The sequence below is a fragment of the Schistocerca piceifrons genome, chromosome X, assembly GCF_021461385.2.
Source record: "Schistocerca piceifrons isolate TAMUIC-IGC-003096 chromosome X, iqSchPice1.1, whole genome shotgun sequence".
In the NCBI taxonomy this organism is placed as follows: domain Eukaryota; kingdom Metazoa; phylum Arthropoda; class Insecta; order Orthoptera; family Acrididae; genus Schistocerca; species Schistocerca piceifrons.
The window spans coordinates 240,712,615-241,000,972 of NC_060149.1; the positions used below are offsets into that span (position 1 = coordinate 240,712,615).

The 288,358-nt window shown below is 41.4% G+C and overlaps 1 protein-coding gene across 1 annotated transcript; it reads left to right on the forward strand.

Annotated features, from left to right (window-relative positions):
- Window positions 1-46,510: 46,510 nt before the first annotated feature.
- Window positions 46,511-203,211, forward strand: LOC124721672 (homeobox protein engrailed-1-B-like). Its single transcript, XM_047246745.1, has 2 exons — window positions 46,511-47,590; window positions 201,434-203,211. The coding sequence occupies exons 1-2, from the start codon at window positions 47,125-47,127 to the stop codon at window positions 201,835-201,837; spliced, it is 870 nt and encodes a 289-aa protein (XP_047102701.1). The 5' UTR covers window positions 46,511-47,124; the 3' UTR covers window positions 201,838-203,211.
- The last annotated feature ends 85,147 nt before the right edge of the window (window positions 203,212-288,358 follow it).

Here is a 288,358-nt window from a genome sequence, read left to right on the forward strand (position 1 = left end):
GAGCACAACTTGGTTTCCACACAAGATACACAGTTCATACCAATAACGGTTGCGCTGTGCTGATATTTTCAGCGCATTACGGATATGAAAATAAATTAGCAGCCGCGCGGGATTAGCCGAGCGGTCTGAGGCGCTGCAGCCATGGGCTGTGCGGCTGGTCCCGGCGGAGGTTCGAGTCCTCCCTCGGGCATGGATGTGTGTGTGCTTGTCCTTAGGATAATTTAGGTTAAGTAGTGTGTAAGCTTAGGGACTGACAACCTTAGCAGTTAAGTCTCCTAAGATTTCACACACATTTGAACAATAAATTAGCATAGGAAATTAAACGAAATACAATTGCGAACTAATGGAGGCGACGAGTTCCTCATAATAACGGGCTCAGAAAATATCCCCTAACGACCTCCGAAATTTTGTCGTTGGAGTTCGGTTTCACACCGTTTATTGTTATGGCTCTGAGCACTATGGGACTTAACATCTGAGGTCACCAGTCCCCTAGAACTTAGAACAACTTAAACCTAACTAACCTAAGGACATCACACATACCCATGCCTGAGGCAGGATTAGAACCTGCAACCGTAGCTGTTGCGCGGTTGCCGGCCGCGGTGGTCTCGCGGCTCTAGGCGCTCAGTCCGGAACCGCGTGACTGCTACGGTCGCAGGTTCGAATCCTGCCTCGGGCATGGCTGTGTGTGATGTCCTTAGGTTAGTTAGGTTTAAGTAGTTCTACGTTCTAGGGGACTGATGATGATGACCACAGATGTTAAGTCCCATAGCGCTCAGAGCCATTTGAACCATTTTGTTGCGCGATTCCGGACTGAAGCGCCTAGAACCGCTCGGGCACATCGGCCGGCTATTGTTATGAAAGAGCGTAAAAGATATTGTACTCCAATGTAACGATATGTAACTCATACGCTGTTTCATTAATTCATATCTGTTTGTTAAGGAGAAGAGAGGCGACTGGTAAGTATACGTATTGAGTTTCACACAAGGATTAATTATCTGAGTGCAGGTCGCCATACACGATGAAGAAAAAGAACCGCTAAGTCGAGCTGGGGTGCACTGACATTGTGAGTGACGTCAAGAACATTCGTCGAAAAATGACAGATGGCACTCTAAAATACTAGACTACCCGAATATAAAAATTAACTGGTATTATGACACTTACCTAATGGGTACTTCTCCTGAGTGTACGTGGGCGATATGAGTATACGAAAGGCCGGCCGTTGTGGCCGAGCGGTTCTAGGCGCTCCAGTCTGGTACGCGCGACCGCTACGGTCGCAGGTTCGAATCCTGCCTCGGGCATGGGTGTGTGTGATGTCCTTAGGTTAGTTAGGTTTAAGTAGCTCTAAGTTCTAGGGGACTGATGACCTCAGATGTTAAGTCCCATAGTGCTCAGAGCCATTTGAACCATTTGAGTATATGAAAAATATAGACTCTGGAACGTTGCATTGACAGCAATTGCATCTATCTCACCAGAGGTGACTTTCCACTGTAGGGCTACAGAGGACTCCTCGTGTGGCCTCTTTGAGCTAAACCAATAGCTGTAGACTCTTGGCCATCCACCGCGAGTGTGAGGGCTTTAAGGTGTGTCACAGGGCTTGCGCTGCTGGATCACAAGTAGGGTTCCTCCGCAGGCCTCGTACATTTGTGTGCAAAATTAAAGCAACAAACCGCTATTTCCCCGTCCTGTGTCTAATTCACGATATAATCATACAAACTGTCAACAGATGTCCGTTCGATCGTGTTCTGCACGGAAGATAGCATTTCGGTCAACGGACAACCACGCCAGCGATGACGTCAGGGCACCCACCAAACGGTGTAGTATTTGTCTGGTAGTCCCACATCCACAATCGCCGTGTACGCAGTCACAGACGGTGCACTGTGCGCTGTGGCACAGAGAAGCCTGACTATCTGCAGTGGAGAGTCGTAGGAGAAACGGATTCAAGGTAGTCGTAAACTAATGTGACCCAATGACTTAAAGTAGGTCGTTCTGTTATTTCTCTGATGTAGCGACAGTTTATAGAGAGCGAAACTGTATCTCAAACAGAAGGAAAGGGCCGACCATGTGTGACATTAGAAAGAGAAGACCGTAATTTGGCTGTAAGGGTACAACGGTACCGCTTTAGTACTGCAAGGTAACTGGCACCTGACCTCGCAGCATCCACAGGACATGTTGTATCGAGGCAAACGGCATACAGAAGCCTTCGGCAGAGTGGCCGTTATTGTCGGAGACTTGCTGTATGCTTACCTCTGACACGTTTTCACGGAAGGGATCGTCAAGAATGGAGTCGTCAACATGCCACTTGCGCAGTCGAACAATGGGTCAACGTTCTTCTCGCAGATGAGTTTCGATTTGGTCTGGAGAGCGATTCTCGACGGACTCGCCTCTGGAGGGAACGTGGCGGAACACGATTTCGGGACCCAGACATCGTGGAAAGAGACCGATATCGAGGAGGATCACTAATGATGTGGGCAGGGGTTATGCTGACCACTCGAACCGCTCTTCATGAAATTGTACGGGTGAATCGACAAGGTTTGACTGCTGTCAAGTATCGTGACGAGATCTTGGGATCTCATGTGCGGTCGTTGCGAGATGTTGAGAGCCCAGACTTCGCATTGATGCACAATAATGCTCGACCTCATAGAGCACGGGTGGTTGATGTTTTCTTGGAAACGAAAGGTATTGCACGCATGCCGTGGCCTGCTCGCTATTCCGATATGAATCCCATAGATTATGTCTGGGATGCACTAAGGAGACGGGTTGCACCACTTCAGCATCCAACAACCATTCCCCAAGACTTGCGAGCAGCTCCGCAGGAAGAATGGGCCTTATTGCCTCAACATGAGATTGATGACATCATTCGCTTCATGTCCCATTGTTGCCAGGCCTGTGTTGCTGCCACCCCGTATGGAGCACATTAATCAGTTGCTGGACTGTGTGTGCAAATGTGTAAAGTTGGAAAAAACGAAGAGCACATTTTTGTCTACCGTTATGCACGTTGCAGTTATTTAGATTCTGTATTCTTTATATTGTTTCTGCTTTACTATCACATGTTTATACTGTTTTGTGGCAAAATAAACGCAGCTTTGCAAAATTTCCGTTTGTTGCTTTAATTCTGGATACCAGTGTAGGTCCAACACTTCAGAGCTCAGCAGCTGAAGAAGAGATCCTTCGCATCTATAACAGAATGAAAGGAGACTTCTTCTTTCAGGTTGGAGTGAGGCATTGACTTCAGCTTGGTAACAATAAAGCACAAGACTTTTCCCAGTCGCTTGTATAAGAGCTGCGCAAGACACGTTGGACATGTAAAAGCAGTAAGATCGCAAAATACGTTGCTCTGCAGAACATAAGGATGAGATAGCTAATGTTATATAATATACGAGGCTAATCCCAAAAGTAAGGTCTTCCTATTTTTTATAAGTACATAGACCTGTTTATTTCTACAATGGTTTACATTAGTTTACAGCTTGAACATTTAGCTATTTTTCAACATAATCACCATTTCTGTCGATGCATCTTCTTTGTAGACGCTGTGGCAGTTTTTGTATGCCCATGTCATACCAACTCGCCGCCATGCTGTTCAGAAAGTTATGAACCTTTTCTTTCACCTCGTCGTTGGAGCTGAATCGCTTTCCGGCCAAATGTTCTTTTAACCTGGGGAACAGGTGATAGTCACTGGGCGCCAAGTCAGGACTATAGGGTGGGTGGGTGATTATGTTCCACTGTAACTGTTGCAGGAGAGCAACGGTTTGCTGAGCGATGTGTGGGCGAGCGTTGTCGTGGAGAATGTGTACGCTCTTGCTCAACATTCCTGTTCTCCGGTTCTGAATTGCCCGTTTGAGTTTTTTCACAGTCTCTCAGTACCTGTCAGCGTTAATTGTGGTCCCAGTGGGCATAAAGTTGACCAACAATACCCCTTTCCGATCCCAAAAGACAGAGTTCATGACTTTACCGGCAGACTGTTTGTTTGAATTTCCGCGGCTTTGGCGAAGGAGGATGCCGCCATTGGCGTGATTGTTGCTTGGTCTCAGGTGTGAAGTGGTATGCCCAGGTTTCGTCACCGGTGACAGTTGAGTACAGTAAGTTGTCCTGTTCGGCTGCAAGGCGGTGAAGAAATGCGCGGGAATCATCAACTCGTTGCCACATGTGGTCCTAAGTCAGCTCGGCGCGCTCATGTTTACACACAGCGCGTGAAGCACTCTTCATAACAGTGTGACCAACTACCACACAAACAGAGTTCTGTACTTGTAAAAAAATAGGAGACCTTACTTTTGGGATTACCCTCGTATTAACTGCTCAGTGTAAATGATTGAAAGTGCGGGAGCATGTTTCCAGAGTTCTCCCAGTCTTGCACAGAAGGTTGGACGGCACATGGCATGCGGTCAGCGCCAAATAGGGCAAGCACCGGAACACGAGGCAGTTGAAGGAACGTCGTGTGTGTGTGTGTGTGTGTGTGTGTGTGTGTCAAGCAGCTATCCACTACGATGCACTGTGGTCGTGATCTTCATTACAACAGTGTCCAGAGACATCCTGACGAGTGAAAGAACGACAAAATGTGACGGCTGTAGCCTATGAGTTTGGTATTGCTCGGAGCATTGTTCCAAGTGTACACAGAGAGTTCCGAACCACAAGCAATGCTACCCGAAGAGCTCCTGCACCTGCACTGTTCGATGCGGTCACGCATTGTCATCCATAAAAATGAAGTCAGAGGCGAATGCACCCATGCAAAGACGAACATGGGGAAGGATACACAGTCACAGTAAGTTCTTGGAACTCGAGATATTCCACGAAACGACTGGCCTGTCAATTCCCCCGACTTAAATCCCATCGACTACGTGTGGGACGCATTGTGGAGACTTATTGCAGCTCGCCCACATGCACCAGCGACTATCCAGCAGTTGACAACCACGCTGGTGGAGGATTGGAACGCCCCACCACAAGAACTTCTTACCATCCTTGTGGTCCGTGGTGGAGCACGTTGCAGGGAGCATGCATTGCTATCCATGACGACCACACACTCTATTAAGAACCATATCCCTCCGTGTGGAATGTCAACGAGACCATCATAAATCGTGGAAATTTCCACGTAATTATTGTATTTAAGTAACAGTGTCATTACTGTTCGTCTCATTGCGTATTTCTTTCAGTTATCATCTCTACTATACTTGAGGAGTTTTTTATGTATGTTACTCGACACTGACACATAATGCAAAAGGTACTTTCGACTTTAAATTTTGCACACCAGCGTATGGACAAGTGCTTATAATACTTCAATTTCCATCCTGCCAAGTCTTATCTGGGGAATCGAATCATCGTTTCAGCAAGATTCGAAGGAGGTGATCGATTTCCCTACTAATTGTGGCTTCTGTCACCTAGTCATTACGTCTTGTTATTTTGCATTTTGTTCATCTTCCTTTGCATGTGTTGACAGAATCTACTGAGGCAACTGTAAAATCTTTTAGCTGTATTTGTGATTGATGTTACCTATCCATGCACAATTCAGGTCATAATAGTCTCCCCACAGTCTCCTAGGTAACTGAATGCAGGTTTGTGTCCATGTACTGCAAGTCTCCCAAGTGTCTTAGATGCTGATGACTTAAACCTGTGATCCTTCTCTTTGAAGATCACAGGTCTATTGATGTATCGTGAAGCAAATACATAATCCGAATGCTGTGGGAGTGGAGCTCTGCTAACAGATTTCTGCAGAATTTACTGTCACACGCAGATACTCCCCCAGTCATGAAAATTTCTGGCACACGATACGGATGGCTATGTCCAGTGTGATTGTGATTAGGTGATGAATCTCGTAGCATTGATGGGGGAATGGTGGGAATCTGTTTCGTTAGTCAATGAACGCAATATTAAAGTAACTGTTGCTAGCTGCAATTTGCATGAAAATGCTGTGAGACGATGGGCCGATCTGTACAAAATTTTAGTAGCTTTACTTACGTTTTTACCACAGTTTTATTTTTCATCAATCTTACGCCTTTCGACTTTCCGTCATTTCCGAAGGCTGTGTTATGTCAGTCATATAAAAATATTAGATAAATTGTATCACGTCAACATTCTCGAGAACGAGACAAGTGCAAACTAACTGTTGTTATGTGGAATAATTTGTACTGCTGCAGTCACTTTTTACTAATATTTTATTAGCACAATGCATTTCGGCAGCATACTGACATCATCAGGTGCATTATACAGTTACTTATACATCAGCTGATAGGATAGGTACATTAGCTCTGTGTGCCAGTGGGGTTAAGAATCGAAAAATAAAGATGTGTGGAAGGGTAATTTACAGTGTGTATGCTATGTGAATAGCATGATTAGGTAATATATTAATACGTTTACTCACATTTCTGTTGGCGATTTCATTTTCTGGCACACAGAGCACAGTAACAGGTAAATCACAACTCAGCATTTTCACAGAAATCTGTTTACATCTTTCCAAAGAGTTTTAAGATCTAAGATAAACTACTTACAATTTCAAAGACTGTTAACATCTTTCCAGAAAGTTATAAAATCTAAGCTAAACTACTTACAGTTTCAAGCACAGTAATATATATCTGTAGTGAAGATGAGGACTTTTATCTAGATGTATTGGCAATATGGAGAATGTTACATGGATACTTAATGAAAACTATTCTGTCAATGGAATAAACATTCAATGCTGGAGAAGTTTTTGAAGAAGTTAACATTATTACTTTCAAGCTTATCATTTAATAATACATCTCCATTTGCTGTGCCACGAATGACCTCAAACAACAGCCATATAACATGGAAAAATTTAAGTTTAACTGTTATTAGTTGCCCCGCAAACAATACTATTCATAATCATGAAACAGGAGCCGGACAAAGTGCAAGTATATCAATAAATAAAAAACAGAAATGTTCGCAAAGTATATTCTGTAAGATTAAAATTAACACTTCTAAACGATATTAGGGGTAAAACAGAAGTTCTGTTATAATGTGCTATCATGCAAGAGATAATAAATCATATCACGAAGTTCACAAAACTACCCACAAAACAAATTTCACTTTGGATTAAGAGTCTGTTCGACAGAGCAGCAGTAAACTCTGAAACTTGATGTAGGCATAATATAATAAAAGAGTATAGTCACAGTAATTTTTTCTTCTTTCAAAGTTAATAACATCGTCAAATTACGTATCATGCCAATTTTAGTTTGGTATAATTAAAGAGAGATTGTGTTCCTTATGGAAGCGCCTGGAAGATTCTGTTCGGATATTAATGTACAATGTAAATACGAAAATGCAACAGGAACAGGCCAAGATAAATCCAGTTGAAAAGGATAAATAAATAAATGTAAAATACAGCTACAGTGAAACACAGATATTCTGAAAAGATGTCGGTATGGATAGGTTACTTAAAAATTTAAGTAAGAGAGCAACTGGTATACCATCGGTATAAGGAGAAAGAGTACATCTTAACTTGGGCTTAATTCTTCTTCCTTACATTGAATCTTATATCAGTTACTTTTGGCTACGTTTAAAGGTTTATAATATAGTGTAAATTTCTAAACTTTAGCCATTGTTAATGACGTTTGAAAGTTGAGAGTTCCGTAAAACCTCATCGTAGGTTGGTCAATAAGTTGCACAGGTGACCTGTAGTTAAGTAACAAGAAAAAATTTATTAATTTAATAATTCATCACTGGTCAAGAACGTCATTTCCACAGTGAGAATACATCAGGTTTGAGATATTTCAGAATGTCTTCAGGAAGAAATGCGCTGTCCTCCCGAAGTCGATGAATTTGTTGGTTTGAAGCAAATTCTACAGCACTGTTGACGTGTAAAAATTTTAATTTGGAAAGTCTCCCGTCCTTTATTAGAGCAGAAAAATGCTCTGAAAAGCGCATACTCAAACGGAAACCTTAATTTATTTTCGGTGCATTTGTTTTTTGGAGACGAAGAATTACACTGGGAAAACGAGCCATGATGGAATATTTCCACACCTGGACCCGTTACTCTATTTTCCGCGAGGGCATGTAGTCACAGCCGGCCGTTGTGGCCGAGCGGTTCTAGGCGCTTCAGTCCGGAACCGAGTGCCTGCTACGGCCACAGGTCCGAATCCTGCCTCGGGAACGGATGTGTGTGATGTCCTTAGGTTAGTTAGGTTCACGTAGTTCTAAGTCTAGGGAACTGATGACCTCAGATGTTAAGTCCCACAGTGCTTAGAGCCATTTGAACCATGCAGTCACTAGCGAATGTTGTCCTCAGTTTTTAATACATGTTGATGAATTGTTTTACTTAAACTCAAAATAATGTACTTCTAGGTGAAAAACGAACATATAAGAGGCAGTCAGATTGAAACGGGGAAGATGGGGAAAAGTAAGTAAACTGTTTATAATTTCGAAAGTAATTGAAGTCATTTATCCCGCTGTAAGACACGACGGTCAGTGCTTCATGAAGAAACGTTTTCCGTTACCTAAGGAACTATGATCGTATCCAGGCGTGCACCTCGAACCAAACTGACGGCCACGATTGTCTTTCTTCAGCGCGGCAAACATGGAAATCGCATGGCGAGATATCGGGACTGCATGAAGAGTGTGTAAGGGTTTTCGGCCGAAACAGCAGGCTCACATGTTGTCCAGGTTGTTTCTCTGGGAATCCCCTGCACATCCTCCATACACACCCGATCTCTGCCCACGCGATTTCCATATTTTTGGAGCGCTGAAGAAAGATATACGTGGCCGTCGATTTGCTTCGGACGAATAGGTGTACGCCTGGGAACGTAGGCAGTCACGAACATCGTTCCACGAAGGCATTAACCATTTTGTCTCGTAGTGGGATAAATGTATTAATTACGTCTGCAAATTTAATCAGTTTACTTACTTTATTCCATCTGTCTCATTTTTATTTGTCTGTCCGTTATATTTCTTAAAGATGGAAAATATAATATCAACACGTAGACAAAAGACCTTTTCTACTTCATACAATCATATAATTTGCCTAACGCCAAACAATCATACGTAATAGGTATCTGTCACTACCCTGCTACGGAAACCGAACGATGTCACACAATCATAAATTCACTGGACTCACATTACGGAGAAGCGAGAAGTATCCTATTCGAGGGGTGTACATCGACTAAATCCTCTGGTACAGCGCTCCTCCTCCGCCGTATCTGCTATAATTCATTAGAGATACATTACGTCCTTCCACATAGTCACTTTATACTTCGCTCCTGAATCTCTTTCATAAAGGTCTTATCAGAGGTGCTCCAATTCAGTGATACGACCTTCGACAAACTTTTCCCAATTTGGATTCAATAACCAAAACTAACACTACACAACTAGTGAATACGCCGCTGTGAGCGAAAGGAAATGAACCAGGCGATCGGAGGGAAAGTATAAGCTCATATTGCATTAGTATTTTTCGTGAGAGGAATTAACGTCCTATCCACTACGAAATCCTTAAAGACGGAGCCGAGCCTCTGGTTGGGGAAGGAAAAGGAAAGGAAATCGAAAATGTCCTTTATGAAATCATACCGGTATTTGTCTTAGGTGACTCAAGGAAACCACAGAAAATGTGAAACTGAATGGCCGGAGGAGGATATTGTACTAAAAGTGGGGAAAACCTTAGATGGCTATGGATTTCTACGAAAGAGAGATTTCCTAATACCGCATTTGACTAGTGGAATCATCTATTACTACAGTCTGTGAAAGCAAAAAAAAAGAAACATATTTGTGTCAAACAGCAGTGAAAAACCATGAAAAATGCTCGAGTCAATTGTATACAGAGGAAACGGTCAGGTGGGACATGCAAAGGAATCATGGGCAAAGAGCTAAAGGAATTTACATGCCTTTGTCTTCTTCCCTCCCTTGTTATGGCATGTAGGCACGTAGGTTGCTGTTGTTATGAATATTTGTGAAACTCATGTGAAATTCATTGTTGTGTTTCTGTTGTTATGGACGAAATAACTGGAGAGAGTGAATCGCGACAGCAATACATGCCTTTTTTTTCTCTTGAAGACTGCCAAGAGATCCGCCAAATTTCACATCCCTTTCCGATCGAAGGCTCATCATTAACACTGTCACATGCCCTCAACCCACGAGACTGTGCAGATATGTGGAACTTAATCTAATACGCTAGTGCAAAGTCTGCTGATCAGGAACATTACACCACTACCTCTCCTCCTCTTTTCGATCAAGAACTTACGAAAACAATTCATTTGCCACTAGGATACAAACGACTACCTCCTAATCGATCGCAACTGTAGAAGCGAGCGTTAGCGACCTAGTTCGCGATGGCGGGCAGAAATTTATTAATGTAAACATAAGTTATTTAGAGAAGCTCTTTTTACCACACAGCAAACAGACGGCAGTTTTATATGTACGCGAAATACGCTACACTGTTTACACGTCTGCTGAGAGTTTGCCGAAGGTCTAGCGAAAATATGTTCGTCAGCACCGTAGTAATGCTTCTGTATGGTGTTCGCCTTACTTCATCAGAAGGGCTGCAGCTTTCCGTGACTTGGAAATGAAAAGAAGTCCAGGAATATTTAGGAATAAAATGTCATTAACAGCGTCATAAGCGACTGAAATAAGCAGCTGCCTTTTTCTTGGAGGGCCCGTATTTTCAAAATATTATGTAGTAGTCATCTGTGGGTGTAATATCCAAGCTGTAGCCGATGGTTCGTTACTAACCAGAGTTGTGCGGGAGGCATGTCTTCAGTTTACATACGGATATCTCTCCGAACTTTAGTTCGATAACAAAGTGTTTGACTCTAACCACTGAGTTCGAAACTAGATAGATGATGTACACATCTGAAACACACTTGTAAAAATCGACTGCATCCACCTGAAGATTAGGATGCAAAGTCTTGAAAGGTGTCTTAGATGTTAATAACAAATTTGGATATTAAAGACAACCTTTTTGTATCATAGTCATAACTTTCGAAACACGTAGTGCTTTGAGAAGGAACTATGACAACCACAAACAAACTTCATCGTGTATCGTGAAAATCTACTGGATAAAACATTTTCAATGTTCAGCCTGTGCCTTGCTGAGTTAAGACTCGAGATTTCAAAGATAATGAGCATCTTCTTTGACAGGGGACGACTGACAACTGATGCTGATGCGTGTTATCTCGTGTCATAGTCTCTGGCTTGCTAGAGTGACGTCACCTAAAGCGGCTACCGAAGCGGGGAGGGTTTGTCTTTGCAGAAACAAATTCGAAAAATGGACAGTGAAGACAGTTCAGTTCCACCTATCAACCCCTCTACCACGCCACCATCCTCCCCCCCCCCCCCCCCCACACACACACACAAACACGCACCTCCATTACCACCCCGGGACAAAATTACGTGATAGAAGAAGAACTGAGATCGCCCTCATTACTTTGAACACAGGTTTTTAATGGTGGTTATTTGTGAAAGGCGCATTTCAAGCAGCCAAAAGCTCGAATCGTAACTCAAACATGACACGGCTTAAGCAGCGAGAAAATTTTATTCGTAGATGACACATATAAAGTGTCCGGAGTCATAAAAGATCACTACTTCATTCTATATCAGACACAATACCACATATTCAGTGTGCTGATAGTGCATATGTCTCATCAATACAAGAAAAGGGAAAAGCAAGTCCCTACCCGGTTGACTGGCATGATCATCGAATCTGACTCGTCTCGCAACTTTTCTCAGCAGCTGAATCAAATAATTTATGTAAGTGAAAGTAAAGCTCCGTGTTCTGGCCCTAGACGGGCCGATCGGTCCAAACCGACCGTTGTGTCGTCATCTGCCAATGGCGTCATCGGATGCGGTATGGAGGGCATGTGGTCAGCACACCGCTCTCCCGGTTGCCGTCGGGTTTCTTGACCTTGGAACCGATGATAAACTCTCGAATAGCTCCTCGGTTGGCCTCACGAGGCAGAGTGTACCCCATACCAGTCCTCCCACCCAGGAAACCTCCCTGGCAGTACTGGGAATCGAACCACTCCGCATGGTAGTCAGCCACGCTAGAGTAATTTATATACGAAACTCCATTTGAAACCGTGAATCACTTGCTTGTTAAGGTAAATCTATTTACTAATGCTTAGAAACACGTGAGGTAGCACTTTTGATGATGAGACACTGATACTATACGAAATTTGATGGCTCAATGGTTCAAATGGCTCTAAGCACTATGGGACTTAACATCTGAGGTCATCAGTCCCCTAGACTTAGAACTACTTAAACCTACCTAACCTAAGGACATCACACACATCCATGCCCGAGGCAGGATGCGAACCTGCGACCGTAGCAGCAGCGCGGTTCCGGACTGGAGCACCTAGAACCGCTCGGTCACAGCGGCCGGCTAAATTTGATGGAATTTTATTCGTTATAATCTAGCAGTAGCTGGTCCAGTTACCCGGGAACACTAATATTTTCGTAAACAAAGAAAAATAAAGTAGAATTTTTCTGGATCGCTCCTCCCAACACCTGATATGCCACCGTCTGCCTTATTTTGACCGTACTAGCTGCACACGCCCTATGGAGGGTGTTCTAGGAGGAATGGTCAATATTCAGGGATATGACAGTAACGATTATTCGAGCAAGAGGAGTTTTTCATCTTCAACAATGTGAAACCAATCTCTTATACTGCAAGCTCTTTGCTTTCCATGTTTTAAGAGGTGGTTGTGTGGACCAAAACAAGAAAACAATGTCTAGTGAACAAGAGCTATGAACAGTCGTTCATCTTCGTTACTGTGAAACACATTTCTTCTACTGAACAAGTGCTCATAGCTCTTAAGGTTTGCATTGTAGAGCCCACGTTTACCACAAGATTCTTTCTTGTTTTGGTCCATACTGCCTCTTCTCAAAACATGGAAAGCAAATAGCTTGCAGTAGAAGAGGTTTGTTTCACAGTAACGAAGATGAAGAAGTGCTCATAGTTGTTTATGTATGCATTTAAGAGAACATATTTACTACTGTTTTTGCTTCGAATGATAGTTCCTGACATATCACTGAATATTGATCATTCCTCTTTGGGCACCCTATTTTGCGAGGAAAACGTAGAAACTAACTGCTTCTATTGAAAGAAACCTTCCTTTTCTTGTTTAAGTTAGTGTATCCCATGTTCGATAGCCATTGTCGCTTCATGGCGCCTTAGTTGAGTCCGATGCTTTATGTGTGGTAATATACGTAATTTTTATTTGTCATGTGTACCCATAGTAACGCTGCTAGTGGTGAAAGTTATTTTTAAAACTATGACCTTTACGTTCATATGTGCAATGGCTGTGAACACTCTTCAAACAGAACACGTGCAGCACACTAGTATAGCACGATGTGCTGTCGCTGAGTTTTGACAAATGTAGTGTCTACAAACGTCCAAATATCTGAAAATGAACTAAGGTCAAAACTGTACAATAATACAACAGATAAATTAAAAATGACAAATTTAAACAATTTGTCTTAGTTGTGGACTGCATTTCAATGACCATTATCAGTTCGTGATTTCTGTAAGTTGACTTTGAATTTTTTGAGAGGTTACGAGACATGTTCCATCTTTTCGATACGCAGGGCGCTTTGAGTAAATTATTTCGTGTCACATAAAATATTAATAACGCATGTATCTTCAGTACACTGTTTTTTGGACAAGGTTACGTCTGGTTTATTCGCGCCATCTGCTACACCACCGCTTGTGAGTTGCTCCGTGTCTAATGATGCAACGGAGAGAGATGTCTTTAAGCGTAGTGGTAACTACGCATTGAAAGAAGTAACAAACAGAGTACCCCTATTTATTTTTTTAAGAAAAGATGATACAATGTTGGGATCGTGGATGTAACCTGCGTTTGACACATTCATCCATTTCAATAAACGATTGTAAATTTGCTATTCATTCCATTCTCAGTTTTATTTTGTTTGAAGTTTTGTGTATACCCTCACTTGTTCCAGCTATATATCCACAGTTCTATAGGAAAAACATGTAAAATTTTATTTCAGCTGAGTTTCCACTGTCAGAATGGGTTCTGTACGAGTAAACGTCCAGAAGCTGAAGACCAATCGATACTACGAGTTTGTTTATATATGAAACGAGTAGTGGAGACACACAAGCGAAAGTGCGAAAATTACGATGGAGCTGCCACTATTGAAAGACGGACAATACAAGGTGCGCTGCAGGTTCAGTGCACTACGGGCTGATAGTTAGCGTCGTGCCGGGTAAAGGTCAGACAGTGCTGAGACGGAAACCCACGCAAAACCAAAATGAAAACTATCACAAGCGAATATAAACAACACGCAGGAAGAACAGAACCATTAAACGAAGACCAAACTGAAACAGAATAAAATGGTTCAAATGGCTCTGAGGTCATCAGTCCCCTAGAACTTAGAACTATTAAACCTAACTAACCTAAGGACATCACACACACCCATGCCCGAGGCAGGATTCGAACCTACGACCAAACAGAATACTGCAATAAGAAACACACCAAGCAAGGCAGCGACAAAAGGCAACACCAGCAGATAACGAGGAAAACGACAACGAGACGATGTCTGAAACAACAAGTACGCTGTCACAGGAAGAATCACAGATGAAGACAACAACAGCAGACCAACACCGAATAGAGGCAAATAAAACGTAGCCGTTAACTAATATCACACTCTCATTAACAACAAATAACTGCGAAAAGGATCGAAGAACAAATCGACAAAATACAGAATTATCCAGCTAGAAACTGAACTCACACAATAAACTGAAAGTGTTACCATCTACCAAGAGCTCACACTAGAAAATAAACAGAATAATCAACAGATAGGCCAATTACGATTAACAGTGTCACTAGTCACATCTCAGTACATAGCACAGCACATGAAGATGAACCAATAAGCACAAAGAAGTAATCAGAAGTCTACGAGAAACGATCACCAGAGTTGATTCAGTTAGATATCACTTTGAATCATACAAAAATCAAATAAACGAGTGTAATTATTTTGATCCAAGCAAAATTTCTTAATACCACGATCAATGACCACTGAGATACGTCACCACTGAAAGTGGCAATATAAGGACTTATCATTGAGATCACGTAGGAAGAACTATGCATAGTTTGACGTGCAAAAAAAGGTCCAAATTGTGCAGGTTTTTGTTTTCAAGAAACAAGATGAAACGTAAGACGTTACCAGTATAAGGTATGATACTTTAACCAAACCATGAGAAAGAACACATTCATCATCAGTCATGGATTAAATCTTAGAACTGTTTCGTCCAACGTAGTTTTGGTCTCCCCACTTTACGTTCACCTCAAGTATGTAGGTCGGATTTACATAGAGTACTCTACAATATTGGTCCCTTATTTAGCTTCTATTTGTTGTGAATCTCTCGCCCAGTATTGTGTCCCAAGTGACTGGAAAAAAGCGCAGATGACTCGTATATGTTAGAAGGGCAAAAGGACGGACCCGCAGAATCACAGACCAATGTCCTTAACATCGGTTTGCTGCAGAATTCTTCAACAACATGTATGAGTTTGATTATAATAAATTTCTTTGAGACCGTAAACCTTCTGTCCATGAATCAGCAACGTTTTGGAAAGGATCCCTCGTGCGAAACTCTGCTTGCCCTTTTCTCGTGCCATTACTGCGAACTATAGATGAAGGTCAACAGGCAGATTCCATATATTCACATTTACGAAAAGCATTTTACTCGATGCCCCACTGCAGTCTGTTAACGAAGGCATTTGGTACAGGTTCCCAGATATGTGAAAGGCTCGAAGAATTCTTAAGTAATAGAACCCAGTACGCTGTCCTCGACGGCGAGTGTTCATCAGAGATAAGGATATCGTCCGGAGTGCCCCAGGCAAGTGTGATAGGACCGCTATTATTTTCTATTTGCATAAAAGATATGGTGGACAGGGTTGGCAGGAATATGCCGTTGTTTGCTGATGATGCCGTGGTGTGCCCGAAGGTGTCGAAGTTGTGTGAGTGTAGGATGATACAAGATGACTTAGATAAAATTTCTAGTTATGTGATGAATGACAGCTAACTCTAAATGCAGAAAAATGTAAACTAATGTGGATGAGTAGGAAAAACAAATCCGAAATGTTCGGATATAGATAGCATTAGCAGTGTCCTGCTTATCACAGTTACGATTTTTAAATATCTGGGTTGACGTTGCGAACCAATATGGAATTTGACGAGCATGTGAGGACTGTGATAGAGAAGGTGATGATCAACTTAGATTTATTGGAAGAATTTTAGGCAAGCGTGGTTCGTTTGTAAAGGAGACCACATATAGGATGCTAGTGCGACATATTCTTGAGTACAGATCGTGTGTTTGGGGCCCGCACCAGGTCGGATTAAAGAAGGACATCAAATAAATTCAGAGGTGGTCTGCTATATTTGTTACCGATAGGCTCGAACAACACGCAAGTGCTAAGGAGGTGCTTCGCGCCGGCCGGAGTGGCCGAGCGGTTCTAGGCGCTACAGTCTGGAACCACGCGACCGCTACAGTCACAGGTTCGAATCCTGCCTCGGTCATGGATTTATGTGATGTACTTAGGTTAGTTAGGTTTAAGTAATTCTAAGTTCTAGGGGACTGATGACCTCAGAAGTTAAGCCCCATAGTGCCATTTTAGCCCTTTTTGTGCTTCGCGAACTCAAATTGAAATCCCAGTAGAGGAGGTCCTGTTCTTTTCGACGAATGCCACTGAGAAAATTTAGAGAACCGGCGTCTGAAACTGACTGCAGAATGATCTGCTAACATACCTGTCGCGTAAGGTAAGGACCACGAAGATAAGATACAAGAAAATAAGGTTCATACGTAGACATATAGAGAGTCGTTTTTTTCCTCGCTCTGTTTACTAGTGGAACGGTAAAGCTAATGACTATTGATGGTTTAGGGTATCCTCCGCCGTGCACCGTATGTTGGCCTTCGTGTATGTATGTAGAAGCAGATATGTGCTTGTAAATGCTGTTATGGAATTCTCTGCTGATATTGTTTTTCTGTCTGTCAGCTCTTGTTATACTTGTTCCCAGAAATCTTATTTCAGAAGTTCCTATACATTTGTTCTTCATTTTCGTGATTGACCTTCTCTCATTCACATATATCAATATCAGCAGAGCTGTTGTTATGTGGAACTCCTCAGGGCTTGCCCTATTTTTTTAAAAGTTATAGTAATAGTACAACATACTGCTAATATCCGCCGGCAGTTTTCTCTACGCATTTGCTTTCAAAATAGGAGATGTAACAACCGAAGTAGGTAAAATGGGAAATTTGTTCAAAATGGCTCTGAGCACTATGGGACTTAACATCTGAGGTCATCAGTCCCCTAGAACTTAGAACTACCTGAACCTAACTAACCTAAGGACATCACACACATCCATGCTAGAGGCAGGATTCGAACCTGCGGCAGTAGCGGTCGCTCGGTTCCAGACTGAAGCACCTAGAACCGCTCGGCCACTGCGGCCGGCGGGAGATTTGTACCAAGGATTAATTTTGTAGTGTGGCTTTTGACAGAACTGTCCCATTGCATGAAATATCACAATTTGCTTTTCTCAGTAGAATCATTGCAGTCATATTCATTTCTTATAACAATAACTGAAGCTCACGAACAGTATCATCTATCAGAGCAAAGTCGTCGGCAAATAGAAGTGATGTGAACCGCTATATTGAGTTTGATGAACCAGCACACATCACATCACCTTAATATCAACTACTAGACAGCTTGGACACAGTTATTCTCAAAACTCCGGAATCAGTCTTCACTCAATCAGGAAATACAATCTATACTCAGCCCATTTGCTGAGATGGGAAAAAATTACAAAAGAAGTTTACCTACCTCCCACACCAAAAAACGCAACAAGAAACTTTGACGCATTCACCTGATATTTACAGAGCAACAGTAATGCTACCTAATACATATCTGGTATGTAGAACAAACACTGCTTCCAGAAGCTTCAAACTGAGATGTGGCCAGCGAGAACATAACGAAAACAGCATATATCAACGACCAGATACCATGAAGATTTCTATAATTGAGGAACTTAAAACTCATTAAGCAGAATTAACAAAAGATAGACGTGTGTCAGAAACTTAGCAAACAGACGACACACTGCGATGAGTAATCATGAGATACAAAAAAGTGTAGCCAGTGGAAAACAAGAAGTATGGAACGACGCGCTTCAAACAACAAGCAAGCAGATACTTCATACGTACTACTGTAATCTCTAACTAGAAGACGAAAACTATTAGGACCAAATTATCTACTCTACAACGCATTATAAAAGACAGAAATCATCGGAGTGCAGAGTGAAAACTGAAACGTCTTAACTGATTTCTCAGCCAGCAACAACAATAGCACCACTTGTGAAGCACCACCAACAGCCGACAAATTTTGACACAAATTAGATCCCAGAAGGACGGACAACTACCAGATCTAACGATTCCAGCTGAAGTGAAGGAAACAATGTACAACTTACATAGCTACTCAGCGCCCGGTCCAGACCAAAATTCAACCACGACACTTTAAAATCTACCAATAAAAACTTGAGTGCAGTCACTGGAATTTTTGATAGTTGCCTCATAAACAACTGCCTCTCGCCATCTTGGAAAATCACAAGACAGAATCAGTAACTTAACATGAAAAGGCCCTCCTATCGTAGCTGTATAATTTGTCTGAATATTTCTTTGTATATTTGAAAGACTAATCCTCAGTAGAATAAAAGCAGAAGTAATAGTAATTCGATCTTAGGAATTTGCTTTTCAAACCAGACATTCATCGGAACTTCGTTTCAGAATAGCTGAGCAAATTATAATCAACACAAACCGAGGTAACGTCCTTCTTAGGTAAAGAAAAATCATGTGGTAGTGTCTGGATCAAAAATAAACAACGATTACCATTTACTCAGGAATTTCTTAAGATTCAGTATTATCTCCCATTACAGCTTGACATATATGTGAACGACATAACACTGAAACCACAAATACATTGGCAAAATTTGCCGGCAACGCAGCTTTATTGACAAATGGACGAATAACAGACACTATCTTAAACAGAATGGAACAACAGAGTAACGTTGCACAAGATTGTACAAGGAAGAATTTAAAAAAAATGAAATAACCGCAGACAAAAGAGTAGTAATGATACGCTTAAGTATAATAGATATAAGATATACATAAAAGAAAAGAGAGCCAAGATCCCGAATTCCTTATATAGGCTAATAATATGTTTCCTCAGTTACAAAACCTTAAACCAAGACATTAAGTGAAGAATTTATATATTGGTGATACCACCAGTTAATGAAATAGCACCTGTACTCACACACACACACACACACACACAGGAACAGAAGGGCTAACATAGTGTTAAATTAGGTATTAAATATCATAAAGGGAGAGCAAGAAGTTCCCGGTCAAAGATCATACGAACTCCTTTCCTACATGTCGGTGTTTATATACCTGGTCGGTGTCTCACTGTGTTGCATGTACGCTGCAGCAAAGCCCTCGAACGGAAATTTTTTGATCGCCCCTTATACACTCCTGGAAATTGAAATAAGAACACCGTGAATTCATTGTCCCAGGAAGGGGAAACTTTATTGACACATTCCTGGGGTCAGATACATCACATGATCACACTGACAGAACCACAGGCACATAGACAAAGGCAACAGAGCATGCACAATGTCGGCACTAGTACAGTGTATATCCACCTTTCGCAGCAATGCAGGCTGCTATTCTCCCATGGAGACGATCGTAGAGATGCTGGATGTAGTCCTGTGGAACGGCTTGCCATGCCATTTCCACCTGGCGCCTCAGTTGGACCAGCGTTCGTGCTGGACGTGCAGACCGCGTGAGACGACGCTTCATCCAGTCCCAAACATGCTCAATGGGGGACAGATCCGGAGATCTTGCTGGCCAGGGTAGTTGACTTACACCTTCTAGAGCACGTTGGGTGGCACGGGATACATGCGGACGTGCATTGTCCTGTTGGAACAGCAAGTTCCCTTGCCGGTCTAGGAATGGTAGAACGATGGGTTCGATGACGGTTTGGATGTACCGTGCACTATTCAGTGTCCCCTCGACGATCACCAGTGGTGTACGGCCAGTGTAGGAGATCGCTCCGCACACCATGATGCCGGGTGTTGGCCCTGTGTGCCTCGGTCGTATGCAGTCCTGATTGTGGCACTCACGTGCACGGCGCCAAACACGCATACGACCATCATTGGCACCAAGGCAGAAGCGACTCTCATCGCTGAAGACGACACGTCTCCATTCGTCCCTCCATTCACGCCTGTCGCGACACCACTGGAGGCGGGCTGCACGATGTTGGGGCGTGAGCGGAAGACGGCCTAACGGTGTGCGGGACCGCAGCCCAGCTTCATGGAGACGGTTGCGAATGGTCCTCGCCGATACCCCAGGAGCAACAGTGTCCCTAATTTGCTGGGAAGTGGCGGTGCGGTCCCCTACGGCACTGCGTAGGATCCTACGGTCTTGGCGTGCATCCGTGCGTCGCTGCGGTCCGGTCCCAGGTCGACGGGCACGTGCACCTTCCACCGACCACTGGCGACAACATCGATGTACTGTGGAGACCTCACGCCCCACGTGTTGAGCAATTCGGCGGTACGTCCACCCGGCTTCCCGCATGCCCACTATACGCCCTCGCTCAAAGTCCGTCAACTGCACATACGGTTCACGTCCACGCTGTCGCGGCATGCTACCAGTGTTAAAGACTGCGATGGAGCTCCGTATGCCACGACAAACTGGCTGACACTGCCGGCGGCGGTGCACAAATGCTGCGCAGCTAGCGCCATTCGACGGCCAACACCGCGGTTCCTGGTGTGTCCGCTGTGCCGTGCGTGTGATCATTGCTTGTACAGCCCTCTCGCAGTGTCCGGAGCAAGTATGGTGGGTCTGACACACCGGTGTCAATGTGTTCTTTTTTCCATTTCCAGGAGTGTATATAACCGGCCAAGTAAAAGATCATGGAAGAAAAGCAGTTCTGTACTGGATGACTTAAAATGGACTATAAGGCATACAGAGAAACTGATCACACACCTCGAAAAAAACATCGTCTGGCAAAAGTAACTAGAAACATAATAGCGGGACCACAATGGAAACCCAACTAAAAGGGTGGGTTGGAACACTTGTGCGGGGGGACATCTAGGGGCTTTTCGCAGGCAGTATACAGGCACACTAAGAATTTGTTTCTTTTCTAGCAGTGCTGCAGATACCTGTTACTACTAATTAGTTTTAACGTATGTTGAAAGATTGAAAAACTGCGACCAGTCAGTTTTTTCGATGATTTGTTTTCCTATTACCAACTTTAGGCTGGTTTGCCCACTTTCAGACAATGTGTAGGTCAGGCTGAAATGTGTCAGTTTGGTTGGGAGCTGGCGAAGCCAATGGGTGTAGAAGCAAACATCTAGCTGAAGTGTCTACATATTCCATCTCCGAACAGAACGTAGCTCCGACTTCTGTGAAAACAAAGCGTAACGTAGGCCTGCAAACCAAGCAACTAAACAATCAGGAAGAAAATTAGAAAGGACAATGATAAATCTTCTAGACCAAACCCATTAGTAAAATTATCAGATTAAAGATAAGTGAAAATGGGGAAATATCACCTTACGAATAATAACAACTTTCCCATAGTATAACGTACTATTTCCCCTGGTTTGTTGACATGTAATGTCACTGTGCCGTAGCTACTGTCACTGCACGAAGAACTTTCGTATTCCCGTCTTATATATCGTTTGTCAGAATATCTATGGGCCACTCTACGTTTTGTGTAAACATTTTAAATCAGGCAAAATTGCTTATTTTTTCTAGGAAATATTCAAGATGTGCTATTGTTTTACATTGTAGTACTCACATACGCGTAACACACTACCTACCCTGGCAAATTTCTATGTGTTTTCGATAGAAATACAGCTGGTCTCCAGAAACTAATTACAAATAACCTCTCAGAAAATGCCTTTTCATTACTTGAACATACAGGCAAGATAGACCGTCGGTAAAAGCGCTGAATAAACTCCGTAGGAAGGTAGGCTTACAACCGACATACTAATTTAATTATTATTAGTGCTGATTTTGTAATCATCTGTTATTTGTTTTTATTTCGGATATCTACTTTCGACAGTAAATAATGTTATAAACGCTTTTTTTAGTGAACCAAGTAACTTCCGACTTCTGGAATGCTAAAATTATATGTAGCCCTTGTGACGAGTGCAGTCTGCCTTGAAGCTGTCACCCAGAGCAACACCTTGTTTTAAGGACTGGCGCCGATGGCGATTTTCCTGTGTTACAAAATGCTGTTGGAGGTAGAAGTTAAGGTGGAAGCAGAGATAGCCTGCGATCGACTGTTCATTAGAGGTCCTCGTGTAATTAGAGTATATAAATTCCACTTTTATTTGTTGATTCCTCAAATTTGTGCATGAAGATGTTGATATAAGAAGCTGTTGTACAAAGAGCTAAAGACAGATATATGGTGGCATGGCAGACTGTTAGACAGTTATTACAATGTTTTGCTAAAATTTATAGATAGGCTGCAAATTTTAAAACGCAAAAGAACATTTTTAAAACCGCAAGATACCAAAAATTCGGAAAACCGATGAAGTACTGGAATACGTACATTCAAGATTGAGATGAACTGACTTGCAGTTTTCACCTCAGACACAAACACAGTAACATATCCTGCACTTTGTAGATGACGAACCACAAAAAGAAAAAAAAATCGCTATACCGAATGCAAAGAAGCTATCCAACCTTGCATCTAAGGTAATAAATCTCTAAGGAGTCAGACAGTTGCAAAGAACATGTGGAGAAGTCGATACTAAAATCCCAACAGGACTCCGAGGAATTAAAATTAAGATGGAAGAACGAGATCGTGTAGGGGTGTTAAAGTACTGCCGTATAGCTATTAATGACGAGAACATCTACCTTATTATAAAGGAAACGCTGCTAATACTTAGAAAATCAAGGTATTGTGTGTAGTACATTGCAAAAATTATTTTCCCAATGTGTCAGTATGTGGCTAACTAACAGAAAAGAAAGCTATTATTGCCCGAAATCTAGGGGAAACATCACAACTCCATTACAATAATTACTTCTGAAGTAAGTATTGATTGAATATGTCTGATTCTTAGAGCTATATCGGTTATATCTCTCTCATATTTCTCTGTTACTCCACTATTCTCCATTTCTACGGATCAAATGACGTTAGAATAACATAGGCTCACAATGAGGCTTTTAATAGAAGTAACGGATTTAGTTAAAGCGGGCCAAGACCCAAGACAGTCTGTTACTTTACACAGTGTATATAAACAAAGAAAATGTGGACCGATATTCATAACTGGTAGAATATATTTTTATCACCTAATTCTTTCCTGATAAACAGTTTCCAAGGGAAATCTCACAATGTATGTGCATTAATTTGTTACCTTGGGCCTACCCGACGACATGAAGTTGATCCTATGGCTCACGCCTACGCAAGCGACATTTAACTTACCACCTACTCACTTTTGAAGATAAGCAGTTAATGAAAATTATCAAAATTCCAGTACAATGATAAAAAAGACTTACACAATGTTGTGACTGTTGTTGTTGTTGTGGTCTTCAGTCCTGAGACTGGTTTGAAGCAGCTCTCCATGCTACTCTATCCTGTGCAAGCTTCTTCATCTCCCAGTACTTACTGCAACCTAAATCCTTCTGAATCTGCTTAGTGTATTCATCTCTTGGTCTCCCTCTACGATTTTTACCCTCCACGCTCCCCTCCAATGTTAAATTTGTGATCCCTTCATGCCTCAGAACATGACCTACCAACCGGTCCCTTCTTTTTGTCAAGTTGTGCCACAAACTCCTCTTCTCCCCAGTTCTATGCAATACCTCCTCATTAGTTATATGATCTACCCATCTAATCTTCAGCATTCTTCTGTAACACCACATATCGAAAGCTTCTATTCTCTTGTGACTATAATAGACAATTTATTGTCAAAGGCTTCAGATTTTTGCATGAAGTAATTACGATACCCGAAAAACTTTTTTCATTTATTTATTTATTTTTTGCTTACGTGATAGTGTAGGATAGTTATTCTGTCATCGAAATGTAGGTGTCATACAGTAATGAAGTCAGATCACAGTAGAACAAGTAAGCTCATACGGTGAATTCTGCTTTGCATACATAGAGTCACCTGCACGTTCAAGCTGTCGAACGTTTACAATCAAACTAACACTATTTTACTGTACGATCAATACACCAGTTTTCACACCTTTTATTGTGATATAGTGTAACATGAGCTTGTACTTCGGTTCAGAAGAGTGATTTTAGGTTGCGAAGTGAAATCGGATGGTGAAACTGGGGTCATAACCTTCAATCTTGCAGAACTTTTGCTAATTATTGACACGAATTATTTACAGAATACTGGAGAAACTGATAGAAGCTGACCTCACGGAAGTTCTCTTTGTGTTCGGGAGAAACGTAGGAACACAGGGTGGGAGAGGGGGGGGGGGGGGACAATAGTGACACTGTCCCTAAGTCTTATCTTAGAAGTTAGATTGCAGACATGCAAACCTATGTTTGTTGTAATTATAGATTTAGAGAAAGCTGGAGACAACCTTGTAGGTAGGGCAACTACAGCTATGAGTAATCATCTTGGGTATTAATAACGGCTTCAGCTGTATATAGTCCTTCATTATTGGATCACTACTGGTACCGAACGAGGTGGTGCAGTGGTTAGCACACTGTACTCGCATTCGGCAGGACGTCGGTTCAATCCCGTCTCCAGCCATCCTGATTTGGGTTTTCCGTGATTTCCCTAAATCGTTTCAGGCAAATGCCGGAATGGTTCCTTTGAAAGGGCACGGCCGATTTCCCTCCCAATCCTTCCCTAACCCGAGCTTGCGCTCCGTCTCTAATGACCTCGTTGTCGGCGGGACGTTAAACACGAACCACCACCACCACCACCACTACTGGTCACGTGGCACTAAAAGCTATATCTTCAGATGAAAAGATGCTGAGCTTTTCCGTTCTAATGTTTTAGTCATGTATTCACCTGAAAATGTGGCTTTTAGTGCCACGAAACCGGTAGTTATCGAATAACAAAGGACTAAATACATCTGGACCGGTTATTAATACTCAAGATGATTAGAGAAAGCTTTAGACAATTTTAACTGGACTACATTCTTTTAAATTTTGAAGGTATCAGGTACAAAATACAAGGAGTGAAAAGTTATTGGCGATTTGTACAGAAACTAGACTGCAGTTATAAGAGCCGAAAAAGTTTCAAGGGAAGCAGTAGTTGATAAGAGAGTGAGACAGAATTATATTCTATCCCACATGTTATTCAGACAGTACTCTGAGGAAGTAGTAAAGGGAAACAAGGATAAATTAGGAAATTAAAGTTGAGGGAGAAGAAATAAAACTATATGGTTTGCTAATGACATTGTAATTCTGTCAGAGGCGGCAAAAACTTGGAAATGCAGTTGGCAGGAATGCATATTGTCTTGAAAAGAGAGTATATGATGAACAACAACAATATTAAACAGGGTTTATGGAATGTAGCCAATTTAAATTAGGCGATGCTAAGCGCATTAGATTAGGATATGAGACACTGAAGATAGTAGATGAGTTGTTTAGTTGTTAAGGCAAAAAAATGGGGATGATGGCCGAAGAAGAGAGGATATAAAATGCTGACTGGCAACATCAAGAAACACATTTCTGAAAAAGAGAAATTTGCTCGCATTCAACATAAATTTTAAGTGTTACGAAGTTTTTTCTGAAGATATTTATCTGCAGTGTAGTCTTTTAAGGAAATAAAAAAGAAATGAAGTAAGATCTGAACGGCTCGTCGACATCGAGATTATTAGAGATGGAGCACAATCTCGGATTGAATCAAGGACGGGGAAGGAATTTGACCCCGCCCTTCGAAAGGAACCATCCCGTTAGTTGTCTGAAGCGATTTAGGGAAATCGCGGGAACCTAAATCTGGATGGCCGGATGCGGATATGAACCGTCGTCCTCCCAAATTCAAGTCCAGTGAGCTAACCACTGCGCCACCTCACTCTGTTTTTGGGGAATTGGAACGTGGAAAATAAGCGGTTCAGACAAAGGGAATAGTTGATTTTCAAATGTGGTGCTACAGAACAATGGGGAAGATTAGAAGCGTTGATTAGATAACTAATGACAAGATAGTAAATCGAAATGGGAAAGAAAGAACTTCATGGAAGAAGTTGACTAAAAAACAAGAATCGTTTGAGGGGAAAATCTTGAGGCAAGAAAAAGTAGTCAGTTTGGTAATGGAGCGAAGTGTTGCAGGTAAAAATTTTAGTGGGAGGCCTAAGCATGAATGCAGTTTAGTTGGTTCTAATGGAATTAGTTTGCAATAGTTATTCAGAGATGAAGAGGCTTGCACGGGATACATTAGCGTGGAGAACTGCATCAAACCACTCCTCGAACTGAAGACTACAACAGGAACAACAAACTTTATCTCTTTAAATAAATTTTTCATACGAAGCAACCGTTCTTTCTCATACAGAGGTTATGTTGTACTGGAAGAAGCATATTATTGAGCTTCTCCAGCAGGTACGCTCAACAAGCGTATTTGCTAGGTTCGGAAACAAATATTTCAGCATCTTAACGTATCTTGTATATTTACATTTATCAATGTCGTAAGAACATGGTGGGTAAAAATTGTAGAGGTAGTCCAAGGCTGGAATACATTAAGCAACTTCAAATTGATGTAGGTCGCAATAACTATGTTGGGGCGATCGACTTGAGGAGGATGGACGAGCGTGCGGAATTCGCTTCAACCAATCTTCGGACACAGGACCACAACAACACAATGTGTAGTGACATAATATTATTCCGTAGCTAATGGCCTGGAAAATAATTATTTCATTGTATAAAAACCGAACATTAGAATCATTTTTGTGTTTACTGATAGTATCCATAGTACGATTTATACTCTGTGATGTAATTTATCACAGATAATGCATTACTACTTGAAAACAGTAGTAATGTTACAGCTATAATGCCAGATAAAAGTACACTAACTTTCATTGAAGCTGTTAGTGACTCAGAAAGACGTTCCATAAACATCCACAAAAATTTTGATCTTTTAACCAATATCGTACTATGCCTGACAGCTGGCAAATCAAGTTTTAAATGACCGTTTCTTTTGGACAGTTCCTTCTATTCTGTTAATCATTTCTTAGTTAAGTGCAAGTATCATGTGTAATAAAACATGCAAAGATGTCTAGTTTTGCTGTCACAGTTAAGTAAGTTTCGTTAATAGCACAAGTAATGTTAAGACTAATATGTGCATATTTTTATTAGTACAAAAGCCATTGTACTATAAATGTCCAATATACAAACGTATATGACACTTTTTAACTCAATAATTTTACATCAGTGGGTTAGAAATTGTGCAGACGATCTATGAAGCATGGAATTAACGAACCAAACAACTTCCCCTCTCATGCACACTGGCCGCCGGTTATTCCCAGAGACAGAACCAACCCGATACTAAACTCTGTTTTCCGCGTTTCAGTATAACGTGCAAGTTTTATAATATTACGTCGATATTAATTTTGCTTGCTGCATTTGATGCCAAATTAACCGTTATTAGTTGGTGTCTTAAATTATGTGGTTATCTTATTTAGTGAGTGTGAAATTATCAATTACAAATTACAGATTTCACCGAAGGCATGTTTTAGTTTCGTTGCCGGACTCGGACATATCGAGATTGAAATGGACGTAACAGAGTTGGCCATCCAGAATTGTTTGCTTTTGCATCCGCAGCGTGTTCAGCGTAGTCTAGGATCAGTTACCAAGACCCTTTGGCAGCGTAAGTGAGGAGAAAATTTTGTACTCTCTCCTCGTTCGATTGACCGAGCGACGTGGCGCAGTGGTTAGCATACTGGACTCGCATTCGGGAGGACGACGGTTCAATCCAGTCTCCAGCCATCCTGATTTAGGTTTTCCGTGATTTCCCTAAATCGTTTCAGGAAAATGCCGGGATGGTTCCTTTGAAAGGGCACGGCCGATTTCCTTCCCAATCCTTCCCTAACCCGAGCTTGCGCTCCGTCTCTAATGACCTCGTTGTCGACGGGACGTTAAACACTAACCACCACCACCTCGTTCGGTTGTGTTAACGTTTCCAGACCTCTTTGAACACCGACGTTACTTTCGCACACATTCGCCCGCTTGATTTTGATTTTCTCTCTGTCTGATATGGCGGTTTTGTTTGCGAGCTGTTGACGACTCTTGGCTTTCAAGTTTTAGATTACTTTTGGTTTGTGCTTGAAGATTTATACACCGTTTCCACTGTCAACTACTCGTCCCTTACGACAACATGCCGTTCCTCAGGAACTGACTCGTGGCACTCCCACACGTGGGCAGTGCGTTACGAAACGTGTATATTTTTGCGCAAATAAAGCTACAGTAAAAATAATCATCCTTAGAAGTGTTGTACAGGGTCAACCGGAGCTCCAGCGTCAAGATTTTTCAGGGGTATTTCGTGAGTGTTTCTGTCCAAGGGAAACTTGGTCTTCGGCGGCTAGTTACAAAGTAATTGCATTTCTTTTGATTTCTTACCCACATTTACGTTTCTATCAATAATGTACTGAAAATATCAGCACAACTGCATGAGCCGTGTATCTTATTTGAAAATAAAATTGTTCCATTCACTGACGGTACTTGTTGCTGATAATGGCAGTGTCCACTTTACTCTCAGCCCTAAAGCTTGCATTTAGTTCTGCTAGTTCTGTCTTGGGTTTATTTTTCTGGTAGTGTTAGCTGTACGGTAACCGTGTTATTGTGAGGCCTCGGTTGAGATGTTTAGCATGCCCATAAGTTGCTAAACATCCGATTCCCAGTGACTTACAGTGCTTGGAAGATCCCCATAAAGCCATGCGACTAACTGGCTATAATAATTTGGTCCGCGAAACGAAATGACTAACCGTAAGCCGTGCGAGTGTCGAAGATGGCTGAGGTGGTGGGTGAAAGTTCTAAATTCAGCTCGCCCTCTGTACTATGTTGTAATTTTCTCTGCAGCACCCTGCAACGACCTGGAGCAAGTGTATTCCCGACAGTGGTCCTTAGCAAAGTGTGCTCTGACTTTACTCTGTGAATCTTAGCCGGTTCTGCCGGTGTCGGAGTCTCGCCGGCCAATTGCAGCAGATCTTACCGGCTCTGACCAATGGCAATTTTATAAACAAACTTAATAATTTATTGCTCTTCTGGATTTTGTCAAGGTTAACCCTTAACTCACGAGGTGTAGTCTCTCAGACTGCGCGAAAATTTTCGAACTCCCCTCCAAGGCCAGTTGTGGTAGAATGCTTCTATACTCCCCCTATCCTCCTTAAATTGCCAAGCCTATGATGTTTTATTGTCGGTTGCGTTATCGCCTTCTGAGCTTATTGTCGACACGTGTTACTGATGGGTGTTGGAATCTCCTAGACCCCGCCTCGTGAACCACGTACCTATTTTCTTCAGTACGATACCGCCTGGTTCAAAATGTGTTCGCATGAATATGACAGTTTTACTTTCCCGAGTTTGATGCAATTGTTAATCGGTCTAAGGAGGAAGGTGTCAGTCCTATAGTTCAAGAAATAAACGAAAAAGACGACCTTTTTGAGTTGGCCAATGATCACAGTTCTGCTACCGGACAAGTGCATCATTCAGAGGAAGAACTTCAGGAAACTTGTGATGGGGATCTGTCTGTTTCTCTAATGAAATACCTAAAGTGTCTGTTAAAATAGAATGTGTTCTGAGCAGTGATAAGAAAAATGTAGTTCCCAACAGTAAATGTCAATTTGACAGACTTTCATTTTGTACCTGTCAGGGGGAATTTTTATGTGCAAATTTAAACCCTGGAATTTAGTTTTATTTGGAAATTTATTTGCTACAGAGAGTGTATAATTTTTCAGAATGTAAAATTCAGAACTCTAACAGTCCATTTATGTGTACTATTTACAAGAACCACACAAAATTATGTGTTTTCTGTGATAAATAGTAAAATGCTGCAAGCTTTGTTTAGTGCAATAAAATAAACAAGAATCATTTAAACAACACTAAAATAATTTTAAAAATAAATGTTATATAGCATAAATTAAAAATTTCAAATGATTTTTGCCTTAAATCTCCGTTTGAACATAGGGGTCCTAGAGACCCCACCTCGTGGTCTACGATACAGAAAAGTCACCTCGAGGGTTAAGGGTTAACCAATACGGAATGACGCTGGGAAGAAGGCAGAATATCTCTTCCTTCTGCACGGTCCAGTTGCACGGACATGACAGAATGACATCCCCTGTTCTATACCTGCGGAAAGAACGGCTTTCAGCGTCAAACAGATTTAAGACCCGACTGCTAACTTCCCTTCTGCAAACCAGCTAAAAAGTCACTGAAGGCTGCCGAAATAACGACCCCCCCACCGTATCAACAGGAAAGAAGAAGTGGTAATAACTAGCAATGCATTCACTCGCATTAATGAATACTGCTAGCAGTTTTCATGCAGCGTAAATGATCTGAATTTAGCGATCATTTGGCACTGCATATTAAATTATAAAATAAGTTACGTGACAGTTTTGGTATAAGCTGCCACGTAATAGTATACAGAACTGTGGATAGTTTACTAATAAACGGTTGACAGATATGCACCTCGTGTATTGCTTCACTAAATGGATTTTGCCGCTGTGAGAGGGTAGTTGCATTACTCTGTTATTGCATTGGACGTGTTGGTGACTGCATATTACAGACTCTTTCAGCGTTGTGAAGCTATTTTCATAGAAATAAGGGTAATTGTGGTAATAAACCAAATAAATCATGACCACCATATTACTCTGTAACGAGAGACCTAAGACCATGGTTTCCTGATGCCAATGTATCCAAAAAATATCGACGAACAACCTCCAACCTCTTGTCGGCGGAGTTTGCTTCATCCTGTGCAGGGAAATGGACTGTTTTAGCACCATTTTCAATGTGACGTTCTTAATTTGAGTAGTAAATGTTGATTAATTTCTTCAGATCAAAATTTACTAATTCTAATTAACTACGAGTGCTTAATACAAGCAATAGGGCTGCATCAAGCGACGTTTCTTCTTAGCTTTTATCTTATGCTGCACTGATTACTGTTGTTATTAGTACTTAGCAACGTTAATTGATTCAGTAGTCAGTGGGCAATATTTTCAAGCCTTCATCTGAACTGACGAGTGATTTAATAAATTCTGAGTAGCTCATTCGATTGCGTCTTCAAGGATATACCTATAGTTCTCCGTCGTTGGAGGTCTGTAGTGTCGGGCATGATTGTTTATCATTACAGCACCACAATGGTCACAGACCATCTAACGGTTCAGAAGATTCTCAGATACTGTAATAATAACTTTGAACGAGAAACTCACTAATACCTTCCTTCGCTAAAACATATCATATCGTGTAGGGAAAGATTTATACAATGTCAGTAGCAAATCAGTCCGGATGAAATGGTGAGTTTTGGTGTGAGGTGGGACGGATGTACCTAGATGCCACTGACAGACACTACCGTATCGGAAATAATTCTCACGTGTCAGTAAGAGCTTAATAGAGTGCTAATCTGACCAGAGATTCAATAAAAGCAGCATAGAAGTGAAAGAGTTCCTTTTTGAGTTTGGCAATCACCAAAATAAAGTGAGAGCTTAATGTGTAAACCGGCCCCTCCCCTCCCACTCCCACTGAGAGCAGGGAGCGTTCGCAAGCCTTTTTCGGGTTTCCTCGGGGGCGGGGCGTGGGCGAAGGGGGATGTAGCAGATCACAAACCCGAATCCGTTACGCCAGGGCTAGTGTGTCGGCTTGCCTGGATGTGGTTTTTAGGCGGTTTCCCTCATCCGACTGGGTGAATAACTGGATGCTACACAAGTCCTGCCACTGTCAAGCCATTCGCAAACATTTAGGTTTGGGATTACATTGTACGCAGACAGTTGGGGTACACAAATTCCATCTCATGGGTTGTGGACGAGGGGCCAGGGGTGAGGGCACAGGAATAGCATCCGGCCACCCTCTACCACCAATATTGCCAAATCCAATAATTAACATGCCTACTCCATGCAGATAAGGGATAAAAGCCAGGAAAAAGAAGATAGTGAGACCTAGGTGTCCTGCCAAATTTGGAGTGACTTCTGGTTAAACAATAATAGTGGAATTAATCAGCCTTCCCCTTGTTCAGGGACTAAATGAACCATTCGCTCCATGGGATTCGGAGAAGTGACGGGTAACCTGAATCAGTACTGAAATAGAGGAACATGTGTTTTTTAAGCGCACAAGCCCACTGTCTCAACCTCTGCGCCACTTTTCTCCACTTTATTCAGGCCAAGAAAGGAAGATTACAGTTCAATGTCTCGTCGTTAACGAAATGTGGTGAAAATTAAGATAGGTTATGGTATATCATTTCGCAGCCTATATGGTATACTCAAACTGAAATTGGTCACATTTGGGGTGGGGTCTTGACTGGGGCTTAGCCTGACGACCCACCATCCTAGAATTCCCGCAACGCTTTATGGGGAAACCACGGAGACCAAAATCATGATTTGAGCTCGGCTCCTCCTGAAATCAAGTGCAGTGTTTTAACGTTTGCATCTCTTCTCGGTTCTTTGTTACAAAACACAAAATTCCCATGAAACCAGCACTAAAATAGTAGGATCTCGTAGGAAGTCTTGTGTGTCTCGATTTTAACAACGGTCTATGGTATTTTTGATTTTCATGAAATGCAGCCAGTACAGATATTATCTCCCAAACCCACCCCCCTCCGTATCGTGGTGGCTGCCTTATAGACGCAAGCCCACACCCGGCCTGCGCGTTTTTATAGCTTCATCGTTCCCCGAGCACCGGCTTCTGTCACTGGCAGCACAAAGGCGTTTAATGAAGCCCTGCCGAAATAAAAGGCCTCCTCACAATACACCGGCCACAAAGGGCATCGTTATGGCCGCAAATGTTTGCACGTAGCACGGGACGAGCAACAAGGCTGCGACAACAGCTTCCTTCCGACAACCCGTAAGTAATCACAAATCGCGTCTCTTCCGGCAGTGGAGCTGATTGGCAGTCATAGCATTAAGTAAACGAATTGACGTTCTCCCTAATACCCGTCGTGGAAGCTGGAGAGAATGTGGGCATCACATGGAAACTTTGTCGGCAAGTGCTAAGATTAAAACGAGGGAAACACAGAATCATACTATGCCACAGTCCGTCAAAGTTTAACTAGCACGCTCATCAGTTTTTATAACCAGGCAACAAGCCATATCCAGCTAAAAGCCTGTTATAAACGGTTCAAAATATCTTATGACGCACTGTGGATACATAGGCTAATGAAGGAGATCAAACTATCGTCCACCTGCCATAAATTACTCTTCAGTAATTCAAAGAAAGAAAGGGTACTCTTACGAAACAAGTAAGTCTAAATGAAAAGGAAGGAAAATCCCAACAAAAAATCACACTTGCTTCATAAATTCATCAGGGCTTTTTACAATTTTTAAAACTGAATGAGATTCTCAGTTATATGACAAAACTCTGGTTTTACGTATAAATTTATTCGTAGCGTGAAAAAATGGATCTATGCAATAAGGCTAACAGATTCCTAATCATAACTCGTAAAATCAACAAGGCTCTCTCTTACGTCTGACCAGGAACAACACATACAAAAAATATTACATGACAATCACAATAACAATAATTTGCATTATTCACAAAAATAATATTTGGGAATAATAATAATAATAGTACCGCTAATAATGATGATAAAACAGTGGAGCAAATAAGAACGACATGAATTAGTTATTATATAACAAACCCAAAAATTCAAATTTAAATTACTGATAAAAACTAATAATTTTCAATTATTACAGTAATTGTAACACTAGTAATAATACTAACGTAATGGAAGCTTTAAGAAAGATATTAATTAGTTTAGCAATTTTGAAGCCTTGTTTGATCGCAATGGCTGACAGGATAGAAGAGAATTTCAATAGATAACTCTGCAGACAAGGGGAGGGAGAAGTGTGTGTGTGTTTGGGGGGGGGGGGGGAGGAGAGGGGAGGTTGACGAGAGCGATCTACAAGAAGGAATAGCTATTTTGACAGAAGGTGGGACATTATCTATCTTTTGAAGTTTGAAAGAATTTTAATTTGTCTAATATTTTGTGGAAGATTATTCCAAAGTCATGTTCCTGATACAGAAAATGATTTAGAGAATATGACAGTGTTGTGTAGTGGTACAAAAAGGGTTTTACTTTGTTATATGGATAACGTTGTAAGTTAACCTACAAACATGCCGTACCACGACGTAATTGAATATGTTAAATAAACAACAGTACTCCCTGGAGACTTAAACAGCCCATTGGCAGTGAGATGATCGAAAAATAAAGCTTAAATCCTAAACTATGTCATCCGAAATCGCTTCTCCATTCTCCAAAGACGAACAGAAATCAGATCCTGCCATTGACCGTCGCATATATGAGCAAATTAAAGATACAGTAATAATTGGGTGCTGAAATGCAACTTTGCTTAAGTTGCTCGATAGAGGAAAGGCCACTGTACAAAAATGGTTCAAATGGCTCTGAGCACTATGGGACTTAACATCTGAGGTCATCAGTTCCCTAGAACTTAGAACTAATGAAACCTAACTAACCTAAGGACATCACACACACCCATGCCCGAGGCAGGATTCGAGCCTCCGACCGTAGCGGTCGCGCGGTTCCAGTCTGAAGCGCCTAGAACCGCTCGGCCACACTGGCCGGCGCCACTGTACATGACGAGATGTCCGTTAGAGTCTGTCTAGAAAACACCTAAGATCTAGCCTGAATTCTAGCAATGATTCATCGTAGATGGTTTGGACGACGAATATTGTTACGTGGCTTGAACATGCTGCTGGTCGTTACAAACCGTAAGACGGGAGGAAGGACAGATGCGCAGAGCCATACATCATTCTCAGGGATGTCAGAGTGTTACAGAATTATGTAGCATGGTTTGTGATAGACTATTATGCTTCTCGCGGGACTGAGCAAATTCTCTAGGTACCTCCAAGTCCCGACCGTGAAAAACTCAACGCGCTCTGTTCTTTGGTGATATCCATAAAGTAGCAGACAACAGAGCTCAGGTTGTTGGTATGTTTCTCGACTCCCAGAAATCCTTCGGTGCAGTTGAGTATACGGAATGTCCGAACGTATAGGCAACTGGACTGAAGAATTCCTAATGCACAAAACTCAGTACACCTTTCGTAATGGGGAAGAATTGTCAGAAGCAGAAGTAGAGCATAGCATACCCTAAGGTAGGGATGTGGCAGCTGCTATAAAATTGTACAGACTTCCACGGCCTCTTCTTGACTTCCTGCCTGTTCCTGTTTTCGCCACTCACGATATCTTTGATCTACACCAGTTTAGTTGCAGGCACGGCGCCAGGGAGCGGTTCTTGATCGCCTTTGCGGAAATAGAATTAGACGCCATCCTGACGTTTACCGTGCCACAAATACCTACGACGTTAATAATACTACTATTATCTTAAATAAAAATAAACTTCTAATATAACGCGTTTTTGAACCGAACTAGAAAGCATGAAATAATTTCTCCTAGGCCCATACAGATTCCCAATCCATTACAGATAGTCCTGAAAAGTTCTGACTGTGAATGTTTAATGGCTATGAAAATACTTGGAAGCCTTAAAACGAAAACCGTGAGGTGCATGCGGTACTTAATTGATGCATGTGCTCCATGTTTTTCGTTCTAAATCTTACAAGAATTTTATAGCTATAAAAATTCACACTCACAAATTTTCAGGACTATCTTTATGGCGTTAGCAATCTATGTGAGGGTAGGAGAAATTATTTTATACCTTTTAATCCGATTTAAAAAAGTGTTGTGTAAGAAATTTATTTTTATTTAAATGATTAATTTCTACTTTTCAGTTTTGTGTGTGTGAAATTCCTCAGCTGACTTTAAGTATTTTGATGAGATTATAAGAGACACATGGGTTAAATTCCAGATTTATGTCAGTGTCTTTCAACCTGATGAAATCCGAAATAGACTAGTTAGTGCTCTTCTTGCTGATAATAAGTCAATGTGTTTAATTTTTTTCCCTAAAAACTAAAGTAAAGAAGCAAGTTAAATTTAATTTATATGATTTTTATATCCATACTAGCCTTATACCAGTGGCATTCGCCCTTGTATACGTATGTCAAACATCTTACACACTTCAACTCCCTATGTCTGTCCATCTCCTCTTCCCCCTGTTTCTGCTCAGCCGTGCCCATCCGTACAATATCCCCTGAAACGCATTTCGATACTACCCATATAGCATTCCATGACCCAGGACAGCCTAGATTTCAAGCCTTACCGAAATTTTCACCCTCCACCCCAACCCTAACGAACAGCCGGAAAAGAGAGAGAGTTAATACTGCAATGTCATGGAGTTATGAGGTATGTTTATCAGTTCTAGTCTCGAGCTCCCTGGGAAGTTAGTTTTAAATCAATTGAAAAATTTGTACCGAACAGATAGAGAGACAAGGAAGTGACTTAATAAAACTGTATCAATAAAAATCATAAGTAAAACATTTTGGTATAATGACATTTACAGTCTGTTAAAATCCACGCTTAGCTCATCGCTTTAGCAAAGCTTCCAAGAATTTGTAATTCAGAGAAACACAGGATATGAAAACGATTCATCCAAAGATTTGGAAAGTACATGTGTCATGTAATTGGTACAAGAAGCTGAATAACAACAAACTGCCACACTTTTGAGTTTGTCCCAATTTACACAACGTAAATCGTAGTGCATCCCAGCATTACCAGTATTTCACTCACATAGCACTACAATTGCGAACATAGCTCTGCAGACCACCCATGCGCGAGCGTGTAAATGCTGTTTCTTTCAGTCCTCCACGCCTACATTCGAGAAATCTGTTCGTCTGTTACCTTTTCCTTAGTGAAAAATGCTTCCCCTTTCCTTCTTGACTTTTTCAGTTTCTTTGGGTTTGCCGGTCCTACCGGTGGACTCATTACATGAGTAGGATTTGTTGTTGAGCGTACGTATGGCCAGCCAGTGAATGTGTGCTTATTTCTGTCTGGAATATTCTCTGCAGCAGGTCGTGCTGCAAACCCATCCTCTTCGGCAGGTCCTCGAGGAAGCAAATGAAAATATCTTGTGCTAAACAGCTTGTAATTATAGAATTCCTTGGCATTTTAGAGATTCTTAGTTTATATTCTACTGTACTCTTCGCAAGTTTGGAAGTTTTGAAATTTGTAGATGTGCAAACACAAATACTTCTGCTGAAATGTGGTGGGGGTCAAATCCGCTATGAGATTCTGTTCGTGCTGGTAAGATGTTAGAAAAATCTCTAAACGACCGTCGGCCGGAGGTCTCCAAAGTAACGCCAAAACGCAGCTCGTTGCCGCAGCTACTCTTCACGATACAACACGTCAATTTAAGAAGTTGCGAAACTGAATTAATAAGAAATACGGAAAACTTAAGACTATTATGCTACAGGGGCTCTACACAGCCTCCCCCCACTTGTGTAATACGCACAGAACTTCTATATAACCATGTGAAACTGTGAGGAAAGTCCTTCGGAATGCCGGTCAACTCGCACGTCACATTGGCTCCAAACTTGGTTACGTGATCAAAGCTTTGGCCCTTAGTGTGACTTTTCGCATTATGCCGTTTTGTGGTAAGTTCGTATTGATAACTTCAAGTCTCTTAATTCATAATCTTTTCCAGAAAAGAATTGTACGCATTTTGCATTTGAATCAAGTTGCGGCAGGCGTCCACACCTGGCTGTTTTTGTTCGGAAGTCAAAGTGAGCAGGAAAAGCTCCGCACACACTATTCTCTTCTTCAAAACATTCTGAAGAATGTCTTAAATACTTGATTTAGAGAGGTTGCTCCATCGTGATTCGTGGCAGAACCACGTGACACACTACGGCCGCACGTCTGCTGCTTGACTCTGCCCGTTCACAACTGTCTGGTCGAATGCACATCTGTTGTTTGCGGTTGTTAGTCCAAGAGCCCACAGTAGTTACTGCGATAACGTCTCTTACGCTGTTAGGTGTGAAATCAGTCTGGGAACATTTTGGACACACGGTGTATATAAACTATTGTTTTCTGATCATGTAGTTGCTGAAGTAGCTAGGAAGTTATAACGAAATGCAGGGCAGTTGACTAGCCAGTCTGAATAAGTATAACGTAGTGCACGTACTTGTACGAAGAAATGCTATATTATTTGAGTACACGATTGGTAGTCCATCACTGGAAGTCGTCAAGTATACAAGAGTTTCTGTCTAGTACGAGTTAAAGTAGAACGATAAGATAAATCTAGCTGTGTGAAATGCAGACGGAAGATTTATAGGAAGTTGGTGAAGAAGAGTAACTCAGGAAAGGAAGTGGTTCTTTATATATTCCTCATTTGACCAATTCTTCAGTGTACTTTGTCGGTATGAAAACTTAAAAAGCTGGATTATTTGAACAGATACAGAAGATCCTTAAAATACCTGCACTCTTCGCTACGGGTACGTTTAGTCATGTGGGGGTGCCCAACAAACTGTGGCGGCACACGCTGAAAGAATATTGTGCGTCACATTGAGCGTAAGGCCCGTTCACACCCGCAACTAAAGTGACGCCACAGATCACGGCAGACTGCTGTGGCATATGTGCACACCCAGGTGCCAGCTTCCGCCATGTGAATAACAGCTGAAGGCTGGTTGTACTCTGTGAGCCAGCTGGAGTGACCGTGCGGTTCTAGGCGCTTCAGTCCGAAACCGCTCGAGTGATACGGTCCCAGGTTAGAATCCTGCCTAGGGCATGGGTATGTGTGATGTCCTTATGTTAGTTAGATTTAAGTAGTTCTAAGTTCTAGGGGAATGATGACCTCAGAAGTTAAGTCCCATAGTGCTCAGAGCCATTTTTTTTTTGTACTCAGTGACGCCACTAGCGTCACCCCACAACCGAAGAACACCATTTGATTAATCACTGGTGGCTTTGTTTCGAAAGACCAACAATTTGTCCCAGCTTTAGCTGAATAAATTTTACTAGCCCATGATCAGTTCGATTTCAGTGTGTTATAACCTATGGAACAAAAGGGGCGAGCCGTACCAAGATTGTGGTACGAGAGACCAAGGACTGCTGGAAATTATGAATTATAGTTGTGTAATAGTTCTCGAGTGTCATGTGACAATTGTGAAAACTAAAATCAGAAGTTTTCTAAACGTCCATAGTAACAAATACGATAAAATGCATCTCTCACATGTGTATTCCATTTCTGAAAGGCACTCGGTACACCACCAAGCACTCGTTAAATCATTTGGAAATGGTATGCTAATAAATTTTCACCTTCGAATGTTATTTATTTTGTAAATTTGATTATTCCTTTCCTTCTTCTTCTGCTCTTCTTCATGGGCTCAACATGTTAATGTTTTGCCGGCCGCTGTGACCGAGCGGTTCTAGGCGCTTCAGTCTGGAACCACGCGACCGCTACGGTCGCAGGTTCGAATCCTGCCTCGGGTATGGATGTGTGTGATGTCCTTAAGTTAGTTCGGTTTAAGTAGTTCTAAGTTCTAGGGGACTGATGAGCTCAGATGTTATGTCCCATAGTGCTCAAAGCCATTTGAACCATTTTTGTTAATTTTTTGATTTGGCGGTGTAAGTGGTAAAGGGTGATCGCGGGGCCTTCCTCTCAGCATCATTCTCCGCCTTTCTCCTCCTCTCCTCTCCACACTCCCCACGCTCCCGGGACGGAATTTGTGTATCCTAACTGTCTGCGTCTAATGTTAACCCACGTCAAAGTGTGCGAACGTTTTCTAAATGATTGCGAATCGCGTAAGTAGGGCGGGACGTGGGGACCAGACCGGTATTCACGAACTCGGATGTGGGAAACCGCCAAGAAACCCTATCGAGGCTAGCCTGCACATCGACTCTCGGCCCTCGGCCCTCGTCGTTAATCCGCCGGCACATTCGACGGTGCTGGCTCGCCTCCCCGGATCCCGTAACTGGCCTGCTAACGCGCGCGGCCATCCGAGCGAATAAGTGTATAAGTAACGACTGTTGCCATCATTTTATTCCATGCGTGAAATCCATTTTCGGATCTAACGTTTGGATTTTCTTTTCCTTTAGCTCTTGCCTCATCTCAAGCTGCACTATAACAGAAATTCCACCCGAATTATTTGACGCCATATTGAAAACCTAGCCACTACATCGACTTACTGGTGTCCTATGTGGACGGTATGTAACACACCGTGGCACTGCAGTATGCCTGCCACCAGCTGACTCGTCATTACAGTTACATGTATGGACACGGCTTTTCTCACAAAATACTGGGAACTCACATGACTAGACGGGTCAGCAAACAAATTACATTCCCCACCGTGCATCTCGAGCAAGGAACACGATTTGAAAATTAAAGAATTTCTGGCCTAAGTGCACGCAGTGTGCAAGTACACGCATGCAAGTACGTGTGCTAGTGCACATACAAAACATCCCTTTCTGTCCCTTCTTTTACTTTTTTAAGTATTGTAATGTTAACATAGACACATCTCACTTTTCTTTTCTCTTACATAACTAACATCATGCACTTTTTGAACCTCCGAATCTATTCATTCGGCGTGAAACGCTTTTCAAATGGTTCAGATGGCTCTGAGCACTGTGGGACTTGTATGATTATTCTTATATATTTCTATTTATTGATGAGGTAGATGATTGTTTTTCTAGTATAAATAGTATATTTGACTTCCAATCAGAAAGCTTGATATAAATCAAGAAAAACAATCTTATTCCTATCTGCTAGAGTTTTTATTAGCTTTATTATTCCAATAATTGTTATAATCCTTGCAACAACAGTATCAAAAAAATTAATCAATGACCGGGAAAAAAGATCACCATTCGAGTGTGAATTTGATCCTTAAAGATCAGCACGAATACCGTTCTCCCTTCGATTCTTCCTAATCGCAGTAATTTTTTAAATCTTTGATGTAGAAATTGCATTCATTCTACCAATTGTAATTATTTTCAAAACTTCAGTCATTATAATCTGAACAGTATCAACAACTTTTTTATTCTAGTCCCATTAGGCGGACTGTACCATGAATGAAATCAAGGAGCCTTAGAATGAGCAGAATAACATCTGAGGTCATCAGTCCCCTAGAACATAGAACTATTTAAACCTAACTAACCTAAGGACATCACAAACATCCATAACCAAGGCGGGATTCGAACCTGCGACCGTAGCGGTCGCTCGGTTCCAGACTGAAGCGCCTAGAACCGCTCGCCCACACTAGCCGGCGAAATGCTTCTCAGATATTCATACGAAAGCCGTGTATATACAGGGTAGATATAATTCAGAGGGCCCACATGAAAATCAAATGATCGTAGGACAATGGAACATTGTGGAAACGTTTGTGAGGTTATGCAGAGGAGAAATAATGAATAAACCACTGAAAGAAACGCATTTTATTTTCCAAATGAGATGGTAACATTTTTTAAACGCGCATTGTTTATGTTGGAGATTACAAACGTCTGCATCCGCGACAGCGTGGAGCCGCACTACAGATCCATTTCACAAATTTCTGCAGCACGTTTCGAACGATGGATCATCGAATGTGAAATAGCTAGTGCACTGCATGAAGATCGTACACTGCGTCCAACATTCTTAACCATTGTAGGGCAACAGTAATGTCTTCAATCATTTGTGACGCAATTGGCCGTCGCCCTCTCCCAGGAGTAATTCCCAAATCGCCAATTAATTCCAGCTTCCGAATCATGTTCTTGAACCGCGGTGCGGAAGGGAGACCTCTCCTAATTTATTTAATGCATCGATACTGGTGGAGAGCAGCAGCACTATTTCCGTCGTTTTTGTGAAACGGTTTTACGTGGAAAGCTCTGCTCACTTTGTCCACATGCATGTTGACTGTCCGCAACTGTAATGCACACTGATGCTTGTGTTTCAGCCCACCGTCGCCATACTGCCAAGTTAAGCATTTAGTACGCAACAGGACGTAACACTTAAATCCCTCAACAGCCAACCCTTACGGCAACCAATAGTAACTATCATAAATTTCGCATATTCCTTAAGGACAAGCCGGCCGCTGTGGCCGAGCGGTTCTAGGCGCTTCAGTCTGGAACCGTGCGACCGCTACTGCCGCAGGTTCGAATCCTGCCTCGAGCATGGATGTTTGTGAGGTCCTTAGGTTAGTTAGGTTTAAGTAGTTCTAAGTTCTAGGGGACTGATGACCTCAGATGTTAAGTCCCATAGTGCACAGAGCCATTTGAACCATTTTTTAAGGACAAGAGTAAAAGTTTGTAAGACTGCGAACGTCTTTACGTCTCCCATTAATAAGGCAATAATCAGGCTTCTTGGACTGCAGGTAAAACTCTCCCAACAAAGTGATAAAAAAATAATTAACTAAACATCTACACATGAACGAGATAATTGTTTACTTAAAAGTTTTTTATGTATCGTTTATATTTCTGTCACATTCGTACACTTTCTACAGTGTGACCGGTTTCGATCTCAGTGGATCATTTCCAGATTTATATAGTTCCGTCAACAAACTATCGTGTTTGTAGAGGAGCTACAATCGCGAAGACTAAGTTCTCCTGACCTGATTTTTCCTTCGAATAAAATGATCGATAGAATATACGAGTTTGTACAGTTTCTACTTGTCTTACAATGCGCTTTTTTAAAGCTGAATTTTGGTAAAAGGTACAGAGAATGGATGATGTTAAACTACCCCTAAAATGCTTTAGCAGAATTTTTAGTAGTCACTAAACAAATACAGATTACAAAAGCTGGTGTTAGAAATCGATTAAAACAAAAGGATTATTCACACTAGCTGGGATAAACATGGAATATTCTTTTAATTCTCTCTCCTGTTAACTATCGCTTGGGTTTTATTACAACTACTTCAACTATTATTTTGAGAATCATGACTCATCAGGAACGGATAGCTGATTTACAAAAATTGTGATTGCTCTCGCTCGGTTCGTTTCCTAATAATCGTTTATCTCGCCATTGCGGCGTGAACAACAAATTAGGAGGCACTCTTTCATTGTACTCTGTAGACATTGTGTGAGATTTGGTATGCAGATTCTTTACAAGGCCCATTATACTCGCTGTTATTAGTTCCACTATTGAAAATTTTACTAAAGAAATATTTGTGTGGGATATACTTTATACATGAGGTACTAGTCGTGTTTGGAAGAAATTGTGCACTCCATATACGAGTCACAGCAATATGCCGGAGCAACAATTACTGCGAAAATAAAAGAAGCCGGCCAGAGTGGCCGTGCGGTTCTAGGCGCTACAGTCTGGAGCCGAGCCACCGCCATGGTCGCAGGTTCGAATCCTGCCTCGGGCATGGATGTGTGTGATGTTCTTAGGTTAGTTAGGTTTAATTAGTTCTAAGTTCTAGGCGACTGATGACCTCAGAAGTTAAGTCGCATAGTGCTCAGAGCCATTTGAACCATTTTGAATAAAAGAAGTAATCCAGCTATTCCCGGTGACAATGACTATGAAACATGCCAACCAATATTGACTCAGATATGGGGAGATCTGTGGTACTTATAAGTGTACAAAAGGTTACGTATGAAAAAAATGCTGAAATAAATTCAGCTGTATTTTATGTGGGACAAGAGACGAGAGAAAACTGGAGGCGCCATTCCGTGAGACTTCATGCATCATCAACATTTTTTTCTAACTATACCTTCGCACACTTAATGAGAAACACTGACAGTTCTTTCTAGTGATTTACCCAGCAGAAGACAAGATAAAGCGTACTGTGTAGAAAGAATTAAATCTCATACCTATGAGCTTTGCTGTCATGCTTCTTGAAATCTGATAGCTTTTGGCCGACAATGGAACTCTCTCTTCACTCGAGTACATTCAACGCTGAACATAGAATACACAAGTTTAAATGTATTAAAAAAAATTTTGACCACTTTTGTTGGGAATTTTTCTTTGAATCTCATCCAGCAGCAACAAAAACAAAGAAGGGGCGATAAAAATAAAATTTTCTTGAAATATGACCAAATTTCGATGACAGACTTTTGGAAGTACTAGTGTAACAGGTATGGGAAGATAAAGTTGAGATACGTGACTAATCTCGAGGCAAAAATTGACGAGCAGTTAGAAGTGATAACGGTATGGAGCGTCTGAGATTAGCTAACCAGTTTCAAGTATCTCCAAAATTCTCTTTATATATTTCAGCTTTGACAGCAGTTAACTTAGTCGAAAATTTTGTCTGTGGTGTGTCACGAAAAGTAAATAAAGCTAAAATTAAATATGTTACTAAATATACTTAGTAAATTAATAGATACATAATAATCATAAAGTAATGAGGGACGCCAGAACCACTGAAGGGCTTCAGAGGGAGGGTTAAAATTATGTTAGAAGTTAACGAGTAGAATTATTTTTCTGAAACTTTCGCTGAATGTTCTTCTTCGCATTCTGGAGAACGACGGTTAAAATCCCCATTCCCCATTTGGGTTTTAAGTGATTTCCCTAAATCGTTTAGGGAAAATGCTGTGGTGGTTCCTTTGAGAAGACAAGGCTGATCTCCTTCTCATCTTACCCTAATCTGAGTCTGTGCTTCGTCTCCAAGGAGCTTCTCTTTGCAGAAACGATAAATCACTCAATGTCCTCATGGGCCTTGCGGAAACTTTAAGAAAATTTTCGGTGTACTCGGTTTATCAAACACAAATTTCCATCAAAATATTTATAAAGATTTATAAAATCTGAAGCTTATTATCCAAAATGACACTAAATCCTGCTTGGTAGCAAGTTCTCTTGAGCATTAGGTACACTTATCAAACACATTCTTAATTTTTATATAATTTGCTGCCGAAACACAGAATCTTCCATTGTTATTTATTTTTCTTAACTTTGTACATTGTGCCGTTCATCCAACTGTTCACCCACATTGTGCGTTATAATTTTGAAATATGTTAATCCAGAAGGAAGGATAGTGGAGGTAAGTTCATGGTTCAAAGGCTTATGAAGATGTGCTAATGCGAGCGAATATTACAAATTACGATGGATTTAGAGCAAAGGGCAAGTACCGTTTGAGTCTTTATTCATATTCGTTCATAAGTCGTGTAGAATTATAGGATATTTGAGCTTTCCTGAAGAATTCAGGATATTTGAGCTTGATCTGCGCAAGATTATCGCGCGATGTATTCGTGACGCGTGACACAGTGGAACATTGTTTTCACTCCTTCACTCCCCATTATTTGAAGTCTTGTCATCCGATCGTATTTTTGTATCTCCGTACTTGCCAACACTTTCACTCAAAATAAATAGAATTTATGACGCAGAGAACGAAGGAGTTCATACTACATGACGTCTCACCTAGAGTTATACAAAATGACGCCCGACTCTGCCGGAAAGCCTTATATGAAGCCCCCGCTGAATCCAAAATGTTGAGGTTTTAAGGATTAAATTGAAGTCGTCGAATTACGTGTGGACTAACGCAGTTACTGTACTAAAGTTACAAATCTACGATGTCTTCTCAGGAACGATCGTTAAAAAAAAAAAAAATTGAGGAGGAATATTATGTTTGAAAGCAGTAGTGGGTTCCATCGTGTCCACAGTCACAAGTAAGCATTTCGTTCCACGCCGGAGACTGCGATGCGCAGAATTGTTTTCTTTGAAGAAAGGAAGTGAAGCTACCTCTTAAAAAGGACTGCAGCCTCTCTCAGCCATATTAATCCGCTGCAACATGGTTTAGCAGCCTCGATCATTCGTCTTTCTTCGCTGTCTTCAGCCTGGGTTCGGGAGTGGCAGATATCTACAACTAAAGGAATATCTACAATCACCGCCTGGTCTACGTATCTGAGTATCGGCTGAAATATTTTTTTGTTATTTGAGCGTAATGAAAGAAAACCTAAGGGATGAGTACACCGCTTCCTAAGCCGCAATTGCACGCACGCACACACACACACACACACACACACACACACACACACACACACACACACGTGCGCACAAGTGCGTGCACCAACTATTTCGTTCTCGTGTAACTACACATTAAGGAGGTGAACTGCGTGCTCTCGGCTTCAGCCTGTATACTAATGCATTGCGGTTTAAACTATCATATCCCCCTTCCTTCTCGACGCCGTTCAACAGCTGTCTCGACAAAATAAATACCTTACTCTAAACCCCCTTATTATCTCCCATCATCCCACCAGTAATGAAAATCTCTGCGGTAACTGTTTCTCCCCTTCCTACGTCTCCCTACTTCGCAGATTTCAATTCCATTATCTCACACATTTCTTTTTTTCCGATATATAAAACAGCTCAATCCTGCCAAACCTCCAACCCAAAGTTAACTAATAGAAACGGTGACGCGACCAATGTGTGTCCGCGGAATATCGCCCCGCGGGGAGGGATGTGAGGCGTTCCGCGATTGGCCAGCCAGCTGGGCGGGGCGTCGCGGCGGACACCTGGCCTCGGGACCTCCCCACCCCTGGTGGGCGTGGCCAATCACGGCGCATCTCGGCGCGCGCATCCCCTCCTCCGGCAAGGCGACGCGGGCCGCGGTCCCGGCGGAGCCTCGTCTTTTTTTGCCTCGCCGGTACTGCGGCGTCGTCGGCTGCCCGGCCGGCGCCCGAGTTAGATTGAAACGTTGGCCCTAATGTGAGCAGTAGTGCGCGTGTGGAGGGGTGTCGCCGTCGCCGTCGCCGTCGCCGGGGGGGAGGAAAATTGGAGGGGCGGCGCGCATCTCGCGTCTGGCGCGTCGCACGTCAGCTGCCACTCAAGCGGACACACGCGCTCCGCCGAGCCGCCGGCTTACAAGTCATTTCCAGGCGCCGTCCTGCGTCGCGGCGCCTCCACTCGTCCCAGACTTCTTTACATTTCCCCGCACGAGGCAGTTTACTCCGGGTGCTCCTATGGTTTACGATGTTCAGTCGGTACTCGACCGGCTACTTGCACGCGCCTGACATTTTTTTTCGGAACAGAGAATAACTCGTTTAAGGGGAGGACGCTAGTGCGTGAGGGAGTAAAGAAGTGGAGGTCTCGGGCTGTCGGATGAGAATGCCACAAATTGTGCTCTCGCCCAGTTTTTCTGCAACCACTAGCTGAATAACTGCAAATTGACTGGGCTCAGCTGTGGTGGCAGACGGGTCGAGAAATAAAAGAGAAAACGATGGATCGAGTCTGGGCGCGGCTGTAGCGAGGGGCGGAAGTGCAGTGCTAGGACTGTCGTGATGGCACTGGACACGGAGGGCCGCGGCGAGGCGGCGGGGCTGCCCTTCTCGGTGGCCAACATCCTGCGGCCCGACTTCGGCCGGCGCTGCGTGCGCCTCTTCCGACCGCACGAGGCGCTGCCCCTCATTCCCAGCGTCGCCCCCGCCGCCCCCAAGAAGCCGGTGGCACAGCCGCCACCCCCGGTGCCGCCGCCCCCGGTGCCGCCTCCACCGACGCTGCCGACGCCTTCGTTGCCACTGCCCGTGCCGGTGCCGGTGCCGGTTCCAGTGCCGGTTCCAGTGCCGGTGCCGCCCCCGCAGCAGCAGCCGCCTCCGCAGCCTGCGCCGCCCCCGCCAGCCCCCGCACAGGCTCCGACGGCCACCGCCGCCACCACCGCCGCCGCCACCCCCGCCTCCCCCGCCGCAGCCCAGCAGCTGTGGCCGGCTTGGGTGTACTGCACCAGATACTCGGACAGACCCTCTTCAGGTAAATCCCATGGAAACTCCTCTTACTTTGACTTAAAATTGTTGCAACATGATAATAAGTAGAACATCATGAAGAGATTAACACCATCAATAAGTCGGGAAGTAAGGGACATATACAAAAATCGTTAGAAAACAAACACGATGGGTCTGTTCTAAAATCTACATTTTCAAAGCTAAGTGACCTGCTGTTATTTCCGGGTACGCGCGTAAAATCTTGACAGAGTAGGCAGACGCTTTGTGGCTCCGTTCCTACGCTGCCGGTTGTGTTTACTTCACTCCTACTGATATCCCAGTCCTGTAGTTAGGCAAAGCCCCTGTAGATAGCGCTCCGGTCGTTACACTGCCTGTTTAGACGTTAAGCCTGTTCACGCCTCACAGAGCCAGCAAGCCAGCTGTATCACGCACGATGCCAGTCTACCAAGATTTCGAAACTTCGCGCTGTTAATGAAACCTAGATTATCTCATAACATCTATGAAAAAAAAAAGTCATCGCATTCCTTGGAAGTAGCTTCGAGTATGCTCCCATTTTGTTTAATTCGAATATAACATGTACACGAGAGCACCAGCTAGGAAATCATGTGCGCTATTTCTGGTAGCACTTGGTTTCCGGTGACCCTGTATATGCCGAGCAGCTTTCCTAAGCATGAACTCCTCCTGGCTTAACTCATATATTTCTGTTGGCCTTCTAACTTATAATTTTTTTAAAATTCAGCCTCTTCATTAATTGGTGTTATCACTATATACCCATCACCTGGTACCTGAAACAGGCTGTGATAGAGCTATAGTTCTATAGTGTACCTTAAAAATGCGGTTGTCCATCAGTTGCATCACAGTGGCTTATCTTCCTATCGTACATCCGTTTATCTTCATCAACGTCCACTCTTCCGCAGCGCGCAGAGTTTCGTCCATACTATACAAACACTTACTGCTACTACATGTTACCTGTGTTTGTGTTATTTCACTCATGAAACCACCATCAAAGCATCTTCTACCGTAAAACTGTTGAGAACTTGTTATAAAATTTGTACTGTCGTAGCATGCTATATACACAGAATCAATTGTATTTGTCTTTACAAAAGAATATTTTCAATGAAATATAATTTTGTGTTATTCGTTGCTAAAGTTATTTTTATTGTGATTGGCTATTACATAGTCTGACTTAATCATACGCAGCTATGGTGTGTTGTGTTAAAAACTGTAAAAACAGAAAAGAAAGAAAGAAAATGGGTCTTGCGTTAAACAAAGTTAGAAAGTTTATTTTTATTTTTAATTTCCTTCAATTTACCATAATTGATTCATCTGTAAATATTTATTTATCTTGGGCTTCGTTGCATGTGAGGTCAGCTTTCATTGTTGTGCTCGTTCTTAGTCGATGTTCCACCAGTAACTCATTTTTACTCCCTCTATGGCACGCGTAATGCAGTGATTATGGCACTGTATTCTTCATTTCTTGAGGGTTTCCAATTTACAATATAATAATCAACGAGTTTACTAACTACCGTTTCTTATAAGTATCCTCAATTTTGTATTATTTGAAATAAAGTGGTTAAATATATTTCAAATCAGGCAGTCTTGTGTTTCTTACAGTTATACTGTATAATGATTAAGATATTCAGACGTATTGTTCACTAAACTGCTAGCAACACGTATTGGTCGTGGAATCTCACTTTCACGCTGCGGATGCTTCCATTTTACCACTTAACTTGTTATCATACTAAGGGGAAACGTTTTTGTTGGAAGTGTAAATTTTGGAAATTTGTGGTAAGTTCCTATGGGACCAAACTGCTAAGGTCATCGGTCCCTAGGCTTACATACTTCTTAATCTAACGTAAACTAAATTACAATAAGGACAACACACACACCCATGCCCGAGGGAGGACTCGAAACTCCGACGAGGGCAGCCTCGCGAACCGTGACAAGGCGCCTTGACCGCACGGCTACCCCGCGCGGCTGTTGGAAGTGGTTCTTAGTGAGTGCAAGGGGTTTTTCACAAGCAATTCTACAGTGCAAAGAGGAGTATGTTTTGTGCTGTCACAACGGTCATTGCATTCTAAGACGCAGGAACGGAATGGAGGCTCACTTATATATCTTTACCTAGCAACCGTACCGGTCACAATGATAAGCGAGTCAGGAATTTTAAACGTTGGAAATCTGCTCGAGAGGCTAGAAATAGGACTCCTTTGCGACGAAAATAGTCGTGTTTACGGTTTCAGAACTCCAATGTCACTCAAGAGTAGACGTGACAAAATTCCTGTAGGTGGGAAGTGAAAAACAGATAGCTACAATCACAGACTTTGAGATAGTAAACAGTAAGACACCCTGCACAATCAGTGCACATAGAGATGAAGGGGCCAAAGTCATAGTGGATTTCGATAGTTATATTTATTCAGGAATGCTGATGCTAGCTCTGCATCTATAGTTAAATTTTCAATTCATCATCCAATTATAAGGGCACTATCTTGTCATTTAAGTAATGAAATATGTTATACAACAACTGCAATGTTCTTTACTGGTACGTCAATAACATTTCAGTCTGTGAGAATATCACAATTGTGAGTTTTAGATTTGGGTGTCAAGCAATAGTGAAAGGCCTTTGCCTTGTGCCGTAGAGCTAACCCGCGAAAGACACAAATTTGTGTTCAGTTCCAGCCATCTAGTAGTATGTTTCCAACAAGAAACTGCTCTGTAGTAGCATCTCAGCCGGCAACATTAGACAGAGGGGAGCAGCTCAGCGGGCTCCGCTATACCACGATGGAATGGCGTCGTAGTCTCCATAACACAATCGGGCGGAGACGCGACATGGATTTATCACGAGATCAAGAGGTGTAAGCGACTAACGCAGCGCCGTCCCGCGGACAGCACTAGAGAAGCCACGAGTCTGCTGATTCCTTCCATCAGACGACTTGATTCGCTGCTTGTCATCGAATCGCGTCTACGTTCCCGCGCCAGACTGTACAGTTGACGATGTCAGGCAATACCATGATTCATGCACGGGGTGCAGGGGGAAGATTCCTTTCACACAATAATCTGCTTCTCCAGTTTGAAGCCCACAGCAACAGTACAGATAAATAAGATCTACGGAACAAAAATGTTAAAATATGTATGAAATCTTATGGGCCTTAACTGCTAAGGTCATCAGTCCCTAAGCTTACACACTACTTAACCTAAATTATCCTAAGGACAAACACACACACCCATGCCCGAGGGAGGACTCGAACCTCCGCCGGGATCACCCGCACAGGATCTACGGAACATTTTCATCATATTTAGCAGACTAGATATTTATCACAGTGGAGAGCAGACTTTCGTTGTATATGTAATGTGCTAGTTAGGTAAAATTGTGATTCTAGCTGCCAGGAGTCTGAGACAATAGCATGTAGAATGTTATGTCAGAAATTAAATGCAGTGAACTACATTTAGCAAGAACAGATATATGTGCAAACATCTTGATTCATGTCTCTAATAACCTCGACAAGCATTCACGCTAGACTCTACCTTTATCGCTCTGCATAATCCTTTATTTCCTTTTATATTCTTCTTTGCTGTTGCAATGTAATTACAATTTACTGTTGCTCGACTGATATTCTCATTTCTCGGTTTACAGTATATCTTTCCTAAAGACTTCACGAGAAAATTTAGAATATTTGTAGCAAGACACATAAATGGAGTTCAATAATGCAACATGGCATACGCCCAACCGTTACTCTCCTTCGGGTAACATACTCCTCTGCTTCAGTTAAAGAAATTTTTGTTTATAAAGCCTGATTTATGGTTGAGTTGTGTAAATAATGTTCTTTTCTCTGAGGTAATAATTTTAAATGATCGATGTAGTGCAGTTCTGGTAATACAACTGCTCTTGAGGGAAAGCATTATTGAATATTTCATCTAAAGTAATGCATTGTTCTAGATTTCAGTTCTTATCTTAGTTTTAGATCGACTAAGTTCGGAAAAAAAAAATTATAAGTGTATGGAAGTTTCTGCTACTCCCTCCTCCCCCTCCTCCACCTCACTACACTCACACATACATGCATACACAATGAAATACAATATTTTTGTATGAGAGCAAGTGTTTGGAAAATTCTCCATTTATTTTGTAACACTGAGATGTAACAGGCGAGATTCCCTTTCTACAACATTCAAAATCAGGACATTTGGTGAATGTGATTTGAGGGATTCCTTCCGAATGATTCAGAAAAGCCACCGACTATATCTGAGTCGGACCAATGGAACAGCGAGTACATTGCTGCTCTTACAGTCTCTCATTATGTCCAGCATGACGCAATGTGAGGCAGCAAAAGGAGAAAAAGCGAGCAGCTATAGTGATAGTTTTATTCAGTGATGCGTCTTTCCACCAGATGCAGGGAAACAGTTTCTGTTTTGTGGGTGACTGGTATCCAAAAGTTCACGAAGCTTATCGCTGCATATAACGGCTACAGTGTGTGGGTAGACTGAATGGTTACCTAGTTGAAGCTAGGCATCAGAAATATTACTTGATCAATTTCGTACAGCAAAATTTTTCATGTTGGTAATAACGACCAAATTCTGTAAAACGAAGATATAATTATTTTTACAACACCTAAGCTAGTGCCTTATAGAAAGAACTTCTAGCCGGCTAGAGTGGCCGAACGGTTCTAGGCGCTACAGTCTGGAACCGCGCGACCGCTACGTCGCAGGTTCGAATCCTGCCTCGAGCATGGATTTGTGTGATGTCCTTAGGTTGGTTAGGTTTAAGTAGTTCTAAGTTCTAGGGGACTGATGACCTCAGATGTTGATTCCCATAGTGCTCAGAGCCATTTGAACCAAAGAACTACTACCGTTGATCGTCTGATAGTCCGAAATTTGGTTTATACAGGTGATCAACACGAAAACTTCGGAACCCGCTATTACTAAAGATTTTTGGTAACTGTTGTAGAGTTCTGGAAAATACTGTTTCGAACTTCATCTAGAGCGAACTTTGTGAAATAAAAAGCCCTTGATACAAATATAGACAAAATTCTAACAATATGAAAACTATGTGAAAGGGTGAGAACATAGCTACAAAAATCAAGTATGGCTGATCGCAGTTGGATATCTCAGTTTTAAACACTTGGTTTCCGATTGGCTGTCCGAAAAAAGAATGGCGCTATAGGGCCCCAAGAATCTACCGAATGGTGGTTCAAATGGGACTTAACATCTGAGGTCATCAGTCCCCTAGAACTTAGAACTACTTAAACCTAAAGACATCACACACATCCATGCTCGAGGCAGGATTCGAACCAGCGACCATAGCGGTCTCGCGGTTCCAGACTGAAGCGCCTAGAACCGCTCGGTCACTCCGGCCGTCTACAGAATGATGGAAGAGGGAGGAGGAGATTAGTGTTTAACGTCTCGTCGACAACGAGGCCATTAAAGACGAAGCACAAGTTCGGATTAGAGAAGGATGGAGAAGGAAAGAGGCCGTGCCCTTTAACGATTTACGGAAGTCACGGAAAACCAAAATCAGGATCACTGGACGCCGGTTTGAACAGTCGTCCTCCCGAATGAGAGCCCAGTGTGCTAACCACTGCGCTACCCCGATCGCTTAATACTACGGAATGGTCGCTCATAGGAAGTGTACTGGGTGAAACTAATATTTGTGAAGAAATGGTGAGGCATCGTTACTTGTGACGAAAAAAACCAACTTTAGTCTTCCGTTTCTTATTATCAACTAATCGGAAGCATTTTTGTTGCAGTTTATTATATCTTTCGACCGAAAGCAGAAAATACAAAAATTTATAGAGAAAAACTTAATAAAATGATTGTATAATTACTTCTTGTTTCATTAATTTATTTTTATTTTAGTTCTTAAAACTGGTATATAATATCGTTGGTGAAAATTTAAAGCTGTTGATCGTATGATGGAGGTTATACTTTGCAGTGCCTATCGCACCCACGCTTGCATTCCAGCGTAATGAATCGATACGCCAAAGGGTGTCGAGGCTACGGCACACGAGATTTTGAAAAGAAACAGTAGTTAATACACAAGTTTATATCTCAGATAAAAAAATAGAAAAAACATATAGGCCTAGTTAGTCTATTGCAGCACACTTTCATTCATTTCTCAGTCAACGAACACCACCCACCTAAAGGACTTGACGTCCAGAATAATAATATTGTAATAACTATTTTCGCTGTACACTTTTAATCTGTTAAACAATTACACAAATCAGCTTTGCTTAATGAACGAAGTAAATTCAGTAACATAAAGGAGGCCGTAGGTTCCTTTCGTCAAAACACTCGGATTACATTTCAGAATAAACAGTCCTAGTTTGTCGATGATTATTCCTACTTCTTGTATTTGTCGATGCCAGTTCAGTGACTGGCTGGCATTGATTCCCCGAATGAGCAGAAAATATTTGATCTTGAAGTGGGCTTAAAAAAATTGTATGCAGCTGTCTCCAAATTTTTTCATGCATATCGTCAGAAGACTGGGCTGTAGAGGAGGTTTAAATTCCTCGCTGATGGCCCTTGCGTGATAGACTTTACTTCTGAGAGTACTAGAAAACTGTGGAGTAATTCACGCTTGCCACTGCTATGCCCGTTGTTGTTTGGAGACCGTCAGGCTTGATGAGCGTTAGCAGATCCGTCGTCGTGGACGAAATTTTATCTATTTATTCCTAAATTTAATTTATCAAGATCGAAGCCTTCAGATCGTAGCCTGTCTCACGTGTAGCCAGTCTACCTTCATAATATCCTATTTAGAGACTACACTGATTAAACAGAAGAACAGAAATACAAATAAAATTTTACAAATGACATAGAGAATGGCTCAGATATTCCGAATGAGTAGGCAGCCCGATGGTAACAGAAGAGCCTTAGCGTCATCTTGAATGCAGTGTACTATTGGATCAAACGCTAGTTACTGAGGATCTTTTTGCAGTGTGAAATGCCCACACAGTACGCTTTCACTCTCGCAATATCATATAAGATTTTTATTTATTTTTTTATTTTGCCGTCGCTAAATGATTCGTTCATCTAAATTGCTTGTATTTGGCTACATATATTATCATGTATTCAAATTCGAACACTCACAAAAACAGAAGAGCGATGATACCTCGATGTGTATCGATCTCCAAGGATCATTTTAACATATGTTACTATCAGCCAATGATCGATTCTATTTTCACTAAGCCTTAATTATTTCTATTTTCACTGTCATGATTCGGCTATACTAATCCATTATCAATGTGTCTGAGCTATAAGAATATGAGAAAAGGCACTACCCTCCAACAAAGGAGAACGATTAAATGTACAATCGGATACGAATATAAATTAACATATCAAATAAAGTAAAGGCGTACTGATGATAGCACGTAAAAACTGAAATATGTTCGGATAAATATACGAAAAGGTCATAAAAATGACACTTTTATGATCAATAGTTAGAATCTATAGTACTAAACGGCTAACCCGGGACAAGTTGTCGTTTGCAGGTCACCTACGGAAATGTTTCCAAGGATAACAAAAATTTAATTTTTAAAATTTCATATAGTTATTGACCAAACTAAAAGATTTTAAATGCAGTTATAATGTACTTAAATAGAGCTATAATCTTATGTTAAAGATCTAACACAATAAGTCAAGTTTTACACTTAGAAACGGTGTATACGTCTTCACGCAGCGTAACACAGGGCGCGCAAGCTACCCAGACTATACTCACCCAGTATTTGAGAACAAGAGCATTTAGCGACTTTCCCGGAACCGCGGGACTACTACGGTCGCAGGTTCGAATCCTGCCTCGGGCATGGATGTGTGTGCTGCCCTTAGGTTAGTTAGGTTTAAGTAGTTCTAAGTTCTAGGGGACTGATGACCACAGAAGTTAAGTCCCATACTGCTCAGAGCCATTTAGCGACTTTCGACAAGCTTTGTACGTAATTTAAAACCTCTGCGAAACTTGCAACCCCCACGAAATGATAGAACCAAAAATGTTTATCGCTACTATATATTCGCTGTTCAGTGGATTTGCAGCATCAGGCATGCATTTTAATTTGTTACCTTATTACTCTTACCTCTGTTCGCAATATATTTTGCAGACGGTATCTACAAAGACCACTGAATGTACCTGCAAGATCGTGTCATTGTATAATACATATTTCGGGAGATATGACGTTCTGTACGTGGGAGTTCGATTCTTCAAGGAATAGGAGGTGGGGATTTACTGGTATTTGACTATCGTTTGCGTATTATCGGCCCAGTCAAAGCATACAAACAGCCCTCTAAAAGATTCCTGCTCAAGCGCAGAGAATACTTCGCTTTCTGATGCACCGTAACAGTATACGGAAACATCCTCGACAAATTCGACATTCGTGGTGTTGTTGATTGCTCTCGGAGGAGGTAGCCATTAAGGCCGCAGTCGAAGATGGCACAGCGGCCGCCGTTATTAAATGCGGGAACACTAGAGGCTGCGCTGGATCCCCTCCACACACGGATGTTCGGCAAATCTGCAGCCATTCCGAGCCGCTGGCGCTGCCGTCCCCCAGGCGAGGCCTGCGAGGGATGCTGCCAGGGCGGAGGGGCTGCGACGCGACCACTCGCAGTAATAAGCTCTCCTGAGATTTGCGGTGGCCGCCCGCTGGCGCTGTCGTCCTCGCGTGTACAAAAACACCGACACATGCGCCGACCCGCGTCTACATTAATGGCACGGCACGCCATCGACGTGCATCGACCAGCTCTCTGTCACGAGAAGCACTGGAAATTTTCCTTGTCTCGATGCGCTCCACGCGAGCTGCACTTCCAATCAGCTTAAAATTCTGTTTCAGAAGGGAGACGTGAGGGGCTTCGAGCTACTGCTCAACGGACCCCAGCCGGCACGGGAAGCTGTGTTGGTGATCTGGCACGAAAAAATCATCTGCTCTCTCTTTTCTTCTGTTCTGCGTAACTTAAAAACATTTCTTCGGCTAAAAGTTAAAAAAGAGCACAGAAATTTAACCTCCCGTTGACTAGAAGGTGGTGGGCACACATCTGCGGGGAAAGTGGTTCTGGTGTCGTTGAAAGGTCCATCCTGGCGTCATCCCCATGTTATACGAGGAGTCCTGTGGAAATCCGAAAGCTGATTGATCACTCCTGCGTTTCAATCCAACACCATCCCCAACCATTGCGTTCTATTAAGACTTCATTAAATTGCTGAATACCAAGTCATGAGTTCGCTTTCTATAACAATTTAAGTGCGATTATAGAGAAGTAGCATTTTGATGACATGGTTTAAAAAAAAGAAAAAAAGAAATCTACTCACCGTCTATGCGACTGTCACCAACGTTTGTTAACAAGGTATGTGCTTTGAAACTGAATAGGTACTCAGAAAAATAGTTGACAGATTTAGGCCAGAGCCTCAAGAAGCAATTCCTGCAAAATAATCAGTAATGAGATGAAATACTTGAAATTAACTTCTCACAATACATAAATTATGAATAAATTTTCTTCCTAGGTGACTTTCGGCTCGATATTCAGTAAAATTTTCAGTCAGCTGGAAACGCTCCGAAACTTCATAATTGCTATAGAAAGTTTGATCAGCATGCATATCTTTGCCGGCCGCGGTGGCCGAGCGGTTCTAGGCGCTTCAGTCCGGAACCGCGCGACTGCTACGGTTGCAGGTTCGAATCCTGCCTCGGGGATGGGTGTGTGTGATGTCCTTAGGTTAGTTAGGTTTAAGTAGTTGTAAGTTCTAGGGGACTGATGACCTCAGATGTTAAGTCCCTTAGTGCTCAGAGCCATTTGAACCATTTTGTATATCTTTCGAAATAGCTTCTGCTCGGTGAGCGAATAATCTAGAAATTGAGTAGAAATTAATGAAGCTCTTCCTTTTGCATATTAACGTTAGGTCCATAAATCGGCAACGTTTTGCCAAATAGAGAGTGCGGAACCTGGAACTGTATGTTTGCTGTTAACAGTGAGGTGTGTGGAGGAGGTTCGTATTTGTAACAACGAGCAACTGAAATTACGTTGCTGCCATTTGCAGCCATTGTTCCCCTGTTGCTGCGGCAGTTACAATGATCATGTACATGAAATTAAATATTAACTATCCTTTCGAATGTTTTATCATTGTTTTTAACAGAACATGCTCTATTTAAGCACAGGTCAATTACGCATTATTAGTGGTCTTTATGCGTCCTATTTCTTGTGTCTGCAAAACTGTTATACATGGTGGTTACACATAAGCCACTGGGAACACAAAAAGAACAGGGGGCATAAAAACCAGTCATGATTGCTAATGTGATTAGATGAAGCATGTTTGGGTAAAAATAATAATAAACCTTCAGCTGCAAAGACGGATAATATTTATGTGCATCTAATGTTATTGTTGTTGTAATCTTCAGTACGAAAGTAAGTAAAACGATACATAATTTTAAAGATAACTGTTAAAAATGGAATATCAAAACAGAAAGTAATAGGCCCTTTGTATTCAGTAGTGAAAAGTAATAATTATAAATAATTTTAATAATAAACGCTGAAAATTAAAATTCGAATTAAAAAGTGCTATAGTACTCTGTCTGTCTTTGCTGATTAAGATGGCGGCAAAGAGCTTTCAATCAACTGTTAAGATACTCCCGGAAACCACACATACGTGAGGATATCTTCTGCAGACTTGTAAATACAACACTTTTACCTGACCAAGAGATTTGAGTACAGCTATTTAAATTAAAACTTACTGACGATCCCTTTCGTGCACTCCACGCACTTCGTTGTAAAAATGTCTTTTAGTCACCGATAAAAAATGTCTTTAGGTATCTTACAGTCGATAAAGAAAGAAAGTAAGTCACTTTATACTCACTAGAATATCAAACAGTTAAATATCTATAGTAACGAATTTAGGCTCTACGGGTTAATCAGGTGGTAAGAGGGGGAAAATGCTTTTCAGAGTGCTTGATTAATTTTCGCGTTTACTGTAAGTCTTATTAACTGCGGAGGAATGAACTATTAAATATTTAAATATACTGAAATTGCAAAACTTGTGTGCAGCCATGGAGTATTTCCTGTGTATGTGCAGAGAACGACAATAAAGGAAGCAATGAATCAGACGGATGTTTTCGTGTCTTTTGTAGGCGTCTCCTCTGGGAAGGTGGAATAAACTACGGACTGTACTTCTGGTCATCTGAAGTTTCGCGGGATCATGTCATGGGAATGGAGTTTCAAGGAGAGATTAAGAGCAAGTGCTAAACAGGAGGCGATAAATCTGTAAGACTGCTATCTAAAGATGACAGTCTCAGTTAACCAACAACTTTGGTGACATTGCCTGAAAATGGCTACTGAGTTTACGAGACATGACTTTAAAACTTTGTGTGAAGATACATTACTTCCGGTGGTTTACACACCACGTGTATGGGATACGGGCGCCGATAACGAAACGAGACTACAAAGACTTACAGCTATCGGTCTTTCAACAGAATTTATTTATAGTTAAACATATATTCTCGACAAAAATACTTCGAATTGCGTTTAGCAGATGCGACTTTCGTTCAACCAGAAGCATAATGACGTTGTCTTACTTCAAAAATACCTAATTTAATTCAGTTATTAAATATATTTCGTCGACTCCTGATGCCATATTTGTTCTTTAATATATAAGACATTTACCAGATTGGGAATGGTGCGTGGTATTAGTTACGTCTTATTTATTACTGTTTTACTTTTTTCCATTCACAAAAAAAAAAAAATCTTTGTAGTGCTCATGGCCAAGATAACAATTATAAACAACTGCAGTAGCTCAGAATGTTCACGAACGAAGGATAAGTCACCATAGGACTGAAGGACATACCACAAAGCGTTGTTAGGAATTCATGAAAAATGCGAATCAAAATCAAGCAACTGAGTATCTCATAAACCAGATCAGCGAAACGGAACAGGAAGGACCATGGTTCAGAGCAATACTACTTAAAGAAAATCACCACGTAATTTAATGTGAGTTTAATACGCTAAAATTATTTCAATAATAATTACCACGTATCAGTCTACTAAAACTGACGGTACAGGTAACGAAGCTGTGATAGCTGAGGTGTCAACAGACGAATTGAATGCTATACGGTTACATTTTATGACAAAGTTTTTTTTATTTTATTACAAAATAATTGTCAAAACCTGTAATAGAATGTAATTTGACTCCTCCTAACTTCAACCAACGCTTTGCTAGAGAAGTCATAATTAGGCGGAGAGTACTTTGATATGAATAGTCGAAAATGCTAAGAGGTCTAATGGGTGCTAATAGCTGTCTAAAACGTTGCAATGAGCAATGAAACTTTTTCTGAAAGGTAATATGTGAGGAAAGACAACCACAGAATGTTCCTAATCGGAATCTGGAAGTAGTTACGTTCTGTGGCTGAGTGCAGGGATAACAAGTGTAGCATCGCAGAATAATTCCACTTCTGAAAAAGACGTGCAAAACTTGTTATCACTACGTAGAAAAAAACAGTTACAACATAAACATAAATGCATGAGAACCTGTATAATGTTAAAGATACTGAATTTTTTTTCATTCTCTTTCACGTGCCAAAGAACCTTCAAAATGTAAAATATTTTGCTGTATATTCCGCGTGTTACATGATAAATTAATTTTAAAATGCAATTTAGCAATTATTTATGTGTTGAAAATTCTGATTTAATGTGCACTACAGCATTTCATGTATGAACTCAGATGCATTATTTTCACTTTTTCTGCCTGTCATGCTCCACGTAACGCTATCCGTTACACACGTCCAATTTTTAAATGCTAGTTGATAGCAATCACCATAGCGGAAACGGTAAAGTTAATCCAATGGAGAGTTATATAACAAGTACTGAACAACGTTCAGTACATAGAACGTTCCATTAAGAGTGTAACAATTACGTGTAACACACTTACTCCTTATCTGCGAAAAAAATTACTTTTCATCGTATTACAAATGAAAGGAACCTATAATCATGAACGCAGTCATCGCTCTTGTGACAGGCTACTGCACAAAGTGACGACAGAGAACTACATGGCCCATGCTAGAGATAAAAGTCTTACTTGTGCAGATGAACGATACAAGTGCGAGCAGGCACAGCGTTAGAGATGTTGTAATGTCATTACTCTGGACTCTAGCTATATTCACTTCAGTTTTTATCGATTCCTAATCAATCCAGTTGTCTATTGGAATGGGAAAAGCTCCAATAGATACTCTATAGTGAAATTAGTTATCTATCTCAAGTGCCATTCAAGCCAGGAAGAAATTAAGCCAAAAGGAAAAGAGGAGCCTACTACTGCGAGATGCGAGATAAAGGGCTCTCGAATGAGGCGAACGTAATGAACTGTAATTCTTGTCCATAGAACTGATGTAACAGTTAGTAATATTTTGGATAGGATTAAAGCAGCAACAGCTGCTTCCTTACTGAATTCGGCATGAAATAAAGGTACGTGGAATATAGATTGTTTCTTGTGACTGTAGTTATAGCGTGTCGTTCCTTTTGCCATGAAATTTAATATTCCATTTATTTGTTAAACTGATCTGATATAATATTCTTGACATGTTTCCTTCTGTTGTTCAGAGATGTTCATACTCCCAACTACCGTCCTTTTTCCAGAGAAATATGAAGTTTGAAAAGACGTACACCTAATGTTATACGTTCTAGTATCCAAATCACTTGACGCACGTAGAATTGCCACGCTGAAATGGAATGACGTGGGTCTGTGATTTACGAGTACAACAACGAAGGAAATAATATCAGTGTAGTTATTCAGTTTAAAAATGGCGCCATACATTAAGATCCGTGATCTCTTTTGTTATAAAAAACACCAGCTGGATCACAACTTTTTATCACCGACTACCGGTTTTAGTCTGTGCTGCAGATCAACTTCAGGTATCCTGGATGTAAATATTAGGAGAATAGAATTGATTCCAGTTATTTCCGTTCATATGTGCAGTACCAATCAATAGTGCACTTATGAACGAAAATAGCTGTGATAGCTTATCTCGTAGTATTTACATCCAGGAAACCTGAAGATGATCTGCAGTGCAGAGTGAAACCTGCAGTGGGTCACAAAATGTTGCGATACAGAAGGTGTTTGTTTATTTATTGTATTTCCGGTGTATTTGTAACAAAATAATCCCCGGAGGTTCTTCCGGTTGTTGGTTTCCAAAGAGCACAATATCTTGGTGATCGATCCTGTGGCCATCAAGTGCGCTGATGAACAGTTCATCAGGGCACTCGATGATGCTGAAAGTCTCTCTCTCTCTCTCTCCGAAATACTGAGCTTTTGGACACCAACTTACAGCAGTACACCCGTGAATTATTTCGTAATGTTAGTATACAGCGTGTCCCAAAGTAATGTCTGCTCTGAAACTTACTGGGAGATTAAAAATGTATCCAGACCGGGACCCGAACGGGGGACCTTTGCTTTTCGCAGACAACCGAATGAACTATTCAAGCATAATGGTGACCCACCCTCAAGGTTTTACATCTGCGAGTACCTCACCTCCTACCTTCTAAGCTTCACAGAATTTCACCTGCATATCTAGCACAAAGAACACCCCTGAAAAAAAGAAAGATATTGCGGAGTCATGGCTTAGCTATAGTGTAGGGTACTGATGTGAATAAAGCTGAAGGACTGTTCATAAGTCGTATATGGATAACTCTTGTCAGCAGATAACTTACCTGCGAAAGGCAAAGGTTCCACGCTAAAGTCCCGGTCTGGGACACAGTTTTAATTTGCTATGAAGTTTCAAATCCGCGAACACTCCGCTGCAGACTGATAATTCATTGTATAATGTATGAACTTCCTGAAACTAAATATCGCTTTATTTAAATCAGAGAGTAATTAACAGTTTTTGGGATCGTACACATAAAGGTGTAACTTAAGGAGGCATGTACTCAAAACAACCACCTACTGCCGCAATGCTGCGTCGCCAGCTGCTCAGAATAGAGCGATATACCAACTGGATTGTTTCTAATGGAATAGCATTACAGGCTCGCTCGGTTTGCTGTCTTAGATAATCCATTGCTTGTGGTATTGTGATGTATGCTGCGAGCTTGACACTACCCCAAATGTATAAGTCTAAAGAGGGCTAAATCCGGTATTCGCGATGGACACTTCATAACACTTCCTCTTCGCCCTGTCCATCTCCACGGGACTGCGCGACTGAGAAATTCCCTGACCATATTGAAGGTGGTGTGGCGCCCCACCCCATTGGAAGTGATAATCTTCATTGACAACATTGTCGTTAAGATTTGGAGTTACCATGTGCAACATTTCTAGGTAAGAGTCTCCTGTGACATTCTCTTCAAAGAAGTACGGCCTGATTAATCCTCTAGACGATAGACCACACCAGACTGGTACATCTGGCTGATTAGCATGAGTTTCTTCAGTTATGTATGGATTTTCGTTAGTCCAGTATACGCAGCTATGGAAGTTAATTGTTCCGTTGAATTTAAAGGTCGCTTAAGCAGGGAAAAGAATTAAATCTTGGAAACATTAATCTTCTTCATGCGTGTTGATGAACAACTCACAAAATTCGGTTCGTTTATCGGGAGCATTCTTGTTCAGAGCAAGTAGAAGTGTCGGACTGTAAAGCTTCCATCTACGAGTCCGCAAAATTCTGTGATCATTGATGTCTCTGGTCCCAGCCTTATGAAAGCATTCCCTCATAGACTCTTTCAGGGGTCGTGTGTACGCTTGGATTACTGCATCGACACATTCGCCGTTTACTGAAAGTCTCTTTCTTCCGCTACGTTCCTTCTTCACACCATGCATCGTTGCATCGACTTCAAATTTGTCTCAGGTTCTTTTATTTTTTACACGTAGAGGTGATGGTGTTCAGAATTCACCAATCCAATTTTCTCGAATGACGCTCACATTCTCTGTTTTCCAGTAACACTTTGTCACTCAATTCTGTCCTTCAAACGAAACAATTATGTTTATTTCCAATCTTGCAACAAATGGATGCGTTGTTAAGATTTTCGTTGTCTCCTGAACTATTACTCACAATTTATGTATCTCCTTTATTTATTTATTCGAATAATCATTTTGAAGGGTACGATAAATCAAATTTGACTTTGCTCCTTTGTGTTTAATTTGTCATCCTTCGAAGAGTGTCGATCATTTTTCTCCTGTGTCCACTTCCTTCCATTTGTAGATCCCTTTCTTCCTAAATTACTGCCTTTCATGTTGCTTGTCTAAAAGTATTCTGTTATCTATTATGTCCATTCTAATTCTAGTGTTTTTAATATCTTTGTCAATTTCAGCGAGATGCGTGAGTTTGGGTTTGTAGCTGTTTAGTTAATTGAAGATTTGCTTGGTTAGTCTAGTATTATTCATTCGGAATATGTGTCCTTAAAACTATAGTATTCTTTCCCTCATCAAGTCAGTTAGCTTTTCCATCTTCAATTAGAGCTCTATGTTTGATCTCAATTTTTATTCGGCATTACCATTAATGTTTGGTCGTAGTATTTCCTTAAAATTCTTCTTTCAAATTTTTCCAGTCTTTCAAGGTCCCAGCATCTTGTTGTTCTATGTGTTTTGTTGCATACAGTGTTTCAGGCATTACCATTGCTTGACAGTGTCTTAGTCTCGTGTATCAGTACAAGGACTTTATGTTTTTCGTTACGTGTAAAGCGGTTTCCATTTTATGTAGGACTCTGTTTCCTATTGCTAACTTTTCATTTGTATTGCTCGTTATCTTTCCTCAAAGATAGTTAAAACAGTTTATTTTAGATACTGATTTGTTATGAAATTTAAGATTTTGGAGGGCATCATTGATATTTGCCATGAACTTTTTCTTTTTTTTTTTCAAATAATACTTTTAGTGCTATTTTCTCCGCTTGTTACTGCAGTTCTGTGAATTAGCTGTGAATGCCATGACGGCAACAAACGCTGGACAATCTGTGGTTGTTTTGATTGGGTTTCTTCCTACTTGATTACTCTTAGTAGCTTGTTGATGAATTTCTTCCATTCTCTCACTACATTATCTAACGCGGTGTTGAAAAGTTGAGTTGACAAACCATCTCCTTGTCGTCTCCTGACTTTATTTCATAACGTTCAGAAGGTTAGGTGGTTGTGGGGATTGAAGCGACCAGACTACGAAGGCTATCGGTCCTTCAGACAGTTACCCCATAGACTTATCTGCATTAATTAAAGAGAGGTGCGTTTTCAAAGACTCTATGTAGTTATTTGCATGCCCTGTATTTTGCAAAACATAAAATCGTCTAAATAGCTTTGATTAACTGTTGATTATCAGAGGCTGCTAATAAGATAATTAATCATCACGTTAAAGGAAACCGACCGGTTTTTAATATTTCGGTATAGAGAGATTCTACTGAACAATTTAGCTTTAACAGAAGTTGCACTTCGAAAGGTCGCGCAGATGAGCGGAAAAGTACTTCGTCGCGTCGGAGGTGCAGCTGAATTCCGAGCTGATAATTGGGGCGGTGATGTATGCGCGGCTGCGGCTGCAGCCTGTGTGTCGCACGCCCTTTGTTTCGCAGTAATTGTCGGCTCGTTAGCGGCGGGGGCGGCCGCACTCGGCTCGCGTGCTGCTCCTGCTGCGTTGATTTATCGCGGCCACACCGAAACACTAGTTTCAGCACCAAACACTCATTACCGCAATTGTCTTAATAACACAACAGTTCGCGCGGCTTGCTGGCGGAGACGCTATAGTGCGTCCGCACCCGTCTTACAGCTCGTCGCTTCGTCTTCTGCGAAGAGACACTTCACTTTCGTTAACGCAGTTCAACACTCGAGGTCGCTCGTGATGGCAGTATCGTGGCTCAGTGATCCGTTACTGAAGTGTACGGTGAGCGAAAAAGGTGCTGTACGACCAAATGACGGCTGATAGGTTCTCCGTGACACAACCGGTTTGCGGCCAGTGTATCAGAAATGACGAGCTCGTATTTCAGCGCATAAACAGGGAATGGCGGCCATGTGATCGTATAAACGTAAAGCAAATACGCCTGCTTTATCTTCGTCTGTTTAGGTTCGGCGACAACGCAGCAAAGATAGCCAAGAACGGAAGCAGAAGAAATACACTTGACAGAAATCAAAAGAACCATATAGTAATTGCTTTTAATTTTCATTACAGGCAGGTAGATGCATGTCGAAATTGCAGCCAATTGTTCTGCCCTAACATCCAGACAATAAGTCGCGGGAATGCAACAGTTTCAGATTTCCATTCGGTTATCGGTTGCAAAAAGACAAATCCCAGGGGCTATCTTGTGTGTTACTCCATACGTAATTCATTGCTTAGTGTGGATATTTTCTGCTGCTATTTTAGCGGCGCTCTGCGAATATTTCACCATACCTTTCGGCTGTAATATTTGATTTTAAAGTTACTCAACGACATGATACTGTTTTTCACGCGGTTGTCCAGGCGACTATTGATATTATTGAAAGTCGAAAATCGGTTAAGCAAAAGAATAAATACCATATATCATCTGAAGTTTGTGTTTCTCATTTATTTTGTGAAATGTTCCTACCAAGAAGCGACAGGAGAATTCTTTAACATTGTGGGGGAAGCTGATAAGATAGTTTCTTATGCCGCAAGTGTGTATTGCACGAAACGTTTGTTCCGAGTCTTGGGGGCCATCAGCGGACGGGCAGGGAGGAGAACTCCACACCCTTATGCGGCACTTTTGCGTTCCATATAAGAAAAAAAAAAAAAGAACTGGCACTGCCACTGAATTACAAATTCTACCCACAAAACATAGAAATCTGCTATATTCAATTTAACGTATCTCATACTCTATGGATAAGGCTAGCAATAGAAACCATCAGCTCAAACAGGAGGTGCCGATTTTCTTTACAACAAATCTATTACAGTAGCCTCTAAACCTGCGTCAAAGACAACATGGATGAGCTGTGCGTGCCAGTTGGTCAAAAAGGACTATTTTGATTGTACTGAAACATTTAGTGACTGTGAAACCACTCGAACTACCTTCAAACACGTTAACGCCATGAAGAAGCTTCTGAAACTAAAAATTATCTGTATGGATAGAAGTACGATTTGACGTCGAGAAGATCCGCGTTTGCAGATGGTACTTACTTGCAGTGAAAAATGAATATTACTGTATATTACAACTGATAAAGTTCTACTCATGTACTTGACATAGACGAGAACAATAAATTTCTTCATCCCCAGCCTTCGTGTTGTATCTCGTTATAATATACAGTCTCCTATCCGAATGACTGCCGAAGATTGTTTTTAACCTAAAGCAGTTGTGCTGATCACTTTCAGGTGGTATTACTGTAGTTTTATCCTATTAATTGCGTACTGTTATTACACCTGAGAAAGACATGCTTGAACGCCTCTGTCTAACGTGGCTTTTATTTTAATGTCCTTTATCTTTATCGAGTGTACACACTGTGTCAATTTAATTCCCTACTTTATTACAATTTTGCATTTTAGACACTTGTGAAATGACTATTTCATTGGTAATCAACTTGGCCCGCTAACAGTAAGTGTTTTTGACTTTTTATTTGCCACTTATTGCCACGTAGTGGCGCAACTATCTTAGAATAAATATTTTTCGATTCAATTTATTTAATGTGTTTTAAAGGATATACAGGGTGTTTCAAAACTGACCGGTATATTTGAAACGGCAATAAAAACTAAACGAGCAGCGATAGAAATACACCGTTTGTTGCAATATGCTTGGGACAACAGTACATTTTCAGGCGGACAAACTTTCGAAATTACAGTAGTTACAATTTTCAACAACAGATGGCGCTGCAAGTGATGTGAAAGATATAGAAGACAACGCAGTCTATGGGTGCGCCATTCTGTACGTCGTCTTTCTGCTGTAAGCGTGTGCTGTTCACAACGTGCAAGTGTGCTGTAGACAACATGGTTTATTCCTTAGAACAGAGGATTTTTCTGGTGTTGGAATTCCACCGCCTAGAACACAGTGTTGTTGCAACAAGACGAAGTTTTCAACGGAGGTTTAATGTAACCAAAGGACCGAAAAGCGATACAATAAAGGATCTGTTTGAAAAATTTCAACGGACTGGGAACGTGACGGATGAACGTGCTGGAAAGGTAGGGCGACCGCGTACGGCAACCACAGAGGACAACGCGCAGCTAGTGCAGCAGGTGATCCAACAGCGGCCTCGGATTTCCGTTCGCCATGTTGCAGCTGCGGTCCAAATGACGCCAACGTCCACGTATCGTCTCATGCGCCAGAGTTTACACCTCTATCATACAAAATTCAAACGCGGCAATCCCTCAGCGCCGCTACCATTGCTGCACGAGAGACATTCGCTAACGATATAGTGCACAGGATTGATGACGGCGATATGCATGTGGGCAGCATTTGGTTTACTGACGAAGCTTATTTTTAACTGGACGGCTTCGTCAATAAACAGAACTGGCGAATATGGGGAACCGAAAAGCCCCATGTTGCAGTCCCATCGTCCCTGCATCCTCAAAAAGTACTGGTCTGGGCCGCCATTTCTTCCAAAGGAATCATTGGCCCATTTTTCAGATCCGAAACGATTACTGCATCACGCTATCTGGACATTCTTCGTGAATTTGTGGCGGTACAAACTGCCTTAGACGACACTGCGAACACCTCGTGGTTTATGCAAGATGGTGCCCGGCCACATCGCACGGCCGACGTCTTTAATTTCCTGAATGAATATTTCGATGATCGTGTGATTGCTTTGGGCTATCCGAAACATACAGGAGGCGGCGTGGATTGGCCTCCCTATTCGCCAGACATGAACCCCTGTGACTTCTTTCTGTGGGGACACTTGAAAGACCAGGTGTACCTCCAGAATCCAGAAACAATTGAACAGCTGAAGCTGTACATCTCATCTGCATGTGAAGCCATTCCGCCAGACACGTTGTCAAAGGTTTCGGGTAATTTCATTCAGAGACTACGCCATATTATTGCTACGCATGGTGGATATGTGGAAAATATCGTACTATAGAGTTTCCCAGACCGCAGCGCCATCTGTTGTTGAAAATTGTAACTACTGTAATTTCGAAAGTTTGTCTGCCTGAAAATGTACTGTTGTCCCAAGCATATTGCAACAAACGGTGTATTTCTATCGCTGCTCGTTTAGTTTTTATTGCCATTTCAAATATACCGGTCATTTTTGAAACACCCTGTACATTTTCCAGTGTGCCCGTTTAACATTTATTTATTATATTTTATGAAGTGTAACTATTCTTTGCGTCATATCAACATACCATTCCGCTAGTTCAACTTATTTCCAGGCGTATATATTTTTTAATCTCGTTGATGTTAGGTTAATCGTTTCCAGGAGACTGTTTCGTTTTTATTTCGCTACCTGTACTTACTCCCTGGCACTAAAATGTGTTACTGAGATCTTTTACAGTAGAGTTTTGGAACCAGGAAAGCAACAAATCTGTGCACCATCACAGCTAAAAAATCAAAACAAAATTTTGTTAACCTTGCTCTCTGAAATCCCATAGCGCTATCGTAAAGATGCCGAGTGCCTGCGAAATCTGCAATGCTGAAAAATTATGAGCAACGGTTCTATGCCTTTTCGTCCAATATTTTAGAGGCCTGATTGACGATTCTCCCAAATCTGAAACTTCATGCGCTTTACACTCTGCCACAAAAGTATATCGTAGCGATCGTAACCCGCAGAAGTGCTAATGCCCGACAAACAGAAGCACTGCAGCTTTCGTGATCAGTGGAAACATTTCTATTCCAGTATCATAGTGCGGAACAGGGAAGTTAGTAATGCAAGTGGTTGCCCAATATCCTTCGCAAAATTGCATCTCCTTAGTAAGAATATATGTGGATCGCCTAAAACTATCTGGTATTGCCCACTGCGGAACTCTTCCGTTTCACTAAAACTTCACCAAAACCTCTACCACACATACAGCATTGTCCAGTTAATGGCTTACCAACGATAGTTGACAATGACTCCAAGAATGTCATAGGATCCCTCGCATTCCCATACGACCTCTGTGCTGTTATTCAATAGTGAATCCAGCTTTTCTGTACTTATTTTACTCTTTATATACACTGCAGCCACATCGAATTCTCTTTTCGCAGTTTATCTTAAGAGTTTACACAGTAACACGATTGTTACATATAACACTTCTGTCGAAATATATGTTAATGGAGCTATTTATCCTTCACTACACTTATCTGTATGATGGGTATCTCAGCTGCGTTTAAAAAAATAAACGAAGGAAAGCTACAAATTGGAAATGGCATATAATGCTGATTCATTCGAGAAATTAGAGTTGAAACAACAATCGTTGTTCCCACGCGCTATTGCTGGTATCAGAAGTACCCTCTGCCGCACATCGTCAGGCGGGTTTCGGAGTAGTGATGTAAATTTAGACGTAAAGAACCGTACGGTCGGAAATTATGTTGATCTAGCTTCCAGTCGATATTTGTAAGAATTATGCATTAAGTATTATTTGGTAACAACAGTTTTCGACTCTTGCTGAAAGCTATTTTCAGTATTCCGTCTAAAACTTGGTTAAAACTTATTATAAGGCACATAGTGGGTTATTGAAAAGATGGAATGTGCTAATACTCAGCTGGAGCTTGTGTTATCAAACACTTTGTGTCCTTGGGCAAACTGAACATTTTCTGTATAATGCACGCTGATCATCATCACACATGGTCAGATTTCATCCCCAGCATGCATATTTCAGACCTTGTACTCTTTCCTTCTCCATCCCGAAATATTACAACAGTATGTTCTCTACCTGTTCTGACTGTAGAATAGAAGCATCTCCAAGGAAAGCAGACAGTCGCAAATTTGTGCCGCGCCTCTCACAATACGAAAACTTGACAGTAGCGAAAGCAACATATTTTACAGGATCGCCTTGGATCGACCAGAGCTCTAGTTTATAGAGTAACTTCTTAAAGTGGGAGCATTCGGACGTGATTTGTTTGAAGCGAGCTGCTTAACGGGCGCAGTAGCAGCTTATTATGCATTTATTAAAGCCACTGCTGGGATTACGGGCAATACGAGGGGCGGCGACCGCCTCCGGGCCGCTTTGATCGGGTTTCTATTATCCGCAGTTTCCAGAGTAATGAGATAATTCCGAGTCCGGCCGCGTCTCGTCGGAGTGTAATTCCTCGCCGGGAAATAAAACGAGAAGGACATCTCATTCGGCGCAGCCACAAAGCCGCCGGCCGGCTCGGCGCATTTCGCAGCTCCACGCGTGGCCGTCATTAACTACGGAGGTCGGCATCCTTAAGCAGCGACCGCGTGAGAAACTACTCCGTGTACCAACTGTGGGCACTGATAAGCCAACCGACCAGTTGCTACCGTGAAGGAGAAAGGCACTCTCCTACCACCAGAGAACGCCCGTGATGAAACGCTCCGGTCCTCTACCGTCTGACATTCGGTAGATATGCACGGAATGTCTGCCCGGTAGAGCCGCACCTGTACGGAAAGTACAGAATCGCGTCTTGTCCACTGGAGAGGATTTTCTGGCCCGTCGTCACGATTTAGAATCTCGCTCAAGCTGACCAATTAACAAATGAAGATTTGGGTAATTCACTGAAGATTAGCAAGAAACGGTAATTATTACTTCCTGTACTTCTTATCAGTACTGATGTAGCAACTGTCTCCTTGAAGTCTTACCCCATATCTCCACCTTTTGAGTTTCAGCAGTATTAATACTACCACTACTACTATTGCTGCTGCTAATAATAATAATAATAATTCGGAAAACTGCTGTAGCGACGTCTGGAACTTTCCGAGATGGGAAACGAATAACTAGTGCCAAACTGTCAGCTGAACGTCATGTTAGCCACAGTGCATCGACACAAAACTGTGAAAACTACCATACTCGTTATTATATTATCGTAGTCCTTAGATGTGGACTAACGAAATAAATAGGTATTAAAAATATAACTTACAATGACGGATTTACGGTACGTACACGCTGGTGAACTAAACTTCACAACGAAAGTAAGTTCCACGTGACGTGTCACCGACAAGCAACACAGATCCATGATTCTTGTTCCATACACAGAAACAACAGCTACACTATAGTACATAAGGTAATTGAAAGGAATACGGAATGAGACTAACAGAAAGGACGCTTTTATTCAAATACATTAATTAGACTAAAGTTTTTGCAATTCATCACGCTCCCTTGGACACCACAAAAGGGGCGACATCGTTCTCAACAGGATGTATGATCACCATGAACGGGAATGCATGCTCTACAAGTTGCTCCCATGTTGGCTACAAGATTCGTAACGATTGCTTGTGGTAGGGATTCCATTCTTCCACCAACGCGGTTGTCAATTACTCAATGGTCGTTGGCACATGTGAGCAAGCTGCAACGCATTCCACGCGGGTTCGATGGGATTTAAGTCGGGGGAGCGGGAAGATCAGTGCATTCGCCAAATATCCCCTCATTCCAAGTGCTCCTTTATCTGCGTCCTTCGATGTGGTCGCACATTGTCGCACATAAGAATTAAGCCTGGACCGATTGCACCCATAAAAGACGCACATGGTGAAGGAGTACAGTGTCACAATAACATTGATCGGTTAGTATACCATGTTCAAAGTTTTAGATGTCGGTACCCCATGCAACACCATGCTTCCCCACACCATAACACGTAGACCACTAAACATATCACGCCCCGAAACGTTCGAGGGTGCATTACATGTGGTAGTGCAGGTTTTATTTTGTGGGGAGGCATAACACTGTATGGGCGTATGACCTCCAAATCTTTAAATATGGCTGACCCAACGGTCAACGTTATTATGACACTGTACTCCTTCATCACGTGCGTCTATTGAGGGGTGAATTCATCCCAGACTTCATTTTTATCGACGACAATACGAGACCGCATTGAGCAGTGCAGGTTGAGGAGTTCCTGGAACGAGGGGATATTCGGCGACTGGACTGGCCTGCCCGTTCCTCCGAAATTTTGGGAATTTGTGGTAAGGACTATGGGACCAAACTGCTGAAGTCATCGGTCCCTAGGCGTACACACTACTTAATCTAACTTAAACTAACTTACGCTGAGGACAAGACACACACCCATACCCGAGGGAGGACTCGAATATCCGATGGGGACAGCCGCGTGAACCGTGACAAGGTGCCTCGGACCGCACGGCTACCCCGCGCGGCGTTCCCCCAGCTTAAACCCTATCAAGCACATGTGGAACGCATTGGGGAGACTTATTGCTGCACGTCCACATGCACCACTGACCATCCAGCAGTTGTAAACCACGCTGGTGGAGGAATGAAACACACTGTAAAAAGAACTCTTTTTTCAACCTTGTGGTCAGCACGGGAGCACTTGGTAGAACACGCATTGCCGTCCGTGGTGATCACATACCTTATTAAGAACAATGTCTCTCCGTATGTAACGTCCAGCGGCCATTGTGAATATCAACGACTTCAGTGTAGTTATTGTCTTTGAATAAAAGTGTCATTTCTGTTCGCCTCACTGCGCATTTCTTTCAGTTACCTTCTGTAGTATATGGTCCAAGTTCCAGCGCTCTATGACACATAATGCGAGAGTACTTTCGTCTTCAAGTTCTGCACACTAGTGCAACTTGTAACACGGCATAAACTTGACAGCGGGACCAACGATAAAGTCTCTTACGTAGAGTAACCGATGTTGTCACGTAGAATCCAGGATCAGACCCTAATCAGGAGCATAAAGTCATCAACAAGAAATAAAATTTCACACTATAAACAACTTTATTGAGTTCACACGAAAGTATAGACGGAGCTCAACAGCTTCATCGGTATAGTCTTCTCCTATTTATACCTTCTATAGTATACTGTATCAGTTATTTCTGTATATGGTCCAAGTTTCAGCGCTCTACGACACGTAATGCGAGAGTACTTTCGTCCTCAAGTTCTGCACACTAGTGCAACTTGTAACACGGCATAAACTTGACAGCGGAACCAGCGCGAAAGTCTCTTACGTAGAGTAGCTAATGTTGTCACGTAGAAGCCAGGATCAGGCCCTAATTAGGAGCATAAAGTCATCAACAAGAAATAAAATTTCACACTATAAACAATTTTATTGAGTTCACACGAAAGTATAGACGGAGCTGAACCGCATCATCATCATAGTTTTCTCATATTTATGCAAACACTGATTGTTCTACCAAATTACTGCATTGGATAAATACGTAAATCCCATAAATCAGATACGTTAAATCACATCTAACTTCTGGAGGTGGCAATAAAGCACGGGATTCTCCAGTCTCCTCTGCACCACAGCGTACGGTGCCCTCACAACATGTGGCAATGTATTTATCTTACACAGACTACTAATGTTTCGAAAAGCAGTTGCCAAGAAAATGATGTAACCTTTAAAATTTCGGAGTCACTTCAGTTTCAATAGGTAGTATCTTCGCAAACTAATATTTCTTGTTAGATCCCCATCGTTAGACTACTTACCCTGTTCCTTGTGCACTGTAGCCAAACTAGTCTCGTTGCAGACTTTATGCTACTGTCTCATTTTATCACAAACAAAATATTTGATACAACTTAAACACAGCTCTCCTCTGTCAGATTCCATAGCAAAAGTGCAAGGGAATTAATGTGGTGGCGGTAGCAATCTATCGTTATTGTGTAATTTGTCCTTCATCACTGCGACATCAGCGGCCCTAAAAAGGTTGATACGGATAGAGTTAGTTACAACGATTTCTTTGAATAATGTCAGACATATTCGAGGACAAGTCCTTCATAAAGGCCGCGAAGTTAACCAGGCCATAACGGAGATGTGCCATTCGGAACTGACGGTGTGATCTGGAAGTGCTGACGGCCATCACTCTTCAGACGATCCGGAAGTTTTGGTGGGTACGTCCCTGACCTTACACAAAATATGCATTACCTACTGATACTCCTCGTGAAATAATAATATTCATAATGTTTTAAAGATAGCAAAGCGTTGAAACTTCCAGCCCGTGCAAGCTGTAGTCTTAGGAAACGAAATTGTTTGACGAAGTTTTGAAGGAAGTTATCTGCAAGTATTGGAAGCGTTTGGAGATAAAGAAAAAATTAAAATTTATAGAAATGCGCAAAAAATTAATGTCTCAGTCTTGTAGCAAGTTTTATATATGCATTTCTTTTTGATCTTTTACAGCCAGTCACCCCTTACTTGTAAGGCCCGTCTCTCACCAGCATCCAACTTTTACATCCCAAACGGCGTCTTACAGGAAGACCATATTGAAAGCATCATTACGCGTAACAACAACTGCTGCAATTAAGTTATTTAAAGGGCTTCGGCGAAACAGCGACCGCGTAATCGTTGCGTGGACCGATGCAACCATGAAACAATAGCTGCGAAATTGACGCTTCAGCGCAGAATACCTCCTTGGGGGCTATCACATTTTCAACAGCCTGTGTCGACAGTTATTAGATCCTACTGATCTAAACATGCCAAAAAGGAAGAAACTTCTAGGAGAGTACTGTTACATTTGCGGAGGACTCTTATGCACGCCAGATACGCTGGTCTGCTGTGCCAGAGTAGCTGCAGAGCATGGTGCGAAAATTGAAGAGGGCGTGCTACGTAATTGCATGTAATTATGTTTACGCGCGGCCGGGCATGCACGCATGCGAGCGGAACAATGCGCTGGCTTGTCTACGCGCGCAAAGTTCCCATTTAATCCGCCTGTTTTCTCGGAGATCGCTGAAATTAAGTGTTTCGCGTTAACAGCTTCCAGCTCACCCGGTGCCACGAGAAGGAATTTGTTAGCAGGTGTCTGCTAGCAAACTTTTCATACGTCGTGCGAAGGTGTCGCTGATGCATGAAAGTGAACCGAGTATTTCAGTTAACAGGTTTGAACAGATTCAACTACTCAACGGTGTTAGAGGCATCACCACGAAATGCTGAGAGCCTGAGAAAAATCACACGGCACCGAACTGAAGATGGTTTTAAAAGATGTCTGAGTCCTCAGAACTAGATGGAAAGCTTTAAAACAAATTTAGTAAAGTGGTGTTGAAACAATGACATATCTCGAAGGTAAAATAAATTTCTAAGGTACGCAAGCGGTATTGTGCATGTCATGCATTTATCTATAGAAGAAATGTATATTTTAAATTGTATTTTCCCTTTTGTATGGGGAGGGGGCGGGGACAATGATCCATTACCAGATACCTCCACAATCTTCAGATGTTATGGTTGTAGCTGTCCTTTTTTCTTTTCTTTTTAAATGTTTTAAAAGCCCTGCACGAATTAACAATCGATACGTGGTTTTAGCAATTGAGCCGAATACCTCTTGGGACGAGTGACAAAAGTTTCATCTACATCATTACTGTGCAATTCACGCGAAACGAAATACTTTGGCATTTGAAGGGAAATGATGGTGTTTGACATTTCTTGAGAAGGTGTTGCCGCAACGTAAGATGCCTTTATTTTAATGATTGCCCCTCCAACTCGCGTGTGATATCCATGACACTAGCTTGCGCGCATGTTCTCTCTCTCTCTTTCTCTCTCTCTCTCTCTCTTTCTCTCTCTCTCTCTCTCCACCCTGTTTCGCGGCAGTACGAAACAAGCTGCCCTTCTTTGGACTTTTTCGCTATCCACCGTCAGTCCTATATGGTATGAATCCCATACAGCGCAGCAATACTCCAGAAGCGGATGGTCAAGCGTTGTGTAGGCAGTTTCATTAGCAGATCTCTTGCAACTTCTAAGTGTTCTGCAAATAAAACGCATTCTTTGTTTCGCCTTCCTCACAACATTATCTATGTGATATTTCCAGTTGAACGGATTAGTACTCATATGAACGACCCTAAAATGGGACTGGATATCAACCAGGTATCAACTAGAATAAAAATTCTTATTGTCTGTGTCCTTTTCTTCTTTTGATTTGAGACTGCTTCCGCAAAACTTACCTCTGATTATCTAAACGTTTTAATAAAATTTGGTGTAAGAGCCTTAGAAACAGCACTTTGTAACATCTTTGAAATAACTTTGACATCATGCATCACTACTGTCGAAATGAGAAGAATTTTTTCTGTTTAATATCGTGGAATGTTGGTTAATTCTCCGACATGCATGTGGATAATCAGCAGCAGCGTTTGAATTATGTTTTCAATGAGAAATGTTGATTTAAATAGATGATTTTGAATCCACTAAATTCGCATGTTTTAGACGTAAGGACATTGCTGCACAGTACAAAAAAGATGGAAGTATTCAGTTAAGTAAGCTTGTTGTTAGAGGAATGTGTGTGCGTCACTTCATTGTTGTAATACTTTGCGTTCATATTTCTACTCTTATCACAAACAAAGTCGTTATGATTTAAGTTAAAAATATGTTTTGTAAGATAATTCTACTCTCATCGACTAATAATACAAACAAAAAACCTCAAAATATTTTGTCGATAGAGCTAGATAAGTATCGTATAAAGGCAAGTTATACTGAAACAAATTTAAATTTTCTTTCGTCGGAAATAGTACTTTCTCAAGTCCTTTTCACTATTTTTTCTAAAAATACGGACATTATTCTCGCACTCTTAGGAATAAGTACGATGGAGGGTGAATAGCCAGTCATTTGTAATCGGTCCCATTAATCACTAGATTTATATCTATGGAACGTGTTTAATGCGCGTTGACGATGAATTTCTGAGTAGTTTCAAATACCTAAACCCAATTAGAATCCCCCTCGCTTAATTGTAGTACGGAAGTAAATTTATGTGGAGTTCAAGGACTCAGTACTATTTATTTAGTCTTCGTAAAACCTAATGGCACTATTCTTATCTTATGTTTGCATTATAGGATGTTGGAATGTTGTCTTAAACAATGATATGGGCCTCTAGCCAGCATGCGTAGCATGAGTTCCGCTGAATACCATCACAAGTGAGACCACTAAGCAGAAAAACGTTCATCAAACTTTCCTTTCAGATTCTCGTGCTTCAGCGCATAAGAATTTCAAGATTCCTTGAAGTCGCCAAAAGACGTTTTTATCTTACTAAATAGGAAACACTTCCAGATGTTCTGCAATATTATATCTATTTTGTTACAAATCGGCTTTTGGTTTCTAAGGGCATCTACGAAGTTTCAGAGGAAATAATAGACAGCAGATCACCTTTTCCCAGTGATGTGGCTTATGCCTGTAATTTAAGTATACTGGTTGCTCTCAGGGCTTAATTCATTAACTACGGAATTTTCCTGTATTTCTATGCTCCAAGAGGTAGAGCCTCAATGTGATCTTCTTTTTATGTAGCTGCTTAAGTGTAGGACAGATTCAATAGGAATGTAACTGCCCTGATTCATATTCGAAGTAGAACGTAGCGTAAACACCGCCTTTGAACGCAACCTTGGCTGTCCGCCTGTCTCTGGAGATCACCCACTGTAATTCCTAACCAGCATCCATTTTCATATACATGCAAGTTGCGGAATGGCAGTACTTTCTTTATCTCAGTCGGCAAACAGCTATACATTAGAGTACTGAATATGGCACATAGCAACAAATAGTCAGGTCGACTGACACGGTTTCGCTAAAAAGTATCTGTGCAATTCTCTCATTATACTGCTCAGAGACAGATTAACATTTAACGTTGCGGCGTTGGAACAGATATGTTAGAAATAGCTATACAGGAAACTACCGTTTACGTGATAACTAATTGGAGTAATGAAGGGAGTGGGTCGATTATCAGAAGGAATTAATGTGTCAAAGCACAGTTACCTATGTGCGTCAGCCAATGTTAACTGGTAGGACACATTCATATTATAGAGATTGTAAAGACAAATATTAAGTTTAAAGAGGCACTTTATTATTTTTATTATTATTATTATTAGTAGTAGTAGTAGTAGTAGTAGTAGTAGTACAAGTAGAATTACCTAATAAAATGTACGTATGTTGCTGTTGAAATGCTCATTGAATTCAAAATTGATAAACCAATAGTTTCTTTTCGACAAAGAAATGTCGAGGTTAGTGCTGTTCGCATCCTAGCGACTGTTATACATACTGAATAAAAGATATGTTTTCCTCATTAAATGAGCTCAAACACATGCGTGGATGAGTAGATAAAATGGGCTGTTTCTTGCACCTCATTGTTGCAATGTTTGTGGTTTAAATTTTAAAAGCGGCTGTTAATGGAATAATTTTCCAAGCAGTGTTGAATAGTTCAGCATTAACTCTATTATGTCCTAGCTAATACCGTTCTTCTGAAAGGAGTTTGGAATTGTGTTCAGTATTTGAAATTGTTTCTTTACTGATGTGACAAGCGTATATGAAATGAAGCTTATTCAGCGTTGAGAAGCTAACTGAAGAACTGACTGAGTGCTTATCGTCGAAGTGGTGTCATCGTGGAAGACATTTCGTTTATCAATCTGCCTGATTGCTGTTGTTCTTGTAAGTACGTAAATTTGTTCCCAACAGAAGTGCATAGATATTTGGTGAGATACTTCTGACAAGCAAATGCACATTTTTTTATTTATTTCATTTCGAGGAGCAGTGAAGAAAACAGGAGATGTGGTAATAGAAAAACTTGACAAGGAAATGTAGGTTGTATTTTCATTATATTCCACTTTTCCATGTTACTAGTTACAAGCTCAAACAATATTTTTAATGTTCTTGACTTATTAGGATTCCAGTTCCATTAGGGAACAAGGTGTACCGCATTTAACGCTGCGGTTATACGTGTTACCTACTTCGTCATGCTTTTAAACTATGTTATTTACTATTAACAACAATAAAATCGATTATGTGCATAAGCACTTCATGAATCGTGTATAAAAAGACAGGATGCACGAAACTGGATGCACAATCAAACGAAAGAAATTGACTAAACTAAAACACACATGTGAGCTAACATTTTGAAATTCCACTAGACGACGTCATGAAAGGTGTAAACATAAACTTACACCCGTTTTAAGTTCAGCAACATCTCGAGAACAGTAGGTCAGACATACTGTTCCATTATCTTCAAATCGTAAATAAAATTAGAGGAGCAGCTGCTGTTCCCAATGGTATGTTATGCAATGGAAATGTTGCATACGCCTTAAACCTCAATATCAAGTTCCTAAGAGCCTAACGTTAGGTGGTGTTGATGTAGCGAACGAACTTTTTAGTAATTAAACCACCTTTCATTTATGCGCCTGAAGAAACATACATTCAGCAAATATTTCCGTGCAAGAAGAGTGGCTTTCCGCTTGAATAAATTTGGTTCAGTGCACAATATTTTCAGGGAAAGTGTTGACTGCTGTAGAATATGCAAAGACAAGCACACTCTGAGCGGCAGTCTCTTCCTGTTTGGCTAAATCATCAAGCCAGACTAGTGTAGTGGTCATTGAATGATCTTCCGGATTCAGTGGGAGATGTTGTGACTATTACCACTTGCCAATAAAACGGTATTACCACATGAACGAGCGGTTTATGTCGTTTTATTTAACGAGCCAGGGAAGTATCGCACTTGCTCATTATGTTAGCTGTTTGCTGTAAATGTAATACACCATATAACACACCGAACACTTACACAAGCTGACGTTGTGAATTAATGCAAGATAACGGTGTCTCTAAAAAGAACTTCTCACGTTTGGATTATTTTTTTCTATCGAATAAATGACAACAAAGATAAATTAGATAGCTCAAAAGACATTCTGTCGATGAAACAGATGAGATATATGTGTTTCTGTAGCGTCAACAGATAATTATTTAAGTGCATACGAATGCGATCCCATTAACATAGCTACTGAAAGTGGTTGTTTATACGAGAATTACAGTGTAGCGTACTGTAGTCGAAAGCGGTAAAGTGACAAATGGGTAAGTTCCTTTGCTTTCCCTTGGAATTGGTACTTAAATTAGTTCCGTTATTAGAAAAATATTGTGACGGGTCACGCCTAATTAAAGACCATAAAGAAAAATAGATGAGTTAGACACCTGATTTGAAATGGTTCTAGTACGTAAACGGTACGATTCCGGACATGGCTCCTTATTCAAAGTACTATGTACTCACTCCCCTCTACAAGTCCTAGATGGTTGTAGCCGGAATTTCCATACACTCTGGATAAAAGAGCATTTAGATTTTATTTTCTGATAACCTCTTACGACACTGTTCTGTTAGGAGATATTCATCTTGTGTCACCCTGTACCAAAATCTGCGTATGAATGGCGTGATACTTAAATAATTGTTAGTAAAAGCAATAACACATAGTTTTGATAATCAGCGTAAAGTCCTTAGATCTTTTTTTACCAATTACGGAAGATTTCTGCAGAAAAAAATGAAAGTCGTTCAGTTGCAGGCCAAATCCCCTTCATTTCATACGTTATTCAGCACGTTCTAATTTCCACTTCTTCTCGGCGCAAATGCGAATAACTATTTCTGCTACGGCGTGCGCCAGTGTTTAGTGAAGAATTACGCCGGGAGAGAAAGTTGCTTCCTGTTTATAAACGGTGAATTTGTTTGCTAGGCGGGGCTCGGGGAGACGAGCAAAGTCGTTAGACAGACGATATTGACACAACCGGCCGTGGGAAAAGGACGCCGAGAGCTGCGTGTGCGCGGACTCATCGCGAGGGTCCATGTGGCTCATAAATTTGCAGCCACAGTAGCCAGGGTGTGCTCGGGGAGGGTGGCAGAGTGCTCGTTATCGCTTGCTTTCACCATCCCCACCACGCACGCCGCGGGTTTCCACGCGATAAAAGACGTCTCGCGTACCGCCGGCCCCGTGTTTAGCTAATACACGCCCTCACTGCGGCTTCCGTGCCCGGAACGGCGTGCCGCGCCGCCCTGGGAAATCAGCCGCCACTAAGCAAGGTCGGCAGCGACGATACTGCGTCGCTGAGATCCGGTTTAATTAAATTTTCATATCAGCAGTGTCGGTACTATCTTTGCTTGAATGTAGGTGCACGCGAACAGTTCTAAACGTGTGTGTGAGCTGGTCCTGAGAGCAATTTGCGCTTCAGACTCAGGGGAACGGGCGGAGGGCCTCTCGAAGTAACACCGATGCGATAACTGTACTGGTGTTCGGTGACTTTTAGATACAGAGACGAAACTGAAAGTATTTATGTCGTCGGCTTTTGTATCTAAGAATTACGAGAGGCGTTCAATAAGTAATACAACACACTTCTTTTCTCGGCCAATTTCGTTTGAAAAAATGCAGACTTTGTTGTGGAACATCGTGAAATATTCCTGCTTCAGCCTTTATCGTTTTATGAAGTTCCGATAGATGGCGGCGCTATACGTGGCCTTCAAAATGGCGTTTATAACAGAGATTCTTTCCAAGCACTGGTAGCTACTGAGTTTTCTTTGGCAAAAAACTAGAGCATCGCAGATATTCATAGGCGCTTGCAGATTGTATACGGAGACTTGACAGTGAACAAAAACACGATGAGTCGTTGGGCGAAGCGTCTGCCATCATCGCAACAAGGTCATGCAAACCTGTCTGCTCCTTCACGTGCCGCCAGGCCACATGCAGCTATGACTCCTGTAATGTTGGAACGTGTGGACACTCTCATTCGAGGTGATCGACGGATTACAGTCAAACACCTCGCTGCACAGCTGGACGTCTCCGTTGGTGGTGCTGACTCACTCGTCCACCAGCTGATGCAGGCCTACTCAAAGGTGTGAGCCAGTTGCGTTCCTCACCGCCTGACAGAAGACTATAAGGAGCAACGAAGGACCATCTGTGCGGAATTCCTTGGGCGTTATGACGATGATCTTGACCTTTTTGTCGAACATTGTCACATGCGATAAAACATGAGTTCATCATTTCGAACAGGAAACAAAACAGCAATCCTTGGAGTGGCGCCACACCACCACTCCTCCGAAGAAAAAGTTCAAAAATGTCCCATTAGCTGGTAAAGTCATAGTGATGGTCTTCTGGAACTCTGAAGGGATTATTCCGTTTGCTATCCGTCATGGTGCAGCGTTACGTCCACCTGTAAAGTGGTATAATGCGGACATGCAGGCCTTACTAATAAGGTGACGAAAGGCCGTCGCATTATCGGAGATTATATTAAAATATTTCGTAGCCAAAAAATGGGTATAATATGGTGTATTGAAACCCTGAATGAAACCAACCTGCTTCCAGAAAAAAAGGTCGCTACTACTTGTTGAACGCCTCTGGTACGTTAGCCACTGAAGTCACACGAAGTCCATTGTTGCTGGGTAATGCTAAAAATATTTCCAACCTAAAAAATTCTTCACTGAATGTTCATTCCATATCTCTAAAGCATATAATTCGTCTAATCACCACTACTCTTACAACTTTCTCGGTAGCACATAGGCGAAATCGATTTCGTCTTATAACAATACCACCACTTGCAAAGTAGGTTAGAAATCAGATTAATAATGTTGCTCACGTAGCATATGTTCGCTTCATCGGCCAACAACAAAGTTATTGACTGTGGATGGTATCGTCAGAATGGAAATAATAAAGTCACTGTAAAAAAGTCATTAATTTTGACACTTATCTTGAATGGATTCCCACGTAGATTTCGTCGAAGTTGTTATGACTAATCTTGTTGATTCTACGGTGATTCCACTTTGACTGCTAGAAGGTCCAGATCTGTATTTTAGCAACATTTGAAGACCTAACAAATGCGTTTTTCAGGAAATTCTTAATGATCAAACAATCCCAGATCAGTACAATGGTATAGTAGAAATAATTTTTGACTTGGTGTTCACGATCCACATTTTTATTAACCTTCTTGTGAATTCACATATACTTCTTCTTAATTGTCACATCATCAAGAAAACAGTTTTGTATCAATCTTCATATATTTAATTTCCACTTTAACCAAACGCAAGACTTGACCGTTCTTTTACAAAGAGAAATAACAACTTAACTTCTGCAAAGTGAAACAAAGACTGCACTGTGCGCATTCGTGCCAAAACGGTTACAACTAAGTCAAAGATTATGACAGTCTCACAGAAATGAATACACACAAGATCCATATCACTGTAATATATCGATACATCGGAGTACCTATACATTAATAAAACCAAATGTGAATACTGTCACAAAAAATATGTCTGTTACTTCACAGAAAAGTAGTACGATATTGCTGGTATCGAGAACTGTGGTTGGAGTGCCGTAATGGTCACGTAAATAATAAACCATTACAATGTGCCATAAAAGTTAAGGCCGATATTTCCTGAGATCTAAATAGGAATTTCTTACTGATTATTTTCGAAAGGGCAAACTTGTTATCACAGTACAAGGGTTGTGGACCAAATGCATAAAAAATGTGCATCAGCGCCAGGATATTAAGTGACACACATTGTACCAGCCCATAAAGATGCTTTGCCACTGGAAAGTCGGATTTGACATACCACTCTTGCGGGTCTATTGGTAGCAATCGACAGCCGTGTTATCTTCCGGCAATGGCGTTAATTCGTGCGATATGGAGGGGCGCAGTGTCAGCACACCGCTCTACCCATCGTTGTCAGTTTTCCTGACCTGGAGCTGTTACTGCTCGATCAAGTAGCTTCTCAGTTGGCACCACGAGTCTGACTGCGCCCCGTTTCAGTCCTCTGACCAAGGAAACATCCCTTGCAGTATCGACAATCGAACCCGGGTCCTTCGCTTGGCGGTCAGCCGTGCTAACAGCTCAGCTACTGAGGCGGACATTGTTGGAACATACATCTTGTTAGTTACGTATTGTAACCTCTGACTTTAACCTTTTGACAGAGTATAAAAATTTGTTGCATTGTTAAGATCTCCAGTTCAATTTTGACAGCTGTATTTGGACATGTTGTAGACCATCTAGACAATCGCAGTTCGAGGAAAAAGTTAGACGAAGTGTAATAACGTAAATGGCAAGGAGAGAGAAGTTTTAACAGCTCGTTGATGAAGAATTCTCTGTAGACAGAGTAAGTGCCTGAATTAGATAAACATGTGGAACGTAATAGGCACTTTCAAACGAAACGTCGGGATTTGCCCTAAATATGACTTGTTTAAGAAACCGAGGACAGTGTAAATCCATTTGGACGGATGACGATTAAAATTCTGTTCCTCACAAGTTCGATACTGTTACAAGGCCATTACGCTGAAAAAAAAAGTGAACTTATGACCTCAAAGGAAGTCCACTACTAGGTCGAGCTATTTCCACTTTGACCTCATAAAGTAACATGAACAGAGCCATTAAAGTTTAAATGGAAACGAACGCAAAAACGCTTCAACACGAACATCCATGAAGCTTTAAGAATCCATTCCCAGAAATCCATTTGTGAAACGACGATTTACGACTGCCAGAACGATTGTCATTAGGTTTTATCCACAAGAAATCGTTGAAAAGAAATGTGACAACAGGCACTTACACCACGGCCGGACAGAACAACATGATAAGGAATCATCTTTGAATTCTCACTACAAATAAGCGCTCGCAATTGCACATTTTATGCGAGAACTCAACTGATAATCGAAGAGTTCCGAGAAAATATGTAGAGGGATGGAAGGTTATGGAGAACAGTGCTTGTGTTTAGCAGTAAATCAAAATTAATAACCAATGATGCAGTACTGCGGCAATCGTAAGAAACAGATGAATGGGAGCAGATAAAATAAATAGCATAGGGTAGTTATCAGCGCTGATGGAAACCGATGCGGCTTAGGATTCCGACAGATGCGTTGCCATAGTAAAGTTACCATTAAAATGGTGGTAACACTTCTTTTTCGCCGGGATATTATCGCTGACTGACTCTAGAAAAGGTAATTATTCTCTTCCACTGATTTGGACTATAAAGCAATCTGGCGTCCACTGCCCGCAATGCTAAAGTATTTATACTTCGCCAACTTGTTTTTTCACCTTTAAGTCACACTTATGTTTCAAACATCTAACCATGAAGTTCTTGCTTCGGTCACCAGAGATTAAACGTCTTCACTATTGGAGCGCATGAACGACTGCTACCAAATCGCCTAGCTAATTGGCAGCAGCGAAAACTGGAGAATGCAGGTTTTCAATAACACTAATGCTGTTACCTTAGATCAAACGTGTGCATAATGGTAAATTAAAATTCTCTAAGTTTGTGGCTTTTCATGAGCAGTATTGCGATAAACTACTATGAAGGAATATCTTTTCTGTGACTGTTTATGGACAGAGATAATAAACTTTAAGAAATGACGATTATTCCTGTAGTATGTTTTCCCGTTGGATAATTTGTTTCTTCATTAGTCGGAATGTTTTCACTGTATATGAGGCTGTCCTCCTCTCTATGAAGGAGCCATAATAATAATTATTATTGCTTAAAATGGAGTGGACTGCTAAGCGATAGTGAAAGAAGCAAAAGATGAAATTAAATACAAAATGGGGAGATCATTTGTAAATAATTCCAAAAAAAGTTAACGATACGTGTACGTATCTTATATTTTATACGTGGACTCAGAAAAGAATATAGTTAAGCGCCCTGTAACACGTCATCTAATTTTCCAGGAACTTAAAAATGTAATAATGAGTTACGATTCGGAAACAGCATATAAATCCTAAGGGACAATTGAGAATAACAAGGGGCCATTGTCTTCACTGTCCCTAACAGGGTACATTACCATGAACAGTGGAGCATATTGTCTCTTGAAATATCTCGTTTCGCTTTGTTGCACCAATATGATTTGAATACAACGTCAGGTTACACGTTGTAGAGCAAATGAGATGTCTATCCCCGGTTACTGCACATCACACATAACAAACATAAACCTCTTCTGGGCGTACAGCCTTCGCTCAGGTGTAATCGCTTAACGCCAAAGTATTGGTGCTTGACTTCAACTGAACATAGATGTACTACGCATACACATGACCAGCGAAAAGCTTGAAGTATTACTGATTCTACGTGAACTATATATGTTATTGCGCTCTTCTCTACCCTTGTATTCAGATATAATGATTTCTTGGACAAGCAAGGACTATACGGAAAATAATGATGCATGTCTAATAAAAATGGAAGAAATGATGCTATTTCAGAGTGAGTGGCACTGCAGTTTTTCTTACTGTCTGCATGGCATGAAAAATGCCCAAACTGGAACTGCAGCATTGTTCCGGTAGAAGACGGAGTGGCTGATTCAGTTCCGAGGCCCACCAAGCGCAAAATTGGAGCTTCGAAGGGAAAAGTCTTAAAATGGAATACAACTTTAGTTCAAAATGGCTCTGAGCACTATGGGACTTAACATCTGTGGTCATCAGTCCCCTAGAACTTAGAACTACTTAAACCTAACTAACCTAAGGACATCACACACATCCATGCCCGAGGCAGGATTCGAACCTGCGACCGTAGCGGTCACGCGGTTCCAGACTGAAGCGCCTAGAACTGCACGGCCACACCGGCCGGCTACAACTTTAGTACCCATGGTGATACGCAGATATTAGTAGGAAACCTGAAATCTTACACTATTCGGAAAGTGTTGTTAATATTTTCTTCTTTTGTTGTACACGTAGAAAGCCACGTTCGTTTTTATGTTGTAGTATCCGAGACTACCTAAAATTAATAAAATGTTCTCCATGATAGACAGACAAGTAAAGTAAATCTATTAGTGTTAGTTACGCAATATAATGATAGCTAAAGACCTTTTTAATATTCAATTAGGCTGTCGGAACATGAGAGAAACTGGAGTTCAGGAACAACAGATTCAACCTTTGCGGGACATCTTTTAACATAGAAACATCTATAAGACGTATATTGTGATGTTTTATATAATATTAAGCAAATTAGGAAGACGACACTGTCGGAAATACTTGAAACCAATGAACGTGTGACACAGGCTACCAAGATAGCTTTAAATAATCGAACGCAATGTCCTTTTTCCATTCTGTTAAATTGAATTTCATTTACGCGAATCTCTGCGTAACGTAAAAAATAAAGCTTTCCTTCATAAACGCCTTATATCTCATCATTTTATGTATCATGTGTATTAGTCATATCTGTTTAAGTGGCACGTCATCATATCTGTGGATGTGACATTCAGTTTTCACCTGACTATGACCTAAGAAGGCAAAAGCCGGTTTGTGAACTAATAATAATTTGCAAAACATGAGGAAAGTGTTTCATTTTTAATATTATAATCAGTTTTCTCGGGCACAAGTGGAAAATTTAGTTAATATTAAAAAGTTTTTTGTATGAAGAATTATGCTTTGTGTGATAAGGAATGGTAGTGGTCACTGTAACGTTGATGTGCGGTATGGATTGTTTGTTACTTCTTTGATATTGTGTGGATAAATTAACTTCAGCCCTTCGTTCACTTAATTAACTGGTGAATATAAATTAGAAGTAAAGTTGACGAAGAGTTCAAAGTCCTGAAGAAAGAAGAATCTGCGTTATCGTTTGCCGCTTTCGACCCAGTAATGTGTAGTGAGCATGGGTGCATACTTTCGCATTTTTTTAACGATCTGACGCGATGAGACGTTTTTTAATGTCAGAAAATGACAGTTTATATTTTTGTCACTGAGTTTCTTATGATATTACGGCCATATCTTCTTTTCCTGATACAAATTGTGTATTAATGACTGTAATTAATTTTGCCTGTAATATATATTTCTGCCACAGAACGGAGCGTCACAGCGGTGTTCTACACGACATGATCAAAGAGTCTATACACCCTGCTAGACAGATACTGAAGTAGTCACTCATCTGCTGCGCTAACTATACAGACAGGGTTCGTAGTTGCAACAAGGCAGCATCTGGCACCGGAATAGACGATTCTATGGAGCTCGTCGAATCCCAGCGTGGTCCACAGACTGTGTGCTACCGGTATGGTGTCCTCCGTCTGCCTCGCCATTCTTAGATAAACTTACAAGCGTTGGAAAAAATACGAAGTCACCGCGAGAAATGCATACTTGAACATAATTGCAGATGCTAGTGAAGCCTGCAGGTTGTACTATTGTATTTGACCACGAAGTCTGCGAGTTTCAGTCGTGGTTAGAACCGTGTAATGTGTATTTGTGAGCTTATTATGTCAGAGATAAGTGACTGCGAACGTAGACAAATTGTTGGTGGTCTTATAGTGGTTGCTTTCGTAAGTAGATAGTGTCGGAAGTTCCATGAGGCTCTTCACGGATGATGCTGTAGTATACAGAGTAGTTGCAGCATTAGAAATTTGCAGAGAAATGAAGGAAGATCTGCAGCGGATAGGCACTTGGTGCAGGGAGTGGCAACTGACCCTTAACATAGACAAATGTAATGTATTGCGAATACATAGAAAGAAGGATCCTTTATTGCGTGATTATATGATAGTGGAACAAACACTGGTAGCAGTTACTTCTGTAAAATATCTGGGAGTATGCGTGCGGAACGATTTGAAGTGGAATGATCATATAAAATTAATTGTTGGTAAGGCGGGTACCAGGTTGAGATTCATTGGGAGAGTGCTTAGAAAATGTAGTCCATCAACAAAGGAGGTGGCTTACAAAACACTCGTTCGACCTATACTTGAGTATTGCTCATCAGTGTGGGATCCGTACCAGATAGGGTTGACGGAGGAGATAGAGAAGATCCAAAGAAGAGCGGCGCGTTTCGTCACAGGGTTATTTGGTAACCGTGATAGCGTTACGCAGATGTTTAACAAACTCAAGTGGCAGACTCTGCAAGAGAGGCGCTCTGCATCGCGGTGTAGCTTGCTGTCCAGGTTTCGAGAGGGTGCGTTGTGGATGACGTATCGAATATATTGCTTCTTCCTACATATACCTCCAGAGGAGACCACGAATGTAGAATTAGTGAGATTCGAGCGTGCACGGACGCTTTCCGGCAGTCGTTCTTCCGGCTAACCGTACGCGACTGGAACAGGAAAAGGAGGCAATGACAGTGGCACGTAAAGTGCCCTCTGCCACACACCGTTGGGTGGCTTGCGGAGTATAAATGTGATGTAGATGCAGATGAACTGTTTCGTGTTTCAAGAGGCAACTTATCGAAGATTTGTACCGGATACAGGGAAAGCGGAGAAAAATCATACGCCAAGTCACAACGCGGACGAAAATGTGGTGTTGAGTGATTGTGACAGACCATTATTGAGGAGTATTGTGTCAAAAAAAAAAAAAAAATAAGAAGACAACGGCTACAAAAGTCACTGCAGAACTGAATGATGCACTTTCGATCCCTGTCAGCATCATAACAACATGAAGGGCGTTGCAGAAGCGGGGAATCGTTGGGCGAGCTGGAATTATGAAACCACTCCTCAGAGATGACTATTTCCAATTTGTGGCCGAGTTTATGTCCCAAGAGTGAAACAGGGCTGGGGTTCGGTTACAATTTAGGCAGCCATATCGTCATGTTCCATGGGCCCTTTACTGCTAAGGACTATGTGGCCATTTTGGTTCACCGAGCGAGGTGGCGCAGTGGTTAGACACTGGACTCGCATTCGGGAGGACGACGCTTCAATCCCGCGTCCGGCCATCCTGAAATAGGTTTTCCGTGATTTCCCTAAATCGCTCCAGGCAAATGCCGGGATGGTTCCTTTGAAAGGGCACGGGCGACTTCCTTCCCCATCCTTCCCTAATCCGATGAGACCGATGACCTCGCTGTCTGGTCTCCTTCCCCAAACAACCCAACCCAACCATTTTGGTTGATCAGGTCCGTCTCAGGTTACAATGTTGTTCCCCAGTGGGGCTGCTGTGTTCCAAGACGACACAGCCCCTGTTCACATACCTCGTATCGTCGAGGGCTATTTTCACGAGCACAAGGATGAACTGTCGCATCTTCCCTGTGCATCACAGCCACCAGACCTGAATATTGTTGAGCTTTTGTGGTCTATTTTGGAGAGAAGAGTGCGTGATCGCTATCCACCGCCATCATCGTTACCTCAACTTGCGACTGTTTTGCAAGAGGAATAGTTTAAGATTCCCTTTAAAACAACACAAGACCTGCATTTATCCACCCCGAGGCTACTGGAAGCTGTTTTGAATGTCATCGGATTTTCTACATCGTATTAGGCATGGCAATTTGTTGTGCTTTTGGCATTTCCATATTTCGAATTTACAGTGGAATGAAAACATGAGTAGTCGTTCACAGCTCAGAAGTGACCAATCCGGTTAATATCTTTCGAAACTTCAAAACTTTTGAGCGTAGAAGAGTCTTTTTAAGAAATGAGCAACCTCCTATTAGCATATTCAACCAGAAGTGCACACTGCACCAACATCTGTGGCTTCTACCGCGAATGATTTTTGCGAAGCTCGTAAAATGTTTGAAAGAAACGATTTCGAGTGATGAATTCTAGAGTACCGTTTTGTGGTCATACGGAGGCGTGACAGGTTGAGAAAGGAATCTAGAACCCAGTGTAATGGACTTAGTCACACTTTGAGTTGAGGTAATGTGAATTGGTCCTGTCTCTAGTTGAGAGAGAGAGAGGGAGAGAGAGAGAGAGAGATAGAGGTTAGGAACACTGTTACTCTAAACATCATACGAGAGTGTTAAAAGGATGTTGTTTCCTTCCTGGTTGTTGTCATTCACTGGAAAACAATTTGCTATTCCATACAGCCCGTATCAACATGAAAGAGTATCCGTTCATACTCTAAAGTTATAAGTGACTGAGTTAACAGATTTAAAGTAAACTAAATAGTTAAAAATCAACCTGTTATTCAATGGATTTTCCATAATTTGTACTTATTGTGTACGTTTCTCCTGTTGGAAGGTGTGTTCTCAGAGCTTTAACAATAATTACTTCATAAACAATATGGCTCTTCTTTGAATTTCATGTTTCTTATCTGAATAATCACTACTCTTGTCGTCTCCATTTTTCAAGAAAACCTTTCTCAATTAAATAGATTAAATGGGGTTCTCGTCAGATTAAAGGGTACGAGTATGTAATGATAAGCTATTGTCCGTCCCCATGTTCGAAACAATTCCATGAGATGGACTCATTTTGAGCGTCCACTATTATTTTGAACTGGCACCCAGGTAACTTGGATTACATATTTTCTCTTTCATTATACCAGTGTGCCGTACCTACAAAATTTGAATCTACAAAGAACATCCCTGTATGAAACTCGGTGTTTAAAGTCGTCAACACGATATTTTCGCAACTCATTGTGCTACTCCCTTCTTACAGGGGCAAAAATTAAGCGCTTCTGTCACCGCACAAATTGCTCTCTAACCACAATATCCGGTTTATCCATTGCATTAAACTCTTCCGCCTTGTTAATGGACTCCTGAATATATGAACGACATCCTCTCAAAATTACCTCTGTAAAATGTCACAGGGAAGTCGTCAAACGCATTTCATTAATAAGAATGCTCTCTCTCTCTTCAGTTGGACAGAGAAAGATAACACGTAATTATGTGAAAAGCAAAGAAAATAACATAGAAACTCTCTTTCTACATAATAGATAAGATTCAGTTTCACACAACACAACTAAAAGATCCACAGTAACGTCTCGTAATATAACAGCAACCTCTCATTTCAAGGCACCTGGTGAAATTTAATTACTTAAAGAACAATCTGTTTCAAAAATATCGCTTTAGGGAAGGTGTGTTTGTGGCGGGAGGGGGAACGGAAGAAACTGCTCTTAACGAACTGCTTCATGGGGGTACCCACCTACTTAGATATAACGAATCATCTGATAACAGCGACAGCAGTCGATGAGATGCATAGCAACACTTCATTTATGATTAGGTTTCCATGATATTTTCTGGAGAGGGAAAACTCGAAAGTCTGCAGCAGTCCCAAATTATGCTTTCAAACTAAACTCGTAGTCTTCAGAAAAACCAACATTATTTTTTCATCAAACGCAGATTTTCCTTAAAAAGTAATATATTAAAGTACCACGTTTTAAAAGACGAAGTCTTGATGTTTCTCAATAGATGCAATACCACATTGTCCCTATGCATTTTCTAATTAACTTCATTGGACATCAGGTCTCTTCGAATGCTGTCGGCTCGTTTCCAATACTGAATCACTCTAAAGCAGAGGTACTGCCTAATGGAAGAACGGCACGAGAACTTACCTTGTCCATTAAATATTATTCCTGCTGCAGTATTAGTGTAGAAATACATAATATTTCTGCATATTTTCGTCGAAATTTTCATTGTGGGACAGTCTTGATCCATATTCCTATTATCGTATATGTAGTAGCTCTTTCCGCTTGACTTCAGTACTGTGAATATTGAGCTAAAGCGTTTTAAAGACTGTAGAATGTTCAGCAACTGGTATACAAGCATAGCCTTAACAATAAGAGATTCTTACGAGGACGTGCTGAAAAGTAATGTTTCCGAATTTTTTATGCGAAAACGCTTAATGATTTTCAATAATACAAACGTTATTAACATTATACGTCCTTATTATTCAAGTCTACATATTTATTTTCCGACGTAGTCACCCTGGCGACGAAGACATTTCTCGCAACGACAGACCAGTTTGTTGATACCGTCACTGTAGAAAGTCTCACGTTGTTGACGGAGCCACAACCTCACCTCTGATTGCAAGGCGTCGTCACTATCAAAGTGAAGTCTTGGAAGATGTTCCTTAAGTTTTGGAAACAGATGAAAGCCGGTTGAGGCCAAGTCGGGACTGTATGGAGGATGATGGTGACAGTGAACCCAAGGCGTCGGATTGTTGCAGATGTCGCAACGTTCATGAGTGGTCTGGCATTGTCATGCTGAAGGAAGGGGTACTTATTGTGTGGGCGAAGTCTTCGAATTCGAAGCTCTATTACAACAGGCTGTTCCTCAAGCACCCACTTAGTTACGTTACACAGCGCCATGTTACACGCTACAATTCGAAGATCTTCAGAGGCAGAGGTTCGCAGATATGTGGACTTGAAATATCGGGAGGTAGAATGTCAATAAGGTTTGTTTTATTTTAAAGGCCTTAAGAGTTTTCAGATAAGATATTCGGAGGAATTACTTTTCAGCACGTCTCATATTTTGCTCTATGCGCACTGATCAGCCAGAACATTACGACCACCTACCTAATTTACAGCCGGTATGTCCACCTCTGGCACGGATAATAGCAGCGACGCGTCGTGGATTGGAGCAATGAGGCCTTGGTAGGTCGCTGGAGGGAGTTGGCACCACATCTGCACATACAAGTCACCTAATTCCTGTAAATTCCTGGGAGGGTGGCGGTGAACTCTGAAGCCACGTTCAACCACCTCCCAGATGTGTTCGATCGGGTTCAGGTCTGGCGAGCTGGGGTCAAGCGCATCAATTGGAACTCGCCACTGTGTTCCTAGGATCACTCCATCACACTTCTGATCTTGTGATATGGCACATTATCTTGTTGAAGAATGCCACTGCCGTCGGGAAACATGATCGTCAGGAAGGGGTGTACTTGGTTTGCAAACAGTTACGATGGTCATTGGCCGTCATGGTGCCTTGTACGAACTCCACTTGAACCTCTGAATGCCCACGTGAATGTTCCCCAGAGCATAATTGAGCCGCCACCAGCTTATTTCCGTTCCACTGGCAGAACTCCACGTATTCGCTCGCTCCCACCGGCATCATAAAAAAGGTATTGGGATTATTCAGACCATTCAACGTTGTGCCACTACGCCAACGTCCAGTGCCGATGCTCACCTGCCTATTTCAGTCGTAGTTTCTGATGTCATGGTGTTAACGTGGGCATATTCATGGATCGTCGGCCGCGGAGGCCCATCGTTAGGAGTGTTCGGTGCACTGTGTATTCAGACTGTGTACTCTGCCCAGCATTAAAGTCTGATGTTAATTCCAACACAGTTCGCCACCTGTCCTGTTTTATCAGTCTGCCCAGCCTACGACGTCCGTCATCTCTGAAGAGGGTTGGCCGCCCAACCCCACGACGTCTGGACATGGTTTCACGTTGGTTTCGCCACGTGCTGAAGACACTCACCACAGCACTCCTCGAACACCCGACAGGTAGTGCAGTTTCCGAGATGCTCGGGCCGAGCCACTGGGCCATCACACTCTGCCCTCCGTCTAACTCAGATAGACCGCGCGCCTTCCCCATTCTACACACGGACAGCACGCTCACTGAGACCACATGCTCCGTTCGTGTGTATGGCTAGCAGCCATTCCCCTCCAGATGAAGCTCCTATCCCCTGGGCGGGCTTATATCGACAGTAGGTCGGTGGTCACAATGTTCTGGTTGATGTGTAAGTGGAATAAAATAGTTCACAAATACAATTTTTGCAGCGTTCAGCTGATAATTTGTTCATTATCGTAGCTGTTACTAATTATGAGTACAGTTTCCATGTTTGTAAACAAATATAAATGTAAGTTCAAGTCAGAAAGCAAGAGGGCAAGGCAGAGGAATATCAACCCCATTAATTGCCAGGGTTCATCTGGTCCGGATGAAGCACCCTGTGAGTGCTCCTACCTAGGGAACGGACGAAGAAATTGTCAGTGGTGTTTAGTAAGTCATCTGAGCAGCGGAAGAAACGGGAATAGGTGAAGATAGGCCTCCAGAGTCCAGAAAGACAGTCAATATTGGAGGAATCAAAATCACATGTTCCTCCAGATTAGGGTTGATGAGTCAGGCCGGTTCCCTGTTACTTTTAGAAGATTTACATTACCAAAAAGTCCATTATTTGCATCGACAGTACGGATGAATCACTTGGTAAATGAAATTGTCTACGGAAAAGTAGCATGAACGTTTGAATCTGGAATATACAAGGAATGAAGAAGAAGTTGTTAGAATTTAAATAACAATTAAACAGCCTAAAGACGGACATAGTTGTGCTGACGGAAACAAATAAAAAGAAAACAGGCTCAGAACTGTCGGACAATTAAGAACGTATTTTGTTGTGGGTCGGAAAAGACCGACGAGTACAAAGAGAGGTCTCTTTCGAGATCAATAATAAACATCAGCATAAAATAACAGACTTCGAAGCTGCAGAGGAAAGCATCTCACGACTTAATATTAATTTATATCAAACAACAACACCAATATTTAGTTTTCATGCAATTTTCGTTATCGACTTTCTACTAACAAAGATAAGTTATTTGGAAGGGTTACCGATGAAACCCCTAACATAGGGAAGACAAGAGAAATAATCATCCAAGGGAATTTAAACAGTAGAACGAACAGCAAAACAGTAGGACAATGGAGAAAAGCTAATAGAAATTTGTCAACGTCTTATACATGGATGAAACATGCAAGAAACCTGTAATCTTTCAATGACCATGGCATAGCAAAACAGATCAGTAGTACGCAGTTCAATGATGTTACAGCGTATAGAGATGTTGCTTGGGTTCAAATCAAATGCCTCTGAGCACTATGGGACTTAACTGCTGAGGTCATCAGTCCCCTAGAACTTAGAACTACTTAAACCTAACTAAACTAAGGACATCACACACATCCATGGCCGAGGCAGGATTCGAACCTGGGCCCGTAGCGGTCACGCGGTTCCAGACTGTAGCGCCTAGAACCGCACGGCCACTCCGGCCGGAGAAGAAATTACAAATAAGGGTTACAATATAGACAGTCTGTTACATGGCAGCGCACGTATACTCCGTAAACAGACTCAGTCAGAAGTCTGATGAAACAGCCAAATCCGCAGATGATAAATGACATGTATCAAACATGGTAAGTGGTGATCGAATAGCGGGAGAGGAATCTTTTGGCACAAAGAGTGGAAGTCAAAGTAAGAAACTGTGGTGAAATAATTAGAGACATTAGTAGGTCAAAAAACATATTTTATAAAAAAATGATTACCTAGTAAAAGCACATTACGCGGAATCTAAGAGAATGACGAGGCAAGCAATTTCAGCCACTAATAGACAAATGTGGGATAGAAAAAGCACTGAGATTTATACACATTTAAAAGGGGTAAGATGTTCAGAAGTATGAAAAATTATTGCGAGAGTTAAGTCAAACAAGAAGAATGTTACCAGTATAAAATTAATATCAACAAAACATTGGTTAGACCATTACGGGCAACTACTGACAGAAAATAGGGCTGAATAAGAAACTAATCCACAATCAGAAATATTAATCGAAAACAAAGACATAAACATTGTCGTTTCCACACTTGAAAGTTCAAATGGTTCAAATGGCTCTAAGCACTAAGGGACTTAACATCGGAGGTCATCAATCCCGTAGACTTAGAACTACTTAAACCTAACTAACCTAAAGACATCACACACATCCATGCCCGGGGCAGGATTCGAACCTGCGACCGGAGCAGCAGCGCGGTTCCGGACTGAAGCGCCTAGAAGCGCTCGGCCAGAGCGGCTGGCTACACTTGAAAGAGGTGTACATAAATTAAAAATGGCCGAGCTACTGGTCCAGAAGAAATACCAGCAGAATACATCAACTGTAGAACAAGGAAGTTATCTGAAGTCTTGATGCAGCCTATAAACAAGTTCTTAAACGGTGTTTCTGTAACTGGAAGGATGCCTGGATATTTTCTATTTGCAGAAAAGGAAATAAACTTGAAAGTGGAAATTATAGAGGAATTTCAATGGAAAGTACGATGAATCATTTGTGTAGAAGGATATTCAGAGATCTAGTGGAGTCAGAACACAAAGATCAAGAGGAAAAACAGAAGTCAGGATTCAGAGCTGGAAAGACTTGCACCGGTAATGTGTTTTGTCTGAAACAACTAATAGAAGAAAAATTAGACATCAAGCAAGAAACCGATATTATGTTTGTAGAACTTCATAAGCATATGATGTAAAGGCTCTGGGAAGTATTATAGCAGTCAAATGTAAATTACATTTTAATAACTGCTCTCCAAAATTTATATAATCCTTCAATGTCAAGGATAAAACTTTGATAATAGATTATTCGATGCTTTCCTGTCAATGAGGGAGTGCATTAAGGCTGTTGTGTATCACCTAACTTGTTTAAAATATATGTAACAAAAAATCTCTAACTCACTGAAAAACAAAATGAGCGGAACAGGGTTAGCTGTAGGTGATATCTGTTTATTTACGCTGTGGTTGCTAATGAAAAAGATGATCTAGAATATATGCCACAAAAACTACAGGAAGACTATAAACGACAGGCCTTAGAACTAAACACTCAGGGAAAAAAGTATCTTCCAGGAGGAGGAGAGTTACCCAACATCCAACTCGAAGCAGAGGAAATTGCAGCTTGCAGTAATTGCACATATCTGGGAGTACGAGAATTTAAATCAAAGGTAAAGATGATCAAGAAATTACAAAACGAATAATTCAGGCTAGAAGACTGCCCCCTGGTTGAAAGGGAATCCTTTGAAGAAGCGAAACAGGAAAGAAACGGAAATACATTACCTAAGAAACTCTGAATGCAGGTACCTTGTTGTATAGGGTAGGGACATGGAGAGTTGCAGACAAGAAAAAGAGGAAGTTGGAGGCTACCAAAATGGATGTGTTCAGACTGTCACTGGGAATATCCAGAAGAGAGAAACTATGTAACGAAGAGGTTCCAGTACGAATGGATATAGAACTATCATAACAACTGACATTCTATGGAAATAACTAAAATGGCACGGTCATGTTCAACTGATGGATGAATTCAGGTTACCTAAGGAGACTTTGCTACGGACACCACCAAAATGCAGAAAACACGTAAGACTGAGAAAAACCTGGAAAGAGGGAATTGTAAAAGCAATGAGATCGAGAGATTTAAGATAAAATCAATGGCAAGATAGAGAATCATGGAAACTCAACATCGGACAATGCCGGAAGATATTCTTAATACAATATAATAATAAATATACAGAAACATGGGTCTGCTAAACGTTATACGAGTATTACAAGTTTATTGTGTTTTCTAAAATATACAAAGGAGAGGAGAACGTTACTGTTATTTGCTTTCGTACTTGAGTAGTGAAGCACCGGACTTTCTGAATAATCCATCCTCAGGTATCAACATACTTGTACAGAAATAACACGTCCGTATACACGTCTGAATACAGGTTTACTTCTGTGGGGCTGACTGCGGGAAGAAGCTCGACAAGAGTGTTATTCGCACGGTAGGCGCCAATCCGCAGCCATACAACAGAATGCGCAGCGGGAAGATGGCGTCAACGATATGCAACCAGTTTGCTCACCCCAAGGCAGGTTTTTCATGGCTCCCAACTCGCTTCGTTACCATAATCCAGCGAGCTTCCGAGCCACTCCAATACGACCGGGTCTGTCGTATGGTGCTGGAGGTAATATTGGAGACAATGCTTAGCAATACGGAGACATGGTATGCCTTGCTTGTTACACAGATGACCAGTAGTCAAGTACCAGCTGTTGAACGTCTTATGATGATGCAGCCTAATAACAAGAACAGTGTTGCCAAAGTAATTTCCGCTCTCTTCACTATGAGAAGGAATCGGTCGGAAGAAAGCGATCACATATTTTGACTAGACTTTTTGTCTTTTGTTATATCTGTTTGCTTATAATTCGTCGGTGAAATACACAACCATTTCATACCTGCTTACTTGTGGTAGTTGTTAATGCCTCTTTATTGGTTTTACTTAAAAACTTAGGTTACGTTAGCGGAAAACATGGAACGATATATGAAGAAACAAAAGAGAGTCTTCATGACGTGAAAATGGAGTTTCCTGTTCGTTGTTGCTTCTATAATCCTGTATTTTTCTCTGGAATTTCGTAAGTGAATACAAGAACGCGTCTTACTTTCTGCTTCAAAGAGACGAAATATCAACAATATTAATGATAAAATACTTCCTCAAAATAATGAAATCTGATAACAATCCTATGAGGGTCGGAACTTGCAGCAAAGTAGATGATCAATAAAATTGAAATCCAAGGAAGGCAGATCAAGGTGTCGCAATGGTTGATTCAATGTATGTAGATAATCCTTATATTAAATCCTTGTTTTGAGATTAATGAAGACTGAGAATGTGTATGTTCAACTTTTATCCCCTATATAAAAGGGAATTGTTTGTATCGGTCAGTTGAACTGGTGTAAACAAGAGGTATTTAAAGACGAAGACACGAAACGAACAGTTGACATATATAAGGTATATAAGCCACACCATTAGGTGGGCTGGTAGAGTATGAGTGTAGATGCAGAACTGTCATCATATCTTTCTTCACAACCCGTATCATAATATGTACATTCATTTAAGCGAGAAACAGAGAATCAGAGCAAATTTACTTAGTAATATTTATCAAATGAACTGAAAATCAGTAAGACGTGAAAACGAAACAACGTAGAATGGTCTGAAACAGTGAGAGGGAAGAGCAGTTTAAGGATGAAAAGAGAGAGAAATATGCTTTCCGTAACACCGAATGGCAGTTAATAAGAGAGCATTTTGTTACGAATCATTATAACGGGTGAGAACGACGTGCACAGGAAATTCGTGATATAGCCTAATACTCGAGAAACTTTGCAAAAAGCAGTGTATAAACAAAATCATCGACCCGAGAAGAGAAGGAGAAGATACATCAACATCGTGAAATCGTTATTAAGATCTGTAGATAGAAGATCGGTGAGGCATGGAAACATTCTGACTACGAGGGAAAAATGGAAAACATCTGCGAGTCGGGCGCGCACGATAAATAATTCCCAGAGACCGTGACGCGAGAGCATAAGGAACGAGTGGATGGAGCGAGCAGTTGGTTTTGTGGACCATAACAGGCGTGAAGAGCGAGAGCTTGTTGACTGACTTCGCAAGATTCCAAGTGGATAGTGAAGACATTGAATGAAGCTCTGCAAAAAGAGTAAGAAATAGGATTTCACCACAACTGCAGAGCATAGCACTGTGTTTGGACACAGGATGTCAATGAAGAAGCGCTGAAACGTATCTGGGAGTAGCTTCTATCTTGGCATTCAGTTTCACGGGGATTTGTTAGACAGCTCCCCCGTACCACCGCATCACAGATAAAAGAAAGGTTTCGCCTGAAAAAGACAAGTAAAATAGGTTCCTAGCGGAAGCTAAGCGTCACAGTAATCAGTTCCTTAGAGCTCAACTTGAATGAGAACCGCAACACCGTCATGCACGCACACGGGAGTCTGCGAAATCTCGATTACGTACGAGTTTGGTAGTATATGCAAATTGTGTCCCGTAGAGGTATAATGTATATGAACATCTTTATGCGGTGTGCGTTCGTGTACTAGCGGGTGTGTGTGAGAGGGAGGGAGGGAGAAAGAGAGAGAGAGAGAGAGAGAGAGAGAGAGAAAGAGAGAGAGAAACTGTGTGTAAAAGAATGAGAGAGAGAGAGGAACTGTGTGTTATTTGTGTGTGGTTACTATATTAAGCGCATTTTGCCGAAGAACATTTAGCTGAACTCCGTAACAGGTGGATGATGGTTACTGTTTACCAAACACGCTAGTCTTTGCCAAGGACCGAGATCGGCCCATCTTCATGGATTGATGCGATTCATTCACGGGAATCCTCACTGAAGATGCAGAAATTGAGAAGTAAAATGCCGTACACTGAATGCGATATGCCACACTTCATTGATCTAGTAACACGTTTTAAGACGAGGGGAGACCCAAAGAGGATTATGCAATTTTTTGGTTTTTAGTGAGATACTGGCAGTCATTTCGCATGCTGGTAATGAAGAGCGAGTTAGTCAGATGGTAAAACGATCTAGACCACTGGTATTGGAGGGACTGCTTGTCTGTATTACTGAGACACCGGCAAGTCACATGTCTTCATCTCACACAAGTTGCCATAAGGCCAAAAAGAGTGGTTCTATGAATATGTGCAATATGACGCTACTATCGGCTATAAATCGTGAACATAAAGATAATTTTTGGTACTCAGTATAATGTTTCAAGGATATGCATTCACGAAGGCATCGTTTTGGAGAAGTTTTCAGAGGTTAAAGTGTATTCTCCATCGGCAGCTCAGTGCCAGAGAGACGAAATCGATACGACGTTTTAGACTTCCCGAGCTCAGTTCTGTCTGTTTCTTCTCAGATCATTGCTAATTTAGAAGTTTTCAAATACCTTTTACAAGTATCCTGAACATCTTGGAAGGGTCAGAAATTGCAAACATTGGAGGAAGTAGTATCGTCTTCTCCAGAGGTGTAACTAACAACGTTGTGTTGGACGTAATTAACCCTGTTAAGTAGGTTCACATAATCAGCGATATGATTCCGAATTCACCATTGACTTCAAGAAATAAGAACCCACTATTTCAAGCAGTTTAGCAAATTCCTGTCAATAAAAAATAAGATGATATACTGACGTATTGGTGTCACCGTTTTCTTCAAGATAATTAATCGGTTTTGATTTTCAGCTCTGAGTCTGAATTAAATGTTCCAGAAAAATTTGTTATGGGACTTAGCGATTTCGTTTCGTCAAAATATACAATTCCAAGAAACTAATGGTGGACAAGTACACAAAAGACATTAAGAACAATTAAGCTTCGTTAAAACACAACCAATGAACGTAATAAGTTTTCATAAAATTAATACAATCAGCGTTTACACGAGTTACTGTTCCGATTATAAATGGCAGTTTTAATCTCAGTACTGTACATTATCCAGCTTATCTAGAGATTTTTACCAGTTACTAGGCTTCACACGAACAAAAAAGCATGAAAAACTAGTCTATGAAGATAATGATTAATTACCTGTCATTGAATGGGTTTACTAATTTTGCTAAATATCGTGAATTTTTCGAATTTGCATCAATATTTATTTGCTGGCGTGTCACCCACGAGCATATTTTCAATCTTCCTGAATTCTCAATTGTAAGGTTACTTCAGTGCACTATACAGAATATCCGAACGAGACATGAAGAAGAAATAAGCCACAGGCATTTCGACAGGGCAGATTAGATTTACTGCCTTACCTACTGGGATCAGTTTGAAGAATGCTGAAACTTTAAATTAGAAGTACTTTCACCCCAGGTTTCAATCATAGTATCACGTATCCGTTCTCCTCTTATAAGTGAGTTTTGATTAAGGTCCGACAGGTCGTGAATGACATCTAACGATATAAGGTCGTGAGTAATAGCTACATTCATTTTCAGTTAAAGAGATGCGACATAAACGGTTAGGAGTTAAGTTTAAAGCCTCGCGATGAAACGCTCTCAGTATAGCTAGAAAGCCGGTAATTATTTCGGCTAAATGAGTGACCTTCTTAACGGTGAAGGTAATCTTTCGTATCAGGTTAATTTAAACTGAGCACGCGAGCCCCAGCAGTGGCGACGTCTAAATGATACAGCGTCCAAGTGCGAATTACTGGCGCACAATTCACCCATAACGACATCGCTTGCCGCGTTACACACTAACTACAATCATATCGCGCTTTGGCGAGCTTATCTATCACAGGTTTATAGCACAGCGCGTCACTCAAACCTGTTTATTAAATATCGCTGGGTGTAGTGCTGCACTTGGCTAAGAAAGATCGCTTCATTTGCAAAAACACTGACGCCACAACTGTTTTTACTTCCATAACATAATGGCTAATGACACCTGTACGCTTTCTGATCGTTCTATTGTGAAGCAAAATCAGTAGCGACAGTATAATTACTAGATTACCGTACAGATCAAGTATTTCAGCTTTGATCGATGGGTGACATTTTCACTAAATGACTATCGAAGTTAACAGGGAAACGCCAGAGATGTTTAGCATTAACACGCATCATTCCGGCACAGGAGCATCAGACTCAGCGATAGTCTGTTACTTCATAGGCTTATTACCATCCTTAATTTAGACTACTTTCTAGACACATAATGTTGAATGCTCTATTCGTCCGTTGCACTCATCCAGAAAAACATTACTATAAAGTCGTCTGTAGAAATCTTGGTAGTTCCAGAAACTTAGTAGATGTATTTCTTTAAGAGTATTAAGATGGACCTGGCACAGTGTCTGTAACCACTTACCTAGATTTGAATAACCTCTCTTAAGTGGTCAGAATGACAATTGACATAACAACTTTACCAAAATTAACTACCACATGTGAAAATTGTATTCAAGATGGATTCGCGTGAGATACATGGAGTTTATACTTCAAATTACGTACACGATGATACACAAATCACTGGAATCACAGACCTATATATGATGCCAGCTGTGAGAAATCTGAATGGTATGAAGCCATCGCATGTTGCAAACATAACATCCAAACGTCGTTGACTCATAGACGATCTGTTTATGCTCATATGAATTTTCCATCCACCCGCTTTTTATGAAAATCCGAAAAAGCTTCAGTGACGGTTGCTAGAGGATCATGTCGAATAATCGGAGTCAGAACCGCATGTTATATCCAGTTCAGTCCGAACAATTATAAACAGCGTGAGCATGGTATGCCACTCAGAGATGAAGGCGATAGCTTGCTGTCGACACGATATCATCTGAACGTCTGCGGCCATTAAAACAGGACAGGTTGAAGCGAGCCTCATCCGGAAATAGAACACCTGGCTACACAGGATTTCAGTGGGTGTGTTCACGTATCCACTGCGGCTTGAAACATTTATGGCTTATAATGGATGGTAGCTGCTGTAATGACACGTGTTTGTTTAGTCCGCGGCAGACGGTGTCGATCAACCGACACAGACAGACTGATACCCACTGTAGAGCTCCAACTTATATCAAATCCTGTGGATGAATCTGTACGGTCCGTTACAGCGATACGTTGGTACAAGTGGACTTTCTTTAAGAGAACAGTCTTTTCAGTGTGCGAGAAACACTGAAAAAGTATTTTGGTAGTTCCAGTTTATGAAGTATTGTACGGCGTGGGTGAGCCCGAAGGAGCTTGAGATGGCTGCGTGACAGTACTGGCAGAATTGAAGCTGTGAGGACGGGTCGTGACTCGTGCTAGGGTAGCACAGTTGGTAGAGTACTTGCCCACGAAAGGCAAAGGTCCCGAGTTCGAGTCTCGGTCCGGCACACAGTTTTAATCTGTCAGGAAGTTTCATATCAGCGCACACTCCGCTGCAGAGTGAACATCTCATTCTGGAAACATTCCCTATGCTGTGGCTAAGCCATGTCTCCGCAATATCCTTTCTTCCAGGAGTGCTAGTTCTGCAAGGTTCGCAGAACAGCTTCTGTGAAGTTTGGAAGGTAGGAGACGAGGTACTGGCAGAATTGAAGCTGTGAGGACGAGTCGTGAGTCGTGATAAGGTAGCTCAGTTGGTAGAGCACTTGCCCGCGAAAGGCAAAGGTCCCGAGTTCGACTCTCGGTCCGGCACACAGTTTTAATCTGTCAGGCAGTTTCATATCGGTGCACACTCCGCTGCAGACTGAAAATCTCATTCTGTCTCCATGTTTACTTCAATGCAGTTATTCTATTTATCCGAGTTCAAAGAACACTAAAACACAATATAATTTGAAATTACAGTACAGTGGTATATATAGAGAGTTTCACACTCTGTGAGTCAAATGTTCAGTAACCAGAAAGGCACGATCATTTGCTGCAAACAAGTCTTCCATGTCACAGGTTTCGCTCAGATTACTGCAAACCAATAAGTGTCCAGAGTCATCTCGTTGAGATCAGGTGTTCTACAGTTGATCCGCGTCTTCCCAATGCGATATTTCGAAGCCGCAGCTCGACGTCTTCATCAGCTGTTCCCTGGGAATGGTGTTCAGAGTCCTGATTTGCACAACATTCACAAGAATCATCATCAGTGATACCTGACATCTTCAAATTAATCTTGCACCGTATCACCCCCTGTTCTCAACCAGTTGAGGGTCTGCCACGTCCCGTATTGGAGACGACAGCCAGATAGTAACTTCTCTTTTGGTGTCCGTAATCCTCCGGAGGGCCGCGCGGGGTATCCGTACGGTCTTAGGAACCTTGCCACGGTTCGTGCGGCTCTCCCCGTCGGAGGTTCGAGTCCTCCCTGGGGCATGGGTGTGTGTGTTGTTGTTAGTGTAAGTTAGTTTAAGTTAGATTAAGTAGTGTGTAAGCCAGGGATCGATGGCCTTAACAGTCTGGTCCGATTGGAACTTAACACAACTTTACAACTTTTTTCCTCCGGAAGACTTTGTTCTCCACAGCTCAGTTCGGCGGGCTTCTGCGGAAGTTGTAATTGGTGATGTAGGAAACTTTTTCTGGATTTCAGTCATGACGTTCCGGTAACGGTTGCCTTGGATCTGTATCTTGCTTCTTCTTTTCATTCTCTGCTGCTTCTTGTCTTCTTACATCTGGAGGTGCTACTCCCATGGGTGAAAACATCTTATTGACTGGAATTGGTCTTAGGCACCAGATGACTACGCAGCCTGTCTCATCAATAGCCACATCAAGTTGGTTAGAATGTGCAGATTTCCTCCAGACTGGTGAGGCGTCTTCCACACTACAGAAACACAGAGCAAGTGGCGAGAACGCTAGGCTGCGCTCCCCAAGTGATGTCTGTCAGTTTGCGGATAAGATTGTTCCTGGTGCATACCCTCTGTCTGCTGTCTACGCAGTGTTGTTTGTACTCGTAGGTTAAGGCACCATCCATCTTTAACCACAGGTACTGGGTGTGGACAGAGTGATTTAGACTACGTCCTTTCCAAGTACGTTCAGGCTTCCTTACTGCGTAGATGAAAAGCACTTGAGTTTTATCCGAAGTGGGTTTCAAGTGTTTGCCGTCATAGCAGACAGCAAGTTCTTCGAGAGCAGATGTTAGCTTGGATTCTGCTTCACATTCGCTCTCTGAGCAGCGACAGAGCGACAGCTGTGTGATCTGCATAACTGACCGACTGGGTGCAGTACAGCGCAAACAAATAATTAAATATTTTACGCAGCCAAGATCAATGTGCCCCTAGACATCATGCCAGCACCACTCTATTAGTCACGTAACTGTGGCTGCTCCACATGAAATTAATGCCATTGTGATGGTATACCACTTATAATCATCCTGAATACCCCAATGATGTAATTTCCTAGAAAAGAAGGTCTTCTTATAAACTACTAAGTTAAATGATTCTCTGCAGACTTTTACCTACGTCAGGTTTAAGGAAACGGTGTACGAACGTTTCCCTTTATGTGACACATCCATATGTTTTTTTCCCATAAAATTTTCTACTGTGTATGTTAGAAAGCCAAATTAGTTTTAGTAGTTGAGAGAAAACATCCCAATTTTCTCCCGCGTCGTTTACTGGGTCTTGACCAAAGGCCAGGGAAATTTTTATTTGACACGAAGACGGTTTTGAACCAGCAGTGCTGTATCTATCTTTTTCTGATAGTGGAGGAAGATTACTGTTTTAGCGTCCCGTCGACGACGTGGTCATCATAGACCGAGCTTATGCTCAGATTGGTGAAAGATGCGGAAGGAAATCTCACTAATCCTTTTCAAAGGATCCAGAACAGCAGTCATCTTAATAAGATTAAAGAAACCACGAGAAATATAAATCCGAATGGGCTGACAGTGATTCCAACTCAGGTCCTCCAGATCGTGAGTGAAATGTGTTAAACATTGTGCGACCTTGCTCCAGAGTTTTGGTTATTGTCGGTTTATGCTTGTTAACGTTAAATGGTGACGTATATGTTCCACTTTGTTAAGGTAAGAACTGAAAAGGTTTTTTCAAGCCTACATAGTCTCTCTGCCTATATTTTTACGCTTGTATGAAACAGTTACGTGTTCAAAAAATGGTTCAAATGGCTCTGAGCACTATGGGACTAAACATCTGTGGTCATCAGTCTCCTAGAACTTAGAACTACTTCAACCTAACTAACCTAAGGACATCACACACATCCATGCCCGTGGCCGGATTCGAACCTGCGACCGTAGCGGTCACGCGGATCCAGACTGAAGCGCCTAGAACCGCACGGCCACACTGGCCGGCAGTTACGTGTAATTAGACAATAATTTCAATATTAATTATTCAAGGCCCTGAGCTACGGTTTTACGATAATTTTGCAATAATTCGGTTGCAGTGAATCAGAAAGACACAAAAAATAATCGCTGTAACTGACTCAGGAAAGGGGCTTAAATATTTGGACTTGCGGCTTAGAGAACTGGAGTACAGCGAGAAAAAGTAAATGTTGATGATCCTTTCTAACAGTTTTTTTTGTAAAACCCTTTTTCTATTCTCTGTTAGATTTGATGTGGGTCACGAACCATTCAGCTGTTAGTAATACCTCAACATCAGACAGAGGACTTCAACAATTCTGCACTGTAAGTTATTGAATGGCCAAAGTACATTGTTCCGAAGCGCTGAGGTGCAGAGGCTGCCAGTGTCGTGTCCTCCATCAATACCACGCGTTGTTCTTCATCACCATCGTGTAACTATAGCTCTAGTTGCTAGGAGCCTGCAACGAAGGATGTAGTTCGTTTTGAGTCTCTCGAAAGTTAAATCGTAACGAATTTTGATGCGAACTTTCACTCTAAGCAGTAAATTCCAACGCAATTTTGATACATGTGGCAACGGCCATGTCGCAGTGGATACACCGGTTCCAGTCAGGTCACTGAAGTTAAGCGGTGTCGTGCGTGGCCGGCACTTGGATGGGTAACCATTCTGGCCGCCCTGCGCTGTTGCTGTTTTTCGGGGTGTACTCAGCCTTGTGATGCCAATTGAGGAGCTATTGGACCGAATATATATATATCCGTATGAGTCTCTCTAATATGTGACATTAATAACACAATAGTTTAAACACGCCATGAATTAGTAGCTCGCGCGGTACATGATGCATTCTGAATAAATGTACGTGTGTGCCAAATCAAATCTTTCCCTAAAAATCTATAATTTTAACGCCTCAGTTTTGATTGGATACTGTTCATGAGTAGAACAACGTAACGGATGTTAAATAGCGCCTATAATAGGTAAGCGTAGCTTTAAGAGTGGATTAACTGCCTACATAAACAATCCTCCCTTCGACGATAATCTTCTGGGTTGGAAGATAAAGTTTGGTTGTCCATTGTTTCATGAGGAAGTGAAAATTTCTATTTGAAGAAAAGTGAGATAGAATACATAGTCCATGGCCAAAGCATCAACATAAAAGATATTTTCCCTCGGTAACAGGCTGACCATAAGTGTTTAGCCTACTGCATCTTAATAAAAGACAGTGCTGACCAGGAAATAGGGCAACCTCTTGCAAATTATGCGAGTGTCCTCGTTACAGAGGTTTACTTCCAATAAAAATTCGCATATCACAACATACTTCGTGTGACACATCCAAAGAAAAAGACGGAAAAAAGAAATACTCTGAGTTACAGACCTTAGAGCGAGCCCCAACCCTTTTCAAGGTGGCAATCTATGCAGTAAATGAACTATCAACACACCTTCACAGACTCCATGTTGCCTAGTTTCCAAACGGAATATTTTAACTGATTGAAGCTTCGCAACAGAGCAAACTCCTGTGCAGGGAAAAAAATTCAGTATGTAAATAAGCCCTGGGCTGCCACTAAGCCATTTCTCTGCAATACACTCTTATCCAGGAGTACCTGTCCAACAAAGGATGCAGGAAAGCACCAGTGAAGTCTGGCACCTAGACGAGAATTAATGGTGCAACTGATGCTTTCAGGGTCAATTGTGACTCGTGTATGTATAGCTCAGTCGGTAAAAGCATTAACCACGATTTATAAAGAGTCATACTAGAATGCCGGTCCTGCTCACAATTTTAATTTCTCAGGAAGTATGTATACCACTGCGCAGTACGTTGTAGAATAGAAGATTCATAAAGAAGATCTTCGTAATTACCTTTGATTTCTCAATAATATTTAGGAGTAGGAGGTATGTCAGTACGACATTTTATGCTATGAAGTATCCAACTCATCACTAGATATATGTGTTGTCAAATAGGATGGAGCACTGGTTAAAAGGTGAGACTCGTACTCGAAAGGAGCCATCTTGCTTTAAATCCAGTCTGAGCTAATGCTCTGGTCTTTCCTTCATTTTAAGTCGGCGTCTTGATGCTGCTTCCGCTTTGTGGAATCATTGCACACATACTTAACACGCTTAGCTGGTAAGTGGAATCTGAAGATGTCCAAGGCAAATACCATAATCGTGTTGTGCACGACGGGAGTTTTTGTCCTCTGCAACGCTACACACAAGGATAACACTTACAAAAGTTTCTTCATTTAATCGAGCCTAGTGCGCTTGAGGAGGTAACAGAGCATTAATACCACTTTCTAAAAATTTCGACGCTACTGGTAGCTCCAAAAAGGCGTATTTCTGTGATCATTCGTTGAGAAATCTTTCCCCCTTCAAAAAGTTGTCCAGTTTCTCTAAAACATGATAGCTGAACGTAAAAAAGTCGTACCATGTATATGAAAGTTTCATATGAGAAGGAATGTAGATATTTCTCTCTCTTTCTTGCTACATGGGAACATCTCGAAGCGAGGAAAAACATTATTTTTTACGTACTGTCCACATTGTTTGCCTATTATTTCACATTCTGACATATTGAAATCAGCAGACATTAGAAGGTTTTACCCAGCATCGGTTCCTTGTTTTCAAGAAACGATAACGATTTCTGTCAGCAGCTCGTCATCAGCATTTTCTTCCAATTAACGGAGAAATTGTCGTCTATTGACAGTCGTTTTGGTACGGCATCAATTGTTAGAAACAGTCCAGTATTTTCTTTAAAAAATATTTGCGTCATTTTGTTCTGGGAGGTCAGAAGTAAATTTCGAGGCTTATGTTGCCTGATCGGAACTTTTAAGTATAGCGGTGAGATCCGTTTATCCACAACTATTTGAAGTTCCTGGCTGCTCGTGCTCTGCAATTGTTAAGTTTAATCTCGCATCGAGGACCTACGAGTAGGCTACCTAGTACGTGTCCACCGTCAGTCAGTACGCAGGTGTCACTTTCCGATACATCTTCCTTGAGTCGACCAGAAGGCAGACATTTAATATGCAGAAAGCTAATTTTCGCAAGCAGAAACAATTTAATATTCATGTTCTCGAGACGTGTCCACAAACCTGAGCTTCTGGTTTATTTTGAGAGCGATGCAGACATGAGAGATACATGTGTCTGGTGTACTCCCGAATGGGTTACACGCACCTTCCACAGAAGCATCATAGCTGTCGGACGGCTGGAATAGCGACTTCAAGTGGCAGACTCGTGTCTTAATTACGGAGAAGTGACATGGATCGGCGTGTGCATACGCGGATTTCAGGCGTGTCGGGTCGGCCGCCTCGTTAGCCAAGCTTTGTTGCAGGTTGCAGGTGGCTGCCGTATACAAGATGAGCGCCCAGCCGATACCATCTAAATACTCGCCCCTGATGAATGGACGTGCTGCAAGCGCACCTGCGCACTATAAAGATGTCGATCCGTGTCATTCGTTGTCACACTTTATTGGCCATCCACAATGTCCTACAGTCCATTCTAACAATTAAGACAAAACAAAAAATTGTAAATTGCTCTGCAAATTATATATCAAAGTGTAAGTAAGCTGCAATTTTTCAGGAACCTCCTTAAACATGTCGTATAAACCGGTTTATGCTTCGGACTCGTTTGGTAATCTTAATTTCCAATAGTTTCCGTTTTCTTCAACTCACTGAAGGTCTAACTCATTTTACGAGTCAATGATCTAACGATGCCTCAAACGAAAGTGAGTCAAGCCTGATTCTTGTCAAAGTAATAGAATCACCTGAACCAACAAGACTAACTCAGCGTATGATAATCTTCAACCAGCTGTACAGATGGGCCTGCTGTATATTGTGGGATGGCTGCAAACAGCTTGAGGGTTTTCGTATTGTTGAAGAATTCGTACGATCCGGCAGACAGTGGAGTAATTAGTTTCCTCATTGAAGAACGTCAGTTGTCTGTTATAGAACTAATAAGTAAAGACGTTTGTAACCGTAATTCGCCCGTGGAGAGGACCAGCGAAATGCAAGGAAACTGATATTCATATGATCACAAAGTTCTAGGATCGAGGCAGTGCGTCACATGATATTTTTGGCTTTCCACTATACTACATCCAATCTGTTCTCCACGACATGTACATTGTGGTGATTACATGTTTTTAAAGACTTTCCGACAAACGTGTAAGTGCACATGTCAGCAGTCTGTAATGACGAAACATGATGCTCAAAATTTTGAATGCATGTATGTCAAAACACAGCGTGTGGTATATTAATTCTATGTTATGACGCGACACGAAATAATAGGCTTGGGAATGGAGAAGAATTTTAGTAGTCTTCCATCGGTAATGCAAGACTCGAGCAAAGCGGGTCAATAGACTACCGCCGGCTTGAATACCATCAAGGAAGGACTGGTGATGTTACATGCAATGTGGCCACAAGTAGGATGTAATTCTAGAGAATCCACAACACGTATAATGCTCTTGATTACCGATGGTAGGTTTACCTTTGCTACTACGCTTCGGTAACGCTGTATTGCCACTAATCGTGGTTATCTTGGACACCGCAGAGCAGAAATGCGTAACCAATCTATGACACAGCTGCACCAGAATACTTCTCCCCAACCGACTTCTCTATGTGGATATCAGAGGACTTCTATTTTGCCTCACTTATTTCACAAGTTTCTCGTATGGTTATGCTGCATCCGTTGTAATAAATAAGAGTAGTCTGAATTTCTGTCTATTTGTGTTTATTGGGTTTCCGCACTATTAAAATAATCTTTCTTTATTCGTGTCAGAATTACACTAAAATGAACACATATACAGTACATACAAAGAAAACTATGCAGTATTCACCCAGAATTGGGCAACTTTGGTACCATTGGGTGCTGCAGACGTTAAGTCCTTCACGCTACAGCTGTTTGGGCATGAGTTATATTTGAATGTAATAATTAAAATGTAATAATTAAAATAATAATAATAATAATAAAATAATAATAATAATAAAATAATAATAATAATAATGTTTCAAATTACCACACCACAAATATGTGTTCGAGGACACAGATGTTTCCATTATATTTTAACAAACCTTTTTGTTCATAATCATTTGATAAATATTTCTCCAACATTCAGACATTTGGTGCAGTGAAGTTCCGTATTTTGATACTGATAGTTCCACAATGAAACGTTTGAATTTCTGGTAATTCACAATGAAAATTTCACTGATTTAGTGTACTGAAGAGGAAGGCGGTCTTAGTCGTTATGTTTTGGAGGACGTTACTTAAACTTCATATACATAACACTCAGATATCATGAGTGGATAGCGCGTGCAGCGGGCCCTGGTTCGATACCCGTCCGGGTCGGAGATATTCTCCTCTCGGGAACTGCGTGTCATGCTGTCCTCATCATCACTTCATCATCATCGACACGCCAGTCGTCCAATGTAGCGTCACCTGAAACGACTTGCAACTCGGCAGCCGAACTACTGCAGGTGGGGTCTCCCAGAGATCAGAATCATACCGTCATTTCTTATCACCTAGAGAAAGATAATATAGAACTCATTTTTAATAGTGCACATGACTGAAATACCCCTATCACTCTACCACTGGGCGACATGTCGTGGCAGATTCAACTGTAAGTCAGATACGCTAAGGAGCAGTCCTCATCTATGACTGTCCACAACTCTCGAACAGCGATGTGGTGCCGCATGCGGTTAATCGATTAGTATCTTCCTGTATTGGTTGCCAACGTCAGACAATAGAGGATGAAACTAATCATCCCACACACACGGAAACCGCTATCAACTGCCTGAATGTACACTCCTGGAAATGGAAAAAAGAACACATTGACACCGGTGTGTCAGACCCACCATACTTGCTCCGGACACTGCGAGAGGGCTGTACAAGCAATGATCACACGCACGGCACAGCGGACACACCAGGAACCGCGGTGTTGGCCGTCGAATGGCGCTAGCTGCGCAGCATTTGTGCACCGCCGCCGTCAGTGTCAGCCAATTTGCCGTGGCATACGGAGCTCCATCGCAGTCTTTAACACTGGTAGCATGCCGCGACAGCGTGGACGTGAACCGTATGTGCAATTGACGGACTTTGAGCGAGGGCGTATAGTGGGCATGCGGGAGGCCGGGTGGACGTACCGCCGAATTGCTCAACACGTGGGGCGTGAGGTCTCCACAGTACATCGATGTTGTCGCCAGTGGTCGGCGGAAGGTGCACGTGCCCGTCGACCTGGGACCAGACCGCAGCGACGCACGGATGCACGCCAAGACCGTAGGATCCTACGCAGTGCCGTAGGGGACCGCACCGCCACTTCCCAGCAAATTAGGGACACTGTTGCTCCTGGGGTATCGGCGAGGACCATTCGCAACCGTCTCCATGAAGCTGGGCTACGGTCCCGCACACCGTTAGGCCGTCTTCCGCTCACGCCCCAACATCGTGCAGCCCGCCTCCAGTGGTGTCGCGACAGGCGTGAATGGAGGGACGAATGGAGACGTGTCGTCTTCAGCGATGAGAGTCGCTTCTGCCTTGGTGCCAATGATGGTCGTATGCGTGTTTGGCGCCGTGCAGGTGAGCGCCACAACCAGGACTGCATACGACCGAGGCACACAGGGCCAACACCCGGCATCATGGTGTGGGGAGCGATCTGCTACACTGGCCGTACACCACTGGTGATCGTCGAGGGGACACTGAATAGTGCACGGTACATCCAAACCGTCATCGAACCCATCGTTCTACCATTCCTAGACCGGCAAGGGAACTTGCTGTTCCAACAGGACAATACACGTCCGCATGTATCCCGTGCCACCCAACGTGCTCTAGAAGGTGTAAGTCAACTACCCTGGCCAGCAAGATCTCCGGATCTGTCCCCCATTGAGCATGTTTGGGACTGGATGAAGCGTCGTCTCACGCGGTCTGCACGTCCAGCACGAACGCTGGTCCAACTGAGGCGCCAGGTGGAAATGGCATGGCAAGCCGTTCCACAGGACTACATCCAGCATGTCTACGATCGTCTCCATGGGAGAATAGCAGCCTGCATTGCTGCGAAAGGTGGATATACACTGTACTAGTGCCGACATTGTGCATGCTCTGTTGCCTGTGTCTATTTGCCTGTGGTTCTGTCAGTGTGATCATGTGATGTATCTGACCCCAGGAATGTGTCAATAAAGTTTCCCCTTCCTGGGACAATGAATTCACGGTGTTCTTATTTCAATTTCCAGGAGTGTATTATCTCATGCAGTTGCCAACGTACTCGGAGTGTGCCACTGACATGTACCAACATGTACTGCGACTAATTTAGTACATGCTCCTAGCTTCCGATGGCATTGTTCCTACTACTTCCATGCTGAGCACTTTTACTTGTGACGTGCAGTGAGCACAGATACAGACGTGAGTCGATGGTTTCTGTGGCCCGTAAGGAACTGATTATGGGTGGTATCGGTGCTCCACGTTTGTTGTTGTCCAGCATCGAACTGGTTCGTGCTTTGTTGTAGATCTACTTCTACACGTTGTTACAATTGACGATAGACGATGGAGACACTTGTAATCAAGAAATTGTTAGTCCGGGCAGTGGACTCAAGCGGTGGTGGTTTCCCATGCACATACGGTATATTCCTACTCTTAACACAAGGCTATGAAAAGCACAATGTCAACACGACCTCGGAAATTGGGGTGTCACACCTGTCGGGCACCCATGATCTGACCGTGATCGCATTCGATGATATGGGGCGCCTTACCCAACCTGCGCTCGCTGGTCACGTCGCTGGCTAGCTGAAAGTCTGGCGATATTCCAGTTACGTGACACTCTGAACTAGTGCTTTCATCACGGCGGCCAAAGCGTTCTCCTGTCACAACAACTATCTCGACTTCAACCGACCATGAGTATGCTGGGCTACTATAAACGATTCATTCGTTTTCGAAGTTCTCTATTTTCCAAAAGTATTACGTGAACGAAAATGTTTGATACATGAATAGAACAGTAAATCCACTGCGTTTGCATTGTGGCCAACATTTGGCATTAAGAGTGTAATGTCTAGACAAAATGGTAACAAACCACGAAAATTGTTTACGTGTGATGGAGTATACGAGATGTTTATCTGTTACAACAGAGCAGCGTACACTCAGAAGGAATCATGGGAAAGGACTGCCATTTAAACAGTGCATTATGCGTTGATATCAACAATTTAGGGAAACTGGTGGTCACTGTAAATACAAAACTACAAGTTGATCAATTGTGCCAGATGCAACCTTGGAGATGGTGAGAGAAAGTTTTGTATGCGGTCCAAAAAAATCAAATGTCCCTGCAAGCCACAAGCAAGGAATCCCGCAGAAAACGTGAGATTTTGCGATGGCGTTTACATTTCACACCTTACCGTTCGTGCAACAGTATAACCGGAAGATTTTGGCCGGCCCCTTCAATTTTACATCAAATGTTGCAAGTGCCTGAGAATGAACATTTCTCCTCCACGCTTATATTCCGTGACGAAGTAACCTTCCATCTGGAAAGGTTAATTATCACAATGTGAGAGTGGGAAGCACAGAAAATCCTGATGAGATTGTGCAGCATGAACGAGATTTTCCGAAGGTTAATGTCTTCTTTGAAATGTCACAGACAAAGCTATATCATCAGTTCTTTTCCTTTTAGAAGGCTGTACCACCTACCTTGATATGCTGGAGTTGCGGCTCTTTCCACAACTGAATGCTGATTCGGAGAACTTTATTTTTCAACAAGACGTGTCACATCCTCGTTGGAACATCGACTTTAGACGATACATAAATGATGGACATTCGCATAGCTGGATTGGGCGTAGTGGTGAAGATGTCGTTGCTCTGTTCCATTGGCTCTCCAGGTCGTCTGACCTTATGACCTTTTCCTTTGGCGGTACATTAAGGACCTTTTATACGTGTCTCCACTGCCACGAACACTGCAACAGCTCACAGAACGCATCAGTGATGTAATGACCAGTTGCTGCTTAAGGTATGGAGTCAATGAACTGACTACCACTTGGACGTGTTTCGTAGGGCCAGAGGGGCACTTTTAGCACGTTTGATGAGTGAAAAACGCTAACTTGCTAAGTTTGTTGTTCTTTTCATGCTTCAATCATATTTTAGGAAAATATGAAGCATTGAAAACGTGTAAATCACTTATAGTAGCCATATGTGTGTAATACGAGCTTAAATGATGCAAGCAAAGTCAATAATTTCGCAAAGTTAAATCATTCTTTATCTTAGCCTTTATATATTTGTAACAAACTAACTATATATCTATTACGTGTGTTAATTCTGTACACTATAACAACAAAGAAACTTTTATCTCTGAGAAAGCATTGTGTTCACTCATCTTCACTCAACTACTCCTTCCAATATGTTCGGCTCTCTTCTCCCTCCTTATTTGCATTAAAATGAACAAAGTAACGTCCTTTCGCCTATCTGTATAGTCTTAGCTTTTACTGTTATAAGAAGGAAATTGAAAAATAAGTTGTAACTGTTTCCTGCGATTCTTTAAATAATTTTGGTCGTATGCTTCATCTTCTTTCTTCTGGCCTGATCCCTTATCTTCATGGGGTCGGAATATTAATCTAGATTTCGCAGGGTTAGTGATAGAGAGTTTATGCGTGCCCTAAACAACTGTGATCATATCAAAAATCGTTATTTTCATCGTCCACCACAGCCAAACTAAAATAATGTGTTTGACCATATTTAGGTCAGTTTCTTTGACTAAACACCAGCGGGGAAGTATACGTTTCATTAAAACTGCGACATTTAACTGTGGCAAGATAGCGGAAGCTACAGATTGCGTCACATCATGTTAGAGTCTTTTCTGGAATAGATATATTATCACGACAAACAGATATTTGGTTATATCAACGTCAACAGCGTAATAAATTACACTGATGTCGCAGAAAATATTGTCTTCATACGAGTTTGTGACTAGGGAAAGAATACTACGTGTACGTTAGCTAATTGTACATAATACAATACTCGTAACCTCCTAAAGGAAGGAGATCAAAATGGTCAATTAACGTAGGCTATAGCCAGCAAGGTGAATTGCGACGTGTAGCCTTGATCAGATATCTGCACACTACTAAGCAAGCCCTTTTGCAACGGAACGGGACCGTAAAAGCCATTACAAAACGAAAGAAACTGCATTCTGAGTTAATTAACATTACAGAGAAACATTCGACCTAATCAGGTGGAAAATGATAGCTGGCTACTATTTATATGCATTTCCGAATGCCTTCAACAACATCTGCTTGTGGTGTCCATAAAGTACATGGAAACATTATCTTATCAATTACGTTCTCTGACTGATCATGATTAAGTCAGTTTGTTTTTTCATTTGCACCCTACTTCCTCAGTTATACGTTGAATATATTCTAAACTGTCTTCCCTTACAGTTTTTATACTCCACAGTTCCCTCTTGTGGCACGAAACTTATTCCGTAATGACTTAACTAATGTACTATCGTCCTGTCCTTTCTTCTTGTCACATGATGACTGGGTGTTGTGTGCTGTCCTTTGGTTAGTTAGGTTTAATTAGTTCTAAGTTCTAGGGGACTGATGACCATAGATGTTAAGTCCCATAGTGCTCAGAGCCATTTGAACCATTCTTCTTGTCAGTATTTTCGATATGTTCATTTAGTCATCGATTTTGCGCTGAACTTCTTCATTCCTTGTCTTATCAGTCCACGGAATTTGATGTCCTAAAGATTATATAATAGAGTTAAATTTTTGCAATAAAGTAAATTATTACTTCTTCTTGGTTCATATCGTAACTTATTATACACCATGTCACATTTTCATTCTATGTCGTCTGTCAATATCCCATGCCCGATTGCTATGAAAAGCTTCATAACGATGAAAATTACCAAACGCTACGCCCCATTTCCTCATCGATTAATGACAGATAGATGTGCTTTTAATTGATGATGGTGGGCGGGAGATATAAATGTGTGGAAGTAATTAGTTTTCAATTTTTTTATTCACAGCTTAATAGAGGAAGTCGAAATAATGCTGGTAATTGTAATGCAGATATCTATGGCGGCAGTACGTCTGAGACTTGACAGATATAGGGGTACTTACGTATGACGAACGCACAAAGCCACCATTACGCCAGTGGACAATCATTTCATCATGTAAAACCTATTATTTGTAAAAAGCAACTAGGCATTAAAGGAGCAGTTGTATCAATTGCTTAAAGTCGTTAATTCCACACCTCATATGGCAGCGAAGAGCTGTAACGAACGCAGAGGGAACTTATGGTTTTGACCTGTGGCTACACAGCAAGAAATCAACACGAGTACGACAGAAGTTTCAGAGAGGAAACTCACGTCTGAACAGTTGTCTGTCGCTCATGCTTTCACCCATATATTGTAAGCTGTCTCTTGAAACGTCACGTAATAACCATTAAGCGAAGCACGAAACCACAAACGAAGTTAGCCTGGGGCTCTCCCGAGACACGGCTGATAATACAAGCTACTGTGGTACTACGGGTTCAAGGGAATATGCTTCTTCTATTGCGCTACTTCTCGAAAAATGTTTTCTGAGAAGAATAAGTACAACAGTACTTGTCGCATCTAGTATTAATGAGATAAAATGTTTAGACGTGTATTTTGTATGTTCATGAGACACGAAGCTTTTCCTCCATGTTGCAGTACACTTAAAAAAATATCTATACTTCATGTCTTTGACATCTCCATCAGCTATGTGAATATAATAGGTGAGAACGAATAAGAAAGTGCAACCAGCTTATCTTAGAGTTGGTATGGATGATTGACACTGTCCATGTTTCACGTTACTGGCTCTAGACAGCCGAATTCTACTTGTCCACTGATGGAGAAAGTCACTAGAGGTCCAGCTAACTAAGTCTTCAAAAACTACTCCATGTGCATCACGTCGCAGTTCCTTGAAAGCGTAAGAGTGCTGGAATTCCGTGCGTGGCTGTTCCTGCCGGATGGGCCTCATTGAGCACGGCCGTTGGTATTTCATGTGACTAAGGTGTGAAAACCGGAAATCCTCTTGACTATGTAAGAATTTACAAATACTGTCTTGTCCCGAGAACTCAGCACAGATGTTGATCAACAGTTGAATCAACTGTAATTCTGTGGGCAATTATTATGCACTTATTTGACGTTTGGTGAACTACAGAGTGAGTCAAGAAGAAAGGTGCAGGCTCTGAGGGGTGACAAAGGACAAAAAAGTAATATGAACGCATGTCCTGTTCTTAACAGTTTCCGAGGAAACTAATGAAACCAATGGGGAACAGGACAAATGCAGGTGATAGTAAATGAGACACTGTGATCTAATGTTTTCTTTAATTTTATACATTTCCTCACAAAGATGTTAAAAAAGTCCACCGTCAACTGCAATGCATTTTGCGGGTCTTGTAGGCAGTTACTGTGTTGAAACTTCCTGGCAGATTAAAACTGTGTGCCGGACCAAGACTCGAACTCGGGACCTTTGCTTTCGCGGGCAACTGCTCTACCAGCTGAGCTATTCAAGCACGACTCACGCCCCGTCCTCACAGCTTGCATTCCGCCAGTACCTCGTCTCCTACCTTCCAAACTTCACAGAAGCTCTCCTGCGAACCTTGCAGAACTAGCACTCCTGGAAGAAAGGATATTGCGGAGACATGGCTTAGCCACAGCCTGGGGAATGTTTCTAGAATGAAATTTTCACTCTACAGCGGAGTGTGCGCTGATATGAAACTTCCTGGCAAATTAAAACTGTGTGCCGGACCGAGATTCGAAAGGCAAAGGTCCCGAGTTTTAATCTGCCAGGAAGTTTCATATCAGCACACACTAAGCTGTAGAGTGAAAATTTCATTCTGGTTACTGTGTTGTTGATCTGAGCTCTTTCGTATGGTCCTTTACTTGAGCGCACACACGTACAATACGAGCGAGAACTTCCTCCTTTCTGTTCACCCTCCGCTTGTAAACTTCGCATTAATAAAAAAAAAAAAAAAAAAGGCAGCCGAGAAGTGATTCCACGGTGATCGGTCCAACTCCCAGGATACGTTTCAGAGAGGCACAGTGTTATTAGACGTACGTAACGTGCAGTATATCCGTCGTGATGAAAGTACATACGACGTCATGTTGCCAGAGGAATATTCCTCAAGTATTCTGGTAACACATTTTGAAGGAAATCAAAATACCGTACTTTTTACCTATAACAACTGGACCAACGAGTTGATCTTCAATAACACTCAGCGCACTCATTGAAATGGTCAGTAAAGGCGACACTACACAGCAAAATGTCGCATTGGTCGTATTCGCATGCGTTTCATGGTGAAGAAGGACATGCGACTGACGCCAGTGTTTTTCAGACAGCTGTACATCGGATACGGTTAAGGAAAGGGCATATGTTCATTTTAAGTTTTTTGTTCAGAATCTCCAGTACTGTCACCCCTCAAAGCATATACCTTTTCTTCTGACTTACCCTGCACATGGGGCAGTGTCAACTGCAGAACATCTCTCCTGAGGACATGAGAGTATTACACTGCCGAGAAAGAGGTGTATTTTTGTATCTCCAGGACCGGATCGAATGCGCTCGGAGGATTAACGACGAGGGCCGGTGTGCCAGCCAAACTGTTTGTGGTTTTTAGGCTGAATACCGGGCTGATACCACATCTCGCCTCAGTTACACGACTCTGAAACATTTAGAAAATGTTCACACACTTTCACAAGGATAACGCTAGGGGTTAGCAAAAAAAAAAAAAAAACATCAAAAGCATAGCATAACAATTTACCACCCTTAATACGGAGTAGGAAAACAGTTCGCATTCAAAACAGCTTCCAGTCGTCCCGGAATGGGTAAATACAGGTACTCTATTGTTTTGCAGGGAATATTATATAATTTTTCCTACAAAATAATGGCAAGTTCAGGTAACGATTATGGAAGTGGATAGCGATCACTCGCCATTCTCTCCAAATCCGACCACAAGATGTGCTGACTGTGGTGGCCGGGGGAGATGCGAAATTCATACTCGTGCTCACAAATACAGTCCTAGACGATGCGAGCGGTGTGAACACGAGGGGACCTGATCAGCCAGAATGGTCACATAGTCGTTGGCAGTAATGCTATCTTGCAGAGAAACCATGAGGCCCATGTAATATCACGATGTTGCTGCCCAAATCATCACCAAACCTCCGTAATGTTTGACTCTTGGTACGTAAACTCGGCCAGAAGTTGGAAACAGTGTGAAACAAGACTCATCCGACCAAATGACTTTCTTCCATCGCTTTATAGTCCAGGTTTCGGCGTCATGCTTTCCTGTTGCGGGCATTTTCATCACTGACGAGTGGTTCTGTAATTCCAGCTGACCCTGCAACCCCCAGCTTATGTAGCTCCCTTCGTTTTATTTTGGTATAGACGTGGTGCTCAAGTGCGTCATTCAATTCTGCAGTGGCTTTTGCAGCTGTCATCCTCTTATTTTTCGTCACAGTCCTCCCCAATGACATCTGTAATGACCGCTCAGCACACACTTTCTTCGGCATTATGATTGAGCGGATTATGTTTTACCGCTTTCCGTGAGTACGGTATCAATCTTTCATATCGTGCCTCTTGAAACACTTCGGCTACCTTGTTTACGGAAGCACCCACCATAAGCGCACTAACATTTTGCCCGCGTCGGAATTCACTTAGCTCCGAGATAATGCACAGCTGCACATGACGCTGTTCTAACCACGACTGTCAAAAATGGTTCAAATGGCTCTCACCATATGCGACTTAACTTCTGAGGTCATCAGTCGCCTAGAACATAGAACTAATTAAACTTAAATAACCTAAGGACATCACACACATCCATGCCCGAGGCAGGATTCGAACCTGCGACCGGAGCGGTCGCTCGGTTCCAGACTGTAGCGCCTAGAACCGCACGGCCACTCCGGCCCGCGACTGTCAGTTGCAACGTATTGAGGACATTGTACAGCTGCCTTTAGTGGTCAAATAACGACAGCGCAACCTGCAGTCTTAGCTAGGATCTAAATTTATGTTCAAGCATTCATTTTTAGTGGTGTTTACATATTTCCTTCCAACTCCAATGCTTTTGAGAAGTAATCATTCGCACATGTCTTAACATAACGTACTTCTAAGTTGATTTCTCGTAACCATTCCCCGAATTCCGGGAACATATGTCTTTAGATATCCGGAATAAAAGTCTAGTTTCAGCTCACTCATAGTTCATATACATAGTGATTTGCATAACAACACATTTTTCCGGAATTTCTTTTTAAGTAAATTTTATAGAAATAGTACTAAAGTATTCCCAGCGTTAATTTTGGGTTCTAAAGCTCCGCTGATCCATTTTTTTTTCGATCAAGCCACGTACACTATCTTAGCCGACAGGATCGCACAATGGATTAGATACTCATTTATCGTTACGGAAAGCGAGGCTTCAAACCCTATAACATTCGAGGTATTAAAATATGTTTTACATTCATCTCAGTAGCAAACAGTCTGGATGAAGTTTGGCTGAGTAACAGAGCTGCTGAGTAGCAGTTTTCCCTGAATATTACCACCATTCACGATGTTTCATTTGCTCGCTATTAAAAGTAGCATGGAATTTTGCACCGTATGTAGTAGCTCACTTAATAGCTAGTAAATTAATATTTAGCAGTCCGAAGTCAACTAATATCGTGCATAGGAACATGGACTAGGAAGGGAAAGGTTGTTAAAAACAAATATACAAAAATAGCAAATATGTAAATTATTATTCAGCTTAAAAAGCAAGTAGAATCATTCAGTCTCACAAGGCGTTCGTTATAAATTAATCCTATGGAACAAATTGATTGCTGTAATAATTAGATGCGTAGATCGTGTAAGTTTGTGGAGGTACTGAATCGTATTGGGGCGAAAATAAATTTAAAGCACAACTAAAACACGGGATCGGTTTATAGGACACAGTCTGAGGCATCAAGGAATTGTCAATTTGGAATTGGCGCTAAGAGCTGTGTAGATGGAGACGAAGCGATGAATACAGCAATCAGGTTAAAATGAATGTAGGTTGCAGAAGTTATTCGGAGATGAAGAGGCTTGTACTCGGTACATTAGCTTGTAGAGCTGCTCAAATTAGTCTTCGTGTTGAAAACGACAGCAACAACAATTATAGTGACGATTACCCATGGTTCTGCGCAATTCATCGTGCACAAGTGTTACCGATTATTCATCTCGTTGTACGACATTTACTGTACTTGTGTTTAGAATGGCTAAATGGTAACCCCTGAAACAATATAATCTGTCATTTTTCTTCCGTTTGCTTCAATACATATCCGTGCTTAGAGGATTCTAACGTCGGGATAAATTACTCGTTGGCCACCGGGCCTTGTATCTTCAAAACAGAGGCGTCAGTCAATAGCAAGTGACTGCACAAGTTACTGTTTCTGTTATAGCAAATATCATATTAAGATTTAATTAACTGTGACTCGAAGCATAAGTTGACACTTATACAGGTTAGAAAATTAAATAACAAGAGATTATCTTTTTCGTAATACTATATGTCATTTTACGACACACATGCCAAAGAATTTACATAATATCCATTTCCCTCTTCATGACAATTCTCGGCCGCACGTTGCGGGTGCAATGAGGAAACTCCTGCAGCGTTTTCGATGGGAAGTGTTTGATCACCCGTCATACAGCCCCCTGATTTTCATCTCTGCTCAGATGAACCACTGGCTATAAAGACAACATTTTGGCACAGACAAGGAGCTGCAGTCCAGTGTAGGAAATTGTCGGGAAACACAGGATGCTGTCTTCTATGGCAAGGTTATTGGAAAAATGGTATAACGCTACAACAGACGTCTACGTCGGGCGTAGGTAGATGGAAGGTGTAGCTAACTGTTGCAGATAAAACAGTTTTGATTTTCACTGTGTTTTCCATTTCGTGATCGATCGTTCCTTACTTTCCGAATAGCCGTCGTACGAAAATTATAGCTGATTTCCTACCCCCTTCAAGTGACAACTTGTTCTTGTGAATTGTTCTCCTCTTCCATGTTTATTAATTTATTTCCTTCGTTTATTTTCCGTTATCGGCAGGGAACCTTCCAACTGTCTGGTAATATAAGTAATCATGACTTCATACTGGAAATAAATATGCAGGCGATAAAAATAATTTCTTGTTTACTCCATTCTGCAGTGTTTGAAGTCTAATGTGACAAAAGTTACGTAGGAACGGACTATATACACTCCTGGAAATGGAAAAAAGAACACATTGACACCGGTGTGTCAGACCCACCATACTTGCTCCGGACACTGCGAGAGGGCTGTACAAGCAGTGATCACACGTACGGCACAGCGGACACACCAGGAACCGCGGTGTTGGCCGTCGAATGGCGCTAGCTGCGCAGCATTTGTGCACCGCCGCCGCCAGTGTCAGCCAGTTTGCCGTGGCATACGGAGCTCCATCGCAGTCATTAACACTGGTAGCATGCCGCGACAGCGTGGACGTGAACCGTATGTGCAATTGACGGACTTTGAGCGAGGGCGTATAGTGGGCATGCGGGAGGCCGGGTGGACGTACCGCCGAATTGCTCAACACGTGGGGCGTGAGGTCTCCACAGTACATCAATGTTGTCGCCAGTGGTCGGCGGAAGGTGCACGTGCCCGTCGACCTGGGACCGGACCGCAGCGACGCACGGATGCACGCCAAGACCGTAGGATCCTACGCAGTGCCGTAGGGGACCGCACCGCCACTTCCCAGCAAATTAGGGACACTGTTGCTCCTGGGGTATCGGCGAGGACCATTCGCAACCGTCTCCATGAAGCTGGGCTACGGTCCCGCACACCGTTAGGCCGTCTTCCGCTCACGCCCCAACATCGTGCAGCCCGCCTCCAGTGGTGTCGCGACAGGCGTGAATGGAGGGACGAATGGAGACGTGTCGTCTTCAGCGATGAGAGTCGCTTCTGCCTTGATGCCAATGATGGTCGTATGCGTGTTTGGCGCCGTGCAGGTGAGCGCCACAATCAGGACTGCATACGACCGAGGCACACAGGGCCAACACCCGGCATCATGGTGTGGGGAGCGATCTCCTACACTGGCCGTACACCACTGGTGATCGTCGAGGGGACACTGAATAGTGCACGGTACATCCAAACCGTCATCGAACCCATCGTTCTACCATTCCTACACCGGCAAGGGAACTTGCTGTTCCAACAGGACAATGCACGTCCGCATGTATCCCGTGCCACCCAACGTTCTCTAGAAGGTGTAAGTCAACTACCCTGGCCAGCAAGATCTCCGGATCTGTCCCCCATTGAGCATGTTTGGGACTGGATGAAGCGTCGTCTCACGCGGTCTGCACGTCCAGCACGAACGCTGGTCCAACTGAGGCGCCATGTGGAAATGGCATGGCAAGCCGTTCCACAGGACTACATCCAGTATCTCTACGATCGTCTCCATGGGAGAATAGCAGCCTGCATTGCTGCGAAAGGTGGATATACACTGTACTAGTGCCGACATTGTGCATGCTCTGTTGCCTGTGTCTATGTGCCTGTGGTTCTGTCAGTGTGATCATGTGATGTATCTGACCCCAGGAATGTGTCAATAAAGTTTCCCCTTCCTGGGACAATGAATTCACGGTGTTCTTATTTCAATTTCCAGGAGTGTAGTTAACGATACGTACTGTACATTTTAATGACGTTGCCTGGAGAGCAGTTAAATTTCCCTAAAAGAAACTAAAATTAAGTGATAGTGATAGGAAACAGAATGCAAAGATAACAGAACGAGGGGTGGTGATTCTGCGTCATATACGTCCTCGAAAAGCGCTCCATATTTCCTTGTTACGGTTGCATTCCGTTGATATAGCTCCTTAGCCAGTAATCGTTGGTGGCATGTAAGATCACGTAAAGGAGGGTGCAGTAGTCAAGTCGACCCGAGCCGACCAGTGGGTGGCGGCGATAAGGTCGCGGGGCGCCGTCGACGGCTGCGTTGGCGGTGTCTGCGTGAAGAAGAGGCAGCGGCCCGCCGCCGGATGCGGCGATGGATCAGGCGCAATCGCGCGTCTCATCTGCCGAAAAAACGCCGCCCGCCTATTGTCTGCCGGCGCTATTCATTCCCGCCGTATCGGCTAATGCTCGCCGCCTCCGACTGCCTTAAAAGCATTCCCCAGTACTACTCGTCGGGGATTTATTTTCGCGTTCGACTAGGGTAGCAGCTTCCCATTCGCCTAACGGAGTCGGTATCCGTCTCTGTAACTAAACCCACTGCGAGCTACTGCCGCCCAGGCTGTTTTCATGGCCGAGAAATTTGTTTCTCTCGGATGGCTAACAACGACAAGAAAAAGAGACCGAGACATCGTAAACATCAATCAAAAGGTGACGGCTACCGTATCACCGAGCTAACAGACTCTGTAACATTCTACTCATGTCCATAGTGTCCACATTCGGTTCTTGATTCAGTTTTTTTCCTTCGGTTAGTTCTGGTAGTATACTCTTTTTACAAAAGGCGACTATACTTATGAGGGAAGTTTCTCGGCTCGAACAGCAATTCGGTGTTCCACTTGTATCTAGAATCTTTAAGTACCACTGTGATTAGGATTGTGAAACCATTCGAGTGTGTTACTCTTAGTTTGCCCATTATTGGACGTTAAAAATGTAATTAGGTTCCTCGGCAAAATGCTAGGAACAATATGCTGAACAACAATAGACAGATTTGGCGAAAGCAGTATCTGGACAGAAGTTTTTCCCTGAAGGAAAATATACAGTTTTTTTGTTAGGTGTCCAGTCCTTGACAGTCCAACATCTAATTTATAACTGTGAGTTGCATTGTGTGCTGAGTGGACCAAGGCAGCTGTTGATTTTTCCCCTTTCTTAGATAGTGCCGCACCGTAAGTTAGTTCATAATTAAACCCACTTTGATCAGTGTTACAAATGCAGTTTGGCTGTATCTGGAATCTTTCAATTTTCTGATTTACTTCTTCGACAAAGCACCCCCAAAACTGGCGAAATATCTTAGTTTTCCTGTACGTCTTTGGCAGTCATGAAAGCAGTGATGTGTCTACGGTACATTCTGTACTCTTTCTTGACACGTGCTATGAGAGTTGTAGAACAGTTTCTTTTGTTTTTTGCATGCCAATCTTCAGGTACCAGTAATGGACACATTTTCCATCGTTCCTTGTTATATCAAATTGGGATAGAATTTGCTGTTTTATCTCCGGTTCTGTGATTGCGTTGTTTCCTTGAAATTGATGTTCGTTAAGTCTTTTTTTCTCCTCGTACTCAAATATTCGTTTGATGCTCGATGTTCCTTTTATGGACGTATGTCTCTTCAATAACGAGTTTTAGGTAGCAACGTTACGTGGAAGTGTATGATAATGACAGCAAATACCTTCAAGACGTACTTTCGAAAATTTTGTCAAAATACTAACAGTGCTAAATTTCTTTAATGGTGAAGGTTCGTAGACACCAGAACTGTTAGCTTCTCTTTGAGGGGTACTGTGTCCGCCACTGCCACCAGTACTATAATCCTGAACACTGTTAATCACGTTATTGCCTGTAAAGTCTTTTTCTTCATCCAAACGTCGATCCCCTGCAACTGGAGTTGAGCAGCCAAATGATTATTCACGTTTCTGAATAATCAGAGCCACCAAAAACATTGCGAAAGTGTTGTAATCCTGTCCTACACCGTCTTCCGTTGGATAACGCCTTCTTAACTTGGACGCCACAGTATTTGAAACATCCCAAACACTGACAGTTTCATCCACTTTTGCTGTAGATGTATGTAAAACTGACACACGTACACTAAACACGTCAACTACTCGCTGAGGTAAACCCCCCGCCGCTCCTCCAAGACTGCAAGCGTTGTGTACGAACCAAGAGCAAGATAGTCACATGCCGTCCCAAGCGTCGTTACAAATGTGAGACGATTTGTGTACAAATGTTTTAACAAAAATTCCTGTTCGAGCCGAGAGACACCCCTTGTTGGTATGATACTTTTTCACTTTTGCTTATCGTGATATTCTTGAAGAAAATCTACCAAAACCATCCAGTAGCAGTTCAACTGTAAAGTACAATTTTTGAATTACTGTTGGAGTCAACCTCTAAATAATGATAGCTTTAACTTACCGGACACATTGTACTCTCGTAAGATGAGAGCGCTTTGCGATGCTACTTACATACATTTAGTGGTTGGTCACTGAGGTAAGAACAAAACAGTAAGTGAAGGCCACGCTCTCAGAGAAGCTGAAGTATCTCGAATCACAAGGGCTTTGTGTTTGTGAAAATATTAACTATCGACGAGACTGACAATCGCACGCACGATGTGTTTAAATCGTTACTGATTTCAAGGTCATCAGAGATGAGCGAGTGTGAGATGAAATACAAACCAGAAGTGACGTCTGCACGTAGGCTTCCGTCACTTAAGCATAAGAGAAAACACGCCTCCTAAAACGGCCAGTGATGACAGGCACGGTTCCTTTTAAAACGGAGGCAAGCGCAGCCCGTAAAAAAGCACTCTTCCCTTCGCTGCTTACCTCGGCTCCTCAACGTTCTCCTCTGCCTCGGTAATTAGACTGCTTGTACAGAAGCCGCTGCGTAGCGGAGCAAGTTTTTCGTCGTTTTGTGATACTCTCATTACTATAGCAATTTTCGTTAGGCACTTATGACACTTCAGATCCATTATGCCCGTCGTTCTGATGATGAGACTTGACAACTTTTTTTGTCGTATTCCCCTGGCCTTATCCATCCGGTTTCTTCAAACTCATCCTTATAACTACGATCATTTCGTGAATTACGTCTCCAAATTTCCTTTCACGTTACTATGAGTCGTGAATAACGACATAAAAGATACCATCTGTTGTGCGGGGACAATGATACACAGGGCGAGTTGAAAATAATTTTGTCTCGTTGATGGCTACAAAGTAAGTGAATAACGACTTTCTTGTGTATTGTAGTTACTATGGTGTAAAAAAGTCTTGGTTCTGAAACTCAATACTGCAAGGAAATCGAAGCAATTAGAAACCGCATCTATTTACACCTTGCGTGCATGCGTGCTCTCAAGCGGTCAGTGACCTAAGTTAGTGCAACGTTCTCATATAGCATCTTCATTAAGGCCATAGGAGGGGAATAAATACTTTTAAGGATTTGCAGGCTAAAGCCTCAGTTTAGTGTATAATGGCGTGATAAAGAAATTAACAATGATACGTGGGGACTTTCCCAAGATTTGTATATGACAGAAGCTACCCGAACAGCGTCTCGTGAGCTCGATACCAAAATGACGATCTGACTGAAAGAGATTTCGACCTAGGATATCAAATGAAAAATAAAACAGATGATAGCATCTTGTTAGTGCGTCGGATACTTACAAATTTTTATGAGGTCGTGGCCGACAGAACATTGGTGCCAACCTTCGATCCTCATTACATCTGATTACAGAACGCCGTAGGCAGTATAGTGTTTAAAATCTGTCCTGACCTTCTGCACGCATCTCACAATCCAAGCCACAATTCATTAGCTGTTTAAGATGGCGTTTTCTTTGATATGAATATCGCGTAAAATTTCTTCTTTCCAAACTGGAAAGAAATATACCTCTATAACAGTTAGTTTCTGCCTAAATAGTTTAATTTTTTGTTATCTATTATAATATTCCCCTTAATCATCAACTATTAACATCTTTCAAATTACGACATGAATCAAACTTGGTTTAGAGTCAATCAGTACCGACTACATAGTACGAAGATCGTGAGCGTTATGCATATTTCCACTCCCATTAAAACACGTGCTGTGCTTGTTACTCATTCCGGTGTCACCGACACTGCCTAATAACGGTATGAAAAACCTATGACATACAGACATCGACTTAATTATGACCACAATGTTACGAAATTAAAAAAGGATGTCTTGAATTTTGCTTTAGATGTCGGCAAAAAATTATAAAATGTTGGAGCTATCGAGAAGCAAGAGTTTTAATTTGTTTTGTGAATATTACATGTCTGTTAGGTGTCTCAAGTCGTAAGGTAAGCGATCGAAGGGGAAACGCGGTTTACTCTGGAGACAAAGCTATGTCTAGTACGAGTAGGGTAGATCATTTAATTTTAATTGTGTGTGAAGGTTGGGGTTTATTTGAAGTAAACTGAGTTTTCATGTCAAATTTTGTATGTAAATGAATGTGTTGTTGAGTAGTTGTTAATACGTCTGACTTCCGAATATCTGTTCCACCATATGATCAGGAAGAGACACCATATGTCTTTCTTACTGTACCAAATTTTCAGTACTGATTTCCTGCCTTAAGGATGAGCTCCTGCAGACCATTACGATGTAATATACTGTTAAATAGTTTAAGTATATAAATTTACTAATTCATCAGTCTTAAAATTGTCAGTGGTGCGCAATCCAGCTGGCCGCGGTGGCCGAGCGGTTGTAGGCGCTTCAGTCCGGAACCGCGCGACTGCTACGGTCGCTGGTTCGAATCCTGCCTCGGGCGTGGATGTGTGTGATGTCCTTAGGTTAGTTAGGTTTAAGTAGTTCTAAGTTCTAGGGGACTGATGACCTCACATGTTGAGTCCCATAGTGCTCAGAGCCATTTGAACCACTTGAGGAATAGCACCCCATTCGTCCTCAAGAGCAGAAATCAGGAAAGTTAGTGATGATGGACGTTGGGGTCTGGAGGGAATTCTACATTATATGTAACTCATCCCAAAGGTGTTCGACTGGGTTCCGACCGGGGCTCTGGGCAGACCAGTCCATTTCAGCAATGTTACTGTCCACAGATTATTGTTCCACAGATGCTGTTTTATGAAAGCGTGCATTGTCATGATGATACAATCATTGTCTTCGAGCTGTTTCTCTACCGTGCGCAATACACAGTGCTGTAAAATATGTTCATAACCTTCGATACTGAGAGTTTCCTTACTCGCAATAAGGGGACCACACCCTAACCACAAAAAACATCCCCTATACCGTAACAAAATCCCCTCCCTACTTCACCGTTGGCTCTACACTTGATGGGAGGTAACGTCCTGCAGGCATTCCCCAAACCCAAACCCTACCATCGGATGGGACCAGATATAGCGTTATTCGTCGCTCAAAATCACTGGTTTCACCCATATTGTGCTAACTGGACTACTAGTAACATTTTGGAAGTCACAAGTGATTCCTTCCGATGATCTGATGTAGTTATCAACGACCACCCTCCGCAACGATCGACGGCTCCTATCTGTCGGTACATGACGTCTGCCTTGACTGTCAGCTGTTGAATTGGACAAATTTAGAAGGGTTGAAATGCCCTCGATCGACATGTCACTCAGGTGACATACAATAATTAGTTCACGTTCGAAATCACTGAGCTCTGCTGACCAAATCTTTCTGCTGTTAATGTTTCTCTACTGACATTACATCAAGCCTTATGTTATACTGGCGGGTTCACCTGTCGTGACCTCTAGTGGTCAATTCCTTATTAAATTGGGGCGTCTGAATACCTTTGCTCAGACAGTGTGTTTTAGATGAATCACCGAAATTCCTTGTTTGATACCAAGATATAAGAAAATGCCGAGACGATGCCCTAGTGGGAGATGGGCGGATGGTATTCGAAAATATGTAAGAGGAACATGGGTGTGTGTGACCGAGATCTGTAATGAAAGTCTATAACAGGCATTTGTCCAGCAGCGTATGTCAGATCGCGGCTGTTGATGAATGGCGACATTAAAAAATACATCAATATACGGAGATAAAATTGATTAAATGCGAAAGGATTTTGTTTTACGTTCGGGTACGGGAAATATTCGTTAAAATAGTAAGTAACAAATTTTTTAAGGTGTTTTTGCCCTAATTTCGACAAAAAATTGGTGAACCTGGAACCACTACAAAGTGAAATGTACAATAATTATGTAATTCAGTTTTCGGATCACACAGAAACCTTTTCGAGGTACTACACGAACTTTAAGTGGTGTTGGAGAATACATAAAAACGTAGATGGATGAACGCACTAGACTGAGATAGTAACTGTTCTGTAACTTCATATTAGTGAGTAACAATAAGCTGTCAGTTCTTGCGGTAGACAACAACTACCACTACCAGCTTCATGCAATTAATAAATAATTTGTTTACGGTTCCTCAGGCGGAAGGCGCACGCCCAGAACGAGGAACAGAAATGATGCCATTTCAAGAGCATCTGGCTCTAGATGCTGGTTTTCCACATGTCGGTTATTCCACCGAAGGAGCTCGGTCAGAAGCCACTGCTCGCTAAATGAGCACCCCCTTTAACGGACGTGCAAGAGAGATAAAAATGTTGGACTTGCTTGCTGTAAAACTGGTTGCTTCTGCTGGTCAAAGAAACGCCGACTGCAATTTCCAGGCAAAATTTCTCGTCGTATGACGTTCACGTATTTGTCGTACGTCACGCGCCCTAACACTAACGATACTTCTGAAAGCTCCAGATTTTGCAGTTTCTTTTTATCTCCTTGCGAAGAGCAAAGTGCTTCAGCGACTACTTACGCAGACAGAGTTATTGTACAGTCAACAAGAACCGCTTTCTGAGATTCTAGCTATCAAAAATACGTATTTGGCGTTTCCATTGGCACCATTTATCCTCAGACTTAATAGGTGCTTACATCCTCACATTGCTTTAGCGTACTACTAGTGTGTGACAGACTAAGGGCAAACAGCCGAAGTTTCTAGGCGTCTTCACTTGTTGTCGTGTAGTTAGGTGGATGCGCTGTAATTATGTGGACAGTTTAACTGAAAGAAAGAAAAATTCATACATCAAAGCACGTATCCAACAGAGCCTATTCACGACCTACGTACTCTACAGTTATGGCCCTTTATTTAGGTTGCAGTCATTGCGCATCTCTCGCCAAGCGCGAAGTCCTATGCGTCTGGGAACAAGCGCAGGTGACTCCTGTATGCAAGAAGGGTAAAAAAAAGAACGAACTCTCAAACTTACAGACCAATATGCTTGACATTGGTCTGCTGTAGAGTTCGTGAACGTATTCCCAGTTCGAAAGTAATAATAAATCATTGAGACGAGAAAGCTTTTGTCCGTGACTTATTACGGTTTTAGAAAGCATCTCTAGTACGATAATCGGCTTGCCCTTTTATCATCTGATATCCTGCGAACCATGGATGAAGAACAGAAGGCAGATTCCATATTCCTAAATTTCCGAAAAGCGTTTGACACCGTACCCCAATGCAGACTGTTAACGGAGGTACGAGCATACGGTATAGGTTTCGAGATATGAGAGTGGCTCGGAGTGACAGAACCCAGTACGTTGTCCCCAGGTAAGTGTGAGAGGGCTACTGTTATTTTCTGTATACATAAATAATCTAGCGGGCAGGCTGAGTAGCAATCCGCGGCCGTTCGCTGATGATTCTGTGGTGTACGGGAAGCTGTCGTCATTGAGTGAATGTAGGAGGATACAATATAACTTAGAAAAAATTTCTGGTTCATGTGATGAATGCCAGCAACCTCTAAATTTAGAAAAATGTAAGTTAATATAGATGAGGAGGAAAAACAAACCCGTAAAATTCGAATACTTAGTAGTGTACTGCTTGACACAGCCATGCCGATTAAATATTTGGGTGTAACATTGCAAAGCGATATGAAATTGCAATAAGGATTGTGTTAGAGAACGCCGGCCGGTGTGGCCGAGTGGTTCTAGGCGCTACAGTCTGGAACCGCGTGACCGCTACGGTCGTAGGTTCGAATCCTGCCTCGGGCATGGATGTGTGTGATGTCCTTAGGTTATTTAGGTTTAAGTAGTTCTAAGTTCTAGGGGACTGATGACCTCAGAAGTTAAGTCCCATAGTGCTCAGAGCCATTTGAATCATTTTGTAGTAGGGAACTCGAATGGTCGACTTTGGACTATTGGAAGAATTTTAGGAATGTGTGGTTCATCTGTAAAGGGGATAGCATATAGCACCCTAGTCCGAACCATCCCTGAGTACCGCGTGAGTATTTGGGATCTGCACCAGGTCGGACTGAAGGAAGACATCGAACCAATTCCGGGGCTGTCCGTTATATATGTTACCTGTAGGTTCGAACAACACGCAAGTGTTACGGAGATGCTTAGGGAACTCAAACGGAAATCCTGGAGGGAAGGCGACGTTCTTTCCAAGTAAAACTATTGAGAAAATTCAGAGAAACGGTAGTTGAAGCAGACTGCAGAACGATTCTACTGTCACCAAGTACCAAGAATATAAGAGAAGAGAAATTAGGGCTCCTACGGAGCCTCTCTCTATTTGCGAGTGGAAATGGAAAGGTTGTGAATAGTAGTGGCACAGGGTACCCTCCGCCATGCACCGTACGGTGGCTTGCGGAGTATGAATGTAGATGAAGATGTAGATACCTCATGTGCATATGGTACCTGATAATGAGTAACACCACTCGAAACACGAATATATAGACTGGGAGTCATCTGGGCTAGTATTTTGGTGTATCTACAATCCCCGAAATATTTTCATCTACCAAGCTATTGAAATGCATATAGTTTTAAAGCTTCGGTTTTTTAAGGTCGTTTGAGAGCCTTTGGAAAGTGAAGTAGCCTAGAGTGAGATGACGCTTGTTCTCGAGAGCAGTGAAATATTTCGGAACACGAGATTGGAATGTACTAAATACATAAATACGAAGCCCGCGATTTCCTCTACAGTGCATGTCCTGTTCTGATATTCACTGTTCGTGTGGCTTGATGGCTAAGTGGGTAAGTGTCACATTCCAAATTCAGGCTATCGGGTTTTGATCCTCAGTTTCTCTGAGAAATTTTTGTATCATTTGCCGTTCGTGTCAACTCTGGCAATGTTTAATATGAAAACTGACAAGATGCACCGTGGTTCTGATTCCATGTTAAAGCTTAGGTCCACATAGAACTGGCTGGATAAATAAATAAAACGGTCAATACCAATGCAAGGACGTATCAGCTCCAAAAGAGCCGCTCCTAGTTCAAGTGGTTCAAATGGCTCTAAGTACTATGGGACTGAAACATCTGAGGTCATCAGTCCCCTAGACTTAGAACTATCTAAACTTAACTAGCCTAAGGACATCACACATATCCATGCCCGAGGTAGGATTCGAACCTTCGACCGTAGCACAGCGCGGTTCCGGGCTGAAGCACCTTGAACCACTCGGTCACAGCGGCCGGCCCGCTCCTAGTAATGATGTAGAGACCAATTTTCGGTTTGAGGATAACTTCTGTTTATATGGTGGTCACGGGAAAAAGCATATGAAAAAGCTTTGTGCCAGTATCATTAGTTACGAAGTTAGAATATTTCCTCTGTTTATAGTTGTTCAATAATTGTTCATCATAAACCGAAACAAGCTCCATATCTCGTTAACTATCACGACGGCTGTAAAGTTAGGGGCATTGCAAACTTGGCACATGGCTTACTCTTATTTGTTCTAAACCTTCCAGCGTTATCCTCAGTGATTCTAACAGTGGGAGTAAATGATGTTGACAACTTACATGTCAGTATACATAGCTACTGCTGCCATAAATTTTGTTTCTCTTGCCTTGGTTTGCTGATCATCATTTCATTTGAATCTACTTAGAAGATGCAGTTATATCTGCAGCGATACCAAGAACTAATTAAATAACAGTAGAAGATTCATCACAGTCATACAATTTTGGAATCTAGGTTTTTAAATGTCATAATTCAGCAGAAACTTTTTCTGAATGGCACAGTTTTAAAAAAAATTTAAAAAATAAAGAAAAAAATCCTCATTAATTTTTCCTGGGCCCTAAAATTTAGCCCAAAAGTAGATTTTAATAATTGCTAGAATGTGTATTTATTTTAGAAAGTCACACTCTGAAATGGAACAATGGTCAATAGCTTTAAAAGGTGAATCTAGAATAATTTACAATGTCAGTGGTACTTTTTTTAGAATGAAGTGCAAGTAGTTCACGAGTAGTTGCAGTCTTAAAGTTGTAAAGTGCAGTTGCCTCAGCATTAACTTAAGGAATCAAGTAAAAGACTAATGGTTTATATTCTCAAGAAGAAAAAAAATTCGCTTTCAAAGGTAGTGTTCAAAACTCCAACCACCAATTTTAATAAAAGTTTCAAGTTTGAACTGTAAAGACTAAAGACTGATGCTCGTGTTCTAGCAGTACATCAGAAATTTTAACGCAGGTGACAGTAATATGTCGTTTCGTATCATCTCGTATGGCAGGTATATCCCTGTAGCCGGCCGGGGTGGCAGAGCGGTTCTAGGCGCTACAGTCTGGAACCACGCGACCGCTACGGTCGCAGGTTCGAATCCTGCCACGGGCATGGATGTGTGTGATGTCCCTAGGTTAGTTAGGTTTAAGTAGTTCTGAGTTCGAGGGGACTGATGACCTCCGATGTTAAGTCCCATAGTGCTCAGAGCCATTTGAGCCAGCCATGTCCCTGTAAACAGCGCCTTTTAGGTCTTCGCAGAGAAAAACAATCCGATTTACACTAGTTCAATTTTGTAATGAAGATGGGCATAGTTATATTAAAAATGTGATGTTTTGAAATAAATACCCATCCTAGTGATTACTAAATTATGCTTGTGGTGTGAAATTATGGGCCCCTATTTATACTTTATTTCTGCGACAGTGGCACATCTATAGCATCTTTCATTTCAGAAGTATTTGGTCTGTAGGTTTTATGTGATTCAGCCAGTTTAACATGTTGCTGGGATATCTGTACACACAGGGGAACATGGGAAGCATGTTGTCTGTTTCCTGTTTGCAGCAGCTGTTAGACTAATCTGTTTGCTACCTGATAAACATGTAACGTCTTATCCTACATGACAAATTTTATTCACACTCGCAGCGAAATTATTAAGATAATCACTTCCCTTACTTTTTTATTGCCCAATCTGCTCTGGATACAATGCAGCACGTTGTCTCTCAACGCAGAGGAAGAGACTTCTGAGCCCTAATCCAGTCCTCCTGATTTGGTTTCCCTCAGGCTCTCTATACGACTTACGAAGAGTTTTGAAGTATGTATATGCAATGAAAAGATCGTATTTAGCTACAATGATCAAACAACTAAAAATAATTGTCATATATCCATAAAAGTTTTTCGTGTAACCTATACTTACAAAACATGACATTAATTACAGGACATGTGACCAATTATGACTACTTGGATCTAAATGGTTGTACGTTAGCAATGTAATTAATGTAGTTTATTTGTAAATACAGGTTATGTGAGGAATGTTTTATGGATATGTGTCAATTATTTTTGATTTGTGATGATTGTGGCTATTTATGGTGGTTTTTTATTGTGTGTACCCCGTCAATTCAAAACGTTTCGAGAGTGGTTTAAGAAAAAGAAAATAGAGAAACGCTTAAGATGGTATTTCTAATGCTTAAATTGTTGTATAGTCTCCCCCCCCCCTCCCCCTACTTGATTACGAAGCACATAATTTTCATACAACCATGTGCAACTATCATAAATGTCTTTATTTGGATGTTGTTCAACTCGCGCGTCACATTGACTCGAATGTCGGTTATATGGACAAAGTGTTGACTCTTAATGTGAAGGGCACATTGTCGTTTTATGGTGTGGTAGGTTGGTACTGATAGTGCCAGATCCCGTCACAAGCGACGATTTATTCCCGAAAAAAAATTTTCCGCGTTTTGCATTTCAATCGAATCGTGGCAGGCATCCATGCATCATTGTTTTTGTTCGGGAGTGAAGGTGTGCGGGACAAACTTTGCACACACCTTTTTCTTCTTCAAAACGTTCTGTCTTGAACGCTTGATTTAAAGATGTTACTCCACTGCGATTTGTGACACAACACTGAAGCAGTACAGTCACGCGCTCACTAATTAACACTGTCTACTGACAATTGACTGGTCGGACGCGCATCTGCTGTTTACATTTGTTAAGGTCGGTATTACACTATCAGATTTCTTTGTCAAATATTTTTGGCAAAGATATCTGATGGTGGAATAGGGAACTTTGTGAAATGTCGTCCAATATTTGATCCAAACTTGGGCCTCGCTGTAGATTTGATTAAAGAAGTCGCTTGTCTTCTGTTCACTGCTATGTGACATGTTACCACATGGAGCGCTAGCATCGCTGCACCGTTCTGTCGTCTGTAGTGTTTTTATGAACATCGCCGGTAAATACAATTGGTGTGTGCCCACAACTACAAAACTGATAGAGACGTATGAAGCTGATGAGGCACTTTACAACGTGGGGCACCCTGAATACAAAAATAGATTAAGAAGATTGGAGACCTAACCTAACCTAACCCTCTCCTGTAGCAATGAATCCGAGTGTTCAAGTGAGCCTGTCTTCTGCAGATGTAGCAGTTCTTAAGTGAATATTGTGCTTTGTGATATGAGGACACACTTCACTGAGCACATATAGAAATGTATGCTCATCCATTCTAAAGTAATTGATCTACGACTTGACGTCCTCCACTATAAGCTCACGTAACAAGTTTGGTTGACTGCTTTTATCGTGTCGTCGTAAAACCCACAGCTTCACCCAGGTATGTTTCCTTTTTTTCCCCCGCTTCTCTTCCGCATGGGCACACAATGCAATTGTGGTAGATGCAACTGCTGCGGTTAATAACAAGATGTTGTTCTCAGCCATCTTCAACTTTGACGAAAAATATGATGACAGTGTAACAACCCTTCTAGCGCTACGTCAAAGATCTTGGTCAGATATATTTGACGGTATATTTGATCGCATCTTTGATCAAATATTTGACTAAGAATTTGATAGTTTAATACCGGCCTAATTATAGCTGTCATCGTAGTTACTGCGCTAACATCGCTTGCACGCCAGAAGTAAAATCACTATCGGCACGTTTCGGATAGTCAGTGTAGATACCTGAGGATAGTTTCGGCCAAACAACAATGTGGCTTACAGCTATTTTGCCATATCATATTTTTCGAAAGTACGGAACAGCTACCACAGCGAGGCCATGGCTGATCCTTGATTTATTCTTCTGCAGCCGGGTGGAGTGGCCGAGCGGTTCTAGGCGCTACAGTCTGGAACCGTGAGACCGCTACGGTCACAGGTTCGAATCCTGCCTCGGGCATGGATGTGTGTGATGTCCTTAGGTTAGTTAGGTTTAAGTAGTTCTAAGTTCTAGGGGACTGATGACCTCAGAAGTTAAGTCCCATAGTGCTCAGAGCCATTCTTCTGCAACTAAGTCAGTACTTTGTCCTAAAACTACCTTTGCTGACTATATAAGTAATTACTACAAAACAAGAAAAGCTAATTAAAAGATGGGAAATTTATCCGGAATTCATATTAATGCTAACGGAGAGTATTTTTTCGCGTTATGTTTAACTATATGAGACCCAGTAAAGTGAAATACTGTTGCGGACATCCTCAGAGTTAGTGAGTTGGGCTGACGTGAGAGAAGTCTGAGGCTGTGAGGCCCGATAAGCGGCGCGGGTTGTGGCGGCTGACCCCACGACTGGTGAGCGAGTCACGTTCCCGCCATTTGTACAGGTAACAGGCGGCATGTCTGCAAGCGCCAGCCGCCCGCAGTGCCGGTAATTGTGCGAATCGACTCCGCCTCCTCCGTAGTTGAGCACAAAGTGCAGGCGTGCTCGTCGAGAGACGCCGGGAACTTCTGCTGTTAGCTTTACAATATTTCGGGTGAGCTACTGGACGTAATCCGGTACCAGCGCTGATGGCAATAGGACAGCCGAAGAGTAAACAGACTGGGCTGATTGCATAGCAGGCAGCGGTTGGTCTGCTTCTGTTACAGTGATTACGTCAGTCCGAAAGAGTCGGAGTTTTATTCAGTAGCCCACAGGCCTCTGAGACAATACCTAATTGTCTATCCATTTTCGCCTCAAGTACTCCTTTAAAAATGTGGATAACGAAAATTAAATGATTGCTCTAGTGTTTAGGTAACTCTTCTTAGCAAGTATATTTCAATTACTAAACCCGTGCAAATTGCAAGAGATCATTTCAGATACTGGTGTGTTCGGTTTAAAATACTAGAAAACTTCTTTTCAGTGAATCAAGAAATCTATGTCTAATTTTTGGAATATGGGAACAATTTCCATACGGGATTGTCAGAAACAGTCTGAGAAGCTTATAAGTGTGTTCCAGGGTTGGTTGTACTGAGAAATAATTGTGAGGAAAAAAATTCGATACGCTGTGCCGTTTCCGTGTTTATTAGTATTGAAGTTAAATCGTTGTGCGCAATGATTCAAGAGGCCCGCCAGATACGATGTGTCAGTTGTTCTTATAGCGTAGATGATAAAGCACGAGACTGCTCAGCATTTGGTTCACGTTAGATCCTTACTAACGCTCCACGTCCAGTTTTTGTATCATTTTCTTGTTCGGTTTTAGGGAAACAAACGAAGAACATGTTAGGTAACACCGTCTCTTGCGGGTCGCTTGACTTTGCGCGCGCAGCGACATCATGGGATAACTTCAATGCTAGTTAATTGGGAAGCGGTATAACGTATAGAATTTTTTTCTTAATGATTATTTCTTAACGATTAAACAGAGCACCCTGCAACGCCCTTACAAGCTTTTCAGACTGTTGCTGACCACCCTATGTAAACCAGATGAACCCGAAATCCACAGAAGAAATTTCGGTTGTTGATCAGGGATGAAAAAAAAAAGTTGAAATGTGTGTGAAATCTTATGGGACTTAACTGCTAAGCTCATCAGTCCCTAAGCTTACACACAACATAACCTAAATTATCCTAATGACAAACACACACACCCATGCCCGAGGGAGGAAGGAATAGCAAATAGGTTAAAAAAATCGAACCTCCGCCGGGATCACCCGCACAGTTCATGACTGCAGCGCCATAGACCTCTCGGCTAATCCCGCGTGGCTGTTCAGAGTTATTTTTTAACCAGTGATCTGCGATGGCTAGTTAGAGTAATTGTATTTCACTGATTTGTTACTACCATGTGTCTTTGTATCTGCGTCGCTTACTGAGTTATAGTATTCGTCGGAAGAAGAGAATGTGACGTGGACTGAGGCTTAGACGTAAGATGCTATGACGCAGACATTTTGTTTCATTAGTACCTCGTTCCGGTCCAATGACTCGTTGGATAACGATGGTTACTTATAATTTTGGAGAGACAGACAGACTTTATTCCTATGCTAAAATGTTTCCAACCTTTTCATATTACAAGCTTAATGATGAAATGTAATTATTTAAAAATATGTATGAAGATGTAATTATTAATAAGATTAAAGTGTATGCTTATAGAATAAACGCACCGATTGAAAGACTTACTAACGATAGTCAGGCTGCTGAAAGATTCTTTGAATAACAAGGGGCTACAGAAAAATCTAGGATAGCAATAAGCAATAAGTTAACCGGTGTTCCTCGGCATAGTTATGATGGTAAGAAATCATATGCTTTTACTGTACGTTCTAAACCAAAAACATTCGTTCCTACTAATAAAGTTACTAATTGGGAAGATTTTAGAAAAGTTATGTGAAGCAAATATGTATTGTTCCAAGGCAGTAATCCATTTTACTGTGGAATGAAGTAGTATGGTCTGAGCCTAAGAAGGGTAATGCCATACAGCCTGAAGCGAAATATCTAAATTTTATGTGTACCACATAAGTGCATATGATATTTTGTAAAACAACAGCGAAATTTACATTCTAAATAAAGATATGGTATTGCAGCATATGTCTGTTTCGCGTTTACTTATTCCAGCTGGTATGACCTCCGCTACTATGCAGCCGAGCTAAAGAGAGCCATCCTAGCACATGATGAAAAACGTATTCAGTATGTTTCTTTGATATTTTATGGCAACCGGATAAACTGTTCAGACACTGTCTTAGTAGTAGATGAACTGCGTGTGTTATAAACCTAACTGAATGGAGCTACCACAGCTCATTAGGGAGAGCTACAGAGAATTTTCTTTTATAACAAACGGCGTTAAGTGCAAATACAGATGTATTTTGACATACATATTGGTTTGTACAGAATATTGTGGCATAGTTATTAGGACTGCGCCGAAAATGTATGCATAACAGTGTATACGTCGACGGTATGCGCTGCATTTCTTGTTTGGAAATAAACAATTGCATTCTTTCATGATACTTGCTGTTGACATGAATAATGGCCAATTTACCATTTGATCTGATGCTTTCATTCCGCAATACTACGGTCTGCTGCGCCGTCATTTTTTGGGTAATGTTAGTCGTACGTTAAGAGAAATACATAGCAGTATAGGTAGTTCTACTGATGAAGATTTGGCTGATATGCGCCACCTATATGGGTCCACTGAATCCAATGGAAGAACGGCACAACGATGCTATTCTGAGATGTAATGAAACCACACCACAGTTCTTTTACATCTGTAACTTTTGCAACTCTTCTTCAAGACCGCTACGGTCGCAGGTTCGAATCCTGCCTCGGGCATGGATGTTTGTGATGTCCTTAGGTTAGTTAGGTTTAATTAGTTCTAAGTTCTAGGGGACTAATGACCTCAGAAGTTGAGTCCCATAGTGCTCAGAGCCATTTGAACCATTTGAACTCTTCTTCAGTAAACATACACATATTGCTGTGTGTCACCGTTAACATACAACTACCACCGCTGGAAGACAGAACGCGAGACAGAATCGAGCATTGGTGAATGCAAGTTGGAGGACAAAGAGTAAAGTGGACATTACTGTTGTCAACTGGAAGCATCGTGGGTGAATGGAATAAGTTTGTTCCTAAACAGGAAACACCGTGCATGTCGTCTACATACGTACGGCGTGCAGATATTTGCCGACCGGTGTGGCCGAGCGGTTCTAGGCGCTACAGTCTCGAACCACGCGACCGCTACGGTCGCAGGTTCGAATCCTGCCTCGGACATGGATGTGTGTGATGCCTTAGGTTAGTTAGGTTTAAGTAGTTCTAAGTTCTAGGGGGCTGATGACCTCAAATGTTAAGTCCCATTGTGCTCAGAGCCATTTGAACCATTTTTTTGCAGATTTTTCGGTGCAATACAAAATAGCTCTGAGGACTATGGGACTTAACTTCTGACGTCATCAGTCCCCTAGAACTTAGAGCTACTTAAACCTAACTAACCTAAGGACATCACACACATCCATGCCCCAGGCAGGATTCGAACCTGCGACCGTAGCGGTCGCGAGGTTCCAGACTGAAGCGCTCGGTCACTCCGGCCGGCTCGGTGCAATAGGAAAGATGTGAAAGAACAGATAGTCTTCGTTGCAAAAATTCACGCCGTATAGACTCGATGCCTCAGAAACGTTGAAAGTCTTATTTTACTGGGCTATGAAAGGATATTTGCGTTTTGATCATTAGTTACTCAACTAAATTACTGTCATACTGGAAATAATTTGTGTAGTGTGACTGTCCATCAAAAATCTGAACATAGAATGTCATACTGTCAGTCAGAAGGTAGCTTGTGTAACCATTGAAACTGCATTAATTTCTCTATATTAAACGGCTTTCTGGTATAAAAGAGAGGGAAGGCATACAATGGTTTCTATTTACGACGAATTCTTAAGCCGTACTTGCTGGTCAGGTAACGATTAGTTCCGTCTTCATAACACAGTTCCACGTTCGTTCCACATTTTCATTTCAAATATGAGTGTTCAGTGTATGGTAGAGCACTTTCGTGTTTTTCACAGAACGGTATAAGTGAAATCCACGTGAGGCCTAACCAAGTTCTATGAACTCAGTATGGATGACCTCTATTATTACTCTAAGTATGGAACGCATTACCAGAAATTGCTTTAAGTATGTAGACAGCTCAACTTTTGTGCTACACCTCGTGCAGGACCTTGGTACATTGAAAAAACCGCTGGTCCGTCCTCTGCGCTAGACGTTATTGGACGGCAGTAATAGATTAATGCCACTAGTAGCGTCCCTAACGCCAGCTATCAGAGTCGCGCAGATTCTGCTTCAAGTACCCTCTACGTTCTTCTTGCAAATTTGGTGCACATGTTGCCGTTTTCTCAGATAGAGAGATCCTTAGCAGCGCCGGGGTCAAACGTTAGTTCCCCGTGTGGTCTCGCAGCCCCCACTGTGGTCTCAAAGAACGGAAATACGACTCCATAAATGTGTAGATGACAGCTAAAAATATTCCACACTGCTTTTATTTTTAGTTTCAAAGCAAAAAAAGATTTCGTGTGTCAATCACTTGCTCAGTATCTTTTATCTTTCTGCACCGCGACAATAGTATGGTTCTTTGTTTGAAGGATGTTGCTGGTTATCAAGATATTTTAGAGTTATCCAGCAAATACCGTAGGTAGCGAGTACCAGGCATGAGTGCTCCTGTGTCCATTAATACCTAATGGACTCCAATAGACACATAGCCAAAGACGCTGTGGAACAAGGTATGAATCAGTGCTCTCGGACTGACTGATCCATGCTTCATGAATGAGCATGAACGTTTCCTGTAAATATGAAGTAACCAGCTACAAACCATAAATAATCTTCCTACAGGCGATTGTAGGGACGAACCTCACGTTGACAGAAATATAAAAGTAGAGTAAAACTACGGATGTTAGCACCTCCTTATTCGTAAAAGCCAGTTCGATTTTTGTTTTTATTTTCTTAAAGACCGTGAAAAGGAAGTGTTATCGTAAAGCCGACTGTGAAAAACGACGTTAAAGCCTGCTCAACGCCAAACCGGAGCATGTTGTTGAATGTTATGCAGCTGTACTCAAGTGTTCGGTCACGAATTAAGGAAATGTTTGGCTAAAACTTGCAACATATTCTCTACAGCTTGTCATATCAGCTTACGGACTGTGTTTTTTCTTCATTGCGGATTTCGTGCTGTTCGTTGTTCATTGTTCAACACTATAGCTATTAATGAGAGGCAGCTGCTCAAGTATTTGCTCATCACATTCATCTCTGGAAACCGCTGAGAATGGACACTATATATTCAGTAAAATTGTTTTTCTTTCTTTTGTTTTGGTAAAGAATTGTTGTTAGAATATAAATCCGAAATTTTCTTTGTTATTGGAGGAGCGGCCTGATTCAGTGAACTGAGTTGTGCAAATAATTAGCTGTATTCACCAAATGCGTTGCCGTGAAACATGTGATGTATCAAACATATGATTTCTTAGCACCGGCGCTAGTTGTCGCAGTGAGGTACTAGCTGCACTTAGCAACTATGCGGCCTCGTCACACGACCAAATAGGGTTAGGCATCAGTGATGGCAACATTATTGCAACATAGATTAGCAGCAATTTTCAATAATTTATTAACAGAAACTTGAAAACTACTTAACTATAGTATGAAAATATTGCGCAGAAGTAGTTCAGTATAAACTAACACTGATCTGTCTTTAACTCTGGTCTAACCCTGAATCTATTGGGTAATGACTAACGTAAGATCACTTCTAGGATATCCAGTTTGACTGTTCTTAGCGGCGACTATGGAAGAGTTCTAGTGCTGTCTTGAGTGACTGCTGACAGTAACTTGAGAGAAGCGATGTGGCTGCCTATATCCGTGTTAGGCAGATGGATATTTACTTGGGAATTAACTTTGTTTTATCAGACGTTGCGTAAAATAAGTCTTGCCCATTTATCACTCTAAGGAAGCTAAGATCCGCCTCACTTTCAGGTAGCGTGGCTACCTTCTATGTACTCCAATGAATGTGTTCTGCACCTTCCGGAGGACATAGTAAGTGGCACATGAGACAATGAATGTTGTTGAATATTACACACATAAAATTTTGATTCGCAGCACAGGATAGAGAAATGTAGCTCAAAAACATTATAAGGAGCGGATGAAATTATTAATATGCAATACTATGAATGGTTCGTGAGAAATCAGGCTGTATGGCTAAAAAACATTCAGCTTTCACAGAATCATCAAACACGCATAAAGTTACCCACATGGAAACACATTCCATGCAGTATATACATTATTAATCTTTTACAAAAGACCTTAAAAATTTAATTTAATAACGGAATTCGTTAAAAAATTCTTGACTTGACCCCAAAATACAAATTTAACTAATTCACAGTGATATAACTTGAGAACTATTCCATTAGTTTCCACAGTTCCTTCCTCGTGCTCTGCATTACGTTTTCCAACACAGTTGTGATAATGATGCTTGGAGAAGAGATGCGAAGTTCAAAGACAGCTTGGCACGTTTAGGCTAGGCGCCCTGGAGGGTCGTGACTAATTGTTCCCTTTTTCTCTCTATCGAGATGCAGCACTTAACACAAGCAGAACTTCGCCAGCCTCGCGTGCCGAGATGAGGCTCCAGTCTCTGTCTACAGTGAATGGAATGCGGCCCAAAGCTTGTTATGCCGAGCGTCTACAACCCAATTAACGTGTCAGCGCTCTTGACACGATGCCTACCGAAGTTATTGCGAAACTCTTGCCGTTCCTTCTCACGGCGAAAATTTCCCTATCATAAGCTTTCATCGTTTGGAAGAAGTAACTATTCTTCGCCTACTTTTGAATGCAGAATCAATGTCTAGCTACAACATCGTTTCAAAAATATTTATAAGGCTAACAAGAAGAAAATCGTTGTGTCACTTATAACCAACTTACCTTCGCACTATCGTCGGGGCGGTAGGGACATCACACCATTATGTAGTTGGACAAATATTACGTTACTTTTGTTTGTAATTTCGAAGATAAATCTCTGTCACAGCCTTCGTTCTGCATAATTCCTCATATTCATAGTCACTGAGATAACGGTGAAAATGTCACAAGGAAAAATATAATTTTTCAGCTTTACTATTAGGACATAACCCTAAAAGACAAGGTAATACATCAGATACCTCAAACATAATGCCAAACTAAATAAACTGTTCCTTTGCTTGAGATATGCTGAAAGATGCAGGTAAAAATGAGTAAAAGTACAAAGGGAAACGCGGAACAATTACTAGTGACAGAAACACTTGTTTGTACTATCAATATGAGCTATTATTTGGGAAGTCCATATCACCAAAACTATTCCAAGCACTGTAAATGAAATTTTATGTTCCGTCACTTGGCTATAAGAAAGATAAATGCGTGCTTATGGAATGTGCCTAAACTACTTTCATCCTGCTGATGCCTGGTTCTAGTGCAGCTAATCTTCAACAGTGTATTGTAAAATTATTGGAGCAAGTCTGGAAGTTCACCTGATAGTCCGGTATAATAAGAATAATATAATGCGTAATCAACACAACGAAAACTAAAGGGAACATTCAGGATTAATGGGACAGTTTAGGTTGCAAAATCTCCTCGAAAAGTCAATACATTTCTCTAAATGTAAAGGAATTACACATCCACATTGTGGATGCTCTGACAATCACAATATTAGTCGAAATGAGTTTCACAAAAGAGTCGCCACTACATCAATGCACAAGATATATAAACATTACTAAAGTGAGGGAAGTGTCGGACCTGATGGCATAACAGACTCCACATCTTGTCGGAGGAAGACGTCGGCATACCACTTCGAAAAGAACCGTGTGCTCTCATGTTCAAAGTAACCTTCCAGTAGAAGATAGTTTTAGATATAAAACAATATAATAAAAGGTGTCTATTCTTACACAAGTACGGTCTTACGATGATATTTCAAAATGGTTCAAATGGTTCTGAGCACTATGGGACTTAACATCTATGGTCATCAGTCCCCTAGAACTTAGAACTACTTAAACCTAACTAACCTAAGGACACCACACAACACCCAGTCATCACGGATGATATTTCACACCAAGATTGTAGACTCAAGGACTTCCAGTGTGTGTACAGGAAGTTACGTCTTAAAACTAAACTAAACTCCACCCGAACACACCATTAAGGTCCGACCGGCCGCCATATCATCCTCATCCACAGGCGTCACTGGATGCGGATATGAAGGGGTATGTGGTCAGCACACCGCTCTCCCAGCCGTATGTCAGTTTACGAGACCGAAAAGTTACGTCTTAACTTAAATGAAACACAGTGCTACTGACATTTTTACAAGAAACATTTTATGAAATACGAAATTTTTGAAGCTTATGTCATCATAGTCCGATAGAAAATTGTAAATTTATGAAGTGAAACAGGATATAAGAATACGGGATACAAGAAACACGTTGATAATTGTAATAATGACAGAATCTTGAGACGTTGCTCTTCATTCGTTGTTGATCGAAGGTGAGTCTTTAATTCTTCCACGTCTTGATCTCCCTATGGATGGAGAAGACGTTGCCTTTCATAACGGTTTTGTGTAAGCCCTATTACTTAATCTGAGGGAAAAAAATTAACTGTAAGAGAGCGGTTATTCACGTTGTAGAAGTTTCTGCTGTCAATTATCTACAAGTTTTAGTTTCCTATGTAGGCATGTAAGGTCTGTCCAGAAATTTTTTAAAAAATAAGTACATCACCAGATGTGATTTGTGTTCCCCGTTATAGTGAAGACTGCTCCTCTGTGCCTAGGATCGAAAGATACAAGTCCTTGAGGATAATGATATGCTACAGAAAATTTTCATATTCGTTAGGGAAAATACTTCGGATTATAATCTTTGATTGATGCTTTCCGCGTGTAACTGCGATATGTTATCGAAAATGCCACGAGCAATTCAACGAACGAAGTTGCAGTTTACCATTTCTCAGAAATTGGCAATTCCTCAGTGTTGCAAAACTGTCTACGAATCTTCAAGAGTTCATGAGTATTTTATCAACTACAGCTTTTTAGGGAATATTTTAAATGCGTTGAAGCTTCCTCGTATCTTTTACAGAATGCACTTACAAAACCTTTGCTTTAGCAAAAATCCTGATGGGCATCTGACTGAGAGAGAGCGGTCTTGCCAGAGTTAGATACATGTTTCGTAATAAATCCTTATGACAACAAAGAAACGACAATTTCGAGACTTCATCCTCTCCCTCAAATGCGTCATTCTGGTAACATTCATTGTAGTATCTGTTCTCATCATTATAGTCTTCCGGAATATTGTCATAATTGATACACCGTATAAGTTACTGAATATTTGTCAGACTATACAATCTAGCAAATAAATAAAAATAAAAGGTTCTGCGTGTATGAAGTCTAAAAACACATTTGAATTTGTTGTACTGCTTTCGAGAAAAAGTTTTTAGAACACTGAAAGGCCTTTTAGGAATTCCTATTTCCCACAATTCCTCCCCATTCCCTCCACTAAATAGCATCAAAAGGAATCTGTAATCATTGAAGCAAACGGTAAGATGGAGTTTATATTCTTTACTTTTCCTATCAGCTTTTAAGTAACTAGTGTGCACAGTCTTTTTCTTTGATAAACCCACCAGGTCGTCACAGGAATGCGCGAAGTAGTGATTCTATCGTCTCTCCATGACGCGATTGAGATCTTATGTTTAGGTAGTACACTGGGAAATCTTGTACTTATCGGGACATCTATAGTGAAAACTCGTACACTATTTTCATTATTTATTTTCAGCATAACAACACAGGAGGATTTCCTAGTTTAGTTTTGCCACGAGTTTCAAATATGTAATCATTTCAGTAATCTACAAGACGTGCAAAATTAACGAATACGAATGAAAATTTCCGTAGTTATGGATCGAAAAGTCAAGCTCAAATGATCAAACGATGAATGTATGCAAATGTTTTCGAGTCAGGAATAATAGTTCCATAAGATGTACGAAAATCAAATAACTTTTGTATATAATATAATACGAATGTATATAATAATATAATAATGTATATAATATAATATGAACATCGCTCTAGAGTTCACGTGGTTCAAATTAAACTCAAGAAAGGTTCTTATACGAAAAGGAGGAAATTTCATCAGGTATAAACAAAAAGATGATGATAAGCATATACCTGAGTGAAAGATATAAAAGAATAATCGATTTAATGAAGCACTGTTAAAGAAAATAATGTGCCAAAATTTGTTGTTGGTAATTGCTTTTTCACACGGTAATGATACATCGTCGTAAATGAAATACGCAATATAAATTATGCAGGTGTAAAATTCACGTAAAACCGAATGATGTCACACAGTTAATAGACTATGAACTTGTATCTCTGGAAAGGTAAAATCAAATAGTCGCCCGCCCAATTAGCTTTTTTAAAAAAATTCTCTAAATCGCTTTAGGCGAATTCCGGGGTAGTTCCTTTAAATGAACAACAGCCGATTTCTTTTCCTGTCCTCTTACGACGTAGTTTCATCTCCACATTTAAGTTAGCTTAGTTTTCTTCTTTTTTCCCCGCTTGTAAATTAAAGGGCAGACACTTTATTTTTTGATGGACGATAAAGGGCAACAACACTTACCAGAAACAAGTTTTCCCTTATTTATTGAGATAATCCTTCTTCTTAGTGACTGTTGCTCGACTGAGGTGTTGCTGCTGCTACGCAGTCTTTTACTTCGCCTACTGTTCTTGTTGGACTCTAATCACAATTAACATTATAAATGTAGAAACTGACGTAACCTCTACGGAAAATGGAAGTAAACGTTTTAAGGCCACAGTGGTGAACCTCAAGAAGCCTTGTAGTAAGTGAATTACAACAAGTTGCTGATAGAAAGTATTCAGCTTAGTGTACTTTTATGGCAATGAACCAACAAGTGATTTTGTGCGGGATAGGTATCAGAAAGATATTTAGCTAAGCTGAAATCGTGTAAGTTATTGCAGACTTCCGATTAGATCATTTTATAGACACAATAATAATTACTGATTTTCATATCTCAGAGCCCTTACATTTAAGTTTGTGTCGAGAGTGTAATAAAGTCGGCAATCGTTTTATTGTCAATGTAAAGACATGGTGGATCTTTGCTTGGAAGCGTGGAGTCCTGTATTTAGGGTGAATGTTCTGATTCCGTTTTGTAGGTAGGTCATTAGATCTCTCCTCTGCTTATACTACCTTTCGCCATAGTATCATCGAGGTAAACATTCTCTGTCACAGTGCGGAACAGATCAGGCAGTATGCTGCTCAGGGTGCCACAGGGTGGTTGGGTTTCGGGTTCAGCTGAATAGATGAGGAGTATAGGAGGCGGCTACACGGATAATAGGGGCTGTTTGGTGTGGACTGGGCGGTTGTTTTTAGGTTAAAGGATCTCGGGAAAACACAAAAAGGGTGTCAGTCACAATGGGTACAGGCCGAACACAGCAAAAACATGGATACAGGAACCATCGGTGTATAAGTTGTAAATTGTCGTAGCTGTGTTTGGAAAGTAGCGAAGCGCCAAGCGCTAATAGAAAGAACTAATGCTCAAAACACTATAGGCACTGAAAGCTGGCTCCAGAGGGCGATAAGTTCAGCCGAAATATTTGGGAAGAACCTAACGGTGTGGCGAAAGGATAGGCTAAATATAGTTGTCGGCGGCGTTTTTGTTGCTGTTAGAAGCAGTTTATCTTGTCGCGAAATTGCAGTACATACTTCCTGCGAGTTAGCATGGGCAGAGGTCATTGTTGGCAACCGGAACAAAATAATAATTGGATCCTTTTACCGACTTCTCAATTCGGATGGTACAGTTGCTGAAAGGTTCAAAGAAAACTTGAGTTTGACCTCGCACACGTATCCAACTTACACAGTTATAGTTGGTTGTGACTTTAATTTATAGTCGATATGTTGGCGAAAATACATGTTTAATTCCGGACGTACACATAAAACATCATCCGAAATTGTGCTAAACGCATTCTCTGAGAGTTATTTCGAGCAGTTAGTTCATGAGCCCACGTGATTAGTAAACAGTTGTGAAAACACACTTGACCTCTTAGTGCCGGCCGAAGTGGCCGTGCGGTTAAAGGCGCTGCAGTCTGGAACCGCAAGACCGCTACGGTCGCAGGTTCGAATCCAGCCTCGGGGCATGGATGTTTGTGATGTCCTTAGGTTAGTTAGGTTTAACTAGTTCTAAGTTCTAGGGGACTAATGATCTCAGCAGTTGAGTCCCATAGTGCTCAGAGCCATTTTTTGACCTCTTAGTAACAAATAATCCTGAGTTAATAACGACCATCAAAACGGATACAAGGATTAGTGAATACAGGGTTTTCGTAGCGAGGCTGAACATTTTAACACAAAAATACTCCAAAAATAAACGAAAAATATACCTATTCAAAAAAGCAGATAAAAATTCCCTTGACGCCTTCCTCCTAGACAATCTCCACTCCTTTCAAATTAACAATGTAAGTGTAGACTAGATGTGGCTTGAATTCAAACAAGCCGGCCGGTGTGGCCGAGCGGTTCTAGGCGCTTCAGTCTGGAACCGCGCGACCGCTACGGTCGCAGGTTCGAATCCTGCCTCGGGCATGGATGTGTATGATGTCCTTAGGTTAGTTAGGTTTAAGTAGTTCTAAGTTCTAGGGGACTGATGATCTGAGATGTTAAGCCTCATAGTGCTCAGAGCCATTTGAAGCCAATTCAAAGAAATAGTATCGGCAACAACTGAGAGATTTATACCAAATAACCTTACCTTGTGTACCTTGGTACACTAAACGGGTCAGAACACTGTAACAGAAACAACGAAAGAAACTTGCCAAATTAAGCAGGCTCAAAATGTTCAAGATTGGCAATCTTTTACAGAAGCTCGAAATTTAGCGCAGACTTCAATGCGAGATGCTTATAATAGTTTCAACAACGAAACTTTGTCTCGAAACCTGGCAGAAAATCCAAAGAGATTCTGGTTGTATGTGAAGTATGCTAGCGACAAGAAACAATCAATGCCTTTTCTGCGCGATAGCAATGGAGATACTACCGAAATGTCTTCACAAAAGAAGACGAAGTAAATATTCCAGAATTCGAATCAAGAACAACTGTCAACATGAGTAACGTAGAATTACATATCCTCGGAGTAGTGAAGCAACTTAAATCACTTAATGAAAGCAAGTCTTCTGGTCAAGATTGTTTACCAATTTGGTTCTTTTCAGAGTATACTGATGCAATTGCTCCATACTTAACAATCATATACAACCGTTCCCTCGACGGAAGATCCGTGCCCAAAGAACAGAAAGTTGCACAGATCACACCAAACGTAGTAGTTAGGAGTAATCCACTACATTACAGGCCGATATCAGTATTTTGGTGCGTATATTGTGTTCCAACATTACGAATTACCTCGAAGAAAACGATCTATTGACACACTGGCAATACGGATTTAGAACACATCGTTCTTGCGAAACACAACTAGCTCTTTACTCGCACGAAGCGTTGAATGCTATTTACAAGGGACTTCAAATTCATTCCGTATTTCTGGATTTCCCGAAGGCTTTAAACACTGTACCACACAAGCGGGTTGTAGTGAAATTGCGTGCCTGTGGAATGTAGTCTCAGTTACGTGACTGGATTCGTGATTTCCTGTGAGAGAGGTAACAGTTCGTAGCAACTGACGGGAAGTCATCGAGTAAAACAGAAGTGATTTCTGGCGTTACCCAAGGTAGTGTTATAGGCCGGTTGCTGTTACTTATCTATATAAACGGCTTGGGAGACAATATGAGCAGCCGTCTTAGGTTTTTTGCAGATGAGGTTGTCATTTATCTACTAGTAAAGTCATCAGAAGATCAAAACAAATTGCAAAACGACGTAGAAAAGATATCTGTGTGGTGCAAAAATTGGCAGTTGAACCTAAATAACGAAAAGTGTGAGGTCATCCCCATGAGTGCTAATAGAAACGCATTAAGCTTCGGTTACACGACAAATGAGTCAAATCTAAAGGCCGTAAATTCAACCAAATATCTAGGAATTCAATTAGGAACAATTTTAATTGGAAAGAACACATAGAAAATGTTGTGGGGAAGGTTAACTAAAGATTGCGTTTTATTGCCAGGACACTTAGAAAATATAATAGATCTACTAAAGAGTCTGCCTACACTAAGATTGTCTGTCCTCTTTTAGAATACTGCTGCGAAGTGTGGGAGTCTTAACAGATAGGACTGACAGAGTTCACCTAAAAAGCACGTTTTGTATTATCGCGAAATAGGGGAGAGAGTGTCACTGAAATGATACAGGATTTAGGATGGGCATCATTAAAACAAAGGCGTTTTTCGTTGCGGAGGAATCCTCTCAAGAAATTCCAATCACCAACTTTCTCCTCTGAATGCGAAAATATTTTGTTGAGGCCGACCTATGTAGTTAGAAACGACCAACATGATAAAATAAGGGAAATCAGAGCTGTTACGGAAAGATATAGGTGTTAGTTCCTTCCGCTCGCTATACGAGATTGAAATGACAGAGAATCATGAAGGTGGTTCGTTGAACCGGATGCCAAGCACTTAAACGTGATTTGCAGAGTATCCATGTAGATGTAGCTGTAGAACAACGATCCTTTCAGAAATTTATATCTTTTCGATAAGTTGTTACAACGATTATGAGGGCGTATGTCGCTGCAGTAATCACTATATAGATCATTGAGTTGATAATCGACAAGTCATGACACTTTCTATTATTATAAGATGATAGAGGCTATTCAAAAATGTTCAGATATGTGTGAAATCTTATGGGACTTAACATAGAGGCTATTCAGTTATATCCAGATTGGCCAGTCATGGAGTGATCCTGCAAGGAGTTTAGGTAATTCTGGTTTCTAATGAAATTAGCTAACTGGTTGCTTGTGTATATTTTTAAAAAATTTAACCATATCTTTGATTTCCAATAAAGACCACCCGATTGTGAATTTTTTTCTGTGGCTGCTTTTCTCGGTCCGAAACAGTAGTGAATCTGCGTAACGCATTGTTTTCAACACAGAAAATTTCTTTCGGAGAAATATAGTAAGAAATCCTATTCTTCTTTGTGAAAGAAGTGAATCTGTTAGCTCTATGTAATACATTATTCAGAATTAATAAGGGCAAGACTGAATCATCTTATCATATTTTTAAGCAGTAGTAACTTCGAGCAGTAGTAACTTCACCGGCTATAAACAGTTTCCAGTAATATGAGTAAACACTCATGATATCAAAGTGCTATGCAAAAACTACAATGCAAGTAAGCCTACCCTGAGGTAGATCTTACCTCCAGCACTGGCAACACTGTGAGTTGCAGAACAGTCTCGAAAGTAAAATGCAATGAATGATATTGAGTGTTTGCGATATTACATAGAAAGACATTCAAAAATGTTCCAAAGGAATGCTGTCATTGAAAATAAAATAGCAAGATAAATAAAAAAATCCCGTTTATTTTTGTGAAAAACGTTCCATTCTTATGAAAAATGAACAAATACAAATGTGAACGAATCGAAAATATCATTGAACATTAATTCACATACTGAGTTAAAAAAACTACCGAAAGATTCTTACTAAATTTAATGTAGTAGAATTATTTATTAGTAACGTATGATTTCAGAGAATTGTATGGTAACAGAAAAACAAATATAAAGGAAAGCGTATCGATGCTATAAAGTGAACAATTGCTGTTATCGCGAAGTATCATATGTAACTTAGATGAAGGTTCTGTTCTAGTAACGAAGTTAGAAGTCAAAGGTATATTAGCAATATAAACATACTGTGATATGTCAGCTATTCATCGACAATTACAGAAATCTGCCAAGAGACGATCCTGATGAACACAACCAAAGACGTATATTGATTTGATCATTTCATGTGAACGGTTTTGAGAGGGGGGGAAGTTGATCTAATGCGTTGAAGAAGGTATATAATTAATGGAAAGCGATGCTGGCTAAACAGCTCCTCAGATATGAGCAAATTACTGACAAGAAAATACATACAAAAACAGTTTCTTAATACTTAAGAACGAAAGGTACAAGAAATCCCACTCTTTCTGTACTGAAAAGATATTACTTATCGAAAGGAGCAATTTATTCTGAAGGAAACATGTTACTGTTATGTTTTATTGGCCGGCTACTTGGGAGAAACCGTCAGTTCTCGTATCATAGCATTACATCTGGAAACGAATTGCCAATAAATTTAGTAGGTGTGAGAAAAAGAATCATTTATTCAGGCGGGTGACGTGGAAACTTGCCTCGTGGACGATAAGAGCCTCGATATGAACTATACGTAACATCGTTATGAACTATCTAATTGCCTCTCCCGTATTAAAAGAATAAAAGTCAACGAAATTAATTTTAAGCAGGAAACAGAAACTAACGGTGAATATAAGTAGATTAACGAAGTGCACACACACGTTATTCCGGCGCTCAGCTCCTTATCAATCTGCAGACGATATTCAATGTCCATTTTTGTGTCGCGTCCCTAAATTATATCTTGGTACGAATACAAGAAATATATTAATATTTTAAACTACTTGAAAAATGAAGAAAGATTAGGTTTTATTGCGCCGTCGACGACGAGGTCATCAGAGACGAAGCACCGGCTTCGGTAATACTAAGATAGCAAAGAACGCCGGCCATGTCTTTTTCAAAACATCCGTCCCTGTTTTCGCCTTAATCGACTGGGTGAAACTGTGAAATATCGGAATCTGACGGGCAAGCTGGAATGTGAACCCCGACTGCGATAGCAGTGTACTAGCCCCTTAGTCACCTCGCTCAGCCTGTAACACTTCAGCACTCTCAGTGGTAAGATCTTAAATATCAAATTTGTGTGCAACTGTTCTAATAACAATACGTTCTAATTCTACTGATTATTATTTTTGGTACTGAGTAAACCATAGAAGTACTTGTTAAAATATTCTGTCTCTAACACTTAACGCTTGCCTAGACCTCTTCACCTGGTGGGAAGACGATCCGAGAAAAAATGTTTATCAATTTAGCGAAGATTCGTTTCCGAACCACACACACACACACACACACACACACACACACACACACACACAGACGCACACACACACACACACACAAACACACACACACACACACACACACACACACACACACAAGTTTCATACACAATACATTTTTAGTTCCTTTGCAGACGTTTAAGAATTTGCTGATACATAAAACATTATGTGAGGAAAGTGGTTGCACTGTGAAGATGCTGACAAGGGCGTTTCAGCCATAGATTAACCCTCTTCACGACTTAGTTAACACGGCTCGCCGTCTATTGAGAATAGGACATAAATAGCTAAAACGAAAATGTACCACTTCAAGTCTCTGTATACTGCTATCATATAGTGTGCTGTATCTGTGTTTAGAAGTTGTAAATTGTCCATTTTCCGAAGCTACCGGCTTGTTTGAAAGGAATTTTGCACGTGTACAGCTTTTCAAATGTATAAGGACGAGACTGTGTCTACTCATACTGTTCGACACATTATCTCGGAAAAGAAATTGTCTCTGCCAATTTCATCTACAAGTAGCAAGCGTAATCAGACAGGATCGAATTTTAGCCGGTCTACAATTTGGGCATTGATATCATTACGCAAAAGCGTTGTCAGTTACTGTCCTACTATAAAACTGCCCTTTAACGGCTTTTCCATTCATAGTGACTTCTGTTCTAATATGACTAACGAAACGAAACAGTATGACTGAAAACGAAAATTATATACAGATATCTTGCGCCAGAGGGATACTAGTATATTCAGTACTAGACATTCATAAAGAATGAAATTCATGAAGTGATGTGTACTACAAAACCCTTTAAGAAGTTTAAGGCTTAGTCATATAAATTAAATGACTGGTTGTTAACAAACACAGAATATTTGGCGACAACCGCCACAAATATTCGACCCTATTCTGACAGTGTGGTACCCTGAGAGTTGGATACCATACAGTTTTCAGCTGAATATCTATAACTTTCGACTCCTCGCGTAGTGTGTTAACAAATGATGGATATTACAATAGATTTTATACATGAGTGACATTTATCAAAGAACGTAATTTTCTGTATATGCAAACTATGCAAAAAGAATATTTGTATGGCTACATGCTGGCAATTTTTTCTGCAAAAACCGTTAAGTATTTGTATCCAAGTACTCTTTTGTGATACAGGAGTAGTTATTAAAGAGAAACATCTTCAATTTACACTTCTGCTATCAGTCAGACGCTATACTTCCATGGGTGGATTCTCAAAAATGATTCATAGCTGCTAATTTCACCAAGTTCTGTGCCAAAGGTAGATTAATTACAGTATAATACAGTTCATTTTTTTCTTCTATGTGATGTACGTCCGAATATCTCTGTCGCTCACATACTGAGATGAATTTTTGATAACAGATTTCATAAGTGAACAAATGTACTGTGAAGCTGTGATTAATATTCAAAGATTCTCAAAGACATGCCTGCAGGATGTATGCAAGTGAGCACCACAGATAATTCGAATTACTTTCTTTTGTACAATGAGTACCTTTGCTTAGTGAGAAGTTAGTTCAGAATATGATACAATAAGATATCAGTGAATGAAAATGTGCAGAATATGTTAATTTGGTGACTTCTGTATCACCAATGTTGGTAATTATTTTTGTGCAAAACTAGCCGATCCTAAACGTGTTAGCAGGTCTATTACCTGGTTTTTCTACAGTTTTCATCAATATACGCATTAAATAACTTAAATTTTTTTAACCTATTTGCTATTCCTTCCTCCCTCGGGCATGGGTATGCGTGTTTGTCCTTAGGATAATTTAGGTTAAGTAGTGTGTAAGCTTAGGGACCGATAACCTTTGCACTTAAGTCCCATAAGATTTCACACACATTTGAACATTCTTTTGCTATTCCTTGTTGGTATATTAGGTTAACTGGAGATGTGATATTTTTGACAGTACAACATTGGATAGTTGTTCAAAGTTTACTGCCAATCAATTTGTGCAAAGCTGGTCTGTAACTTTCATAAAAACATCATTTACTATTTCCTCTGCTTATGCGTCTCTGGTCTCCTTCACAGCAAAGCTTGTATTATTGGCAAATAGGATTAATTCCGTCTCCTAATTCAAATAAACTGGTAGATCATTAACATAGAGGGAGAGCAGAAGTGGGCCAATGATCGAAACTTTTGGGACTCTCATTTTAATTTCTCCTCAAGCAGATGATGTAGCAATATTCTTTGTATTACTGGAACAGTCTAGGGTAACTTCCTGTATACTGTTTCTTAAATAAGAACTAAACTAGGAATGTGCTGAACTATGGTTCATAAATGGCTCTGAGCACTATGGGACTGAACTTCTGAGGTCATCAGTCCCCTAGAACTTAGAACTACTTAAACCTAACTAACCTAAGGACATCACACACATCCATGCCCCCGTGGCAGGATTCGAACCTGCGACCACAGCGGTCGCGCGGTTCCAAACCGTAACGCCTAGAACCGCTCGCCCACTACGGCCGGTCTGAACCATGCATTAACTGAAACTTAGTTAATCTTATAAAACATTATGACTGACACAGTCAAATGCCTCCAGTAAGTTATAAAAAACCCGCACTGGTAATATTTTGTTATTTATCGATGTTTTTATGTACTCAATAAACGTATGAATAGACCTGACTCAATAGTGTTGCCCTTTTGAAATCCAAACTGTGAATGGCTAAGCTTGGGAAATGTGCTGCTACAGAAGAATGCTGAAGATTAAATGGGTAAATCGAATAAATGATGAGACCATAGTGAATGTAATCACGAGAAAAAGAAATTTATGAGACAACTTGCGTAAAAGAAGGGTTCGGTTGATAGTACACATCCCAACACATCGAAGAATAGTCAGTTTGGCTGTGGAGGGAAGTGAGGGGCTAAAAATGTAGAGTGAGTCCTAGGCAGGAATACATTAAGCAGGTTCAAATGGATGTAGGTTGAAGTAGTTATTCGGAGATGAAGAGGCTTACTCGGGGTAGTCTATAGTCGAGAGTTTATCGAAAAAGTCTTCGGACTGATCTCAGCACCACCAAGAACAACATGGACTCTTATGTGTCGATGATTTTTTCACAATATTTGTTTTCCATTATCCTGAAATCAGTATTTTGACCGATGCGGCACAGAACACGCGTCACCGTTTCAATTGGCGCTCTACGCGACATCTGCTTCTGTATCCACTAGCAAGTGGCCTCTAAGCACGCAGCCCGGCTGGCAGCTGGTATTCGCAGGTTGCCTGGTCTAAGGCGCCTTGCAGCCGAGCTGTATGCAGAGTGTACTCCTCAATATACGCATACTTTTTAGCATCGGTGCAAATAGCTGGCAGTTCTGTTGTTATCTGCCATATCTCCTTTACCCCATTCTCTGTGTTCTAACAAAATTTTTCATCGCGGTCGATAATGATTAACCTATGAAGTTCTGCGACTCGTGTAGGCTGGGGTGATGCGCAACGAATATGAAATTAAAGATTCCGGACGCGGTCTATGCTATGCCAATTTATGATGTAAAGGTGGTATGAGCGCCAAACAATGCCTCAACATATTACATGGATTTACTGTAGAACGGAACAACAGAGTGTCTCCGAAAGGAATGTGACTGCAAGGGCCCGTATGTTGAAGTATACTGCCAGAGAAATTTCAGAAGAATCAGGGTTACCATGTTATTTTGAAACGGAGATGTCATTGAAATGCTGAACCCAGTATGTAACACGCCGGTATAAGAAGTAAATTAATGGGACTGCCGCTTTCTAAAAATGTAGCTGTGAGAAGCTATCGTCATATAAATTTGTGAACTACTGCAGCAAGTACCGTGTCAGATCAGGCTCAGAGGATTAACACTGAACGAGGTAGATAAGTTATAAATTGGTTTACAGTCTAGAAACTAAAGATCACAAGAACAAACGCTCGATGTTTCTCAAGTTGTACAAACAGTGAAGATAGTTGTCTATGCGGCACAGGCAGAAGGTTTAAGGGATGGTGATTTACAGTGAATAATGGTGGCACCCAAACGAGCATGTGTAGACATGCTTGATGATCGAAAAACGATATTTTATTGTATGTGTAGTGACGATAGTGTAATAATTAGTGTGATCGACTCTGGTTTGACCTCCGATCATTATTCTGGTCAATGGCAAAATGTATGTAAGTGTTCATGAAAATGTTTTAAGCGACAGTATTCTTCCCGCACTGTACCAGAAGTTTGGAATCGGTTCGGTTCAGTATTTATACTATGATAACTTTCCTCTTCACAAAGCGAGAACTACTGTACTGTGGTTTGCAGACAATACGCTTAAGCTGTGCTCGTGATCTGCTCACATTCCCGACATAAATCACTTAACAATCTTTGGGAAGGAAAAAAATTGCCCCACAGTTATCTGTAGCTAGTAAGCTAACTTCTCCAAAAATTAATAATAGCCAAATATTTCCTATATGTTTACGCTATGACTTCTTTGGAACACATATCACTGATTTTCTGAGGACCTATCACACCATATTATACAAGTTGGAAGTGAGCTCATCCATATGTCATAGTATTCAGAACAACAAAATATGTGAGACAATACTAGTCTCTCGGTTAGTTGGCAATAGATGGTAATAATAGACTTAGTAGAAATTGTTTTACTAAAATCTGGTATTTTCTTCTAAATTTGGAAAAAGATGAAAGCAGAAATTTTATTCAGCCCGTCTGATCGGCTCACTACGTCTTGCGCCTAAAGTCATTGAGTACAAGCCAAATTAGGTTAAATGGACGGGAATTTTAAATGATTCCTCTCTCAAATATGTCTCTTGTGTCCTAACAACTTTTCAGCCTCATTAAACTGTAAACACTAGCCATTCAGAAAATTCTGTCCAATACTTGAATACGATAATTGGTATATTCTCTCGAACGTGTGAATACGTAAGTATTTTCCTTGTTATTAATGTCTATGAATATCATGAAAGTATTTTGTTAGACTGTATCCAAACGAGATGGCAGGCCCACTGTGGTAATGTCAGAAATATGAAATTAAGATTGTCGAATAAGTAGTGTTAAGCTTCTAGTTAAAAACATATCTAACTTCAGTATTATGCTGATATAGTTCTAGGTTTCTTTTTTCAATAAGTAATAAGTTCCGTAAATATTCATTGAACAGTTTGACGTTTGCTTTTAATGTCTTTCCTATTATTCATTTGATTTTGTAAAACTCATAAAGAAACAAGAGTGTGTGTTTTATTTGCTGGCTGTAGACGTTCAATAAACGAATTCTGCAGCTGTATATTGCCGGAGAACGCTACACAAACATTTTCGGTGGCCAAGGAGGAAACGGTTGGTAGTTTTCAATATCTCGCAAGGACTCAGAAGATTCAGATCAGGCTCTGAGAGCTTAGTAAACTGTTTAAAGTTTACCACTTGCACCGATACGAGAATGTTGCTGCCCTATCTCCCCTTTTCAGTGATGTTTCCTACGAAGACTATGGACTGTCACTTTTACTGCAATTGCGGCTATCAGTTGTTAGGTTGCCAGAAATCAGTCGTGTGTTGGTAGTGTATTGTAAAATGAACTAGACACATGAATAAGTCTTCCACCACGAATTTTCAGACACTGTTGTGGTACTGCAAATGGAACTTACTGTTTTTAGTCAACATTTTTCTATCACTGAGGAAAACAGGGTTTCTCAGTGCATTAGCCTAGTATGCAAGGTCACAGCATCAGCTCAAAATTTGAGGGGAATAATAGTCAAATCCCCATTACGTCATTTACAGATTCTGTCATGTTCGTTAGGTTGGCAGTTTTAAAACTAAAGTACAAACGTCTATGTGATATTCAACATATTAAAATATCTGATTTACAATAGCGGAATTGCATTTTTCGTGGATTGTAACGTAATTCATCAAATTTTACATGGTAATAAATCTTATTCCCCTACCCCTGAACTACTTAATTTAACCCGTTTCTTCTCCTCAGTTTCAGTGCAAGCCCGGGGTCTCGACATTCTTCGTTGATGAACTACCATCGGCACTTTGCTCCACATCTAGTCAGTTTACATAGGTTTGCCTGGAACTGTGATGTGTGTTCGATTTCTTCTTCAGATAATTCTAGATATCTTATGACATTCCCAAGTCTTGAACGTCCTTTTTCATTACTAACCCCTACCGGCCAGATCTCTTATGGCTCATAAGTGTACAAAAATTCGATTAGACATCTTTTTGATCTCATTCATGTTTGGTGTCCACAGAATTAAGTCCTCATTTTTCGAATGGTGTTCGTTACACTCTCCAAATAGAAATATGGATCATCGTTATGTCTTCTTCTGTACTCACTACTATTTCGTGCCGCGTTCAAGATCTTTCTTATAATATTTCTTTCTTTGGTCCAAACTTGTTCTACTGAGCGAGATGGCGCAGTGGTAAGACATTGGACTCACATTCCGGAGAACGTCGGTTCAAATCCCTGTACAGCCATACAGTAGGAGATTTTCCGTCCGTCCCCTAAACTGACTGATAGAAATTACGGGGTGGTTCCTTTAAAAAGGAGAAGGCCGATTTCCTTTCTACCCTTCTCCAAGCTAAGAATGTGCTGCTCCTCTCTAATGACCTCATCGTCGATGGCAAGTAAAACCCTAACATTTCTTCCTTTCTAATTGTTATACCAGGTGTTAGGACTTTGCAGTAACGTACATATAGGTCTAATGCGTAAGGGTTAACGTGGGGAACAAAGATCGCTTAAAGTTAGGCGGGTTTCACGGCTACCACGGGCTATGTCCTGCAACGTATGGTCGCAATAGTTCGACTGTGAGTACAGGGTTTGATTAATCAGAAACATTTATATGAGTGTTGTGACGGAGTAATTCACCTTCCTTTGACAAGTTTTCGGTAAATATGTTTCCAACCCTCCTGCCATGATGTCGATTATTGGAAGAAGCCTAGACGTAGTTACAGACATAAGTGTGCACTATACTGGCGTAGGTTAGTCAATTTTTGAGCAGTCCAGACATGTCGTTTCAAGTATTTGCTGTAGTCTGGTGAGCATGTGATGGCAAATGTCTACATTTTCAACAGTTTACTTCCCTCAAAGCCATTACGGGCAAAGAGATGATTTTTTAAGAATTAAATTGCGAAACGGTGTCGTTCTGGAGGGCATTTCTTTATGCTTGATTTACCAGTCGCTGAAATTGGCCACAATATGAGTTCTGAACACCTCCAGGAGGTTACATTACGTTACACAACTTAATGTGGCACACGTCTCTGTACTTCCAAGAAGTTATTTAGAATTATGTTAGCCGTCGCACTGGGATCTAGAATGTTATTTCGCTGGAGAGTTCTTCCTTCTTATACGGTTTTAGTGATTACTTACGTCCACCCGTGCCTGCATGACATCCCAGAGACAGCAGCGAAAGAAATGCAGGAAATACGGAGTATTTCCAAGCTGGTGCAGAATACGTACTCTCGTTGCACAAAGATCATACGAAGGTAAAGCAGCAGCGTCAGCTTTCTTCTCCGATGGAAAGTAACAGGCTGTTACATTCCGTCCTGAAATACCGTTCTAGAGAGCCTTGCACGGTATTGCAATTGCCGGTGCCAGTTTCTGACATGGTATGAAGCTAAGCATCCTATTTGGCATAAGACGTGAACACGAGCAAAAGTATTTATCGTGCAGTTCACAGAAAGTTGTACCGAAAATCCTGTCTCTTGAAGTAGCACACTCGACAACGGCGAGCGCAGACCGTGGTGATGCCACGTTAGTTGGTAATGCAAGTAAGGAAAAAGCGAGAAACTTACGCATTACTTCCACGTCCGCGTACATGTCCACCGGTGGTGAACTGTACTAGTCCTCCATGCTGTTAAAGACGTAAAGACCTGCTTAGCACGTAACGCGACATGGTAGTTTCACCTGCAGTTAGCAAGGTGATTTGAGAATATTTAGATATGATTTGTTGATTATGTTTTTGGTATACCTGTCAGCAAAAAGGACTTCGCTCTCTTACAAACACTTAACAAATGTTTACTAGCGGCTGCATGTATAGCTTGATACAGTTTGTATACCACAGCTGTTCCGTATGACTTCGTACTCCTATGAGAAGGTACAGTCATTATCCAAGCCCTCAAGAATGTTATACTGTACGAGATAATACTCAGAAGATTGTAAGATATGAACGACTTGTAGCAACCACTCTTGGCACGGACTGGTTATTCTATTCTGCATTACACACTGCAACTGAGGTCCTACGTCTAGTGGTGAGAGCCTTTATTGCGTAAACTGCGACGTAAAATATGACCCTGGGTGACTCATCCAGTAGAACACTGACACAAAGATTTTTCTTCTCATTTTGTCTCACATCTTAAGGGAAAGAAACAGTTTGTCTGTATAGTCAGCAGCAAAGCATTCTAATAGTGGAGCAGAATTTCCTTTGTATTTTTTTGGCCATTAACAGTATTTCCATATAATTACGTGTTATAGAGTGCCTACAGGGGTTGGACAAGAATATTTAAGGATCGCGAGAAATGCAAGCTGGAACAGAAATGCAGATGAAGCCAAGCCTGCAGACGGCGCTGCTGAATTCCACCACGAACAACACCTCTGCTATATCCTAAATACGTTGCAAGTTTCAGTCGTGGTTAGAACAGAGTTCTGTATAATTGTGCTGCATATTGTTGGAGTTAAGTGAATCACAACGAAGCCAAATTGTTGGTTCTCGTACGGCGGGTGCTTCTGAAACAACGGCAGTCTAAGTGTTTGGTGTTTCAGGAGGCAGAAAATCAAAGATATATAGCGTATACACGGAAAGTGGAAAAACCTCACGGAAGTTTGTGTCGAATGATCGTGACAGACGGTTATTGGAAAGAATTATGAAGAAAAATGAGAGAACGGCAGCTGCAAAAGTCAGTCCAGAACTTAATATCGCTCCCGTGAATCCTGTCAGCGCCAAAACAACACGAAGAGGGCCTTATAAGCTGGGAACTTAAGGGAGAGATGAAATATCAAGACCAGATCTCATTGATTTCAATGCCCGTAACAGGAAAACATGGTGCTGAAATCGGGAAACCTGGAGCGGCGCATGAAAGTCATTCGGTCGGGTGGATCTTCTTTCACGTTGTTTCCAACTTCTGGCCGAGTTTACGGCTAGAGTACACCGTCCCAAGCCTACGATGCCGACTACTTGCTGTCAAGATTGAAAAATGTAGGCGGTTCGGTGATGATATGGGCAGCCATGCTGTGGTATTCAATGGGTTCCGTGGTTACCCTGCAAGATCGCGTTACTGTCAAGCATTATGTGACCATTTTGGCTGATCACATCCATCCCACTGTACATTATTTGTTTCCCAGTGGTGATGCTGTACTCCAAGAAGACAGAACACCTGTTCACGTGGGTCGCATTGCTCAGGACAGGTTTTGTGAGCACGAGGATTAATTTTCGCATCTCCAGGCAAAACATTTCAACATTATTGAGCCTTTGTGGTCTACCTTGGCGAGAAGCGAGAGTGATCGTTGTCCATCTCCGTCATCCTATCCTGAACATGATACTTTTTTACAAGAAGAATGGTATAAGTTTCCTTTGAAAACAGTACGGGACGAGTGGAAGCTGTTTTGCATACCAACGGTTTAATGTGCTGTGATTTTGGTGTTTCCGTATTTGTGTCCACCCCTTAAAATCTTCTAACTAGTCTACACCTACCCTTACATAATTACTCCTCAACTGCCGGCCGGGGTGGCCAAGCGGTTCTAGGCGCTACAGTCTGGAACCGCGTGACCGCTACGGTCGCAGGTTCGACTCCTGCCTCGGGCATGGATGTGTGTGATGTCCTTAGGTTAGTTAGGTTTAAGTAGTTGTAAGTTCTAGGGGACTGATGACCTTAGAAGTTAAGTCCCATAGTGCTCAGAGCCATTTGTTTTACTCCTCAACTTACTGTAAAATTCATTTATAGCCTTATTTAATCCTTCTAATAGTGCTCCACTGTCGAAAGGAGCGCGGGAATGTACCTTGCTGTATGCCATCGTACGCGCCTTTATTTCGCTTATCTGATTCTTTCCGAAAGACTAACGATTAGTGCAGGAGAAGGGTTTCATAACTTCTCACAACAATGGTTTTCTATACTTGCCCAGAGACGTTTGATGAAATGAAAGCTCGCCTTTCTTGCAACGATTCCTGTGTAAGTTTGTTGAACGTCTGTATAACACTCTCCTATTGTCTTATCCTATTGGTTACAAATATAGCAACACCCGTCTTCCTGTCTGACCAAGTGTTGTCCTCATAAACACAAGAATGAAGACTAGGTTGCAAAAGAATCTTGTACGCAGTAATCTAATACCTTTACCAACAGATGTAATAAATTAATAAACTTTCTCTAAAAGCGATTATATATGTTTCTCTCACTGTGCCAGTTCACTGCATTGTTTCATTACACTGTTTTTATTAATCAGAGGTGCACCAGAGTTAATCTTCCACTCTTCAATCAAGTATGTCTTGAAATGAAATCTCTGACACCACTGGAGCCGTATTCTGTTGAACTGGGCCTTAAATCCTTCTCCAGTTATGCAGATTACTTTTTTAATGTGCTTCCCTTACACTGGTCAGATGAATGTCAGAACAGTTCTTTAGAACCGATCACGCCCGAATTCCTTCTCTAGCCTTGTCTGACTAAGAGTTCCATCTACGCTACTTGACAAAAACCTGTGGCACCCAGAGAACATTGTCGAATGTCAATGTAACTTCATACACGTACACACTATTGGCGGGTGTGTAAGTGATTAGAGTTGCAATTCTTGTGACATGTAGAACGTCTCTATAACGCCAGATCGCATTACTGTTGTTCGTATTTAGGTTGTTACCAGGCCTGATAGGGTACATAAGGGGCGTGAACAGCGTCGGATGAAGACACGTGACGCGTGAAGGGCGCGGAGATGCCGCGTACGCATGTGAGACAGCGTTATCAGCACCTGACAGGTTTGAAAGGGGCCTCATTGTGAATCTCCACTTAGCCGACTGTTCGAAACGTGCAATTTTCAGAAGTACGTGGCAGTCGGACGTGTCATTGGCCCGATGCTAGACTGCATGAAAACGTGAAGACAAATGTCCTACTCGGCGTCAAGGTTCTGGTCGACCATGTCAAGAACACCGACTGTGCACCAAACACATAAGAACCGCTTCAAAAATGCGCCGCAGTGCGATAATAAGTAATGGACTCCCTGCAACACTCTGTGTCACGCCGGACCATTGAACAGAGACTAGCAGCGCCCGGTCTACGGAATCACCGTCTCATTTGTAGGCTCTCGTTAACATCACAACACAAACGCCTGCGTTTGGAATGGTACCGTGACTAGGAGGCGCGGATTGTTAATGAATGGCGCCCCTTTGTGTTTAGCAGTGAAACCTATCCTCTCCACTATCCCAGATGACCTTTGTCTGTGGGTATGACAGATCCGAGAGGAGAGGGCTCATTCTTCCAATGTTCTGGCGAAACACAGTGGCGTTACGGATGGCGTCATGGTCTAGGGAGACATCGGGTATGACTTCAGGTTACGGCTGATAGTGACTGAGGGAACTCTGATGGCACAACGGTAAGTCACAGATGTCGTGTGTCCTCATATGCTACTTCGTGTGCGGCAGTATCGTGGTGTAACTTTTTAACAGAACGATGCCCTACGAACTTTTTGCGTGATGTTGAGGTACTCCCGCATCCAACTAGATCTCCACATACGTCCCCGATAGAACATATGTGAGTTCAGTTCGGACGTCAATTACGTCCCAGTGCCAGTATCTAGGATATTAAGGACCAGTCACAAAAGTTGTGGGCCAGCTTACCTCAGGAGAGAATAAAACTGCCTATTGACACCCTTACTATCCGGGTCAGTGCATTCATTCGGTCCAAAGCGCGCGCAACGTCATGGTGATAAGTGAGTTCCTATTGCCAAGTTCTTGTAATTATGACTCATTCTGTAATCATTATAATAAAATTAATTACCCTTTCAAACCGTAAAGTTTCGTTACGTTTAGTCGACATAGTCCTACCCAGCGAGTTGGCGCAGCGATTAACCCACTGGCCTCATATACTGTAGTTTCGTCCCAATCCCAGTCCGGTCATTTCGATTTAAAATTATCACGGTTTACCTGCTTCGGATCCAGTGAATGACGGGATGGTGCCCATAGAACGTTTGCAGCTGCTTTTCCCTATCCTTCCCCTGCTGAGACGTTGAATTCTAATCTTGTTTCCTGCTCTTTGACTCCAGCGTGAGCAGTGGGCCAGGAGAGTGCTTTTACCAGCTCGTCAAACAGGAGCGCCGAGAAGATTTCCCTCACGCAACAGCGGCCGCCAGCCCACTGGACACAAAGCGCGTTTTGACTTAACTACGGGAGGCGCCGGCAGCACGCGAGCGCCGGTTCGCACGGAAAACTCAAATAAGGGTGGGCAGTAGCAAAGGCGCTGCTACATGTTGCTAAATCTCACCACTTCAGCAAACTGTGGAAATAAGAAGTATTTTGTATAACACCCCTGAAGACGTATTCGATAGGAAAATACATCAACATCTACACTACGCAAAACACCATAACGTGAGTGGAGGGTGAGCCGGCCGAAGTGGCCGTGCGGTTCTAGGCACTGCAGTCTGGAACCGCGAGACCGCTACGGTCGCAGGTTCGAATCTTGCCTCGGGCATGGATGTGTGTGATGTCCTTAGGTTAGTTAGGTTTAATTAGTTCTAAGTGACTGATGACCTCGGAAGTAAAGTCGCATAGTGCTCAGAGCTATTTGAACCATTTTAACCAACTCTCTACTGTCGGATAAATAAAACTGTTACAGATTTCACAGTTATTTCAGTCTTTTTTATCCTGTCCATGATCCAGAATGATAAGCGTCCCAGACATGGGAACGGTATTTTGGAACTGACAGAACCGTATGGTTTTGTAAACGATCTCTTTCGTCAATAACTCAATCTCCCTTTGAATTTTTCCAGAGTGTCTCAGTCTATAAAATGCATTCTGCTCAATTACATTGTTACGATCTTTCAATTTTTGACGCTTCGGTTACAACAGTAGGTAACAGTATCAAGAAATCTATAGTAGTAACGTGATAGAATTAATTAATTTAATAAAACTATTCTACAGCGTCTCTCCGAGAGTGTGGGAAATAGAATGACACTAACGACAATTTGACAAGGGGACAACTGGAAATAATAATAACACGATGAAATCATAATACTAATTTGTGCTGGGTGCACATTACATGGTATCAGTTAAGATCGCAAATAACACAGTAACTGAAAACAGAGGGTAAACTGGTCAAGCATTCGAAGATTTCTTTAAATGTATAAATGTATGTGTAAAATTCAAGGGATGAATCACACAGTTGATAAAAAAAACAGTGATTATTCTGTGAAGTTTTGGGATAGAGCCGGATGATATTCTAGAAGTAAGATCAGATGAGATGTATAAAGTCATTCGAAATACGAATAAAGCAAAGATGGCTACAAGTGATGAAGTTCGAATAGAAATACATAAAGCCCGCCTAAAAGAAATGCAAAAGAAACTTACAGAATGTGTAAAGAGGAAAAGAAGTCCCCAGAATAGAAAGAATGCCGTAACCGTTCTGCTTCACACGGAAGGAGGCAGACATAAAATATTAGGGACTATCATCTGTCTCTCACAGTACACTAAATATGCACTAAAATTAATACTAACCCCACAGAAGAAATACTGAGTTTTAATTAAATAAACGAAGGTAAAAGTGGATATAACACAATGAATCATTTCCAATTCTTGGATGTAAAATAGAAGAAACTAATGATCCCGAATTACGACTCTGCCCAGAATTCACATATTTTGAGAAACAAGTTTAAAAAATCTCTACCACCAGCTCTCCAGACTTAATGTATTGATTCATCTTATGTTAGTATACAGACAAACATATATGTCACTGCTACAGCCTCCATTAGACTTCGTCTGGGTAGTGAGAAATTCATAATTGAAAGCGGAGTCAATCATGGAAGTTCCATGTTACGAAACCCGTTCTTATCAGACCTAGAGCAAAATTCCAGATCATTACACCGCGAAAACGAGAAAGGAGTACGTATTAATGTAGCTTATCTGAAGCACTGTCGTTTTGTTTGTCTCTAGTGCAGAAAAACTTAGGCAAAAATTGGTAGAAAATTACAGAAAAATTTGACACTAGGCTTGAAAAGCAGTTACAATAAAATTAAATTTAGGTATAATCAATATATCGAAAAGAAAATAGTAGACAGTAAACATGAAGTCTTAGATCCAGTTGGTAAGGCTTGCTATTTAGGAAATTTTAATACGTAGATTAGATAAGTAGCAAAAGAAATTTTTATATCTTTTTTGCATGCTTGAAATGATGCTGAGAATGTGTGCTAGAATTGTTTACAAAATCTTATGTTCGTCCTGAGACTTGAAGTGAGTTCCAGTTCTGAAATGATTTATAATTTAGTTCATTAATTACTGCATTTCTGTATATTTTGTCACCACTGTTCTTACACTACTGACGATTAAAAATGCTACACCACGAAGATGACGTGCTACAGACGCGACATTTAACCGACAGGAAGAAGATGCTGTGATATGCAAATGCTTAGCTTTTCAGAGCATTCCCACAAGGTTGGCGCCGGTGACGACACCTACAACGTGCTGACATGAGGAAAGTTTCCAACTGATTTTTCATACACAAACAGCGTTGCCTGGTGAAGCGTTGTTGTGATGCCTCGTGTAAGGAGAAGGAATGCGTACCATCACGTTACGACTTTGATAAAGGTCGGATTGTAGCCTATCGCGATTGCGGTTTATCGTATAGCGACATCGCTGCTCGCGTTGGTCGAGATCCAATGACTTAGCAGAATATGGAATCGATGGGTTTAGGAGGGTAATACGGAACGCCGTGCAGGATCCCAACGGCCTCGTATCACTAGCAGTCGAGATGACAGGCATCTTATCCGCATGGCTGTAACGGATCGTGCAGCCACGTCTCGATCCCTGAGTCAACAGATGGGGAAGTTTTCAAGACAACAACCATCTGCACGAACAGTTAGACGACGTTTGCAACAGCATGGACTATCAGCTCGGAGACCATGACTGCGGTTACCCTTGACGCTGCATCACAGACAGGAGCGCCTGCGATGGTGTACTCAACGACGAAGCTGAGTGCACGAATGGCAAAACTTCATTTTTTCGGATGAATCCAGGTTCTGCTTACAGCATCATGATGGTCGCATCCGTGTTTGGCGACATCGCGGTGAACACACATTGAAACGTGTATTCGTCATCGCCATATTGGCGTATCACCCGGCGAGATGGTATGGGGTGCCATTGGTTACACGTCTCGGTCACCTCTTGTTCGCATTGACGGCACTTTCAACAGTGGACGTTGCATATCAGATGTGTTACGACCCGTGGCTCTACCCATCATTCGATCCCTGCGAAACCCTACATTTCAGCAGGACGACCGCATGTAGCAGGTCCTGTACTGTCCTTTCTGGATACAGAAAATGTTCGACTGCTGCCCTGGCAAGCACATTTTCCAGATCTCTCACCAACTGAAAACATCTGGTCAATGGTGTCCGAGCAACTGGCTCGTCACAATTCGCCAGTCACTACTTTTGATGAACTGTGGTATGGGGCTGCATGGGCAGCTGTACCTGTACACGCCATCCAAGCTCTTTTTGACTCAATTCCGTATCAAGGCCGTTATTACGGCCAGAGGTGGTTATTCTGGGTACTGATTTCTCAGGATCTATGCACCGAAACGGCGTGAAAATGTAATCACATGTCAGTTCTAGTATAATATATTTGTCCAATGAATACTCGTTTATCATCTGCATTTCTTCTTGGTGTAGCAATTTTAATGGCCAGTAGTGTATATTGCATCCACTTCTTCATCTCTGGATATTCACTTGAGCTAACAGCCTGAACAATGTTAGTGTCTATTTTATAATTCAGTTCTACCAACGTTTTTCTTAAATTATAGCTTACCAGTAACTTGACCATTCCAGCACTTTATTTCTTCCAAACAATGCACCATTCTCATGTATTTTGTTCAAAAGTTCATCTCCTCTTTCAGCCATCCGCAGTCTTCAATAAAACGCTTCTGTTCTACTTTTGATTTCTCAAGTGTTTATAGGGTCTGAATTTGACTGTCACGTGGTTTGATGTTCAGAACTCCGATTTTAGAAACCCATGCGAGGTAAAAGTTTTTTTTTTTTCAGCAAAACTTGGTTTCATTTGTGGCAATCTTTATCATTTTTGTCTTCGGTACTTCGATAATTTGGGTAATTCTGTACAATACCTTCACGCCACTACCACGTCTTCTGCACCATGAAAGCCGAACTGGTTGAATTATTATGTTAGGTAACGCCAGGAAAGTTCCTTTGATAAGGTCACTTCCTAGTCCACTACGAACTAGTGTTCTGTCTCTAATGACCTCGTCATCGACGGGACATTAAACTTTAATCCTCCGTATGTTTTTCCTACAATTGATCTTGTAAATGTAGCTATTTTCGTTTTGCTGGTCCTCACAATTGCCTTCTGCATCTATCTTCCACGAAGAGTGCTCTGCTGATACGATTTTCCAGTTTCCCTTTCTTTCGCTGTGTTACTGTGTCTGTATTTTTTACCGTTTATGCTTGCTGAATGTACAATTCAACTGTGTGCGCGCGTATTAGTCATATCTCCTGAACACAAACGCAGTATCGGATGGAAAATTGTTTGACAGCTCTGTCAGATTAACATTTACGTGTTGTATCGAAGAAATACTTGCTAAATCAGAATGGTAACCAAACAGCACCTTTACTTATAACACAGTTATTTAGCATGTAGCTACGTACATGACTTTTCGTATGATTTCTTAATATCTAAGTCGTCTGTTATTAGGTTCCTGCCCACCGCCAATCTGTTTGTAAAAGAAAAAAGTATGAAACTGTATTAAAAGCTCGATCCATTATCTTTATCATTCCACTAGTAGTTTAATTGCAGTATCAATATAATACAGCATTATAAAGATATTTAGTTTTTGTTCTTTCCCTTTTCACTAAAAACTATAAACGTGTTTCATAGCAGTATACTTCATGTATTTCTTAGTGTAAGATTTAAATCTCTGAAGCAATAAAATTTTAGAACAACGTTTCTTATAAGTTTTTGCAGCGATTCACGTGTATGTTTTTAACTTACGTAGAAAAGTGTATGACACTGTTGGCTGGAATACATTCTAAAGTTATTCGCGTTTAAATATAGAAGGTGATGGGTTATGTGCGACTGGTGCAGAAACTAGACTGCAGTCTGATCCAGTCGAAGGACAAATACGGGAGTGGAGCAGTGTTGTAGCCTAACCCTCATTTTATTCAGTGTGCACTTTGAGCTATCACACAAAGAATCAAGGGAGATAAGTGAGAAAGGAATCAAAACTCAGGAAAAATAAATAAAAGCTTTAAGATGTGTCGATGACGTTGCATCTGCTGAGGGAAATGACTTGGATGGTAACTATTAGGAATTTTTTCTGAGATTTAGCGATATATAGAAGCGAGATATGGGTGATATATCGTGCAGACTAAAACGGCGAGTAGAAGGTTTTTAAATGTGATATTTAAGAAGAACGCTCTAGGTTATGTTGATAGCTGAGATAGCTAAAGATGAAGAAATAAACTCAATCAGGCAGAAAAGAATTTTATGGCATAATTTGACTGAAGTAGGGGTCAGGTTGATAGAGCACAACCTGAGGCATCAAGTGATAGCTAAATTGGTAACTGAATCATGTGATGGTGGCGGAAATCGCAGAGGGAGATCACAGCAGTAATACTGTAAGTAGTTTCAAGTGGATGTATGTTGCCACACTTACGCACAGATATTGAGACTTGTGCAGGAAAGACTAGCTTGGACAGCTGCATCACACCGATCTTCACACTAGAAATTACAACATATTTGAAAAACTGATCTGAACTAAATATGTAGTTTTCCTTCTTATACTTCTTTTTACCTCATGGTATTTGGATTTCAGAATGAGTGCATCAATTTCATGTAGTAGGTGACGAGACGAAAATCACTTATTATGGAGTAATCAGAGTCATGAGCCTGAACCTAATGTGAGACGTATAAAAAATGCAAGAGTTTGCTGATGATCGTTAACTCTAGGTCCAAAAATGATATAGTGTTACCAGGAAGACTTGATTTGCATGCTGGTACCTGCGTGGAATGTTTTCGGAAATATTTCAGAATTATTAAAAGGTAACTATCCTAACTATCCCTTTTATCATTCAGTGAAGTTGAAACGTGCTCCAGTCTTATATTGTAAAAACCTATCCGGATATTCCCGTAGACAAAAATATATTCCTTGAGTACTGTGATATCCTGAGGAGTTTCGTCTCGTAAAAGACGAATGATAGACAAATTTCGAACATCTGTTAGACAATACAACCACTAGGTGCTCATCTGCAACTACATCGAAAAGGGTTAAAACTGAACATGGAGAGCCGTCGTGCATAAATGTCGGGTTTGAACTTCAGCTTGCCGTGTGAAAAGCACAGCGCCACTTCAAATTGCGTCGTTCGTGACAGGCCGCGCTAGAACGTGCCCTGCTTCAGAAAAAAGTCTTTCTTCGTCACGCGAACGTTGCAGGAGTGGCGCGTACAAGCTGTATTGCCCTGGCACAAGCTGACCTGTTACAATTTTCTCGCTTGTTTCATGCGTACGCAGTTTCAAATATCAAATATATTACCTACTGAAAATAAAAAAGAGAAACAGAGAAGGAAGTCGATATTAAATTCTTTTGCAAGAGAGTGTGTGTGTGTGGATTTTATGGACGCTCGACGTCGAGGCTATCAGCACCCTTTTGTAAAAGAGGTAGATAAATAGATTCAAGGAGACACACATGAAAGTAAAGATGTGAGACTGTCTTAATGATAGCTTACGCTCTTCGTCGTGGCAGGGGAGACTGGCGAGATCTGTATCTATATGTTAACTATGTAGTAAGTAGTTGTACCATATTAGCAACAACTTATTCCCGAGTGATACTGGGATCAACCACACTTCATCAGCCGCCTTTAAAATAGTTTTACTATTGTATTATCACACTTACATTGTTTTTTATGACTGTATAATCACGTCTTGAAATACAAAACTAAATAGCTGTAGCAGCCACGAAAGCTACCATAAAAGTAAATAAATAAATGACAGAAAAAGGAAAATGTACTTTATTTTACTTTGTCTCTCAAAGAAGTGGATAGGGAGAGATAGAAAGCTAGACAGACAGGTAGATAGATAGATAGATAGAGAGAGAGAGAGAGAGAGAGAGAGAGAGAGAGCGAGAGAGAACAAGAGGAGCACATTACTGAATACTGAAATTACCTTCTGAAAGTGGATAAGTTATGCTGTCATTATCTGTAGCATAGCTTAGTTTACACGCCAGTTAATCGGCGCCTGGTTACGAAAGTATTGCATGTGGTGCGACTGTAGTTTATCCTGGTTGTCTACAGAATACATAAAGAATTTCCACGTGATGTTATGAACAATGGTAGACGCCCACGAGGGCACTTTCATATAATGGACACGGTGGCAGAAATTATTCGTGTCTGTCTTTAAAGACAAAAACACTGGCGGATCTATTGGTGGTCAGGTGCTAGCGCCTTCCAGGGCACAACGCGGATACATCGCCAATCTGCAGCACGAAATACATTGTGAAGAATCAATAATTCTGTCAGATGTCGTTCGTGATGTTTCTATTATTATGGAAGTGTTAATGATACATGGGTGCACTATCCCACTCATCTGTCTTCATTTATGACGTTTATAGTTCAACAGCTCGCTGGAATATTCCAAACTTATATCATTGATAAATTCAGCAGAACGCACAAGAGTTTCACCTAATAAGAATGGATAAAAAGTAAAGCTTCCTCCGTAATAAAAAACTTAATAATGAACATTTAAGAGTGGAATTAGTACAGATCATATCCTGAACTCTTCTCTGTACAACACCACCGTTCAATACAGTCACCATGCGTTTGCATAGAATTTCGCCATCGTTGAAACAAGGCTTCAAAACGATTGTAAAATTTCAGGGTTCTGTTTCTTTGGCCATGATTTTAAAGTTGTTTTAACCTTATACATGAAGAAAATGTATGGGGATGCTATAATGGACATCAGGGATGTGCAGCTTTGGGTGACGAAGTTTGGTAACGGACAAACAGACGTTGCAGATAAACATCGCAGCTGCCGGCCGACAACATCTGTCAGAGACGCAACTCGAGATGGTGCTGATCAAGTGATACGAGGAGAAAGGCGCGTTAGAATTCACAATCAACAGCTTTAAAGTCATTCTGAGAAAAATGGGTCAAGAAGCAGAACCCTGAATTTTTCAAAATGGTTTTTATGTCTGAATTCAACGACAGAGCAAATGTGTGCAAATGCGTGGTGACTATGTTGAACGGCAGTGTTGTACAGAGAACAGTTCAGGTTATTATCTGTACTAAAACCGCTGGTACAGGTTAATTATTAAATTTTTAATACACAGGAGGCATTACTTTTTGATCCACTCTTATAGAGAGATGAAACAAAAATGAGATAGTGTTATTTTCAGCAACCGACATGTTGTGTGCGTTCCACATTAAAATTACAACTAGTCTGCTTTCATATTGTGGTTCTCCTGCTGTTTTCCGATTTCCGCCGTTCTTCTTTCACCCCTGGAGCATGTCTAAGTTTACGCACCAGTTGGTTAGTTGGTTGATATGGTGGAAGGGACCAAACAGCGAGGTCATCGGTCCCATAGGATTAGGGAAGGATGGGAAAGGAAGCCGGTCGTGCTCTTTCAAAGGAACCATCCCGGAATTTGCCTGAAGCGACTTCGGGAGATTACGGAAAACCTAAATCAGGACGGCTGGACGCGGGTTTGAACCGTCGTCCTCCCGAATGCGAGTCCAGTCCACTGCGCCACCTCGCTCGGTTAACGCACCAGTAACCTGCAATATTGTACCTCGTTATGATGCCGTTGGTACCATGGAACTAACTCAAAGGGTAGATAACGAGTCTTTCCAGAACCAGTGATGAACCTAACACAAATCATTTCCTTCGAGGTTTTCATCCCACGGCGGTGATGCAACTCACTTCCAATTATCAAAGTCCAATATATAAAAATACTCCTACGGAGCTCTCCAAACTTAAAGTGGGAAACTTGATTTCGAATACATACCGCGTGTATGAATGGCTGCTTCTGTGATTTAGAATCAAGCAAGAGGGTAGAATGGTTAAGAAACTGGACTTGTACACGGGAGGATTTTTATCCAAATCCCCATATGCTCATCCTGACTTCGATTTTGCGTAGATCCCAGTCTGTCAAATGCAACGATAGGTCTTTCAACAAATCCGTGACATTCCAAATACTGGTCTAATTTGATCTGTTTCGGATGACATCAACTACTGATCTTTCCTACTTCTTTTGTCGTTACGATAACAAATGAAGCTAATGGAAAAGCATGCCTGACAGATTGATCATGCAAACAAGACGTTCACAACTTTCAGGAATGCTGCCCGAAGCAGTTAGTGTCATCGGGCTGTTAGTAGTGAAGTTTCTATTACGGTACACCAGAGACCCTATCGTTGTAAGAATATTGTTCGTCTGTCATCGATATAAACTGTTTGTTACTTAAAGTGATTCTAAAAATCATATGCTTTCAGAGAACTGTTTATAAGACGTTGTATACAGCCTCCGGCTAGCCTGAGTACGGATTTCGTCAAGCCGTCTGAAACAAACAGATGATGGGCTATTTTAAAATAGAGACGAGTACGTCGTAGCTGGCCTAAAACGTGTTTGATGAGTCGCCGCGAGAAACATTTTAGTAGCGTCAGAGCTGCCGGAATTCAGCTGCAGCGTGCTTTAAACTGTTTGGTCAAAGGCACTGTCACATTAAACAAACAGTGTTATAAACTGCTGTGCCTGAAAGCTGTATGCAACTGCGCTGTAGGTCGCAGCAGGAACTGGAAAGTTATACCATGGGAAAAGATAGATAATAAGGATATACGAACAATACGTCACGTCCGAACGGAGGCCATTCTCTTGTTTCCACGACAAGGTCAGCTTAGTTTTTCATCACGTTAGTTAGCAGTGTTCGCTAATGTGAATAGATATATGAAAGGTCACGATCTCGATTTCCCTCTTCAGTTGTTGTAGAAGTTCCGTGTCTATTGTCTCGGGGTTGCTGCCTGCATGTGTTGGAAGTGGTTATGGGGAATGTTTCTCTCATAGTTTCAGAGTCCAGCGTGGCCCATAAAAATCTAGAGTAATTGGTAATAAAGATCCAAATTATGAAAACGACTTGGAAAATGTTTGTCGTTACTATTATTATGATAGATTTTCAGTCACTGCCGGTATTAAGGACAATCGTGACATATTTGAAATGGCGTTCAAGAAACACCCAAGTGCTCTTGACGGTGGTGGTAAGCTTTTGACTCTAGACCTGTGCGACAAATAAAAGAGATAGGACCGTTCAACATTCCACCAACGTCGAGATAGTTCAAGACGGAGTACAAATTCGATTTATGGAAGGAGAAAGCAAGAGGTCGATTGCAGTGTTTACGAAGGACATATCTTACAATACGTCTAAACTGATTTGCGGATTAGCGGTATTTAACTTGTATCGGATTTCTGACGAAGTTCTTCGGTGATGTTCTTCTGGAATACGGGTCCATTGTTTTAAATACCTTGGCATCTCGCCCGCTGGGAGTTAAATGAAATAGTGTTGTTTTTTTATTTTGTGTCAGTATTTCTCGTAATATTGAACAACGTCGGGAGATGCAAGACCTTGAGCGCAGCAACGATGGTTTTCAAGAGTGGCTGCTTCATAAAGAACGTCTATGAACCCGTATACAATGACATATTCAACTGTTTTCTTCTAAACTACGTCCGCGTTGCACTCAATTCTGTAAAATTCAGACGAAAAGGAAACATATGCTTCAGTCATATGTTATCTTTCGTCCGAAGTGGATGGAGAACGATGTTGTTTCCAAACATATAGTGAAGGACATACCGCAACGTTCTCGGTAGTCGGATAAAGATACTGCAAAATTTGGGCTCTAGCACTGTAGGCGTGTAGCAAAGTGCGTTATTATAAATCTTATCTTACAGTCAATAGATGGTTTTCGTGATGTTAATGTACTACATTGTATAATGAGACCCAGCTGTATCCTGTAACCCTCACACCCTTTTTTTTCCTTTCAAATAAGAGTAAATAGCGAATCGTTTCAGACAATCCATTGTTCGCAATTTTATATAAATATCATGAAATAAATGCTATAAAAACATTTTCTTGAATCATTTCGAGAACATACAATGTTTAAAAGTGAGGATTGTCACATGCAACTCCGGCTTAAAACTGACTTAGAAAGCCACGCCAGTTATCAGCTCGTTCGAAACACTAGTGTTCGCAGCTTTGATACGCAAGAAATGCTTTGAAATGAGGCTGCCGTTTTAACCTCAGTCTAAAATTAGACGCATATTTTTTTGGAATTGTTAACGCAGAATAGTTATTCATGTGTCATCGTTTACTAAAAACACTTCTGAAATTTTGACAAACTCATTGTACCGACGTTTTAAACATATTTACGTCGTCGCTATGTACTACCCCGTTACAGATTTTGAAATTGGAAAATGACTTTTAAAATTGTTATCATCTGTGAAGGTGAAGCATAAGTTGAAGTAGTACATGACATATTAAGTACATGTGACAATAGCACAAAAATTGCTTTGCTACCTTCTACATAGCACTCATCAACATGCATTTATCTAAATGCGTTCCACGAATTAATATCAGTACGCAATTATAAGTATTTTAAACATACGCTGGAAAGTAATGTCTCCTATCTATTTTAAATAAAAATAACACTTTTCCCTTTCTAATGTTCAAACGTAGATAATTGTAACAAAAATACGAATTTGTGAAATACACGGCAGTGAAATGGAAGGGTCTGCTGATTGGAGCAGTGATTGGCCTTGAGCGCTTTGAGGTTGGGCGAAGTTCATCCACGTTTCCTTCGTTTGCTTCATATCGACACCGGCCCACCTGTAATCCACGAGTACAATAATATTAAAGGCATCTGTCAGACATACCTGAAACGCTAGAAACAAAATCTTGAAATGCAGAGCCAGTCGGCACACGTGTATCTCACGGATTTATTATTAACTCATCGCGATGTGTGGTATCGAACAAAATTACCGTGTGTAAAGTGAGTGTATATACAAATTACACGTTATCTGTTAATCTATTTGGAAATAATTGTAAAGAAGAAATAAAAATGTCTGAAGATGGCCTTGTAAGCCGAAAACCGGCTAACAATAAAAGTAAGATTGTAGAACAAAAGCAAACTGGTGCTTTTCATGTATTAATAAATAACTTCCATACACTGGTTTTCATAAGGTTGTTAATTACAGAGAGGCAACATTTCGTGGTATTTTTAATCTGTATATGCCTTGAACACGTTGTATTCATAAGCATCAAAGTCAAGACTTCAAGACTTCCACAAAAAAAAAAAAAAAAAAAATAACACTTAGGTGGCAGTCCTTCACAAGTAACGAAATAAGGCTTCTTAAAGTATCATAAAATGTCTTTTAAATGCTGCTACCGTTATTTAAGAATGTTCTACCGATTAAAAGTGTTTGTTAGGAGGTGAAAGGTTTGATTCTTTGCTGAGGCGTAACGCTACTAGAAATGGAGGACCAGTACATTCGGATGATAAACTGGAACCGAGTGACTAGTGGCATCGCTGAACGAACCATTCTAGAGGCATCAGCGTAGAGTGGCCTACTGAAACGAAGAAAAGTTTGAAAAATTTAATTAGGAAAGGATGAGAAGTCAGTGCTCCGAGGATACGAGTTGAATGTGCCACCTCATATGATCCGTGCTGTAATAATTCCATTAAAAATCATGAGCACGGAAAGACAGAAATGGAGTCAGTGCTACCGACCCAAAAGAAATTACCCCTGTTCGCTTGAGTTATGTCAAACACTGGATTAATTTCAAAGTAAGGCAACACGTACAGTAAATTACGTCATTCTCACAGGGTTGTGACATATTTGTCCCTGTGTTAAGGAAATGTTACTCAGATTCAGTATTCAGTTTGAGACTAATCATTTACAACGAAGGCTGTCAGTTGCCAATAAGTATTATGACAGTGAGGTCATTTAAAGAAATACAAAGGTGAACGTACGAACGCCGACAAAAGTAGGTTGTCGTGAAGGTCAGCCTTCTAAATCATTGCAATAATATATTTCTACATGCAAATCTAGCAGTAGGTCTTAAGAAAAGCTAACATTTTGCAAGATCATAGAAATACGACCTAGCGAGGAGGCACAGTAATAAATACGCTAGATGGGAGATCCGGGATATGCTACTCGTGTTTTGTACAGCAGATTTTAAGTATGGGTCGAATAAGTGCATAACTGAATAATAAATGTCAAACGGTCCATAGTAATGTCTTATAAAAAAAAACAGTTAAAAAAAAAAGAATGCTGGCTGGCTCTGAGCACTATGGGACTCAACTGCTGTGGTCATCAGTCCCCTAGAACTTAGAACTAATTTAACCTAACTAACCTAAGGACATCACACACATTCATGCCCGAGGCAGGATTCGAACCTGCGACCGTAGCAGCAGCGCGGCTCCGGACTGGAGTGCCTAGAACCGCACGACCACCGCGGCCGGCAAAAAGAAAGAGAGAGAAGTTGAGGGAAAATATGCTTCTGAAGATATACGCGAATTAAGTTACATGTTGGGTGTTTCTCGATGTAATAAATAATAAAAAACCAAAGTAACTGTATTTGAGTGCTATAGAAGACGCTATACGTATAGCGTCCATACTCCTGGAGCGTTTTGAAAAGCTAGTGTACCTGCCGAAAGAATAGCACCAAAGGCCAAAACATATCAAACGTCATTTCAGGATAGCCCGTTGCTGATTTTTACATACATCAAAACAAATTCTGGACACATTACTCAGTTATACATTAACCCCTCAGCTCAATCATACATTAGAAATTATGCAATGTAGTCATCTAAGGAGGTTGACAGACATTCTTGCTGTATGTCAGTATGTGAAATGGTTATTTCAGCAAAATACAATACAAAATAAGGGGTTCTGTATATCAGCGCCAGTTCTTCAAATCACATGGTTCTAAGCACTGTGGGACTTAACATCTGAGGTCATCAGTCCCCTAGACTTAGAACTACTTAAACCTAACTAACCTAAGGACATCACACACATCCGTGCCCGAGGCAGGATTCGAACCTGCGACCTTAGCAGCGGCGTGGTCCCGGACTGAAGCGCCTAGAACCACTCAGCCACAGCGGCCGGCGCCAGTTCTTCTTCCAGGTTTTCTTACCGTTATAAGCGTTTAGAAAGAGCCACATTCCGTCAAAGCGTCTGGATAAGGAATATATGGGTTCTTCCACCACATGAAGAAACTGGAAATTGTGTATTTATGTACGTCCTCATCCTCAAGTAACAAGCAATTTAGGCTTCTGAAGTTTTTCATTACTCGGTTTCTTATTTTCTTTTCAGTGCCATATAATGGCAGTTTTCATAATGATATATCAGTTACAGAAGATATATATTCTATTTGTTTTTCTTTCAAACGATAGAGCACAGCAATCAGTCGTCCTCTTCTTTCAGGTTTTGTTAAGCAAATCTAGATTTCGGCTGGTGCCTAGCCATTATCGGTACGCTATTTCATGGTATCAGTGCATGTCCTAGTACGTCGGTCCCCTGTGAGTAGTCTTGAACGAACTGTGTCAGAAGCCCCAATAACAGGGGACCGACGTACTGTGACATGCATTGATACCATGAAATAGCGTATCGATAATGGCTAGGCACCAGCCGAAATCTAGATTTGCCTAATAAACCCTGAAAGAAAAGGACGACCGATTGCTGTGCTCTATCATTTGAAACTCATATCACAGTCGTTTAGTGCTCCCACTTTCCTAATGGAAGGTAACTTGATATTCTATTTGTGTTTATAATATACAATTTCTAAAGCGTTCTGTTTAATGTAACCAACAAATTGAAAAGCCAAACAACAACAAATTGCAGCAGTTTAAAAGAAAAGCACCTTTTTGCTTGCTGTACGTGAAGTTTTTTTTATTAACTAATGCACCCAGACGTGTTTTGCCTCACTTAAAAACGGATCTTCAGTGGGTGCAGCGAGCAAAAAGGCGTTTTTCTTTTAAATTACTGTAATTTGTATACAGCTTCTGCCAAAATGGCCACCACAAGAAACATGTCACATAAAAACGTCTTTGTGAGAGATTTTACTTGCACGTAGTAGAAATTCTGGATGAATTGCTGAAATACTTTAGAAAACAGTTGTTATATTATTAGTAGATCATATTACAGTGTTCCATTTTTCTGTAACATCTGACTCATGCGTAAATCTCAGAACATCCTGTTTGAATTCGTAACTTGGGTATGCACTGAAGTAAAGATTTAAGCAAAAGTGGCTTTAAAGACGCATTTTTCGAGAATTTATCTGAGTGACTAATGCTGCCAAATGAGACTAACTTTTTTATTATTCCATCTTATTTTTAGTTACAATTCATTGTTCTATTGAGAGTGGACATTTAGGCAGAATTAAATTAACGTATTTGAGGGCTCTTCCCCTCAATTATTCGATGTATGCGAAGGGGGCTGGAGGGAGGGCAGACACTGAGCAAGTTCAGCGGTGAACATAATGGGCCTTTGAGCCCTGAGAATTTCAGGATTAGTTCCTCCTCATAAATAAATAAATTACGTCTACGCGAAGCGTGCTACCCTATTTCGTTACACATCGCGGTTCCCCCGAAGGTACCTACAACACATTTGATGGTTCTTTTATCTCGCGTACGTTGCGCAGCATGTGTGACAGTCAGCGAGAGACAAAACAGATGCGGAATGCTGAGCAGACGTCCCGCTGTGTCGGCTCAAGTGGGAAGGCTGGCGGACGCGGCCAATACATCACTCCTGCCTGTGCGGCTCCAATAAGCGGAACGCCTCAAACACAAAAACAGAAACCGCGCCATCGCTAATAAGCGGCCTTTGTTCGCAGCTGCAGTCGGACAGCGGACGAGGACCAAGAGATCACAAATGGCTCCACTGTTTCGGTGGGATGACGCGAGAGCGCTGCGCCTTCCACTTATCTGGAAAGGCGCACTTCTCGTATCCACGATGCGTCACACACGCCAAGCTTTCGGCGGCGCGTCGTATTCGATGCACAACCGGGGAGCGGGGTTACTTTTGTTCTGATCTCCATTACGCAACGATAAAGGGCCTCCTGCACTGGCAGCTGCACCGTCGCGTGGAATGTCGCCCTCAACTAAATTCTCCCGACTTCCTCTGGCTGTGCTGAGCTTCCTAATGAGCCTTCTACGTCTCAGTAACTGCACCTCGTAAATGCGCTGCCATGTTAACGCCCATTTCCTTGATTAATCCTTTCGGGCGAGTCGAAACGATGTCTCGTTTAAGGCAGCTACGCCTTAACGTACGTGTTGGATACCGCCCGAACAGAAACGGAAAAACGCCGTTTTTATAAGTAGCAGGGCGGTGGCCATCATTACAGCAACATCACCTCGTACCTCTATCTCCGGGTCCACACTGATGGCTGCAGATGTGAAACCACCTCGCCAATTATTCAAATTGTAGAAAGGACGATTTAAAATTAACGTCTTGTCGACGACGGTGTTACTGCAGGCGGAGTACATTCCAAGACAGAAGCGCCATAGGTCAGGAATTCAGAAGTGATAATTTATAGGGAATCTCGCAGACATTTTCCTTAAATGACTTACGGAACCCAAAATTAGGATGGTTGGGTGGGGATTTGGATTTCAATTCTCCCTCAACCACTGGGGCACAATGGTCGGCAGTGGACTTCATATCCCATGCGCATACAGAACGTGTCGCAACAACCATAGAACACGGCAGACAACTGAAAACAACAGAAATAAAACCACCAATAGTTAAATAATTACTTTACTGAAAAATGCTTTATATGTAAGAAAGATTAATGATAGTTGACAGTAAACTACAACAGATACATCGGAGAGACAGTGTCACTACAGTGAGCACTTTATAATTTGACAGTGGCTATATCGTAGTAGTCTACCTCAGTGATACATTGCCGACAGAGATCAGAGGAGCATCTGTAGGTATCTTCCAAAGTCGTGAACGGGAACCCCGTCACATATCCATTAAACGCCGTTGGCATAATCATTGCACTTCGGTCACAGAAAGTTGCAATGTTTGTTAACAATCGTAATACCAAGGAGGGGAAGAGGGGTGTACTTCATGTCCGCCTTTTGAATATATTGTAATCTAGTCATGTACTTCAATTTTAAAACTTTGAAAAAAATATTTATTGTTTTTAATCATTTCTTACAGCAGAGTCTGTTATTGGTTTCAATATTACTGTAAAACATAACACAGAAACTTAAATGCATGTGACTTTTAAGTACAAATGTCATATTCATATTTTCAAATTCAGGGCCCTTCTTACACATCTATATATACTGAAAAAGTATACTGCGAATAAAGCTCATAACAGTTATACTGCGAATAAAGCTCATAACAGTTAACGAAATTTATGTTTTTTTTTAAATTATAGTGATCATGACGTACCCCTCCGTTCTGCGTATAGTTACGGAAAATGCTTTGGTATTGCTAAGATTGTGCTAAAAGATTTATTTGGTTCAGTACGCTACATGTACATACCTTTTTAAAAACGGTTTTATTGATAAGAACGAACAGGAATTAACGAATTAAAAAAAAAAGAAATTCTGTGATGGGCACAGAGGCCCCTCCCTCTGGTAGTACGATCTATGCATTGGTCTGGTTTTCGACCAGACATTCTCATTCATTTGCAATGATTGTAATTGCTGTCTTCTTTCCTAATACCAAAAAATAGTAAGCGGAACTTCTTAAAAGCTTTAAAGAAGTCATGATGTGATAATTATAAATTATAAGACTAACAAAAATTTCATAGTGTCACTTGCGTTTCAGAAAATCACCTTTCCAAGTAAAGAGTAGTTATTTATCAGCAGTGTGCTAAATGTAAGGCTCAGATCCTCAGACAGGCCGAACAGTAAAGGAGTGGGCGGTCAGTGAGTTGAAGAAGTCCATCAGATGTTTCCATAGGTCATAAAACTTACAAGAGATTTCTGTTTAAACCATTAGAAAAGAAAGAAAAGCATGAGTGGGGCTGCGAGTGAATAGAGGCCCTAATTTTCACCTGCATTTATTTCACCATCTTTTCCATGAAAGTGATTTTTTAGACAGACTTGCAGGAATGGTATCCACTAGGCAGTCTGCGATTATTTTGCAACTCTACTTCGTAAGTTAGAGGAAGAAGCAGGGCGTGAATGCGAAACAGAAACATACGAAAAAATTGGGATTAAGAATAAGTTTTGACCAAAAATAAACTACAAAGTTAATACATCACATAAATTATGTCATTCTGCCGTTGAGTAAACGGTTTGAAAAAGATTCAAATAACGGTAAAGTATTCCATCATTGCACAATGCTGCACTTTAGAAAAATCTGGACAGAAATGGCACTTCTTTTTTTCCCTAAGAATTAATTAAGAAGCCCTGAGCGAAAGCAGTGGGATGTAACAGAAGAGACTCATTATTCCACCGTCCAGATTCAGGTTTTCCGTTATTTCAGTTAACTAATTTAGAAGAATAGCTTCTTCTATAGTTCACTGTTGTTCCCTTTCTCTGTTACTGAAACACTCGAGAGAGTACTCTCACTGATATTGGTTGTAGTTAAATCCTGTCAAAGAAGGCCAAAGAAGAAACTAAAATCTTTCACGTTTAACATACAGAGAATACTCCTCACGCGTCATTTTAAAGTCTTGCATTGCCTTTCCTCTAATTTTTTTTTGTTCGGGGGGACTTCAGAAAGTAAATTGCATCCTAAGACAGTGAGGCAGCTAGAGCGGTACATTGTCAGAAGAGAGTGCATGTTTCGGGTTTTGCTACACACAGCTGTGCTGTGGTACGTATGACACGTGCATCACAGTGAACGAGTGAACTGGCGCGGCGACCGTATTCGTTTTCCAAAGTTGAAGTAGGCGTGACAACAGTACGAGTCTTGGGCCGAAAGTTCTATGTTACACACAGATTCACACTAATATTCTGGCGGTATATAGACCCAATGTAATGTCGCACTCATCCATAGTGGTTCAAATGGCTCCAAGCACTATGGGACTTAACATCTGAGGTCATCAGTCCCCTAGACTTAGAACTACTTAAACCTAACTAACCTAAGGACATCACACAAATCCATGCCCGAGGCAGGATTCGAACCTGCGACCGTAGCAGCCACGTGGTTCCGGACTGAAGCGCCTAGAACCTCTCGACCACAGCGGCCGGCGTCAGCCGTAGTGAAATGGTGTCAATAATCAGACTTAGGCCGCAGAGTCGCGTGTGATGCTGATCTACCATACAGCCCAGATTTTGCACCATACGATTTCCTTCACCTGCGGGGGAGGGGGGATGCTTTCAACGCTGAAGAAGTTCACACAGTGGTTCTCGAATGACTCCGTGATCAAGGAATGGGTTTCTGTCGTCGAGGGATTAAACGATTTCTAGAAGGTTCCGACCATTCTTTACAGAGAATCGTGAAAAATAGTCTCATGTATCAACGTCACTGTGAAGTGTAGCGCAGCATTCAATAAAAGTTAACTGGCTTGCCGCAATAATGTATAACGTACTATTTGAACTCCCATCGAATGTCCGTTGTAGGTCCTTCGAGCTTCTGTTTCAGTGTGCCGTCCCGCCATACTACCGGTCGTTCATCAGTGCGCCCCTTTTCAAATTTTGGAATGAGTTGAGGACTTTCATCTAGCTAATATTACATTGTGATTGCTAGTTAAAAAATTCAAGACATTCTGACAGATGATCTAACAACGAGAAGCCAGATACAAAATCGTAACCCTCCAAAAACGTAGCTGTGTTTTAACATCACGTGTGGGTGTGTTTTGCTAAGGAAATACTGTATCTGATCAATGGCATCCGTACACCTATTAGCGGAAATTAATATGAAGTGGGTTCGCCTGTATGACGGCTTGAACTGTGCTGGGGATGTAAGTAAGGTGCCTGAATGTCTGTGGAGAAATTGCAGCCGAAACGAAGGAAGATAGTGATTTCGGACGCTGGTACCCCGAAAAAAGTCGCCGTTGTAACTCATCCCAAAGGTGTTCCATTGGGTTCATGTTGGCACTCTGGACAGGAAAGCTATAAACCATAAATCACAGCCTTAGAGATGCTGCTTTATGACAGAGTGCATTGTCATTGTCTCCTAGCTGTCTCTGTCGTACGGAGTACACAATGCTGGAAAATGTGTTCACATCCTTCCACATTCAGCATTATCTTAAGAGGTGTATCGGGACGACACCCAGAAGGCGAAATAACCTCCCATATCGTAATGCCACCTGTTCCGCACTTTACTGTTGTTGCTACACATGAAGACAGGTAATGTTTTCCAGCTAACTGCCAAACCCAAACCCTTCCATCGTATGACCAAATCACTAAGAATCACTTGTTTCAAGTCATTCTCTGTCCAGCTGCGTCGCTCTTTTCACCAAACGTCGCTTAACATTCAATACAGAAATGTGTAACTTATGAAGAGCTGATCGACCATTGTAAACCATTCCTGTAACTCTATAAGCACAATCATTTTACCGTCTGGAATGATGATAGCAGTTTGTAACTCTCGTGTGATTCCTTCCGCTATGTTCATGTCATTTTAACAATCACCTTCCACAATGATCGACGGTCCCTGAGGTCTGCCTGTTTGGTTTAGCTGTGATTGTTCCTTCGTGTTTGCACTTCAGTGTCACATCACAAACTGTCTACTTGGGAAACTTCAGAACGGTCGAAATGCCCCTGATGGACCTGTTACCAAGCCGTAAATAAATGATGAGTTCACGTTCGAAGTCACTGAGCTCTCTTAACCGATCATTATGCGCTACTGCTTCTCTAGTGACAACACAACACTCCTCGCTTCCTTTTATACAGGCATGTCCCGTTCCGTGACATCTAGTGGCCAATTCCACATTACCTTGGGTTCTTCGGACACTTTTGATCAGATTGTGTACAATGATTCATTTAACAGCTTCTATCTCAGGATAGCCCATAAAATGAGTAATATTAAAATTAGCAATATATGCATATATATGGTTTTCGAAAGAACAGACACTACACATACCGAGTGTTTGAAAAAGAACTCCCTAGTTTTAATGTGTCATAGAATCTGTACAAAGTGACATAGACTACTCTAGTTTGTGGTGTTTGATTCATCAACTCTCCAAGTTTGGCTCCCCTGCAGTTGGCAGGTCTGCTTGACTTTGAGAAGGCACCAGTGCTGCTTTTTCCTCTGTTCTTTCAGTTCAGTCCACGCATGCGTGCAGTGAAGTACAGAGCAATGAGGCTACATTTCATGTCAGTGGAACAGTGCAGAATTTGAGGGGCAGAGCATCCACATGAAGTTATCCAGCATCAATGTGACTCTCCCAAAGTTGATGTCTGGTGCTGTTTGATGGAAGATCGTGTGATTGGTACTTTCATTTTTGTACAAAAACAAGAAACGGAAACCTTTACTGTGACAGGGCAAAGGCCTTGCGGCAGTGGATACACCGGGTCCCGTCGGATCACCAAAGTTAAGCGCTGTCTGGCGTGGTCGGCACTTGGATGGGTGACCATCCGGGCCGCCATGCGGTGTTGCCATTTTTCTGTGTGCACTAAGCCTCATGATGCCAATTGAGGAACTATTCGACCGAATAGTAGCGGCTCCGGTCAAAGAAAACCGTCATAACGACCGGGAGAGCGGTGTGCTGACCACACGCCCCTCGTATCCGCATCCTCAACTGAGGATGACACGGCGGTCGGATGGTCCCGATAGCCCACTTGTGGCCTGAAAGCGGAGTGTATTTTGCATTTACTGTGACATATTGACAGAGTTCGTCTTTCCCCAAATGGACGATATTGAGGCGGGACAAGGGGCTTGTGTTTTCCCAACAAGATGGCGCCCAACCTTATTACAGAAACCGTGTGCGTGCGGCTCTTGACACTCGGTGGATAGGTAGGGCTGGCTCAACACCTTGGCCACCACGAAGCCCAGACTTAACCCCACTCGACTTTTTCTTTTGGGGCCACATAAAAAACGTTGTGTACAGTGAAAAGATCAGAGACATCAATCACTTGCGGGAAAGAATATTCGCGGCAGTTGGGACAGTTACACCTGAAATGTTGGTGAATACGTGGCGAGAAGTGGGATATCGTCTCGATGTGTGCAGGGCAACGAATGGATCCCACGTTGACGTCTACTAACATTAAACAAAACTTGAAGGAATTCTCTTTCATGATATGTACTCATTGATGTAATTTTTCATTAATTTCCCCATTAAATTTATATTTAAAACTAGGTAGTTCTTTTTCAAACACCCTGTATATATAATTATGGAGAGACGGCGAATGATCGCTTCAGTGCAAATGCACACCAGGCTCAAACTCTAACAGGAATCGGCCAAATGTCACGAGTAATGAGGATAGTGGGCAATGGACACTACATTAGTTGTGTGTGAGTTGAGAATTTGGGTCAGATGGAGGCGTGCTAGGGTAGTCCCTGCAGTAGCGATGACAACTGTGTCAGGGTGGCGCAGTGGTCAGCGCATCTGCCTACTAAGCAGGAGACCAAGATCCGAATCCCTATCCCGCACAAATTTTCGAATTTCCCCATTGATTTAGGTCAATGTCCGCTCGCGCCAATGAATGTAATCCATTTGTGTCTTACAAATTAGCAAGTTGTTGCTACTGGATACAGGTATCATAATCATTTTAAGTCATCGCACCTGAAACATGCTCGAATAAAGTTTCGTAGCGCTCCTTTTTTTGTGTAGCGAATCTGTAACCAGATGCACTTGTGTGCCTGTGTGTGTGTGTGTGTGTGTGTGTGTGTGTGTGTGTGTGTGTGTGTGTAACGAGATGTGCGGGAGGTTATGCATTCATCACATCCTGTACGACATGCGTTAGTTTAAAAGGGATGTAATTGTTCCGGAATAAATGCAGAGGGGAGCTGAGGATGATCTGCTCCCCTAAGGAAGTGCCATTAGAGAGTTATTAAGCTGCAACAGGCGAGGGTGTAGGCGTCATTGCGAGAGGGCCGGGTGTGACGAATGAGCCGCCAAATACGCGACCGCGAGATCCCCGGGGACAGGACACGTGCCACGCCTCACGCCTCGCCTGCCTCAATTGATCGCCGTCGCGCCATCCCAGCTCACACGGCTGCAACCCTGCCAAACTGTTCGAACTCTCTGTCGCACCTTTACAGACGCTTGCGAAGGCATTGCCTGTTATTAAATTGTATAAAGAACGAAAAATTAAACTCTACTATTACACTACTGGTCATTAACATTGCTACACCAAGAAGAAATGCAGGTGATAGACGGGTGTTCATTCGACAAATATATTATACTAGAACTGACATGTGATTACATTTTCATGCAATTTGGGTGCATGGATCCTGAGAAATCAGTACCCAGAACAACCACCTCTGGCCGTAATAACGGCCTTGATACGCCTGGGCATTGAGTCAAACAGAGCTTGGATGGCGTGTACAGGTACAGCTGCCCATGCATCTTCAACACGATACCACAGTCCATCAAGAGTAGTGACTGGCGTATTGTGACGAGCCAGTTGCTCGGACACCATTGACCAGATGTTTTCAGTTAGTGAGAGATCTGGAGAACGTGCTGGCCAGGGCAGCAGTCGAACATTCTCTGTATCCAGAAAGGCCCGACAGGACCTGCAACATGCGATCGTGCATTATCCTGCTGTAGGGTTTCGCAGGGATCGAATGAAGGGTAGAGCCACGGGTCGTAACACATCTGAAATGTAACGTCCACTGATCAAAGTGCCGTCAGTGCGAACAAGAGGTGACCGAGACGTGTAACCAATGGCAACCCATACCATCACGCCAGGTGATACGCCAGTATGGCGATGACGAATACACGCTTCCAATGTGCGTTCACCGCGATGTCGCCAAACACGGATGCGACCATCATGATGCTGTAAACAGAACTTGGATTCATCCGAAAAAATGACGTCTTGCCATTCGTGCACCCAGGTTCGTCGTTGAGTACACCATCGCAGGCGCTCCTGCCTATGATGCAGCGTCAAGCGTAACCGCAGCCATGGTTTCCGAGCTGATAGTCCATGCTGCTGCAAACGTCGTCGAACTGTTCATGCAGATGGTTGTTGTCTTGCAAACGTCCCCATCTGTTGACTCAACGATCGAGACGTGGCTGCACGATCCGTTACAGCCATGCGGATAAGATGCCTGTCATCTCGACTGCTAGTGATACGAGGCCATTAGGATCCAGCACGGCGTTCCATATTACCCTCCTGAACCCACCGAATCCATATTCTGCTATCAGTCATTGGATCTCGACCAACGCGAGCAGCAATGTCTCTATACGATAAACCCCAATCTCGATAGGCTACAATCCGACCCTTAGCAAAGTCGGAACGTGATGGTACGCATTTCTCCTCCGTACACGAGGCGTCACAACAACGTTTCACCAGCCAACGCCGGTCAACTGCTGTTTGTGTAAGAGAAATCGGTTGAAACTTCCCTCATGTCAGCACGTTGTAGGTGTCACCACCGGCGCCGACCTTGTGTGAATACTCTGAAAAGCTAATCATTTGCATATTACAACATCTTCGTCCTGTCGGTTAAATTTCGTGTCCGTAGCATGTCATCTTCGTGGTGTAGCAATTTTAATGGCCAGTAGTGTATTTGCTGAGGCCTTGGTGCTAGTATATATAAAGCACATTCGACAAGACAGGTACGTTCGGAACAGTGACTAGATTAAATAAGTGCATAGCAAGAATGTCTGAAACGTTTGGTTCTTGTTTTAGTTTTACTTTCATTTCCCGCTTCAGTTAACTTGAGGCAGCATAGAGCTGAAATCTGGTGGCTTACTCCACATTGGTTAACAGCAAAACAAACGTGATCAACAATGCTATCTGATTAACGTTGCAAGCGCGTATTAGCAAAAGTCTCGGACAGATTTACTTTCAACCAGAAGGAACCATTTCCTAACACATATACGTAAACAACAGTATTTAGAGACTTTATGCGAATTCCTTACAGTGGTAATAAATCCACACATCAACCCGGGAAGACTTTGCAGTACATATGACACAAATTTATTTGTCACAGAACTATTTCTTATACACAAATACATACACTGTGCAGCGTTCAAACCCAAAACGGGACTCAAATATATGATACGATGTTGAGACAGACCACTGCAGATAGCTTGGTGTTGAGACGTCATTGCTCTTGAGATAATCTGTTAAGGTATAGATAAGTTTAACTCGTAAACATGTGAAGTCCATCAAGATTCACACTGAGAGTCAGTTCATAACATCGTTAGAAGTGGCTGTTTTGCCGCCGCCCTTAGACATGTTGGTGCACGCGTGCTGCAGTGGTGCATGATCCGTTGGTACTCAAAAATTTTTGAGGAAATCGACTTTGACGTTTCCCTATTGTCTTTAATGTCCTAATGTACGATCAGTGTTTCGAAGGGGCAGTGTGTGTCTATGGTAGAGTGCTTACATTGCTCGTGGCGGCCTTGGTTCTGGTCTGGGCTGCAGTAAATTTTTAACAAATTTCTAATTTCTTCGCACATATCTGCGAAAACTGAAATACATGAAGATGAAAAGAAATTTAATTTATAATTTTAAAAAATTAGACACTCATTTATGAAAGATCGGTAATCAATAATTTGTGTTCACAATGGAAACTCGGTTTTTGTTTGCAGCATGTAACTGTAAAAAAGAAGATGTGCCATTTTCATAAAAATGACAGTTTGATATGTGCTAATCAGCATATATTTGATGAATATAATATTTAAATTATGTGGTCATTCAAACTGAGCGATAAAAAACGAAAACACTAATAACCAAAGCGATACTCGAAACAGTGATTACCGGATTCGAGCGCTACCGATTTTTTTTTCCTTCCTTATATAATTTATGCTTCACAGAAATGTTTGTAGAACATGCACTACTGTTTAAAATTAGCTTTGGTCAGGAATAGAACCCAAGCCGCCCACGTCGCAGGCAAGCGTTGTACCACTTTTTTCCCTCCTTCCCTCCCGCTTATAGCTCTGCCAGTCTCTCAACTTTAGCTGCCGTCTCGGCCTGGCTTCTATACCCTTATGTTGTTTGTTGAAACATAGTAATGCTCCTGGAAAATAGAAGAAAGTGACTAATGCGTTTCATTTCATGTGATAATTTCTTCTTTTTTGTTATTTATTAAAATTAAATTTTTCTTAACTGTGAGGTAAATGATAATGAACAATTTTTCATTTCGTGAAACTGAAAAGGAGAAGTAATAATGCAGCAAATTCCATTTTGGTGGTAGTATATTCCTTCATCCTTAAAATGTAAAGTACTCTCTCCTTCTTTTGAAATCCTTTATGTCTCTCTACCTTCAAAAAATTCTTCTTCATATGTGGGAAGAATTCTGATATTTTGTATAAATCCAATCAGCTGTCGACTGTAGAAACTGAGGTTCCTGTTTCTCTTTCAGGAAAATCAGAGAAATACGAGCAAATAAAAGAAATTTCGTCTCCTTCGTCGTAGCATATTTTTTTTTCTGTATCCTACTTCCAGATCGTAAGGTGCATTTCAGATATAAGGAGCATAATTACAAAGAGCATTAATCTTAATTACGAAGTAAAAGGAGAGACTTATGCACTGTATACACTGGTCTTAATGTGCCAGATGCAGCAACTGCTTTCATAATTTCGTTTGTTATGCAGTACATGGTGTAATGTTTTACTTCCGTTAAACGCGGTGTGTCTGATGTTATCACGTAAGTACGAATTGTCTCGATAGCCAGATTTCCATATTGCTTTTCCGGCCGGGATACGGCTGTTGGTCTGGTGTCAAAACGTCTTGATATACAGAGGTGCAGTACGCAGTTGAGCCCAATTCCAGACAGCTCGTGAATGGTGACATTTGAAACTGTGTATAAACGTGCCCTCTTCATTACACTCATCAAAAGGCGGTGAATGCGCAAGATGGATATATGATTGCGCTTTGGAATCGTTTCATTGACGACCTTGTCCCATTTTGTCCCCATACTTGATGTAAACTATTTGTTATGTCATGCATGATGTAAGCTCTTTGTTATGAATCATCTTCCACACCTCATGACAGCTGACATGAAGGTATTTAGTTTCCATTCTGTTAAGAACTCAACATTTCTTAATATGGTAGTAATATTTCTTTGCGTTGCACATTTTGTCTTTCTGGGTTACGTAGCTGTTCTCGACTATGATGGTTCTGAAAAAGCTGAGCTTTGAATGTATTTTACCAATATTAACGGGTGCCACTCGCCTTTCAGGGCGAACTACATTTAGAACCATACATGTTTGGTTGTTGGGGCTGAATTTTGATTTTTTAAGAACATTGTGAACTACCATTGTTTTGCACTTTGCGCCAGTAGCTATTAATCCCATCCTGCATTCTTCAATGGGTAATGTTAGCGTGCTGTATTTCACCTCGAAAGTATACGGAACATCCTCTTACTGATAATAGACTTTTGGTTATTGGCGCTCGTACTATCAAAATGGACGGTATGGAATACACTTTGGATAATATGACCTCGTTCACTAGTTCTACTTCCTGTATCATATCGAGACATCGCTTGGAATTTAGCTGTATTCTAGCCCTAACTTTGTTCAACATTAATCGCCAGCTGAAAGTTTGCACCCATTGTAGGCCTGAAACCGGGTCTAGCCCTAAACCTCATATCTTGGTTGCTGTTGGTAACCAACGTTGTTCTTCCAGCGGTAAACCTTTCCCTAAGTTCATGATCTTGGAGTGTATATGGTTCATCATTTCCCCTGTTGCCGCCCAGAAATTTCAAATGATTCAAATGGCTCTGAGCACTATGGGACTTAACTTCTGTGCTCATCAGTCCCCTAGAACTTAGAACTACTTAAAACTAACTAACCTAAGGTCATAACACACATCCATGCCCGAGGCAGTATTCGAACCTGTGACCGTAGTGGTCGCGCGGTTCCAGACTGTAGCGCCTAGAACAGCTCGGCCACCCAGGCCGGCGCGGTATCTGGCCTTATGCTGACACAGACATGCTTAGATCATCTGCAAGTGCTCGACATACGAATTTCTGTGGGGGTGAGCTGTTAAGTTTCCTTGGAAGAGGCATAGATGGCCATCGATAGTGGGAAACCCGGGAAACCCTGACAGACTGACCGCTTTATATCGAATGGCCCACTTGATCACGATTTTAGACTGAGGTCCTTGCAAAATGACTGAAAATTTGGAAGAATTTGTTGCAGATACATTTCCGCACTTATTTTAGTATAAAACTGTGGAAGACCCGGTCGAAATCTTTCGAAAGATTGACAGATGTTACAAATTCCCATGGTTTTCAAATATCTTTAATAGATAGTATGTCACGGTAGTTACACAAGGTGTCGGTTATACTGCGTCCAGGGACTGCGGAAGTTTGATAATTGGACATTCCATGCATCACTGAATTCGTTAATTAGATCCTCTTTCAGTATATCCCAATAAATGAGGTAAAATTCAGCTGGTATTCTACTGCTGTAGACTATCCTTTCGGGCTTCATATATTTACACTTCTTCAAATTTTTCGTGGAGAGAACTGTTGTCTGCTTCGGTCAGCACGTCGTGTAGTGGCACAAGTCTTCCATGTTTCCAGCGCCATAATTCTTAATTCCTGGTCTCTCAGTATGGTAGTATTTAATTTCAAGTATCCTTTTCCACAGAAAGTTGTTTGTGTCTGTAAACTGAGACTGGTAATACACTGAAGAGCCAAAGAAATTGGTGTACCTGCCTAATATCGTGTAGGACCCCCGCGAGCTGGCAGAAGTGTCGCAAGACGATGTGGTATGGACTCGACTAACGTCTGAAGATCTGCTGGAGGGAACTGACACCATGACTCTTGCAGGGCTGTCCATAAATTCGTAAGAGTACGAGGGGGTGATGATCTCTTCTGAACAACACGTTGCAAGGCATCCCAGACATGCTCAATAATGTTTATGTCTTGGAAGTTTGGTGATCAGCGGAAGTGTTTAAACTCAAAAGAGTGTTCCTGGAGCCACTCTGTAGCAATTCTAGACGTGTGAGGTGTCGCATTGTCCTGCTGGAATTTCCCAAGTCCTCCGGAATGCACAATGGACATGAATGCAGGAGATCAGACAGGATGCTTAAGTACGTCTCACATGTCAGAGTGATATCTAGACGTATCATATCAATCCAACTGTACACGCCCCACACCCTTACAGAGCCTCCACCAGCTTCAACAGTCCCCTGCTGATATGCAGGACCCATGAATTCATGAGGTTGTCTCCATACCCGTACACGTCCATGCGCTCGATACAACATGAAACGAGGCTCGTCCGACCAGGAAACATGTTTCCAGTCATCAACAGTCCAATGTCAGTGTGAACGGGCCCACGCGAGGTGTAAAGCTTTGTGTCGTGCAGTCACCAAGGGTACACGAGTGGGCCTTCGGCTCCGAAAGGCCATATCGATGATGTTCGTTGAATGGTTTAGACGTTGACACTTGTTGATGGTCATGCACTGAAATCTGCAGCAATTTGCGGAAGGGCTGCACTTTTGTCACGTTGAACGATTCTCTTCAGTCGTCGTTGGTCCCGTTCTTGCAGGATCTTTTCCCGGCCGCAGCGATGTCGGAGATTTGATGTTTTACCAGATTCCTGACATTGACGGTACACTCTTGAAACGGTTTAATGGGAAAAACCCATTTCATCGCTACCTCGGAGCTGCTGTGTCCCATCGCTTGTGCGCCGACTATAACGCCACGTTCAAACTCACTTAAATCTTGATAACTTGCCATTGTAGCTGCAGTAACCGATATAACAACTCCTCCAGGCACTTGTCTTATACAGGCATTGTCGACCGCAGCGCCGTATTGTGCCTGTTCACATACCTCTGTATTTGAATACGCATGCCTGTACCAGTTTCTTTGGCGCTTCAGTATATAAGTAATATAATGATTGGAGGAATTTACAAGCCAGATTTCTGACGTAGTGACGTTACGTAGTAAGCCTTGTGAGACGTAAATCCGGTCTATTCTGCTCGCTGAATGACTAGTGAAGCAGGTGTCTATTAATGAGTCTGCATTTGTTGCCTCCCACGCGTCAATCATATTTAAATTCCAAGCCATATATTCGAGTGCCACAAGTCTGTTTAAATATTTCTTTAGGTTCTTTTCTGTTAATAACACAGTTAAAATCACCGTCAAATATCACTCTGCTCCATGTCGTTGATATTTGAGTTCTGAACTTCACGTACCATAAGTATAAACAATTACAAAAATACGCTTGCTGTGTGGTCTCCTAGAAAGATATTCATTTCCACAAAATGCCGTAACTTTAGTTTTATTTGTGAGTATGTTCTAATTACATTGTATTGGTTCAAATGGCTCTTAACTTATGAGGTCATCTGTTCCCTAGAACTTAGAACTACTTAAACCTAACTAACCTAAGGACATCACACACACCCATGCCCGAGGCAGGATTCGAACTTGCGACCGTAGCGGTCGCGCAGTTCCAGACTGTAACGGCTAGAACCACTACAGTACATGAGGTCTCTTGGTCTTGGTTTATTGATATTGTTTCTTTGCCTTTCTTCGCAATCATTTCACCAACAGTCGACTTAGGCAGCATCAGAATCGTTTCCTCCTTGATGGATTTGTTACTCAGGTTAAATCCATCGGCAGGTCCATGTTCGCAGTCACTCAGCTATGCTGATCGACCCATTCTTCTCTTACTGCATCTCTACTCACAACACAATACTTCCCGCCTTCTTTTATACTCGCGAATACGCATTTCAAAAATGGTTCAAATGGCTCTGAGCACTATGAGACAACTTCTGAGGTCATCAGTCCCCTAGAACTCAGAACTACTTAAATCTAACTAACCTAAGGACATCACACACATCCAAGCCCGAGGCAGGATTCGAACCTGCTACCGTAGCGGGCGCGCGGTTCCAGACTGTAGCGCCTAGTACCGCTCGGCCACTCTGGCCGGCCGGTATGCATTTCGTAACAGCTATTTCGCGTTATATAGGGCGATTGGCTGCTTTTGATCAGATAATGTATATGAGTGAAACTAGTCAAATAAACCAAACGTAACACATTCTGTAGAGGTTTATCTGTACATGAATTACTACATTCCTGTGGCCCCTGCAGGCGAAGGCTTCGTTTGCTGAGCTCCTAATAAATGTTTCCGCCGGCCGCGGTGGCCGAGCTGTTCTAGGCACTTCAGTCTGGAACCACACGGCTGCTGCGGTCGCAGGTGCGAATCCTGCCTCGGGCTTGGATGTGTGTGATGTCCTTAGGTTAGTTAGGTTTAAGTAGTTCTAAGTCTAGGGGACTGATGACCTCAGATGTTAAGTCCCATAGTACTTAGAGGTACACTACTGGACATTAAAATTACAGCACCAAGAAGAAATGCAGATGATAAACGGGTATTGATTGGACAAATATATTGTACAAGAACTGATTTGTGGTTACATTTCCACGCAATTTGGGAGCATAGATCCTTAGAAATCAGTATCCAGAACAACCACCTCTGGCCGTAATAACGGCCTTGATACGCCTGGGCATTGAGTCAAACAAAGATTGGTTAGCATGTATAGGTACAGCTGCCCATGCAGCTTCAACATGACACCACAGTCCATCAAGAGTAGTGACTGGCGTATTGTGACGAGCCATTTGCTCGGTCACCATTGACCAGACGTTTTCAGTTGGTGAGAGATCTGGAGAACGTGCTGGTCAGGGCAGCACTCGAACATTTTCTGTATCCAGAAAGGCCCGTACAGGACCTGCAATTTACGGTCGTGAATTATCCTGCTAAAATGTAGGGTTTCGCAGGGATAGAATGAAGGGTAGAGCCACGGGTCGTAACACAACTGAGATGTAACGTCCACGGTTCAAAGTGCCGTCAATGCGAACAAGAGGTGACCGAGACGTGTAACCAGTGGCACCCAATACGATCACCCCGGGTGATACGCCAGTATGGCGATGAAGAATACACCCTATCAATGTGCGTTCACCGCGATGTCGCCAAACACGGATGCGACCATCATGATGCTGTAAAAAAAACCTGGATTCATCCGAAAAAGTGACGTTTTGCTATTCGTGAACCCAGGTTGGTCGTTGAGTACACCATTGCAGGCGCTCCTGCCTGTGATGCAGCGTCAAGGGTAACCGCAGCCGTGATCTCCGAGATGGTAGTCCATGCTGCTGCAAACGTCGTCGAACTGTTCGTGCAGACGGTTGTTGTCTTGCAAACGTCCCCATCTGTTAACTCAGGGATCGAGACGTTGCTGCACAACCCGTTACAGCCATACGGATAAGATGCCTGTCATCTTCACTGCTAGTGATACGAGGTCGTTGCGATCCAGTAGAGCGTTCCGTATTACCCTCCCGAACCCACCGATTTCATATTCTGCTAACAGTCATTGGATATCGACCAACGCGAGCAGCAATGTCGCGATACGATAAACCGCAATCTCGATAGGTTACAATCCGACCTTTATCAAAGTCGGAAGTGTGATGATACACATTTCTCCTGCTTAGACGGGGCATCACAACAACGTTTCACCAGGCAACGTCGGTCAACTGCTGTTTGTGTATGAGAAATCGGTTGAAACTTTCCTCATGTCAGCACGTTGTAGGTGTCGCCACCGGCGCCAACTTTGTGTGAGTGCTCTGAAAAGTTAATCATTTGCGTATCACAGCATCTTCTTCCTGTCGGTTAAATTTCACGTCTGTAGCACGCTATCTTCGTGGTGTAGCAATTTTAATGGGCAGTAGTGTATTTGAACCATTTATAAATGTTTCCAAAGATAAGGGCATGCCTTGTCAGATCTTTTATGAAGTCTCGCGCCCTGGTAAAACTCACAACATTTCCTTTACAAGTTGTTTCCCCTTGTTGCAGGTCCTCGGTCGCGACGGCTGAAGCGCAAAGACAAGAAGCCGGAGGAGAAGCGGCCGCGCACGGCGTTCAGCGGCGAGCAGCTGGCGCGGCTGAAACACGAGTTCACCGAGAACAGATACCTGACTGAGCGCCGCCGCCAGGAGCTGGCCAGGGAGCTGGGCCTCAACGAGGCGCAGATCAAGATCTGGTTCCAGAACAAGCGCGCCAAGATCAAGAAGGCCAGCGGACAGAAGAACCCGCTGGCGCTGCAGCTGATGGCGCAGGGCCTCTACAACCACAGCACAGTGCCAATCGATGAGGATGACGAGGAGACGACAGCACCGCCCCCGCAGCAGCAACAGCAGCCGCCGCCGACGGCCCCGCAGACCGTCTCCGGCGTTCTGGCTGCTCCCACAACACCGTGAACCGACGCGACACTGTGCAGTGACTTGGACTACTGGCAGCATCAACAAACATTATGCAGTAGCAATAGCAGTGCACCAGCCTGTCAGACAATTCCGCTGTGCGTCAAGAGGGAGTAACGAAACGAGAACTATAAATCCCTCCTGCGCGGACGTTTGAGAATGATCTCCCATTTAATCCACCGTAGCTACTAATCGTTGTGGAGTGCAGGTTGCCATATTCCTACTGTATGTGGGATTTATCTGAGAAGCTTGTGGCTTAATTATATGTTTATGACTGGTATCTTGTGTTCTGTTCACGAGAATAATGCTGATAATGAGTGATAGGCAATTCCAGCAATGTAAGACGGAAAGTGTGAAAGCTTGGTTTAGTTCATTTGATTTGCTCGCTGCCTGTTATATTGTCATTACCTAAAATTACATTATTTATTTCTGGTATGCTAGTAGTTGGCTGAAAATGCTCCAACAAAAGATAGTAGAACAGATTAAATCACATTCTTGTCTAAATTATATTTTTGAAATAATATAGTGTTAATTCTGTAATTATCCGAATGAACCAAACAGGTGCTTGTACATATCAGTAGAACACTTAAAAAAAGCAGAAAGACACGATATTCTCAATGGTAACCACTGTACCACTGAAATGTAACCGTGGCCGTTAAACAGTGGATGCGATATTTCCTCGAAGTAAAGGTTTACTGTCGGAGGTCGCTTCATTGAGAGTATAATTGCGTAAATGAATTTTTATTAAAAAGAAATAAACATGTATATTATATTTCAGTGCAACATGTTTAGTACCGTCTCAAGATGTCTGTGTCTCCAGGCTTCTAGTCCATTTCATAAACAATATGTTATCACGTTGATCAGCTGGTGCACTTACTGGGAATAATTAGTTTCCCTCAGACTGTTGGAGGGAATTTCTAAGGAATATAAAAAAGCTAAAATTGCTGCAAGTTGTGATTCTTCTTCAGTAATTTTATTGAGTTTTGTAGTGAAAAAATATCTATTTCCTTCCAGTTTGTGAAAAAGGAACATATTACCAAAAAAATTTCATTTATAACTATAAACATTCATTTTCGTTTGTCTTATCCGAAATTATAGACAAATATTTAGTTGATTTAACACAATGATAAACTTAGAAATGCACTCGTGTTAACAGTAGACAAAATGTTTTAAGAAAAGTGAATGCATGTCAGCGCTGTAGTATTTATATGTAGCAGAGCAATAATACATGGTGATTAGTACACTACATCGCTAAAGAACAATGCTGGGAATAAGGCTAACATTATCAGCAATATAAATGAAAGTAAGTGAATACGATTTTTTCGTGACATCCTTATATAATGTAAATATAATTAAAGTCAGATATGAATAAAACATTTCCTAAAAAACATTTTCTACTTTTACCCCTACCATCAGCAGTACTTGAAAGTTATAAAATCTAATGTTGTTACTAAAACTAGAAACAAAAAATATATTGCTGTAAGCAACTGATACTGAATATATTGCATGGGTGAATTGGCGAAGGTTTTGTACAGTTTTCACACTGTGTTGCAATAGGATAGGTAAAAGGCATGTAGAAGATACAGAAAAAACGTCTTAAAATGGTAAAAGCAGTTACAGTAATGTTTACTATTTTCAGATTTTCGATTTGATATCATCATCAGACTGGCTAATCATAATAACAAAGGAGGACTGTTTATTGCTATTAAAAGTACACGCAGAACCCTGTATCAAGCATCATGGTTTTAAACTATACTTCAGTTTGTTGACTTCACATGAACAAGTTATGAGTACCAACTGTATAGCGCAAAAGTGCACTGGATGAATGTCTGAAAACATTAGAACCTCAAAACACCATAAAAATCATAAACACTTTCGCACGTCTAACTAGAATCCAATTCTGTTTTCGAAAAATAATTACAGGCTTCAGTCAAGTGAGCCATGTGGAGGTAAGAACACGCCAAACGACCCACCGACACTCGTACAACATTTTTAATAAAAAAGACAAAAGAATAATAGTCGTAATCACAAAAAAAACGGAGTATACATTGGGGAGAATTTTTAGTAGTTTCAGATGCCAACCTTTTGAGTTTTTGTAACAGGACATAATGTAATATTTTGTTAGTTTAATGTCTGTTTGGAGTAATTATAGGTCATGAGGCTACTTTAGAAGAATCAGGATAAAGATGTGTTTCATAAGGTAATTGCAGGTCTCATACAATTCTACCACAATATGGCTACATTAAAGGCTGATATGTAAATATAACAGTTATTTTTCGAAAGTGTAATTTAATGAGAATAATGCTTATGTTTACGGTTTTAAATTAGTTAAGTCACATAATACAACTAGATAATTGGAGTCTGCTACTTAGATTGATGGCATGGGGGCACTGTAGCCAATGTCTTACTGGCACAAAAAGCGTATTTTTCTGTCCACGTGCATAGTCTTCTCATGAAATGATATTTGGTAGGATTCTGAATACAGATATGTGTTCAGTGATCATTAAAAAGTGAAATAGTGTCCTGTCGTTGCGGTGAAAATAAAGTCCATTATATAACATGTGATACAGGGCAGCAGATACCAAGGCTTATTTACCATTACCAACAACAGACTCATATCAATTTCGAATATTCACTTTTAAGACCACATTATGCAAGATAGATTAGCAGAAACATTAAAAGATTAGTCCTTCTCGTTTAATACAAACATGCAGATGTCTGATCCGCTGTGACACGTATGTCTGTACTTTAAGTACTCTGAATACCTGGTGGTTAATGAAGCTCCAAGCCATTAGTCGACGAAACATTAATTTTTCAAAACTATAAGGATAAAGAGAAATATTTTTGTTTTACAACGAATCCAGAAGTTACTGGTTGACTACAAAACAGATCCAAATAGTTGTGAAGTATACGACATAGGGATACGTTTACTGATAATTTTGACCGTTACTGAAATTTTTATCAGTATGAAGTCCTTCTCTGTCATTACTACCTACAATAAGGGAAACTCGTGTAATTCTCCTTAGACATACGAGCCGATAGATTCTTACACTATTGTACTGTTTTTAAGCACAATCAGCTGTTCACAATTGTAGTGAATCACATCATCCAGCACTTGAAAACAGCAGTTAAGAAGAATATAAATGGAGGCGTCACACAGAGATAACTGAAGCTCGGGATTGTGTGAGGTTTGCATTGATTGACTTCATATTGGCCAAGTAATATTATATGTGAAGAACACTGCTTATACAATGCTCACGAGGTCAATCTGTCTTCTTGGTTATAATTTTTTTTATATAGTTTATAAAGAGAAATGAATCGGTATTTTTAAACTGAAACATCCCCTTAGAAAAATTTATGAATTACTGTGCTGATAAACCTCTTACGTTATTTGATTTTCAAACAGCTGAGCAAAACTGAACGTACTTAGACATTCACTAAACTGACACAATATTTTTAGCGCAACGCATTCTGACTTTCAATAATCCCTACAAAAGAATGGCCCTGACTAATAATAACCTATACCTTTTATGAATCACTTACCTCACAAAAATCTCGAACTACTGCAATACAGCGAGCGCCAATACTGCCAGCTAAGTGAAAAAATCTAACTACTGAGGGCACTAACTACTGATAGGCATAGTTAGCAAATGAAAGATTTTGATAGAGAACAGACAGTGTATTTGCCTTAATAGTGTTCAAAAGTCATAATATATATATCAGTTTATGACATCCAGTCTTACAAATTTACTCTCTCTGATGGACACACGTCCAGATCATCCGCTCTCAAAACTCTGCCATCTCTCTCCCCACAGCCACCACTGCTGGCGGCTCACCTCCAACTGCACAACGCTACGCGCTGTTCACATCCAACTGCCCAACACTACAATAGCGAATATTCCAACAATGCCAACCAGCCACAGACTGCACACAGCACAGCCAGTGATTTTCATACAGAGCACTATGTGGCGTTACCAATATAAAAACCTAAACAGCCTACTTACAAAATATGTACTTTAGTTTGGTTGAAAATAAAAATATTTATTATATCATAGTCTAAATTACTGGACGGTGGGCGAAGCTGGAAGAAAATTTTGTTTATCACATAGAAGGATGAAAGAAAATTTCAAGAACCAGATGTTCGCCAGAAAGCTTAATTCATTCTTCGATTACCCATGTACTTTTCCCATAAGGTTCGTGAACAGAAGAAACGGTTTGCTGCAGCACGTACATCGCGACCCTCAAATATGCCGGTACACACATCGTCACAATAAGACTACACGCAGAAAGACAAGGCAGACTGCGATCATTCTAGGCCGGCTGGTAGTCGGTACCGCACTTGTGAATTACACTTTCAGCTACGAAGGAAATACAAGCGTCCAGAGGTCACGGAATGGAGTTGTACAGGTCACGGATGTAGTTTTGTAATACTCCATCCTATGCCGCTTGCACCTGAGTACGCAGATCCCACAGATTGGTGGGTGGAGGTGGAGTGCTGATGACACGCTCCATGACACTGCACACAGTCTCGACCAGGGAGGGGTCAGGCGATGCCTTGTATGTATGATGAGAGACCATAAGGTACTCATCGTGGCACTCTCTACTGCGCCTCCAGACACGGACCCGGTGACTGTTGCCTCCAAGGAAGAAGCGAGACTCGCCCGGAAGATGACCCGCTCACAGTCTGCAGGGCCCCATGTCCTTCGTTGCCAACACCAGGCAAATAGGACGAGACGATGCGGGGATGTGAGTGTCAGACGTCGCAACGGTCGGTGAGCGGCGAGCTCTGCGTCATGCAGCCACCTGCCATTGTTATTGTATTGTATTGTATTGCATGTTAACCGGGGACCTAGAAACGACGGAGAGTCTCCGTCCCCGCCGCAGCCGCAGTGGTCCACAACCTCACGACGACTACCGCAGTCCACCTCACCCCTCAGCCGCCTCACACCGAATGCAGGGTTATTGTGCGGTTCGGCCCCCGGTGGACCCCCAGGGAACGTCTCACACCAGACGAGTGTAACCCCTATGTGTGCGTGGTAGAGTAATGGTGGTGTACGCGTACGTGGAGAACTTGTTTACGCAGCAATCGCCGACATAGTGTAACTGAGGCGGAATAAGGGGAACCAGCCCGCATTCGCCGAGGCAGATGGAAGACCGCCTAAAAACCATCCACAGACTGGCCGGTTCACCGGACCTCGACACAAATCCACCGGGCGGATTCGTGCCGGGGACCAGGCGCTCCTTCCTGCCAACGGCCAACTGGGCGGGCTCCTGCCAATGGTACTAGCATTTACAGGATGTTGCATAGAAGGCAGGACAGCCGGCTGAACGGCCCCTATCGTTGCCGTTGGATCCGCTCACTCGTGGCGGAGTCTGTCGCTGCTCCCACCTTGCGGAGCACGTCGGACACCCAGATCCTACATATTGTGCATGCGTGCCTTCCTGTATCCATAAACGTCAACAACAGAGCCCACGGTAGGGCTCTCTCGCTCTCGTCTAGGTCGGAAAACTGCTATTAAACGTGTCTCCTAGGCACAGTGCTCTTTATAGGGTGATGCTCTAATGAAGCTACCCACTGTTGAACTGGCCGCCGCGGCCGTTAAAGATCCTCTTATATCAACAGACTGGCATAACTTCATGGCCCCTCACACATTCGCCGAATGCGCAGCCGAACCTGGAAAAGTAATTACGGGCATAGCTGATGCTGTGCAACACGCCCACATAGTTTGCAGTGGACCGTTCAGACCCTCCTGGATGCAGCCCTTTTTATGACGATGAGTGTATTTTATTATTATGTAATTATCACCATGATATGAAATTACATGCCATACTTACTGAATTCTACGCTGTAAGAAGGATAATGAGCGACCACACAGAGTTAAGGCTGGAAGAAAGACTACTTCGACCGATTGATGTTCGAAGCCAAAACACATCTGTGATAGGTAATGTTTCTTCAATCAGGCACGCATGCCATTTATTGACCAAAACTCTCCTAAACCAGTCAGGGAACTTGGTGGTCAGTACAACATTGTTCAATGGCTGACGTCCAGTTTTAAGTAATAGAAGTTGGGAAATGCCATCTAGTTTCAATGGAAAGGGCGTTACGTGTTGTCCTGCTCCCATTTTTTCCATTTAGTAAAAGAGAGTTCCTCCTACAAAGTAACTGTTCCCATCATATGAAAGTTGGCGTTTCTGAACCACTGAGGTGAAAGTAATGATATTTGACCAAAAAATTGCTTGTCATCCTATGAAATAAGATACTTTCAAATTAGGGATGTTTACAAACGTAATTGTATTGCATTTGGTTATTGTGCGGGTCGAAAGAAATTCCTCTGCAGCTCAACGTTACCTTTCCGTGTGCATACTTACGTCACGTGATATTTAATAAGGTCAATATTTATAACAGAGGCCTGTTCAGTGGAAGTACACATCAGGTATAGGGGCCATTAACTAGTGGTAAGTCCAGTAGAGTATTTTCGTGCACTCTTGACGCTCAATTTGCCTCACATTGTATAATACAATAAGGAGGTGTTTCATAAATGTAGCTGCAATGAAATGCTAATAAACGTAATATTCCGCTCAGATTGTCAGGATACCATAAACACAATCGTTATCGACGGAACTGCTTCTAACACACATCATCATATTTATATTATACTGAACATTCTGTGAAAGTTACAGCACACGGCAGTAAAAAAACCTGAACAGTCATTAAGGCAGATAAAATTACGTCTGAGACAGTGTACATCATACATGATGCACTATCAACTAACAGTGGCCTTATGGACTCTTTACGCGCTTACTGACTACTTAAGTCAGCTAATTATTGCAATTAGTTCTATGCACATTTCTGCCCGCATCAGACATCACATAGAGAGGATTCATAGGTTTCCCTGTGAGTTTTCATTACGAGTTCAATCGTAACGAAATTTTGTTGTAGATTAAAGTAATGCATCACATGCAACTTGTTGAGTGATCTTTACCACCAGATCCAGCTTCCATACCCCTGGCTGAAAGCTGCAGAATTTATTTTATTTATTCCTGTCGAAACATCAAACTTCGGCATACAGATTACATACTTAATAACATTCATAAATTAACTGCCAATATTAAAAAAACCGAAGACAATATTACATCTTAGAGATCATAGTCAGCATTGGCATACATCAATAGGATGTTAAAAAAAGAAATAAAGACAAAGATAACAATGTAAGCAACTTTATCTCAGTATTTGGCAATAACAATCTAAGAAACTTTAGCTGAATATTTGGCAATAACATCGCTTCAGAGCTTGCGGACCTCAGGTTGCAACGGTGCATCTTTCAGCACACATTCTACATTGGTATGAGTGCTCCGTGGTTTGTTAAAATCCACTGTCACAAAGGGTTGATGATGTGGGCTAACCCCATATCTGCAAATTGCTTTTTGATCTTGCGTCCCCAGTTATGAACCTATTCAGAGTTTCCCACACGGGCCATTCTTCATTGAAGCCAGGTGCTAGTTTTTCCTATCGTGTCATCCAATGGTGATCAGACCTCATTTTCCACACAGTCGAAAACACGTCTGTTGGACAGTGTTACTTTTGTCCGCATGTGACTTTACTGGTCGTTAGTCTTGAAGGAGGGGAACGGTGACCATTTAATGGAGATTTAGTGGAGGTAGATATCTAATACCTCTTCCTACATGCACTACATCTCGCTTGATATCTGGAGGGGCAATACCAGATAAATGGTAGAGCTGATCCCGCGATGTAGGTTTCAGACATCCCGTAATTTGTCGACTCATTAAGAGCAACATTCACTTGTTAAACTTAGGCAGAATTATACCAGACTGGGCTAGCATTTTGACCTGCAGCGTAGCACAAAGATGGAGCTGTAGTTTTAACTGGTTCTGCTGCTGGACCCCAGGGTGTTCCTGTAATTTTACGCAGTGTATTGTTTCTTGAAGATACATTTTTGTTTTAATTCACCGGTTTCAAGTGGTCATCCATCGGCTGGGTGCGGCCAGAACGATACAAATTCTCCTTCCAGCCTACCTCCCCTTATCTCCGCCGCAAGCATTAAAGCAGCCCAACCCGCCGCATCGGAGACACAAGAGTACATATGTACTGAAGCACTGGTTAAAGCAGGCCGGCTTGGGTTTTCACAAGCCTGGCAAGCTTCATGGGACCCGTTCAGTCTGCTGCATATGACAACAGGTTGCACTATCAATCCAACGTGAATAGCCAGGCATATGCATGCGTAGGTAGTTTCACTACAGCTCATTTTTCACAACTGTGGGAGTGGCAAAATGAACCAAACTTAGAGCTTGAGGAGTAGTTAAGAATTCGAGAATATATTCCAGTTGTCGGGAATGCAAGGGGACGGCGTAGGTTAGCTTCAGTCAGAAAGATTCCCAACAGTTAATAATAAGAAGATATTTATTAACTATGAAGAAATAATTAAATGATGCATCTTCTTGTGAAATGTCCAGCACAATATGACGTTTGAAATTATTACAAGTTCTCTAAAACATTAAAATCATGTCACTGTGCCTCTGATTGATGCCGACGTAGAGCCCAGAGCTGCCCTACGATGCCTAAGTCTCGGTGACAATGGACGAACACTGCAGCTTGTAGACTCGGAGGTAACTGCAGACTGTACATGACTTGACGCACTGAAGATAACTGTCGGCGGTAGCTCAATCCTCCTGTACTTAACGAGGCATCGACCAATCGCTGTCCACACACGTGACGCCCATGGGTTGGCATCTGCGGCCCCTAGCAGACCTCTGTATATTTCGTACTGCCGATTACTGCCGACCCGTACAGCTGCTGCGCTAAGAGTGTTTCGAGCGTGGCTTATCGATTGTGGTGAGGTACTATCTGGAGTCGTGAGTACCGTCATGTCACCAGTCACCAAACAGAGCCGAAGTTCATCAAGGGAAAAGTAAAAAATTGGTATAACTAGGGTCATATTTGGCTAAAGCACACTAAGCTTACAGACACTGGATTTCTTAAACATTACTTTAGTTGCCGTTGCAGTATAATAGACATCTTCAGGTTCTTATGTGAAAAGGATTTCGACCTTCGGAATTGGTCTGGTTACTACAGAGAACATGTATTAGAGATGACCTAATTATGGTTCGAATTAAGAATCGCCAGACTAGCCGAAAGAGAGTGAAGTTTCAGAGAAAACCGTTCATATCGAAAGAAATAAATAAGCCCGATATACGCCAAAAAGGAAAAAAACGACAAATAAAATCCATCATTTTCTGGCCTACAATGACCTAAAATGAATATAAATTTCACTGAGCCTCGTCTCCTGATATTCCGGTAAAAAATACTTTTCGTCAACTTCCGAACCTTTCTCATAACACTACAGTGATAGCGTACATGATAAACTGCTACGTAGCGTAGCGCTGCAGAAAGACAGGCAGCAGGCAAGCAAACTCCTTTAGCCTGGTCACAGCTTGGTTGCATGGGAGTGAAACAGCCTGCCTTTTCTGCTGATAACGTGCCGGAGCCTGCCTGCCTGGCTAACAGGCAAGCATGGGCAGCTTAAGAGCGGAATGTGTACACGTCTGTCTGTGTCTCACAGGCCGCGAAGATCATCACCGCACTCGACATCCTTTGAACTAAGTCATCGTTATACTTTACAGAAAGAACAGAAAAATAAAGTTGGCGTAAATAGCTGAAGTTGCTATGAACTTCACAGTTGGCCATTTTCGAATGTAAAATATCTGGAACGATATTGATAATAATGTTACGTTGACATTTAACATTGACTTACAGCAACGTCCATTGCAGTCTGTACTAGCTGTTACTGTTTTTGCCTTGTTTATTATCCAGATTGTCTGCAACAGTTCTGGTAAAGGTGTCGAACTCTTTTACAGACTGTTTCGCTGTTTCGGAGAACATCTACAGAAGCAAATCTTCGGCAATCATTAAGCAACGATTTACTTTCAGCTTCCTTCGCGGTTACCTGACGTTGTAAATCTCACAAAGACAAAATTAATGATATGATATGGGGGAACTGTATCCTATTTCATTCTGTGCATATATAAGAAATGACCAATTTTTTTAGTGTATCAGAAAGTAAACTCTTTTGATTATCCATCATTAGAATTTCAGGACAACTGACTTCGTGCCTCCTACAAAGATTCAGTAAACTGGTCTGCAAACATTAATGACGAAAGTAATTTCCGCGTGATATGTCACTGCCAAGTAACATAGCTCCATTAAACTTGGACCATACATAGAAAGAGCTGCTACCGTACGGTGCAGAAGGTAACTCAAAGAAACACGCTCTGAGAGAAACAGAAATGATACTTTTATTCAAAACTAGTAATTACAATGAAGTCGGCGTGATTTATGATGGTGCACTGGACATTACAAAAGGTGATACGCGGATCTTAATAGGATGTAAGATAACCACAGAAGCTCAGGAACTTGCTCCCATGCTGGTCACAAGGTTGATAAGGACGTCTTGTAACAGAGCGTTTTGTTACTCCATCAGAACGATTGACAGCTGCTAAATGGTCGTTGGTGCATGAGGAAAGGCTGCAAAACTTCTCCCTAGCGCATCCAACACGTGCTCAATGAAAATGAAGCCGATGGCACTGGCAGACTAGTACAATCGACGAATATCCTCTCGCTTCAAGAGCTACTCAACCTGTTCGATACGGTCGCACATTGTCACCCATAAAAGTTAATTCTGGGCCGAAAACATCCGTAATAAGACGCACATGGGGAAGGAGTACAGTATTACAGTAACGTTGAGCGGTGAGTGTACCGTGTTCAAAGATTTTAAGGTTGGTACTCCCATGCAACATTATGCTAGCTCACTCCATAAAACCTGGACCATCAAAACGAGACACTGCTAGACGTACCATCATATGGCCAGTGGTGGGAACACATAATGCATTCAGGAACATTGTCGAACATTATCATTTTGATGGTCCATGTGTTATGGTTTGGAGAGGCATAATGTTGGGTGGATGTCCTGCCCTTTAAACCTGTGAACACGATACACTCAAAGGTCAACGTTACTATGACTGTCCTTCCGTATGTGCGTCTATGGTTCAAATGGCTCTGAGCACTATGGGACTTAACATCTTAGGTCATCAGTCCCCTAGAACTTAGAACTAATTAAACCTAACTAACCTAAGGACATCACACACATCCATGCCCGCAGCAGGATTCGAACCTGCGACCGTAGCAGTCCCACGGTATGTGCGTCTTTTCAGGGGTGCATTCGGCCCTCACTTCATATTTACGGATGACATTGAGCGACCACATCGTACTGCACAAGTATAGCAGCTCTTGTAATGAGAGCATATTTGGCGAATGGAATAGTCAGACCGTTCTCCCGAGTTAAACCCCATCGAGCAAGAGTGGGATGCCTTGGAGAGAAGCACTGTACTGTGCCTAGATGCACGAGCGACCATCCGCACTGGTGGACAGCCTGCATTGGCGTCCGTAGTGATCATATACCCTATTAGGAACCATATACCGCCTTTTTAATGACAAGGGGACCAACATTAACCGCAATGACCTCGGTGTAATTAATATCTTTGAATAAAAGTATCATTTCTGTCCGTCTCATTGCGTATTTGTTTCAGTTATCTTCTGTACCATACTACAGCAGTTGTTTCTCTGTATAGTCCAGGTTGCATCTAGTTCTGTTACTTGCCAGTGTCACATCATGCGAAAGTGAGTTTTGCACCCCAGTATATTTCGCTACATCTTATAATAAATTGAGGTAATGCACCGCACTTAGAAAATATCTGACCCACTAGAAGAAACAGTTCTTTAACTATTCTAGTGAAAAAAGTTATATCATTTTATTCCTAAAGGCAATGAGATAGCATGAGGCTACCACAAGGCAAACTGTGTATGCAACAAAGGCAAACTCTGTTCCAGTATGCTTTGTTACGTTAGCAGTGTTTCATCCAAAACTGAATTCACCTGGTTGCAACACCGACATCGATGTAGAGTAAGAAGGAGAGTCTGATTACATTATGATAATCGTAGCGAGCTACATGCCACACACGGCATTGGTAGGCAGCTGCTTTGTTTAAGTGTACACGATCCATATAATGTATTGTCCTCGAGAACGTATTTGTCTGTAAACGTACAGATTGTGTTAACTTTACACGAGACTATATTTTCGTGACTGTCAGTTCAACGAATGCGTTACTTTCTTCTAGCAATATACCGAGACACGTTACCCTGAAAATGCCAGTGTTATTAATGTCTGTCCTCCGTGGTAATACTAACCGTTTTAAGTTCCAGGAAAAATTATTAATGCCAAGTTTATTGTGGTAGTCAATGCAGTAGACGATCTGTCCATAACTACGACTTCTGAGCAACTGAACTAAGATATGGTTAGGCATAAGGTAAGATAATCTTAATATGATAATTTTCTGACGTTTTTCTAGCTTTTCTTCGCCATAACGACTACATTTCTTCTCTTTCAAATTTGTTGCCTTAATAGTTTCGATAGAATCTAGATAGTCTACGAATTTCTTTGTAAATAATATCGATAACGTCAAATTGTTGAAAGAAGGAAAGTAGATGTTCATATTTTAATTATCACGTTCAGTTGGCCCCGTCCTGAAATACGAATCATTTCGTTCCGTTCCCACTGTTAGTCCAAGTCCTTTCACCATCAACTGTATGCAACAGTTTTGCCCTAAATATGCTCCCGTATCATATCTCTTTCAGAGAAAGCTCAGAGGTCGATGACAATATCTTTAAGCCGTCTGATTTGATGACTGTGTGTCTTTCGCTCTGACAAAAGAATCGCCACCGAACAGGGTCAGTTTAAGTAGTCGAACTAGGTAGCACTAATTGAAGTAGTCATACTCAGTTATCATACGAGGACAGATTTACACCCAAGGTCTACGACGCGCTACAATCTGGTGGAATGTTTATGCAGACTCACATGGAACAAGACAGTACAAAGAGGGAGAAAAATCGAATAAACCATTTCAGGAAAGGTCTATTTAATAACATCACTCTGTCTAACAATTAAAGAATATGACTATTGCCAACATTCTGCAGTCCACGGTTCGTCGTCTCGCGATCGCGTTCTCGCTTCGCGAGCACGGGGTCCCGGGCTCGATTCCCGGCGGGGTCAGGGATTTTCACCTGCCTCAAGATGACTGGGTGTTTGTGTTGTCCTCATCATTTCATCATCATTCATGCAAGTGGCAAGATTGGACTGAGAAATGGTTGGGACTGTGTACGGGCGCTGATAACGGCGCAGTTGAGCGCCCCACAATCCAAACATCATTATCATCATTCTGCTGCAATCTTTGTGTATTACACACTCCACCGCTGCGGCTCGACTAATCTCAAACTCTCATCACTTCTGCCTCAGTTGTACAGCTGAATTCTCCTCATTCTAACACCGCACAACAATTGCGACTCCGCCCAATCGTCATCCAACACTTACTCTCGACTACCTCTTGGTCTCTCCCTCTTCCCTCCTTCGCCGAGAAGGAACATATAACTTTAGTCCACCAGTCACCACTGTTTCCTCGTAGTAAGCTTCTTTAGAAAGACGGCCAAACTATCTTATGAAATTGGAGTTTGTAGGCGACAGTTCTTACTGCACGTATGTGTCCCAAGTGTTCAACCGACACTAAGTGAATATGTGCTGTATCCAGTGGGTTACTTCCTGACGCCCATGAACATCCTGCTCTTCTATAAATCCACAGTGCACTGGGAATAGGACTGCCACAAAAAAAATGTTCAAATGTGTATGAAATCTTATGGGACTTAGCTGCTAAGGTCATCAGTCCCTAGGCTTAACCACTACTTAATCTAAAGTATCCTAAGGACAAACACATACACCCATGCCCGAGGGATGACTCGAACCTCCGCCGGGACCAGCCGCACGGACTGCTACAGATCAGTATAACATGAAATGGGTCGTCTCAGCTCAATGTCTCTAACACACAGTGACTCACTTCAATTTTGTAGTTAACGGTAGATACCACTCTTTCCAGTCCTGTCTAATACCCATCTGTTGAATCATGTATTACAGCCGTGCGGGATTAGCCGAGCGGTCTCAGGCGCTACAGTCATAGACTGTGAGCCTGGTCCCGGCTGAGGTTCGAGTCCTCCCTCGGGCATGGGTGTGTGTGTTTGTCCTTAGGATAATTTAGGTTAAGTAGTGTGTAAGCTTAGGGACTGATGACCTTAGCAGTTAAGTCCCATAAGATTTCACACACATTTGAACATTTGAACATGTGTTGCAGGAAAGAAGAAGGCCTATGGGAAAGATACTCGCAGTAAAGGTGTACATCAATAAAGAAAGGCTGCGTCATTACTGAGCTGATCAGCAGCTTGCAAACATCTTTTCTGTTCACAAAACAATATAATCCGATTTAGATATCAACAGAAACATTGCCACCATCCACGTTCCTTCTGCAGTGATATTACTACGATTACCTTTTTGTATCAAAGGAACTAACACAAAAGTCTCAAAACAATCACACTTCGAGAACAACGGAAACCATATTGAAGTGTAAAGGAATATACGTTTTCATACTCGTATATGCGCAGCGTTGAATCTCGGAGAGAATACAAAAGCTATCGTAACATCGGTTGAAGGATGCCCATGATGTACCTTTTTTTCCTTTCTTATTTTACCTTTTGCTGGCGATAATACAGCCACTACCAGCTTTAAATGCATATTCACTTTACACCATTATATGATAATTAATAGCCGCGCGGGATTAGTCGTGCGGTCTAAGGCGCTGCAGTCATGGACTGTGCTGCTTGTCCCGGCGGAGGTTCGAGTCCTCCCTCAGGCATGAGTGTGTGTGTTTGTCCTTAGGATGATTTAGGTTAAGTAGTGTGTAAGCTTATGGACTGATGACCTTAGCAGTTAAGTCCCATAAGACTTCAAACACATTTGAACATTTTTTTTGATAATTAATAATTAAATCCGACCCATTCAACTTATTTATTCCTATTATTATTTTATTTATCAACATTTTAATAGAACATGTTTAAAACTAGAGGGAGATGTCAAATCATTGAAATTTATGCCTCAAATATACCCACATGCTTTGGAAATTTCAACACAGTCATTTGTTTGCCACTAGTTAGAACAGTTAAGTCCAAAATACGCAGTTAGGTATATTATACATCTATACGTTAACGTGGTACAACATTCAAAGTGTCAGAGATTTTTGCCTTCTTTCTGAAGACAGTGCGCTTTTTCATAACGATTTTAGACACATTTCTCATTCAAAAGAGTTTTGATGTTTGTACAGAAGTCTGTATTTTCACCACGTTTATCCACAATTTATTTTGCTACATGGCATATGCAGTGTATCCCAACATAACATGTTTCATATATCCATCGTCGTCTAGATGTTACTGCCTCTGGGAGATTCTTATCACTACGATCCTATACAGGTGCACAGCAAAACACGCGTGTCCCAACCTCATTAATATAACAATTGCTGTGTATCTGCGACTGAAGCCGAACGCATGTGCTGTTCACCGTAGCCAATACTTAAACCTGACATCGAATCTAAACGTAGAAGTTATGTGTGTGAATAAATAAGAGCGCTCGCAGACATGAATCCATATCTGCAAATATCGCAAGTTCGTTGCAGCTTATCAACTATTTACTATAGGTCTTATAATTAAATGTTTCCCAGAGACATTTAAGTCTCTTTTTTTACTATCTACGATAATGATCGGAGCAAACGAAATGAATTAAAATTTGTGCTGGGGCCAGGACTCGAAACTGGGTCTGCGCGCTTGCTAGATAGAAAGGCTAACCATTACACTACCACAAGACGATGGTTAATAATGGCTTGTCAACTCTAATAGCTTGTTGATGGTAGGACATTAGTCACATATCCTCCATTCTTCTAATTGTATTTGTTCTGTGTTTATGCTAAGAGAAAATTCTAGAGTATAATTTTTACTTAAATTTAACGTAGTAGTAGTAATGTTTGTATTTTTTGAATAACAATTATTAATGGTTAATTAAAGTAATCTGTTAGAATGAGAATTATCCGAAACCACTGACACGACCACAGTTATGAGAGAATGAAATTGCTAGTGTATCTCGAAGTTAGAAGCATATTTTTGGTTGAAATTTCTTTCGAAAACCAATTTTTGGTTATAATTTGCACTGGAAACAAGGCAGACAGTTACGCTGAGAAAATATAATTTATATTTTGTTTACAATTTTGACGAAACTTCAAAGGTCATTGTAACTTTTTCTTCCATAAACAAAATTAGGCTGATTGTAGTTGACACCATTTTCCCAATTGTCTATTCTGGAAAACTATATTCTTATTCATAGAACTACATTTTAAAATCTTAGAGAAAATCTTGTTGCCATATTATTTTCTCCCCTGCGAGATGCTCCTGAAAACCTTAGAGTTGGATATTTTGTATGTTATCGTCATAATCTTTAATCAAGTATTAGGGTGGCAGCTGTTCAAGACTTATGGACTCTGTAGTTTGTGTGCTGTGCCTACATGTCTTTGTCCATTGGCTTGATGCGTTGTTGTTACTTCCTCCGACACACTCATGTGTTGATGACATCGTGACGTTTTCGCTGGATTAGCTCTGGTTCCAGTTTGTTACTTCGTAATTATCGTCATTTGAACGGGATCGAGGAAACTACAGTCCTTACAAATCACATTTTTGCTGACTGCATTTTGTTCTGTCAGCTATGCGGATGATCCTTGTGTCAAAGTAAGGACCGTTCTGACATGTGGTAACTGCAGTGGCTTTCTGTTTTTATTTAAGTTTTGTTTATCCTTGTTAAGATCATTATTATCGTTCCAGAGATGGTTTTGAAAATGCCTACTTTTTCAGCATTTTCTCTCTCTCGAAGTGTGCGACTTGAACTAGTGGAGAAGACTGTTTCAGTCTTGATCATAATTGGTATTTACCCTCAACGCCATTATTTGTGGTTCTTAAAATGGTATCTTTACCTTGAAACTGGTGCACGTCTTGTGCAATGACATGCAACTCACTGTATGTTATTTCCTATTTTCTGTAGGTTCAATTGGTCGTCGGCAAATGACAGTTTACTTATCTTTGCTTCAGGTTTTTATTTTTCCATTCCATAGATTTATATAAGCTTGTCATTTACGCTTGTAAAATACATTATTCAAAGTACTGTCGATATAGCACGGTATTAAGTGTAGTTGTGGAAGCACGCTGTTCCGCAAGAATTTAGTTTACGCTGTTTTAGAAACCAAGGACGGTTTAAGTGTTATTCACTCACATAAGGCTACATTCCGCAATATTTAATGCAAATTGTCAACCTTCACGTCAGCTAGTAGTATACTGTGTCTTACAATGGATTTCAGAGCAATTTGCTCGGGAATTAGTTTCGTCATAAATAACGTCGTCGTCCTTAATACGTCTAAGGTTGTAGCAGAAACTTTTTATTTCGTTTATGAACATGACGCACAGTGTAGTCGCAATTACACCAGTTACGCCGGAGAGAACAGACATCTTTTAACATATTTATCGGGAAGTCTTTCAAACACAGGTTCGTTGCGAAAATATAGTTAGACAGGAACTCGCTTTTTCTGTGGCAAAAGACATTGTAAGAGAGACATCGCTGAATAAAGGGAATAAAAGACCCAAAATGAATAAATTTCCAGTAAGAAGACAAATCAACTGAAGCTCTGTCGTTGATGTTGATATTTGACTCTTTTGTAATCTCTAAAAATTACGACAGTATGCCTTTTGTTTTAAAAATGTACAAATTTCTAAGTAAGGTGAAACGTCAGAAGGCAGTGAACAATATCTTATGAACTGGAATATATGGCCGTTTTTATATCTTTGTCGTCAGTCAGCCCCAAATTCCAAACATAAAACGTCAAAGTATTGATTTCACAGCAAAATAAATAATTTTCGTGCAGATGCAGAAAATTCACATTGCCACATTAAAACTAAAATTAACGTCGTGTAGCTCTGTAGGATGGAAAATTTCGAGGCCAAGTTAAATCACTCCACTTCGAAAATAATTACCATCATCTTTCAATATTATGGTTCTTCTGACTGAAAACAATGGAGAAAATTTCCGTATTCCGAAAGATACAGTGTATTTCTTTCTCATTTACCTATACATTTTCAACATTTTGTTTGTTATCAAAAGTGTTTCCTGTATTAATGTGTCTGAAGTAACGTTATCAGTTACTCGGTGCTGTAGTGTTTCTTGAATCATGTTTTCAACAATTTGCCATGATTTCTGTATAATAGTCCCGTCTGATGTTCTATTAGACGTGACAAATCACTCTTTTCTTCATGTTTATTAATTCTTCTGTCTCTTCTTGGTAGAACAATTTCATTATCAAGGTTGGAAAATAAACAAACTTTGTTTATGTTTACTAATAACTGATAGAATTCTGTGAGACAAATATTAGTAGAACAGAAACACAGTTTGTCTGTTTTATTTCTTAATGTATTCTGTTCACTATGACTCCTTTCACAATTAAACACGCACTTTGTTTCACCAGAAAAACTTCCAGTGTTTGTAGTTTTGTCGTCAGCTCACGATGTTGTTGTAGCTACATGCGTCTGAACGTGACGTACATACAAAAACACCTGAGCCTACGACAGAACTGTATTTTAGCGAGAGAATAAAACAAAATTCGCACATCACTGATAAAACAGTGATAGTGAACAATATACGTGTTTTAACTCCTCCATTGCAACAGTAACAATACGATAGCACCAGAAAGCATGACAAGCTGTATAAAGTAAGACATGTAGGACATTGCCAGCATAAAGAAATCAATAGCGTTCTGTGAAAGAAATTAATAAACAGGAAGCAGTAAAGATAGCACATAAACTGCAGAAACATGTATGGATAAATTTCATTATGTGGAAAGGCCTGTAGTCTATGAAAAGTATTTTTAATTCATCTGCTATGATAACTTGTCTCGTCGTTAGGGGAACTATACACTAACCATCCAAAAAGTTCCGAGACTGATTTTATTCCTGGCTTACAAGCGACGTCCTCGCAGTAGCTAGCCGGCCGTTGTGGCCGAGAGTTTCTAGGCGCTTCAGTCTGGAACCGCTCGACCGCTACGGTCACAGGTTCGAATCCTGCCTCAGGCATTGGTCTGTGTAATGTCCTTAGGTTAGTAAGGCTTAAGTAGTTCTAAGTTCTAGGTCACTGATGACTTCAGATGTTGAGTCCCATAGTGCTCTGAGCCATTTGAACCTTGCAGTAGCTACGGTGACTGCTGAACTAACAGTTGTAAATAATAGATGCGCACTGGAAAAGTCAGTGGTGAGTAGGCATTGTTAAGCGGTGGACGGGCGGCCGTTGTGTGTCAACATTGTTTTCTCACATACGACGATGGAGCAACATCTCTAGATCGAACGTTCAAGATATTCATCGCAATGTTTTGAATAAGAGAAAACTATTTGCAGAGCCTGTCCCACATGCCTTTACTCCCGAACAAAAATACAAAAATAACGACACGTAGACTTCTGTAGCGATAAGACTGACGAGATTTGATATCACCAACACGAACCTACTACAAAATGACAAGTTCACATGAAGGGTCAACGCGCTGACAACATAACCGAAGACAATGTGACATGCGAGTTTAACAACATCCAAAGGATGAATTTTCTGATGTTCTCACATGACTGTATGATCGTTCTGTGCGTTGTACTCAAGTGGGAGGGGGGGGGGGAGGGGGGAGACGATGTGACACATATAAAGCATTAAAACCGTCTTAACTGCTTTCCTTTTATTATTAATCCAGTCTCGAATCTTTTTGGACTGATGGGGTAACTAGGACATTTAGAAAATAGAACTGTGTTTGTTTCGTTGACGCTGGTTCATTGGGCAGGGAGAGGATGAAACACGGGGCTAATCATCGTCGTAAATCACGGAAATATTGCTGGGAAACCGAAAACTTTTGTAGCCCCTAACTCATAATCACCAGTACTGCATTATGCCATCGCTCCGTAAGACAATACTAGGAAGCGCAGAAACATGTCGCGCGTTGTGTGGTGATCAGTATGTGCTGGACGCCACCCCTGCTCTTCTTGTTCGCCAGATTCAGGTATGAAAATTCTTCAAGTATTGTGTTTGGATTTAACAACATCATTCATCGACCATCATCACTTTATGGATATTTACTGTTCTCATCTTTGGAGACGAAAACGTGGCGATAACTTCATTGGGCCTCAGAGAGCACCAGTCATTTTTACTACCCAGAAGTCTTACGGAACAAGGAAGTCTTACGGAACACTCTCAATTTACTCAAACCTTAGTTTGACACTAGTTCGCAGCAGTAATATTAAAACTTTTTCATGACCTATTTTAGTCTTCAGCAGTGAATATGTGATGTAGATGTAAATCTTACACTGTTTTACAGGTTTCATTCAAATAAACTGTCCTGTATTTAGGCTTCAACATAAATATGTGATGTAGATGTTTAAAATCATACGCTGTTTTACAGGGTGATTCAAATAAACTGTTCACCTCAGATATTTCCTCACCCGTTTGAGCTATCATAATTCTGTTTTTGCCCAAAATGAATTGCGAAAAAGTACTCACTACATGACGCATACTCTCTTTTCCTAGTTGTATTAATTACAGAGATATTGATATCAATTTCGCTTTTTCCTCTGTAATTGTAGCTGTTTCTGCTGCTAGTATTATACTTCTGAAAGAGACGAATTCAACGGTGTTTCAGTCTCCTAAATCCGATTACAAGTTTCGCGATAATTACGATATTTAGAACTTAAGGTTTATCGATTCTGAACACGAAACAGATTTCGATCTTATACAGTGCTTCGCGCTGTTACATGGAATTGTTGCGTCGGGCCAATGAACTATTGAAGCTTGACGGTGCTGAGACAGTCTATGTCAAAAGCGAATTAGTGGAGAACAGTTTAATATAAAACTAACACAAATCATTCTTGGCTGCATGTGCTAGGACTGACACACCAACTGAAAGGCACTGGACATAACATTTACAGATTATTCTCCAGTTAACTTCGGTAACAGTTGCGCTGATTTTCTGCTAGGTACTGGGAAGAAAAGTGCACTTCAAACATTGAATTGATCTGTAAAGAAAGGAAATGAGGGATAAAGACAGTTAAATAATAACTTCGTGTGATGAGTTCAACCTCAAGATATACACTTATATTGCAGGAACACACGACTAACAGCAACAAAAAAAGTCACTAAACAATGTAGCATAGACATACACTTAAAATTCCATTATGTCATGAAGTGTTCGAAATGCCCATCGTATACAGAAATACATATTTTCAGTTGCTGGTGCAAGGGCCTGTGAACATACTGAAGAGATTCAAATGGCTCTGAGCACTATGGGACTTAAGTTCTGAGGTCATCAGTCCCCTAGAACTTAGAACTACTTAAACCTTACTAACCTAAGGACATCACACACATCCATGCCCGATGCAAAATTCGAACCTGCGACCGTAGCGGTCGCGTGGTTCCCGACTGTAGCGCCTAGAACCGCTCGGCCGCCCCGGCCGGCCTGAAGAGATTCCTTCGATGTCACTGCACATGCAGCAACAATCTGATGTTTCACATCCTCTTGGGATTTCGCAACTTCATCTTTGAGTTTTCCTCAGAGTAAAAGTTCCAGTGGCAAGAAATTCCTGTGAAAGTCAGTAAAAGTGCAGGAACTGAGCATGAAGTAACTGTGCATTATAATCCGACAAATAATTCAACTGCTAACATTGTCTGTCGAAGCCAGGCGTGAACCACATCGTATAACATTTATCGCGATCGTGGCAGCATTTTCTGTGCGTATCGAAGCTATTACAGACGGACTACCAGTGTTCTCAGACGATAATAGGAAAGAAAATCAGAGTAATTTCTTTAAAGGTTGTCAAAGTTTACACAATGAGACCCAATTGATATCAAATATAAACAAATGCAGTGTAATGTAAACCAAATTCAATGAATGGCGCATAAACACATTTCAACGAGTGAGGACAGGGAACGGCGTCGATTGCGATCCGTCTGTCGGAGGGGTAGGCAAATCTTGTTGCTATTCGAGAGAGCAGGCTATGTGCCGACACCAAAATTCACTAAATTTTCTCTACAGTTTTTAACAAAAGCAGCAACCTGACACTACACTTCACATGTACTTATCAGAGTCTCCAACACGAAACAGGTACGCATAAAATACAATACTCACACTTTGTACAGGGAAGGTGCACACTGAGTGCGAACAGAGAGATAAATTCCGGTATACACGACTGCAACGCTCGGTGACATCTGAAACAACAATTCACGAATTTAGCTGCCAAAGTCTACAAATACATTCAGAAATGGCCAATTTGCAAGTAGTCACAGTAAACGTATAGAAAAAAGCGCCGTAAAGTGCAAAGTGGAGTGAAAACTTGAGAATCAACACCACGAAAAACTTCGGTTCCGTTTATCTCCAGTTTCGTACGACAACATATGTGTATGTTTCTAGTAACATTTGGTAGCCATATGTTTCCCTCAAACACTTTTGAGAACAGCGTACCAAACAAGGTGCAACATTTATTACGACATCTGACTGTTATTCCGAATGTTAGGAGTCGTAATTCCTGTCCGACAGCTACAGTGCACGATTCCACACAGTTTCTCTAAATAACAGGAGGCAAATATCCCTATGTATTCTAAAAATATTCAAAGCTGATTCCTTCCCCCTACTTCTGAAACTGAATTAGTTCTTCGTCTCTAATAAACACAATATCGGCGGGACGTTAAAGTATAACGTTTATTTCGTTCTTCTTTTTCAAAGGCACTAACAGGAGAGTAATATGTTCCCACTTTTAACCTTAATATGCAGTAACAATCAAGATTCAGCTGCCTTATACTGTAAATGAGAGGAATATTATTATAGGCGAATTTAAATTATGGCTAGTTTAACGTTCTGCTCTGTAAGTAGGATCTTTCATAGGTATTATCTTCATATTCTAGATCAGTGCTTTCCTAAATTTTTTGACCAGAGATCACTTCGATTTCTTTGTTGATCGAAAGAAAGACAAAGTTCAATAAAAGTAAACTCTGTCATCTAAAAATAAACTTTAATCAAAACTTTTAAGACATTCTTTAAAGTCAAACGTAACACGTATTAACAGTACTATTATAATATAAAACGTAAAATTTTTAGTAGAAAGGCAAATTCCGTTTGCATCTCTGTGAGTTTTGAATTTGCACCTTTTGGAAAAGTTCTGTAATATTGGGGATAACAATATTGCTCAAAGCTACTCGCGTGTCATCACCTACTTTCAATCTATTCCTGCACTTTTTTCACTTACCAGCGAAGCAGGAAGCCCTTGTTTAGATAAATAAATTGTGGAGAAAGGTGATTCGTGGAATTGTAGTGTATAAAATTGTTTTTCTTAGAACAAAACTGCACAAGGGAATCAGATTCAGATGCGTCCTTACAGATTCTATCATTTTGGAATTTAGTGAGCTTTTCCTAGATTCCCTCTGCAACTTCGTCACCATTACTACTAAAAGGGTGGTGAATCACATTTGGTCAACTATGGCTTCTGTTTTGTTATATTCTGAGAAGTAGTGCTTGAATTCAACATCTACAGGTGACATGATGTTTTCTTATATGTTTGCCCTAATCGTGTCATACTTTTTACCATCAACGAATGATTTCAATGTCGCGAACACGGGATAACATTTTTCGGTAATTTTACCTATCCATAACTGAATTTTTGCAAATAAGAGAAAGAATGAAAGCGCGAAGTTCATCTTCAAAGATAAAAATATTTGCATCGACTTCCAAATGTCTGTTTCCAGAACCTTGGAACTGTACGTTCAACTTACTCAAGTCTGCGAAAGCATTCACAAGATAAGACAAATGTATCTGCGATGTCAGATCAGCAAACTGCTCTAGTAACTCTCATTTTTATCTCACCTGGAAACCACTCAGCCTCTCCTCTTACTTCATATAATCTTCCCAGCGTGTTACCTCTCGACAGCCGACGGACGTCTGTGTGAAAGAGAAGGGTATCGTGGTCGGAGTCAATTTCAGTGCACTCTTTTAGAAAAATGTGAATATTCAAAACTCTGATTTTCATAATATTTACCACATTTATGGCCAACTGAATTGTGCGATTAAGGTACTCAGGAAGCTAGCGCCTGGCGATGTAAGACGCAATACGCTTTAATGCTGAAAGGTTTTTCTGTTATATTAACGTCGCTAGACCGGAGCGTGATCCTAACATAGCTGGAGCGCCACGTGTACAGAAACCGACGAGTTTTTATGTATGTTTGCGAAAATATTTTGTTATTATTTTCATGACGTCGATAACTTTTGAAGTCGTTTCCAGGTCCCACGAAATCAATAATTCTTCTTTTATTATGTTATCATCATCTAAAATACAGACAAAAACGATTAACCGACAACAATGAGGAATGTCAGTCGATTCATCATACTGCAAAGCACAGCAATTTTTCAACTCTTGAAACAAGTTGCTCCTCGATTTCATTTTACATTAGTTCAGTTCGAGGTTTTACCCCGCACTTCGATTTATAATATTTTTCTTTTCTTTTTTTGCCCTAACACTTCTTTGACAGCTTTGATCACACAATGTTTCACGAGTCTTTCCCTGTTGAGTGAGGATTTTTTCATTACGTTGACGATTATGGTATGTCAAACGACACTACTAATGTTTCTGCGATGGCGCAAATCTTGTACCACTAGGTCCGAGTTTTATTGCTTTTCAGATTCTCTACCTTTCCTTCAAAGAATTCTGTGGTCGGTCACAGACATTAGGATGGACCGTTTCCAAGTGGAGTTTTAATTTCGTTGGGTTCAAGAAATAGTTGACGAGAACGATTACACATATAACGCATTGTGGTTTTCTTTCTCCATTACTTTCTATTGAAGTAAAGACGAATTTAATTGAACTACCATCATATTTTCTTTTAGTCACCGTTTTCTGAAAATAGAAAAGAAATGCGAGAATATAAGCATAACAAGTAAAAGGGTAAAAATAATGTATTTTCCATGATAAAATAAATAAATATTCTAATAACAGATAAATAAATATACTTTTACTATATTTAAACTACATATCGTTATGCAATGTGATATTTTAACTAGGTAATACACGAAATGTGCCTAATTGTTAGAACTTTTTTTAATACACACATATATTCCCTTTTGTAAAACGTAGTTGTTATTAAAAGAGTTTAACATTGAAAAATGTATGCTTACCTTTTACGTAAGTCATAAACTGATGAGAATGTTGAGGACTAACGGTGAGTTGAACTGATGCCGTCGATCCACTAAACAGCCAAATACGGAAAGAATCACTCATACCGCCGCACAAGAAAAAAGGAAGCGTACGACTAACTGACCGGCCCATGTTATGCTGTTATGCCCTCTCTCCGGCCACCCGCGCTCGCCATAACTCACGGAGCGTGCGACGCTGCACCGCCTGCGTAACAAGAAATTAAGAACTCATAATGGTTGCAATTTTGAAATTTTGAATCTTTCGTGGATCATATTTTAGCTCTTGCGGACCAATTGTTGGGCACCAATGTTGTAGTTCAATACAATTACCAAAGAGTATGGATAAGGCGAAGCATTTTTAAATGCACGGTCCTTACCAGGACAATTCTAGATCCATTAATAAGTTGCTCCAGTTAATACCTTTACTACATTCACGAAAGATTTATCTCGCTTAAAGACACTGTACATGAAACAATTGCTACAGTTTGATTGGCAGCAGAAAAAAAAATCAGTATTCACATATGTGCCCTATATAAACCATTCAGTAAACGTCAGTGGCGGTGAACAACTGTTAATGTTAGAAACTGACAGTCTCAGAAGCACAAAGAGGCTTAGCTTTAAATGGTAGATAATGTGAATCGCAGTTTCCTCGAGAGATATTCACTTCCTTCCATGTGCTCATGGGACCAGCATGTTAATTTTTGGATTTAGCCCTATTAGTAGCATGGGATGGCCGGATGGCCTTCCTGTCACCACTCGTTTTCCCCATTGAACGGAATTTAGGTATCCTAACTGTCTACGTCTAGGGTTATCCCATGTGAATGCGTGCGAACTTTTTCTAAATCTTTGCGAATCGTGTAACTCAGGCGTGACGTGGGTCCCCGCCCGGTAACCACCTAGTTGGAAGAGGGAAATCACCTAAAAACCACGTGAAGGTGGCCCGGCATACCAACCTTCGTCGTTGGTCCGGCTAGTGGACCGACGCTTTCCTGAAACCCGGAAGCGGCGTGTTCACGTGCGCGGCTATACGGAGAGGGGTGGGGTGGCGGAACATTTTCCTCTAGAGGAAAATAATTAATACACAACTGAATCCAAAACGGAGTTGTGATAGGGAAAATTTTATAGAATTCTATTATGTTTTCAAAGTCGAATTAGTGTAAACTCGTGCGTTTAGCTACATCTACATAGCGGTATTCTAAAAGAGGACGGACAAGCGTAGTGCATACAGTCTCCTTACTACATCTGTTACATCTTCTCAGCGTCCTGCAAATAAAACGCAGTCTTTGGTTAGCCTTCCCCACAACATTTTATGTGTGTTCCTTCCAATTTAAGTTGTTCGTAATTGTAATTCCTAGACATTTAGTTGAATTTACGGCTTTTAGATTTGACTGATTTATCGTGTGACCGAAGTTTAACGGATTCATTTTAGCACTCATGTGGATGACTTCACACTTTTGGTTATTTAGAATCAATTGCCAATTTTCGCACCAAACAGATATCTCTTCTAAATCGTTTTTCAGTTTGTTTTGATATTCTATTGACTTTATTAGTCGATAACACAACAACGTCATCTGCAAACAACCTAAGAGAGCTGCTCAGATTGTCTTCAAAATCGTTTATATAGATAAGGAACAGCAAGGAGCCTATAACACTACCTTGGGGAACGTCAGAAATCACCCCCGTCTACTCGATGACTTTCCGTCAGTTGCTACTAACTGTGACCTCTCTGACAGGAAATCACGATATTCCATAAGCACGCAATTTCACTACAAACCGCTTGTGTGGTATAGTGTCAAAAGCCTTCCAGAAATACGGAATGAATTTTATATCCCTTGTCAATGGCATCCAGCGCTACGTGCGAGTAAAGAACTAGTTGTGTTTCGCAAGAGCGATGTTTTCTAAATCGATGTTGACTTTACGTCAATAGACCGTTTCCTTCGAGGTAATTCATAATGTTCGAACACAATATATGTTCCAAAATACTGCTGCATATGGACGTTAATTATGTGGGCCTGTAATTTAGTGGATTACTCCTACTACCTTTCTTGCATATTGGTGTGACTTGTGTAACTTTCCAGTCGTTGGGTACGGATCTTTCGTCGAGCGAACGGTTGTATATGATTGTAATGTATGGAACTATTGCATCAGCATGCTCTGAAAGAAACCTAATTGGTATACAGTCTGCACCAGAAGACTTGCTTTTATTAAGTGATGTAAGTTGCTACACTACTCCACGGATATTTACTTCTACGTTACTGATGTTGGAATTCTGCAATATTTACTTCGTCTTCTTTTGTGAAGGCATTTCGGAAGGCTGTGTTTAGTAATTCTGCTTTGGAAGCACTGTATTCGATAGTATCTCCACTGATATCGCGCGGAGAAGGCATTGATTGTGTCTTGCCGCCAGCATACTTTACAAATGATCAGAACACTTTGGAGTTCCTGCCAGGTATAGAGACAAAGTTTCAGCTTTGAAACTATTGCTACGAATGTTCCAAAGTTTCTTTTTACGAATGCTCCGTCTTTACTTCTCTTTTAGGTTCGAGCTACAGTCAATATTCGATCATTTTCAACATTCGACAAACCATCTAGTCTGATCTGTTTGCGTATTTGCAGCATGCGAAACCTTCTCTCTGTTAAATACCAGTCAGTTCTAGTGAAAATACTACCAAGCGAAATACCAGCGAAGAGAGAATATGGCGCCGTATGTGCGCGTATGAAACTTCGCTCGAATTTGTCTTCTCGGGCCCTACACAATTGTAACGTAAACCCATGTAGCCTGTAAGTTGAACAAAAATGTCAATGAAATTCAGAGCTACATATCAGCAGTCACATTATTAATTTCTTTATTAAATATTTCACACAATAAGTACATCAAATTACATACTGACGTATCTAATATTATGAGTATTACGTATGGCTAGTGCATAGCTTTCTTTTTAATATGTATTGTACATCGTCGCCTGTTACGCATTTCAAAATGGTTCAAATGGCTCGAAGCACTATGGGACTTAACATCTGAGGTCATCAGTCCCCTAGACTTATTACTACTTAAACCTAACTAACCTAAGGACATCACACACATCCATGCCCGAGGCAGGATTCGAACCCTCGACCGTAGCAGCCGCGTGGTTCCGGACTGAAGTGCCTAAATCACTCGGGCTACGCATTTGTTATCTCCAAATCCCACTCAGTAATTGGATATTAGATTAAAATATTCGTTGTGAGGTAGCCCTATTTCACCCGGGCTAGTCATAAAAGATCCACAATCTAATTGCTAGTCCAATGAAGCTAGACTAGTAGTTTTCTTTTTAAATTTCCAGACAGTTTTTACATAGCGACACATTGTTGGCTATCAGGCCTTGGAATTTCTTTATTGAGGTGTGGAGAAGTAGGTGATTAGTTGTTGTTGTTGTTGTTGTTATGTTTAGTCCGAAGACTGCTTTGATGCAGCTCTCTATGCTACTCTACCCTGTGCAAGCCTCTTCATCTCCGAAAAATTACTACAACCTACATCCTTTTGAATCGATTTATTGAATTCATCTCCTGTTCTCCTGCTATGATTTTTACTCCGCACACTTCATTCCGCTACTAAATTGGAGATTCCTTGCTGTCTCACGAAGTGTTCTATGAACCGATTGGTTCTTTGTCACGGTGTGCAATAAATTTCTTGTCATTTCTTACCAGCGCTTCCTCATCGGTTACATGAACTACCCATGTAATCTTCAGCGTTCTTGTGTAGCACCACATTTCAAACCTTCTATTCCCTTCTTTTCTAAACTGTTTATCGTCCATGTTTCACTTCCATTACAAGGCTACGCTCCCAAAAATACCTCCAGAAAAGACTTTCTAACATAAATCCGTATTCGATATTAACAAATATATATTCTTCTGCCATTGCTATTGCCAGTCTGCATTTTATATCCTCTCTACTTAGGCTATCATCAGTTATTTTACTACCCAAATAGCAACATTACAAACTAATTTAAGTGTCTCGTTTCCTAATCTAATTGTTTACTTTTTGTAATCACACGCCTGGATAGTCGCGCGCGTTATGCCCAGGATCGATTCTGCTCGAGGGGTGACGACGAATGCCGGTGTGCTGGCCAGCATGGATATTTTTAGGTGGTTTCCCACATAGGACCAGATGTATACCGGCGTCGTACTCACGTCCCGCCTGAGATTTAAAAACATTTAGAAAACGTTCGTACACTTTCACATGGACAACTCTAGACAGAGACAATTGGGGTACACATTATTGCGTCCCTGGGGAGGGGAGGGGGAGGAGGGTGGAGGGCAAGTGTTGGCGATATGGAGGGTATCCGATCATCCTCAACGACTAATATTGTCAAATCCTTAACATGCTGACCTCGTGTAGATACTGGTAAAGGCCAAGAAAAATAAGAAGAGTAATCATTTGGATATTGGTAAATTCATTTATTTCTGTCGCTGACTGGTCCCACTAAATTCTCTACGTATTCCAATCACTTGGCACATCGTATCCATACATACATTCGTAGTGATAAATGTTATATTTTGCTCTTTCATCAATCTACGTTACTATCATTATTATTAATGTTGCTATTAGTTTGAGTTGGGAAGCGTTGCTAATGCCGTCGAGACATTTTGAATCCCATCGGAAGTTTACAGAAGTTTTTAAAACATTCACGTCCAGTTTTAAATAGGAGGACTGCATGGTTTAATGGAAATAATGAACCTCGCAAGTGCATTATTTTGTCACCTCATGAGCGATATGCGGTGTCTTTGTACCATTGAAATAATACCTACAACAGGTCGAAGCATTTCGTTTGTCGGTTGTTTGGGGAAATGTAAATGATGGGATAATGCTCGTTGCAGCTGTGACGAAAACTAGTACGCCGTGTAATATGATTCCTTCTAGCAACACCGGCTTTAGATATAATGAAATGGAGGTATCCATATTTTCTACACATGAATATCAACACCAATACGAGGTGACGGGGCCACTTCCTTGTAAGGAAAATCTGTTAAGCTTATAGTGCAGCCAATAATCCGTGCAAAATAGCCGCGCGTGATTCGGCGGACAGCAAATCGCCGTTTAAGGTGTAAATGCCAGCACCAGGCGCACCGGAACCGGTCTCGTTTCTCGCGCTCGCTTATCAAAGAACGATCGCTAGACACAGCCTCTACCTAAACTGGATTTTTACTGAAGTCTGGCGCAACCAATGAAGAAATAACAGAGAACAGGTATTCCGTGTGCTGCAGGCGTCATGACTTAATTTATTTTTTTAAAATGCGTTACGGTCGAGCTGCTGGAAACCTCCGCCAATTATAAGATACGCTGGTAATTTCCTTTCGCTCCTAGCTCGTACTGTTATTGGACCGCCTCAGAGCCCTGCCCTCCGACAAGAAGGGTGTGCTTCAAATTCCTATATGCTAGGGCGCCAATTAGCTTGCGCTATTAATGAAGTTCACTCTGTCGAAACGTGACTGCTAAATATTAAAACTGATATCTTTGCATTTGACTTTTCCTGGAGAGTATTTCCTAAGCAACTACTAAGGAAACCAACCGATTTAATCATCGTGTTTCGTTTGGCACCTATGATAGAAATATATGGATAAACGAAGTTACACGTTCACACCTACTATTTAATGAGCTCACAATATAGTTTCAGGTTTGTTGACTTCGACTGTAGATAGCAATGTAGAATTCTCCGTTTTTCGTTCTCCCCGCTGCAACCATGGCAGAACAGAATTGCAGATGAGATTTAAACACATATCTTGGTAAGAAGATACATAAATGCTACGATCAGGTCACGGAAATACAGAGTGCTTATAGACGAATATTTCGAACATTTCTAACGTGGCATCAAGTAGAGAAAATACTGTCAGATTTGAATTAGTATTTCCCAATAGAATTATAACAAGTGTTTTGTTGGCATTACACCTATGAGCCAGAACACTACGGTACACTGCAAAGTTTCACTAGGAACATACAGTATGGTAGGGGAAGCTGGGGTAAAATCGGTTATGGGGATGAAACCGGGAACTGTCATATTTCTCTTTACAAGTTGCTAACGTTGTTTTTTGGCCGATAGACCATGAAGACAGCCATCAGCTTGAGTATCACCATGAGGCTTGGTAGTATCAGACGCGCTGTTGTTGAGCAAAATAATTTTTCAGACTTTTGTGGCTATGGATCTTACTTTGTGGTCTCTTTTGTTCAATAAGAATCTCATACGCCGTATTGAAAGCTGAGACTTTAAACGCTTTGAATAATACCTTTAACAGGTTTTATGAACATATGCCATGTTTAACGATTCTACATCTTATATCTTATGCAGAAGTAATTTTACAGATAAGGTAAGTTGGCGTAAAGCCATGGAGGAACAATGGGGTAAAACAGGAGCCAGTTGATATTAACCCATGACTTCGTTACGTATAACTTACATGTGTGATGGAATAACTATATGCTTTAAACGGTAAGCTACTTGTGTGCACACGTTTTAATAACCACGATTTAATAGTTACATATAAAATTTATAATTCTTTGCGCTAGTTTTTAGTTTATTTCTGTCACTAATAATATTATTAATTGTCTCTTACTGAAGAGGTGTATTTTCGTTTGAGATGGGACTATTAAGCGGTTTATACCGTAAGGAAATTACGACATGGCTTAACAGCCATCCAGGAAGAGTTGGCTACAAGTACCAAAAGATTCAGTTGTTTGGACTTCCATATACTAGAACAGCAACAATGCAAAATGAGCTATCTGAGTTTCAAAAGACGGGTAATTTCGTGCTTAAAACAAATGCTTTTGGTGAAGGGGGATTTGCACCATCAGTCACAACAAAAGTAATAATACCAGAACACAATGACCAGTTACTGCTTCTTCTCCACAGCCTGGTCTGTCGGCTGATGTGCAAATACGTTGTTTATTCACCCTGCCGCCAGAAAGTGTAAAGTCAGTACGTCATTACGAGAGACCATCATCATCATCAGCCAGGTGAAGAGGAAAATGCGCCGTGATCACAGTGTCTCCCTACAAAAATAAACTCAACGCAAAGAAAGCATCTTCCTGGCAGGTTAAAAAAATGTTCGAAGACTCCGTGTCTAGTCCATAACAGGGTCAGAGGAATCTTAAGACGCGTGAGGCGAAAAACTCTTCTGAAGATGAGAAAGAGACGCCTTCTTCGTAAAGAGACCTACTCGTCAACAAGAAAATCAGATGATCGAGTGAAGTATTTAAAGTGTGATAGGTGAGTCCATGAGTATTTACAGCGTTAACTGAAAATGATTTGCGTGAATATCGTTGTGTCCCATGCCTCAAACGGAAAACATAACATTTTCTGTTTGTGCCCCACAGAGTACCTGCTTTAACTCCAAGTTATGGGGTATAGCCGTACACTGCACAGTACTATACTAAATATAATTAAGGCCATCAAAAATAAGTCCTCGTAGTCACATATATGTCGTTCATGCCATGTTTATCTTTCACAGATATAAATTTGAAGTCTCATCAACGAAAATAGTCATTATTATCTAGCTTTCTCCTTAGCTATGCGACTATACCCCAACTACCCTTGCTCTAGGTATTTTGGCCTCATGAAGACAATTAAGAAAACCCTCTTCTAGCAGATGTACTCACGACAATATAAAATATCCTTCAAGATCAAATTCGGGAAAGAAGCTCTATTTACAAATATATCTACCTAAGAGCACAGCATCGTCCTAAAGCCTACTGAAATGTTGCTTTTTCTTTTCTTTTTTTACGTTTTTAATATGTCCTACATGCAGCTGTACCCTAAGATTTGAGGCACTACGCACCACATTTAATGTAGAATAACAGTAAGCTACCCAACACCGCAGCCGAGGTCGCTGACGCAGGCCCGTGCAGTGGCGATCCACTCGGCAGTAACAGCCTAGCCGATTCGAATCCTGGCCGTCGAAGGAATTACCACCACCAGCATTTGCCCGGCAAGCGAAGGAGACATGGTTGCGTAAAGGTCCTGATCACTATCACAATCACACTTTGCGTCAATGCCCTGGATTAAATTTCATACCACTCCGCAGTGTCTCATAGAGTGATGGCATTCGTAACTGTTGATGACGTTGGATGGAGACACAAAACTCGCCGGCGCCCTTGGCACTATCCGACAACAGTAGGGTATTTGCCAGAGACGGATTTTCCTTCACTGGCTCTCACAAGAAAAAATCATGTTACCACACTACACACACTTCCATTACAGTTATCTAAAATCAACATTTACACTTAAGGCAGTAGTCTTATACACAGCGAGGAAAGGGGCTATTGCGAGCTGAGGATAAAGATACGTTGCAATTAGTTGTCTGAACCTACGCCTCGGCACCTCTCAGCCAAGAATACTATACCGATCTTTCCTTCTTTCTTTTTCAGTCAGCTGCTTATCACAGTTACAGTACTATAGACAGTTCTGCGAGGAAAGCTTCGATTCACGACAGACGACCTTAACGCCTACTTTATCCAGCATCGCATTAATCTACAAGTTCAGCTTACCATGCAACGTGTTGATCCCTCAAAGGAAATTCTCATATTAGTGATGCAAGGCTGTAACAAACAAACATAAATGTAATAGTTTATTGACACTAGCGATGGAATAAACATGGAAAAATATGTAAAGGAAGAAGGTAGAATATGTTTTAACGTCCCGTCCATGGCAAGAACATCAAAGCACAAGCTCGGATTGGAGAAGGGCAGAGAAGATAAATGGCTGCGTAGTTTTTAGCGTAGATTAGATCTACTTTTCGTTTCAATAGATTCATAGTGAGAAAATCCTTCAAGAAGCACACCATGGCAAAAAAAAACAAGAGTATACAATAACCATTTACAAAGCAAAGCAAATAGCTATGCTAATAAAGCTTTCACAGACCCCTTGAAATGGTCGACATGGATGTAGAAAAAGTAAAAATATGCTTAAACGCATTTTCGTGTGAATGATGACAAATAACTTGTCACAAAACACGTTCATGTTCAGTAGGCTCAGGCGTATATGATAATTCTTGGACTACTGTAGCTACATATCAACAGGCAGAAAATTTATTTTGCAGGACTTACAATGAACGTATTACTGCACTGAATTTGTGCAGAAGTCAGATTATACTAATACATGTATTATTTGATATTATTATTAACACATACTCGTCAGTTGGTTCCACTAACAAATTAATCAGTGAAGTAGAAGGAGATATCCACCAATAAATCCTTTAAGCTCCTTTTAAACTGAACTTTATGAGTAGTTAAACTTTTTACGGCTGCTGCTAAGTTACTGAAAATGTGTGTTCTTGAGTAATTGCATAATTTTCGAGCAACGTAAATGACTTCAAATCCTTGTGGTGATTGTCATCATTTCCAGTACTGATTCCATGAAATGATCTGTTAGTTTGAAAAAGAGATAAATTTTTAATGATATATTTAAATTACTTAAAACAGTTAATATCACTAGTTCCTAAACAGGCCTATGTAGGATATTTTTAGTTCACATCACAAATAATTCTCATTATACTTTTTTGGGCCGAGAAAAATTCAGCGTTGCATGTTTAATTCTCCGAATTTATAATCCCATATGACGTTATGGAATGAAATGAGCATAGTATGCCTGCTTTTATATCTTTATATCTCCTATCTATGACAACATTCGCATTACAGACAGAGATTTTGAAACGTCCCCTTTTTAAAGAATTATACACGACTGTCCTTAAACTGACACACAATATTTTTAGCGCAACGCAATCTGACTTTCAAAAATCCCTACAAAAGAATGGCCCTGACTAACATTAAACTATACCTTTCAGAAATCACTTACCTCACAAAAATCTTCATTATTCGAACTACTGCAATACAGCGAGCGCCACTACTGCCAGCTAAATAAAAGATTCAAACTACGGAAGGCCCTAACTACTGATAGGGATAGTTAGCAAATGAAAGATGATAATAGAGAACAAACAATGTATTTACCTTAATAGTCATAATATATATAGCAGTTCATGACAAATTACAAAACTCCGCCATCTCTCTCCCCACATCCACCACTGCTGGCGGCTCACCTCCAACTGCCCAACGCTACGCGCTGTTCACATCCAGCTGCCGCTGCCCAACACTACAATGGCAGACAACAATGCAAACTAGACACAGACTGCACACAGCACAGCCAGTGATTTTTATACAGAGGTGGCGTTACCAATAAAAAAACCTAAACAGCCTACTTACATAGCCCCCACGCTGCCCACAAAAAATTTTACAAATTGTTTTGGGCAGTGGTCAATAATGATTTGATAAAATTTTTCATAATTACTATAACAAAGAAATCAAATGCACACACTTATTGATACAATGTTGGTCAAAAGCTAAAATTTTCTCACAGTCCATAAAGACAGTCCTGATCATTCATCACAGTAAAACTGCTGTTTCTTTTCTCAAAGTCTGAGCAGTAAAAGACAATGCACACGGAAGTAGTGGATTTCCATGCAGTCTTGAAGAAGTAGTGCTGTCCTTCCAACGGAAAGACAGTGCTGACTCTCGACATGCAGACAGGTAATGGGCCACAACAGAGCAAACCCACAACAGAGTCATTCGAAGTTTTGAAGAATATTGGTAGGTAGGTCATCACAGAGTAGACCCACTGTAGCCCTGGTAGAGATTACGGTACTGGTGGGCCACCAGAGGTGCAGACCGACTGTAGTCCTTGTAGAAATTATGGTATTGGTGGATCACCAAAGGTGTAGACCCACTGTAGTCCTTGTATAGATGGCCAGCAGCCATCTGTTGTGACTGTGCAGGTACACAATCACCATTGAAGAGTCTTGCAGATAATATAGCAAGTCCACAACCACCACTTGTGCACTCACAAAGTTTTTGGAATTGTCCTTAGAACCAGCAATGCTGTTATCCAGTCCCTTGCTGAATCATTAACACACGTGCAAACACTATCAGTCCCTACTTCTCACATATTGTCCATATACTATGACCAACAGAAACGTGTGCAGTGAAATGGAACTTACAAGTCAATAATATGATGAACTGGTGTCAATTACAATTTTATAAGATAAGAATACGATTACAAAGGTACAAAATACATCATTAAAGAACATAACAATACAGATAATATTGCTAGTAACACAGGCTTTACAAAAGAATAGAAATAAACATATACATCAGTGTTACAAAAATAATGACATAAGTACCTACATAAAGATCAGAATAACTTTTGAAACATCACCTTCACATATGAGCAACAAAACAGAACAGAATAAATAATGTCTAAACATCTTTACAAAGAAAATAACATATTATAAATGCAAATTATATTTGAGGATAACAGTATTCCTCATCATAGTGAATGTAGCTTAGTACTAGAACAGAAAAAAATTTCTATGAAACAGTACACAGAGACAGGAAGAAAGGAAATACACAAGGATACACAAACACATAGTGGGATAACACAAGGAAAGGACAGGGTTTCTTTTACTGCAGTATTTTGCAAACAAAACTTTCTTTGTTCTTGGATATCTCCCTTCGTTCATCATTATTCCCAAAAAGTCATATCTATACCTCTTTTCTGTATTCTAACCATATTTCTTTCAAAATAATTATGGCTCATTGTACAATACTCATTTTTGCCAAATCTGTTTCTTATATCTTCTCAATGCATTTCTTCCAATTCATCATAGTTAGTTTCTTATATAGTCTACCCCCTCTTAAGCTAACTTAAATCTACTGAGCTCAGATATATATACCAAGGGACGAGGCAATGCAGCAGCACATAAAACAATTAATACAAACAGCAATGAAAAAAATGAAAATTATCAAAGCAAGCTGCAGTAAATCTAAATTACCATCAATGCAACATTACAACTAATATGAGCCAATGTGCAGCAACAAGAAAAAAAATCAGTAGTAAAACTAGATTAACAGAGTAATACAAAGTGAAATTTAATAGCACTATGCCTGGCAAGCAGCAGCAGGAAATGCTATAACGTATACCTAAGCATGACAAAGCTCAAGCAGAAAAAATAGTACACTAAAGATAACAATGTAGACAAGGGAAATGTATAATCACATCTTAATGTCTATGTAATTAAAGTGGTGCACCACAACTATTTCTACAAAAGAAATTACCAAGTACTTGAAAAGAAAATGATATATGCAGTTACTGTTATTAGTCCCTTCTTATTGTTCTTTCCATTCCAAGAGCTCCTTTTTCGAAGAATGTGGGTCATAAAATAATTATTTAATAGATCTGTTGACAGAAAGTGTTCACATTAGCAAATGCATTTAATTTTATTTTATGAAACCAATGCTGCAAGACAGCTGGAAACCAGATATCAAATGATATAAGCAACTATGTACAAATTAAAGCATAAAATAATCATTCAGTAGTCATGAGGCATTTCATAAGTTAGTAGAAATTCTCTCAATTCTCATAGATAGACACCTGTCCTAATCAGGTGTGCAGATGTAAGAATGTTTCCAAGTTATGAGCGTGTCGTATTTGCGATGCTTTCTACAAAGGAATGTCAATAGCGAGGATAATGGCCTCCCCTTTTTTTTCACCTGTACCTCTGAAAGGCACACGCTAATGGCTTTTTTTTTTTCAGGCGACTGTCGCCCAGCTGGGCGCCCACGACGCATTACGTGCAGGTGGTCACTTAACTTTCTTACCGAAATATTTACTACACCAGTTTCCGCTACAGTGACAATCTCATATAAAATCACAGGTCGAAAATTTGCGTTACAAATGTGTGGAAACAAAATCTTATGAATATAACAGTGTCCAAAAAATTTTCGCCGGCATTGTGATACATTCATGCATTTACACACATTTCATAACTCTTAAAGTACGATTCTTGGTTTCCAACAACCTTTTTCACAAACCAGAGTCCCTAACCACTACTCATTATTTCTTACCTTATTACACATATACATATTCGTCGACACTTCTTCAGTATTTCATCATAATAAATACATATCATAATAAACATTCCTCAATAGCATAATACACATTGTCGCCATAATAATATCATAACACCTCAGTCAAATCTCAAAAACGTCGTAGCTTTCTGCAATAATTTCAAAACCTAAAAAAAAATTCTCTGTTCATTTCAATAGTGTCATCTACCTCAAACGTACTTTAAAAATCATGATCCCATACCAAATACATCATTCAAAGCTCTCATAGTATCAAAATGGTTCCAAAAAAATATGAACAGTTCACAAAGTACACATAAAATACAATTTCATAAGTGTGAAATTATCCAACTGTGTAATTGTGTAAACATGTGTCACTGATGTAGAAAAAAAAGTTTGTCTCTCAGTTAAATGATCAGATAGCTGTGTAATTTATGTGTTAGAGAAATATGGTACCTATGTGTAAAGTTGTATAAGCAAATACCATATTAGCTAGGGCTCCTTGTGCTTGCCACACACATGGTACACAAAGTAAGCGTGTACCCCCCTGAGGATTAATGTAATTATACCCTCAGGTGTTACAGATTACAGCAATGGAATGAAATATATCACGGAAAACCCTTGTATCATTGTACTTCAAATATCTTAAAAAATGCATGTTTTAAGCGCGAAATTAATCACTCAAATACGTGTCCTGTAGCGCTAAATGTGCGTCTTGCTGTAAGATAATCTCTGTGGAAGTGTCGTAGTTATTGTCCTCCGAAAGCTAAGTTCTGTAGAAGTCAATGTACTTACCTCATGATAAACAAAAGTGAAATGCTTTGCGTATAGATATCTTAGTTATTACGCTTATTGTTGTGATGAAGAAATTACTGTGCTGTAACGTGTTGTTGTGCTACGGAAAAGGCTGTCTCATTGTAGCTATACCACAGAAGTTACTACTAAAACATGTTTTACTTTCCAGAAGAATTCAGAAAAACTGTGCAGATATAAAACAGATACACCGCAAAAGCAACAAGGTAAATTGTGTCACACATTAGTAGCGTCGTGATATAGTCGTGTAGCTGTCAAATAAACTAACCACTGTGTCATCTGGTATCTCACTGAAAGTACTTTAAATCCAGAATGTATTTTCAAGTAAACCAAAATGTTGCATTAAAATCTCATTACCAGTACTGGTAAATGTTCTAAGTATGTAAGCCTTATAGTCGTTACATAATCATGCAACTAACAAGCAAGAATGTACACACACAATAACACTGTGACGTCTGTTCACTATAACAATGCAATCGTAATTTCTGTTTAAATAAGTTATCTTGGTTCTTGATTGGATATTTAACTTCAAACATTGTTGTATGTTAACAGATTCTAAGTCTGACAAAGCCTACTAGCAATGTAAAGTGAAAAGTTATATGGCAAAGACAAAGTTAAAAAGCAGATTATCTTTTAATAAACGGTTTTACATGTGAAATATGGTGCAATCCTTTACTCTTCCTAGTACGCAGAGTTTCAGCTTCAACGCAATTATCGTGCGGTATACGTCGTTAAACAATACTGGAATTTTTCTTAAGGTTAGCGTCTATGTCATTTTTCTCTGAGCCAGCCGGCGCAAGCGGCTGCCTGCAGTGCGAGTCATTGTCTGTCCCTTTGTTGGCGCGCGTCGTTATTGGGATTAGGAGACCTAGCTTCTACAAATTCACGTTGTCCAAAGTGCCCTGCTCTGTTTGAATCCCGCCAGTTCTGATGAAATGCAGGTCTGTCGTTATGATTATCTCGTCTGTCGTCATGTCGGTTGATTCCATAGCTTCTTTCTTGTCGGTCACGTGGTGGAGAATTTCTCCCTGAATCGTAACTGCGCGCTGAACTGTTGCATCTGAAGTTATTCTGTCTCCCTTGATAATAATTGTTTCTGTTCCCATACTGCCTGTTTCTATGGTAATCTCTGTCATCTTCATTACTACGGAAATGCGATCTTTCTCTGTAACTAGTATTACTCTGCAAGTGGTTGTCATATGGATGGTGTCTGTTTTGGTCACGATTTGCGTTGTAAGAATAGACTTGTTGTGTCCAGTTATTGTTTCTGTTGTCACGGAATTGTGACGGATGTGACCTGTAGTGATTGTTTTCCTGTTTTCGCATCCCGCGGCTGTCTGTGTCAATTTCTAATTCTTGTAAGAGTCCCTGAAAAGCTTCAATGTCGTCTTTGCAACGTCCTGCTAAAATAATATGTCTTAAATGTTCAGGCAATTTGATTAAGCAAATGCGGAAGAGTTCTGAGGGGCTGTATGGGTTTGAAAGATACTGATTCTTATGCATCATGTCTTCAAAATATTTCACAAGACTGGAAAATTCAGATTGTTCGAAATGTTTCATCATTATGATGCCATGTTTTACTCGGTCTTGTGTAGCTTGAGACCAATATGCTGAGAGGAAGGCATGTTAAAAATCTCCTTCACTGTGACAATCGTGAATGGCCGATCGCATTCTTACAGCTGGTTCATTCTCTAAGTAGCCACACATAAATTCTAATCTGTGTTCTAACGACCAGTTGGGAGGAAAACAATGAGAGAATTGATGGAGCCATGCTTGTGGATGAATGTCGTTGGCAGAATTCTTAAATGTTTTGAATTTACGTGTAGTAATGAACAGCTTATAGTCAAAATCATCGTGTCGGCGAGTAGCATATCGGTCATTGTTACGTCGTGTTGGCGGTTCCATCTCAAAATCCAATGCACCTTGGCAATTTCTTTCATAATTTCCGAAGTGTCCTGTGTTATTATTTTGTGGTTGTTCCGTATTTCTATGTCCCTCTTCCCGTACTGGAGCGCGAGTGTCCTCTGAAATATGTAATTCTTGTATTACCTGCGTCAACTGATTTTGTACTTCCCCGATTTCTCTTTTGTACTGTGTATTGATTTGATTTTGATTTTGTTTGAATTTTCTAATTTGTTCATACTTTTCTGTGTCAGTGAAGGCTACAGGTCTTGTGTCATTCAGATCATCATCTACCTTTGTAGATAAGTTAGTGACCTGATCCGAAAGTTCAACTACTTTCTCTGATAATGTACTGATTTCCTCCATGTGTCTTTCTACTGTGTCCTTTAAGTTTTCCTGAGTTTTTGCAAGTTGCGTAACCGAATCGGTAGATGCAACTGAGTCAATTTTAGCTTGCAAGGTCTCATGATTTTCATGAACAATAATTTGCAGTTCTTTTATGGCTGCTTCGTGATTCTGTAATACATTTTCATGCCGCGAAAAAATAGGTTGAAAATGCTCTCAAATTTGTGTTTTTACGTCGTTACAGACTTTTTGACATTTCGATTCGATTTTATGTAACTCAGTAGTCAAATCGGCACGTGTTTGTTCAAGCGTGGTGTGAAGATTTTGTTCCATTGCGTCTAATTTTTTAAGATTTTGTCCCATTTGTCTCTGATTTTGTTCCATTTGATGCATTAATTGCAATAGTAATGTATTAGTGTCTGGAATCTGTTTCTCTATGCTTTTTTGCAGTGCATTTTCACCGGCAACATTCACATTTTGACAAGCAGAGAATGTGTCTTGACTCATTTGTGAAAACGGTGAGGACCCAAAACCTGAATCTACAGTATTTGCGAGATTGTGTCCTGTCATTTCGGATTCCTGAGGCGAGCTGTTGCCGACCGGTCGATCGATAATGCTTCCCTGTTCACTAATTGTTCCACTGCCTACACCATTATTTGCAGCCCGTTCCATTTCCCTATGCACAATTACCAAGTTACTACTTTGAACATTAGTAAATTCATTACTCGGCGGCGCTGATAAGCTACGCTCGTCGTCACTATTATTTCTCAGTTTACTTTGGAGCCTAGTGTTACGTTTTTCACACGCCATTATTGTCACAATATTTCACACGACAACACAGAAAAACACAATTTGAAGAGCAAAAATAGGGGATCACATTAACATAACACTGAAAATAATATTTCGTTAATTGCAAGCGCAGCAGCGGAATACTTGGTGCAAATCTACATGCATGCCACAACTGTTTTTCTGTACAACAATGAAAGGCTGCAACTAGAAAGGAAATTCTCTCTACAATAACACGCTAGCAATAAACAATAGCTACACTAATTACACAAACTACAAGAAGAAAATCAGAAGATTCCAGTGAGGTGTCCTCGGCTAAGGGTCGACATATGAAACGTCCCCTTTTTAAAGAATTATACACGACTGTCCTTAAACTGACACACAATATTTTTAGCGCAACGCAATCTGACTTTCAAAAATCCCTACAAAAGAATGGCCCTGACTAACATTAAACTATACCTTTCAGAAATCACTTACCTCACAAAAATCTTCATTATTCGAACTACTGCAATACAGCGAGCGCCACTACTGCCAGCTAAATAAAAGATTCAAACTACGGAAGGCCCTAACTACTGATAGGGATAGTTAGCAAATGAAAGATATTAATAGAGAACAAACAATGTATTTACCTTAATAGTCATAATATATATAGCAGTTCATGACAAATTACAAAACTCCGCCATCTCTCTCCCCACATCCACCACTGCTGGCGGCTCACCTCCAACTGCCCAACGCTACACGCTGTTCACATCCAGCTGCCGCTGCCCAACACTACAATGGCAGACAACAATGCAAACTAGACACAGACTGCACACAGCACAGCCAGTGATTTTTATACAGAGGTGGCGTTACCAATAAAAAAACCTAAACAGCCTACTTACAATTTGTTTAGGTGCTTCAGCATTTCTGTGGTGTACTCCTTCGAACTGAGTTTATTATTAAGCTGTAATCTCAAGAATTGATCACTGTCAGCTTCTTCTATCTGTTTGTCACCATAGTTTAGGGATATACTGGTGGGAAACGTCTTTCAAGTTCTGATCTGCACGTAGTGTGTTTTTTCGAAGTTTAGTGACAAAGAACTGGCTACGAACCGAGAAAATTTCACCAACTAACCTTTCTGATTTGCTATTTCTTGCAATGTTTGTATCATCTGCAAACAAAACAACATTTGCACCTGGTAATATTACAAATGAAAGGTCGTTAATACACAAAAGAGAAAATAAGAGCCCTGAAATGGAACCATGTGGGACTTTCCTAATGACACAATTTGTTTGCTGTCAGAGATGCAGGATTTGAACCATTTTACAGCATTTCCTGTCACACCGTAATATTATAATTCACTTAAAAGGACATTGTGATGTACTCAATTAAATGTCTTTGACATATAACAAAGTGTACCAGTAGCTTGTAATTTATTGTCTAATGAATTAAACACATTCTAACTCAATGTGTAGATAGCCTTCTCAATAGCAGAACCCTTTAGAAATCCAAACAGTGACTTTGACAGTATATTATTTGCTGTCACGTGGTTAAGAAGACGGTTGTATATTACCTTTTCTAAAATTTTCGAAGGAACGGTGGATGCACATAATATGCCAGGGAATATGACTCCGGTAGCGTACCTAATGTTATCAACCATCAGCAGATAGGTTCTAAACGCCTTTAGTTTTATCATAACAGCTGTGCCTATACTATGAGATGCTATTTCTGTTTGTGTCGGCTAATAGAGGTACCTATGTACAAGAGTGTATTTTTTCGTGCCACATACGCTCAGAAGTAAAATGTTTTTCTGTCCATATACACCAGCGATATATTATAACTTAAAATGAAGCTGGAAACTGAAGACACGTGAGTAACTTGGCTTATGAGGTGTATTTATATGTGAGAGCTTGCAGACAAATGAAGTATAAACCAATCTCACTATTACTGAACGTATTACGGGTGCTTGAAAAGACCAAAGGTTGAAATTAGCCACTCAAATAATAAAAAGAATACAGCCTACCTGCACCATGTTTTCATTCTCAAGACACGTTGATGTTCTGGATCCACACAAAAATGAAATTTTAAAATAAGAACTTTATGGTTCAGTAACATTTTAATAGTTTACTTATGTGAAATTGAAATAGTGTAAAACAAATTTTACACCTCAGACTGTATTATACGCGCACAAAAATTTTGCATGTGCCTCAGTACTACAACATGGGGCTCCCAGAGCTCGTCTGATGATAACGGAGACACTTTACAGCGCGTTTCTTCGTGCTAAGTCACTTTATAAACTACGTATTCGCCTCATACAGGATCCAACAGACGTATTTTACGTGTACAAGTAGGGAAACTAGGAACGTCTGTATTTCGGAAACATATAATGATATCAAGAAAATTTTCAAGGGTGTTCGAGATCGAGATCTTAGGAATACAACGTAAAAAATTTAGCCATTTACTGTGGATAGCAGTATTGATTTCCGCGGGTAGGTTTTGGTATCCAAAAACCATGTTTTTGGGATTTGTGGCGATAACAGATACAGATTTTTGAAATCGGGAAGGTAGCACTTCTAGATGAATGCTTAGAAAGTATACTGTTAAGGTTTTAGCAATTTGCTGCCGTCAATTACTTATATATTCACTGCTGACGGCGAAAAATGGTGAAAAACGCTTTTATTAGATTTCCTCAGGAACCGTCCATGAACTAACTGGTGTCTCCATGTAAAGCGTATCGTCGACCACATCTACTGCAAAACCAAGTAACCGATTTTCCCCATTTGCCTAAGTTGGAGGAAATGTGCAATATTAAAAACTTTGACCATGCACTGTAGGAAAGTTACAATAAGACGATCCTTCTGTTTGGTATACAAATGGCCCCTGTCCCAAGTCCTAACCTAAACACTTGATACTACCATTGTATAACCTACAGAACCAGAGGTGTGAGCCTCGGAAAAATTCAATTTTTATGGGCAGCGATTTGGTACATATTGGCATCGCATTCTGTCGCATGAATACTAATTACCTTTTCCGTGGTTTTTTCATTATTATATCGGTAGTTCCTCTGAAGTAATGTCACTACTGTTATCGCGAAAATAATGTATGGTGTTTAACTATTTCTAAAATTCATCATTATTATAAAGCATTACAGTATCTGTTAACACAGGACGGCTTCCTTCCACGTCGGATAAACACTTTCTCACTGAGCCAGTGAAAACTTAAATACTGAGAAAGAAATCTTGGCTGCAGCTTGATAGTTAGTAACCAGTTACTTCAAATATTTGAAGTAAAGCTGTACAGTCTAGTAGCAGTATGCAATGCGCTGGAAAGACGTATGTGTGAAAGTGTCCCAATTAGGTATTTTGGCAGTTATTGAACTGTTATGAACGCGTATCACATCGTGTGTATGATTTTATGAGAAGGGAATCACGGTAGATCTTTAGTTTTTTATTGTAAAGAGGATGTAAACTAAAAAAAAGGTCTTCGTGCAAAAAGTCCCGTGGATTAAAATGCAAATTATTCAGATAATTTACTGATGTAATCCAGCACATGATGAAAATACCGACGCAATTCACTGGTATCTTTTATAATACCTTGGTTGCACAGTACTAAAATGGCACTTGAAGATGAGTTTCTGAACCCAAATTAAATAAATTCTCTTCATAATGCATTCTTCTCCAGCATGACTGTATTTGACTTCCACATGAAAGAGTTCTATCATTCTTGTGTGAAACTGACACTAATAATAAAAAAATGGTTCAAATGGCTCTGAGCACTATGGGACTTAACATCTAAGGTCATCAGTCCCCTTGAACTTAGAACTAATTAAACCTAACTAACCTAAGGACATCACACACATCCATGCCCGAGGCAGGATTCAAACCTGTGCCCGTAGCGGTCGCGCGGTTCCAGACTGAAGCGCCTAGAACCGCTCGGCCACTATGGCCGGTTAATAATAACAGTAACCATTAAATGGTTCAAATGGCTCTGAGCGCTATGGGACTCAACATCTGAAGTCATCAGTCCCCTAGAACTTGAACTAATTAAACGTAACTAACCTAAGGACATCACACACATCCATGCCCGAGGCAGGATTCGAACCTGCAACCGTAGCGGTCACGCGGTTCCAGACTGAAGCGCCTAGAACCGCACGGCCACACCGACCGGCTGTAACCATTAAAATTACAGCTAAGTGTGCACAGAGATCTGTTTGAAATGTATTACGTCTTGTTACACCCTGCTTTTGCTGATTGCGTGTAGTTACATCCCATGCAGGAACGCGACTTTATAGGAAACTGTCAGTATTAAATATAAAAAGTAGAATTAATGTTCTCGCCAATAGCATGGAAAATATGAAAAATGCATTTTCATAGTTTTCTGAAAAGGCTGCTTATATCCCTACACCAATGATAAGGTTATTCTAAACGTGTTTCCAGGTATCACTGATTTCTTTGCTGAAGTTAACTCTGAATTTATCAAAAGCATCAGTAATTTTGTTCTCTTTTCCTGGGATTGTATAGGCCTAGGCAGTTTAGGTGTCATTAAGAACTGAACGTCTAACCCGCAAGCACTTCTGCTATTATCATCATCATTACCAATAGATCACTTATTGGCAATACGCAGGCACCAAAGTGTCTGGTTAATATTGTTTTTGTACCTCGTCGTATGTGACGTAAATCTTGAGGATGTAGATGAAATGAATGGAGTGCTTGCACTGAGATCCGGCAGTAGAACCTAGTAGACATTGCCCAACCACTGCGTCATGAAAACAGGAAAATCGTACTGGAAAACGTGGAGTCGGTTAGATATATGCGTTATAACGATGAATTAAGTTTTAACGTGCGTGCAGGTTGCAGAGCGGGCTAGGCGAGGCAAGACCGCAGATGAGATCGATGTTCGCAAGCCGTCTGCGCACGCTCGCTACTCGGAGTCTGTAGACCAATTCAGCGCCGTGACCCTGACTGGATTCGTTATACTTGCCTACCTACCGACAAGCCTTGGGCTCTGTGTTATTCCAGCTGTGACATGCATTTGATGTTTTAGCATCTTTATACCAACCCTCATTCACAACTACGTGTAATCTGCTTCTGCTGGGACAGAACAGCGTTTAACGACTAAAACGAAAGTCAACTGAAAAAAAGAAAAAAATCACTACACAAGAAATGAGGAAGGAACCTATGAGATTTCGGAAGAGCAGCAGACCTTAGAATACTACTGAGGCCAGACAGTGTGCCATTATTTAATTTACTTCAGTCTGCTCTAATGTACTCCAACACGTAGATGGACCTTGCAGCCATTTATACATCAGTGTACAAGTGTTACAATAAGCCTGCAAGGAACTAAAAATCAAAATTGCAAGGAGACCAGAAGCAACCGAAATGCTATCGCCTGTTATATATATTGCAAGTGACGTTCAAAACACAAATATCAATCCACCTAAGCAAGTCGGCGCAACTCTAAAACATTCACCGAGCGAGATGACGCAGTGGTTAGCACACTGGACTCGCGTTCGGGAGGACGACGGTTCAATCTCGCGTCCGGCCATCCTGATTTAGGTTTTCCGTGATTTCACTAAGTCGCTCCAGGCAAATGCCGGGATGGTTCCTTTGAAAGGGCACGGCGGACTTCCTTACCCGTCCATCCCTAATCCGATGAGACCGATGATCTCGCTGTGTGGTCCCTTCTCCCATTTTGGGAACACAACCAACGACCAGCCTAGAGACAGAAGTAATCACACTTTCTGCAGGACCTGATCATCATTTTGCAAGACAACGCTCAAGCGCGTACAGTGTAAGCTGTTACTGATTTGTTTGACTGATGGGGCTACAGAGTGCTATACCACCTATTGCACTCCCCTGACTTAAGCCCTCGTGAATTCAACTCGATTTCTATACTGAAGGAAACACTTCACGGCATTCGCTTCAGAACTACTACAAATTCGTCGAGCAATAGACCGCGCCGCTCGAACTGTCAACACAACTTGTAAGTGGGCTGTTTAGGTTTTTATGTTGGTAACGCCACGTAGCGCTCTGTATGAAAATCACTGGCAGTGCTTTGTGCAGTCTGTGGCTGGTTTGCATTGTTGGAATATTTGCTATTGCAGTGTTGGGCAGCTGGATGTGAACAGCACGTAGCGTTGCGCAGTTGGAGGTGAGCCGCCAGCAGTGGTGGATGTGGGGAGAGAGATGGCGGAGGTTTGAGGGCGAATGATCTGGACGTGTGTCCATCACAGACAGTAAATTTGTAAGACTGGATGTCATGAACTGATATATATATATATATATATATATATATATATATATATATATATATATATATATAATGACTTTTGAACACTATTAAGGTAAATGCATTGTTTGTTCTCTATCAAAATCTTTCATTTGCTAAGTATGCCTATCAGTAGTAGTGCCTTCAGTAGTTAGAATCTTTTATTTAGCTGGCAGTATTGGAGCTCGCTGTATTGCAGTAGTTCGAGTAACGAAGATTTTTGTGAGGTAAGTAATTCATGAAAGGTATGCGTTATTGTTAGTCAGGGCCATTCTTTTGTAGAGATTATTGAAAGTCAGATTCCGTTGCGCTAAAAATATTGTGTGTCAGTTTAGTGTTGATCAGAATAAGTAAAGAGCGAAATGTCTGAGTATGTTCAGTTCTGCTCAGCTGTTTGAAAATCGAATAATGTAAGAGGTTTATCAGCGCAGTAATTCATAAAATTTTCTAAGGGGACGTTCGAAACTGGCACTGCTAAGAGTATCCTACGACTTCCACGTCGCTGGCAACGGGTTATACACAATGCTGGTGACTACTTTGAAGGTCAGTAAAAATTTGAAACACTGTAAGTAAATAGTTGCCGCTATTAAAGTTACAACCCTCGTATATTTTACGACGGAGATGTAGGACGGCAGCTGTTGTTACACTCTGGACGGGGCACGACATGCTGCGAATATGTAACTAATTACCTGGACTTCCTGTTTCACGATTTGCAAAACCCTCAGTTTCATATTCTTACCTCCCCCCCCCCCTACCTCCTCATCACTCTCCATCTCTTTCTGTATACTTACCTCACTCTCTGTCCCGGGCTGTTTCTCTCTGACGCCTCTTGTTGGTTAAATGACCTGTGCGTTTCGTATGAAGATGACGGAGTAATGTGTACGTGTTTGTGTACAAAATTAAGTTGTTGTTGGACGTAAAGAGGTTTCACAATTGTCTTTAGGGATCTCCTACGTAGTTATCAGATTAAAGAGTTGTGAAAACTTTAGATAGTGTTTCTCTGTTATTTCTTCAGGCTTTGTAAAGTTACGCACATTAGGTAAGTATCATTTGAGAGGAAGCGGGATCCAGCATAATAGTCGTTCTCATCAGATCGCAAGCACCTGAAATCACTATATAGGGAGTCTGTGCTGTTTCATCGGAAACTAGGCTCTATGTCGATCTGTTCGCCAGATTAGAACCGAGGTCGCAGTAAAGTAGCTCTGTAAGTTGTAATTTGTATGTTTCGTGATGGGTTACAGGAGTGATGTATTCAATTTTCTATTCGGCTGGTCAGCCACTCCATTTTGTAGGATGCATATCTCAGTATAGGGAAGCTATTGACTAGAACAGCGTCTGTGAAGGCCTAACCGTCATCTGGCGGTACTAGCTGAATACCATACAAATCCATATAAATCAACAGGAGGAGCAAATTCGTTTCCTCGCCCTTCGTCATAAAAACAATACGTTTAAGAGAGCGTGACGCCAGCTACTGTAAATCTGCTGTGCGTGTGGTTATTTATCCAAATGAGTGCACATATAGTAGAGATTTAAAGTGAGTAATGTGCTTAAGATTTGTGCGTAACACCTGTGTATTCACATTCTCTAAATATTTGACTGCACAGAGGATTAAAGAAAAACTGTAATCTCAGGTACTTGCTGCGAGGGTTCCACGGTGAATTTTGCAGCAGTGGTGCGAAATTTGTTTAATTTTTAGTCCCTTCAGAAATAGTTTATTGTCTAATTCTGTGTATTGAAGGAACAAACACCTGCAACAGTATGGGCTAAAGAGTATGTAATGTTCATTTGATAACACCAAAATGGCGACAAGATTAAAAAAAAAGGTGAAACAAAGTTGTAAATACTTGTATGAACAATAGAATTTTGTAACATGATTTTTCAGTGTCCTTTTCCAGCGAGATAATTCATTGTCTTTGAAAACTACACTGGACGCTACGTATCAGGGTCGGCCCATAATCTTTATTGTCACTAGCCGTGGAAGGGCACCACAGAATGTATAAGAGGCAAATACCGCTCAGATTGATACACAAGTTTCCTGCGGGAATCGAACCGACGCTTTCTGATGACTACAAATAATAAACACTGTTAATCAGGTCAGAGGTTTCGTATCGAATTAATATAGGGCAAAGCAGGTACACAGAAATAGCCAATCAAGTTTCGTGTTAAGATTAAGTCTTCGTGAAAATACACGAAACTTCCACAACCATAATCCACAAATTTAAACCGGGAGAAGATTTTTGCACTGTTAACAGTTGCACGCTTACAACGACATACCTTTTTCCTTATTAATGGGTTACACTGAATAATTATTTCTAGACCACGAATGACTCAAACACTTAATCCAGTCGCAACTACGAGAAGAGTAAAACGGTCGTGTTGACTATTTAATGTTCTTCGACTGTTATTTGCATGTTTTACTCATTATTTTCAGAATATAAGAACAGAAGTGCTGAGTTGGTTACCAAATTAAAAATTTGTACGTTACGATTAAAAATGGCATGATGATACAATTTTTTTATTTAATTTTCTTTAGGAATAATGTGACTTTCTTCGTCCCTCACCATCAAAGAAAGAAAACTATAGTACTTTTAACGCTTTCAACCAAGAGGCGTTAAAGATATTATCAAGCTTTACCCAAAGAACTCGAATTTTTAAATTCCTTTCGTTCACGGAAAGAGTTCCCGAAGAACTATAGTTAGAGCGGGTGAAAGGCATGGAAAGAAATGGCTGGATTTGTGATCAAGAGGACCTGCGTTTTATGCCTTGATTTTTTTATTCTAATGTAGTTTTCCGTGTGTCTCTCACTTACTGAATTAATAAAATGCCTGGTTTTTCTTTATTATCCTTATGAGACGGAGATTCTGTTGCCTTCCTTATAACCGCGATCTCAACTGGACACTAAGCAGAAGTCTCCATCCTTCGTTTAGATTATTAAACCACTCTCTAAATGTGATAAACACGTTTTCGATAGTTAATGGAGCGTGGCTCTACGGTACCTCTGCGTGTGCTCGACTTAATACACTAGAAATGGTGGGCCCATGAGGGAGGGGGGGGGGGGGGGGGCGGCGATTGAGCAGTATTTGTTTAAAATATTTTTATATTTATTGGGCCACAAAATTATTGTTATTACAAATTCAAATTGAGCAAATACAAATTGAGGACCGGGTAATTATTATGTATAAAAGTTATTTTGAAAAGGTAATCACTATTTCAATAGAAAGAACATAAAACAGAGCCATTAAATCTTACAAGATAGATAACGGATTTGACTGCTCTTTCAAAACTCGTTTAAGTTTTATCCAACACATCTAAAATTCTTTAGTTAATAAAAAATAAATGCACATAATAGTAAACTTTACAAACGATAAAAGACAAAAATACCGAACATAACTGGCAGAATACAGATAGAAGAGGTCCCTGTAAGCTGTGATCACCTACAGCGCGTACAAAGACCGGTCAAGGCTCCCAGCCGCCACGTCAACCAAAACAGGCTCGCACAAGGTTCACCCAGGCCGCGCAGGCACACGCCAAAGATGGCGTGAGGGACCAGACCATAACTGAATCCTGTAACAGACCGAAACTCCTTACGACAAGTGAGGAAACGCGTATTATACTCCCCCTTTTAACGCAATTTAATAAAAGAGGTGCCTCGAGAGACGATGAAACTTTTAACAAATTAAGACATGAAATACCAAGAGGTGGCTCAAATAGCCAAACGTGTTTCAAATAAATTTACAGCGGGTACACTAGCCCGAGCATGATAACATATAAAGCCCAACACAAACGGTAAAAGATAAAAATACGATATATAAGATCCTTTAGTTAAGAAAAAAGTAAACACACACACAACAGTAAACTTTCAACGGGAGAATAGAATGAAACAGAAACACTTAGCTACGGAAGCCGAAAAGAACAAATTACATCCAAGAGGGAGGCTGAGAACAGCGATGATAGATTGACATGAATACGCCCAACGCGCTCTGACGGTTACGTGTCGTAATAAGGAAGAATGGGATGCACCACAACAGGGCAAACGGGCAAGCTGCTGAGTAATATTCCAAGAACTGTGCTACACCCTCCACTGCTTGATCTGATGAAAACCATCAACGCACGAGGACAATTACGGCGCTCACCCAGTCTTAATAAGTCTACGAGCACCATGGCTTCGTCTTCGGGATAAATCAGCACCAACAGCGAGATCTGGAAAACAGAAGTTGCCACAGGCCACTCGTCTTCAGGTCGCGGCGCGTCCCCCGAGCACGAACGTCCTCCATGCCGTGTTTACGCTGTTCCCCCTAGTCACCGTTCGTTGGTATCGAGCGCCTCGTAGCTAAAACAGACCGCCAGCGACCTCTTTCAAAGGAAACGACCAGAAATCTCTCTCTCTCTCTCTCTCTCTCTGCCCGTTGCCCACCCTGCTCTATCTAAGCAAACCAAAGAGAACCTCACGTTGCAGCACCACAGACGTACTCGCAAGTCCGGCGCGAGGTATCGACCTTGCAGCACGGGTCAGTTGAACAGTGCGGTGATGAGGTAAACACTATGATCACTGTTCACCGCTAAATGGAATACCGCCTGGTCACCTTACGGGTACAAGGAGTAAAAGGAAAGCACATGCTGTGAACAGAGTAGAGACGAATGGGAATCGTTCTAACGATGATATGGGGTGCAAATGGGGAAATCCACTGATATAAGCGACTTTAAAAAAGGCAGATTGTTCAGCCCTTGCGCCTGGAAACTTGCATCTCGGAAACGGTGAAGCTGATCGACGGTGCGCATGGTACCTCCGTGTGCATTAATGGAAAGTGGTTGAAGGACAGATAAACCACGAATGGCCCCCGTCGGAGTTCCAATCTCCTCCCTCTGGCATGGGTGTGTGTGTTGTCCTTAGCCTAAGTTAGTTTAAGTTAGATTAAGTAGTGTGTACGCCTAGGGACCGATGACCTTAGCAGTTTGGTCCCATAGGAACTTACCACAAATTTACCACCACCACGAATAGAGAACAAGGTCGTGGACGTCCACGCTTCTTCACAGTACGTTGAGTTCAGAGGCTCGCCTGCTCTGTAGAGTAGGATAGGTGGAGACCTGACGACAGGGTACAATTCTAATGAAGAGAGAAGAGATTCGAAGCACACCTTTGAGCGCTAACAGTTCACCATGGGGTTGTAGAGCAGACTACCACCACGTTTCCCCGTGTTGACCCAACGACATCATCGGTTACGGTTACAGTGTACACCGGATCTTCGAGACTGGGTGGATCATTGGAAATGTGATGCCTTGTAGGATGAATCACATTTCTCTACACACTCCAAGGTCACTGGCGGATACCTCATCAACCAGGCGAACAGCTGCTTGAAACATGCACCGTGGGACGGACGCAGGCCGGTGAAGGCACTGTTTATGGGGTACGTTCACCTGGGTTACCATGAGACCAAATGTCCACAGTTGTGGACTGCGTGAACGTTATTATGGACCATTTCAATCCCCCCATGCTTGACGTCTTCACCGCATACCCCAGCAGAATAGCTTTCTGTGTCGTAAGACAGGAGTCGTGCTGCAGTGGTTTGAGGAGTTTGATACTGAACTGTCTTGGTCACCAAATTTGCCTGATTTAAACCCAGTGTAAAACATTTGGGACTCCACAGGGTGTCAGCTACGCGTCCACAAACCACAGGCCCTCTATATGTTTATATATATGAATTGTGAGGCCTGTGCGTAGTCTTCTGGTGACACGTACCTTCGAAATCGTACTAAGAGCTTTAAAAAACCATGAATGCGGAATGTTTGCGGCATTGCGTTCCAAAGATGGACCAACATGCTGTTAAGCAGTAGTTTTTGGGTCATCACTGTAAAAAATAAGCCGTCTTCGAATTGTGCAAGGATGTGTCTGACACCTCACCAGCTCTTCTCAGTATTGAATGTGCAATAGATAACTTTTGTTATTGTTATTATTATTATTACTACTACTATTATTATTATTATTAATATTACCACAACAAAATTTCTGATTTGGTTCTACATGTACACACCGCGAAATAGTTCCTGTCAACATAGCACCATTCGCCTACTCACTCTTAAAATGACTCCAAGCATCAGTCCCCTAGACTTAGAACTACTTAAACCTAACTAACCTAAGGACATCACACACATCCAAGCCCGAGGCAGGATTCGAACCTGCGACCATAGCAGCAGTGCGGTTCCGGACTGAAGCGCCTAGAACCACTCGGCCACAGCGGTCGGCTACTCACTCTTATGCTGAAGTAAATATTCATCAGCAGGATTTCACCAGCACGTTGGATAGAGTAAATTATGTGCTGATCCTGAATTCTCACAAGAGGTATGGACAAAATTTCACACTTCTCAGTAGTGCCTACCGGCGCAAGAAACATGACATTTGATGGTGACTAATCATCTAACGGAGACGTTATATGCTACTTCTCCGTGCGCCACAAACGAGTAAGCTTTATTCCACAGGATATTTAACATTGAATACTCATAACATCCCTCTTCACGAAATGAACACATCTACGAAGCATCAGTCACATATCCTTGAAAGAAATCAGCACATAGGAACAATTCTTTCCAATTAGGCGGATCAACAGCCTGTCACGTCATCTCAAGTCGAAACAACATGATTATTTCTATTATCCACCAAAGAACTGTGTTAACAAATCCCATGAAAGCTCCAATACACAGTCATCTCTAATGACATAACATCGCGAGAAATACATGCTTGAATGTGACTGCAGATGCTAGCCAAATCTGCAGGTTTCGGGGTTGTATTTGACAACGCACGGTACCTGTACAATGGCCTCAATACGTTGCAACTATCCGCCGTGGTCAGAACAGTGTTCTGGATAGTTGTGAACGCATAATATCGGAACTAAGTGACTGCGAACATGGGGAAAATTGTTGGTACTCGTATGGCTGGTGCTTCCGTAACCAAGCTAGCCGAAATGTTTGGTATTTCAAGACATAAAGTATCAAAGATTTGTACCGCGTACGGAGAAAGCAACGCGGAATAAGGTCGTTGAAAACGAATGTGACAAAAATTAAGAGGACAACTGCAAAGGTCACTATAGAGCTAAATGTCGCACTCACGAACCATGTCAGAACCAAAACTACATGATGAGAGTTCCAGAAGTTGGGAACTGCGGTCGAGCTGGAATTACAAAACTACTCATCAGTGATGGAGATATCCAAAACAGGAAAACGTGGTGCCTAAATCATGGTCGGGTGAGTCTTGTTTCACACTGTTTCCAATTTCGTCCCAAGAGTGAAACAAGACGGTGTTTGGCAGCCATGTCGTAATATTCCATGGGCCCCATGGTTACTCTGCGAGATTGCATTACTGCCAAGGATTATGTACCCATTGTGGCTGATCAGGGCCATCGCATGGTACAATTTTTGTTCCTCAATGGTGGGGCTGAGTTTCAAGAAGACAGAGCCCATGTTCACATAGCTTGCATCGCCCAAGATTGATTTTGTGAGCACAAAGATGAATTTTCGCATCTCTCTTGTCCACCTTTGTCACCATATATCAGTGTTATTAAGCCTTTATGGTCAACTTTTGAGAGGAGAGTGCGTGATCGACCTCTGTCATCGTTACCTGTACTTCCCATTATTTTGCAGCAAGAATGGTATAATATTCCTTAGAAAATGATACAGGATCTGTATTTATCCATTGCGAAACGACTGGAAGCTTGTTTGAACAGCAATGGTTTTTCGTATATCGTATTAGGAATGGTAATGTGTTGTTTTTTCGGTATTTTCATAATTTAGTCCACCGCCTGTACTTCGACAGGACGTTAAAATTTACTTTGTTTTTTCCCTTTCAGTTTTCGGATCAACAACGATGAGCCACATAAATTAAATTCTTCAAAATTTGTACGATTCTTGACAGTCACTTGTTAGTTTGGTCCCTTTCAGTTTTCTTAAGTGCCTGATATATGTTGCTGCTCACAAAATGATGATCCCTTAACATTATCAAGTTGAGGTTAAACAGTAAATGCTTTCGGTTTCGTTCACCTTACATGCCCTTTAGACAACAGCATTAGTACTCGATTGCTATCAGTTGAAAATTGCTAGCATACAGATACTGTAATGTATTAGTATGAGAGGAGGCTTTATACAAGACGAGGCCCGGAGGAGGAGTCGAACCCGGAGCTCCCAATTAGGTGGCGGTGTACGTTCCCCTGGGCGGCTCGTTCCGGATGAAATACTGGCCGCGGCAGAGACGCGCAGTGCCGGCACTAATGGCCGACGCCGAAATACCCACAGCGTCGGCGGCGGCATCGGTGGCGGCGGCGGCGGCGGCGGCGGCGGCGGCGGCGTCAGGCGCTAACGAGGCGGCCATCCGCGTGTGCAGATCCCCCGGCGCCTTATTTATAACCTCATCAGCGCACGCGCCGCACCTGTTCCAGCGCCTCTCTATTTCGACGCAGGCGTTCCGCACGCGCACTACCCGTCAGTAATTACTGCTGCTCTTTCGCAAACAGTGCTAACAGCCTGTGACGTCACGAGGCTATATACTGCAGCGTCTCTTCCTCCATCTGCCAGGATTTTTAGCTTGTATCGGGAAAAAAACCTATCGAGTCGTGTGTTTGCTGGCCGACACCGACGGTCATTTTAATACAGCGTATGATCAGCTTTTATTAATGAAACGGATACATGACACAAAGGAATTAAAGAAATGTAGCAGTGGTGGGCATTGATTAAATCAATGCCCACTAACAGCTAACTGTCGTTAATTCCTTTACATGGTTACAGGATCAAAATGGTGTCTGTTCTTTCGCCTATGCCCGAAAGAACAGACACCACGTACATAAACAGTTACAGGCAGGGAAAGTTTTTGGCCTGCTGCGCTGATGCAGAAGATATCTGTCAAATTTAGGTCGTCTTACCTTAGTGCATGTTGCACGGCTACGTAATTCATGTGTCAAATTCAAGTACGCATTTATAAAGGTGTTTAAATTACTTATGACATATGTCTTTCGATTCATCTGATGACTCTGAATACCGTGCCGTTCAAAGATTCTTTGTTTTGGACTACGTATCGCCATCGAAATTCGCCTGCAGGATCTGAACTTTTGTAAACACTCTGGTCCTTGAGTGAATGACTTCCAGTTACGCGGAAAATTTGTGTAAATCTTGATGAGAAGGAGCACATTCCTGGTGTTCAGTTGACAGAGAGGAGCTATTGTGTACAGGCTGTGCTGCAAGGTATAGCAACGAAACCGTCAGTTTTCTCATACGGTACCTGTTTCGCGAAAAGCCTTTGATTATTCAAATGGTTCAAATGGCTCTGAGCACTATGGGACGTAACATGTGAGGTCATCAGTCCCCTAGACTTAGAACTACTTAAACTTAAGTATCCTAAGGTCATCACACACATCCATGCCCGAAGCAGGATTCGAACCTGCGACCGTAGCAGCAACGCGGTTCCGGACTGAAGCGCCTAGAACCTCTCGGCCACAGCGGCCGGCACTATGGTCCTTCGTTTCCAAAAGTTAGGAAGGAGTAGCTGAATTCAACCGTTGAAGGTGATCAGGGTGACTGCAGTGCCAAAACTACAAATGAAATGGCTCCAGACGTATCAAAAGAAAGAGTTCTTCATGAAGAATTAATTACGGGAAACCTCTAGTCACGAAGGGTATCATAGTGACCGAATGTAAAACTGAAATCGAATTTTGTTTTATTTAGTTTGCTATGAAAGTGATCCAAATCATGCTATGCCTCGATTTCTTTGTATGGAAGAGACGTGATTCTGTCAGTTGACTCCCTAGACGAATCTTCAGTCAGAGCAGTGTGTGTAAGACTGCGAGCCTGGACCAAAAACGAAGAAATTGCTTTTATGCGAAGGAAATGTTATGGTCTGTATGTTTTGTGGATCAAACAAGTGTCCTTATTATTGATTAACTTGCACTTGTAAAACATATGTGCCCCGAAAACGTTTTGAGCCAGATAAAGATGTTGTGTCTGCAGTCGATGCACACTATTCATTTTACAGAACTCCTAGAAGCACATTGCAGGAATGTAACCTACACACTGGGAAAGCATGGGGCAAATTGCATTGAACTAAAAAGAGGTCTACATTGATATAAAAAAGCATTTGTGGCCTAAGAAACACAAAATATTTCACTTTCAACTCGATAAATAGTCATCTTATTCTAGTACGTAACCACGCAATGGTAATAACAGAACAATGATGAAGAGTAGACATTGTGATATAAATGCTTACGGAATTTGGGTGAAAAATAGCTTTTTTATGTCAGCTAAAGAAACTTCGTCACACTAAGTTCTTTTTCTGTTCTGCTTCACTGTCTATCGTTAAATTAACATTAATGTTTGTTGAAATTATTATACAACTTGTCTTACATTTATGAGTTTTTCCTTTTTTTCATGACTCCGTCATGTGGTGTGATGGGTGAGTTAAATATTTGCAGTTTACGTTTCTTTGGTTACACAGTTGTATTGGGAACATTAGAAACATTAATCAACCGTCTCCGTAGCCAAACGGTTAGCGCCGCTGCCTTCAGTACGGAAGAACACGGGTTCGGTTTCTGGTAACTCTGCAGATTTTTCTGACTAGGGAGGCCAGGAACGTGGTCCACTAAGCCTTGTCAGGCCAAACGAGGGACTACTTTAATAAAGAAGCAGGGCCATCCCCAGGATTCAGATACTGGCAGTAACTGCTAGTGGGATTGGTGAAATTATACAACGATCATGGACTTTTCCTCGTACTGGTTTGGTAGGCAACAGTCTGCCAGACGTAACAGGCCTGACGTCTAATCCGTCAGTGGCTTTTACGTTTCTTAGCATTAATATGCATATTATCAAACATTTTTCACACGTTTGTTAGCAAATCTGTGAATTCTCTGTGCCCATAAATTATCTTTGCAACTTAAGACTTTAATAACTTTAAAACTATAATAGATATTAACAAATGGTTTTCAGTATGTGACAAGATAAATCATGAAGATTTCCTTACGTTTCAGGTGACACAATTCTGACACAAAATTGAACTTGAAAACTTAAAAAAAATGTGGATGCCTCAGGAGAAAGCTTAGTGTGTGAACTGGTTTATACGGACGACGTCGCCTGATCTCACACCACTAAACTTATTCCTGTGGGGTTTTGTAACGGATGTGGCGAACCGGACCAAGCTTACAGACCTACAGAACTTGAAGTTATGGATTCGAAATACCTTGAACATGTTACCGTGGAGATCTTGAACCTTGAAAAAGAGAATCGGAATTCCGAGTAGATATTATCCGTGTAACAGAGGGTACACACATTGAGGTGTCTGAATGAGGAAAAAAAGCTTTGTGTGTTATCTTATTACTACCGAAAACCATTTGTTAATTTCTAGCATAGTTTCAAAGTTTGTAAGTCTTGAGTTGTAAAGATAATTTATGGACACCGGGTATTAGTCTTTTAGTTAGTGTGATGTGTGAATCTAACAAGTACTTACTTTATCTCTTTATTATCAACCATTTTTAGAACGCAAGTTGGTAATGAATGGTTTACTCCCTCTACATTCCGTAATTGAACTGAAAATGGCGTTAGATTTTGATACTTATCAAAAAGGGTTCATATAGAGTCTCTTGAAAGTATAACTTGAATTTATTTTATTATATGTCATTGGAAATGTGTGAAAAAATTTCGTATTTTAAAAATATAACGGAAATTATTATGAAAATTTATATATATATTTGACACGAGACTATGACTTACCAGAAAATTGGAATACGTCATATATACTTTCTATCCATAAGAAGAACCTGAGGAAGTATTCTAATTATAGAGGACTTAATACCTGTAACTCCGTAGAAGGATTTTGTCCACGTTCTCTGCTTCTTTCTTTCTCTGTCTAAGTAAAATAACAGTCACTAGAAAATCCACTTATAAAGAATAGTTGTAAGGAATGTAAAAAATAAGACGGTAGATTAATGAAAAATATTTAATACCAAAGCGTTTTTTTAGCTGGCAGGCCAAGCGTGAATAACACGTGTTATGTCGTCAAACAATTAACAGAAAATCGAGAAACGTTCAGAATGAAGCAGGGTTACCAGCATGTTCTCTATAGACCTGTAAATGGTCTACATCAGTGTACCACTGATGAAACACCTCTATTTTTTAGATAAAGCCGAAGTAACCCCCACACATGTTTCAACAGGATAAAATCTTTCAATAAAGTAAAAAGTTTTGCGAAGACAAAAACAAAGCTTTCAAGACCTCTAATCTCAAGACCTGTTAAACTCTTGATTGTCTATTTGAAACTGACAGCTACATATGGCGCTATATGTACTTGGTGTCAACTGATTCCCACATACAGCTTACATATATTTCTTCTGATCTAAAGGATGGGCATTAGAGAACGTGAAATCGGATTCCTTGTTTTTCGAGGGCTTTTATAACTTTTGATTCTTTGCCCATATAATTCACCTCTGGAACTAAATTATGTCCGAACAACACAACTGTAAAACACGTTGTTTCAAAATTCAAGAGAAAAAAAAACTTAAAACTCACAAACGTCAGCACTATAAATGTTTCGAGCGGCCCAACGCCATTTCACCCATCTGCCAAAAATCCGTCGCGGCTTTCTTTCCAATGATGCCTTTAAGTAGGCCTTCAAGTTTAGTATTAAGTTTATTGTATTCGCAGGACGCACCAATTACCATCGATATTGACACGGGCGGTTTATAACATAATAACTCAAAAGTTAATACGTATTTCTTTGTGGCTAAACTAAAAACGATCGAGGTCGGGATGATACATTTAGAACGCCAAGCTGAAGATAATCGTTAGCCTGTTGCTATTGCAAAGTAAAAAGAGAAACATTAATTCTACAAAGATGTAGCACTAAAAGTTGTAGGAGATATCCTCAACAGATTTATCATGAATGTACACGCATATATTGCGGTAAACGACAAGGAATTAAGAAAATTTCTTTAATATTATTAGTTTCCTTTTCTATATTTCCGTGTAACATGAGCACCTATCAACTGATAATTGTGTGCCTGCGTGTGTGTATGTATGTACGTGTGTGTATGTGTGTGTGTGTGTGTGTGTGTGTGTGTGTATTCGTGTACCTACTGAGCTGCTTATCTTTTAAAGGAACGTCCTCACTGCTGTTACTACGTGCAACATTAACGATCGATCTATAGTTTAATGTGGCTGACACTAACATACAAATGTCCAACACTCAGCGAATAAGACTTTCATGACAGAAAAATATTTTTTTTTCAATTTACATCTACATCTACATTTATACTCCATAAGCCACCCAACGGTGTGTGGCGGAGGGCACTTTACGTACCACTGTCATTACCTCCCTTTCCTGCCGGAACGACTGCCGGAAAGCAGTACAACTAGGAAGCTCTTTCTGCCAAATCCACCTTGTGTGTTGATAGTCTCACATGCGCTGTAGGCTGAAACAGGTTGGAACAGCCAATACGCATGCCTATGAGGAATATGTTAAGGGACTTATCCATGCTTCACTGGGTGGTTAAATGCTGTATCTGATTGCAAGTGCTAATCAACAAACCATAGCTCGCCTCGACAAACTACCTTTGGCTGCACTCTCCTGCTATACCGGCCAATCTTTGTTCTGGAGCGTTGACACAATCTCTGTAAATTTGATCTACAGCAGCTCATCAGCATCCGTGAAAGCACTGGTACATTCTTCACTAAATGTAGATAAGTCCTTCCATGTCTCAATTCCGTACAAGCACCTGCTGCATTTGCATGACTAGACTCTTTGCTGTGAGCTAGGTGTCTGTGTGGTAACTATTAAGGAAAGGAACGAAAGTGAGAGTTCAGTATCCTGAAGTTGGAACTTAGTGAGATCTGACTTTCTAGCCTTAACCTTGTTCACTCAGAGCGTGCACTCTTGCTCTAATGAACTCGCAGTCGACAAATCTTAAAACATAATCTTTCTTTATTCATCAGATATGGGATACAAAATCGAAGCTTTGGATCGACAATGTTTGTGGAAGGAATGAGATGCGAGTCTTTCGAAGGCAATACCGCAGAAGAGGCCCGTCTAATTTAAATGAGTCTAAGTCTTGATGCCATGACAGTCATCAGAACACTGCGACGATTAATTATGAAACTTTCATATAATCACATGGTAGAATTTTGTTTCGCGCTATTCTCAAAATTCAGTAATCATGTAGCATAAAAATTACATAAAGCTTCCTACATCTTGATTCAATTTAGCTTTTCGTTTTTATGATATATCGCCTAAAAAATTTGAGCTCTCAGAACGGGCAGAGGAAACGAAATGAAACTTCACAGGGTGAGAGAATATGTATTGTTATTTCAGTGATTGCAAAACAAAAAAAGTCAAATTAACAAAGAAACTGGCAATGTGAGTCCGCTTATCGGTATGACGTTGCACCCCTTGTGGCCTGGATGTATGCAGTGATTCGGTTAAGAAGGGTGGCACAGTGCCGTTGTAGCGTCTTCCAAAGCAAGATGGTCCACGACAGTTGTAAATGGTCCTAGACATTTTTGATACTAGCAGTAGGCAAAGTTTAAGTCCCATTTGGTCCCACACATGTTCTGTTGGGGGACAGATCATCTAGGGAATTCATAATGACAGATGACATGTATGGATAAGCATTATCCTGTTGAAAATTGGCCCCCGATAGGAGGAAAGCGGTGAGAGGTAACAGATGAGGACGCACAATGCCCGTGGTGTAGCGTTGGTCCGTGAGAGTCCCTTCAGGCGCTACCAGCCGTAACCTGAAATCATGTCCGACGGCTCTACACACCGTAACGCTAGGAGCAGTCCCGCTGTGCCTCTCAAAAACAGTGGAAGAATGGGACATCTCCTCAGGTCACCACCACATTCGCAAACGATGGTCACTTGGGATAGAGCAGAATCGCAATGCAGCGCAATTCATAAGCTGTCCATCGTTGTTGGTCACAGCGCCTCTCCAGACGCAGCCGTTTTTGTGGTTTTAACGGTAACCTACGCATAGGACGGTAATTCCCCAGCCCAGCTGATGCTAGAATCCGACCAATGGTCGCGCAGGGTAGCCACGTGGTCCAGGGCGCCTTGTCTCAGTCGACGTGGCTCCCCCCGTCGGAGGTTCGAGTCTTCCCTCAGGCATGAGTATGTGTGTCGTCTTTAGCGTAAGTTACTTTAAGTTAGCTTAAGTAGTGCGTTAGCTTACGGACCGATGACCTCAGCAGTTTGGTCCCATAAGACCTTACCACAAATTTCCAATTTTCCAACCAATGGTGCGGTATGAAACAGAACGTCGCAGGGAGTTGATTACATGCTCTTGGATGGCAGGCGCAGATGTGAACGGGTTACGGTGTGCTTCGTTCGCAATACGGCAGTCCTCCCTTGTGATTGTCAGACATTATTGACTTGAACGTAGTCGACGAGTATGCTTGCTCTCACGTTCCAGTGCAGCCCAACATCAGGAAACTGCTACATCCAAATGTTCCATAAATCTGGTTACTGTACGATTCGAATAGCTGGCCTTACGGAGACCCACAATAATGTCGCTTCCAAATAATATCAGCTGTTGGTAACACTGTCTTATCAGAAAACGCGGCCTCTCCAAGCTGTCCTTAGTGATTACTCAACATCTTACCTTGTTCACGTCCCGTATATACCCCACCAGGCCCCTAACAACAATAAGGCGGACAAAACTAATGCATCCTTGTGGCCGTTCTATTTGTCTTAGAGGATTGCAACTCTAATGTTTTGAAGTATTTTCCTCAGGCAACCGGCAGCAGTGGATATATATTTCAGGAAATTCATGACACTTAGCTGCATCTGCATTAGAACAATATATCAATCTGCTGCCGGTTTCTGTCGTTGACACGAAACCGGTAGCAAATTAATAAAGTATTCTAATGCAGCCAAATGTCATGAATGTCGTGAAAGAAAATCTAATGATTTGCATACCCACCGATGGTGTGTACACCATGTATTCTGTGGTGAGTCTTTTTTTTGTCAGGCAGTATAATGTAATTTTCACTGCTCTTGACTCAATTTTCCGCTACCACTACTCCTTTACCAGTTCAAGACTGATTGATTTAATTGAATACAGAGAAAATTTTTTGTGTTGTTGCACAGTTTATGACTTCTGTGATATTTCTTACCATCTCCTTTGAACAAGTGTCTTACATACTGTTTTAATTTAGCAGAAAAAATGCACGATCAGACAGAAATAATTTCAGTTTACAGAAGTAATGATACTTTTTTCTATTAAAACACCAGATCCTGGTCCTGAAACAATCAAGTCAAAAATAATAAGCAAAAATCTTTGTGATACCTCTTACAGTGGTTGTTTGGTTGATTCGGGGGATGGGACCAAAGAGGGAGGTCATCGGTCCCATTGGGTTAGGGAAGAATGGGGAAAGAAATCAGCCATGCCCTTTCAAAGGAACCATCCCATCATTTGCCTGGAGTGATTTAGGGAAACCACGGAAAACCTAAATCAGGATGGCCGGATGCGTGTTTCAACCGTTGTCCTCCCGAATCCGAGTCCAGAGCGCTATCCACTTTTTTTATTTTTTTATCTCATTTTGCTCGTTAGTGTTCGTTCCGTTGGTTCGGGGCGGACGTACCATGACGCTTGTTCAAGTTCATCGGTGATCCATTAACTCAGTTTTTGTATTACAGAGGGCAGCTAACCCTCTGACCAAACATGCTGAGTTACCGTACCGGTTTCTACGGAGCCACCTTGCTCGGTTCTTACACTGGACTACAAGTACCGGAACTGTTGGTGCTAAGACTGCAGGGTAGGCAACTTTCAGAGGTGGTGGTATCAAACAACACAAGAAAAAATGTCCAGTAAACACATGGTCCGAAATGCATACCTTAAGATGTATGTACGCTTAAGGTATCCTCGATGTCGACTGAGTGTTAAATTTAAATGAACATAAGTAGGAAGATATTTTTATTTGACAACTTCGAACATTGTAGTGGAGTGCAGAAATATTTTGTCCATAGTTGTGAAAAGATGGGCTCTGGTAAATATGGTGGCTGTGTTTATTTAAGTTGTAACTCCCATAATAGATACACTGATCAGCCATAACATTATGACCACCTACCTAATAACCAGTATGTCCACCTTTGGTACGGATAATAACGGTGTCGTGTTGTGGCATGGAAGCGATTGGGCCTTAGTAGTTAGCTAGAAGTTAGTTGCTGGCACCACGTCTGAACACACGAGTCACCTAATTCTCGTAAATTTAGGGGAGAGGGGCGATGAGCTCTGACGCCACCTTCAATCACATCCCAGATATGTTCGATCGGGATCATATCTGGCTAGTTGGGGAGGAGCGGGGACCATAACATCATCTGGAACTCGCCACTGTGTTTCTCGAACCACTTCGTCACACTCCCGGCCTTGTAACATGGCGCATTATCTTGTCGAAAGCCGTGCAGGTAGCTGCGCGGTCTCAGGCGCCTTGACACGGTCAACGCGGCTTTCCCCGTCGGAGGTTCGAGTCCTCCCTCGGGCATGGGTATGTGTGTTGTCCTCAGCGTAAGTTAGTTTAAGTTTGTTTAAGTTGTGTGTAAGCTTAGGGACCGATGACCTCAGCAATTTGGTCCCATAAGACGTTACCACAAATTTTCAAAAAACATTTCTTGTTTTGAAAAATGCCTTGCCGTTGGGAAACATGATCAACATGAAGAGTTGTATGTGATCTGCAACCGGTGTACTATACACCTTGACCGTCATGGTGCCTTGCACGAGCTCCACTGGACCCGTGGATACCCACGTGGATGTTCCCCAGAGCATAATGGAGCCGCCGCCCCCTTGTCTCCGTCCAGCAGTGGAGGTGTCTAGGAGCTGTTCCCCTGTAATTCGTGCACTCAGATCGGCATGATGAAGAAGTCATCGGGATTCATCAGACCATGCAACGCTCTGCCACTGCGCCAACCTCCAGTGCCTATGGTCACTCTCCCATTTCAATCGTAGTTCCCGATGTCGTGGTGTTAACATTGGCATATCATTGGTCGTCGGCTGCGGGGGCCCAACGTTAGATGTGTTCAGTGCACTGTGTGTTCAGATACAATTGCATTCCACCCAGCATCAAAGTCTGACATTATTTACTCCACAGCCCACGATGTCTGAACGTGGTTTCACGTTGGTCTCGCCGCATGTAGAAGATACTTACCACAGCACTCCTTGAACTCCCGACAAGACGTGCTGTTTCCGAAATGCTCGTGCCCAGCTTCCGGCCCATCACAATGTGCCCTCGATCAAACTGAGATAGGTCGCGCGCCTTCTACATTCTACACGAGGGCAGCACGCTCACTGATACTACATGCACAGTGCGTGTGTTTCAAAAGTGGTTCAAATGGCTCTGAGCACTATGGGACTCAACTGCCGAGGTCATCAGCCCCTAGAACTTAGAACTACTTAAACCTAACAACTTAAGGACATCACACATATCCATGCCCAAGGCAGGATTTGAACCTGCGATCGTAGGGGTTGCGCGGTTCCAGACTGTAACGCCTAGAACCGCTCGGCCACTCCGACTGGCTCGTGTGTATGACTAGCAATCATTCCTCACCAGGTGACGCTGCTATCGGCTGGACGGGTTTATAACGATAGTAAGTCCATGGCTGTTCAGTGAATACTGACATTTCGAAGACGCAGTATACACACAAACAGTAGCACTTATTCGTTGCTATGTCTAATTATACCTGTCAGAGCTTCGTGGAGAATAGAATGAGAAGGTTATAGATTAAAATAAACGTCTCGTTTTCATTCCAATAACTCAAGGACGAATTTATACTAATCGACAAGGACGGAAGCACAATTTATGTTAATGCCTTTTGTGTCAACACTCTTGTTATCTTCCTTCTCAAAACTGGAGAGAGAGAGCTCGCAAGCTTTATATGTAAAAGTTTGTCCAAAGATGTAATAGGCAGACAGCGGAATGAGCTAGGAGAGCCATTTCCCTTCAAGTGACCCAGAGAAAAATTTTAAAAAAATGTTTTTATGGCTTTAATGGGTACAGTTCTATTAACAACTGGTACTCGGCATAGCCACACAGAAAATGAATGGTTCCAAATGTATCGGTAAAGGTTTACAAACATACCTGAAACTATTTAAATCACGAGAAGAAAGCTATTTTCTTGACATGAGTGGACCTACGAATGCCGTATTATTAAACGACCCAGAGGAAAGTGTAAACATTCGAATTCGGTGCGTGTTAGCTAATCAGGACTTATTTGCAGTCAAAGTATAAAGCATGCACAGTATAGCTAGTCTAACTTCCTGCCTCCTGTGAAAACAGGGCTATAACCCATTACTCCGAACATTCCTTTGTAACAGCAGAATGGAAAGATCCGCAATTATTCATAAATTTCAGCATAATATTGCGCAGTGGTTCTACGAGACTGCGACTCTAACAAAATATTTGCTGCGGTAGTCAGCTGACCGCGGACCAACGTGTCGGTGGAAATAGGAAGTCAACAGTTTAAGAACAGTATGGCAGCAGGTAGGGCGAAATTCTGAAGAAGTATGGTTCAAAAGGCTCTGAGCACTATGCGACTTAACATCTATGGTCATCAGTCCCCTAGAACTTAGAACCACTTAAACCTAACTAACCTAAGGACATCACACAACACCCAGTCATCACGAGGCAGAGAAAATCCCTGACCCCGCCGGGAATCTAACCCGGGAAGACGTATGGTTGCCACACCAAGCCTGAGAGGCTGTGATCATGAAAAAGGAGTTGGTTCGCTTCAGGAGGGTGAATCTGCCAGCACCGCTGTGATTGCGATGACGTAGAAAAAATGTGACCTCATAAATGCGGGAAACAGTTGTAACCACACGAACAACTGTGCTTGCCTGTAGCAGATGTGGCGGTAAATGTACAGATAATTTCGCGCCAAACCCCAGCTGGCGAAAGTAAATGGCTTCGCCACTACTGAGTAGGTTGTTAAAGACGTGGCCAGTGCTGCAGATACCCATGATTCCTCCAGAACGGTGCTTGTGAAATCTGCCTCTTGGTTTACGCCGCGCATTTTCCTCACTTCAATTTACTATGTCAGGTTGCAGTGGTACTGAGACGCTGAGAGTGACAAAAGTATGTCGGGATGGTATTCTCAACCAGATCTTGGTTCAGAGAACAGAGAGATCTCAAGACATAATGGATAGCGAAAATTAAGATGGGCATGGCATCGTGATCTGGCTCGGTATAACGATCAATGCTAGCACGTCGATGCAGATCTTCACATTAAGGTACGTCACTGCGTAGCGGTATTGTATCGAGGTAGCGATGTTCGACTTTTCATTGGTGCTATAACGGGAAGCTATGTTCGACGTTCATTCGATGTTACGTTTCCTGATTTTTTTTGGTCATGGCCGGAAGTGCTCCATTTTTTCCATTCGTGACTTGCAAGTCCTATTAAGAGACGAATAGGACCACGTAACTTGCAATCCTGATCAGCGCCCCAAACAGATGGGTATCATGTACTGGTATCCGAAACGGAAATACCTACTGATACGTTGGTATGCGTGAGGCAATGCTAGCTCTTATCACATTTAATATCTCAAAGTGCAGCTTTGGTGGGTTGCTTGATAAGACGTTCGAATGATCTTTTGCTACCAAGGACTCGTGTTATTGAAGACAACCCAATATATTACTGTTTCTTAACAATTTTCAAGTTTCGTTACTACCTATTGCTCTATTTTAATCCAAATGTTGGATTTTTTGCTGACAAAACATCGAATAAAATGCAGCAGTACATTTATCGCTTCAAATTATGATGAAATTTCGAGCTTTTGACAATATCCTCCTTTGCCTTCGCCAGGAAAAGCTCTGACTGTTAAGACTACAAAAGAGAGTTTCTTTGTAAACAAAGCATCAGTTTCTGAATTTTCACTATATGTTTGATGTTATCATATAGATGGTACGAATGAGCAGATGTGAGTGGTGTAGTAATGTACATCGGACCATTGTCATTATCTTTTCTCAGTCAATTTCCGGACGTCAAGCTACCAGTAAATATGTGCTTTCATCCAGACCTTACTGCGGGAAGGCAGGCATGGCTAGTATTTCCATCTCTCTTTGCTTCTTCGTTCTAGCCGCCGCCGTCTCCGGTTTGTCAGCAGTGACACATTTGCAGCAGCCTGTAGCATTTACCCGTGAGTGTGAGCACATTTTCCTTCTGTGTGGCCCAGATTCTAGGTAATTGACAAGTTCAGTTACGTTGTCTAGCGTAAAAATTCCCACTCGACACGACTGAGTGACGTGGTGTGGAAGCTTTTCTTCATAGGATCACCGAAACGACGCAAAATGCGAAAGATATTATTCGTCAAAAGTATTCAGTTTTGAGAGTTCTTTGTGATGGTACTGTCTTTTCCAATTTTCTCATTAAAAATTTCGAAATTTTATCCATTTTGGTCCAACTTCATGGTAATGTAAGATACATCATTCTGTTTGCCCCTATTGGTCTGGCTAAAACAAGTTGTACGTGAAAAAGGTACTATTTACGTGAAGGTTGATCTTAAGCACCCTGTACAATGTTGCTTTCGTTAACATGTGGCTCTACAGAACTCACACAGAGAGTTGTGGCAACATAGTGTACGTAACTCCTGAAGCCTAAAGATATCCATTCGATAGGCAATGCCAAACATTACATATATAATGGAAAATTAGCTGCCCCTTCCTCTAGGTCCTACGCATCCCGCAACATCATCAAATACCACACGCAGGTTTTCATATTCTTTCGTTCTCTTTTATGCTCAAATTTTATTTCGCTAGAGGCCGTAATTTTCGATTTATTCAAGAAAAACGTACAACGGCGACCTTCGAATGCAATTTCCATGAATAATTCGAAAATCGTCACAACCAGCGAAAATGTATCCCAGTAAAAAATTTAACTACATTAAATTTAATGTAAAAAGGTCCTGGTCATTTTCTGTAGGACTAGTAGTTTGCTTGTAACGAGCGAGAGAATGTGAATGTATTGTGCATGATATTTAAAGGCGTTGTGGGCTGTGTTGTATCGTACTTTTGACACAACCACAGAACGAGATTTTACTCGTTGCCACCCTCAACTATTTATAGTGCACTGAGGGAAACACTGTGAGAGGAGAAAGAGGAGAACACCGTAACACTGATAAGAATACACATATTTATTGAGGAATACTCAACTTTATACAAATCGGCTCACGCAGCAAATCCTGAAGTTAAACTACTATTCTATAAGCAAAGGGTGGATGGTAAACAATTCTTGTCCCTCTAGAATGTTAACTGAAGACGGGCTGGTGTTGACTCGCTAGAAGTAGAGAATGCGGTGCGAAGTACACAAGCAGAAAGCGATCTTCTCACAACGGAAATTTCCCATTGCACCCGCTCGGATTTAATGTAAAATGGCCCAGTGGATAGCCCGTCGAAAACTGAACACATATCAGGCATGAAAACAGGAAGAAGCTGTACAGAACTGTGAAAAAATAAGCAAACTAGGAACAGCGAACGCTCCAAGCTCAAGATGGGCTACATGGTCGTGGAGGGCAAATCTCCCTCCTGCCCTGCTATTTTTTTTTTTTTTTGACAAAATTATGAACTTTCGGTCCGGACGTTGACGTGTCTGCTCTCCTTCTGTAGTCTTTGGAATTGTGATACTATACATTGGTTATAGAATACGCCTCAGTGCCTCATTTGGTAAGAATATATTACCGTCGCAAGTAAATGTAATTAATAGTGATAGGACGCGAAATACCGCATAAACCTCTCACAGAAATGAAAACAACAAATAAACGGGTGTGAACTATGTTGCAACAAAGGAATTCAAGAGTCAGGACTTCCAAAACGCAAGAGTCATAGCACGTGGTAGTAGTATAGAAAAAATAGCACGTATATGCGTCTGGAGGACGTTTCGCTGTTGCAGACGGACACCACGCCACGACACGGGCACAAATTTGAATACAGTGAACAGACACGTCAAAGACTGGATAGACAGTTTATAATTTCGGGGAATATATACGCTATTTCTGGAGTAGGTTGTCGACCTATCGACGCCTGTGGTGCTTCCTGGTAGTGCGCACTCTGCTTACGACACCACAGGCTGCATAAAACCCAGGGCTAGTGGCATCTGAGTCACCCTGTTTATCATCAAAATAATGGTAACTCTCGAATGAACATTGTTAATATGAAGTAGGGTATGAAACTTGCTGGCAGATTAAAACTGTGTGCCGGACCGAGACACGAACTCGGGACATTTGCCGTTCGCGGGCAAGTGCTCAACCATCTGAGCTACCCAAGCACGACTCACGACCCATCCTCATAGCTTTACTTCCGCCAGTACGTCGTCTCCTACTTTCCCAACATCACAGAAGCTCTCCCGCGAACCTTGCAGAACCAGCACTCCTGGAAGAAAGGATATTGCGGAGACATGGCTTAGCCACAGCCTGGGGGATGTTTCCAGAATGAGATTTTCACTCTGCAGCGGAATGTGCGCTGATACGAAACTTCCTGGCAGATTAAAACTGTGTGCTGGACTGAGACTCGAACTCGGGACCTTCGCCTTTCGCAGGAAAGTGCTCTACCATCTGAGCTACTCAAGTACGACTCACGACTTCTCCTCACAGCTTTACTTCCGCCAGTACCTCGTCTCCTACTCTGCAAACTTCACAGAAGTTCTACTGCGAACCTTGCAGAACTAGCACTCCTGGAAGAAAGGATATTGCGAAGACATGGCTTAGTTTGGAAAGTAGGAGACGAGGTAATGGCGGAAGTAAAGCTGTGAGGGCGGGACGTGAGTCGTGCTTGGTTAGCCCAGATGGTAGAGCACCTGCACGTGAAAGGCAAACGCCCCGAGTTCGAGTCTCGGTCCGGCACACAGTTTTAATCTGCCAGGAAGTTTCATATCAGCGCACATTCTGCTGCAGAGTGAAAATCTCATTCTGGGGTAGGGTAACTTCACCCACCTGAATTTTTGTGATCCGTCAGGTAGTGGATGTATACAATATGTGTGCTATACTTTATGCATTCGAGTACTTTCTCCTCTCTGCGGCAGAACAGAGGGATCTCTGCATTGGACTTTAAAAATAAATACACTTCCTCGAAAATTTTCAGTACGAGTGGCTGGGTAGCACTAAAAGTTTTGAGCAATGCTGGTTGCTTGAACTGAGGCACTGCCATTTCAGAGTCTGTTTTTTTATCAAGCTATACAACTGATTTCACTCGATCACGTCGAATATTTCCAGAATCTTTTACCACAGATCAGGAAGCAGGTACCCAAACGCATACGTTTGTTTGCACATGTCACCAGTATAAAATTGTTACAGAAAAAAGATGTAAGGGAAAATGTCGAACTATATTACTTTCATTGTATCAAAATTGGTCTAAGTTATATCTTTCTAATACATTTTTTATGTTGCTCACACGCTTAGACACTTCACCAAGCCATGGATGTTTATTCCGTGCATTCCAAGTGAGATTGTCCTGTCAAAAGCATGAGATGGTGACTGAGTGCTGATACCACTTTTGCAGCACTTACTGACGGTTCTTCAATGCTCGACGCTTCCAATTATTGAGGTACTGGTTTCGCTGATGCAGTCTTTCTATGAACCATGTATGCTCTCCGCTTTAACTTATAGTTATTTCTCGACACACTTATTGTTTTAAAACAACGTGTCTTTCTTAAAAGATAGATGGAAAAGTTGATAGACGACTGCCTAACCCACTGCCGAAATACTTTACGTTTCCTAACAGAGATTAATAACTAACTCAGATTGGTATTGTCAAAGTGATGGTGACTATGATATATGCTGTTAGGCGTAAGACGCCTGGGTCTTTAGCTCCTTATGAAAGTCTTCAAGAAACGTGTGCGGCGAAAAGATACACATACAAGTATCAGCATGAATAAAAAAACAAACGTTCCCTAAAAAGTCAAGATCGCAGTCACACATACACAAATCACTACAGTCTTTAGTTCTAAAACTATTAATTAAGACAGTAAAGAAGTAATGGAAGATGTAAATGGTACATCAGAAATTGTGGAAAGCTGATGACTTGACGAATAAAGTATAAGCCAGTCATTCTGCTAGGCTCTAAAACCTAAGACTTTAGAGAATGGTTGTGATAAATCGACTAAATTTTCTACGTCGTTCTTTAATACAAGAGACGTTTTGAGAGCTACTCTTTCCAAGAAAGTCTCTTCACATAATTGCTCTATACTCTTCTGTATTATCTTCATTGGTTCAGGCCATCATTTTCAATTCTGCGAGCGCTCGTTGGTGGGTTTTTAACACACGTACTAGATTTTCGACTTTGTGGTTTGCTGATAAAAACAATACTCGTAGTCGCGTGAGAGGGCGGCTTCTGCGCCGATTAGCGAGTAATGGTACGAGCCACACCGCTATTCATTGTTACAATCCGATCTAGTTGACAGAAAGTCCTTTCATCAGATAGTTGACCACGTCAGTTGACCCTTGCTGTTTCACACAATTCGAAATATTTATGGCAGGCCGTTGACTCATTGACTTGTGATACTGTCAGGGTCACCCCAGTTTAGCGATGAAGAGCTACTCGCAACTATCCGAATGTACCTGTCTGCTGTCATATGATCTGAGATCTACATCTATACTCTGCGAATCACTGTAAAACGTGCGGCAGTTGGTACTTTTTCCTTTACTATATATTAAGGCTAGAAACAAAGATTTTACGCGAGCTTTTATTTGCCTAATTTATCTGCAAGATCGCTACAAAACATACAGGTTTTTTCAAGATTTTGTGCTGACAGTCTAGGAAATTTATTCATAAAATATGCTACGGTATTTACGATGCGCAAGTGAAATTACGTAATATATAAGTAAATGGCATCTTGTACACACACATTTCAAAATAATAGCGGAATTCACACTGACAGATCGAATTGAAGATTTTTCCGAAAGTCTGAAAACCGATTTGACATTATAACAAAGGATGAGAACATCGAATTCACCTTGAGGCAACCCTGAATTTTCGCGCTATTGAATACAGGCAGCCTCTTGTGCAATTTCTTTCAGTTAATCCCATGAAGGATGTCGTGAACATAAGGCAATTTGAAATTATGCAGAACATATTTCTATAATTATGACAAAAAATTTGCTGCAAAGATGTACACCATGCATAATAGTATTGCAATATAGGTTTCGATAAACATTTTAAAATAATTATCTGAGTGTTGTAGCTATTGATATTTCTTGACATATTGCCAGAAACGTCTGTTTAGTGCTCCTCAGTCGACGGTTGTCTGATTGATAATGTAATATTTTTTTGGAACTAATGGAAGCTGACGCTCTCAAGAATTTGTACTTCATAGTCCAGGGTGGATTCGCGCTGTGAGCTCTTCTGTTAACGGCCACTGGCGCCTACTTTTAACAAGCGACTGTTACGATCTTTTCTCTATGTCAATCTCCCACCGTTATAAGAAAAAAGAATGCGTCGTCACCTAACTGGAATAGAGAGACAGCGTTGAATAATTCAGACTAATTTAAGCTAACGAAATAATATTTGCACTGATGGAAACAGACGGTATTATACATTGGAGCACTAGTCGTATATTTACAGTTGTGGACGTGTTCAGTACATAACGGGTACTGAAAATTAAACTTACATTCCATTGGGAACTGATGTCTGTCATGAACATCAGTTTGAGGTGTGAACCTCGTTCATGAATACACTCTTGCATTCGTTGTGATATGTAAGCAGACACACTTCAAATGTCATATTGAGAATGCCAAAACGATACTGTGTCAGTTCATTGACGATGGCTGGCCGGAGGTTGGTGTGAAAGTACAAGGTGTCTCAAAATCTACGTACAAATTTAATGTGTTATAGCATCCAAAGTAATTAACATATTGGCTTCAAACGGCTCTGAGCACTATGCGACTTAACGTCTGAGGTCATCAGTCGCCTAGAACTTAGAACTAATTAAACCTAACTAACCTAAGGACATCACACACATCCATGCCCGAGGCAGGATTCGAACCTGCGACCGGATCGGTCGCTCGGCTCCAGACTGTAGCGCCTAGAACCGCACGGCCACTCCGGCAGGCTAATTAACATATTCACACCATGTTTGGCTCATGTGACATACTACCTCACAGAAATATTGTGCCGTTCAATCAGCTGCAATAGGTGGGCCACGGTATCACTCACAACGTCCAGTCTGTATTCATGCGCTATCCACATTCAGTGCAACGTACCCGCATCAGCTGTGGCAATGGCAGCAATGATTCGGTTCTTTAAATCATTGATTTGGCTGACAGGGATTTCGTAGACTCTGTCCTTGACGTACCCCGCAAAGAAAGGAGTCCATACGTGCAATTTTAGGTGACTTAGGAGGCCAAGGAATTGGACCACCCCTATCAATACAGCGATTTGGAAACACCTGGTCTACAACTTCTCACACAGAGTGAGCCCCATGTGGTGGTGCACCATATTGTGCTACCGACATATCGACGTCCACGAGGATGATTGTTTCCTATACCGTGCTTAGAAGTTCCTTTGAACCCGTGTATCCGATTTTGTTTGAATAAACCTTTCCAAACACTGAGCTTGTTCTTGAATCATTGACATTATGCTTCACTCATGTCAACCTGGAACACTCACAAACAAAGCTTTGTGTGTTTTTCTGTCACATAAGCTAAACATGGCGTGATTATCTTAATTAGTTTAGGTGCTATAGCACACTGAAGTTGTAGCGTAGCTTTTGAGACACCCTTTATACGTCTTCTCATTGTATTCCAGATACGCTCTGTGGGTGAAAAATTAGACGACCGAATAGGCTAGTCCAGGATCCGTATAGTTCTCGTTTGTAGAATGAATTGTGGTGTAGGGTCTTGCGCTGTCCTACTCTGATATTTCATTTGGTATTCTGGTCTTGAATGGTATTACAGCAGCGTTTGACATTCTTGTCAAATACTGGCCAGTATTCAATTTCCGTTGAACAGGAACCAAGTGAGTCCTGTTGTCATATCCAGTAGCTCCCCAAAGCACGATTCCAGGGGCTGGACATGTATGGGTCTCGAGAATCGCTGCTTCTTGTGGCCTTTCACCGTGCAAGTCTCTATTGTCTGTGGTGACATCTCTCAAGTCCAAAAAATAGCGCTATCATCTTCTGGACACGCTGGGTTGCGATATGCACCTGAAAAGTTCCAGTAACGTACGACTCACCCAAAAGACATCATGTGCTCACACCATTCTTCATCTGTAGGAAAGACTTTCTTCTATACTGAAAATACTGAAAATAAACTCACACACGGAATAAGTTTTAATTAATGTATACTACAGGCATTCAAATATTAGAATATCACAACTTCATAGCAAGCCATTGCGCTGCACTTTCTTAGCGTTGCGACTTATCTGTAGAAAAAAACGTCATATGGAACTTCCAGCGTTATACACTAAGCGATTTACGTACATTGAGAAAAGTAATGATCCAATAACACTCCCATAGCGTATGACTGAAATTACTTTGACGTCTGAAGATTTATCGCTATTGAGAATGACATGTTGTGTTCTGTTTTTTTTTAATTCTTTATTTCAACAACAATAATAATTATGCAGCATAACCCACTTCCTTGTATGATTAGTGGGTCTTATTTTGTTTAAATATCAGTTGCAGCTAATTGCATTTTAATTGATTGTGAGCCACAGCTATAACTGATTACAATGGGCAGCTAAATTCTTACAAGTATTAGTATTTAGTATATAAGATCTGAACTAGCTCTATTGCCTGCAGCGTCACAATTGTGTCAGAGATATATATAAACCTACTTTATTGCCTTGCCCATCGAGCTAATCCCGATGGGCGTGCCCCTGACACTGGGCAGGCCGAAATGTTATTCACTGCGGGTTCCTAATACTAATTTCCTAATCTAAGTCCTACTAACTAGTTCTAATCTAAGTCAATTCCGGTGCTTTGTCTTGTCGGTGATATTGTTCCCCATTCCCCCAAGTCCCGCACTAGGCGGTTTCCAGACTACTAGAAAGTCGGCCTATCCACGCGCAGGCGGTATAGGAGTAGGGCGCATGTTTGGTATTTAGTTTATCTCCAGTTTTACTTTAATTTATGTTAATTTACTTCCCTCAGGTATTCCTTTAGCACTTTTCGTGATACCTCATCTGCTAGTTTATTAAGAGTTTGAAAAGTGTCTTGTTGTCTTATTAGTTGGTATGTGTCACGGTCAGGTAATTGGTCATGTAGTGTTGAAGCAACATCATTGAAAAGGGGGACACAATCACATGATCGGGAGTACCCTCTGGTTCACCACATTCACACGCGGGTGTGGCCCTTTTCCCGAACCGACACAAGTATGTCGTGTACGGCCCATGTCCAGTGATAAAATGGATTAGTCCTCTAGTGGGTTGGTTCAAAGTATGTCATTTTTAATCGTCCCCTAATGTTTGGAATAAGTTCATGTGTTCTACGCCCTGTTTCATCTGCCTCCCATAGTTCTTGCCATAGTTGTTCGCCCCTTTGCCGAATCTCACCCTTGTCCCTAGCCCCAGTGCCTAAAATCTCTTCTGTCTTCATAACATTGCCTTTCTTAACCCAGAACCACGCAGCCTGCTCTCTAATTTTGATGTCCAAAGGCCAGAGCCCCATTATGACTAATAGGGCTCCCCCTGGTGATGTTTTATAGGCCCCCACAGATCTGAGTATCATGATCCTTTGAACTCTTCTCACTGTCATGGCGGGCACAGCCCTCGTGAGCCTGTGTGTCCAGACTGCCGAGCCGTAACCCACTATTGATGTTAAGATACTATTATGGTATAGTTTTATGAGATGAAGGGGCAGATGAAATCTTTTGTGTCCGATGGAAATGAGATTGTTTAGTGTTTGAAGGGCTTTCTGAGTTACGGTGTCAATGTGTTTCCCGAAGTTCCACTTTTGATCAATGATGATTCCCAGGTATCGTGTGTCACGTCGCCGAAGAACCGGCGAGCGCTCGATACGTACAGTCAGGTTTCTGATTAATTGTCCCTTTAATAATAGGTAGGTAGACTTAGTTGGTGATACTGTCATTTTAGTGTTTTGGCACCATAGTTGCAGTTTGTTTAGGGCACTTTCTATCTTGAGTTCTATGTCTTCGCGGCTACGGCCGCCGACCAACAGGAGGAGGTCATCTGCATAGGCTATCACCTCTAGCAGCTCTTCACTTTGTTGTAAGGTGTCTAACAGTGGCTCCATGTGGATGTCCCAAAACAGGGACCCTAACACGGAACCCTGGGGACAACTCCTAGTTATAAATTTTCCAATTTTCCCTCTAGGGGATGATAGCCAGACCTCCCGCTCCTCAAACAGCTATGTAGCGGCCCTGGACACTCCTTCTCCCGCAAGCAGGAGAAGAGCGACGGCCACCACAGGCTGTCGAAGGCGCCACTGATGTCAACCATGATGCCCACCACATACTTGTGCGGGGTAGAGCCACAGACCTCGGCCGCCAGGGCGATTGCATCAGATGCCGATCGCCCGGGCCTGAAGCCGAACTGCCTGTCGCTCATCGCACACAGCACTCGGTGTGCGGCCAGTCTGTCAGCTATCTTCAGTCTATCTTCCTACCTTTCTTTTCATTACTGTTTACAGCTGTATTCTATGATGTTGTGACGACCTTATAATCACTGATTCCCAGTTCTAAGCTAACTGAATCGTAAAGTTCTGGTCTGTTGGTGACCAGTAGGCTAAAATGTTATCTTCACGAGTCGTTTCTCTGATTAGCTGCTCAAGGTTATTTTTGAATAAGGCACTTAGAAAAAAATTACTTGATACCCTGTCCCTACTACCCGCCTTAATCACGTGAGTCTACCACTCTACAACCGTTACGGCGTAAAGTCAAGCACCGGCACGGCAGCTGTTAACGACAAAGCAAAGAAGGCTGTGAGAAGGGGTCAGCCAATAGCACGCTGACCGACCTCCCTTTCCGGACGACAACGCGACAGCAGCGGCTCCTACGTGAAGAGGACATAAGTGCCGCCCCCGACTCGCGACGGCCCACTTCGATAGAAGCTCCAAGATTAGAGACTTGATAGCAGTGTCAACGTTAGGCACTTCAACAGCTGCTTTAACGTTAGCCACTTCGATAAAAGTCCAGGACAGACTTTTGTCAGTTAGAGATCAGCAGTCACTGCAAAGACTGATTATTTTGTATGTCGCCCTTTGCTTACGACACACCTGCCAAAGTTAAATATTGTAATTTTCTTGTTGTAATAAAACTCATTAATACGGGTTGTTTGATTGTTTGTCCAGCGAACCGAGTAGGCAGGTTTCGTAGACACCACAACAGCTGTGAAGCTGAAATCGTCACGTAATACTATAACACACCACGAAATTTATTCAAAATATTCTCAGTTTTCCCTCAAACGTTCTGACAAACTGCTTCTTAGGCAGGGTTCTTTAAAAGATTCCGATAACAATATTTGATGCACTTTTAACACTGGTCTTCAACCAATTTATTTCGAATTCGAAATCTGTACTAACCTCACCGGATATTATTATATGTTTTATTGCTATAAACACGCCTCTAACACCATATTTGCGGTATACATTTCACTATGAATCTAGAAGTTCATTGCTATTAACATCTTGTTTCAGCCAGGCGTGTGTCCCTAGTACTCCGTTGGCATACTTACCGTTTACAAGTAAGGCTTGTTCTAGGACGTTTGCATAGGCACTCCTGCAATTAGATACCGTTACGTTAACAGTTTCTTTTTCCTTTCTGTAATGACGAGTTCTATTACCTTTAATTAATGGGGATAATATTCTTCCCTGTCTGAAAGCAGAACGTATCTCACTGGATCTGTGGAGGGATTTCTCTACCCTAAAAAGCCCACATGTACAGGCCACATGTACTCCACTACCCTGGTAGTCACTTCCTATGTATAGTGCACGCCTAATCTATTAAGGGGGGGGGGGGGGTGGTTCATACAATTCTCCACCCAATAGCGGAGGTCGAGAAACCTGTCTCCAGGATCATCACAGAATTTCTGAGACTTTAGTATAAGCCTTTCACATAACTTCAACTCAGAGGACCACGTTCGACTCTGGGGACCATCCTGTAAAGCTCTGTTTCAACTCCACGAGTGATGCGAGATGTCTTCATCAAGGCAGCCATCCGCCTGTAGGAACTCAGGCGGCAGGCATTATTGGTGCCGATATGAAGCACGATTAGCTGCCAGGTGTACCCACTGCTGTCAGTCGTTGCAGACAGAGCCTTCTCCACATCTCGGTCGTGTCCCCCCAAAAACCAAGTGTCCTTCTTTCGCTATTTCCCTAAGGGGCTTCATCACACACGCAGCGTTGGAGCACCTAATGACAAGAGTAGTAAATCTATACATCTTCTCGCCCACTTTGTACTTGAATGCGGGATTCAGTCTTGCGATACCATCCATGTCACAATCCCAGATGGCAACTATTTTTGTTCTTAAACGACCTTCAACGTATGTCACAAGCCGCACCCCTCTTATCAATGTCGACGTCACTATCTGCTAATTACATCGTCAGCATCATCATCATGACATCACAAGCGACAAATCTTTTTCAGTGACATCATGCCGGTGGGAAATTAAAAAAATAGTGATAGAAACAAGTAATCAGTATGTATCTGCCATGTTAAATCTGAACGAGTAGTAGTATTATGAAAAAAAGTGCGCTTCATCAGAACTGTGTAAACTGGTACCATGTTAAGAAAACTTTGCCAGTGCTACAGTATCTCCATATCGAAAAAAAAAATAACCTTCGCCTCAACTGCGTAACGTGGTATCACGTAAAAAAAAAGTATCTCTATCTCTCTCTTTTACGCAGATACACAAACACACACACATACACACACACACACACACACACACACACACATACACACACACACACCAGCATTTTGCAGCACATTAAAAACTATTTTTAGCAGCATTTTCAACGTAAAAAAATGTAAGCATCTAAAGTTCTGTCTCATTGTCAAATTTCATCTCTCTGTGTTTAATAACTCAATAAAAACCATTTATGTCAAATAGTATCTCATTCTCTTTGCCTGTCCCTCACTCTTTAATGCAGTGATTTACAGAGGGGAATGAAAGGAAAAAATAAAAAAATCTCAGTATTTAGTTTTTTAATATAAAATTTTTATTTATATTTTGAGACAGTAAATTATTTACAAATCACATTCAACGTCTTTTATATTTTAATACGTAATTAAATTCACAGTTAACTTTGTCTTGCAGCACAAATCGTTTGTCACTTTGTGCTGTCTCACAGTCAAAATATTTGAATTTAATACACATTCTTATTCATTTCCACACTTTTAGAATATCGTCTATTGTAAACAGTAGGTTGTTTTGAATCCAATAAATAGATTCATTTTATCACAGACTCCAAAAGCAACAAAGTGTTCAGAAACTGTGAAGTACTCTTTCTCCGACTGTTATTGTATTATTTTCACATTTGTTTCTCAAAAATAGTGTGGATCAGAACACTCTTGTGAGTTAAACACAGAGCAAACGTTAAGTTCTCATACAGCTCCATTCGTAATTCCTTAAATAGGAACTGACATCTTCTATACATACACTCCTGGAAATTGAAATAAGAACACCGTGAATTCATTGTCCCAGGAAGGGGAAACTTTATTGACACATTCCTGGGGTCAGATACATCACATGATCACACTGACAGAACCACAGGCACATAGACACAGGCAACAGAGCATGCACAATGTCGGCACTAGTACAGTGTATATCCACCTTTCGCAGCAATGCAGGCTGCTATTCTCCCATGGAGACGATCGTAGAGATGCTGGATGTAGTCCTGTGGAACGGCTTGCCATGCCATTTCCACCTGGCGCCTCAGTTGGACCAGCGTTCGTGCTGGACGTGCAGACCGCGTGAGACGACGCTTCATCCAGTCCCAAACATGCTCAATGGGGGACAGATCCGGAGATCTTGCTGGCCAGGGTAGTTGACTTACACCTTCTAGAGCACGTTGGGTGGCATGGGATACACGCGGACGTGCATTGTCCTGTTGGAACAGCAAGTTCCCTTGCCGGTCTAGGAATGGTAGAACGATGGGTTCGATGACGGTTTGGATGTACCGTGCACTATTCAGTGTCCCCTCGACGATCACCAGTGGTGTACGGCCAGTGTAGATCGCTCCCCACACCATGATGCCGGGTGTTGGCCTTGTGTGCCTCGGTCGTATGCAGTCCTGATTGTGGTGCTCACCTGCACGGCGCCAAACACGCATACGACCATCATTGGCACCAAGGCAGAAGCGACTCTCATCGCTGAAGACGACACGTCTCCATTCGTCCCTCCATTCACGCCTGTCGCGACACCACTGGAGGCGGGCTGCACGATGTTGGGGCGTGAGCGGAAGACGGCCTAACGGTGTGCGGGACCGTAGCCCAGCTTCATGTAGACGGTTGCGAATGGTCCTCGCCGATACCCCAGGAGCAACAGTGTCCCTAATTTGCTGGGAAGTGGCGGTGCGGTCCCCTACGGCACTGCGTAGGATCCTACGGTCTTGGCGTGCATCCGTGCGTCGCTGCGGTCCGGTCCCAGGTCGACGGGCACGTGCACCTTCCGCCGACCACTGGCGACAACATCGATGTACTGTGGAGACCTCACGCCCCACGTGTTGAGCAATTCGGCGGTACGTCCACCCGGCTTCCCGCATGCCCACTATACGCCCTCGCTCAAAGTCCGTCAACTGCACATACGGTTCACGTCCACGCTGTCGCGGCATGCTACTAGTGTTAAAGACTGCGATGGAGCTCTGTATGCCACGGCAAACTGGCTGACACTGACGGGGCGGTGCACAAATGCTGCGCAGCTAGCGCCATTCGACGGCCAACACCGCGGTTCCTGGTGTGTCCACTGTGCCGTGCGTGTGATCATTGCTTGTACAGCCCTCTCGCAGTGTCCGGAGCAAGTATGGTGGGTCTGACACACCGGTGTCAATGTGTTCTTTTTTCCATTTCCAGAAGTGTAGTTTTTTACTATGCACATATGGAAAAATTAGTAAGGTCATATGACTTATTTTAGAAATCAACTATGACGAATCTGCTTGATTTAGCTTTTAAGATTTAGGTCTCGTAGACACTGTATAAAAACAAAACTTGTTATGCTGCAGTGTATTTGTGGGTCTACCGGAACAGCGGTGAAAAATGTGCACTCCTTAGATGATGCTACTTAGAGTCAATTGTTTTTCTAATAAAAATCGTTGTTTATTTATCCGTCCACACTAAGTCACACTTACTTACACAAAATCCAAACTATAACTTCAGAACACAAGAGCTGTAGTTCTTATTATTGTCCGACTACATTAACCATTCCCGGAAAGCTTCTCTACACGTTAACTCAAGCCAAGTTAAAAACAGTATACACACTATGTGATCACACTATGTGATCAAAAGTATCCGGACAACTGGCTGAAAATAACTTACAATTTCGTGGCGCCCTCCATCGGTTATGCTGGAATTCAATAAAGTGTTGGCCCACCCTTAGCCTTGATGACAGCTTCCACTCTCGCAGGCATAATTTCAGTCAGGAGCTGGAAGGTTTCTTGGGGGATGGCAATCCATTCTTCACGGAGTGCTGCACTAAGGAGAGGTATCGATATCGGTCGGTGAGGCCTGGCACGAAGTCGGCGTTCCAAAACATCCCAAAGGTGTTCTATAGAATTCAGGTCAGGACTCTGTGCAGGACAGTCCATTACAAGGATGTTATTGTCGTCTAACCACTCCGCAAGAGGCAATGTGTTATGAATAGATGCTCGATCGTGTTGAAATATACAATTGCCATCCCCGCATTGCTCTTCAACAGTGGGAAGCAAGAAGGTGCTTAAAACATCAATGTAAGCCTGTGCTGTGTTAGTGCCACGCAAAACAACAAGAGGTGCAAGTCCCCTCCATGAAAAACACGACCACGTCGTAACACCACCGCCTGCCATTTTTACCGTTGGCACTACACACGCTGGCAGATGACGTTCACCGGACATTCACCATACCCATATCCTTCAATCGGATCGCCACATTGTGTACCGTGATTCGTCATGCCACACAACGTTCTTCCACTGTTCAGTCGACAATGTTTACGCTCCTTACACCAAGCGAGGCGTCGTCTGGCATTTACCGGCGTGATGTGTGGCTTATGAGCAGCCGCTTGACCATGAAATCCAAGTTTTCTCTCCTCCCGCCTAAATGTCATAGCACTTGCAGAGGATCCTGATTCAGTTTGGAATTCCTGTGTGATGGTATGCATAGATGTCTGCCTATTATACATTACGGCTCTCTTCAACTGTCGGCGGTGTCTGTCAGTCAAAAGACGAGGTCGGTCTGTACGCTTTTGTGCTCTACGTGTCCCTTCAGGTTGTACTTCACTATCACATCGGAAACAAAGGACCTATGGATGTTAAGGAGTGTGGAAATCTCGCGTACAGACGTATGACACAAGTGACACCCAATCACCTGATCAAGTTCGAAGTCCGTGAGTTCCGCTGAGCGCCCCATTCTGCTCTCTCACGATGTCTAACGATTACTGAGGTCGCTGATATGGTGCACCTGGTAGTAGGTGGCAGCACAGTGCATCTAATATGAAAAACGTATGTTACTGGGGGCATGCGGATTCTTTTGATCACATTGTGTATGATCCCGAAAACAGTCTGAACGAGTCTGATGCAACAGACGCCAATTCTAGAACATGCCGGAACATACTATAAACCAAAATAATATTATGATAACTTCCGTTTTCAAGATCATATGTTAGATTTAGTTTATAGAGTTCCACTTGAAGAGATGTAATTATGTGAAGATTTTTAGCAATAGTATTTGAGAACAAAGGTTACAAACGTTGCAAATATAAAAGCTGGAATCTTTCTATTGTGTTGCAATATCGTTTGCTTGTCGACAGTAAAATTAATAAAAATATAAATAGAAAGACATGAGTGATCTTTACTTAAAACTGAATGGTAAAAATAGCAAAATTATTGTGCTGTTGCTTAAAGAACATTTGCTATTAATTACCTGCCAACTGATTTTCAAAGTGTAAGATAAAAGTGTGAGAACATGTCGATACATAAACGGAAAGTCATATTTTCTTAGAAATTGGACCAGACGGCTAGAAAACTCTGTGAACATCTACATATATGAAATGTATTATTTGCGTATAAAAAAACAATTTCAAGTTAGGTGGCATCGTATGGTTATTTATCTACGGTGAAGTTTCGTCAAATCCTCATTCACTATACCATATTGGTCACTCTAGCACAATAAATCAGACACATGGTGCCACTACTGAAAAAATCACGTTCACCGTCACTGACAGCTGAGAATCATTGCTAGATATACATCTAAATACATATTCCGCAAGCCACCGTATGTTGTGTGTCGGAGGGTATTCTGTACTACTAATACTACGCGTTTCTGTTCCAATTCCAGTCGCAAATACATGAGGGAAAAACGACTGCTATATGTCTCTGTACGTGCCCTAATTTCTCTGATTTTAATTTCATGGCCCTTAAGCAAAAATATTCGTTGGCGGCATTCAGAATCATTCTGCATTCAGTGTCAAATGCTGGTTCTCTAAATTTTTCCAATTGTGCTGTTCGAAGAGAACGTTGCCTTCCCTCCAATGATTCCCATTTGAGTTTCCGATGCGTCTCCGTAATACTTGCGTGCTATTCATACCCACTGGTAACAAACCTAGCAGTTCACCGCTGAACTGCTCCGATGTCCTCCTCCAATTCCACCTTTTGTGTATCCCAAACACTCGGATAGCACTCAACAATGGATCGCACTAGTGTCCTATATGCGGTCCCCTGTACAGATGAATCAGACTTTCCTAAAATTATTCCAATAAACGGAAGGCGATCATTCACCTTCCCTGCTACAATTCTTACATGCACATTCCATTTCATGCCGCTCTGCAACGTTACACCTAGCTATTTAATTGACGTGACTGTGTCAAGCAGCATATTACAAACGCTGTATTCTAACATTATGGGGTTTTTTCCCATTCATCTGCATTAACTTACATTTTTTCTACAATTAGAGCTAATTGCCGTTCGTCACATCAACTAGAAATTTTGTCTAACTCGTTTTGTGTCGTCCTACGTACAGTCACTCAACGACTAAGCTTTCCCATAAACCACAGCATTATAAGCAAGCAGCCACAGACTACCGCCTACCCAGCCCGCCAGATTATTTATGAATATAAAAAATAACAGCCGTCCTGTCGCACTTCCCTGGGGCAGTCTTGAGGATGTCTTTGTCTCTGACGAACACTCGCCGTCGAGGGAAA

Coding starts and splice junctions, on each gene's coding strand:
- LOC124721672 (XM_047246745.1), top strand. CDS start 47,125: ATGGCACTGGACACGGAGGGCCGCGGCGAGGCGGCGGGGCTGCCCTTC. Junction 47,591..201,433: donor CTCGGACAGACCCTCTTCAG/GTAAATCCCATG, acceptor CCCTTGTTGCAG/GTCCTCGGTCGCGACGGCTG.